This window comes from Falco cherrug, chromosome 3 (genome assembly GCF_023634085.1).
Source record: "Falco cherrug isolate bFalChe1 chromosome 3, bFalChe1.pri, whole genome shotgun sequence".
Classification (NCBI taxonomy): domain Eukaryota; kingdom Metazoa; phylum Chordata; class Aves; order Falconiformes; family Falconidae; genus Falco; species Falco cherrug.
The window spans coordinates 55,424,572-55,712,929 of NC_073699.1; the positions used below are offsets into that span (position 1 = coordinate 55,424,572).

Sequence of the window (288,358 nt, forward strand, 5' to 3'; positions counted from 1 at the left end):
GATCCTGAAAAGAGATGCACATAGGTGGTTCCCTCCCTCCATGAATCCAGTGAAGATTTGTGCAGGAAAAGAAAGGACTCAGCCAAGCCGTTTGTTTGGGATTGCATAAGTCCTACATTAATGTGGGCTGTGGATATTGTGATATGGGATGTTTGACTTACAGCAGTACCTCTTTAACACACTTGGCACTGATGGCTTTCTTCAAACCTGCTGAAATCTGGGTGCACCTCCCCATTGATTTGGGTGGCCTTCAGTTTCTGTCCACCTCTTTTTTTTTTTCTTTACTCTCTTCTTAATTTTTTTTTTTAAATAAGATTGTTTATTCCTGTAATAAACCAGATTTTAAACGGAAATTCATGGATACCCAAAGCACTTGCCTGCTGCATTCTATCCATATATCTCAACCATACGAAGAGTTAAATATGTGTGGGTTTTATATCCACTTTTGACCACTAGGGTAATAGAATCACACAATGTCCAGATGACTCACCCAAGGTCAGAGCATGGCTTCAAAAGAAATTTAAGTCTCCTTAATCTCCCAGGTTTTACCCACAAAACAATGTTGCTTTTTACACAAAAGGAGCAAAAAAAAGGTTTTATTATTTACAAGAAGGAAAAATATGAATATCCCTGAGGATGACAACAAATTATTAGTCCAAACTTCAGAGAAGGTTTTTATGCTGTATGATTTGCAGCATCCAACAAAATTCAACAGTTACAGCATTAAATAATAGAGAAAAATTAAAAACTACAAGCAAAGGGGGAAAACAAAGCATTTTTTGAATACAGTGTGGGAAGGAAGCAGGAATCAGTGGGGCAGGACGCTGCAGCAAAAGTATTGCAAGGGACTGGAAGCACGAAGTCTCTTGCACCAGGATGCTGAGTTTATATTAATCTATTTATAGCAACAGCAGTTACCCAAGTTGACAGGTATACAGTGCATGCACATACATAAAGAGGGAGCAATATGTTAAAATACAGCTTTAGGTTGAGCTTGAGATAGCTCCCTATTGCCTTAATTCATGCAAATAATTCCAGCACAGTTGTTGGTACTATCTGTGTGACTAAAAAGAGAAAGGTCTCTGGGGCCCAGGCCAGCTTTTAACTTTGCCAAATGCTAGACAGCTGGAATGTATTTTTAAATGTAATTTTTTTCAGACTACTACTTCCAAGGGCATTCTCAATGAAAGTCTATTTTGTTTCTTTTCTTATTTTACAAAGTTCAAGCCTCAACAAAAGCAACAAAATGATAGAGAAGAATAGGAACTGCTGGAAGAAGGAAACCTGCGGTGGCTGATGCACAACCTGAGACCCAAAGTGATTTACCCTTCCTGAGGCCAGGAGCCCTGTTTGTCCTACTCTTTCTTTTCTTCATACACTGCACACCAATGAGAGACCAGGTCCATGCCCTTGTTCTCTGTATGTTCCTATAGCATAAAATGCAGCATAATTGCAAGTGCTAATTACCCATACAGCCACTGATGATGTATGCACAGATGGGCGCAGCTGTTTAGAGTACATCTCAGTATACATCAGCTGTAAATGCGTGTGAATGGAGGACTAAGTTATATGAGCCATAGGACCGTAGCAAAAAACCTGTATGGAAAGAAATTGTTATGTGGAGTCAAACCCAGAGGACACAAAGTTCTCACTGAAGCAATGAAAACCAACCTCTTAGGTAGGGCATTGAACTCAAGGGAGTTAAGTTCAATTTTCCAGCAGTTCAGCCCCAGATTTGTTTGATTCTGAGCCGGTTAGATAGATACATGACAACACAGGTGCAGACAAGTAAAAGCCCATGAAAATTATCTCCCTTCTTCCTATACAAGATCTCTTCAGCACCAGCGTTTCTCAGAAACCAGTAGCTGCTTCAGGCAGCTACGGAAACTCCAGATGAGCTCCTCTCTCCAGTCAGTTGCCTGGTGATGAGAGGGCTATCAGCCAGTGTAAGGGCACTGGGAATTTTCCCCAAGAGCCACATGTTTCTTTATTACTAATACCAGGTAGTATTTAATTCACTTTGATATTAGGAATTACTCTGACGCCTGAGCTGCTTGCCCCCACGTTAGTAGAAGGTTTCCCATTGCTTTCACTGGATGTACAGCTGGTCCCTGTGTGCAAATAGCCAAGGCATGTTTTTTGCTACTGAGACTATTATTCATCCTCCATGCTTATGTTGCTTTCATGACAAAAATCAGAAGGTGGTTGTGTAGAATATCATTTGGGCATATGTCTCTGGAGGCGCATGGGATAAAAAAACCACTAATGGAGTCATATCCTGGCATCACTGACTTTCCCCCTTAAAAAAAGAAACTAATAGCATTTTCAGTACGTTTCCAACCACTTTTGACCCCGCTGATCCCAGAGGGAAAAGAGCTATGGAACAATATGCCATTTCAAGGAAGGGCTGTTTCTGAGCAGTGCCGATACATTTGGAGGAAAGGTTACAGGCCAGAACATGCAGTTGCATTTTATCTAGAGGGGAGGTTTCCTTGCTAATGCATGCAGGCAATTATAATCAAAATGATTTGGGAATTCCAGCCTAATCTAAGATCACTGTTGAACATTTTTGTGAAGACATGTGGCATGTTGTTGCACTCAGATTGTGCTGTAGATGTTTACTTGTTCCAGCCCTTCATCTAAGACCTCACTTAAAACATTACACATGTTAGAAAAGCACAGTGAGAATAGTTCCACCATATAAAGATGTTTTATATATAAAAAGGTTGGCAGCTTAAAAGGTCAAGTTAAGTGAAAAATAACCATTGTTTTTTTCTATCCAGAAGTCCCATATTTGGGTTTATACACCCTAGAAGGCTGGCCAAATGTCCTTTATTGTCCTGTCTCACTTAAACATTTAAACATGTTTATACTTATTAATCCTTACATGGATGACAAGCTGAGGCAGGGTGAGAGACTGTGTCTCGGGTGGCATTTTTAATGTGTTAGATTTTGGATTAAATACTTCATTGCTTCAAAAAAGGGACAATAACAAATCAGTCGAACTGATAGGGAATATCTAATAGGTATTAAAACAAGAGATTAATCCTACCCAGATTTTAAACTTGCTGTTTCTGCAGAATGATGCAGATTGGCAAAGAGGTCCAAAGCAGCTAGAATGTGTAATTCACATTGCCTTGCAATTGCTTTCCACACATGCAATGATTTATCTTCCTTCTAAACTTTGTTGACTTTTGTACATTTGAGTCTCATATGGATGGTACAAAGAACTCGGAAAAGACTGAGCTGGGCTGTTAAATCCTCATAGAAGAAAAAAAATGTGGCATTTCCACAAGGGAAATATGTTGATAACATAGCTGCAGCAGTTTTCATATTCTCTAAAATAAAGAGTCAAAGTCACATGTTTACTTGTAACTGAATAAAGCATAAAGCATAAAGAATTATTTTTTGCCCCTCAATCTTACAGACATTTCTACTGGGTTCTTGTATACTGGACAAAAGGTTTCAGGAGCTCAGTGAATACTCGTTAGCCATGAATTAAGACTTTGAATTACTTATACTTGTTTTAAGAGCAGCACTCTCCAATATACCAGCCATATCCAAACCAAAATTAAAATCTTTGCTGGTGCCTTACTCCAAAAGCCGTATAAGTTCTTCACAGCATGGATGACTGCTTGTGGTTGGAAAGATAACAGGATCTAATCCCTGTGGGCCTCTTGATCTCTTTACAGCATTGCATGGTGGCACTGTGACCCTGCAACATCACCACAATGCTGAGACTCCAGAGAGTCCCTTGACAGCTCATGATCTTCAATGGTTACGTATCTCTAGAGGTCAAGGAGTCCCAGGCACTTGGCTTACATGTCACAGCATACAGGATGACTAGATTTAGCTCAAGGACAGCTGGAAAGATATAATGGAGGTGTCTTTGGGGAAAGTCCCTCACCAAGCATTCAAATAAACTGAGCTAACGAAAAAAGTTCAGTTGTCCTAGCATGGATAAATAGCTGGCTGAAAAATAGAAAAAAAAAAAAGAACAAGGATAAAATATGATGTTTCGTGATGGATGGAGGTTACCAGAGTGGTCCCATAGGATAATTACTGGGATCTGTGCATTTCAAAATTGTCAAAGGTGATCTGGACAAGAAAGTTAAAAGTGAAGCAAGGAAGTCTGCAGAAGACGCTGAATTATTTGGGATAGTGAAATATGCTATTGAATGTGAACAACTAAGGACGGATCTTACAATACTGAGTGATGAGACAATAAAATCACAGATGAAATTCAATGAAGATCACAAATGAAATGTCAATAAATGCAAGTATGCCATATGAAGGAGAAAAAACAACTATCTACATGGCTATATACACAGTGATTAAATCTAAATTAGCTATTAGCTAGGGGAATTAGCTATTACCAATCTAGTAATAGATCTGGGAGTGATTATGGATAGTGCTTTGAAAAGTCAGCTCCATGGCAGTGAAGTGGCAAATACTCCATTGGGAATTATTAGGGAAGGAACTGAAAACAAAACAAATAGCATCCTTTTTGTATAACTGCATGGTACATCTGCATCTTGAGTACTACTAGTAATTTTAGTTACCTCTTTGGAAAAGGATACGCTAACATTAAGAAAGATACTAAGAAGAATCACAGGGAAATGAGGGAGACTAAGTAAGTCAGGACATTTCTACATGGAAAAAGAGATGATGGAGCAGGTATATGACAAAGCAAACAGTAGGGATGGACCTCTCTAATGGGAGCAGGAAAGAGAAGTAATAAATATTTCCTGGGGCTGACAGAAACTCTACCAAAACTCCATACAACTTTTGTCTCTCTCCACCTCCCTTGTTCACAGTAATATTTTTTTTCTTTGTAGTAGCTGTTTGAGACATAACATTTGCCTTGTAGCACTGTGGATATGAGAAGCAAGCAGAACCAAAGGATCCAGCTCAAGCTGGGTTCAACTGGATGAGCACAGAGCTGAACACCTACCTCTCACCAGAGCCCCAGGCTAGGAAAGGCAGCTGCAACACTGGGCTGCCAGGAGCCAGGATGCTAAGAGTGGTATAGGATTGAAGTTATCCTCCCTGCAGTGCAATGAGCAAGTTGGAAGGGGAAATCCTGGTCTCAAGAGGAGTTCAGATGTTTTTGCAGAGATTCCTTAGAAGTCCCCAGGGCAAGCTGGGCAATGAGGAGTTATTTCTGGAGCTGGTGAAAGCCTGGGACCAGCTTTGTTGGGCACTGGCATGAAAGGACTTGGTGAGGGGACAGAAAGTTACACTTGAAAAAAGGGCAAGAGGAGATGATGGATGGGCTTTATTTGGGAAAGGTCAAAGAACTAAGCTACATAGACATATATGGTGGGAAAAGATAAGGGCAAAGAAGAAAAGGGGAATAAGTGGTCAAATCTGAATAGTCAGACAATCAGTTTAATTATGATGTAGAAAATCATAGATGGTACAGAGAAGACAAACTGGGAATGATTATTCAGGATTTTCTATAAAACACCCTGAGTAATGATGAGATGGCAGACTTAAAGCAAACCTATAGAAATACTTTTTAACCCACAAGACATAATGATATTGTGGAAATCACTATGAGATGTTGTGGAGGCCAGTGGGGTTTAAAAAGAGGCAAACAAGCAGTCAACCACTGACCTGGAAAAGATTATATTGTTAATTCATCATTTTAATTAGTACCACCTGTACTTTCCTCTGCTTTCAAAACAGAAGTCATCAAGGACCACCTTGGAGACTAGTATGTCCATCACTGTGCATTAACTTCCCCATGTGGAAAACCACTGAGTGTGAGTGGGTATGATTTGTATATCACAAAGCAGAAAAAAAGCAGGCTCTACACTACAAGTTAGCCCTTTCTGGTTTCTTCTACACAAAGCTGTAGGAACACCTAATGTAGCTCTTAAAGTATGTTTAATGGAAAAAGTCCTGCTTTAAGTGGAACCTCTCCATTTCAGCCTTTGAACTGGATTTCCTAAAGTGCATGCTAATTTTGATGCTGACACCAAGGACAGAAAAATTAGGCTGCTACATGGCAGCCCAGGAAGTATTTAATTTGAATGGAAGCACAGTTTGATTGAAAGTCAAAGGCAAAACTCTTTTTAGGCTGAATGGGACTCTCACTGAGCTATTTTTTTTAAAGGAGGATTAGGACAGGTTTGGTCACCAAAGTGCTACCACACTTCCCATTGAAAAATAGAACAGGATTTTAAAAAAACCAAAACAACTGAAGCCTCCTACATTCAGATTGTTCTATCTGGCTAAATGTCTATCTGACCATCTACCTACCTACCCACCCACCTACCTATCTATCTCTCTGTCTTCCAGTTAAAGAAAACCACACTGAATTCCTTGTTTTGCTTTTATAATTTGAAAAATTTTGTCCTTATTTTCTCCTCATTATGTCTATGGTGTTTATCCATAGACAGCATGGGATGTATAGATATATAGACAGATTCATAGATAGATTCATAGACAGATGTATGCATAGGTGGATATGTATCAGTTCCTCTGTCTTGCAAGGAACTTCACAAATAAACTAAAAGCTATAAAGTCTGCCTGGGCATCACCATGTAAATTAATTCAGGACACCTATTCTTACAAAAGCCTGACAATTGTGTCAATTTCATGACAAGGTGATGCTAAACTAACAAAGCTAAAGCTAGTTCAGCTTCTCTACCTGGACAAATCCAGGCTTGGTCAGGTGTGTTGTGTACTTGGGTTCATGGAGTCTTCCCTTTCCTCTTGCTTTTTAATCTGTCAAACAATTAGCAAGCACAGGCTAAGAAAATACATTAGGCAAAAGCTCTTTTAAATATATGCCTGTATATGTTTATCTGAGTGACAATGGCAGTCAGAATCACCTCCTTGGAAATATATCCCAAATTCTGGGAAAAAATTGCTTTTGAGTAGAGAATAATGACATATTGTACTTCTTTTCTAGTAACTGAAATTGCCTTTGTGACTCAATTAGCCCATTCAGATAAGGAGAGGGAGAGAATCTTCTTCCTTGGTGGTGCAGAACTCATGTATTTACGAGGGAAGTCTTCCTGAAAGAGCATTTGCCACTGCAATTTCCAGGGGACACAAGCTTAATTTATTTCGGCAGTGTAGCTGTGACTTGTCTCCCCTTAAAATTCTTAAAAATAGACTGGTAAGCTTTTGCTGTGTAACAGAGAAATAGAATATATAGTTAATGTCAAGATATATTCTTGCTGCATCAACATAACTTTCATGTTAATCCACAGTTAATCTGCCTATGTATTCACCATTTCTTGGATGGAATTTGCTTGAATTCCATAAAGCCTTTCCTTTTCTCTCTCTGTCTCTCCTTCCCTTTTCTCATAACAGTGTGGTTATAAAGTAGGAAGTATGTTACAATAAAAGAGCCTCAGACTAAGGTTCTGCTCCAAAGATCCATTGCAGCAACAGTCCAGCAGAGCAAGCTGTCAATAACTAGTAAGAGGACTTGGTCATAAGCCTCATTAGTCAAAATGTGACACAAGAAAGGAAGGACCAAAGTATAGATCCTCTGCTGTTGGAGGGTGCAGCTCAGCAACCAACCAGTGAATGGAAAGCTGCTCTGCTTGCCCTCTGCCAGGCAGCAGTAGGAAAGCTGCTGGAAATACTAACGCTGTGTTGTTTTTTTTCCCTAGCAGGAAGGTTTTCCAAAAAAAGGAAATGTTTGCACCTGCTTTAACATAGGTTGTTAGAAACATGAATGATTCAAATGAATTCTCTTGTGGTAGATAATTTGGAGACCATGGGGGAAAATCCACATTTTTCAGCTGCAATACCTTTTTGTGAAGTGGTAGAAAAGTACATATTCATTGGCTCCACCAATACTTTGAATTTCATTTAAACAAATGTTTCTCCCACCTGCAAAAAAGACACAGATAAATCTAGTGAATACATGCTATTTATGAAGCTCTTTCTTCCCATAAAAAGCAGATGGATCATATAAAGTTACTGCAATTGTGTTCCTAAAAGCAGTGTGACCCATTAAGGTTGTTAGGATAGTTAGGAGAGAGTACCTGGCTCTGGAATGTGCCCAGGAGATGGGGATTTAATTGCTCTCCGTCCTAGATTTCTTGAATGTTTCCTTGCTATCACTACTCCTCTGTTCTTCCCCCATGAAGTAAAGATAACACTCTCCTGCCTTCTGGGATGTTGGCAAGGATAATATATTAAACACTTTTAGGTGCTATGGCACAGCAAGGAAATTTATAAAAGTGTCTAAGATGGATAGCCTATTCTTCATTGCAACATACACAACCCTTGGCTCCCATAAGCGCTTCCACTGAGCAGCAGTGATTCATATTTGGCAGATGAGAGCAGAGTGATCAGGCCAAACACCCTCTGGAACAAGATCTATAATATGTTGCACAGTATTAATCAATGCAATGCTCTTCTTCCCACCTTAGACTTCATGTGTAATCTTAACAGAAGTATAGTGCCGATGGATTTATCTCAAAGATGACAGTGCGATGCATGAGATACTGCACTAGAATAAACCATTATAGCCTTAATGAAAGTATACTGAATTATAACACTTGAAGATCTGCTCTAAAGTTTAATTGAATTAATATATACTTTATGTCTAAACAGTTAAGAGAAAGGTAGTCTCTGGCTGTATAAACTTATAGGAAAGTGAAATATTTCTCCCCATGCAGAATCCAAGAATGAACTCTGGATAGTCTGAAATCCTTGAAATAATGTATATTTCCCTAGTTTTGGTACAGTTAAGTTAATTAACTTTAACATATTTTAGCCAGAACATTAAAAGAGAGAAAGAAGGAAAAACAGAGAACAATTATACAATTTGATTTGCTAAACTGATTTTTTTCTGAGGTTGATATTCTGGTTTAGATCAGCAAGTTTTGCAGTGTAATCCAGTCTCAAGCAGGTGCCAGGCTTATTCGTATACATATATGTCTTTCTAAAGCACATTCTCTGATTGATTCGTATTTTCTCTTTCTTGGCTGAACAGTGACGAAATACCCCAAAAATGTCTATCAATTTCTAACAATTTCTATTTACTAAAATTATTTTGGGGGGACGGTGACCACATGAAGAATCTTCCCCTCAAAACCAACCCATCCCCCAGTGGCTCTGATGTCCAGGTCCCCTTGGGCAGGATTTGCTGCTCTAGTTGGAGAGAAACGCTACTGCGAGCCAGTTCCACTGATTGTGTTTCTCAGTTTCATTAGAAAACTCCTGCTAGAACAAGAAGTCTTCCTGACGTGCGTTGCTATGGTATGACAGTTTTCTCTAGCTGTGTGAGGTATTTATTATAGTACTGTGTGCCCTAGAGTTCAGATGCAAAGGCATAGATCAAACCTGTGGCTGGTTCCACTTCTGTCTTGCAACCTCTGACAAGGTGACAGAGATGGAAGGGCTAAGGATGTCACAATGGTCTATACAACCCAATATCTGCCAAAATAAACCCTCCGTGCAAGTGGACAAGAGGAAAGCAAGTGAAGAACAGTGTCATGGACCACAGCTTTGCCTTGGAGGGATAATACTTGCTCAGCTATTTACACATCATTCTGCAGACCCACACACATCAAATGTATGGGTCCAAAATCTCTAAAGAAAGCACGTGGTTTACTCACTTCTCCATAGAAGCAAAGTTTTTCTCTTCTGTTGGCCCAGAGAAAGGGAACTGCTATTTTTTCTTGTAAAGGAAATGTCCTTCCAGAGCTAACTAGAGCATCATCAAAAACCTGTCCAGTAATTTCATACTCTGAAAGGAGTATATTTCCTCTCAAGAGCAAAACTAGAATCCTTATCCATCCAAACAAGTAGGTCCCATAGAAGTATCTGGTTCTAGTGAGGCTGAGCACGAGCAGAATTTACAGTTGCAGGTCCTTCTGATATACTGTGTCTTCTGAAAAGCTAAAACAGATGAATAGCTCTTGTCCCCTAGATGAAACACTGAGCATTACGGTTGTTCTGTCAAGGCAGGCTGGACTTCTGAAGTGAATGGTTTGTTCAGAGTTATGAGCTGCCCTCCACAAAACAGGTGTGAAAGCATCCCTTTCCACAGCCAACTCGAGCTTCCCACCACTGTACTGCAATGATTTATTTATTAAGTACTTACGGCACCCTAAAAGGCTGTCAGCACATCTTGTGCTGTGCCAGGGACACCCTCATGAGATGCTACCTAGCTGCTAAAACCTTTGTGTAGCCAATTCTTCAAAAAAGTAATCCCAGGATTTTGTTGACCTGGTTAATTTAACAGCTTACAGAAGCCCAGAAATTCCCCATGAACAGCTGAAGTCATGGCCAGAGGCATCACCTGAATCCCAAATAAACCCAAGCTTTTCAAGGAACTATGTCCTATTATATATTTTGTTGACTATTAAAAATCAACTGTAAATAGAAGGAAGAGGGGGGAATCAGACAGCTCAGTCAGTTTATTAAACACAAAAGATCCCTACTAGTTAGAAAAACAAAGTTACCATGTCTTGGTTTCAATATAAGTGCCACACCAACAGAGAAATGGACAAGTTCACTCAACAGAAGGATTATCTACCAAAATCTCTTTCTGGTGTCCAATCATTGTCTACAAATATCCCATTTATTGACTACAAAAATTCTGAACTGCTTCTTGATTTCCATTTCCCTATTTTATAAGCAGAAGGGGAAGAAAAACAAAATAGCACCCATGACAATAAATAGAAGAGGAATCTTCTTTGATTTTCCTTAAAGTAACAAATAAATATATAAACTGTGAAAATATGTACCAAGAATGGTTATTCATGCTATAGAACAAGAAAGCTTTTTCTCGGTGACGCAGGAAATATGAAAAGGAGTTAACTAGGCTACAGGTCATGGAGAGTTCAGCTGACAGAAATAGCAGAAGTTTGCCTCAGAGTTTAGAGCAGCGATAATAAACTTTCATAATAGTAAAGTGTTTAATACAAATACCACCTTAACTAGATCTACAGTTACAGGCATGAACTATTGATCTCATAGTATTATATTGATGCATTATAGCTGTGGGGGACAGGACACCTCATTCCAGGGCACAGACAGCATGCTGCCATGTTCATTTAGCCTTTTCCTAACTGCTATGGTTTCAATATGCGTGGCTCAAAATGCAGGGAGTACATATACTCTCCACCAGTTTCTTCTATAAACATACTATAGCTGAGTGAGTTTGCAGTGTCAGCAACTGCACACAGTTATATACCCTTTGAAAATAACTTTTGGACTGTGTGTCTCCTGTTCTGTTTTTCAACCATTTTTTGCCAACTCCACTTCTAGTGAAAAAAGTGCCATCATCCAGATTAATTAGGAGCTTGAAAGGAAATAAATTATGTTGTAGCAATAGGGACAGAAAAGTGAAAGCACTGAGATAATTTCTGTCTCACAGCTTCACTAGTTCCCTCAGCTTTGAGTTAGTATGAAATGTTATGAGACCTGACTATTCCATTCTTATATTTCCCCTCCTTTTTCCAAACGTGTTCTGAAGGACTTTAAATATATTCACAACTGCACACCCTGCTCCTCTGGGTTACCGCAGCATACTGCACATGTTGTGTGGATGTGGAAATGCTGCAAACAGAGTGTTTAAGGCAAAGATGCTCAAATAACCTGGCTTTCTGCAGCACCCCCCACACCTGGGGCTCTGAGATCAGAGGCGTTATTCTCCCCAGGCACCCTGCCTGGCTGTTCAGCTGCTCTCCCACCCTTGTGTGAGCTGCCTCTGGAATGCACAGGCAAATTCCTCGGACGTGTCATCTCTTGAGTCCCCTTTCATCCAGTCAAGGATGGAGACAGGTGTTCAAATTAGGGTTAGCACCCACCATACCACAGATGCTGGTGGGGAAAAATGAGAAGAAAAAGACAATGTCCTTTTTGTCCAGATTATAATTTCTGTGTTAAGACAGAACCTGTGTTGCTTCTTCACATTCAGTCAAGTTCTTTGTCACAAACCCCTTGAGCTCTTTCCCCTGTTTTGGATGCCTCCAGAGACTAGGATGAATGTTTCACGCCAAAGTGACCAGGAATAGTTTTTTTGCTAGCTGTACAGTGTAGAAAAAAGAAAACATATAAGTTTTTATTGGTATGGTTGAGAGGGATTTTACTCCCGCTACCAGAAGAGACAGGTCCTTCTCCCATTATCCCAAAACCTTAAGAAACAGAGGACATTCCTGAGCACCCTGCACAGACATAGTTTTAACCTTGAAAGTTTTTGCTTATCTGTATTGTGTAGCTTAAAACAAAAATAATTATGTTGAAATCTTTAGTATAATGATAGAATTTTCAATTGTCTAGTTATTTGTTTCTTATACGTTCTACTGCTCACAACATTTAGTATTATTTAGTTAAAATACCTTTGAAAACATCTCTATAATTATGTTTCCACATCCTAAGCAGTTCAATTAAAACACCAGCTTTTAGTGCAGTAAAATCCATGACAAAGTAAAAAAAAGTGATTCCTAACTGAACAGTAATACATGTAGTGTTGAGCTCACATATAAAGAGCATGTATAACAGATTTAGGATTAAAGCCAAAAACAAAGGAATGTGCATCGTTAGTTGTATCATAGCAGCATAAACACTTCCCCACCTGTGCAGTCTGGGCAGTGATGGCACTTCATGGAAGCCTTCTTTCTAGTTGCTCAACACCTCCTCCAGCCTCCCTTCTTGGACACACAGAAAGTCTCATTCCTAGGCTTACCAAAGCTCTGCAGAGCAAATCGAGCCATTGCGATGAGATGCTTCTACTTCTTGCCATCCATCAGCTTTAGTATCAGGATCCTCAATGCATCCTTCAGTCCTTTGGGTATCAGTGGGTATGCCAAAATCTCCCTGCTTCTGTCCAAACACTCTGCGAGAGGTCTTTACGCAGACAGTAAGCTAGTCTTCTCTGAAAGCCTGAAGTAACAGCTATACTATGGGTGGTACGACAAATCTCTAGGCGAGCTTGGCCATGTAATTTAGCACATGGAGTGAAGCCCGTGGTGACTGCTCCATCATTGTGAGCTTTAGGGTCAGCAACAGCATCCTGCTTCATGAAAGCACTATTTTGGCTTGGCTCTGGAGCTGAGACTTCCCAGAAAAAAAAATCCCAGAGGAACATCTGCTTGATTTCAGGCATTGCCAGAGGTGTCCTGAGCCGTGAGGTTACTGCCTGAGGATAGTTATACTAACCCATGCCTGTCTGTATTCATCATCACAAGGGCGCGACACTCAACAGTGTCTCCACCATGCTGCTGCTTGGAAAATGGCGTTGGCTGTCTCATGAGAAGCAGATGTATGGTGGGATAAAAATAAGGGAACGCTGGCAGATATATAGCTCAGCCCCCAGCTCATGTTGCTTCCCTGCAGGCCATGTGAAGTAGCAGAACAATGCACAGTGGGGTGCTTTTTCTGCCCACTAGATTCACTTGGAGCATATGTTGAAACACGGCTGTGTGGTATGGCAGTAGCTTAGTCAGCAGTTGCTAATACTTGGGTGGACACAACTCCTGCGACAGAGGCTGCAGATCAGTTAATGCAGGATATGCAGCAACCACAGTAAGTGCCAAGTGTGAACATGCCTCAGGTTGCATTGGTCAAGCCCTCTGCCTGCCCCAGGCCCTTGGGTTGATGTAGGATGAGGACTCCATACGTTTCCTCCCCCACAGCTTCTCCTGAGCCAAGCTCTGGCACAAAATCTTTTGTACAAAGCCAGAGTCTGAGACCTGAAGTTGCAGGGAATTAGCAACCTGAATGTAAATCTGAATCCAAACTTCCAGAGTGTGGGCTGAACCAAGAAATAGTGGATTGAACTTGAACCTGCTCTAAATGGTCCCAAAAGTTAGGGTTCAAATTCTGAGCTGCTCCAATGTTATTGCTAAGCTAATCCGGCAGGTTGAGTTGACAGGGATCCATCTTGCCTGACTTTCTAAGTGATATTTCTCAGTTACCCTTTTGCCTTTCCCCGTTTTCTGTCTTTTAGAAACTATTTTTCATTCCCTCCCCTTTCTCTCCTCCTTGTCCTTTTAACTTACTACTAGCCTGTTTTATACCTTTTAAATCTTTATACATAAAAATTTTCAAAAAAAAGATTTCTAGGCTGACAGTCTCCCATTGTATCTGTCATCTCCTATTACTCTCTGTGACATGACAGACCCTCATATGAATATGATGCATTATGACACGACACATGACACCAGTTACCAAACATTGTACCTCGTTAAAGGAAACTGTAAAGGCATAAACCAAGGGTGAGCCCTTTCTATTAATCTCTTGTTCCTTTTACTACTGTTATTAAGAGTTCATGTGGTTGTTTCAGGTTTTTTCCCCCATGGTCAGTCTTCTATTTTTTTTTAAGTATAATTAATAAACAAAAAAAGGGGGAAAAACCACACTCCTGAAAGGTTAAAACCCATCACACTTTTTTCTCTGTAGGCACAGAAAGACAATCTTTTGAGATAGGCCTAATTGATCGCTTCTTAATATCTAAAAGGAAAATAAGAATTTGTATATCATTAATAGCACATCCTGGATTTAATTATTTTCTGACCACAGAAGGGGTTGATCAGAATTACTGTTGTCCAGGCTGGAAAAAATCATCATGAAAGATGCTGGGTTCACTTCTAGCCACAGTTTGGCAAAAAAAATCTGACAATTCTCAGATCACAGTAACATGTTTTCTGTCAAAATTTGCTGGAGAGAAAAAATGCAAATGCTGATGTAGGAAAGAAAGATTATTGTTGCTGTTGCTTCAAGTTTCTCCGTTATGCTTGATAAATGGCATCTCTGATTTCTTCTTTCTAATTTTTACCTACCAAATATCAGCCTCTAACACAGCAGAATGAACCTGCATCATTGTCGTGCAAAACTGCATGTGGAAAGAAAATGAGGCCAATTTCTCATCTGTTTCTGTGGAGCTCCTAAGTTCCAAGAACAGGAAGAAGGTGTTAGAAAGGTGGATATTTATTAGCCACAGTAGGTAAGCCTCAGTCTGATTTTCAGTTATCCCAGCTGACACTGTGTCTTTGTGTTCAGCGTGGGCACTCTCTGGGTTGCACGAACATCTCAGACCTGGCTAACAAACTCCTGCTTGGTGTGTGGTGGCTTCAGCTTATGAAACACCAAGGCTGTCTTTCCATGTTTTATAAAATTTTAGCAGAGAGAGTGAATGAGAAATGGATGTTTATAGAACTGTAGGAAGCAGCAAGAGGCAAATCAATCAATACCAATAGCAGATCAGACATCTGGAGACAAGTTGCTAGCTCCAGCAATTACGTCAAAGTCAGGGGATACAGCTCCAAACTATCACATGGCTGCTATTTCCCACTGGATAGAAGAGTGTATGCATATAGCTCAAGTGACTGAAGATATTTCAGGAGGATTCATTTGGATTCCTTGACAACATTTGGTGTCATGAAGAGATCTTGTGTGCTAAGAAGAATAAAGCATTACCGTGGAGTTTGCAGAATTGAACAAGTTATGACTGACAGTCACCACCCACCTGATGAAAACAGATATTTGCATCTCCAAAACACACATTTGGCTCAGTTGGCACCTTTAACGTCCACCTCAGTCGATGAGCTAAAGGTTGAGTAATTGTGGGAAAAGTGATACTAAGCTGGTTCATTCAGGCTGGAGGGATTCTTTACTGGCTACGTAGATGTGGGATGATGCTGTTTTGCTCTTGCACCTGAAGGTGAATAAGTGTTCTTGCTCTTTGACATTGGCGTTCCCTAATCTTTCACAAGATTTAAATTCACTTTAAGAGAAGGGGAGAATTTTTTTAGGATTGGGTTTACAGTTGGGCTTCATGGTCCTGTTACTGAGCTTGCTATTTCTAGATGAATATACTCTACTAAGCAGAAAGTTAATTTGCTGTTTGTTAGTCAGTGCCAGATATTATACTGCAGATCAGTGGAAGAAATATGAGGCACTCACCTTGACTAATTGGTACAATCAGTTTTGGGATATGTTAATGTGGAAAAGATTAGCGATAACCTCAAAATCCTCAATCAACATTATTTCTGAACATTTGGTTGCATGTTTCTGACTTCTGCTGGGGTAGAAAACCAAAGCCCTGTAGAAAAGCTACTCACCTTTTACAATCTGCTGAGCTTTTCCTCTTTATTGGCTGTTTGCCACAGAGCTTCTGACAATGTTGAGAGTCCATTATAAGGAATGAACTCTCTGTAACTGGATTTTTTTCATCTTTAAGTGCCCCAAATAAGTAATGAGTTAGCTATATAAAAAACTTTTTCACTGCAGAATGCATATTCTCCATTTATAATGGCTTTCTTTTGACATTGCAGGTGTTAAGAGCTGTCTAATACAGCAGACACTTCCCTAGTGAGGTGCTAGTAAAATCTAGGTTATAGGAGGCGTCATTCTGCAAAAAAAAATGTGTGCGCAGGGGCAGCCACCAGCTGCCAAATAATGCATCTGTAGGATCCATTTTCAGCGCCACAGCCTTCCTTCATGCCAGCGATCCATTTTGACTGACTGGATAGCTTCTCTATCTAACAGAGCCATAATCTCTTGTGACACACAACTTGATACATTTTCAGATTTGTGGTTTTGAACTCTTTGAAAAAGTAGGTGGTTTTGCCTCTTTAAGTACCTAAAGGCACTGTGTACTTTCTTAAAATCTGCTCTGTCGCTACCTAACCTCACTGAGGACTTAAGTGTCTGGAAGACAAAATTCACCAGGAGGGCTTACACTTTGATTTGTTCTCCATTATTCTCAGGTGCCTCATCAGACCTTTAATCCTTAAACAGGTGTCCAGGCTCCCCACTAAAGGAGCTGTTCCTGGTAAGCAGGACAAACTCAGCTGAGTAGCAAGCACCAAAGAGACAAAAGCAGGGCTTAAAGAATCAGAGATGAACCTGGCTAATTCTAGGTTAGAAACAGCCATTTCTATTCATCAGGATTTATGGCTTCAAACCTCTTCTGAAAACAGGCTAGCTCAGAAGAGGTTCTGGGGAGGGAAATAGTGGCAATGCCAAGGGACACAGTGTTAGACAGTACGTAAACACCTGAGCACCTGGATACCTAGATATCAGCAGACTGCTTTAGTGGAGTCACGAGAAAATTACTAGAATGGTAAATATTTTGCAACAAGTTTCCATTCACTTTGGAGCCAATGAAAAATCTGTAGGGTTTTTAAGTCCAGAAAGGATGAAAACACACAACTAAAGTCCAGTGTTATTTTTCAAAACTGGAAAGACTAGGCATGGGTTTCTTAAGTAACTAATCCCACACCCAGCTCCAAGACCGAGCTCATTTTTTTGATCATTTTTATGATCAAAGCAAAAAAAATGTATATACTGCCCAGAAGAGGAAACAATTTCTAGCAAATCCAGTCCTTGACTACTTTCTCTGCATTTGCTTCCACCTAATATAGGCTGTTTTAGAATGGTAAACATGCTGCTAGGCTGGTTTCTGCTGAATTGTACCCCAAATTACCAGCTATCCCTCCACACGACACTTAGGTTGTCTAGCCCAGCACTAGGATAATAATTCCATTTGCTAGAAGACCATGTAAGGATTAGTTGTTGTAGCGGTGCCTGAAGCACAAGGCGCTTGATCAGACAAGTATTGTAAGAAGACCCTAATCCATGGCTTACTGAAGTCACTGGAAATATTTCCACTAATAAAAGTTGATTGAATTAGAAATTGCAAATCTTTGAATCTTTGAGGCAGATATTGTTCTTCAGGTATAGTTCTTTTGTTAATGGTAATGATATATATCTCTTTAAAAAAAAAATAATTACCTTTGAAAAATAAGTCATAGAATCATAGAATCATTTAGGTTGGAAAAGACTTTTAAGATCATCTGTTCCAACTGTGAACCTAGCACTGCTAAATCCACCACTAAGCCTTGTCCCCAAGTGCCGTTCCTACACATCTTTTAAATACCTCCAGGGATGGTGACTTAGCCATTTGCCTGGGCAGCCTGTTCCAACACTTGACAAGCCTTTTGGTAAAGAAAATTTTCCTAATATACAACCTAAACCTTCCCTGGTGCAACCTGAGGCCATTTCCTCTTGTCTATCACTTCTTAGTGGGAGAAGAGACCAACACCCACCTGGCTACACCCTCCTTTCAGGTCATTATAGAGAGCAATATGTTGTCCCCCTCAGCCTCCTCTTCTCCAGATTAAACAACCCCAGTTCCCTCAGCCGCTCCCCATAAGACTTGTGTTCAGACCCTTCACCAGCCCCGTTGCCCGTCTCTGGACACGCTCCAGCACCTCTATGCCCTCCTTGTAGTGACGGCCCCAAACCGAACCCAGCATTCGAGGTGCGGCCTCACCAGTGCCGAGCACAGGGGGACAATCACCTCCCTTGTCCTGCTGGCCACACTGTCTCTGATACAAGCCAGGACGCTGATGGCCACCTTGGCCCCCTGGGCACACTGCTGGCTCATGTCCAGCTGGCCATCAGCCAGCACCCCCGAGGTTCTTTCCCACGGGGCAGCTTTCCAGCTGCTTTTCACCAGGCCTGTGGCGCCGTGTGGGGCTGCTGTGACCCAAGTGCACTGAGCCCTGTTGCACCTCATGCAATTGGCCTTGGCTGGTGGATCCAACCTGTCCAGATCCCTCTGCAGAGCCTTCCTGCCCTCCAGCAGATCAGCATCCCCCTGCAACTTGATGTTGTCTGCAAACGTACTGAAGATGCTTCAATACCCTCGTGCAAACCATTGATAAAGATATTAAACAGAACTGGCCCCAATATTGAGCCCTGGGGAACACCACTTGTGACTATCCTCATGTTTTAAATTGGTTGACACCATAAGTTCTTCCCCATAGGCTGATGTACAAGTAGAACATGGGATATGAGAGGCCAAATTATTTTTTTGTTTGTTTGTTTAGGTCTATATATTTGTCTCAAATTAATATTAGGTAGTTTTATGCTATTACTTTATGGGTTATTTCTCCATCCTTTCCAAGCCTTCAGAATCCTGATTCCCTGACTGCTAATCCATGGCTTACATGTCACTTTCAGATCTCTTATTTTAAAAATTCATGTGCTGATTTCAGGCACTCTCATACAAAATGAGTAGCTCCCTCTGAAAAACATTATTGTTAATGATACTTTTTCAGAAAGGTGCTGTTTAGAAACACCTGAACCACATAAAAAATGAGGAACACTGAAGCACAACTACCTTTAACAGCAGATTTCAGTATTTTTACTCAAAAATTGTGGTGTGCCTTATGCTGTGAGTAGTCATAGGGGTGGATTTATAAGAAAGAAGGTGAGGGGAGAAGAAGACTACTGTGGGTATTGATCAGGATGGCTGATCATGGTGTACTCTTGACCATGTGAGGACAGGCTGCACAGCCCCAGTCTAGCTCATGGTAAACCTAGCCTTGAGTAATATTCGCGTAAGGGGACTCACTGTGGGGAAGAAGGGATGTTGCAGCAGCATCCAGCCATTTAGTGGGTCTGGAGAACCTAAAGTATAGCTGTGTTTCTGTCCAAAGAGCAATTTAAAATTGTTTCCTCTGTTCCAGTGTTGGCTACCCACCTAGATGCTCCCCAAAGCCTCTTCCTCACTTCTTTCTTGATCACAACCCCTCTGCCTCCATCTGCTTGATGGTGGGAGGGAGGAAAGTGAGAAGCATGAGGCATGAGGTACGAGGGGAGCGGGTCTGCAAGATCTGCCTCCTGCCAGCTGCAACCACTCATTTTGCTTTAAAACCTTTAAAGGAAAGATGATCTTTCTCTCTTTGCTCTCAGTAAAATCTGGGTCACGACGCAGGTGCCATGCAGCTCTGGCACCAGCTAAGCGCAAGAGCCCTAAAAGAAGGTCCAGAGGGAGGGAGCCCTAGGAAGACAGCTGAAATCCTAGAGGCAGGAGTGTGCCCCAAGCCCTAAGTTCCCTTCAATTTCAAAGTGGTCTTTTCCACTGCAAAGTACTAGTGCAAGGTCTTCACCACCAAAGTCCTTACCTGAGCATCTACAACATGTGGATGAGGCTGCACAGGGTCAGCTGGGTTACTAGAGAGATGAAAAATTCATTGCTTATTGAGGTGGTCTCTCTGCCAGCTTTATTTATCTGCAAGGGTATCAAGGATGCTGAGAACAGCCTGAAGGGAGAAAATGAAACTGAGTTTTAAAGGCATGTGACAATGTCTGTATAATCGCAACAGATTACCCACTATTCCTACATACAATAGCAATTTCTGTTCCTGTAATTCCCTGTATGTCAGCCAGGTACCATCCTGTGGGCAAGGGAAGACTGGGGAAGAATTAGGGTGTGGTACAAAAGACAAGAACAAGCACAAGCCAAGACTGATGTATCAGATTGTATGCAAGGATGTGCAGCACAAAGCTGCTTTGAGCGAGGGGCCTGATATCATCTCCCAGGGACACTTGCCTGGAGGTAACCCTCCTTGTGTGCACAGGCATGTTGCTAGAAAACCGCAGTATGTTTGGGCCTGGATCCAGCTGCGCTGTGACCTCAGGGTGGGAGGACGGGAAGCTGCACAGCCGGATGGCTACTGCCACCTCGTTTGTGCCTGCTAGGTGCTGACAGTGGGGAGGACTGTCCCATTAGCCCCATCCTCTGTAAACCTATGCTGGCAGGTGCTGATCAGTACACCAAGACTTCGGTACCTCCATGCAAAGCACAATCGATGTTGCTAGAAGACTCACTGCCATCATTGCTAGAAAATGCTTGCCTTGTTTTTTCCAGGAGCCGTGATGCTCTGCCTGATGCGCACCAGCCAAGTCTCCAGGCCAGGTGACTGGAAGAGCAGCACTGCAGGGGACTGCAGCTAAACAGAAACAGACTGGAACCTGAAACACCCTCCTGCCTCCCTGTTCTGACTTCAGCTCTAGTCTGCAACAGAAAAGCCTTTGCTATAGGATGCTGCCTACCTAAAATGGACCGAAGCCTAGATAAGGGTTATCTTGCTGATCTTGTCTTGAGTGCCACCCATAATGCTTTCCTGAAACTACTTTGAACACACAGTTTAATTGTTTCCTTTTGTGAGCAAAATGGTGAAGACTCAATTAAACAGATTTCTGTTCACATTCTTTTTCACTAACTGGCTCTAGTCCTGTTGCAGCGAGGTCTCAAACACTACCAAAGAATGTACACTGATGTAAAAATATATGTTATTCTTGACTTTTATAGAATATCTTGGAAATGTATTTTTAGAGGCAGATTTTATAAAAGCTTGTGTTCGCTTTAGTTAAACTTTGGACCAAGAAAAACCAACAACATCTTTTTAATACCAGCAGAGAGGCAGCTGGGCACCAGGCAGAAAAAGGAATTAAAAAGGAAGCACTAAATGCATTGTAGTTCTGTAGCACATGCAATGTAATCTGCTCCCTCTGACATCAATAGGGTTTAAGCATGCTTAGCACAGTAGGGTCCTTCCAAAGCTTTTGTATATGTTAAGGCAGAATTTATTTTGGCTTCAATAGCTGAGCATTATTAAGATGAAGTTTAAAGTTTTTAAAAGCATAAGTAGAAACAATAGAGTTGTTACAGTACTGGGAAAAGAGTCTAACTGTAATCATGTCCAGAAGCATTTGAACTGAAGGATAAATTAAAAAAACTGTGGAAAACAATAGCCCATTACAATGGCAAAATCCATCAGCTGAAGAAAACAGGGCAGACATGGTCAAGGCATTGTGCTTAAAGGATATCCATAAGATAAACATATACAGTAACAGAGAGTGACATTCTTCATGTTGTATCAGTTTAAAAATCCAGATAGATCTAGATATAGATGTCAGCTACTAGGACAACCAGGCTTCATCGCCCATGGACATCAGCACAGCCAGCACCTGTCTGCTCAGCAGGTTGTGTGCCTTGTGGTGAAGGGATAAACATGATCCACTCCTCCGAGCCCCCGCCACCCCCATGCACAGGCCATGGCACCGGCAGCCCACAGCCCACGGTGCACCTCCCACCAGGCTGTGCCAGCACATGGAGTGCAGTCAGGGGAGGCAACTTATAATTATTTGATGCAGATTGCAGATGGTCACTTCATTAGCATCGATGCGGAGCTACCCCTCACAAGGCACGGGGTTGCCTTTGTCCGTTTGCAGAGGGGGATGCCTTGCTTGTTCTGATCTTTTAATGCCTCTCCCAGGGCTTGATCCAGCGAGGTGCTGAGCAAGGTCTCTTTCATTAAAGAAGTAGAAAAGATCAAATTAACAGCCCTTTGGGATAGAGGCTTGAAAATGAAATTAGAGAATAGGATTTCTGCATCGTAAAATATTAGGGACAGAGTGTATTAAATTGCTCCTAAATGGTGACAAAGGAGATCTGTTTCACTGTCTGTTTTATTAATTGTTTTAACTAAAGGATGTGTCTCTCTTGTGGGGTATTGAATGCTAATTCCAAAAGTACAAGTATTGCTGATGTGTTAAAATTAGACTACTACACTAATTTTTTACAAAATAATAATCGAGTTATGTATGTTGTGCTTCCAACATTTATTTACTTGTTAAAACCAGGCCTTTTATTGAAAGTGGTTTCATGCATTCTTTCACCAGTCAAGTCAACATTACTGTCTTTTTAAAACAGCTGTAAATCTCTTTGATTGGGACTTGAGGCTGGAATCATTCGTGCTGTGTTAAACTAAACTGTCTTATCTCCTTGAGTGCTATGCAGCCTCTAGCATGTCCAGAGCTGCATCTGCCCATGGCCTAAGGAGACCAATATTTGAAAGCTATTAATAAAGACATTTGGGGAGGAGACGGAGACACGCCTTTAACCCTCAGTGCAATGTGTTAGAAGAGATGACAGAGTAGGAGAGGCATACTTTTTCATTTTCAAGGATAGGGGTTTGGTTTTTTTTTTAATGGGGACAATCAGTGCCCTGCAAATAACCCATTATTTTCAAAAGAATGCAGGTTGCTGAACATCTGCACCACAGAACCAAAGGCTAAACAGATAAAGGTTTCAAACCAAATATGGAGGAAAAAATAAAATTGCCATGAAGCTGGCCCCCATCAGCACCAGAGCAGGGAGGCCCACACCTCTGGTGGCTCCTTCTGCCCTTACTGCCCCAAACTGCTGAACTCCAGACAGAAAGGAGACCCTTCCATGGGACTGGAGAGCCCTGGAAGTTTTCACAGGGCTGAGCCAAGTAGGGAAACCATAAAGCACCTTTCCATGGGGCCAGGACTTTCTTTGCATCAGGGACTCCTGACTTCCCACTCAGGCAGAATCTATTCTTTTGATGTCAAGGTGGCCTGAAGAGAGTTTCAAACTGGTCTTATCATATCTTTGTATTAGCCAGGAACTCAAGTATTACTGTAATGTGGAACATTTAGTTCCCCTAGAGACATCAAATTGCAAAAGACAGGTCAAACATCCAGCTTGTTTTTCCATTTGCCCCATCTCAACAAGCATGACAAGGAGAAAGCCCCTGGTGAAAAGCCAGACTTTTGAGCGAGGCAGTATTAAAAATCTGCTGGGGACAGGTGGCAGTAACTTCCTCAGCTATCCAAAAGTCAGGCATCTAAGTCTCTGTATGGCCAACATTGAGAACTGTGGCACATCCAGAGCAGAGTTATCGCATCCATTGTGGACACCTATCTGGAAGGTGGCTTAGTTCCTTCCAGTATGACAAGTGGACAGGGCACCAGAGACATAACAGTCCTCTGACTTCATCTTCCACAGAGGTGACTTTCACCCAGAGCGGTATTTGGGGTCAGCAGCAAAGCTACTGACATCGGTCTCAAATGCACCTCATAAAACCAGGGTGGACATGGGGAAGGGTAGCTGTGATATCACTCTAGAAAGCATCCTTGCTCCTGGTTTTCTGCTGAATCAGCTTTGCTGCGGTTATCGCCTTTCTAGTGCTGAAGACATTGGTGACAGGTACAGAATGAGTTGTATGCCCTTGTCCGCACACTCCCTACCCCTACATCTCTGCTTTCAGGACCTGCCTGTTTCTCACAATTCACCAACTTGATCCACATGTTTCTCTTAGAGGTTATATCCAGAGCTGTCTGCTGCACTTCCTCAATGCTGGACTACCCATGTTTAACATAAGGCTGTCAGGAAGGGCCGTGCTCATGGCTAGGGGAAAGGCAAACAAGTTACCACATTGCAAGGCAGGGTGTGCTGTCATTGCTTATTGCAGTAGAAGAGGGAAATGTCCCTCTTTCTTTGAAACCAAGATTTGGCCTCAGCTTTCCTTCCTGTTGTGGTCTCCTCTGCAGCAGCAATAACTCCATTCCCTCCACTGCCACAACTGCCTTTTTGATTCCCTCAATACCCACCAAAGTAAAAACAAAACCCAAATACTAGTTCTTATAAAAGTCCTCAGGGAGCACAGCACTGGTGACATACAAAAGGCCAGCCTTGTCTCTGAGAAGACCAGCACCTGTCTCAAAAGTAAGGTTCAAGAATGGACTGTAAGTTCTTTCAGAGACAAACCTGACAGTTTTCTCACTGAGACAAACTACTCTACACCTGGCATTTGATGTCTATGTAAATTAGGAATTTCTCTGAGTTCTTGGATCATTTACCTATGTAGTAAGGACAAAACACATGACAAACAAGTCACACAAAAGCCACAGTATCTACTTTAACATGTCTAATTGTTACCATGTGAAAAGCTCAAAGTGATGGGACCTGCTTTTTCAATGCCAAATCTGGAAAGTCCCAGTGAAATCACAGCTCCTTGGCTAGCACATAAATGGGCTCACTCAGCAGGCCTTCAGGCTCTGACCTCACTCAAAATCTCAGAAGGCTTGCACTGTAGTTCATTTTCCTGGCCTCCAAAATTGTCTTTAGCTTCTTCTCCCAGAACAGTCTCCTCTGTTCAAATTTTTTTGCCACCACAGAAATTCCATTAAAAAAAATGAAAATCTTGTGAATCAATACCACAGTTATAATAGGTCTAACAATCCACTCAAAACAAATGTGTGACAATTTTCTTGCAATCAAAATTGTCAGGGTTTTTATACAGAATTTTGACATTTTTGTCCAAACCAAATCACAGAATCACAGAAACACAGAATTGCAGAATGGTCAGGGTTGGAAGGGACCTCTGGAGATCACCTAGTGCAACCCCCTGCTAAAGCAGGTTCTCCTACAGCAGGCTGCACAGAGTTATGCCCAGGTGGGTTTTGAATGTCTCCAGAGAAGGAGACTCCACAGCCTCTCTGGGCAGCCTGTGCCAGTGCTCTGTCACCCTCAAGGTAAAGAAGTTCTTCCTCATATTCAGGTGGAACTACCTGTGATGCAGTTTGTGCCCGTTGCTCCTTGTCCTGTTGCTGAGCACCACTGAAAAGAGCCTGGCCCTGTCCTCTTGAAACGCGTCCTTAAGATATTTGCAGACATTGATAAGATCCCCTCTCAGTCTTCACTTCTCCAGGTGAAACAGGCCCAGCTCTCTCAGCCTTTCCTCATAAGGGAGATGCTCCAGCCCCCCCCCAGCCACCTTCGTAGCCCTCCACTGGACCATCTCCAGTAGTTCCCTGTCTCTCCTGAACTGGGGGCCCCAGAACTGGACACAGCACTGCAGATGCAGCCTCACCAGGGCAGAGCAGAGGGGGAGGACAACCTCCCTCCACCTGCTGGCCACACTCCTCCTGATGCACCCCAGGATCCCATTCTTGCCCACCAGGGCACACTGCTGGCTCATGGCCAGCTTGCTGTCCACCAGGACTCCCAGGTCCTTCTCCCAGAGCTGCCTCCCAGCAGGTCACGACCAGACTGTACTGGTGCATGGGGTTGTTCCTCCCCAGGTGCAGGACCTCACACTTGCCTTTGTTGAACTTCATTAGGTTCCTCTCTGCCCAGCTTTCTAGAAATATTTCTATTTAACCTGAAGGATTATGAAGATAGGAAATTACAGCTGGAGGAGGAAGCTATGGAGAGTCCTCCCACAAAATACATGCTTTTTTCTGACTACCACTTTCTGTTATTTCTAAGATACCCATCACTACAGTAACAGAGCAGCCTGAAGTCCAGATCACATTTAGTTTCATTTCAGAAGTGCTAAAAAGATTAAACACCTTGCAGATTGGATGATATTGCATGATATGCCTTATACATAATCATACAGAAACTGGAGCCCAGTTTCCCATTAATTGTGCATTGATTCACTTTAAACAGGCTCTGGATACAGTCTGAGATGTATTAATAATACTTTATTGTATTTTAACTCACTTCTGCTCTTATTAACTTGTTAATTTGTTTTAATGAATTATTTAGTTTTTCTCATAAGATTTATTAATGTATCAGACCATACTTTCACCTGTAGTTTTATATTATATCTATGGCTGAGAGGAAATACCAAGGAAAAAAAGCAGAAAAAAATTTTCTGGAGTATCTTTGTTCCAGTTATACTATGTTTTGTAATTTATTATTACTATTTTGTTGCCTTACTCTGCAAAAGTAAATTAACCAATGAGTGCCTAAGGACATGTAGCACATGTTCAGGGTTTGTGGCATAGGAGTGGATAAACAAAGATGGTAATATCAGCTAATAGAACATCACATCCCACAAGGGGGTTTCATTTCTTATCTTTGTACAGTTCCAATAAGCAATGCTAACCTTTTAAATGAAGAAAGGCATTTGTCCCCATGAGGTGTAGGCTAGCAGGACACAGGCTGTCTGGTTGCAACTATTTTCTTCCCAATCAGCTTGCAGTTGGGTGTAAAGTCATGCTGTTTTGCAGTTCTCCTACCTTCATCTGACCTTCAAGATCATCTGCAGTGTTATCTCTTCAGCATCAAAAATCACAACAGACTTGGGCAGAATTGGCACAAAAAACCTGTGCTAGAAAGCACAGCAGCTCGAAAGAGGGTAAGGAAACTGGTGAAGTAGTGATTATTTCCCTGCAATTGAAACAGATCCCATCCTCCAACAGAAAGCTTTCAGTGCCCCACATTTGGCAGCACTGAAGAGAAACCCACAAACATTAAAAGTCTGAGCAGCATTACCTTTATAATGAAGAATCTGGTGTTGCTGTTACACTCAGATCAGAATATTCTAATCAGTGCCATTCTTGTGACTCTTGGGCTTTGATCACCTTATATCCTATATCCTTTAATTTCCTTTCTCTCATTGCAAAATCAAAATGTCTGTGTGCATCTACCTGGAGCAACACAGACCCTGAACCCTAGATACATTGTCTTTCCAAGTAATCACAAACCAGCACATTCCCTTATACTCACAGGTTTGATCCTCTAGGATCAAAGATTCATCAGATTTAAGGCAAGAAAAAATTTATTTGTTCAAGTAATTTACTCCCTAGTTTATCTTGATTTAAAGATACCAAGAAACAAAACCTCCACCGGTTCCCTGGCTACCTTACTTCACATTTAATCACTCTCTGTACTGAGAACCTGCACTTAGCTTCCTCTGTGAACTCATGTGGTTTCAACTTCCATCCACCAGCACTAGTTCAGGAGCCCTTTAGTAGCCAGTACTTTTTCCCTCTCAGCGTCCTCGTACCGATACACCACAGCACAACTATTTCTGTGACTCTCCTCACTGCTGTTTTCAGTTGTTCCCACCTCCCCTTCACTGTGTGAACACCAGGTCTGCAGGCAGCACGCTGGTGTTGGTCTCATCAAGGCTTTCACAAAAAGCCTATTCCTTCCCTTCTCCTACCTGTGTAGACCTAGAGAGTCCCACAGAGAGGTCATTTCCAGCTCCTTTTCTGAGTGCTGTCTGCCTCCCCTGACTTACCCTATGGACCACCTCCCATGCCCCTCAGGTACAGCTTGTATTCTTAGCACAGAAATGTTTTTTGTTTAAATGGGCCTGTCCTTCCAAGGAATTTCCATCACTATGTAATTGTCCCCACTGCTGTTTATCACTTAGAGTTGTCTGCAAATTTTGCCGCCAGTGATGTTGTAATTCCAGACCACTGAAGAAAATGCTAAAGAACATCATCTTTAATGTCTCCTAGTTTTCTTTCCCCTGTTGGTCACAAAACACCAATTTGCTGTGTTTATACCCTCCTCTTTTGTAATGTATGTGGTACAGCTTTTTCAGTGTGATATGACATGCAATTTGTATTTTCAGTTGTGCACCTTCTCCCTGAGATTTCAGGCCATGATCCAGCAACCTTTTTTGTCCTTTGGCAAAAATACTACATCTACAGTGGGTCCAGAAGCTGTTCCTTCTGCTACACACCAATTCCTTCCACCTAGATGGAAAGAATCAGCCCTAAAATCTCCCTCAAAACTTCTGTTCACCCACTCAGAGTGTTGGTGATGAGGTTTTCTTACACAGCTGTACCACTGAGAGAGAGGATTGAACTGTTGGAGGTATCTAATCTTGGGTTTGATCAAGGGTTCAAGCCCTGGGTTCTTCACAGAAAGCTGCATAGCTGAAGGTAGCTGAGACACACAACAAGGTGGCTTTTGGTTGATCTCAGAGAACAGGCAAAGAAAGCCCACATCTGCCAGCTGGAGGCTGTGTTGACATACCCTTGGGGCACAGACAGCAGAGCTGTTTCATGTGGCCTCTCCTCCCTCCAGCACACACTGAGACAGTCAAGTACAAATCCAGAATTTATGCACTCTAGCAGACAGGAAAAAATTAAGCAAAGAGATGTGCCTGGCAGATCTTTAACTGTAGCAAAGGTCTATATGGAAGCATTTTTCTGTAGGGAGTGAAGAGGGCAGGGACAGTGAGGAGGAATGTCCTAACTCCATCTCCAGAGTCAGACCTGCAGCATTCCAGGCAGCGTAGGCAGTTCAAGAGATGGGTCAGAGATAGTGCTGCATCCCGGGAACCCTATCACCAGGGCTTTGCCTACTGCATCTATACCTCACAGCCCTGGGTGGTGGCCAACTGCTTGGCTAAGTTAGCTGGAATGCTGCTTCCTCCTCTGCCCTCTTCCCTCTCTTTTTATTAAAGCCAATGAGGAATCCTTCGTGCTGTTTTTTAAGCAGTCTGAAAGAAAATACGCAGTTGGATGGCATTTACCTACCTTCAGCCAAATATCAGACAGAAGTTTATGTATTCAAAGAAATATAGATAGGGATCTTGACTTTTTTGTTTGTTGTTTGGATTGCAAAAGTATCAGGAAGCAAAGGTGCCCTGGAACTAATTTCTATTGTATTCTCCAGACAGCTTGCTCAGTAGCATAAATCCTATTAATAGATGACCTCAGATGTTGCCTCTTGAGCAGTGGTGAGTTTTTTGAGAGCATGAGCAATATTTGTCTGTGGCTCTATAATTTCCCTACTGAACAAACAATCCTCTTTCCTTCCCTTCCTCCAAGTGTGACTCCTTCATCAGCACTTCCCTGGCTGCACATGAAACATGGGCACTCTAAACAATAAACCCTCTGTTTTCGACATCTGTACTTACACCAGTAAAACTCTTTGTGCCACTCTTAGACTAAAAGCTCCCACCTCTCTCCCCATTCTCCTTGTGTGTATGCCACAGATCCTTGGAGAAAAACCTGGCTTGTTCAGCTGCAGAGATCCTTACTTCATGAACCCTTTAGTCACTCGAGTAAGTGCCAGAGCTGCCACCCTGGAGAGCGCTGCCAAGCCCAGCTTCCAAAAGGGAAGCAGGTAGCTGAGGCTAGAAATAGTACCTGATGCTACTAATGTCATCTGCTGAGCACTCAAAAGTGGACTTGTCACCTGCTGAGACAAAGTCCCTTGCAATCTCATTAACCGTGGCCAATGCAGTGGAAACTCCTGTGTGTCTCTCTTGGAAAGACTCTGATCAAGAGATAAAAAAATGATTTCTGAGCTTATTTTCTCTCCCTCTTCCTTTTTCCCTCCCTCTTGCTATCCTTTTCAAGTTCATGGATCTCAGACTTGCTGATAGTAAAGGAGATGCTGTAAAAGCGGACTGCTGGATAATCAACACTTCAGCTCTTACAAGGGATTTTAACATAATCATATGCAAAATTCAATACTAAAGCCATCTTTTTTTTTGTTTACCTCCCTGAAGTGAGCTCTTACCAAAATCCCTTTTGCACAATTTGCCCAAAGTATGGCAAAACCAGGACTCACCTCTGGAAAAAAGGGCCAGAAAAGAAAGGAAAAATTACTGCTGGGATTTCCCAGGCAAACCTCCACTCAGATGAAATGTGGAGTGACTTCCACTTTTAAGACCTATCGTGAAGGACCCACACACTGTCAACTTCCAGCTCTTCAGCCCATTCACCTTGAAAAGCCATGGGGCCAAGCTAGCCCTGCTTGGTTGTGAGCTGCATGCGGGTTTAACACCTACATTAGTGCTCTGCATCTGTCACTATGTGTAATTGCACTTACCTACTGCTGTTTGCACAGTGTGGGACCACCATGCACAGCTATAGCTCTCTCCTTATTAAAGTACTTGGATTTAATCAAGGTTACAGCAGCTTGAGGATGACACAGGCTGCCCACAGAACACACAGCATCCCAAACTAGATTAACTAACTGAGAAAATAGATAAAGCGGAGGGAAAGGAAGCAATGCTTTTGTTCCTCCTTTCACTTTGCACTTCTGCATTCCAGCTGGCAGGGCTGAGGGCCAACACTTGCTTTTGCAGGCAGCCAAAACTGCAGGCTGTGTGTGTGCTTTCTTTCACATTGGAGCTGCTGAGCTCTGCTGCTGGACAGACCACGCTGGATGCCAGCGTGGGGGAGGACATCCCTTGGGTCACCCCTCCAGCTGACCCTGCCTCTGGGGGAGGCTGGAAGGCAGCAGTGGTGAGAGGCTGGAGGAGGTAGATGTGAGCCAGGAGTGCTGTAACCCTGTGGCTGCCAGGGAACCACGTGCCATAGCCCTCTAATGCTTCAAAGCCTGGCTAGAGTTTTCCCATCTGTAAATATTGTGTTTGCCACTGTCTAGCTAATTTTCCAGTGATGCTTGAAGTTTCCGTAATAGGTCATGGATTCTGTAGACAGCTGTGCGTGTCAAAGACTATCATTCCTAACTGGGGGTTACTACCACCCCTACCAGAAAGCATTGTCACCTCAGTTCTGCCAGGAAAAAAGCACGCAAGGCCTTCCTCATCTGCCTCAAGCCAGACAGCAAAACTGCCTTCCTCAGCTGTGCAGCCTCACCCAGCTGCCTTGCCCAGGAGTTTTCTCTGGATCGTGTCTTCTGGCAGGAGTTGTAACTTCCAGCAACTAGGACAGGAACGTCTTCAGTCTGTGTTGTTCAATGCAGAAGGAACATGCACCTATAGCTCCACTCTGCAGCATCGACAGCAGGTACAAGACCATCCTTGCATGTGTATTCTGTTTCCTAATCACATCTACCACCTGTGCATCTGATACATACTTCCGTCCCTGCATCCTGTGGACATCTCAGAAATTCTGTAGCTACAACAAGAATGGAGGTGTCTAGATTTGGCATCCACTTCTTCTGTTTCTACTTTTATGGCTGTGGAAGAGGGACGCCAAGCCCTTAAAGTGGACTATCATAGAAGCTATGCAATCATTTTTTCTCGTAGTCATAATGTTTTGAATTTGGATTTTGTCATTTTTCCCAGCTAGACAAAATCAAGCCTGATCACCTGTGGTAGAATCCCCCCACTGAAACAACAAAGACTAGTCAGTGGGCACATAACGGTTCCTTCCTGCAAGTCGGCTTGTCTGAAAGCTCTGTTGGTGTTACTGCAGCATCATGCCTGAGCTTGCAGTACCAGCATATCAGGTAACACACTTCTCTGGCAGTGCTGAACCAATTTCTTAACATGTGCTTGTGGGCTACTTCAAGCTTCATATCTAGAGGCACAAAAGATATCTTGAATTTCTTTGGGCAGCATGATGCTATTTGCTATTGGCTAAATTTTGAGTCCCTGATGGCTGCAAAAGTTTGTGTCAAAACACACTGCACAGTGCTTGACAAAAGCTAGGCACCCTATAACAAAAGCCAAAATAGTTGATACACTTTGCAATGTAATTGCAGCCTCCTCGGGCTTAAAGCAATGTGACATGAAACTCTGGGCAAACAGGTGTGTCTTCAGTTTTGCCTCTTGCAGGGGCTGAGGTATTTAGTCGGTTCTTAAGATACAGTTCACATACATTTAGGAATCACTGCCTGGAATCCTGTCCCAAGTGGATCATGGCACTCCTTTTTTAACAGGTGGCCACAAAAGGAGCAGGTCATTCCCCAGCTGGAGCTGCCCTTGGATGGAGGTGCCAGCAAGAAGGAGAGCCAATTCAACAACTCCCATCCTCTGGGCTTCCTTTAGCTGGGAATGAGTTGCATCTCCTTGGACAGAGGAGAGCAGAGAACTGGTGACTACACAGCACACATCCCACGGCGCTGCCGCTTGGTCTTCTCTGTCCTGGGCAGGGCAGGGTTTAGGTTTGTGTGGCAGCTTGAGCAAAAACCAGGCCTTGCTTCAGGGCGGGCTGGCTGGCTGTAATCACGTAGCGCTGAAGCAGTCACTGCAGACACTTATAAGTAAAGCTCCCTGAATGATCCTTGCATAACTGTAAGCTGTATAAACACTTTTTTCTTTTTTTTTTTAATGTGAAAGTCCAATCTATTTGTGCCTATCCTCACTTGGCCAGAGCTTGCTTGGACACAAAGCCTGAGGAATTTTAAGCATTGCTGCAAAGTACTGTTCCTCATTAAATTCTGTCCTTCCACACCCACATCCCCTCGCCTCACAGTATTAGGTGCCTCTGATACCTTGCAGCACAAAGCCATCAGCCCCGAGAAGTGATGATAGCCTATTTCAGGACTGCAGCACTGCTGTGAACAAGGTGCTCAAGTATGATACATTATCCCTCCAAGGCTGAAAATATCACCTCTGCGATGCTCCTAAACTCTGAGTTAGGTGAGGTTAACACCATAGCTCAGGTTTCTCATGTGATAGAACATTATGCTTCTAACCAAAGAATCAAGACTGTTTATACATACAGGACACTGGAGCTTATTACCCTGTGCACTACTCTGTGCATGATTTGTGTGATATCCGATGTGGGTAGAATAGCTTGTTGCTCAGAATACCATTCTAATAAGCTTGTACACATGTGGTGAAATTTAGTTAATTGGCACTAGCTAGTGGAAGCCCCATTATGAATTAGTGAATTTTTTAAATTAATAACTATAAGACCAAAGACTATCAAATGAACGAGCAAAGGTTACTTCAGACATCAGATTTATTTCCTTGACAGTTGTCATATAGTTTTAATGTATTTACTGCAGTCATTCTTGGTGTAAACTTAAAACCATTTAATATATTTATGACAAATCAAATTCTCTGATAAAACCCCAAACTGAAATGGAACTCTGCTACCACAGTCTCCTATAAAGCCAAATTACAAAATAAAGGGATGCCTGCCACTGCCTGGGCAATAAAGGATAGATTTATTTTAAACTAGTTTTTTCTGCCCTGTCACATTAATGACCTGTACCATAGCTCATGCCATTCAAATGTTTAAATAAAGGGGCAAGGTGGTACTTCTATGACAGCAACCACTTCTCTCTGAGTCTGTTTATAAAATTGTAGGCATGTGAAATATGATTCTTCTAAGGCTTCATTTGAACTCAAAATTCCCACACACACACAGAGCCAAGATGAATCTTCCTCCAAGCAGAATGCACTTGCTAGTCCTATCATAGAGCAACACTGCACAAAACTGCTGGGAACAAACTGAGGAGTGCTTTATCCAATTGCAACTGCCTGGGGTCAATGAAGAAGATATTAGCTTTATTTTTAGCTTGCTTTTATAGCCTGATTGCGTTTTCCATAAGATAATCCAGTAGAGGTTCTCCTCTCTGTTGCTTTGGGTTTCTTTTTAATCATCAGGTTGGCCACATTATTAATTAACAAGTTCTTAATAAATCATTGACTGTTTAATGTGAATCAGAAGAAGCAAACACTGGCAGCCCTTGACTAAATTTTTTCATAGTTTGTTAACAGAAACTCTAGGATGCTCATCACTGAAGTATTCCAGTGCCTCTCAAACAATAAAAAATTTGGTCTCATGATGCCAATGAGAAGTGGAAGAGTGATGTAAAAAGAGGTTAACAGAGAAAAGACCAATTAAAAAGACTTGCCTGCAGTCTCAAAAGAAACTAGAAGCATCAATGTCAAGGCATAGTAGGCTGTTTATCAGTTGGTCTTACTCAATGACCATTTCACAGTCCCTCAACAGTCCTGGGTTTAGTTTTTAATTTAGATTGGTATAGACTATAGAAAGAAGAACAGGCTGCAGATGAAAACCAAGAGCCAAACTTACTTGCAGTTTGGCTTTTGATATCAGATACAGAACATGTATTTGCTTTTGTGTAAAGCTGGAGTCCCTGCTTGCTTGGAAAAATCTTAGCCATGATATTTTTAGTAATGCTAGCAGTAAGGGTTCAGAAACCATAAATCAGGTTTTGAGGAATCAGGAGGTTTTAGTGTAAAAATTATAAGACTGTTTTAAAAGAACTATTCTTTTTTGTTTTCATTTTTTTTTCCTTGCCCTAAAGAAGTCTTGAAATTTGTATGCAACAACGCCTTCAGGAGCTGGGTTTTTAAGACAAATGCTCAATGTTGTAAAACTCATGGAAAAAATTGCTAGAGATGGTACTGTATTTATTCAATAGCATTGATTATGCAGGGGGATTAATTCTAGCAACTTAAAGGGTTATTCCTTATAGAGCCTGGTGGCAGGCAAACGTGAAGATTTTAGAAGGAATTCCAATAATATTGAGTTGTTGACTTTTGAGCCAAGACAGAGGGTTGGATTCCAAAGACACATTATTGGCCTTGCCAGGCCTTCTCTAGCTATAAACCTAATACCCAGAATAAGAGGAGAAATCAGGATTTACTGATGCTGTGGGCGAGCTCCCAGATGCTAATATCTCTGTGTTTTGCTCACCATAGCTGTCACTGAGGTTGCATGAGAGAGGCGTTGCTGAGGCAATGGCATGATGCAGTTGCCTGCACAGAGTGGGCTGATGTCCCCAAGATACTGGTGGGTTAGACAAGGCTGGGGCAACCAGTGGGTATGGCTGGCAGGATCCTGGAGTGGCAGTAGGGGCCTCATGCGATGCCCTCCACACTTCCATGGCACCAGCCCCTGGTGTTCAGACAAATGCCTTAAGCCCAGCTTTATCTGCCTTTACCATGACACACAACCCTTGTTTGGTCCAACATACTTGGGCAAGCTGAATAAGTACAGAACAGGACAATGACTAACCAAGCAGAAACATATTCAGAGATATTTTTTTCATAACAAAAACATTTAAAATCCTTTGTCACAACACATGATCTTCCCACCTTTCTCTACCAACATCCACCTGCCACTGCCTCCATCTCTAGTGAGGCTCATTTGGCAAGTCACTCACCTAACACATATTTTGTTTCCCCAGCTAATGGCATTGAGTTATTGGCTTTGCTTGACTGACGGTCAAAGCACTCTGCAAATCGCAAGAAAGGAGAAAACTCCCACTGGGATTTTTGTAGAAATATTTCATCTATGCACTTACCTGTCTTTCTAGTGTGTAAAACACAGCTAGTCTCAGCCTTAAAATGGGAGTCTTGTCTCTGTTAGGTTCCTCTTAAATAGGACATTTGTGGTTGGGAACTTTTAATTCCTCTTCAGCCACTTTTTTACTCTTATAATAAGTGTTTTGATCAGAAGCCAGAACACCGGAGCCGGCTGAGAGTGTATGCAAATTCAGCCAAAGCTTTTTGTCCAGTTGATTCAGTCTTACCTTTAATCCCCACAATGATCTGCAGTAATGGATAACAATTCTGAGTAGGAGAAAGAAGGAAAAAAACCCCAAAACCCTCAGGAAGCGATTTTGATTGCTGTGAGGAAGCACTAGAGGCTCTTGGCCCTGGGGAAACTCTCTCCAGTTCATTGGAGGCTTTCAGATACCATGGTGATGGGGCACTTTATGAATAACTAGATAGATAAATGGTAAGTGCTTTTGATCTCTGCTAGCCGGTATTTCATTTTGTCAGCTGGAGGAGAGGCTATTCAAATCTGTTGGCTGTAGGAGGTCAGCCAGGAGAGAGAAAATGTCTTCATTACAGCCTTCTGTTCAGCCAGGCCTCCCAGCTGACCTCGGTGCCCGGGCTTGTCTGTCAGACGAGGCAAATTTTCCAACTGAGGGAAGACATCACTGTGCCAGATTTCTCCATGGTGTAAGCTCAGAGGCAGCAGCGTGAGGCCAAGGAAGACTTAGCTTGCATTAGGACATCTCCCCCAAAACAGCCATGGGGTTTGCAGGTGCCTTCCCCAGCGGAGTGTTTGGGGAGAACCTGAACCCATTTTCCTCAGCACTGTTTTCAGTGCCACTGGGGTGGGACCCTCCAAAGGCAGGCATGAACTGAGCAATTATAGAAGACAGCCTTACTCTGTAGTTAGAAATGCCTACATATTAATTACATTTTCTGCGCTGAGTCTTTTCAATCAGCTAGTCCCCTCTCGCAGACCTGATATAAATTTCAGGTTATGGAGATGGAGTTCACTTAGTTTATATTTCAGGCTGAAAGTTAATTTCTTATATTTAAAGATCACACTCTGGCTCTGTGGGCACAGTCCCGCTGAGTTTTGTGGCAACACCTAGGAAGGAAACCAGGGCAGGTTGTCAGGATGCAAAGCCCCATCTAATGGAGAAGGAACATCTCGGCTATTCAGGAGGGAGGAGGGCACGTTTTTGCAAGAGGATGCATAAAAATTGAAATAGGAATTCCAATCCCATTATTTGGTAATGGGATTTGTAAACCTCATGTTCACAGGCTGAAATAAACAATATATGCTTCCCGAATCCTTCTTGGAAGAAGAGCTCCTTGCAGCATAGCTAAATTACACAGTAAGTTATCATTTACAAAGAACGAAAATAGGAAAAGGAGTCAGTGAAATTAATTTATGTCTAAAGGATTTCTCAGTTTTTGGATTGAAGGGCGGGGAAGCAGTCTCCTCCAAAACCACACTCTTAATGGAGATGGTTTTAGTGTGTTAGATCATTTCCAGAAAGCATTATAAAAATGTTCCCTTTACACAAGCCAGCCAGGTTTTAATAGTATCAAAGCAAAATAGTCTGCTATTAGCATGAAATAACATTAGCATAAATGGAAAAGAGTAAGGACACTTGAAAAAAATTCCACATAAGTGGCCTGCTTATTTCACTAGACACCACTGTAGCTGAGAAACTGTGAAATTTCCATAATAATAGAGTGCAGGTAAAACTAACAACAATTTTATTGATAGGGAAATTACATCCTGTTGCTGAATATAAAACTACAGCTCTGTTCAATAGCCCTTTAACAGCATTGAAAGTATATATTAATTTGTAAGTGTAAATGAAATGTAAATAAAATATTCAGTTTGGTCTGGCCACAGAAACCTCCTGGTAGTATTTCAGTGCAGGAACCCAGGAGACATATATTTGGATTCCATGTCCTAGACCCTGAGCTGCTGGCATCTGACACCTTTGTGGAAAAGACTTACTCAGCTGCTATGTGGTGATATACTCGTGTCAAAAAGCACAGTACCAACTGGTCTGTGAGACGGTACTGTCTGGGAAAGACGAGCTCCTTCAGGTTTTTTGCTTGCTTTCTTTTAAAAAGAGAATCCTTCAGTACTTTGCAGCAATAAACCCAGATATTGCAGTTTGAAGTTTTATTGCTGCAGTGCTTAGGACTGTTACAGCAGTGCTTTTCTTTGCAGTAGGATTGTCTTTCCAAAGGGAAACAAACTGCTTTTTTTACCATCTGGGGAGCACTAAGGAAAGCAACTATGGAAAACTAGTCCAGCTGGGAGCAACCATATCAGTAGCTGCTAGGCAGACCCAGCGCTGGCAACCACGGGATGGACTCTGGTCCAGAACCGCTAGCTGCCTGTGGGCTGCCCCACCAACCCCTGGCTCCTTTGGGGCTGGGACAAGTGTGGTGACAGCAGTGAAGCTGCTTTGTCTCTTAATGAGCATCTTCCCAGCTGAAATTCAGCAGCAGTCACCATGAAGCTTGGAAAACCCATGGGGAGTCTGGGGCTTCAGCACACATGAGCTCTCTGGAGCCCCTAAGTTGCTGTGGTCCCAGCAAGCTAGGCCCTAGCAGAGGAGACCCCTCCACCCATCACACCAGTCCTGGTAGCAGCAGGTTTCTTCTTCCTGCCTGTAAATGTGCCTAGGCACTGAAGGATACCACCTCCTGCACCCATAACCGCTCCTGAAAGGTAGGTCTGAAGTGCTATCCAGTCAGCACAAGGGTGCTTTACATCCCCTGTGCTCTCTGCATGGCAGTAAATGATTTCCCCTGGGGCAGCACAATGCCCTGAAATTGTGCCTTTAGCTGCAGCCCTGCCAGGCAACCCCCACCGAGCCCTCCCTGGATGGCTTGTCCTCAAAATGGTATTTGGGGGAGAAAGGTTTGGGGGGATGGGTGCGATTGTGTGACTGCACAAAGCCCGTTGAACAGTTAATGCTTTAACCTTGCGTATAATTTATACAATAAACAAAGTCACATGTTTCTCTAATAATTTAGATGTAAGCAAATGTTGATTTATTCAGGAAGGCTACTGCCAGCAGCAAAGCCTGCAGCACTGAAATTTGAATTAAACTAGGACAGAAGCAGGCTAGTCTATAATAACATTTGTATAATTTTATTTTTGCCCTTGGCTCAGTTCATTTCCTTCTACAGTAGATGCATGAAATTGGTTCTTCAGCCACCTTTAGCTGATGTTCATTGATATCAGGGGTAGGCAGAGAAGCAAGAGAATGTAACCTTTTTAGACTTTGTGTTTGCAGTCATAAGGCCACAAAATCTTAGGTCATTTATGACAATAATTTTCTTCCTTACCTTTCCTTCCCACAGTACTCCCTGAATGGTTCCATTTAACGTGGAGTGATGGGGCTTTTCCCCCTATTTTTTTCCCTCCATGCTAGAACAGAGCTTGTTAAACAGATGCAAATGTTGTGTTGTTTTTATTCTTTTATTCAGACCTGAGGGCATGAAATTGGAGTTCTCTTACTCTGCTTTCAACATGAAGGAAGCAGGCTGTATGATACTTTAAAAATGATGGTGAACAAAATATGCACTAGTACAGATACCTGGAATGGATACCTTGGTTTCTTTTCCAGCTTTGCCTTTGAAGAGGAGAAAATATGCTGAATAATAGGGACGGCGCAGAGCAGCACAGGGCAGTGGTTCTGTTGTGGGTTTCTGGTGGCAGCAAAAGCCCTGCTTCCCTGCCTCAGAGGATTCACAGTGCCAGAACACAAAGATAAATCACTTTGCTCTTGCCTAGGGAACCCACAAGAGGTTTCCCAGTGAAGTCTGAGGATCCTGCTCTGTTAGTGAGATCTTCTGTTTCCAGGCTGGCAGGCGGCGTGCACGGAGCAGGACCACGGGCCATCCCGCTGTGGATGGGCAGCCCGGTGTCACCTGGCTGTGAGCCCACAGGCCCTCTCCAGCACTGGGCCGATACGCCCTGGAGAGCCTGCTTGAAACATTTCCAAGGGCACGGTGTTCACGGGACACTCTTAGGCCGAGGGGACCTTATGAGCAAAGAAGTCACAGGAAAGCAGAGGCTGGAGCACAGGGACAGTGCGGGGAGGGAGAGGGGAGCTAAGAGCAGCACTGGCAGAAGAGTGATAATGTCTCTGTCTGGCAATGTGACAAGGATCATCTTTTAACTGCAGCCAGGGCGAGCAAGACTGTTGCACGGGAATGACTCAAGTTGTTTTTTCTCAAATGTAAGCCTGGCCAGGTGCAAAAACTCAAATGCTTATTGAAAAATGAAGTAGCGGGGCTCTTATGCATAACACCCATGTATGCAGTGGTTTCATTGCTACGGTATTTGCTCAAGAGCAATTCATCTTTGCAGTCCTCTAGGTTGCAAAGAAAAGCTTCTTAACACGAGTCAAAATTAAACCAAGTCCTGCAGGTCCAGGGCAGCTTCTGGGACTCACAGCCTGTCCCTGCCCATGCACGCGTCCATGTCCCCAATATGCACAGATCCTGAAACCTGTCAGTGACACTTTCAAAGACCAGCCAGATAAAAGTTTGAGCAGAAACAGCCACCTAATGTGTTTCAGTAGAGGGCTGTGGCTGACTGCCAGGATGGGAAATGCCTGCCTCAAACTCCTCCTTTGACAAAGTAATATACTCCCTCTCCTCGCTGCACAGCCACCACAAAAATGGTACCAGTTCATGCCCCTCCAAAGGCCCTATAGCCTCAGGAGTGTAAAAACTGAAAGAGGACAGTTTTCTAGTCTTAAATCCTAACAGTATGTGACCTGTGGGTGCCTTAAATCTTATGACCCCGCACTGACCCACCTTGCACAGTCTCACCTGGAAACTAAGGGCCATGGCATAATATTCCCCTTCAAACAGCTTTCCCTGGCTGCAGACCACAGGGAAGGGAGGAGAGCCACCACTGCGTGACCGCTGTGTCCATTCAGCTCTGCCCATGACAATACTTGCAGACCTTTGTTCCAGACCCCACTCCTCTTCCTTTCCCCATGTGCTAGTTACTTCAAGCGAAGGAAGGGAAAGCCAGGGGTATTTCCTTTGCCAAAGCATGTGGGAAGCAGGAGCAGACTGCAACACCACCAGCCACAGCCTCCCAGGCTGCTCCTTGGATAACACAGCCATGTGCCGCCCGTGACCTGGGGCAAAGTCAAGGCTGAGCCCTTGTTCCCTTATTATTAATTAAAACATCAGAGGCAATCCTCAGCTGGAGTAAATATGCATTGCTCCTAGCCCTCGCCCACTGGTTTCTGAAAGCACACAGAAGTAGCCACATTTATGCTGTTAACACTGAACTTGGATCACACTTTTGCGGTCAAATAAATAAATATCATGGCATCCCATTTAGCTCTGTTAATGCCACATTAAGAATGGCATGTGTTTTGACATAACCCTTTCCCCTTTTTTTAAACACCATAAATGAAGCATTAAAAGTCCCAATCCATCATGGTGACATCAGATCAGTGGACTGTGACTTTTATGACATCAGAGCAATTGATTATATGACTCTTTTATGTGTAGCTTGCTATGCAATGATTGCTTTTCTCTCTATATATTACATCCTAACATCCTGGAATAATCTCAAGAGATAAAAAGGGACCACTGTGAAACAGAGAAGTACAGTAGTTACAGAATTGCCATAAAACTGTCATAAAAATTGTAGAAACAAAAATGTCTTTAAAGATGGCAGTGTTCCATTATGGGTCCCTAGCTAATGGTCTGTAGTTGCCCTGTGCATATCTTACTATATTTACTGCTTCTGGATATTTCTGTACCTTTCTTCCAGAAGCTTATATGGTTACCAAGACGTGCAGGGCTGTTACCCTGCATACTGTAAGTCCCTTTAACACCTCTATCATTATATCACATTATATCACCTTTAACAAGTTAAGTGCTGTTCGTACCAGGCTAAATTGAAGGTTTCTTTTCAAATAGCCCAAAAAAGGAATGGGGAAAAAAAAAGGAAAAAAAAAAAAAAAAAAAAGCTGATGAGGAAAGAGATATAAGCTGTTTGTTGCCATAAAATTGCTGAAAGAAAACAGATACTCTGTAGTGCTTATAAAGAAAGGTGTTGTTCAAATTAGATTCGAGGCACAGAATAAGTAGCTCTTTCCTACTGAGAAGTGACATGGAAAGCTCTGCCCAGAAGACAGAGCTCCAGCTGGATTTTTTGCTATAAAACCATGTGCCTGAGCCAAGTTAACATGCAAGGTGCTGTGCCACATAGCTGTGTTTTCTTGTGCTCTCTGGGTCATCAACACAAAGTTACTACTGCAAGCAGTGAGAAAGCCAGTGTTTCTCTTTCTCAGATACAAATGTGGCCTTTGTCACTCTGTAGGAGGCTAAGCCCCAACAGGCAATGTTAAATGCTCTTTTTTTTTTTTTTTTTAATCTCAAGGCAATTCAACGTAAGCAAAAATGTGCTACAGTCATAAGGAAGGTGTAAGTCATCACAGAAGTGTATGCCTTGGGGTCCTGAAAGATGAGCTCTGGCAAATCTCATCCCTGATGCTACAGATGTCCATATCCCCAGCTCTCCACCTGTGCTCCCTGTCCCTGCCTCTGAGCAGGGGCACAGAAAGTATCACATGCCAGTATGCACCACTGCACCAGGCCTACCAGGAGCCATGGAGGCATGGACAGACAACTGTCTCGGTACCTCTGCTCCTGCAAGGGGTGGCTTCTGGCAGGGGAGAGGGGCCAAAACTAGAGCAAGGGCTGTTATCCCTTGAGCAACCGCAGCTGTTGCTGCTATACATGTGAGTGGGCACCTATAGTTCCTTCCCCAGGTTGCCTGCCTCACTAGAGAAATACAGCAGCTTCATGAAATACCTTAACATCTTTAAAATACTTTGGGATCCTTACACAAAAGGCATTAGAGAAAAAGATATGTTTGTAAGAAAAATTCAACAGGTAGCCAGGTGTGCCAACATCCTGTAGTCACCCTCAGAAATGATGCGGTGGAAGAGAAGCAGCACCTCTCTGACCAGCTTTCTCCAGCTCCTGTAGCATGCACACAGACACCACAGACATGCACGCATGCACACATGCGCACGCACACACACACAGCTGGGAGCTCCAAACCACAGCTGGACAGACGATTTGCTGGCAGAAGAAAACACAGTCTGTTGGCCCTTCAGCCACAATTGCCAGGCAGGGGAAGCTGCAGTGAGTTCAGCAGCCTAAAAACCAACCTCCATGCATGGTGGCACCTCTGGGGAAACCCTGGTGCTGGGGTGGGAGGTAAGGTTCTCCAGATGCTCCCAGCCTGTGGCTTGGTACTCATGTGGAGCAGGGACCTGGAGCTGAAATACACCATGCCCTCTTTTTTTTCCTCTGTCCCTCCCAAACAGGCATATTTTGGCAAGCAGAGAGACAATTTCAGCTATGTAGGATGATGAATGATTAGTATTTATCCCTCTTTCAAGGATCTGTGCTCTGTTTTATTGGCACAAGGAGGGGAGATATGTTGTGGCTGGGACCTTTACAAGTGCCCTTTGCAGACTCCAGGGTGATTTCAAGGGCAGATTATGGCACAGGATATTGACAACAGAGCCTGGCTTGAACACCCACCCTTAACTCACTCTAATTTATATGCAGACCAAGCAGCAACATTATTGTTCAGCTGGGGGCATATTTAATTGCTGAATGTTCTGCAGATGTCTTGCAGGCTGTATAGATAAAGGCATTTAAGTTGCTGACTTATAACAGCACATCTTTCTTCTTTTAACATAAAAATTCCTACCTTCTTTGATGGATGTGGAATTTTTAGGACTGAAATCCTGTGCTAGTCCTTTAGAATATTTTAGCGAATGTTAAACTCCCCAGCACTGCGAGGGAGCAGCTAAACCCTGATGCCTTTTCATCAGGGGAAAAAATGAGCTTCATTACTGTAAAAGCAGTGCTTTCCCATGGTATGAAAATGAGGAAGGTCCATTATTGTTTCTTTAAACCCAGCAGTATGACTTGTCAGGCTCCAGCCAGACACTGAAGCGACTGCAGTTTATTTAAGTGCAAGCAGTCTGCTCAGTGCTGAATAAGATGTACAAGGAGTCAGGAGCCTTGTCCCAAGGAGACTGCAACCCAAGGGCAGTCATGCAAAGCACTGCTGGTGCCAAGGGTCCAGCACAGCTCCCCTTCACAGCAGCACTGTGAGATGGCAAGCAATACAGGATCAGACCCATGAACTTAAAGATCTTGTCTATTCCTCATTCTCATCTTATACTTAAGGACTAAATACTGCATATTGTCTTTCTTTTCAGGTATTGGTTGTTTGGGGCTTTTTTTAAACCCTCCCAACTTTCAAGAATAATCAGATTTACAAATGGATGTCCTGTATATTTTTTTAATGACACCTACAATGTCCTTTCTGGCTTACACTGCATCAGGATACCTCCGTCCTAGTGACATAGGTGTCTGACAATTTGTCAGGGAGATAGCCATAAGTTAGGCAGAAAACTGGACTCCATTAAAAAAACATAAAAGCTGGGAGGAGGCAACTTGATGTGGCATGGCTCCTGGCAATGAGGAAGCATGAGTGCATACTGAAGCTTAGAAATAGAAAGTGATGTCCTCATAAAAATATGGCTTTAGGCTGGTGTGCCACTAGAAATTCTTCTGTCAGTTTAGAATATTTAGCTCTAAGGGATCTACTTTCAAATGGATCTTTTGATGCAAAATAGGCTGCACAGACGGAGATAGTGTTGAAGAAGGGAGAGTCACATTCGCTTTCAGTTATGCTTGGTAAACTTAAGATTTTTAGATAGGCTTTTTGATCTCAAAGTATTGAGTGTGCAGGTGGGTTACCTTACCGGTGCGTTAGGTCTCCAGGCCCTTCTAACTGAAAACCGTTACTGATGCCTGGGCAGCTAAATAATACTGAAAGCTCCAACACTGCTGGTTATCAGGGGAACCTCTTTAGCCTAATTTGAAAGCTCAAAGCCCCAGGCAATTGAATTTTTTCGTTACAGGCTCTTTTGTGTGATGTTCCAATGCAGTATATCCAATCAATGATGTGATACCACGCATGGTACCATCATGTGGATGTTTATTCCCCCCGTGTTTTGTATTTGACTTGTTAAACTGCAAGAAGAGTTCGGGGAACAAACGGGGGGAAAAAAAATAAAAAGCAAACTCCTCAGCTCCCCTGCTGCAAAAATTTAAAACTAGCAAATGCGCAAGCCTCAGTGCTCCAAGAGAAATCAAAAAGAGCGGAAAGTGAAAATATATACATATGTATACACATGAACAAAACATGAGCCACAGTCATGGCAATCTGGGCTCCAATGTGCCAAACAAAAGGGGTTATTCCTCCAAGCAATCTTTGTGCCTTAAAATTTAGGACACAACAAGGCTGGTTTATGATCACACCATAGATTCCACTATAAAACAGTTGCGGTACAATAAATTCCACTGGATGATTAGGGAAGGCTGGTTTGGAGAATTTTTAATACTGCATCTTCTAAAAGAAGCAATGTTAAGGATAGCCTGTATGGGGAAAGGGGGACAGAACTAATTATCAAGATACTCATTCTTCCTTTCTTCTGTAATTCTTCTCACACACACCCTTCATAATTTAAGTTCATTTGGGGCAATTAAAAGCAATGTAAGGATTTTTTCCACATTGATTTTTTTAATACAAATAATAATGGGCCAGACCTTCAGATGAAATGAATCGGCCCAAACCATTTCATTTACAGTGTGCCTGTGTAAATAATTTTAAATTGATTTTATTTATTAGGGTGCCAAAAATAAAAGTAAGCTCTGTGATGATTTTATTTTTGCCTAGCCTGGCACAATTTACAGAGGGTGCCTGCTGCCTCCTGAGGTTTTGGCCCAGAAGAGCAGGAGCAGCTTATGGAAATTCCATTGGTTTATAACACCTTTGATTTAATTTGTTGTGAGCTATTTCATCCAGTCCAGTGCTAAAAGCATAAAAGATGGTTCAGGACTAAGAATTCAAGCAGGACGAGATAAAAAGATTTTAAACCTTTAGGATGAAGATTTCAGCTCAACTTAAAACAATGCTTACATTAACTGCATTTTTCTGTGTTTACAAGATTTTACTTCCAGTCTGGTTTCTCTTGCCATTCTGCTCTGAAGCAAGTCATAAACCTGCATTTCTGATGCTGTAGTCCCTGGTCAGTGAGATAACTGTGACACTGGGGGTTTCTCCTTCTCATTTCACACGGTCACTCTCAAATGAGATTTCATATTTGAACCTGAGTATCTGCAATAATGAGGCAAATGGACAACCAAAAGTGGCAGGCATCTGACAGGGACAAGCTTCCATTATGCACACTGAGCTGTTTTCTTACACCAGGAGAATCCCTTCTTTTTTGGCTTGATTGTGCCAGTGCTTAGTGACAGCTGATGGTGCTGATAACCTTGTGCCATCATTGACATGAGCCAAGCATGAGGCTGTTCCATCCTGCAGGACTGTATCTTGTGCTTGCCATTACCCTGGAGCATTTACCAGGTAGCTGGATCTTACTTTTATTTTTGGCATCCTGAAAAACAAAGTCATCTCATCACTATATGTACATTTCCATGGAAGCAATGTGTCTGTGGACATATACTGGTCTCGAGTTCAACTAATGCTGCTGTCCCTTTCACTGTGTTAGCTCTCTGCCATGTGAAGCTTCACAGTGAGTTCACGATGATTTTGTTGATTCCTGGAAGATATCATCAGTGCAGCTGTGGCAGTGAGGGAATGAGGAATGAAGCAACATTTACACATTCACGTCAGGTGTATTAAACATCCAAAATTAAAGGTTGTTGACTTAGTAAACAAATCTGCTGAAGTCAGCTGGGTGTAATCAGATGAGACCTCTTCTCTCTCTTGAAAGCTTTCGTGTCAAAGGCACTCCAAGAGGTGTAGATCAAATTCATCCAAGACAAGCAAAATTTTCCTGCTTGCACCTTTTTGTCTTACTCTCTGTATCCACAGAGTTCAGATCTGTTTGTCCACCTTTTAGCTATTTTCAGCTCACGCCATTTGTAAGGGGGTGTGGGTGTGTGTAGGTAAACATAAGGAGACAAGGATTGCCACTCAGGATACTCAGTTAAATAATGAAAAAAACAACACTCCCCATATAGGAAGTGTGGCAGAAAAGCAAAGAATTACATGATTACAAAATCAGGTGAGCCAGTTAACCTCCCATCCCAGTGAGGTGGAAAGGATCAAAAGGCCTGCCCAGGTCTGCAAGGGACATGCAGTCCCCAGGAGTCCTGGAAATTGTGCCAACACCTGCCAAAATATGCCTGGGGTGGCACAGTGTTGCCTACCTTTTGGATTCCTCTCAAATATGAAACGAAACCCAGCAGAACCAAAACTAAATAAACCTGGAGGGTTTAGGCATTTGCTGTGTGAATGCACAGAGTATAACCGGGCACTAAGAAACTAAACAAACCCCAAAACAACAAACCAGGTAGGGACTGTATTTATTTAAAAAACATAGCTAAGGGATTTATGAAACTAGGTGTATTACAAACCCCATGCTCAAATGATGTAGCAAGTGGCATCAGGAAGAATGCTTTTCTGTACAGTGAAAGGTAATCTGGTACAGAATTACCTGCAAAATTCAATATAGCAGTGACAGCAACTATTTTATCTACTCCCAGATTATTTCGCCTGTTCATACATGGCTGGCTGGGAGAGACGTTCTTCCAGACCCTCGTGATACAGACATTCTGGAAACACCAGCATCCCCACAAGCAAGGGTTTTCCCTTTTGCTGCTGCTTATTTTCACTTTGTGCTGGGGGAACGTAACATGCGCTTCTGTCAAGTCATATGGTAGCAAGTATGCTCAACTGAATGCTCATCCTAACAATAATGTCAGAAATAACTCATTTTTCCAAACGGCAAAGTTTAATTGCTGGGTTAATCTAGTATAATAACAATATGGAGGGTTTAGGCCTCACTTCATCAAAGCATTTAAACATGTGCTTAAGTATCATTGCACTTAATGAGACTTAAGTCTCTGCCTAAGTGCTTAGCTAGTTCTGTGACTTGATACAGGGACTGAGGAGTAAATGGTCGCTGGTTAAGTCAGACCACTGATAATATGATTTCAGAAAAAAGTCTGTATAAAAACTTCTGAGTGTAAAGTTTAAGAATGCAAGGGAATTAAAAGGCTGAAGGGCAAAATAAAACTCTTTAAAAGTGAATGAACTTGTTGCTATTACAAGCAGTCTCTCAAAGGAGAAGCTGATAGACATATTCCCATACAAAACAGCAACAGTAGAAAATCAAATACCATTACACAGCAGAATCCAGCAAGTCAAATTAAGAAAACAACCTTTGAGAAGATGAGATCATCTCCAAATGGCAATCAGGAAACAGGTCACCTCCCGTCACTGGAGTTCCCATTGCGTACATGGATGGCTGCCGTCTGCAGTCACCCAGAAACACCCGTTGGCTGAGCAGGGAGACGGGCACCTGGACTTCAATAGAGCCTTCAGGCAGTCTGTGATCCCACCCAGCAATTTCAGGGTATGGCATTTACATATCTTCCTGCAAATCTCTCCACGGTCTGCCCAGGGATCTCTCCAATTTTCCCTCTTTTTCTCTAAAAAAGAAATTATTTTAGGAAACTCAGTAGGAGAAAGCCATTCTGAATAGAGCGCTGATTGTATAGCTCATCATTTGAAAATTAGGAAATACAGAAGTGGTTTGTGCATAGCTTTGACTCTTACTCACAGATAGATAATGTATGTGTATACATGCACACGCAGATATAAGCAGAAAAGTATTCAGTACTATTACTACTCCTGTAAAGGAGTTCCTGTAAAATAAGTTAATGTTTAAAACCTGAAAAAAACACAACAGATTTGTTACCAGTAATAAAGGTAATATCAAATTGCAGTATATTTGCTTCCACAAGCTTACACTTTGGATCTGTGATATGATCCCCACAGTAAAATTAATTTAGAGATCAAAATAGAAATGAGAAGTACAAACCTGGAGTATTTAAATCTAGAAGAACTTTGCTATTGACTTCAGCTTGACAAGGGGCACAGTTAGCATGAAAATTATTTGGGGGGGGGACACATATAAATCACAGAAGTGCACCAAGTAACTCTCTGAAATATCCAGAAGAGTGGTGTGTGGGACATATCTATTTGTAAGTTCCCCATTCCCTGAAGTGCTATGATTAAAAAGCCAAGCATTCACTGCAAGGAAGTTCACAACTTAAATCCGCCAGTCGGTAAAGTTTTGCAACTAAATTAGTTACAAATAGAAGATTCAAAAGACATGTATAGCAAAATCCTGCAGCTGCATAGCTAAAGCCATAGAGGGAAGCTGTTGTATTAACTTTACTTGAGAAAGCAATTGTGCCTTTGTGATCTTACAACATCATCTCTCACTGAAAGCTGGCAAGCATGCAGGTTCCTTTCACAAGCATAAGTCATCTGCACCAATATAGGATACTTAAGATGATTTACTTGGTCTTCCTTCAAGCTTTTGACAAGATCCCTCACTAAAAAAATTCTGTAAAAGCTGTACAGCAGAAAAGTAGTGTTGCTCTCTGTTCTAAAAAGTGGACTGGAAGACAGGAATTCCAGAGTTCTCATTGTATTTCCTTTGATCTATATGCCCTGTTCACAATAAGCCTGACATTTATTCCTTCTGTGGCTTTGGGCAAGTCATATAATCTCTCTGCCTCATGTTCCTATCTTGGGGGGTATTGCATGGATTAGTTAGTCAATGTCTGTAAAGCAGCTGAAAGAGTATTGACCCGATTCTCCCAGGGAAGCAGGGACACAGCTTCTTGGGAAGTCATGACCAATATATTCTAAGGTGTGCCACAGAAAATAAATACCAGAAGAAAAATGAACCTAGCCTTGACACAGACTACACCTGGTTTAGTTCAGCTTGTTCCTGAAGAAGGCTGCACACACTAACTTCCCTTCCACAGCTGTCAAAGGAGCCCAGGACCTCCCCAGAAGTGTTTGGTGACCTTCAGGGTTTGAGCTGTAGCTGCTGGTAAGAAGGGAGGGAGAATGGCATTGAAACCTCTCTCAACAAGTGTTTGCAGTAGTGAGCTACCAGAGGAAAATAAATAGTGAGTGAGTGACAGTTGCTGATGGTACTCATTGTTCCATGCAGTTGAAGAGGACTGTGAGAAGCCTGACATGAATTAAAAAGCATTGGTGTATCCTGAATTCAGGGATGATTGATGAGCAAATGAAATTTATCTTGGATGAGTATAAGGTAATAAACATTGGCAAGGTTCTCTCTGTGACCTCATTGATTTTACTTTAAGTTTGGCTTGAATTTGCTCCACAGTCACAACCAGTATGCTTCTGTGTCTATCTGTATGATACCACAGAGAAATAACTGAGAGAGAATTGCTCCTGTGCGAGGCATCAGTGTGGATGGTTTAGCTGACCATTGAGTTAAAAAGGCAAATTGAGAACACCATTCTTTAAAACAAAGAGAGAAATCAAGAGAGACAATATCATGACCAAGCCATTGATAAGTGGCAGCAAATCCCCAGACAAAGGCAAAGGCATATTTTGCCAGTGTTTGTGACCTTTCCTGATCATTTTGGAAACTGTTTTTCTCTGTAGGCTGATGTCAGGAGAGCAAAGATGTCTGCTGCCGCATTAGCAAAACTCTGCATTTACCGCTGGGGAAGAGAAGTACAGGAGACAGAGGGATAAGCCAGTTTTGCCAGTGTGAGTGCATCCACAATAGTCACTTTTCACTTTGGAGTAGCTATTTGTGTGCACAGGTAGCGTAGCTGCAGAGAGAGGAGAAAGCAGACAATTGCCTTGACACAGGGTCCTATTCCTTTCTTTGCACCAGCAGCTATGCCAGCTACATCAAGCCACTGACTCTTTGCCAGCACTGTTTGCTATTATATCTGTCAGGGGAGTATTCCTAGCATATATGTGGCCTTGGCAGCAATGCTCGCTTGCTGGTGTGTACTTCCGAGATGCCTCTTCCATGCCACCTACCCTGAATTGTCTTTGGATTTATATTTGGTGATCGTCATGTCCTTTCTTTTGTAGGGACTCCCCTTTACCATGTACACTCCACAGTTCAGCCACTCACAAGAAGACTGGAGACTGGAAAAAGCACAACAACAAACCCAAAAGCAGTCTAGCAAGAGGTTGGTTGGCAAGGTAGGACTTCTCTCAACATCTGTCTTATGCTGGTTGGGATAGAGAAAGGTTGCCTGGAGGTATATGTAGGAGTACTGCCTTTGCATGAACTAGCACAGCAATTTTCAGTGACTGTGGCATGAGAGGGAGAGTTTTGCCAGATGGGCGTTTTTCCCTGGCAGACATTTTCAGCCTCTGCCTGAGGAGATGACTGTCTGTTTTCACAGGCAGTCAACTAAAATCCTCTTTAAACTTGTAGGTCTCTTCATGTCCCCCTAGCAGCTGTGACAGGACCAGCAGGGCATGGATTAAAATATCGACGAGCTTCTGGCAAACCACTATTTTTGACCAGGAAATGAACAAATAAGGATTGTGATGAGGCTGCAGGATTCATACCCCTGACTGCTATCGCTACCCAAAAAACTACTGTTGTCTATCACTGCTTAGTGTCCACAGGTTCCTTGTATGAAACGAGGTACTGGGACATTACTAAAACTTAAAAATTACCCTTATAACTGCATATATATGCTACACACGGAACCAGGAATGAAGCACATTGTAGCTTAATATTTATGCACCTTTCCTCCTTTGCATAAACTCATCCATCAAGTATGGCCAGAGTAGCCCAGCTCCTATAATTCCTTGCAAACCTGGGAAATGACAGTGATGTAAAATCGGTATGAGGTGAAAACCTGCTGCTTTTTAGGAAGTGGCTAGGAGAAACACATCATTGATTTGAAAGTGGATTTATCCGAATTATTCCAAACAGAAAAGTACAGCTGCTTTCTGTGGACTTGTGTTCCTACAAAGAGAGAGCAAGGAGATGTTAGCAACATCAGTTTTTCAAAGCTCATGCATAGCATTGAAAGCATAGGTTAATTTCTGTCAAACAGAAATATAACAGAAAGTATAATACATTTTTCCTTTGGAAAAGAAACGTTCCAGACTGTTGCTGCTTCTTTAGCAGAAAGGTAGAGAGTATCTCTTTCAAATACCCTTTTTAAACAATATACTTGCTCTACAAGTAGTCTAGAAAATTAGTCTGGTTCCAAAATCTGCAAATCACTCCTTGCAATCAGTATTTGTAGGTCTAAAACCTTGGAATGGCCTGTTTCTGAAGGGTGGACATGTTAACAGCCCTGTTCAAATTCTGCAGTCTGCCCTTCTTTATCCCAATGTATGACCAACTCAGACCAATATATGCACTCCCAGACTTCGGGCTATTCAAACACAGACACAAATCCAGATTTCACAGCCTGAGTTTCTCTTGCAGCTGTATTGTGTACCCCTCTGAAATATTCCCTCAGCTGAATAAGATGGTTTATTGCGTAGATCCATGCTTCAAATAACTGCCTTGTTGTATTACCACATTATGCTGGTATCTCACATTTTCTGGAAGAGTGTGTTTAGAAATACAGCTATACTGAAAGAGAGTACTGTAACATCAATGTCAATTTTCTCTCTGAAAACTCATGGTACAGTTGAGTAACACTTTTGAGAATGATGGTTTTAATGTTAAAAATCCAGGCAGGAAGGTTGTTGGTGTGTTTTGTTATTTAACAACACCAAATACCTCTGCTCGTTTTCTCTGTGTATATAGGTGTGCTCAGGGAATAGTTTTTATAGGTAGGAAAGCAGAGATATTCTGACACCCAAAGGATGTGCAAAGAGATACACTAACATAAATTTTTGTGGTGCCCTGAAGGTACTTCTATTGTATTACAGGGCTTCTCATGAGTACTTTTGGCTCAGGCAATAGGACCATGAAGTAAAACTGAGTGGTTTTGGACTAGATGAACTGAGAAACTAGAAACTGTTGGTTTTGTTATAGGATATTGGAATATAAAATAGCAAAACCAAGTTAATCAAATGCTTATTTTTCTCCTTACCGATTTCTCTTCTTCCACAACATACGCACACATACACACACATGTATACTTTACCCTCTTTTCTTCAGTTTAGTCTTTAATTAGAATGAGTTGAGCAGTAAAACTGGAACAATCTTAGAGCAATTTGTACAATCTCATGAGATACATTACCAGTTATGCCCTGAATTCTGCACACTTTCTCTGAATGCTTCTGACCAACTGAAGTTTCTTCCATGCTCAGCCCTGCTGTTATTTCACATGACCTAGCCCAGAAAAGCTTACAGAGACCGTAAGGGTGCATTAGTCTTTTTTGCAAAGTGTACTGACTAATCCAAATAAAACATCTGGCTTGCCATGGGAGGAGAGGTTTCAAATGGGCATAGGGGAAATCCAGTCAAAGTAAAAGACAGCAGGACCAGAGGCAAACTCTGATCTGTTCTCTGTTCTTACAGGTTGTACAGACTTGGTCCTTTCCCAACTGTTCTGCAGCAAAGACAGATTTTCTGTGCAACAAATGTCTGAAGGCAGGAAACAAAGCCAGCGTGGTACTGTCCCATTGTGCACCTCAGAAAGCCTCTGCAATCACCAAGCAAGCAAAGGAGCACTTCCCAGGGGAAGGAATAACTGGCAAGGGAAAAAGGAAGCAGAGAAGATCATCAGAGAAATGTAGACAACTTCCTAAAGTCCATTATAAGTGCATATAGACATAGGAGGTGATGACATCAGGGTTCAAATATTCAATCCTGCGTGCTCAGAGGCAATCTTGTTACGACCTCTTTTCTCACCTGTCCACAAGTGTCATGATTTCCTAGAGGTCTTAGCATCTTCAGCTCCCATTGTTGGCAAAGGGATTTAAGAGTGCCGAAGGCTTCCGAAAGACACCCATGGAAAAGCCCCCAAACCCTGAAGAGAAGTGTTTTGTCAAACTACTCTGTGATCCCTTGATTACCTCTACAGTCTGCAAGATATCCGTATCTTCACAAGGAACCCAGAAACACCCAGAGGATTTGACTACACTAAAAATTTATATTTCTGGAGAACAACCTAGTTCCATCTGGGAGTTTTCATACAATGATAAAATTACATAAATGAGCTTCATGTCCCACTCCAGTGATGCTGTTTCTCCTTAAAACAGCTACCCACAGACTCTGGTCTTATTCTTTGAAGCTGGCAACTGAGTGAGCTCAGAGTTCGAGAGATTTTGGTGACGTTATGCAGAGAGAAATATCACCTCCTCTGCCTCTCTGGGCAGCTGAGGGCAGACCTAAGGGATTGACATGGAAATCCATTACCACATCTGTTTTCTGTGTGCATTTGCATTGCCTAACACAGAGACAACCTCACAACCAGGAACTGTAGTGGGATATGGAAATACTCTTATTCAGCTTCTGTTTTTTAACTAAGAGGTAAGGGGTGCAGGTGGCATTAAGTGCAGGCAGCACACAAGGACTACTTAGAAACAGAGTAGGAGTAACTTGTTAGAGGCATTAGTTCAGCCATCTTCCTATAGTAGACCTGTGTCTTGGTTCCTCATTATTCTCACAAATGCAGAAGGGATGCTATTGCTTAGGCTACTTCACTTTTTGGTTTGGTTTGCACTGTTCAATCCATTTCACAGCTAAATAACAAAATCTATTTCTTCAAATACTGCATCAAAATGTTACTGGTAATAAAGAAAAATACATTATTTTTAACACTCCTTGGGGAAAACAAATCTGGAGAAACTGTGTTCATAAATCTTTCCCTTCAAACACAATGTAAAACCCTTTCTATTTTTCTATAAAGAAAAAAAAGAGCCACTGACAAAATATCTAATGCAGGCAACTGTTGCTAGCTTTTATTTCCATGCTGAGCTGTTCTTCTTAATATTTTTGAAACAAGATTGCAGCACATACCAAGCCTATGGACTGCAGGAGGGAACTTTCAAAAGAAGGTCAAGCTGACATGAGGGCCTTCCTGAGAAGAGCCCCTGTACTTGTTTCCAGACAGGATTACAGCTAAATCAGAAATAATGCCCTTTAGCAAGTGGACACATATGATCTGCAGCCGTTGGAAAAGCTGCCTCTTCAAAAGCCACAATTTTCCAAACTGTTAACATTGACAATGATACAGAAAAACTACTATAGTTTTCCAGAGGCTAATTATGAACAGGTGATGATTTGAGGAAAAATTCAGAAATCAAATATTGAGCTCAGTTTGAGCTCATTAAGGTTGCTATTCAGCATCAGTAAAATATTCATAATGCACAAACACAATGTAGTTTTATGTAAACCTGTTTAAAAAAGGATAACTCCAAGTAAAAGAGAACAGAATTTTGTTTAATGTGTTCTCCTTTGTATGCAAATCACCTCCAAGCTGTTAATAAAGGTAAACCTTGCTAACTTATTCAGATATATGTGACAGCCCTCATGGGTTATATTGATACCTTGTGAACACTACCAATGTCAAAAATACTTCCCTAGATCAGAGTATGGCCACACCAGCAGTAAATTCAGGCCTGAGTTAAGGCAGTGAAGGCTGCGGATACTTAAAGCTGTGAGGAGGCATAATAAGCAAAGCCAGGGTCTTTCTGTTGTCTCCTGGGGAAGTACTATGGAAATGTTTAATTTGCATGTGAAAGGAGATAGTACTTCAGTGTAGCAGTTAATATCGACTTCTTTGAGAATACCTCCATTTTATTAATTTATATTTTGACCACCGTGTAAAGAGAAGGACTAGGCAGCAGTCCCACCACGATATGGCAGTGGACAAACAGAAGCAACAACATCTGCCCAAAAGGGTCTGCAGCTACCCAGGTGGGCATTTGCCCTTATCTCACGAGTGTGATGTGAGACTTAAGCCCATGATTTTCTGACTCGGAGACGGAAGTGTAAAACTTAGTAAACTTGGTAAACAAATAAGCCTTCTTGAGGTAATAAATACATTTCCTTACTTCTTAAGAAAATACACCTTTTCTTATCTAGTGCTGACATCATTTGATAAACCCTTTGCTGCAGGTAAAATAACAGCACAAAGGTATTTTCCCACATTTTTAAAGGATGCTACATTGCTATTTTTCTGCACCTTTCTCCATAATAGCCACTTGCTAGCTTGAAATTAAAATTTGTTCCTTTACTGATTTTTGTTCTCTGTATTATGCAGGTCACTAATGAGTGCCAGGCTGCTGGCATTGCTTTATTTATTTATTAGAAAGAGAAAAGCAGTGAACCATTTAAAAGTCACATACGAAGAGCCATAATTTTTTTTTTTTTGCAGGGACACACTGTAAGACAGAAATAAAGTTAGGTCAAGACACAGGTCTGCTGAACTTGGGAAACCATTCATTCCATCCGGATGGAAAACTGAAAATTTTCTTGACTGTGTTTTAATTGACAAACCATGAGATTCTTTAAGTTATTAAACCAGATTTAAGTACTTAAAAATTACTCTGTTGCTAAAGCTGCATGACATTAGTAAGGGTTGCAACGACCCTGTTCCACACAAACCCACCCCGGGAAGGCACATATTGTTGAGGGGAGTTTTTCCTCTTGTGTGCTACTAATTTTTGGAAGAATATTGAAGAAGAAATTTGAAGATGAAGCCATATTGAGTGTTTCTTGGGGCATGTAAAGTGTGTGGTTACTTGAACTTTCTCCTTTTAATTTGTCAGCCATTCCTGGTTAATTAACCTAACATACTTGTGTTCATTATATGGCGATGACAAAGCATTTGCAAATGGTGTGATTCCTACGTGAGAAGTCCTACCACCTTATTATGGTTATCGTTTAAAGATAAGAGGAAAGACAAAAAGGATGTCTTGGGTTGGATGTATTTTTAAGAGAGAGAACTAGTCATTCCTTAGGCTGCAGCAACTGCCTTAGGAGAAAAAGGCAATTGTTGTATTTCGCATTACTTTCTTTAAAATACCAAAACCATATAATAAAGAGCTAACCATAGGTATTTGCTGGACACCTCTGGTTCTATTCAGGGGCTTTATTGGGCAGTTTTGGCCTCACAACCTGGTCTTTTTCATCAGAAGTGTCAGCAAAGTCTCTGAATTAATGGACTGTGAAGTACTTAGAAACATACCATTTCACAAAAGTATACTGTGAGGATGTGACACTAATGGGAGATGACCCATGGGTTTATGACAACATAGTCCACTCTAACAACAACAACAAAAAATTAATACAGCTTCTGTAGACAGTGGCTTTGAACAAAGCAGCATACAGTGGAGTGGGAGGTGAAGAATGGTAGAATAAGGGAAAACTGATCAAGAAAAACATTTGTAAAATATTTGGCTATCCCCTCTTTTGTTTTCTTCAGAAGAAGGGAGCTGCAGACTCCCAGCTGAAGAAAAGAAAAAGGGAAGGCTCCATTTCAATTGGAAAATTGGAGAAGGAAAGTTAGTAGCATTTGCGAGCAATGTCACATGCACCTAAGTGGCAAAATCCTGGATTTGCTTAGATGGATTTGTTTTCTTTTAATTTTCCTGCTTTAAAAAAAAATAAAAATAAAAAATGCAGCGCAACTCCTTCAATCTTTTTGCAATTCTGCATGGCTGAACATTTGAAATGAGTTTGTGTATCACCCCCAGGCATTGATTCAGACTTGATTGGGGCAAAGCAGGCTCCATGTGCTTATTTTTATACACGTCATTTGGGAAGTTATATAGCCAAGGGAACAGAAAATGTGTTGCTCCACTGCCAAATTATCCCATATCCCTCGATCAAAACGGGAGGTGATTGTAATCAACAAGTTGTGCGACCTCAGTGCGATGGCAATGTCAGGTCAACTCGGGAAAGTGAAGAGACAGATCTAAATACAAATAAAAAGAAAGAGAGGCACAGAAAGAAAGAAAGAAACAACCAACAATCCTTATAATTATCATCATCTGCTGCTTTTCCCTCTTCTGGCAAAGAAACACTCCATCCATTTGCAGAAATCGCCCGCGGAAACGTTACATCAAAACTAATCACAACGATTAAAATCAGCTTTTCTGTGCAAGAGGAGAGTAAAAAGCAAGTTGGAGGCTGGAATGAGACTGTTTTTTCTACCAAAAAAATCCTAAAAAAAAAATACATGATATATATATATATATATAAGCACGTTTCGAAGGAGATCAATTTTATGCCCGTGTGATCAGTTAATTTAATTTAACTTTTATTTCGGAGATTGATTCAGACTGGAGGTAGAGACATGAGCTAATTGTATCCTGATCCTTGCCTTGAGGGGTTTCAAAGCCCTGGAGCAACTATTCTCTGTATTTTGCTCTGTCTACCTTAGCCAAGCTATTGCATTTCTCTCTGGTGTAGCGAGGAGAGCAGACCGCTGCCGGGAGAGAGAAATATCGGAAGTGTGAGTTGGGGGGGGGGGGGGGGGGTGCGGGGGGGCGGGGGGGAAGGGGAGAAAGGGAGAAGGGGGAAGAAAAAAAAAAAAAAGGAGGGGGTAGGGGAAAAAAAAAAAAAAAAAAAAGAGGGACACTTTGGCGGCTCCGATGTTCCAGGTAAGGGCTGCTCGGGATTGTTGTTGTTTGCAGCGGAGGGTGCGGAGGGACTCGGGCGCCGCTCGCTTCCACGCATGTGCCGGGCGCTCGCACCCCGCGCGGGGACGCGGCGCGGCCGCCTCGCTCCCCCGCGCAACCCGCGCCCCCGCGCAGCGCCGCGGGGAGGCGGGAGGGCGGGAAGGAGGGAGGGGGCGCGCGGCGGGCGGGGGGCTCCTCCTTTCCCCACCGCCTCTCCGGGGGGGCTCAGGGGGTGGTGTGCGCAGGGGGAGGGGGGGATTTATGTATTTTAAATGTGTGTATTTTCGCGCGGGGGGTGTGCGGATGGCATTGTTCTCCGCCGGGCTGCAGGAGGGGGCCGCCATTGTGTGTATGTGAGGGAGGGAGGGCGAGCGGGAGGCACCTTACCGCCACCCCACCCCCGCGCCGCCGTCCCTCCGCGGCGCGCCCCCTCCGGAGCCCCCCGCGGCGCCCTTTGTTGCCGGGGCGGCGAAGGGAAGGGCGGCCCCGCGGCCCTTCCCCCACGCGGGGTGAGGCGGCGGGGCCGCGGGGCAGCGGCCGCCCTTCGTCTGCGCCGCCTGTCTGCCCGCCGGCCCCCGGCAGCCGCGGGGGATGAGCCGGCTGAGGCGCCGCCGCTGTAGGCGGCGGGACTGCGGTGGCTTCCCCCCCTCACCCCGGGGCCCCGCCGCTTTGCCCCGTCCCTCAGTGCCCGCCGCCGTCCCGGAAGAGAGAGAGCCGCGTCCGCCGTCTCAAAAACGAAAAAAAAAGGCGCGGGGTGTGTGTGTGTGTATGTGTGTGTATGTGTGTGTGTGTAGAAAAAAAGCCGTTCGCTGCCTGTTTCCAATCAGCGAGATACAAGTTTATTCGAGCATGCCCCGCGGGCAGCGAGTGCGCTTGGATTGTTCGGGCAAATTAAAAATGGGCGAAACGCTTCTCCCTCCCTCCCTCCCTGCCTCCCCCCTCAGCGGCGCGGGCTGCGATACCCGCCGGCCCTGCCCGCCGGCCGCCGCGGAGGGACGGGGCAGCGCCTCATGCGGTGCGGGAGGGCGCCGGGGCCGGCAGCGGGCTGCGCGGGCGCTTTGGGGCTGGGGACCCGAGTTGCTATTTTTGTGCCTCTGTCAAACAGCGCAGTGGAAAGGCTGCGCCTGAAACGCAACTTTCCATCTTCATCTTCCTCCCTCTCTGCCCAGCGCCGGGGCGGCTCGGCGGAGGCGGCCGGGGTCTGCGCGCTGCGGGGGGGGGGGGGGCTGGGGGGCGGGCGAGCGCGGCGGGAAAACTCCGGGATGATCCGAGCAAGTTGTTGCTTTCCGCAAGCCGAGTCCGGGAAAAAAACGGTGGCAGTTTAATGGGTGCCGGTCGCGTTCAGCAGCGGCCGCGCAGGGATGCTCGCCCCGCAGGTCGGCGGCACTGGGCGAAACTTCCCTTCGCCTATTCAAAATGACTGCGGTGATTTTGGTGTATTAATTACGCCCGCAGCACAACACAAAATGTTCTAGCACACACTAGAGGTCCCTCTCAGAGCTGTCAGACGCCCGGGTGTTTTCAGGTTGCGTTGTTCTAAATTTATTATTTTTTTCCCTCCCGGTTTCACTGTTTGAACGACGTTGACTATTGCTGCCAATACCAGCGCCGTGTACGTTATTCAAATAAGGGTGAGGAAGGATTTGCGACGTTTTTGTTTGTGCCCTTGTTGTTGGGGCGTCAGTGGGTCAGTTAATAACTGCGCTCTAAAAAACGAATGTAAACGGGATTCATTTCCTGCAGTGATTTCTGAGTTTTGTTTGAAATATTCTTGCAGTTTGTTGTTGTTGAGGCCAAGTTCCAAATTTTGGACTTGCTTTTCTCATGTGAATCCTGCCATGGAAGTAAACAGTGTAAAACTTGAATAAGGATTCTAGGCTATGGCTCATGGTTTTTAAAAGAAAATATGCAAGGAAACAAAAACCCGAGTATGAAGATCATAAAGAGTCAATAAAGGTGGTGGAGGCAACCAAAAATGATTGATCCCCAGCAATTTTTGTATCCAAACCACGTCAGGGAATTAAGTAGTCCCCCCAACCTTCATGTATTACAAGCAGTATTATCACCATTTTATGGATGGAGAAACTGAAAAATAAAAAGAAGGTCACTGACTTGCCTGAAGCCATATAGCAAATAAAAGATAGATCTGGAATCAGCTAGGACAGATTTAGATCTCTTGCTGATTTGCAGTGCTGTAACCACTGATTTCAGTGGAATTCTTCTGGATTTAAGTCAGATTCGGACTTCAGGTGTTGCTCTGTCCCTTAGAAACACTGCCTTCATCTAAATTCCATTTTGAACATAACTGAATTAGATGCAAGATCTTGGGAGTAATATTTGGTGTACCTCTAACTTTTAGAAGACAAATTCCTGTGAAATTTTAGTGACTATGTTGCTTTTGATTCTTCTTCCCACCCACACCCCCACACACCACTCAATTCCAATTTCATCTGTCACATCAGTTCCCTAGTTGGTTTTTGCTATTGTTATTTTTAATGAACAATTTCCTCATGCTTAGTGCAGCTTTTGTTACTGATTTCCAAGAAGCACTTCTTACTATATGTCTCTGAATGAAGCCTTCAGTTTTATGTAGGAACAGCCTGAGAACAAATGATTTTGCATGAGGAAGACTTCCATTCATTGTAGATGTCACCCAGGCAGAAATGAAAAATTGCATGACCATCGTGTACAAAAAAGCCAACCTTTCCACTGCATAGAGGAAAGGCTGCATGTAGATGACTTGCTCACATATGCTTTTTATTGGATTATGATAAGTTTATGTATGGAGAAAATGCGATGTGAAGGGAAATACTCGGTGATCATAACAAATGTGAGTACATTATTCAAAGTGGGGTCTCTCACAATTAACAAAATATCAAATCTGCCAGTCACAATCAGACAGCATTTCACATGAGTCCAGCTGGGAAGGAATGATAATTTCTGCTTTCTGTATTCCAACTACTTTAGAAACATTTTCAGGATACCATAAAACAGACACAGATGCACAGATTGTGATTATGGTGCTTTGCTGTTCATTTATTAATGTGTGCTGGTATATACAAACTGCCACCACTAAAGCATAATAAAAAGTTCCTGCTTTTGTGTAAGTAGTCATCAGCTGGATTTAGTAAAATGCTGGTACTTCAGCGAGTTGATAGTCCCTCAGTGTTGCTAACACCTCTGCAATGAGGGTCTGACCCTGCATCTTAATGTGTGGGGAAGCAGACACAGAATGTGGGTGTAATTAAGACCGCCCCCCCCCCCAAAAAAAAAAAAAAAAAAAAAAAGAGTTTATATGTCTGAAATGGGAAGGATTTGGGTGGGAATTGGCCCCACAAAGTGTATGTGATTTGTCTAAGACCATGTACTGATGCCCTGGCTGAGCCAAGTTTTAAATGCCAGAGCTTTGGCCCCCTTTCTCATGCTCTGTGCAGTTAACTACTGTGCCTCACTTGCAGTATGTGTTCAACTCCTCTCTGGTACCAGAGGAAAAATAATGTTGATCAGAAGCAAATTTTAGCGGAGATGCCTGCTGTTACTTATTTTGGATCCTGTTACACTGCTGCAGCAGAGCCAAGTTGGATCTCCTTCCAGGAAACAAATTTAGTTAGTTGGTGGTTTTTTTCTGATAGAAACATAATTCTTACTTTAAATGGAATCTCTTCTGTTGGTCTGTGTTGCACTTATGTTTTCTTTTTACAGCCTGGGTAAAATTCATCTCTGGTATAGTGCCATTGACTTCTGTGTTGTTTCACAAAGAATTCATTTGCCTTTCTGTGTTACAGTACAGATTTCTGTTGTTCTACCTTCCACAGAATACATTTTCATGTTTTTAAGTTTGAAGGAGAAAAATCTAAAAGGCACATCTTCATTTTTACGTTGTCCACCTTTACTACTTAGGCAGGCAAAGGTATCTTCTTTTGCTACTTCCCTGGTAAATTAAGTTGAAAAAAATATGTACACGTCTGGAGAATGTCTATAGGTGGGAGGAGGGAGTGACTCCTATCTTCCTAGCTGATAACACCTTCAAAAAAAATTTTATGTGAAAGCCATTAGCACATTCCATATTGATGATCTATGTTGTGGCTTTAATAATCTTGGATGCTCTAATGTGCATTTTAACCATGCTTTTGATCCAGAAATCAAATAAACAACATCCCATATCCAACTGAACCAAAGTTGATGCTGTTGCGTGTTCAGTTGTTGTAAGCCCATGTTTATGAAATGAATGGCTCACCTGATAACCTTTTCCTGATAGCTTTTCATCTGGCTGCCTACCCCACTGGCAGTGGAAGTTACCGGTTTGATGTGGTTGGCAGGTTAGCACAAATGCGGCTTTGCAGGTGGTTTCTATGTAGCCAGAGTCTATGGGTGAGGGAGGGATGCAAACCTTAGCAGTGCCTGTTGGGGCAAAGGACAACTCATCCTGACAAATTATTTAGTGGCTTTTACTCAACTGGTTTTCCTTGCCCAACACACTCATGAATAAGGAACAGCCATTAAAAAACCAAAAAACTAACACTGCACAGCAGGGTTGCCCCAAGATGATAGGGAAACAAGTTCTGTCTCACCAAGGTTAATGGCTCTGCTGCTCATTCTCAAATGAGACCTTCGCAATTGCGGTCCTTCCACCTTAGCCAGCATTTACGACTCAGTTCTGCCTCAAACCTCAGGTTCAGTATAGGCATCTATGGGTTTTTCTTTGTTTTCTCTAGTGTAATTCAGGGTGATTTGCAGGATAGCTAACATGCAGGACAGCAACTGGTAGTATGTAGGCTCAGGCGTGTGCACCCCACTCCTGACTGTGATTGTGGTTGCCGCTGTCAAACAGGCAGCTGGTGTGGAGACAAAACTGTCTGCTGCTGCTGTAGTAGGTTTTGCCAGACCTCATGTGTCATAGCTTTTAGTTCTTATGGAAGAACTGTGAAGCCACATGATTGGGTCAGGCAGAAATGATGGAAGGTTTTCTTAGGGGAGGTATTTCTAGCAGTCATGAGGAAATGTTAATACTTCTGTGTAAGGCACGGGTGAAACTTCATCTAGAGCAATGACTGTTCCCTATAAATGCACGCAGGCATTGAATCGCAGAGAGAAGAGAAGAAACAGTTCAAGCTAGATGACAATAAACATGGACGTAAACTGGCCCTGTTTAGGCAATAGTTGCCCAGGACACTTCGTGATACATTGTCTAGAAGATTCAGCATTGAAAGTGAGACCTTGAATTTGGTAATACTCTGCTTTGGGCATGTCTTTAAGATCTGGGCTACTTGAAGAGTGTTTACAAAAAAAGCACTACCAACCCTTTACCTCAGTGCCCTTACCTGCACAGTTCCAATAGGCTATGGTTGACGAAATTTTTTCATCAACATTTATGTCAGTGGAAAAAACATTTAGTTTTTTAAAGAAAAAATACATTTTATTATATATTTAATCAAACAAACAAACAAACCTGCCAGAAAACAATTTGAGATTCTTTTACAAAATTGAAACCAGATCTTTTTCACACTAGAAACCCACTTTTTATTTTGAATATTCATTAGATGGAAATTTGAAAAAGACCATCCTGACAGAAAAATAACTAAAAAAAACCCCAACTGATTTTTTCCCATAAAACAATCCTCAGTCAATGTCCAGTTTTATGATCAGTGAAAATTTTGTGTGTTTGTTAGTGAGATGAATTTCCAATTTGCTTGTTGGATAGGATCCTTCATTTCTTCTCATTTCCAGCTGCACAACTGTTACTCTTTCTATAGTTGTTCATTTTCTCCAAGTTAGAATTTTAAAGCTTACGATTTTCATCAGATTTATTTAGTGGCATTCACTTTATTTTCATCATACTCTGTAACAGGGAGAGGAGAGATTTAATGGAGAAACATGAGCAGAGAACTCTTCTCTCTTTTCCTCACCTTCTTACAAACATCAGCTTAAAAACATCCTCTTCATCATCCAATCACCTAGCAAATTTTCTGTGTACTGGCTTACTTGTATACCTAGCTTTTAAATCTTGGTGGGGAAGGACTGTGTTTCCTGCTGCAGCAGAGCACTGCAGGTATTCAACAAGTAATTAATAATAGCTCCTGCTATCAGTGTTGCCAGAGGAGCAGGGGAGCGGCAGACATTGAGAACGTATAAATAACTGTTGGAAACTAAAGTATCTGGGGGCTGCTAAAGTAGCTCAAAGTTAAGGCAAAGTGCTCTTAAGAAATAAAAACAGCTTTATTGCCCTGTGTGAACTGAACTTGGCAGCGGTGTTAGGTGGAAGAGGTACTGTGCGGGAATACAGGCCCATCAGCATGATCACAGAGCCAGAGACTCTGTAGGTGTCAAGGAAGGGAGGGAGGGAGGGAGGGAGGAGTGTTGTTGCCCAGACCCAGGGCAAGGAATGAAATGGGGGTCTCCCCACAGTGTACTGCTTTCTAAGTAAGCCAAGAATCACCTAGAGGTTTAGTTAAGGTGTCCTGAGAGAGGTTGATGGTCCATCCATTCCGCACCAGGGACCAGTGCTGAATAATTCAGAGAATGATTACCATTTCTGTAGCCCATTATGTACCCATTATACCAAACTTTTCTAAACACTGAAGAGAGATAAGCCATGCACTAAGGACCACTCACACAAGGTGAACAGACCTTGCTAGCTTGCCAGTAACAGGCAGATTTGACACCAGCCTGTTTCACTGTAAGTGCTGTGACAGGGAAGGGGTTAGACAGGCTTACCATCTGTATCAGACTGGGACTTACAGGTGATGTCAAGGCAGCTGTACCAGCTGGTGACTGTAGGTGAAGGCATGAAGGCCCTTACAGGAAAAGATGAGAAAAGGGCAGGCTAGATTGACAGAGGACAGTTAACACCCTGATTATCAAAGAGAGCTCACAGACGCAGGGAAGTTAGGGAGAGCCTTGAAGACTGGTGAAAATTGGCAGATGCAGCACCAGTGGAGGGATTCAAACAGAGTCAAAAGGGAAAGCTGGACAGTTAGGGCTCCATTCTGTGTAGACAAAGAAAAGGCTGATGGATTTACCCTAGACATCCAAGAGGTGGTCACTGATGAGATCCAGGTGGGATCTTATATGGATCTGCAGCTTGGCTCTGGAGAAAGAGGGAAAGAAGCAGTGGAGTTTGGAGGTGACTGCGGATGGGAGTTGAGGGGGAAAGAACGGAGACAGTGCAATCTTCCACATCCTCCAGCTTTTCTTTACATTGGCCTCTGTGGTGCAGACAGCTTGGGATTTCTGGAGGCAAAATGAGGACATGATTTTTGGTATTTGCAGAAAACTGAATTTCTAAGGCTGTTGATGCTCTTCTGAGGAGGAGGCTTCCTGAAAAATGTGTAGGCAGGAGTGTTCCTGTTTTGGGGATGTAGGAGAAAGCAGCTGCAGTTTTTACTGGGCTTTCTGCACTCTGGCAGGTGAGACTCAATCAGGAATAAAAAAAGCGTCCTTTCTTAAGTAAGGAGTGGTTCTTTCAGGGGAAAACTGTAGCTTTGAAGAAGTATTTTCTTAAGCTCAGAAATCTGTATTACAATCTGTATACAATCTTTCCTTTTTTCCTTAATCTTCTTGAGCTATTTACATCCATGTCCTGCAACTGAGAGTTCCGCAGATTGCTTAGAGATAAGCTGGAGAGTGATACCCTTATCCATTTATAAGCTAATGCCTTTTGAAAGTCTGTTAGGTGCCCTCTTGTTTTATGAAGGGCATCTGATTTCTCCTTCACACCATTCATTATTTTATATACCTCAATTCTATCATCTTTTACTGTTTTCCTTTCTAAATGAAATAGTTCTGGCCTTAATCTTTTTGTTTAGAAATACCCCCACATGTCTCTAATAATTTTTGTTGCCTCTGGCTATCTAGCGTAGCTATCTAGCACTCCCATCGTTGTGTCTCACTGGATCTTTTCAAGCTAGTTCCAAAGTCATCAGCGTGAAGGAGACTGAAGGATGGTCTTGTGATTAAAGTACATCACTGAGAGCGCAGAGTTCTGCTTCCAGATCTCCTGCCCTATGACCTTGGGCTAATCACTTAGCTGCAGAGATCCACAGTTCCCCTTTTAGACCCAGGAAACGGTATGGGGAAATTTTAAGCAAAATATGTTAAGTGTTTCTCCATGGCTGGATGGAAATTATTATAGAAGCACAGCAATATTAAATGCAGTAGTTTCAATTGGTTTTCCACAAGGCAGCTGCATGTGTGTTGAAATTTGTAGCTTCTCCCTAACTGTTTGATTGTATGGCATTTGACTGCTTTCTATTTGCCACGCCCCTCTCGATACTGGGTTCCAAACAAATTCAATTAAGTCATTTCACTTTGTTATTCTATGGTGAACTTCATATGGAAAGTATGAGTTAGAAACAATTTGGGCCAAACAGACACATGACTTCCATGTGTCCTTGGGGACTTTCAAAGCCAGCGCAGACCTACTTTAAGTGAAAAACAGAATCAAATTCTGACCTTTTACATGTAGGACATGGCCTATTCCTGCGAGGCACTGGGTACCCTTCATTCCCGCTCATACTTCCCACATGTGGGATCAAGACCGAGGTATTGCTGGCTTGTCTAGTCTAAATGAACTAATTAGCCACAACCTGTCAAGACTCTTACAAGGAGTGTAAGACTCACCCATCTGGTTCCCTCCTCTGATGTTTTCAGCTAGGCCTGGCTGCTACATATTTCTAGCACCTCTGTCACTCCCCGAAAGCCGGCTTCAGGTCTGGGGCACCTCACTGCCTTGGCATCTCATTCAGTGCCTCGTCGTTTCTGGCACACAGAAGCCCACAGCACTGCAGCTGGGTGTGCACTGCTGTCACAGCCCCGTGCTCCAAGGGATCTCACAAGCAAACACGTTCCCAGTCATCAGTTGCTGCAAAACGGCCATGTCTCAAGCACTGGAGATCTTTGAGGTGTCTGAACTATAAACCCTACTTTTTTAAAAACATCTTAGGCCACCAAAGGTGCTAAAAGAATATACTACGTTGATAGGACACTACTCCAGCAGAATAGCAAAAGCAAGCTGCACAGATATTTGTAGCATAAAACTAAGGATAACTAAATTCTGGGTTAAACTGCATTTCTTTGTCTGCTTGTTATCCCCCTAGCCCTGCACCTCCTTTTTTGCCTGATGTCCCCCCTTTCCTTTTGTAAGCAGATAGTCAGCTACTGCTCCCATGAATACCCAGATGGCACTGCCTGCTCCTTTTGCTGGCTCGCTCAAGCCTCTGCGCACATTCCCGTGCAAGCCTGGGAAGCCTGGTGCTCTTCTGGTCTCTTTGAAAAGGGGCCAGACCTACAAGACTCTCCCGATAACACCGATCATGTCAATAGGCCTGTTTGTGCCATTAAGGATAACACATAAGGATGCTCAGGAGTGCTGGAGCGTCAAGCATCTTTGCAGCTTTAAAAGAGGAAAAGGGTGGTTTGGCCTTTGGTGGGGCTTGGAGGGCTTTGTTTCCCTGATGCCTTATAGCTGGCATTTTGTCAGAGCCTTCTGCTCACTAGCATTCCCATGACACATGAACATGCTCAAAGAAATATTTCCTGTGAGAAATCAGTGGGCTTCATTAAATTTTCAAAGTTTAGAGCTTTGATCCTCTTTGCCCCTCTCCACGGGCAGCTGGCCCTGCCAGATTCTGATTGCTTATGTGAACATTTGATAAATCTCACTGTGGACTACATTTGCTCTTTCACCCAAGCAGTTATCACATACATTTCCCTAACACTTTAAAATTATGCCTGCCAAACATTTTCTGATGTAGAGTTAAAAGTCATCTATTACTGAAGTGATTTTTAAGCCCTTGTGGGCATGTTTTTCTTTTTTTAATTTTTTTTTTGTGTGTAGTTCAGATAGTTTCAAGCTCTTTTAAACAGGCTGCCAAGGGTCAGTTTCAAAGTATATGTATTTTTTTTTCCTTTTCTTTGCCCTAAAAATATGTTGGTGCTATTCTTCTCTTTTAAACATATCCTTTTAAAGCCGAAGTCAAATGAACATAATGTTGCCTTGCTGCCAAGGCCACAGAGAACTTAATATAAGACTGGAGGGCTGCTTCATCCTTCCCATTGAGGTCTCAGTCCTGCACTTACATCAGGAAGGACACTTTTCCCATTGACTTCAGTTAGCCACAGCCAAATATGCCCCATACCACTATGTTGAAGTCAACGACACTGCTGAAGTGACCTCTGCTCTGTGTGGTGGTACTGATGCTTTCTGTTTTCCCAAGACATCCCAACAAGGAATGTGGCTCGAAGGGTGCGCAGCTGCCACCTGGCTGCTGTGCCAGCTCACAGGGAAGGGAAGCAGGTTTTTGCCCAAAGCAGAGCTGGGGTGGGATTGGGTTAAAACATCTAGATTTGAAACACTCCCAGGTCCTCTGCTCTAAGATGGACCTGCATGGATTTGGTTGCAGCTGTGCAGTCCAGATTTGGTGTTGTTTATGGCCTGCCTTTATATGCAAACCTTTTGTTTGTATTCAGAGCCTTGTCTGACCCTTTCCTCATTTTTCCTCCTTTTCACCTCCTGTACAGATCATACTCTGATTTTCAGTGTGTGAGCAGAAGGCAAGATGTCACTTCTTTCCTCCTAGATCCTCTCGTTTCCCCCCTTCTCAGTGTTCTTGGCATTTTCCTTTAAATGCCTCTTCTGTTCCTCTTGGTTCCAGAGCTGTGCATGGTTTTTGAAACTGATCAAAGCAGTGTGTCCTACTATGCCAGGGAGATGCTAAAACAAAGCATGTGTGTCTCTTGGGTTTAAACCAGGATTTTTCTTACTCTTTTCCCAGTTTCTTGTTTAGCAGATTTGGTTAAACAGGATCATGGTGTAAAAAAAGCAAAGCAACTCCTCCCTTCCTGGAAAGTACCAGCCTGATAACACATCCAGCTTTTTTCCAAAACCCTGCTAGTGCCCTTGAACTTACTGAAGAATGCTTCAGCATCAAATGGTCTGTCCAATCTGAATTTGTCATTTCCCTTCAAAGTGCTTTGGAAGGACCTTTATTTGAAATTGCATTTGCCATTTTGTTTGTGTCACAACTGCATTTTATGCGGTTTCTGGAAGCGTAGACACTTGGGTCTGGGCCAGTCTTAAATAAAGAAGCTAATGCAAATACCCCCACCCTGGTAAAACACAAGAAATGCAAAACATCATGCAAAGCCTCCTAGGGTGGAGACAGAAATCTAATAGCTATCTAACACTTAAACTGCACTGCAATTAATCCTTTAAATTCCTTGGATTTGGAGGGAGGAGAGGGTTGGAAAGAGGTACAGAGCAGGAAACGAGTCAGAAGTGAAGACATTACAATCCTTAGCTTCAACATGGAACTACTTAAGCATACCATAATTGCATCACAGAAGGTATGCATACCCCGAAACCAAAAAGGAAGCAGGAAGGCAAGAAAAAACAAACACAGTAGGATGATCCAAACAGGTAACCTTCGGGAAAAGGAAACCTGGCCCTGGCTAACCCAAAAGAAAGGAACGTAAACTGGCAAAGAAAAATGAAAGATGGAAAACAGGAGGACTGAGAGGAAATTTCAAGTGCAAACAGACATATTTCTGCAAACAAATGAGAAATTTAAATATCTGAAAGAGAATTAGTGGATCAAAGGGGCAGTTAAAAATGACAAGGGTATTACAGGGACTGCATTTTATCCTCCCATCTGTCTTTGCTGATCGGAAATACATTCACTCTCTACATATTTTATTTAATTACTAATGATGGCAGCCTGTCAAACGAGGTATCCGAACAGAAACTGCAAGATTGACATGCTAAACTGCAGGGGTCCTCAAACTACGGCCGCGGGCTGGATACGGCCCCCCAGGGTCCTCAATCCGGCCCCCGGTATTTACAGAACCCCCCGCCGGGGGTTGGGGGGGAAACCAGGCAGCCGCAGATGGCTGCCTGCCACTGCATCCGCGCGCCGGCCCCCTGGTTAAAAAGTTTGAGGACCCCTGTGCTAAAGTAACAAACCTCCCAGAGCAGATGGCATCAATCAAGACTGATAGCTGTTAACAAAATCATGCAAGTTTTCCTTAAAAATAGACTATTCTGCTATACCATATCAATGGAACATGGCATGTATTTTACTTCAAAATCAAGGTCATCTCAGTCAAATGAAAAAGAAAAGTTGAAATATGAGTTAAAATGTGCACATGAGCTTAATGCTAAGCATGACTGATCCAGTAACAGAAAAACATGCCTCTTTTAACTTCCTAAAAAACCTTGAAGTATCTCAATGAAGCCATTTAATGCAGAACCATTTAATATAAATTCTAGAGGAAAGTTCAGAAAGTCTTTGATAACTTTGCTCAGAAGATGCTGTAAGAAAATCTAGCAGTCATGAGGTGACATGCAAAATTCTGCCTTAGCATCTGTTTTACCAAAGAAAGCAAGTGTTGCAGAACAAAGAGTGAAAGGTTAGAAAGGTAGGCAGTAGAATACCCACAGATAGATCCTAGGGGTGATTGTTAAAACATTGATTTATTATCATATAACAAATAGCTGGAACATTTGGAGGTAACAACATTGTCAAAATTGTCTGGCCCCTTGGTCACCCAGGGTGAGACAAGACTGGAAAACTTGGGGACCCAAATGCAGTTATGTGAAGAAGAAAATGGCATTGATTTTGTTGCTTTACCAACACAGAAAATGGCAAATGTGAGAATAAATATTTTAAGTTCTCTGCATACACGCTCAGGTTATGAAAAACCTCTTGAAGCCTTGTTTTATGTGTCATGTGAGAGCAGAGCAGCAGTGGAAAGGGCAAACTGTGGCTGCTGAAGGGCTGCAGAGGCTCCAAGCAGCACTGGGACCTGGAGGGCAGTGAGAGGGGGAGCTCCTGTACCGCAGCTAGGCTCCTCGCCCTGTGCTGGGGGGCTGCCCAGGACCAGGGGGGTACAAAGCCTGGCCTGCAAGGAGAGAAGCTCCGACCTGAGTGAACTGGTCTGGTCACTCTTGTACAAAAGTCAGAGTAAGCACAGAAGGGACCCAAAATGCACAAAAACAGAGAGGCTTGGAGAGTCACCATCGGGCTGTGTGAGAGCTGGTTTGTTAGAGAGGAGGCTGAGAATATGGTAAAAGTAGATGATATAACGAGTACAGAAAAGAAATTATAAGTTTCATTTTACTCTTTCATAATATTAGGAAAAGGTTTGTCTGGCAGTGTTACTTTGTAACAAAGAAATTGGTGTTATTCCTGGAAGACGCAGCTTTTCTAAATTTTTGCCCACAACTGGCTGCAGTGTCACTCCTGCCTATTTCCATGTGTTTCCCTGACTTCACAAACTGAAACAGCCAAGGCAATGTTCTCACAAAGATCCGAAATAGAATAAAACACAAAGCCAGCGAATCTAAAGCTGGTAAGATGAGTTACATTTTGATACCAAATGGAAACTCCCTGATGCAGGATGGACTAGATGACCATTAAAAGTCCCTTCCAACCCAAACTATTCTGTGATTCTGTAACTGACAGCAAGTACCATTCAGCTTAGCATGGGCTGGCATAGCAATGCTCACTTGGGCTGGTCCTTGGGAGAGAGACAGGAGAAAAGGCTGTGCAAAGACTGGACTTCGTGCTTTATAACAAAGCCGTGATTAATTTTTAAGAACTATACTGGACCCTTCATATTTTTTGTCTACAAAATTTACTAATTTTTGTAATACAAAGGTTCCTTTCACTGTTCTTGTGTGTTTTCCTTCCCTTACTCCTGCAGTGGTCGTGTTCTGCTGCAAAATTACTAGCGAAAAATGTTCAGTTCCTTGTGGGTTATTTGAAATGTTGTCAGTCCTGGGGTGGGCAAGAAAGAAATAGAGATGCTTGAATAAGGAGAAATTCTAGTTTATGGAAATGAATAGGACATGATTAAAGCACAGAATAAGCTTCTTTCATCTCACAGCAAATACAATATTTGTGGAATGTCAAGGTTATGAGTTTCTTGTGAATGACTAGAGTTCAAAATACTCCTATTTGTAATTTTGTGGCTAGTGGCACTTCAGGGTTTGACAGTCACCAGAGGAAATTACAGAGAGGGAAATAATTTAGGGAAGAAACTAAAAGTTTATTATGACACAAATCACAGTGGAGAAACGGAAGATTAATTTTGTTCCAACACACAGTATATGGTTTAGTCTGCAAGCTAAGAAATGATAATACAAAACCTCTCTGCCTAACCTGGTCTACAAATAAAATCAGTTTAATTCCTCCACCTTTCCCTGACAATAAAGAGTGACAGTATAGGTAAAATGTAAGTGACTCCAGGGTGATATTGCCAACACTAATTTTTTATGTTATTTAGCTGGGGAAAAAAAAAAAAAAGAAGGTCCCGTTTTGTCCTTTGTAATCAGTGTCCCCAGTGGATGCTTCTGTTCTTGCTCTTACAGGGTATTTTATAAGAAACTGCATTTGAAAGCCCAGTATTTGACTTCTGTTTTTGTCTAACAGGACTGGTAACCTTAGGTGCAAAATTGCAGCCTGTGAGAGTGCAGAGATGCCAGGCCTTACAGAAGCCACCAGAAAATAGGAAGCATTCAATATGTGATGAAACTTCCCACAAACTGATGAACTTCCCACAAACTCTTTTACAGAGACTCCTAGGGTAACACCTATTGCTGTGTGTACGTGAGAAGGGGAAGGGAGGAAAGAGAACAAGCTAGATCACAGTTTTCTGTTCTCAAGGCCAGATTGTGTAACCTCCATAGGTAGGTGCACATCTTTAAATACATTCTGAGTATTAATGAATTTGGCATTCGTATCTGCCAGCCACAAAACAGCAATCTGCAGGCTGCTCTGAGCCTCCCTCTCTGTGCCAGCATTTCCGTGGAGATGGTCAGAACCTCACAGGATTAGACATGCTGGACCAAACCTGCTTTATTTAGCTATGCATAGGGAGTTCCCCTGTTTCCTTGGTTATCTATTACATTTGCAAATAAATGTTCTGCTGAAGGCAAAAATAAGTGCTATCAATAACTTTTCCAATCCGTAAACTGATCACAGAGCAGGGTAAAACTAGACAGAGAGTGCAACTATGTCCCAGGAGACTGGCAAACAGAACAACAGGAGTCACTGTCCTAAGGCAAAGAAATGAATACCAGCATCTGTCCAGAAGTTAGAACTGAGCAGGTGGAGCATTCCCTGGTTACCATGGAGGAGGAAAGGGTTGCTTGGTACACCACGCATTTATGAAAGGTTAGGGTCAGCCGTTATACAGAAAGTGCTTTTTGTGCTCTATTCTGAGTGAAATGAGAGAAAGAACTTCCTAGAGGACACAGATCAACCTGGAGAGGCAGCCATGGAAGTTGTGGACATGTTTCCACTGTGCTCAGGAGAACCTCTCTTTTGCTATGAGCAGATGGACACCAAAGGTTAATGTAAACCACTGAATATTTAAATAGAATAACCACAAAGTGAGATAATGATAGTAATGATAATGGCCACATCTTCCATTGCATTTTTTATCAGAAGATTTCAGAGTTTATATCAAAAGAGGTGTTTAACTTTGGATGCATTTTAAAGAGACAGAAAGTGCAGCACAAAAGATGGAGTGACCTGTCCAAATTGAGCCAGGAGGTATTTGGCTGAGTCAGGAATAGAAACCAGAGTGCCAGCCCAATGGGGAAGGCTTCCTAAAACAACATGGAACCAAGGAGAAATGGGAACAAAGGCTCCACATTTCAGCAGTGAGAAGCACCAGCTGCCTTATTCACCATTTCTTTAGAATATTAGTACACACATTTTTTTTAAAAATGAGTATTTAATTAATTACTGAGCTGGCTCTGCTGTTCCTCCACAGGATGAAAACAAACACTTAAACAAGCCTCTCCTGCCAACCCCACCCAACACCTACTCAGTTACAACAGATGGATGGGTGCCACAGACCAGATGTCAAAATGATACCAAATTTGACACTGCACAAGAAACTGTAGCACACTGCAGAAAAGAACCACTCCCACGGTAACATTATTTAAATGCCAGATTGCACTGATCCCTGTTAGAAGTGATGTGCACAGAACCCAGACAGCAAAGCCTGTAGTCGTTGTCACAACCTCCTGAAATCTTTCCATCTCTTTTAATAGTCTTGCCTAAATTTTGTCGTCTTCCAAGGATGGGAAGCTTTGCTGAAAAAGGATATGGAGTGCTGGCTGGAGTGCAAGAGGAATGGGATGACTGTCTCCTCTCGTTGGAACAGCTTTGATTACACATGTTTTTGCAATGCCTAGTAGGGCCAAGGGCCACTCAAGGTGCTCCTTGCAGCCCTTGGACACTGGCCTTGAAGGACAGGTGATCTCTCTTCTGAGAGATTGTCTATTCCTGGAAGACTAAGAGATTCAGATGTAGTGTGGACAGGGTCATATATATATGAAGGTATAAAGCTTTGACATTTACAGAGGTGGCAGCTTCATTCAAATGGTTTGTATGAGGTTGTACCAATTGACTACTTTAAGTCTGAAGCAGTGTATCCTTCCGAGCAAATCTGAAAGCCTTGAAGGTTGGATAGATGGCTGAGAGTTACAGGGCTTTCTAAGGGGATTGATCACCCTCTGTGTCTGCGTGGCACGAAGGCCTGAGCCAGGTGAGCAACCCTGGAGCAATGGAGCATCTGTAGTTGGTACAGCAGAGTTCAGATGTAAGAGGTGCCTTTGCAAGCCTAATTTGACTTCACCCAGAGCAACAACCTTTGGAAACAGAAGTTTATGCAGTGGGACTGGTATACTCTTCCCAGAGAGTCCTGCCATAGTTTTGGCAGTCCAGACAGGAAACATGTACAAAACAGTTGTCTGACAAGAAATGTTCTGTAAAAATTGAAGCTTTTTGCTGGAATTTTTCAGTTCTTATGAATGTCAGTTCCCCTGACTGGGAAAGGTTTCTCAGTTAAACTGAGTGTACAAATGACCTAGAAATGCTGAAAGTCTGCTGATTTGAGCATCTACATAGAACAACCTGAACACCTGGAAGTTGTATGAGAGATCCTCCCCTCAGAACTATAAGTGGTTTTCTTTTTGTCCTAATGGGGATTTGAAACCTCAAAACCACCATTTCCGAAATACGTACTTGTAATTGTCACACTGTCCATATGCTGCAAGAAGTTTTTTGCATACAGGAAAGGAAGTCCATGGAGATCATGGCTAAAACTGTCTACTGAGTTTGTTTGAGCTGCTGAGTGCCTGTCTTTTTCAGAATATTTAGCATTTTTGCAGCATTCCACCCCAGTTGCATGCAATGAGTGCTTAGCTCTTTCACAAATGACATCTGAAGTGATTAGAGTCAGGTGCCCACAGCATAAAAAAGAGGTTCTTGGCATCCACTTTGGTTTGGTTTAAGTAACTGGTCCAGTATCTTAACATAGGAACTTTGTGGCAGAGCCAGGGATAGAATCAAAGGCTGTATCTTCAGCTCCAGGCAAATCTGCAGACAAACTGTCAGACTACGGATGCCTATTCAATGAGTTGCATCCATCCTGGGCACTGAATGAGGCAGAGGCCCTGTAGAAAAAAGAGGATGTGATTAGATCATTAAGTGCAAAAGAAAATGTGGCAGTAGGAGAAGCATAGCCATGCTGACTTTAATGTAACTAGCAGGGAAATGGTTTTATTGTGGATGTGACTGCATGGAAGACTCGTGCTGGGTGACTTGCATTAATGTCATATCCTTAGTTTGCTGAGCAAACTTACCATGTTGTCTTTGGTGCCCATGAACTCTTAGCAACGTAAGAGAGTCAGGATCCATCCTCAGATCAAAGCTTAATCATGTTCCTGCTGCCTTATCACGTTCTCTTTATTTGCAGCATGCATGTGGGATCACACAAGGCAGACATGAGCTGAAATGCCAAGGCACTACATGTAAAATAATGGCTTGTCTTCAGCAGCAAAGTCAGGAATTATACACATTTTTAATATTCTATAAGGTTTTTGCTTTTTACCACTCTGTAGCCTTATCATCTATTTCAAAATCCCCGCAGTATATCTGTGTATCCCTGCATTTTAGAGAAACCCTGATACTATGTCCGTAAGGCACAGAAGTTAATCCGTGTTAATCATTAACTGACTCCAGAACAATAGCATGTGAATGCAAATTCTTTGTGGATGTTGGACCTCATTACTGTGTTCCCATTGGAGCACTGACCTCACCATTTTGGCTTGTATTGTGTTAGCGCTGTCTAACACTGTCGAAATGGAGGTACCAGGGGTTTTTAAACATGTTTATTGAATTCTGTGTACTTTAACAGAGGTTTTTTATGTCACACAATTTTGTAAGACAGACGTTTGTAGCATGTCGCTCTTAATTCCTAAGATTGAAAGCAGTGTCCATGATATATTCAAGATCAAAGAAGTGATGCCCACTTGTAGCTGCACAGCACTTGGGTGGTGGTGTTCTTATCAGAAATGTGGCTTGTGTAGGTCATCTTTGCAGCAATGCAATTGTGATTACGGTGATGAGACACTATCAGTACAAATGTTGGTCAAAATAAAATGAAAACTCTTCCATTAATCAGTCACACTTGCAAAACTGTCAAGGGTTCAGACAGTCCTGAAATGGTAAAGGAAGCCTAGTAACAGAGAATGGAAGGGACCTGGGAGGTGTTTTTGAATTCTATAGTTGGTCATTTTGTACTAGTTGTTTAGCAGATTGTTGTAATTTCTTGTAGTAAATATTTTCTGTGTGACAATTATGTTTGATGAAGTGTTGGCAAGGACAAGAGAAAGAAGAGCACCAGGCAATGGATAGTGATTCTCCAGGTCTTGGTCATAGAAGTTGAAAGAGGAGGCAGAGAAGAAGGATGGTCTGAAAATAAACAGAAGGAAGAAAACACAGTGGAAGTTTGAGGCAGAAGAGAAAAAATCAGGGAGTTGCTTGACAGCTGAGGTAGGTGAGAAGTGCCAAACACACATCTCTAAGACCGCTCTGAGTTCCCAGTGGAGCCTCCAAGTAAGGGTGCAAATCAAAGTTTCAGGTGTTTTGCATCGATGAACTTTCCATCCCATAGTCCCTGTCCCCAGAGCCAGTTATCTACCCCCAGTAATCCAACAGCCCTTCAGGAGCCCTGGTAGATGAAAAGGGGAAGGAGCATCTGAGGCTATGGTTTCTGTGGCTGAGAAGGCTAATTTATCTTCATTTAAGGATTTATCTTTTTCACAGTTCTAAGGATGACTGCTCAAATGTTCCTAATCGTGTGTGTGCTTGCCTGATGGGAAATGTACAAGAGCATTTGGGGACTGTGGCTTTGGTACATGGCAAATGGCAATTAACAGAACAAAATCTGCCTCTGGCAAATTAGCCTTGCACAGAATTCTAGAGGTTTGGTTTTTTTTTTTTTTCATTGGTTTTGTTTTGAAGTGACTTTATTGTGTGAAATGCAGGAAATCGAGGTTAGAATTTAAAACGTTTGTGGGGATGGGGTCCTTCTTCCCCACCACGTGTGCTTATTTTTCAGTCCTTCTTGCCACTTCTATTTGCCTAGGCATTGGCCTGCGTCCTTTCGTGTGTATTGCCTCTGATGTCTGACTCATTATGGCAACAGAAGTGTTGATGCCAGGCCCAGAAGCAGTATTTAAAAACCTGCTAGTCTGTCTCCTTCAAGCTCAAAGCTAACCCAGTTTGTGGCAAATGAAAGAAATGCAATCATTTGGCACTTTGTTCATGCATTGGTTTGGAAACACAGGACCTTTCTCCTCTGTTTTTCTGAGTCTTTTTCTATATGACTAGGCTGTCGTAAAGTCCACTAACTCTAGGGTGCGGAGTTTAATGCTTTGAAAGGAAATGACTGGTTTATTGCATTCTTTCTTGGACTGTCAAGTCCCTTTCCTCACCTCACCTCCCAGTATACTTCCCCATGCTTCATATACAGGAATGAAAGGATTCTTGGATTTCAAAGGGAGAAACAATCATCCTTAGCCCATATGTTTGGAATGGAGGGTGAATGGATAGGGCAGTGGGAGAAGAGGAAGGCAGAACAAGACTTGAAAACAAATGCGATCTGAAAACTTAAAACCAGAAGTTAAGTGAATATTCCCAAATACACTGTTTAAAAAACAGTCAAGGCTTTTTATCTTTCTTCATGCTTTGTTTGGGAACATCTTGTGGTCATGAATATTTGAGATTACCCAAGGCTGGGCACTGTTGTACCCAAACACTTGGAAGGACACATGGCTGAAAGCACAGAGATTTCCCTACGCATGGCTAAGGAGGTCAGTCCTGGGAGACAGCTGCAGTGATTGGTGCCACCTTGAGTAGAGCATCACAGTTGGTTTGTGCCATGTGCCAAGGTGAGGAGTTGGAACCTCCTGAGGAGACAGGCAGGGTTACATAAAAACGGAGGAACTTGGAGAAAGGGAGGGAAGATCATCCTGTCTTTCCCACAGATACTAGCACTGTTCAGCTGTTTGTATGCCCACACAGGAGCAATGGAGCAGCCAGGGTTTCTCCCAGAGAAGGTGGGAAGTCATCCATCCTGAGATATAATCACAGCTCAGAGGGGAAGGGGTTTTTCTCTTCTCCTGCTTTCAAGCTAACAGGCATGCATTTTTTTCCTGCCACTTTTCAAGAGACTGGAAAGGAGAAGAGATAAAGCAGGAGGAGGAGATAGCAGAAGAGATGTTCAGGGTAGCTTTGCATATCAGCTCAGTGTATTTTCTGCCCCACCTTTCCCTGTCTTTCATCTTCCCAGTCCCCACTAACAGAAATCTAGGAAACAGTTCAGGCATGTACCTTTGCTCATTCCCAAAGGAAGAATAGGTGGTGAAGGAGAGGGGATGGGAGAAAGAACGAGTTGGTTTGGAGAGAATGGAGAATAGATGAGGAAAGGAAGCACTGTCTGAGCTGGGACTGATGTGCAGCGTTTCTGTTACCTGGGTGTGATGCACAACAGAGAGGGGGAAAACTATGGAATTTCTCATGGAAGAGTAACAGCATAAAGAAGAGTGCCAGGCCCAGGACGTTTATCAGCCAGTTTTACCAGCCTGAGACTGGTCTGCCGAGAGTGACATCAAAGGAGGAAAAACAGGAGAAAGGGCCTAAGATAAATTTCTCCACAGTTGCTTTTAATTGGAGTGAACACAGAGGAACTAGTATATTTTGTGCCCCTTTGGGGGTTGCGGAAAATGCTATTGCAAGAAGCCTTGCTATGCCTCAAAACCAGACTTCTTGTTTGCTTTCAGCCACCTTTGGGGTGAAGTGACTCTGCCAATGGCAACAGTTGCATGACCTCTGCAAGGTATGTGCTGCTTGGCACAACTGTCTAGAGTCTTTATCAGTGTCCAAGGAGAAACCCTCTCTTGCCTCTGCAAGCACGGCAAATTTACTGAGGCTTTGCTTGTGATTCCAGCAGTTTGACTTGAGAGAAAGTTGTTGGAGGTTGTGAACAGAGCTGACCTGAGGCTCGAGTAATGCAGAAGCTGCTGAGGGCAGCAGGTTGCGTTGAGGAACAAATCAGCTCTGGCCCTAATTCTACGTCACCAGTGCCAGAGCCCTAGAAAATTACTTTCTCCTCCTGCTGCCTTCACCAAGGGAGAGTCACTGCTGGGAGGGAAAGGAGTCAGATGCCACCTCTTGTCAGCTGTGGGATGAAGGAAGTCTGGTTCTACAGCACCCTTTTTCTGGCTCTGTCACATCTGTACCCTCTCTTTTCTGTGTCAAATGTGCTCTGGCCCTCAACCTTGCCCACCACTGATCCTTCGCTAGAACAGCAGAGTTCAAAGTTAGTTAGGTTACTGAGAAGCGTTCACCTGTTCTGGGTATAGAGCTCATGAATATGCCTTTACGTGCCCAAGGATCACAGATGGGTAAGGGCTATAGGAATATTCCCACAGTAACTCTTTTTGTCCCTTGGGACTGCTGATGGGAAGAAACTGCGGGCAGCCAGACCACATCTTCTGTTAAATGCTCCTGTCAGCAAACTATAGGATGAATTGCACACAGTTTGACAACAGGATGACTTTAGGGCTGTAAAGGTTCGGATAATTGCCAACAGACTCAGGGGGCATGCAGGGATTGGTTGGAAGAATACGCAACCTGAGTGGAGTGATTTCAGAATGATTTCGTATTCTTTTATAGTCCAGCTCCAGCCTCCCACCTTTTCCTGTCATTCACCGTTGTTTCAGCTTATTTTCATTGGTTGACGGAGCCCAGCCCTGACATCCTGGTATCAGATCTTCTCTGATACAGCTGTGGCAGTGGTTCAAAAGGAGCAAGACATGATGCTAGTGAAGGAAACAGCCATCTGTTTGGTCAGGATTTTTGGTGGGGTTTTTTTTGAGGGAGGTCTTTATTCAAGAGGAATGCCTGTGATGAAATTGTACTTCTATCTGTTATGACTTTGCAAGTCATCATGTGTCGGACTGGTTGTCCCTGAGTCCAAGATGAGCTCCCCCTGATACTGTTAGTTTTGCAAACGTGTTGGGAGATCTTCTAGAGTTCCTGCTGTCTCCTAGAAAATCTTCATGACTCTGAGCTCTGTATTAACAGGGGAACATTAAGGTCTCACATATATCATTAGGGCACAGCAGCAGTCTTGTCATCCTTGCTGTTTACTGACAATGTCCTTTAAAAATATAATAGTAAGTTGAATGACAGTTGATTGCACAGAGCAAGGGGGCTTCATATTTCTTCCATGAGGAAACTAAGCCAGATATGTGATGCAGATTATTCTACCGGAAAGTCTTTAGCTTTTGTGCCCAGATTACTAATATTCTCCCCCAAGGTGTATACATTTTGCAGCGAGCACAAACAGAGTTGCATAGATCACCACAAGCTCTCAGATGACTGCAGACAGCTGAGACTGAATTCTCCTTTCCGCCGTCTATTTGCTAAGCCTTACTTTGTTGGCAGATTGAACAGTCAACCCAGCCTGTGTCAGCTCAGAACAGAAGGATACTCCTCGTGGTAGGATGCAAAAGAAGAGGTACAACCAGTGGTCTTAGATTCGGGGGTTTCTCTTTTCTTGCTTTTGGGGTGCTTCTTGAAGTACTTTGCAGTATCAGGTTTTATAGGTGCTTTGTAGTAATGGGTGATTTCCATTAATAACATATGTGTCCTCTTCATTATCCAGACATTTGTCTTCAAATACAATACAGTTACTGCCCGTTTCTGCATACTGTTCTGTTGACTCAGTGACATTTTAGATACACTTGAGGGGAAAGATCCTCTTTTAGCACTGTGTAAAACCCTTGTGTCATGCAAGCCAGAAGTTTTATTAACTGTTTTTGTTTCCTTACTTACATTAGTCTGTTTTCAGCTTAGGTGATCTTTTTTTTGTTTAGGTTAGAGGTTTTTATTCTGGTTTAAAACATATCCAAAGTCGTATAACGTTAGAATCTGTGGAAAGTGTAGAATCTTTTGATTGTTTCATGTCCTTTCTGCAAAGCAGAAGAAAATGAGAGGAATGGTGTTCTCTCTGAGGTTAAAATGAAAGGTAAACCTGTCATACAGGCAAGTGCTAGCTTGTCTATTGCCTATTAAAATAATCGTTTATGCATAGGATTTTAAGAAACTACTCTAGGGCCAGTATTTACCACCTTTGATCAAAAAATGTATTATTACTGATCTACTGTGTATAGGAGACTTGCCTAATATAAATATCATGGTGCTTACGTTCAAATTATGATAAAAAATGTTGTTTGACTTTTCTGAAGCTTTCAGAGGGTGACAACTCTTCTTACTTTTTTATTTCAAAATTTATTCTCCTATTAACCAGCAGATAAAAAAGTACAAATACTGTAAGGTTGCAGGTATTAATCCACCAACATATCAAAAAATACTGAAAAAGTATTTGGATTAGATACATTTGTTGTTTTAACAACCGTCACCCAGCTCTAGATAAAGCCTAAGAGATGGGACAGCCCTTCAGAGAGCATCCGTAAAACCAGAATTCAGCAGCCTGTCCCTCGGGTGGGCTTCTGAGCAGGACAGCAAAGAGGGGTAGTGACATTTGGCCATGGCATTAGGGAGAACCTTCATGAAAGCTCAGTGTTCATTGCCGGAAAACATGAAGAAATGAGGACCTGACAGACGTCCTCAATATGTAGGTGGTTTTGTAGCTTTTGTGTGTTACTAGTACTGCTGCTGAGACCTGAAATTCACAACATGACTTCCCAAAATAGTACCAGGCTTCTTGGACCTCACATTGCTTAAGAACCGGCAGAGAGATACCCCTGCAAGGGGCAATCTTGTTCTTTTGGGTGGCCAAAAAGCCTCTGGGCTTGTACTCTCTGTACAACAATATTTCAGCTATGCCAGTAGGTGAGAATGATTATAAAAATCCTGGGTGGACAGGTTAGCCCATGAGCATCCCATCATGTGTTTCTGCCTGATATAGCACCAGAATCATTTTCCCATGAGGTTTTGGATGTGGCCAAAGCCAGGAAGCACAGCAGGCAGGTTCAAGCAGATTTCCTGTCCATGAGTGCTAATTAGTGCTGCTGACCTCAGTGGGACACCAGGATTTTTCTAGTTTATTCAGCAGCATGTGAGGTTCTCTCTACCTGGCCCTAATTAGTGCAGGCACTAGTGGCCAAACTGGTATTCAGAAGACAAAATCCTGTCCCTCCCTGTTTGGGATCTGACGAGCTCATTTGAAGTGATGGGTTAACAAATTGAATCTAGAACTTCCTTTCAAATACAGTGCCTGTCCCAAAAACATTACAAGTTAATCCAGATACTTCGATCCCTTTAGCTTCACAAAGCTCCTGCAATCCTGCCTCTCCACTTTACATATGACTGAGATTCCTCAGTACTTAAACACCAGTACTTTCTGATGGAACTTTAGAGAACATTGCTAAACATTTTAGTGTAAGCCAAGCCCAATATATCTTGCCGAACAAAAGTAAAGCTTTAAAATTTGGGAACTTCAGTGAAAATAGAGCTAAAATGATTAAATGCTGTATCTAGAGTTGGGCAGAACTGCTGCAAATGCAGTGAAATAGTGGGAGCTTTCAGCAGAAGGATCCTGAAAGTCACATCTAGCTAGTTTTAGAGGGAAAAAAATGTGGTACAGAAGATGTAAAGCACAGAAAGGATGTATTTTCCTTCACTCTTCTACCAGTGTGCCAGAAAGACCAAAGGTCAGGTTTTCAGGAGAACACTGTGTTCACTAACTCTAATTTAATTATCTACCTAAGCAGCCATGTTTGCAAATGGCTAAGCACCAAGCTGCTCCCATGGAAACCACATCAGGTGCAAGCATGTTTAAAGGCACATCTGGCTTAAATACCTATACAACAGTTTTCGAATGCAGAGACCTTCTAATATTTGGAATTATTGGTTCTGAGAACTCGAAGAAATCAGCATATGAATTTCTTGCAGCAGTTCCTAGTGGTTCTTTGACTCTTCTAAACTTATTGCCAAAGAGGTGGAAAAACTGGCTTGCATAAGATTTGGATGGTGATTTTTTTGATAAAGAAATCTTGAGAGGAAAAGAAGTCAGTAATTTAGAGACTCATCCAGAAAGTTACCAGCTCAGCGCTCATAGACAAGTTTTTTCTGGGAAATCCCAGGAGTGCCAACCACCATCTTCAGAATAAGAAGTCTATCTTAAAAATCACAGGGATTTCTTCTTCCTAAAATTACAAAACTGTGGTTCTCCACCTGATTTCCAGGTTTTTACAGAGCAGTAATTCAAGGTTTCAAATTTGTCTTCCAAACACTCATTTCCAACCCCTCCATTTCCAGCATATGGAGGAGGAAACTCCAAACGCACTGAGTATCATGAGGCTGTGAGAATTGGCAACCCTGTTATCAGGGTGTTGCTATCAAGGCCAAATCCATAGGAATGACCTTGAAATAAAGGCCCTATTGTCTCTCACCTGCTCTTCAGTCTGTCCAACCCCCCCAAAACTTGACAATTGGAATAGGATGCTGGGCTGTTTGGAAAGAGATTAAATTGTTCACAGCTGCCTGGGAATTAACAAACTTCCTCCTCTTTCCGGTGGAATGCAGCATATTTCTGAGCCAGGTGAAGGATACCATGTGAGGTTCTTGGAGGACCTGGAGTTGGCACAAAGAACAGCATTTTCAAGTCTGCACATATATCTGAGTTACCAGGGCTCAATAATAATTTTCTGGCAGATTAGTCCTGCCCTACAGCAGGTTTCTATGATCACTAAAGCCAGAAAGAAAGCAATGGGTCTGGATTTCACACTTTATATCCTTCCACACTGAAGCTTTGATTTTATAAACTGCTTTTTTTCCTTTGACACCAGTCAGCAAGAGCGAGTCAGAGAATACACAGGTAAACAGCAGAGTAAACTGTAGGGACGGGTCATTAACAGGCCAAGTGACACACTCATAACTTGGAGGATATCATTCAGAATAACTTGATAAACCTTTGCCAAGATTGCTGATGGAGAGACTGTGCACTGCAAATTGCAAATGTGACCTTGTTTTGTCCAAGGCAAAAGAAGAACTTACAGGGTTTTTCTTGTTTATTTTAACAGGGCTCATTGATCCTAAAACCCAGGGTCTTTATTAGCAAATAACTACCTGCTTGTAATTAAATAATTCAGTCCATGAATGTGCAAAGTGTTGGCTCTGAGGGCTTTAAAATGATTTTTCTTTATTTGATGACACCTTTAGTTCTGTGAAAAGAAACTGAATTTTAGCCTTGATCTTCAAATAAGGAAACATTGAATGAAGCCCAGCTTAATCTTTCATGGATGGGAAAAGGCAAGGCTATTCAAAGCAAAGTACAACTCGGGGATGGACAAAAAATTTTGCACTTAAGCATTCTTAACAGTTGTAGAAGAGGTTTTTTTAAATGCCAAACTCTAACAATATACTGATGCTTACAAACTGTTAGAAGGTATTTTTCATCTGTTTTAGTATTAGCTGCTACTGAAAAAACAAGAGGTACATCCAATGCATCCAGTCTTTCACTAAACTGTGTAAGTTTTCTTTATCTTAACTCTGAACCATTTCAGGTTTTTCTACTTCTCCAGGCTTTACTGTCTATAACTTAAAATACAGGTGCAAACTGCAAAGAGACCTTTCAGGTCTCTTTTACTTCATGGCCTCTGGCTTTAAACCTCAAATGAAAGTCCTGACAATATCCTGAAGATTTCCCCACAATTTTTACCTGAAATCCCATACACTAGCAACATTTAGTTTATGAGAGGCCTTTTGCATAAAGGACCGGTCAAATAAAAATCAGTATGCAAATTTTCTTTATCTATTAATATTCTACCACATGTTCTACCACTTTTTTCTTGCTATGAATCAAATCACTCTCTGATAAAGGATGTGACAGGGGCTGGCAGTAAACGTGCTATACCTTTTTATCCCTGTACTCTTCTTCCATATGACCTATGAATTTATTCCCTTCTACTCAAATGCTGCTTTACAAGTGAGTGTAACCTGTGATGCAGATCTCATTTAGACGGTTTCTGTGTGTTCAGATCTCAAGGGATAACTAAAGATGCTTTAGCATCTCACACATAGAGAAGGGAATGTGGCATTCTATTACTAGGGCCAGAAAACATCATGACCAGATAATGTTTGAAAAGAAAATAGGTGCAAAAATTGCACAGGTCAGATTTGCAAACTTCATATGAAAGAAAATGGAGGGAGAATGAAGGGGAGGCGTACAAAAATTAAGAGAGTTGTGTTTAATTTTAAGTACTGCTTCAGCAACAGAAAGGTGGGTCTGGGTGACAGCCAGAGAAGGGCTCTGACACTGTTTTAACAGTATGGTTACACCCTCTGTGGGCTTCGTTTGAACTCACTCAGTTTTAAAGTTGCTTAAACTGGGTTTGTGTCAACCCAGCTGAGATAACTCAATTGAGAAAAGAAAATCCAAGTAGACAGACCATTGGTACTGGGGGTTTTGCTACATAAATACCTGAAAAGGAATTTCCAAATTCACTATGACACAGACATAATACTGGTGGAAAAGGGGAATAATCAGTTTATTTCAGTCACTAAGTCAAAACAAAAGTATATTGACAGTGAATTCATGGTATAAAGAGGCTTTAAAGCCACTAGCCGATGGTCAGTGGAAGATTCCTTTTGCAGGCTGCACTGAAGGCCAGCTGTTGCCCTATCCCTTAAGGACCCCCAGCTCTGAGAAAAGCCTGGTGTGAGTAAGTTGTGCGTGGTGTAAAGCCCTACCTCTGGCTCTACACAGCAATGGGCGCTCAGCATACCTCATGGCAACACAGAAGCTTCAGGTCACGCAGTGGGGACAGAAAAAGCAAACGATAAAATCATGCAGAACAGAAACAAGGTGGAAAGTGCATTTCTTCAGAATCTCATTACATTACATTTTCATTAAATTGTAAGAACTCCGGTTTTTTTCTTGCTTTTTTCTTAAAGGAATGTTTAAGGAGCCTTCTCAGCCAGACCCTGTTGTCATATAACACTCACACCTCCCTGCATTTCTAAACTTCTTCCAGGCCAGTGTGACTTCCAGCCTGAACTTTTAGTTCAAAATAAAGTTTTATAGGAGGATTATGGACAAAAAGTAGGATTTCAAGAACTACATATCCAATACAGCATTAATTTATGTAGTAATTAAGTATTTCGTAGTACTAAAAACACTGTATAAAGTGAAAACTTGTACTTACACAGACCTACACCACCTATAAACAGGGCTTTGTGGTTTCACAGGGATCTCTCTTTGGAGGTTCCCTTCTTGAGTTACTGGATTGGTCCTTCTAAATTTCCCTCCCCTCCATGTAGAATTTATGGACCCAGCTGAAAAGGACTAAAAACTAACTTAAATTGTCAGCCTGGATGGAAAGAGCTCTTTCTCTCCACACAGGATAAATGTTACGCAATTAACATGCCAGGTTGCTCAGTGTCAGTAGTTCATAGAAATGACGACAACTGCTACAGCAACTATAACCAGCTACTGCTGTGCCACCCGGACCAGCCAATTTGTTTCAAGTGCCCTCATCACCACAGAAGCAAAAACAAACATAAACTGAAACACAGCTAAATAAAACATTAATATATCTCCTGGCAACTTACCTCCAGCACATTTTAAAAGACCCTTGAAATCTTTATGCAGTGCAATGCAATTTATTACCTGTCTCTCTCCAAGCTGTCTGACAACATAGCTCTTCTATATTTTTGGAAGCAAAAATGCTCCAGCTGCTTGACTCTGAAAATAATGATAATTCCTGAAGTCTTGACTTTTAATTTGCCAAGCAGTAAACGCATCCTTTCTTACAAAGATGATGACTCAGTTTTTCTCTGGTTTGTTTTGAAAAAGGAGCAATCAGGAAACAAATCATGGCCTCAGCAACAAAAATATTGCTTTTGTAAAAGAAAAAAAAAAAGCAGTCAAGTGACTAACGGCAAATACCTGTGGGGAAAAAAAGTATGAGCATACTTTGGAAATGCGCTTTCGATTGGCACTGTGGAGCTTCATGAGGGGGCTGGTTTGATGCTACCTTCACGTTTCACAACTTGTCAATAGCAGCTGGTGCTTTGATATGAGCAGTTACCGCTAACATTTCATAATATGACAATCTAAGAGGTGAAATAGCTTTTGTATTTTAAAATTCATTAAGAAGAGCTGCAACTTAGCACTGATGGATTACTTTCCTAAATCAATGTCTCCTCTGTTGAGTTATATAAAACCATTTAATTGCCATGCAGACAGGAGATGCTAACTTGAAAAAGCAAAATTTAAAATAAAAGAGATTTAAAATCTATTATAGCACATTATATGTCAGCATCAGCTGTCCCTAGTATCAAGAAGTGATGGAACAACTAGAAATATCATATACACAAGTAAAGGAATAAAATTAAAATTGAATTAGCATTTTGAAGCCACAGTTCTCAAATGCTAAAAAAGCTTATCTCAAAACTGCATGTTTCTGGGTGGGAGAAGGATTTCTAGGACATGCTTTTTTCCTAAGTGAATTTTCCAAGAGTCCTAGTGTTATTTGCCTTCTAGTTCTGTAGTGTCAATATAGATTTCTCATACCAATTTCGTCATAGCCTGCTTCTACAGCGAGAATATCTTGTGTTTGGAAAACATATTAACACATTTTAAGAACATGTTTATTGCATTTAAACTAACAGTAAAAGTATACATGGAGAAAATGTCATTTTCTTAAAAAGATGCCATGTGGTCAGCCTTAGGGTTAACCAACAAGGTTGTTTTAAGCACTGTTTTTAAAAATATTTTCTAGGTGCCTAGACTGGATCCTGGGGAGCAACTGGGAGAAACCCAGTGGATTCTCTTTGCTTCTTGGCTTTTGGGGGATATTCCAGTTTACTTCCTAATGAAGCTTCATGATGAAACACCTACCAAGAAACACCAAACCAGGAAGGCTTAGGTGTCTGTAAGTGAAATAACCTCTTATAGAGGCTACAGAAGTAGCCTATGTTAGTCTGAAGGAGAATAAGGCTGTGGAGACCTTTAGCACAATAGTCAGGTTGTCAAAGAGCACAGCTCTAGCAGGCTCTCTGCTTGCCAGGAAAGAGATGAAGGGCCAGGGGGAAGAATAGCTTAAAAAAGAGGTGAGGAAAGGCCTGAAATTATTTGGTAACATGGTTACAAGCATTACCTCTATTGTAAAACAACTGATTCATGGAGAAGGTTTTTGGGGTTTGGTTTTTAAGCTGGAATGTTTATTCTGTGGTGTATGAACTGATCTCCAAGTATACAGAAGGAAGGATAATCCAGTCCAGGGTTGCAACCCTAGTGGGGCAGGTGCATCATTAGTGTTCTGTGGGTATTACATCTTCTTTACTGACAGCAGTAATAAAATGTATTCTCCAAGTGTGGACAGGACCTATATGAGAATCAGCCAAAAACCTTGAGTCCTAGAGGAGAAGCTGTCTATGTCTGCACGGAGCTCTCAGCAGGATAAAACTTTGATTAGTGACATGGAGGGTGGAGTGGATGTAAGTTTAATGTTATTATGCCAGCTTGCATTAGACAGCCTTGTGCAACTCTGGCAGTTTCGGAATGCAGTTTGATTACCTTGTCTAGCTTGAGAGCCTGAACAATAGGATTTAAACTTCTGGAATACACCTGACTAGGCTAAATCTTATCTTTAGGAATGTAGGCAGGTAAGTTAACATATATATATATGATTAATTTTCATATACATATATATACACATACACACACATATATACAGGTAGGTTATATAGGTATATATACACCTTAAGCGGGTGGCTTCCCAGTTCTGGGCACCTGCAGCACACTGAACACCTCACTTGCTACTCTCTGAATTCCCCCTGGCTGCTGAGGTGCTTCCAATTGATGTGTGTAATATGGATGCTTCGTATACATTTTTCCCCTCCAACCTCACTGCAAGTTCTTTATGTCCTTTATACTTACTAGTAGTATACTGGGCTCCATATTCATCTCCAAGTCTGTCAACATAGTTCACCTCCTGTAATCAGGAAATGGTGATTAAATGAACATCCAAGTACAGAAGCTGTCAACCTGGTGTTCATCTTTTCTAAAGTTAAAAACCCCAAATGTTCAACTACCTTTTGCACTTATGTGGCTCTGAAAAGCTCTTCTTAAAAAAAAGAAAGTGGCTTCGTCTCTCCTATGATCTGAAGACAGAATCAAGTTCAAAGGTCAATACCAATCACGTCATGTTTAGCATTTATGGGAACAATAAAGAGGAAAAAAAAAAAAAAAAGATCTCCGTTGAGAAGGTGTGTGCTGCAAGCTCTGCGGTTCTCTGTCTTCTGGGGTGGGTTGCTACAACTCCTAAAAGGAGCTTGTCTGGGGCGTTTGGATTTTAACCACAATAAGGCTTTGCTGCTTTTAGCTATGGTTCAGCATCTGGTCCATCTCGTTGGAAGCTCTTTGAGACTTTGTTTCAAAGTTGCAGATAGGGTATGACAGGGGAAAAATGTTATTTATATCCTCTTTATGTGCATAGGAAAAAATTATCTAGAATGAATATATATATGCCATTGACCTGAGCGGGAACATAATCCGCTCTCAAACTACAGAGTGAACACAACTTCTTTAGTGCGTGCAGCGTCTTTGACCTCCGTGTAATTACTTCAGGCTTACATCAATATAACAGTGCCGGGTTTCTTTTCAATTATTTTCTGGGAGTGGCAAGCTCTCTGGCCGGAGTGCTTATTTGTTTCGAATTGGCCTAATTTGCTGAACAATTTGCGCATCCTTTCTCCGGGATCCCACGTTTGCCCGGACGGCAAGGGCTGGGGCTGGGGCTGCCCCAGACCCCCGGTCCGTGGCCGCCGGCGTCCGCCCCGGGGGGCAGCCCGGCACCGAGCCCCCTCCAAGGCAGCCACAACGGCAGGGGCCCGGCGCTGAACTATTGCCTACGGATGAGTAAGCAGCAAATGTGGGTTATAACTACGGCCAGCAGCTCTGCAATTAAGGCGATAATTTCAGGTGTAGCCAGTAGTTGTAATGAATATTTATTTCAACGTACCAAATAAAAGAAATGGCCCGGTTGGGCGGCAAGGGGAGGTCTGTGGGTATTTGGTTTGTGTAGTGCGGGGAGCTGGCAAGGCACGGCACGGCTGCTTCGCCCTGTCCCGGGTGGGACAGGGCTTGTGCCCTCCGTCCGGAGCCCATCCCGGCAAAGGGCCCTTCCCGGGAAGGAGGGGCGAGGCGGTGGGCTGCGGCACCGCTGGGTACGGCTTCCCCGGGGCAGAGCCGGGCGGCGGGCAGGGGCTGTACGGCGGCGCGCACGGGGTGGGGGGCGCGGAGCCGACGGAGGGCAGGGCTGGGGCTCCGCGCCGGCTTCCTCGGGGGCTCCCCCTCTGCGAGACACCCCACAGAGCGGCCTCGCCGGGTCCGGCGGCTCCGGACCCCGTGCTCGCCGGCGTGGTTGCGGGAGACCCCTCGGTTTTCTCCCCGCCGCGGAAGGGGCTATCTGAGGGGGAAGCCGGGCGCCCGGGGAGGCAGCGGCGGCACGGGGGGCCGAGGGCCTTCCAGCTGCCCTCAAGGCTGCAGCCGCAGCGAGCCAGAGGGCCGCCCGCGGCGCCCGGCAGCCCCCCGAGTGCTAATTTCTCCCTCTCTGCAGCCAACCTCGCCGGCGCTCCCGCAAGCGGAGCGAGCGCCGCGGCTACCAACTGGCTCTTCCCGGGCGGGCTCCGAGCCGCACGGATGCAAAGCCCCGCGCAGCCGCCTCCTCCCGAGCCCCTCGACCGAAATCCAGGCGCCTGGCTAAAGGTGCGAGGCCGGCGACGAGCGGTGCCGCGGGAGCCGGGGCCGCCCGCGCTCCGGTAGCATCCTGCCGGGGTAGAGCCGTGCTGCCGGACAAGCACAGCCCGAGTTTTTTGGGTGGGGTTTTTTCTTTCCTATGCTTGTTTGTAAGTTACTGTGAAATGAGGACGTGCGAGGGTCCAGGAGGTGCGAGGCGTGCCGACCTCTGTCCCAGCTGCTTGGTGGCAGTCGGTCGCCACCGAGAGCGCCGCTCCGCACACAGAGTGCCTTGTTATTTTGGGGTTTTTTGGGGGGATGGGGAGGCGGGACGGGCGCCGGAGGCGGGGGGGAACCGCCGGGCCGGGCCGTCCGCCCCGGCCCGGCGGGTCCCCCCACCCCCGCCGCCCATCTCCGTTGCTCGACGGGACGGACCCGAGGTGAACGGCGGGCGCGGTAAGTACCGCTCCCTTCCCCGCGGTTCCCCCTTGGCGCGGCGCAGCCTCCTCCCCATCCATCCCAACCCCTCCCGCCCCTTCCCCGCCGCCGCCACTGGGAGCGCGGCCCCTTTAAGAGCCCGGCTTTGCCTCCCGGTAGCTGAAGGTCATTAAAACACAAAAGCGCTCCAGCGCTGCGGTCCAATATAGCGCATGCGCCCTGCCCGAGGACTGGCAGGGAGACGGCAATATGGCGAGAATGCCTGGCAGCGGCGGCGGAGAGTGGAGCGGCGGCGGGGGAGGCGGAGGCGGCGGTGGGAACAATGCGGGGGACCGGCCGCCCGGCCGCGGCGTCGCCCCCCGCCCGCACCGCTACTGCAGCGCCGGCGAGGAGGAGGAGGGCGAGGAGGAGGATGAGATCCAGGAGGTGCAGATAACGGGGTACGAGGAGGAGGAGGAGGAGGAGGACGGAGCCGATGGGGGGCTGCTGCTGGACGAGGAGGAGGAGGAGGAAGAGGACATGGGTCTGGAGTGGGACGGCGAGGAGGAGACGGAGCCGCTGCCGCCCGCCCCGGGCCGTACGCCGGGCGGCAGCGGCGTCGGCGTCGGGGCGGCCCCGGGGGGCGCTGCGGCGGCTGCCCCGGGGGGCGGCGGCGGCGGCGGCCCCGGGGGGACGGTGGAGGACGCGGAGCTGGAGGCGGCCCTGCTGCTGCAGCGGCCGGAGCGGGCGCGGCTGAGCGAGAACACGCGGCTGGCCACCCGCTACGCCGTGCGCATCTTCCGCGAGTACCTGAGCGAGAAGGCGCAGAGCCCCGACTTCGAGACGATGGACAAGGGGGCGCTCTGCCGGGTCCTGCGCTCCTTCTACGCCGAGGCGCGCTCCAAGAGCGGGCAGCTCTACTCCAAGTCCTCCCTCATCAGCATCCGCAGCTCCCTCAACCGCTACCTCAACGAGCCGCCCTACTGCCGCACCCTCGACCTCACCAAGGACCCCGAGCTCCGCGCCGCCAACCTCACCCTGGCCGCCGTCATCCGCAAGCTGGAGGAGCAGGGTGCCGGGCCGGTGGTGCAGAAGCAGGCCATCACCCGCGCCGACCTCCGCAAGCTCTACACCTGCAGCGTCTTCAGCACCCAGAGCCCCTTCGGGCTCCTCAACAAGGTCTGGTTCGAGACCTGCATGTACTTTTGCACCCGGGGCCGGGAGAACCAGCGGGAGCTGGAGGAGGACTCCTTTGGGCTGGCCGTGGATGAGGATGGGCGCAAGTTTGTCTACTTCAAGGCGCTGGGGCCCTACCACAAGTCGCGCTCGTCCTCCTGGAGCAAGAAGCGGGCGGAAAGCAGCGATGAGGAGAACCTGCCCCGCATGTATGAGACTGGGACTGAGTTCTGCCCCTATGCCAGCTTTGTCAAGTACCTCTCCAAGCGCAACCCCCTCTGCAAGGCCTTCTTCCAGCGCCCACGGGACCACTGCAGTGAGGGCGATATCACCTGGTACGAGAACAAGGCCATCGGCAAGAACCTCCTGGGCACCCGCATGCAGATGCTCTCCAAGGCAGCCAAGCTCTCCAAGACCTACACCAACCACTGCATCGGCGCTGTCTCCATCGCTACCCTCAACAGCATCGCTGGCATCGGCACCAAGCTGGAGGGACCACAGCCACCACACCACCACCCCCCTCACCACCACCACCACCACCACCTCCTCCACCACCCCACCGGCGGGGGCTGCTACACCCCTGCTGCCCTGAATGGTGGACCACGGGCCCGGCCACCCGCCACCAACCCCTATGTGCTGCCCAAAGACGGTGATGCTGCGCCAGTGAAGGCAGAAGTGGCCGCGGTGGCCCCGGCCAAGCGGGCACTCTACGAGGCAGTGTTCCCGGCGGGGGCCGCAGCCGGTGGTGACGCATGCGGACCCTCCGCCTCCCCCAAAAGATTCTGCCGCCGCCCCGCTGAGCCCCTGGACGCTGCCGCGCCTGCCGTGGTGGTGGTCTCAGTGAAACACGACCCCCTGCCTCACCTCCTCCCTGAAGCCAATGGGCACAGAAGCACCACCTCACCCACAGTAGTTTCACCTGCTATTGTTTCCCCCACACAGGTAACTGGAAAAAGAAAAAAGAAAGAAGGAGAAAAAAACCCCAAACAGGTGGCACCCCTGCACCCTGTCCCACATAGCCCCCACTGCACCCCTCCTTTCTTCCCCACCGCTCCCAAGGCTGGCCACCGATACACACTGCCAGCCCCGGGGTGCCTCCTGGGGTGACTCACTGTTCAGGCACCCAACGAGCCCTGTTGCGAGTTATCCAACTTCCTCGCCCCCCAGTTTCCTCACCCCCCCCCACCCCCGCCACCGGTCTGGTGGCCACTGGCTTGCCTGCGTGCCGGTGGGTCAGATGCGAGAGGTGCCTGGGTGCTGCCATGCGCCCCCTCGGCGGCAGCACTGATGGCTGCCCTGCAGGCTCTCTCTTTCCCTCCTTTTTCTTTCTTTCCCCCTTTTTTTCTTTATCTTTTTGCGGGCGATGTGAGTTACGGGCCAAAATCGTAGATAAGGGCATCAGGTATCATTAGTGTGTGTGGTGTTCTTGATGTGCTAATGAACTATTTGAATAACCTCAAATGCAGGAAACAGCCGGGAGAATACTCAATTACACACTAGTAATGAGGGTGTAATTTTAAACTTCAGAAGTTAACAAGAGGGTTAATATGGCAATTGCATTCATCTTGTATTTGTTTATTTAAAATTGCTCTGTTTCCTGGCAGTGATCCTCTTCTTTTTTTTCTTTTTTTCTTTTTTCTTTTTTTCTTTTTTTTTTTTTTTTTTTTTTTTTTTAATAAGGCAAATTGGCTTTAGTTGCGTTAGTTACCATAGTGGCGAAATATACAGTAAGAGCACAATTAAACGGGTTTAGGTGCAGCTGAACTGTGGAACGAGCCCAAGTTCATTAGATGTGTTGCGTTGAGGTAAAGCAGTCTTGTCAAAAACGCGGTTGAGCTGTGCCTTAATGCGTGCCTTGGGGACCCCTTCTGCTGTGCGCCGGCACAGTGCTGGTGCCTGCTCCCCATCCCCTCCGACAGGACCTTCATCTTGGGGTGTCTGAGCGCCGGAGCTTAATCACTTCAATTAAAGACTCGCTGCACCTCTGCAATTGGCTTGAAGTTTGGATGTCATTCTAACTCAGTCTGTGAAGCGTATGCAGTTGCGTTGCGCCCCATAAAATACCACGTTTCAGGCAAGAACTTCACTGCTGGCTGCCCTGCACGGTTACAAAACTCTCCTGACATTCTTGTGTCAAGTAATAACAGGGATCGCGGCTGTCAGCCCCAGAGCGCGGCGCTGGGCGGGCACAGGTATATGACATGCCTGAGCTGTTTCCCAAGTGGAAATACCAGTTCTGGACAGACTGACCCTTTCAAAGAGTTTGCCAGCTAATCAACCCGCCTGAAGGCTGATTGGGGGGAGGGAGAGTGAGGCTTCCAGTGAATGCCTGCATAAACCTCTATGTTCTTTAGAATACCTGTGACCTCTCCTTTCTAGCAGGGGCTTTTTTTTTTGGACCACTTCAGTGCAGTACTGTAGTTTGATCTCTTGCTGTGCGTATCTGGTGTCTCTGAATGGCTTAGAGGCTTGATTATGTGCAGATAATGTTTTTGTTCTAGCTCATTATTTCAGGTATAAGCTGGCGCTCTTCGCTGTATTTAACCCTAGACTCCTCTTTGCCTCACTTTTAATGACCTTGAAAGTAATTTTGAAACTTCAGGCATAGTTTAGCACTTTTAGGGCAGCAGTGCACACGAATATGGGAAGGGGAAGAGCAGTTCTGATCCAGTTAGCGGTAACGGCGTATGCGTGCCTTTAACCTGTTAAATGAGGTGTCTTGGTACCTTCAGTCACCAGGCTGGAGACCTTGATCTCTACCCCAGCCCACAAATCTCTTCACACTTGCATAAAGCTTAGGCGACGAGAAATCCAGCTGCTGTACTGTTTGTTGCAGAGCTGTGCTTCCTATGTGAAGCATTTGGAGCTGTAATTCTCATTAGTGGCGGACTATGGGGAGAAAAGGAGAAATATCTGAAATAGATTACAGAGTACACAGGCATGCGCTGTTTTCTTAAGTGTATCAAGAAAATGAGCAATCAGCAAGGATACTAGACAGTGTGAGGTTTTTGCAGCAATTACATGGAAGTGTTCATTGCCATTCACAGTTTAATGAGCAAAACAAGCTGCCCAGCCACTTTTGTAGTTGAATCTTGCCTTTTCTTCAAAACTCATTAATTTAAGTCTTTAGGAGAAGGAAAATTCTCTACTTTTTTTGTCTTTTTAATTGCCGATTCTTGTCATCAGTTTTAACTTACACACTTTTTCTGGGATGTGACAAAACGAAAAAAATACAGGCTGTGGAACAGATTTCCTTGGGAGAATGTTAATGCTAAACTTTCTCTCCTTAGCTACATTTTATAATAGTTACACTAATCGAGGTTCAGGGCATTTCCTGGGGAAATTAATGACTGGCTGGGGTTAATGGCCCAAGGCATTGCCTGAAGCCATCGACTCTCCCAGCCAGTCATTAATCCCCAGGAAATGCCCTGGCCTTCAATCGTTATTGCTTAATTATAAACAAAGACTTTCCAGGCCATTTTACTGAATGCATCTCATCAAGTAACGTGACACTAAATTCCGCTGTTGACAAATATTACTGATTCCTGGAAGACATGAAAGTCCTAAGTTTGTCGTTTATTGGTTGTCTTTGTAATTATTCTTCCAGGGAAGGATTTTGCTGACCTCATGAACTTGGTGAAAAAATGGTAGTGTGATGAGTGGTTTTCTTAGCATCTCTATACTACGTGCATGCATGCCCCCCCGCCTCCCCCCCCCCCCCCCCCTTCCCGTTTTTATAGCATTGATAGCATTAAGCAAGGTATGGAAAAGGTTAAATGAGGGCACCAAATGGGATATCTTCGATTTGCAGTGGCTACAAACTTTAGGTGTAAAGAGTCTGAGCGAGGATATTAGTTTTATGCTTGTCTGTCGTGGTTGCTGCCGCCTTTTGTTTTAGCAAGATGTCTTTTCAACACTGGGTTTGTAGGAGCCTCCTCCAGAGCTAAGGAAAGGTACATTTAACATACTGTCTTGATCCAGCTATTGTTTTAGGTTGCAACCTTGAGACCAGCATTTATAGCAGGGGTCCTCACACTTTTTAACCAGGGGGCCGGCGCGCGGATGCAGTGGCAGGCAGCCATCTGCGGCTGCTTGGTTTCCCCCCACAACCCCCGGCGGGGGGTGGGGGTGGGGGTTCTGTAAATACCGGGGGCCGGATTGAGGACCCTGGGGGGCCATATCCAGCCCGCGGGCCATAGTTTGAGGACCCCTGATTTATAGCGTGTATTTTAGAGCATACAGCACTGTGCCACCATGGCACAACTTTCTTTTCAGTCCTTATTTGCTCTGAACTGTAGCAATTTTCCTGCTACTGACAGCAGTACTTCAGTTCAAGCTGATGACAGAGGGATGTAATTTGGCTGTTGTTTGTCTCTCACGTTACTGAAAGATGAACAATAGCTAAAGTTTAAGCTTTTGATGCTACAATGTGATGGTGGCTGTTGAGATTTATAGATGTGGTACATGCTGAACATCCTACAGTAGTAATAACCAAAAATAGGTGTAGGAAAATACTGGCAAATGCCATGAGTGAGGAGAGTTGGCATGTCATGTGAAAATGCTTCTGTTACATTGGTTCTCTAACTCAGTCAGGTTTCTCTGGGCTGCTTGTAAAGAGTTTCATCAGCTGTTATCTACCAAACACTCCGTCATTAAAACATGAGCCACGTGCATTTGTCTTAGCTGTTCCAGGGAATCCTTAAACATTTTTTCACTCGTGCTTTAAAGTCAGAGCTGCCCTTTCTGTTTTCTTTTTATCTGGCACATGTCTCTTCATTGCCTTCTGCTCTCTTTGAAGGGCTTGCTTTGACCAGAACCAGAAATCTACTTCTGGCTGCAGGTTTTGCAAAAGGAGGCAAAACAGTAGCACATGACAAATACAAGTAGACAGCAGGCACAACTGAGAACAAATCAAAGTAACTATTAAGTTACTCTAGCTCTTTTTACTCTTTGTTTTTGGAGGTGGATAAGAATCTTTCTACTTGATCCTTGATCTGGGGACATCCTGCACTTCCATAAAATGGCCACAAAAAGGGCTTCCGTTCTGTACAAATATTTGTAGTACTCTGATCAGAGTCATCGCTAGACTTTTTCCAAGTATACAGAGTAGGAGAACTCATCAGACAGCTTCAGGGAAGGGTGCTTAGGATGGCAGCTTTAGGATGCTAGGCTTTATTTCGATACAGATAATAGATGGGGCAATATCCTTATCTTAAAGGCTTAAAGTACAGTAGCTATTAAGACTGATGACTGCTAAGTGCCTTGTTAGTTCTTGTGACAGTACTTCTGTTGATCTAGTTTCAGAGGTTAGTACTGGCTGCCCTACTGCCTAGTTAGTGCCATCCTCTTTGATTAATGGATTATCCCAGGCTGCGAGAAAATCCAGGATTTACTTAGTGTCTTATTTAAAAGAATCACTGAGGCTGAAATCTTAAAATGTGAAGGTTAAAAGAACTTTTAACCTACAGTTAAAGAAACTACCTACCTTAGAGGCTACTGTTTGTTTCTTTGTGGTTGTTTGTGTTTTTTTTTAGTGGGAAAGGTTTTAGTCTTCTGCTAAGTTAGAGATGTGTAAAGTGATTAACTGTAGAAGGGACCTATTGTACCTGACAGTCATCAGAATTGCTTTGAAATCATCGGGAGGCAGGGGATAGGTTAGCAGGGGTGTCAAATATGGTCCCCAAAGACAGCTTTCTTATCAATCTCCATAGCGAAACACATGAATCCTGGCTATTGCTCTCTTCTGTAAAAGTCAGTGTTGTTTGTAACTAAGTGCTTCTAAAGATCATTGAACAGAGATGGGTGTTTTTTTGAAGACAGTAGGATATCCCGGGCTATGTTCCTTATAACTAACATGAGGTTTGGTAGGCATGTGAATGTTTCCCAAGATGAGTACAAGAAAAGCAGAACAGAGATTAAGCTTAGTGATCTCGTATACAGCTTTGGGAGCAGTGTATGCACTGGAAGGAATGAAGGGAACTGCTTGTTCTGTCCTAGACTGAAGTTTGTCCATTTTGGATCAGCTGTTGGGGAGGAAATTGATTTAATGTGACTCAGGAGAGTGTTTTACAGATGTGAGAATGGTGTTTCGATACACACGTTTAGAATTGTGGTTATGAAGTTTAAAGTCCAATACTGTCTTTGCAGGTCCTCTTAGTTGCATTGGCATGATATATTGGAGGTACCAAATTTTGTAACTATTTCAGATGGTGATTTCTTCCACTATTACTTTCATTTTCAATATATTTTTACTTTCTAGAAATCAAACTCCTTTCATTTGGTTGCATCATGTGAGCTAGTCTGAAAATTTCCTTGGTCCAGCCTTCGGTGACGGTAAGAATGCAAGAGGCGATCCATTTTGTATAACTCAAATGAAGATGACCTTTTTAGTACAATTGGGAGGAAAAAACAGCATCATTGAAGCACTGCTGTATTTTGACACTTTAGAAAATTCTATTGAATCTGAAATGACTATGTTGGTACTATTCCTCTGTGCACATCAAAGATAAAATGCACAAATGTAAAGGCAGCAGAGAGCTGCTTTTTTTTTTTTTAACAGAAAGTCTTCTGTGATTATCCTGTAAAAGATTTCCCATTGCCCACTGCTCTCCTTCTAGAGAGCAAGAGATCAGAAACTGTTCAGTCTAATTGGTGAGTCTGTATGACAGTGAGCTGCCTTATTTCATGTATGGTGTAGAAATAAATGAGTGCTTAAACCCTTTGAAACACACCACTACTGCAGAAGCCATAGGCTGTAATTAAATTGAATGTGGGGTTGTATTGTCTTGTGCCCTTGGCTATAAACTTGATAACATACCATGGTACACCCACTATTGTGTTAGAAGCTGGAACCTAATTAGCGATGTTGTAGATTTTCAGTCACTTTCGAAGCCCTTCTGTTCATCTTTTTCCCCGTGTCCTCTCTTTCTTATTTTGTTTTTCTGTTTCTGAAGCAATAAATGCACCCTTCTTTTCAGAAGGAAATCATTAAGGGCATGTAGCCAAATATGTATGTGCAAGATAATTTTTTATCCAAGGGACAAGTGTTGGTAACTGCATTTTATCTGATGTAAAAGAGATTTATTAGTGTTGTGATAGTAAAAATATATAATCATGTTTCCAGGGAATGCTTTCTAAGTTTCTTCCAGGCATTTTTAGGGGGGAGTGAGGAAGGGGTTGAAACGTCTCATAATACCTTGATCTAAAAGTAACATTGGAAGACATGGGATTGAATTCTGTTGTGGTTGTTTTTTTGGGATTATCCACAAGGAAAAATGGCTCTTCTGGGCTTTTAGAAATTCACATGCTTTTGCACTCAGCCAGTTTTATTTAGTTGATCTGAAAACCTTCAAACTTGCTAAAGACTTAATCCCTAATGAGAACGAGTGCCTTTGATGTGTTCTTAATGCCATTTTTAGTTTGGGAAATAATCAAAGTTGTGGTGCACAGATGCAGGATATACATTTTAATTGCTATGCTTACCTATGCATCTCTACACTTTAGGACAGATCATTTTAATTGAATTGAAATTTAGTGAAAATTTTAAGCCCTATTCGCTTTACCAATGTATGAAAACATTTTTTTCACTGTGTACTTAGGGTACATCTGCTCCGTATAACAGTCCTGTGCATGGATACCTGAGCTAGCACCTCCTCGGGACTTCTGACTTGCTTCATGTGGTAGCTGGAGTGGTGCACTGTGCTGATGTCATTTGCGGTGTTTGTGGTACTTAAACTGCGTGATGTGTTATCATGTAGCTTTTGGCAAGGGGTATTTGCTTCTCTTCAGTGACACTAGCAGTGTGAAACTGATTTTTCTCCTGTAATACTCTCCTGGTTTTCCATTGGGGAACAACAGGAGTCCAGGAAGACAAGGCTGATGGGATCTACAGGGAGGAATGGACTATAAATCCTGTGGTGAAGCTTCCCCAGGGTGAGGGTAGGAGAGGAGGTTTGAGAGTAGTTTTTTTGGTAGTGGGGGTAGCTCATGGGGGTAGGTAGAATGTTTGGTAGGTGCTGTTCAGGTAACACAGGCTGGAGGACTTGTCCTTGCAAAAGGAGGGCAGAAATCTCATAGGAGGTGAGGGGTGAGGATGAATTTTGGCTTTCCTTCTATTTTCTTGTCCCAAAGATCTTGTGGAGGTGCCAGGGTGATTTCTGAGCTGGCTTCTCTCTAACACAGTGCTTCATTTCACCCTCTTCTTAAAGTGCCCAGGAACTGGGTCTGATGATGCTGTCATTTGTTTTAGTTTGGTTTCGGTATGGAGACTGAAAGGAAGAGGATGCTGTGTAGCTGGGACTCATACTTTGTAGCTCCAGTGAAGGTGCCACAGTTCTTGGCTTCCCTGCAAATCAGCACCTGTGTACGCTGTTAGTACTTTCGCGTGTCTGTCAGAAATGTGATGCATAAATGAATGACTTCCCTAAAACATTGTATTTTAAGCTCTTTTTTTTTTTTTTTTCCATATGTGTGTTTATGTTTAAAATTAAGGCTTGCTGGGGAAATTTCAAGAGCAATTTCTCAACACCCTTCAGCTGAATCCTGAGCTTTTACTCACCGTAGTAGTATATGTAGCTGATTTTTTCACCATTATTGGTTTTTCTCTCTGTGTTTCTAGAGGCTTCAGAAGTGGCAGGGAGAGGTTGATCTGAAGTGAGGACAGCATACTGTGTCTGATGCTTTGACTATGAGTTATTAAGGTCCAGTGTAGTCATCCTGAGCTCTCACTCTGATCCAGGGTTCCTGGTTGCGAAGCCTGTGCTCGCTTTGCCAGTCTGAGCTGGTTGCGTGGGTGAGGTATCCGCAGTGCACCCGAAGGAGCAGCGCCGAAGCTCTCAGGTGCAGTAGGAAATCATCAGCGGTTAATTACCGAGCATCCTCTGGCTTAAGTCTCCTCTGGAGAAGCAGCAGCGGAAGCCTGTGGTGTGTCTGGCCAACGTGGGGATGGGAACATGGGGTATGTGGGTTTAGCACGAAAGAGGGGAAATCCGGTCGTGTTGCCCTTCTCATCTCAGCTCTGCTTGGGGTGGGTTGAGACTGTTTCCTCCTTGTGCCTGAAATGTGAGGAAGAGGAGGAACGAGGAAGGTGAAGTAGGCTAACATAGCTTGCTTCCTTCCTTCCTTCTTGCAAGGGCTGGCTGTTACCTGTGACGTGCCTGATAAATTCCTTCTGTTGAAGTCACCCTCCTCAGAAGTATGTGAGTCATCCGAAGTGCTGTAATTAAACCCGTATAGTTTTGATGCCAGATTAGGAGGACCTAACTGTGAGAGTTGGATTGACAAATTGGAAAGTGTAAATGGGAACACAGATGTAACAGGCAAACCTACAGGTGTAGTATGAACAGTGTGAATGTCAGATAAAGAGGGGAAACTGCTTGATTTGGTTGCCTTTCTGACTGTTTCCCAGTGTTTCGAACAATTTTGTGATGAGCGGTGCTCATGTAAAGGATGCTTGTGTGCTCTTCCTCCTTTTCTCAGATACGACAGTGATAGCAGCTGCAGTTGTTTATTACAGGAGTTAGCTAGAAAATTATAGCAGACCACATTTGTGGTGATCGGGAGATGATGCCTTGTGTACGCTTTCATCAAGTTTATCAGTACTAGTTTCCATCTTGGGTTTAGAAAACATGTTGTCTTTTTCTTGTCCTCATAGCACTAGTTTCTGGAAGCTCTCCCTGGACTGTTGCAAGAGCAGGTTCACAATTCTGTTCAATTCTTCAAAATGCTTTTTAAAGAGGGGGAAAATATAAGATGCTCTAAGCATGTGGATTTTGGCAAATAACCTGTTCAGAAAGAACTGTTTAGCCTTTTAGTATATTTTACACTTTTTCTGGTCTCTTAATTTGGTAGTGCTGAATCTTGCTGAGTTTCTCTCTTTGAAAATACAGTTTATCTGAAAGAAAATTGAAGCCCCTCTCCCTCTGAAAATGCACACTAATCAGTGACTGGCAAACTTGGGAGTGGAAAAATAACTTCTTGGAGGCAAAAGGGATAATGTGAAGCTCTGTGGTCCATGAAACCACGTGAGGAGAACTAAGTTCTCTAGAACTGGCTGATGTTTGTAGGAATATGATTTCTTTCCAGCACAAACACTTTAGAAAGTTACATTCTTTAGCAGGGATGGCAATGCAAATCCGCCAGCCTTTCACTCTGACTCTTTTGCCCGAGTACTGTTTGAAAATAAAATGGGCAGAGTGGGACAAATGTGGTTTCAGTGTCAGACGCAAAAAAAAAAAAACTGCTGCAAAATCGGCTTTCTGAAGCTGCTGCCAATCCAAAGCAGTATGTGTAACACAGTTACAGTTTGATTTTTAAAAAGCAGAAACAACTTTAATTCCTTTCAGAACTTTGTAGTTTTGCCTTCCTTTTAGGGTTTTTGACATACTTGCAAAGCAGCCTTATTTCTGGTTTTATCTTTGCAAGTTACCTTTTTGGGGAGAATGTTAATGTGTTAATTTTGAAATGCACCTGCATTTGTCAGCTGGTTTGAAAAAAAAAAACAAAAACCCAAACATTATGAGTCTTTCTGATAGGGCATTCAGAAGACCTGAATGCAAATGTTTCCACTGAAAGTACTTTTAGATACAAGCTTTTCCCTTCAGTTTTATGTATTGAAAAGCATCAAAAGTGAGGAAGTAAACAAAAATAAAAGCTAAGGAAAACCAGGTTCATTGTAACTAGCAAGTACAAATGTGTCAAAATGGATTTTGAGTTTAAAATGTACAATGAATGACTCAATACTAAATACAATAATTGATATGCTGATGCATTGTACTGGTGTATGGACATAGCACTACACTACTATGTAAATGTGTGTATGTACACTACTACGTATCCCCATGGTACAGAGGAGAATTCAACACGTCTTTGTTTTTTAAAGTTTACTATGATAATTCAGTAGGAAAAGAAGCCTCCTGTCTGTGCTAAAGTGGAATTTTAACCAGTCTGTTTTCCTCACACGGTATATTCATTTCTGAACGGCTAATAGATATCTTCAAGATCATGAATATAATAGTAGGCTACATTTGTAGAACAGGATAATGATGTGGTAGCAACTGTTGCTCATGTAAAGTGTATGGCAGACACTTTCAGAAGTTTGTGTAGTGTTTTAATTGTTGAGAGGTATCAAAGCATCAAGTCAAATCCATATCTTTCTAGGAAAAGATATAATAGCTGATAATTTATATTTTTTTTTTAGATTTTGCAAGCCCATGTCTGAATTTTTGCTAAAACAGCAAAACACACTTACCCCCTTCTGTGCTTAGTAACTTAGCTGAATATTCTTATTAAGGCATTTCTGTTTCTGTAAAATGCTGGATGGATTCCACTGGACACTTGTTCTGCCGCAGGGTTATGATCTTACCGGTTTTACTTGCTGTAAAATGCTCTGGTGTGGTGTTTTTCTGGCATTCTTCTGTGAAGATTTCCAGTGACAGCTGCAACAACTACGCAGCTACCCTTACCTTCACAGCAGCGTCCCCTCGCACTGCGCGTGGGGTGGCAGAGTCCTGCGTGGCCCTGTCCTTCTTGCGAGAGGTCGGTTCGGGCTTCAGCACAAAGGAACGGTGCCGCTGGAACCGTGACCGTGCAGCGCTGCCGCAGGAACGCTGGGCACTGCTGCTGGCAGCCCGCGCCTCTGGGCTTCTTGGGTCTTCTCGGGCTTTTCTCCAAACAAGAAGACTGAATACTGCAAGGCAAAACTGAAATTCCTCATCCGTTCCCCCCCAGTTCTTTTGAAACCTAAAAGCTTCAACACAAGCCCCAGTCTGAAAACCCTTTGTTCTCTTTAACATTAATGACAGTGGTCTGAAATAGCTGTTGCCTCCTTTATCTGAAGGGAGTAGATTTTTAGGAGGGGAGGAGAGGAGAGCAGAGATGGGCTTATGAACCTATCCAGAGGTCAGAAAGCAGGGGTTAAATAACTGTAGTAGCAGGGTTTTGAAGGCAGAACATATGAATTTTGTGAGAAGGAAAAGATGTGGAAATAAGTTGAAATGGAAAAGAAGGGGAGGGAAAGCAGGGTGAGCAAACTTTACCAGCTATCTTGCTACAGCACATCAGTTTGGAAACTAGATGAATTTCTGTATACAAATGTGCTTCTGCCAGATTAGTTCAATGGATTCAAGGGGTGGGAAATAATGCTTCTGTTTGGAGAGGGGCTAAAATTGGAAGAAGAAATTAGGATTAAAAAAATTCCTTCTCTTCTAATGCTAAATAACAAATGTAGTAGGTACACTGAAGAAAGATTTGATCAAGGAACAGACAGACCCAGAGGGATGGCAAAGAATAATTGTGGTTTTTTTTTTTTTTCTTTAGAGTAGAAATGCTAGAGGAAAATGTAAAAGAACACTGAAGGGGTGGGGGGGGGCAGGGAGTCTTGGTTTTCTTCAACTTTAAAGTTAGTTAAAAGAAAATTATTATGACTTAATTTAAGTACGTTGTATTATTGCCTCATATGGAAACGAAAATCTAAAGATTTTTTTCCTTAACCTTAAAAAATGTGACATTTAAACCAGTGGTTTCCTGTAGAGTTTTGTATCAGAGTAAGCATTGGTTCTTGGATATGTATCCCAAAAGAAAACCATTTCAGCGCTGTGGTAAAACAGCCTCTAAGCATTGTGTTTATTTTTATGCCTAATGGACAATAAACTGGTTTCCTCAAGCTACTTGAAATACTCCTTGTAAACTAAAGTGTCCGAATCAGTTTCTCATTCACATCTTATTAAAACTCGGTGAGGAAGTTGGGAAAACATGTTTTTGATCAAAGCGCTGTATAAACTAGTCATCTACTCCATTAATTTTCAAGCTACTTCATAAAATTTCTGAGCAGAACCCCGGTGGATTCCTGCTTTCAAAGACAGCTTCATCCCACCTGGATGCTAAACAGAGAGAGCAGCTCCGCTGCGTGATGGGGAGGCACGTGGGAAGTTTTCAGGGTTTAGAGGAGAGGAGACAGTTGGAGAGTCTTTTTTTTTTTCCCCATGTCTATCTGACTCGCAGTTTCCTAGTGGAATCCTGAGTTTGTTGAAGTATTTCCATGAATAGCTGTCTGCATCCGAAATGACTTGTGTATGCTAGTCTATTCTGTGTGCACTAGTGCCTGTATTTCTATTGTGTGGTCAGTTCATGTTACATATGACGACCTTAAATGCCATAGTGGCGTGTTTGATCAAAACACATCTTTTTCTCTAAGGAAACAAATATAGGGTCATATCTCTGAGAAGTCAGGAATTTCTCATTGGTTCTGGTGGTAGGTGGCTGGATGCTAACTTTCAGTAACCCATTCTTGAGAAGAAGTCGTGCTGCTATCATATTGTACCCCACTTTTTCATAAATATATTCTAAACTTCTATACAGGCTCTTTTCAGGTCTGTTTCTATGAAGTTTCTGCCTCTGCATCTTAATGATAGGAGACCTCAGATCAGTATTTACAGCGTCTGCTTCCAAGCTTTATATATGCAGCTACATCAAGATACATGGTTACGCACTTTATAAGAAACTTATTCAAGAAGTGTTCACCTGATGAACAATATCTGCTTGTTGGCAGTGGTAGGGGGATACTTTGAGCACTGTTGTAAAAGCAGTAGTATTGTGTTTTGGAGAAACGGTCAAATTTGCTGGCTTTGTTTTGACTTGAAAATTAAACCTCTGTTTTATTAGGGGGTGGAGGGGTGGGGATGTATGTGAGAAGTGGCCACCACAAGATAAAGCCTCCCTGGAGCAAGCACTGTGCAGCCTGCATGCCAGCGGGACAATGCCAGTAGCGTAAGAAGTTGTGCTGCAAGAGATAGGCGATGGCAGTGTTGGAGATGAGGTACCAGCTGATTAAAGGCTATAAGGAGGAGACAGGCTACATGGCTGAAAAAGCTAGTAAAAGGTGTTAGTCTGGTTGCACCAGCATTCTAACCTGAGACTGGGGCAGAAAGTCCTCATCTTAGTAATGGAGAGTGGTTAGCTGTTCTTAAAGCGTTTGCTGTTTGGTTGGGTTTTTTCGGTGACTTGTGCAAGAATTAGTCTCAGTCTGGATCCTAGTGGACAAGTATCCTGGCAGTGCAGGCCACCAGAGCTGACACTGATTGTCACTCCTGTTGGCAGTCTGAGTGATGAGGCGGGGGAAGAGCTGCCCTCACCCCAGAGGTGAGCTCCTGACTGTCAGGACAGGCTGATGGCCACGTGAGAAAGCTGGCTCTGCCAGTGGTACACTTGCTGTCTGGATGGTCTGCTGGGCTGTGGATGTGATGTTATCTAAAAGTAGCAGACTCCTGTATCAATTTAAGTGGAAAAACAAGACTAATGGCCAGTTTTGCACTCTCCGTGGCTCTCAGTGATTGTGAAAAATAGCAGTTTGCTTCTCCATCCTCCTGGCTTTACCGTCTTCTTCATATAACTGAACTGACTTTTACTGATGGCATGTTGTGTCTAATCATTTCTTAATGAAGCAGATGAGTATATCTTATTTTATCCTGCATGAGCTTCTTTTTGTCACTCGTTCTTGTTTCCCTCCACTCTGTTTCTGCTCCAGGCAAAAATTATTTCCAGCTGAGAAGGGCTGGATGCATGTCATTCCAGAGCAATTGTAAATGACCCTACAGATTCGCTACAGATTTCCCCTCAGTGCACACCCCCGTTTCTCACCTAGAATTCATGCAAGAAAGGTCATATGGGGCCAGACCTGAGGGGTGTCTGTCTCCGTACCCCATCCCTACATCAGTGGCCAAGAGCAGATGTCTGTTGAAGAGAATAGGATTGGACAAGTAGGTGATGCTTCTCGTGTGGGTGTTTTAAAGATGTGTGCCAAGTCCCCCTCTGAAGTGTAAGTGATGTGGCAGAAGGACATTAATCATTAAAAAGCAGCTATTAACACAATCACGTTGGGTCTGTGGGATGAATGGACCTTTTTGCATTTTCCTCTCAAACTGTTTTGATGGGAATGTTGATTACAGACAAGGTAAACTTGTTTGTACTTCATTCATTAATAACAAACTATAAGCTGCCCTGCCTCCCCTCCCCACAGGCAAGGCACTTGAGGAGATGCCAGGCAATTAAAGTACTTAAGACAGTAATTACAGTCAAATATACAACAAAAATAAAATCACTGCACATGATTTTTTTTATGCTTGGTTTTGTTCTCTGCATTTATTAAACCACAATTCTTGCCTCACAACTGAACAGGAATCTCTCAACTGGTAATACCAAAGTGTGTGACAGGCTTGCTTTGGTTCAACAGGGTATTTAATAACCTCTTTGACGGTCTTATTGCTGAATTCTTCACAGCTCTGAAACTCCTGCTTTTTAGATGGATGTTGGTATATAAAGCTCCTCAGTCTTGGCACTGATCATTAGGGAGGTTGTACCAACGCTCTCTTGAAACTGTTCCTTTCTTGCTAGTTTTCTTATTGTACAAGGAGTAGCATCCCTCCAGTTACCGTGATGCTTAGGAGGGGAAAACTGAAGTAGGCTGAGGTGTTCAGTTAATAATCCATAGTTGGCTTCAGATATTTAAATATTTAAATTTATCTGATGCATTTTAAACTTCAGAAATAAGTGTACACAAACTGGACTGGTTGTGAACCTATTTAATGAGTTAGCATCCTGCAGTATAAACTTGCCTGTATGCCAGCTCGACACATTTTTAAGTGAAATTCACAGTAACTTCAATATTCCAGATAAAGTACACTTTAAAAAGACAGAAACTTAGCTGTAATGAGATCCAGCTGGTGCGCATAAACCTTTCACATTACATTACATAATTAAGTTGGTAAGTAATGTATGGGGAAAAGTTCTTGTTGCTTATTCTTTTGTGTTGGGAGTTTTACAAGGCTGTATAAATACTCTAAGTATGTAATGGTGGAAATGCAGGATTAAAAAGCAGGAGACGTATGGTAGATGTATGGTAGAAAATGTCATAAATGAAATGTGTAATATTACCCTTTCATTATTTAATATTAAACAACTGAAACTTGACAGTGTTCTGCATGTCACCTGCATTACAATAGCTCTCCTAAGAACAATTTCCAATTGATTGATTTGATAAGTGGGACTAGTTTAAAGGTAGATAGTTTCATGCTGTAGGATATCAGAGCATGGATTCCTTCTGAGTAGTGTTTTGACTGGTCTTTTTATTTGGTAAAATCTACATCGCTGTGGTATTCAAAGCAGGGTACGGGCTCACGGACTTCTTACCATAACTTAACAACCTGTTCTCCTTTTAACAAGCTGTAATTACAGAAACATAAACTACATCTTCATTTATTTTGATGGTAGAGTATGGGAGAGGAATGTGGGAAGGCATTCTTCGTGCCACCATCAATTTAGTTGCCTACCTTGCAGTTGTTTCATAAACATCCTAGAAAGCTCCTGAAAATACCAAATGTGGAATGTGCCAAAATGGTTAAAATGCAAGACATTGTCCTCTGACAGACAAGCCCTGGCAAATCTCTGCTTGATGTTACTGCCCTCAGCTGTCCGCCTCCTTTGCAGAAGGCTTTTGCTCCCTTGCAGAGTCAGCAAAAGGTACCATGTGCCTATGCTTCAGCAGCTGCAGCAAACCTTGGTCAAGGGATAATTAATTTTTGGGTGCTGTCCTCATCACCAGCAGTTTGAGTTGCCATGTTTAGTCTGCGCATTGGAACACAGAAGGCATGGGCATATGGCCTGTTCTGCCAGCTCTGCAATGAGGGTGGTAGCCTTGGGGAGAGGAGTGGTTAAAAAAGAGCAGTCCTAAATGGCACAGCTATTTGCTGCATGATGGTGAGTCTGAGCCCTCAGCTGTCCTCATTTAAAGGGAACGGTCAGGCAGGTATCATAATGTATTTAAAGCTTAGGCTGTTGTTCTTGTCTCTGCCCACTAAATGTTAAAATGACAGTCTAATTTCAAGATGTTGTTACCAATGTAAGTCTATTGACCTTGGGCTGTTCGGGGAGGGCAGGTATTGTGGGGTGATTTCCATAGCAAAGGTATATTACGCTTAGGCTCCCTTCTACAGAAGGGAAACAGAATCTTTAATAGAAATAAACTTTCACTTGCCTGAGATTTATTCAATGAGAGGTGAAAGGAACATTCAGAATGTAAGTGAATAACAAATATCTTTTGGTTTTGTGGGTTTGTAAGTTCCCATAAATCAGTCAGCAAGTTCCTAGTTGTGACAACCACATGTCCTGTGTTCAACGCTCCAGCCACCGCAAAACTCAAGTGAAGAGTGGAATCAACCCATAATAAGAGTGGCAAGCCAAATGAGTGGCGTTAAAAAAACAGGGTGCTGTCTTGCAGATTTCTGACAATTTTTGCAGGCTGTCAGTACTCCGACAGACTCTTTAAAATCACCTCCCTTTCCCCTATGGGTCCCCACCTTGTCCCTTGCTACTTGGTAAAGCAGCAAGCAAAAATCCATTGTGGGACTTTGCAGGAGGAAGAATGGGCTGAAGGCCTTTGAGGGCTTGTTCATCAGGATTTGACTTGGCTCAGTATTTTGTGATCCTTGTTTTTAGGGAAACACGTTAATGAGCATTTCTTGTAAAATGTGGAAAAGGAATGGGTTAAAGGTTGAAGCAGTGTTGATGAGTGATTTTCTGTTTTTCTCTCTCTGCTCGGGGGGGCTGAGGTCCCCGGTGCTCCTGGCCAAGCCAGCACAAGGAGTGGGGCTGCACTGCTGGGTGACTGGTCTGTCCCAGGGTTTCCAGCAAGGGTGAGCCCTGGACACGCAGCCCGGTGCCACCCAAACATCCCAGATTAAAAAAATTAGGATAGGAAGCATTGCTGCCCAGCAGCCTCAGATTGCTTGACAAGGCTGCGCTTCAAGACTGCTTCTTGCTGACTATAGGACTTGTGAAGAGCCGACGGACCTGCCAAAGCGGTGGGAGCAGTGGTTGAAGGTGCTGGCAGTCTGTGAGCACTCAACACCTTGTGTGCTCCTACTGGGTGAAGTGGCCTCACTGGGGGCGAGGTGCGAGCCCCCCTCGGCCTCGGAGCAGCCCATTCCAGTGCTCTGCCGGCCTCTCTCCAAATGCTGGCCTGAACCAGCCCTGCTTGGCCTGAGATCCAGTGGGCTCACAGTGCAGCAGGAATAAGAGGCACTTTGTTCTCCATTGTAGATACACTGCAATTAAACTCGGTAGTCATGAGGCTAGACTTACTGCTGTGCTCTCGCTGTTTTGCATTGCACAACAGTACAAACATCCAGAGAGCAAGTGAATTTGATCTGTTTCCTAAGGATTGTGAAATTCTCCTTCTGTATAAATTTGCTGGCTGAATTTTAAGCATGATTTATAAAAGGAGCCTTTCCTCTTACAGTAAACATGATTTCCTCTCCTGTAGGATTGTAAGACAAATGTCCTTAGTCTGCAAGGTAACTTTTTCAGCGTTCTATCCTTAACGTGGTTTTGGCTCATCTTCCGTGCTGTACGCTTACTAACTGAAGCTATTTAACTGAGATGCAAAAGAAAAATACTGTTTCTTCAGCATTTGGACCAAATTCTGGCTTATGAGAAATGAGGCAGGCATTTGGTTTGCACTGTTCAGAAGCTTTCTAAAATCCTCTGAAGTGTGCTGTGGTTCTTATTTCTGATTCTTTTCCTCCGTCTGCTGTTAAGTAGACTTTCTTTTGCTAATCTGCTGCCTGAAATACTCTTTGTTCAGGAAAGCAAGTCTCTTTCTGTTGTAATCAGGGCTAGGAATTCAATTCAGCTGCAGGGTCACTCTTGGTGCTGTAGAGTTCACTGACCATGTTTTGCTTCTGGCAGTCCTAGCTTTGGCCCCTTTACACAGATCAATGCCAGGCTAACCCCATTTATTGCTACTACTGAATCAAAACTCTGCTTCTCCTATTTAATTTAGCTCAAAATAGACATAATGCAAACAAGCGTCAGCAGGGCAAAAGAGCCAGAAGAAAGGGAAGAAGAAAAAAATGCACTCAGGTTGTTGGTTTTTTTTTTTTTAATTAAATATACCAAATGCTGCCAGGCTTCAGATGGGATGAATTAGTTTGCACTGTATTGTTAGACCCTTTATAAAAATCAATCATCATCATTGATTCTCATTTGCACATGAGTATTAGAGTTTATCTGGTTGTCTTCAGTTCCTTTTTTGTGTTTAAAACCATTTCTGATGTAACTGTTACTACTTAAGGTGAGCCATGCATTCAGATTTCTTCTGGGTTTCTTAGTCCCAGATGAATCTCCTGGTTTGCTTCACTGTGTCCCTACTAGGTGAACCTCCATCCTTATTACTAGACGCTTTCCACCAGTTACCACAGCGTCAGCCTCCGAGAAACTTCCGGATTTGCTTCTGGTCAAGTAAAGTTGCTGTCAGCAAGAGTGTATTGTTCTCGGTGAAGCGACTTGGTGCTGACCATTTCATAAGGCTCATTCACCGTGAGATGGGTTAAGAGGTTTTGTTACAGCAAGTGTGTGGCAGGTGAGATTCCTGTGGCTATCAAACCCTGTGGCTGCAATGTAATTTCTTTCTTCTGTATCTGTGGCACACCTCAATATGAGAAAGTGTCAGGATCCTCACGACTTTACTTGCAGTTTAGATGACAAGACCTTCATGGCGTGGTTGGCGTCCAGCCACCTTTCCTGACCAGGGCTGGAGTTACAAATTCCTCTCGCCACACCTCATTCCACACTGCTTGTCAAATATGTGGAATAAGGCGCACACATACCCTCACCTGTTGTTGTCCTCTGGACTGAAGCTCTGTCATTGTGCAGGGCAGCACAGGTGGAAATCACGAGGTTTAGTGTTTCTATTGAAAAACAAAATGATCTTGCCATGCATCCCTCCACTCCACCCCTTCTGTTGCCAAACTATTCCCCTTTGGTTCTTCAACTCCAGAGTGGTATCCAGCAGAAATCACTCAGTCGAGTGTGTCTGTAATGGCATGGAAGATGGCTGCCATGAGACAAATCTGTAATTCAGGAATTGTTGCTGAAGCAAATATCTGCTACCTTCTACTAGATGATCACCATAAGATCCTCAAAACCTTTCCTGTTTGTTTCAAATGCTTTTTTATTTCTGACATTACAAGTCATCTGTTCCTGAAGGCAAGCTTTTTGAGTATTTGTTCCAGAGGGGAGACCAAAGCCTGTCATCTTAAATGTTTGTTGTTTTGTGTTGGGTTTTTTTTTTAATTTCACAACCCTTCTCCCCACTCTTTTAGATTAAATGCTGCCTTCTTCTTCTGTCTGCCCTTTTTCTTGCAGAGCTTTGTGGTTTCAACAGGGGATGCTTCAGTTTCCCATTCCCAATATGTGCTTTGCATCTCTGTTGCTGCCTTCCCTTGCCTCTTTCAGGAATGGTCGTGCTTCAGCCTCTCTGCTTTCCTCCCCTTCCATGCCAGAGAGGGAGCTGATGGTCTCCTGCACTGCTTCTCTGGGCAGGAGACAAGCACCAAGTTAAGACAAGAAGCTCTAAGACCTTCCTGATGTTCTCCTCAAATTTACCTTGTTCCAGATAAAATCCTTTGCAGATGTTATCTTCCCAGACTTTATCTGGAATTGGTTTTAAAGACTTGGGATGTGTCCCTGTGTATCATTGTCCCTTTATCTGCTCCTTTACTTGTCAGTTCCGCCTTTTGTGATGTTTTCTTCCACTTTTCAGGTCTCTACTGGCACGTGGTGGGGTTTTTGCATGTGATTTTTAAAATTACTGTGTCATCATAGTGGATATTTTCTCTACCTGACATCTTCACCTTCTTATACTTTTGATACTCAAATTCCTCTTTAAAGAGTTGTTTGGTTTTTTTAGATACTTCCCGATCTTGTACTCTTGATCCTTCTTGAAAGTTGTTTTTTCTCCATTGCAGAAGTCAGGTGTAGTTCAGAGTAGTTAGTTTGGACCTATAGAGGATGTTTCCCCTTATCGGCATGGTCTTACTGGTTATTACTACTCAAGATACTCAGTGGGTTTATTTTTTCTAGCTTTAGTTAGGTGAAGTCTTCTGCCCCTTCCACACCAACTCAACAAAATATTTCAAGTATTATTTTCAATGAGGATAATTTCATATAAAGCTTGCTGCCTCATCAACAGTTAAATTAGCCAAGCCTCTTGGCAAGAGCCCTGTTAAAGAACAGCCTACCGAAAGAGAAATTTCATACCTAAATGCTTATTCCATGTTGGTTGGTCCAGCTGTGGCAAGTGACAGTGTGTGACTTGGGTTGTCTCATTTCTCTATGTTTTAAAAATGAAATAACTGTATTTTGTTTAGCTTTCATTTTCTTTGTGAACCTGCCGTTTGTCTTTTTAATTTTGAGCTGTCCCTCGGAATCATCTAATGATGTGACTCTTCTCTGTCGGTTTAGGTGTCATAACACAACTATATATGCTATCAGTTTATCTTAATGCATCTTTATTTTTTGCTTTTCAATTTTACTGAAATGTGTTGTACATTAGAGGTAATAAAAGCCCATAGCTAGAAAAAGTGAGATAGAAGTTTCTTGTTGATTGACAGACGTAGTCTTTTCTGCTTCTTTAAACATTTTTTTAGGTCCTTTTGTTGTCCAAGCACTGGTGCTTTGCATGGTAGTAATGAAAGAGAAGCACAAACGCAGACTTAGAAGCAGGTCATGCCATCCAGAGAAATGTATATTGTATAAGATTTCATCCACTAATTTAAGATTATGTGTGTAGTCTGTTGTGGTGTTGGGTCAAGTAAAAGCCTTCTAGTAAAAAATTAAGAGTTTGCTGAGCTAATTAGCAGAGGTCATTCTGTCTACAACTAGATAGTGGATTGCTGCTTCATGGGGTTGGTGGTGGCAATGATAGCTTCTGTTAGCATATAAGCACGTGGTTACATATGTTCAGGGTTAATCCATCCTTGTGGGCAGAAAACACTAAAATTAGCTGCCAAATGGATGTTTTTATCATCTGAGGCACAGTGACTATTTGGAGATACCCCTACAGGTCTGAAAATAATAATACTAATACTAATAATCACAATTGTATTTCTTAGCCTTGGTTCCTAAAGTGTCTTTTACACATAATGGAATCTAATGAACCATATCTAAAATATGCTTTGTTCATGTGCCATACGGTCATCGTCTTGCCAAGCACTCTTCTTGCCTTCCAGAGCAGACTCCTGTGTTCTCCTTTCCTCAAATTCTGCTCTTCACACTAACAGAAAAAAATTGCCATCGACCCCCACAGTTCCTTTTCTCCCTTAATCCCTAAAAGATTTCCCAGCATTTAAGAAAACGTCAGACACCAGAAAAAAGGTAAAACGAACTAAAAAACCTTAATGTGGTACTGCATTGAAGGAGCCTTTTGAATTTAACCACAGCTGTATTTAGCTTAATTCAGGACTTCAGCCCCTTCGTACCAGCCACCAAAAAGCATACCTACTCCCCTGAGGGATTTAAAATCCAAAGATGGACACTTTTTATACAGGGCGGGGGTAAGGAAGTATCTGGGTCACTGATAGTTTTCAGTTCAGGTCCTGTGCGCCATGTGGATAGCCCATTTCCAGAGCTCTGGGGAGGCCCCTGTCATCGCGTACTGTCTCGTGTGTGTATTTTTAGCAGGAGGCAGTATCCTGTCCCCGCATAGGGAGCACCTCTGTGGTGTTATGCTGCCCGTCCTGAGGTGTTAAGTAACCCATGTGTGTTTTGAAATAGCTAATGATAATGTGATTTTTCTCATGATAGTGTTCAGGCTTTTTTTGTTCTCCTGCTTGTTATGAAATCTGTAGGCTGATAATTTTAATGGGACTTACAAGAGGAGAAGACAAAGTCCCAGCTGGCCCTGGAAATGCATGGGAGCATGGTAGAGCCGAGTAAACGCTCCCTATTGCAGTCCGTCTTAACAAGGTCTTCAAAAGAGCCTGTCATTTCAGTAAGTTCAGCTTTTACCCTTTCCTCACGCTGTCCTCCCACTTGGCAGTCTCTGTCCCTCTGGTGGGGTTTCAGTAGATGATAATTTTTGAGAGAGAGGGTCGTTGCTTTGCTAAGTTCAGCTTGGGAGTCCTGCTGAGAGGGAAGGTGGATGGGAGGGAGGAGGAGAACCCAGCAATGATGCAGGTCTCCTGAAAGTCAGTCCTTTTTGCCCACAGTTGCATTTATACTGGATCAAGGGATGTATAATTTAAGATTACGATTTCACACCTTTCACACCATATTTCTGATTCTGGACCAGCCTGAACTGTAGCTGTCAGTTGCAGTTCTGTTTGCATCTTCATCATAAATTAGGTAATTACAAATGTATGGCTTTAAAGCCCCTTTGTGCCTTTTTTCTGCAGTTAGGTTATAGATGAAGCTGTCTATCGGTTTTATTGTCTAGTCTCATAATTACTAAGTGGACACAGTGTCTTCGAAATGATGATTCTGTCTGAGAATATTTTATTATTGGTTGCTGCAAGAAACATCCGGAGAGTGCTTAGAGCTCTTGTGTTTACAGCATTTCAAAGACAGGGTTTTATTGGACCCTTATAATTTGTCCCTTTTTCCTCTTTATGTGGCAGGAAGAGCTAATAGAGGCTTTCTTGTGTCTGTCTTAAGCCTGGTAAGGTAATTCCAGATATAAAATTCTTCAGATAGTCCAAAGGTGGGTTTTTGGTTGTTTGCATGTTCAGTCTGAAGTAGATAACGTTCTGTTGATATGTCCAAAAACACATCTTCTCTAGATGGGCCAGTATTATCTTCTTCTGCTCCCAGGCAAATTAATAAACCAAATTTTAAAAGTGCAGAGGAAAGCAGGCGGCTGGCTGATTCAAAGGGAGAGGCTATGTTTTTCATCACCACTCTTTCAAAGCCTCTCTGAATCAAAAGAACCATTGGATTGCGAAGGCAAGACCTATGCCACACCAGAAGCTCCCAGTTCAGCAATTTTCCCAGGGTAAAATTATAACTCATGTTTCCTCAGCACAGGCTGTAACTGGCAGCGTTCCTTCTACTTCTAAGGGTGAAATTGCTGGGGGGGGAACAGACATCTAATGTGCCTCTGGAAGTTTTACAATGGGTGTTAGCCTCCCTTTGTGGAAAGGTAGATGTTCTTCTGGAACATACCCAAGGGCAGGTGCTATTCAAACTGGAGTGTAAATTAACTTCAAATAAGGCAGTACAGGCTTATTTTTGTTCAGTTTGTGAGTCAAATCTAAAGAAGAAAAAACCATTTCTCAAATTCTGACAGTTCATGATGATCTTCCAGTTATCCCACTGAAGTCTGCATTCTTATGGGTCTTTAAAATCTTCAGATAGGACTGCAATTCAAGATGTTAATCTTTATTCATGTATTACTGATAGGATCTTAACTCGCAAACAAAACAGACAGATTTTAGCAATGCTTTTCTTTTTGGTGTTGCTTCTCACCAGAAGATTGTTGGACAAATTGCAAACTCGGTCCAAGAAGAATGTAACTAGTTGGTTTCTTTCCCACTCAAATTTTGACACCGTCTTTAAGGATTTGTTTAACTTTGCATTCAAATTGTACCAGCATGGTTCTGGCAAACAGAAGTCCTTTCCTTCTAAGCTCAGGAGGGAGTGGTGTTTTTTTCTTGTCCTTTTCTTATGTAAAAACTCTTACAAAATATGTGCGGAGGGCCTCCTAGAAGTGGATAAAAGGCAACAACACTTGAGAGAGAAATCCGACTAAAAATCACCTTGTTAATATATCTCAACCTACAAGATGTCCACCTGGGAACAGCTGGAAGATTGATTCCATTGTTCAGAGCTCCCCGATCCCTTCCCGTGTCTGTTCCTGGTCTGAACCCCAGGTACGTGCATGGGGTGGAGGTGGCTGTTGCACACCTGCCTGCACTGGTGCAGGAGATGAGCTGGGAGATCCCCCATCCCTCACGGAGGCAGCAGGAGCTCTTAGCTGCTCTGTGCTGGGCGATTCCCAAGGACTGGGGAAGCTCCCCGAGCAGCTGCTTCTTTTAGGGAGAAGGTATAGACTCTGGATGCAGCCCTGGAGTACGTAGGTACATTTATCTGCAACGGTGCTGGCAGGCCACACCTCTAGCGGCAGGGATGAAGTGGTCCAAGGTATTTGGATCAGTCGCTGGAATGAATGAAGCTTTGTACAGAGGAGAACTGGTCTGTCACCTCTGTCCCTTGCCAAAAGGTGAAACTCCCTTTGTGTGCTTGCTTTCCTGTGAAGTACAGGTAAATTCATGTTGTCTCTGCTACCTGAGGTTTGATAGAGGTAAGAGACAACGAGTGACCTATTTTCCAGGTTTAAAAGAAAGTAAATGAAACTGTCCTCGGGGCAGCAGAAGCAAAGACTTCTGTATCAGCTGTAGTGTTGTAGGCAGGGCTGCCAGACTGCTGAAGGTTCTTCAGATCTGGCAGCCGCTTTCCCAAGGACTGCTCATCTTTTTAATAGGGTTTTGGTTTTTTGGTTTTTTTGTTTGTTTTTTTTTTAAAGTGTCCACAATGACTGCAGCAGAAGGAGTTATGCTTCCTTCTGGTCACTCCTAAATCAATTTTATTGCTAGTTTGAGTAGAAGCTGGTGCAGAACAGACCAGCTTCTGGTGGAGAAAGTAGCCTGAAATGCCAGGTATCCAGTCCGCTCCTCTCGTAGGATGCCATTAAAGCAGCACAGCAGGTCTGTTGACCTTTGATCTGATGTCCTGCGTTTAAACACTGCGTCCTCCAGCATGGTTAGGGGATGTTTTTGCCTGCTGCATCCTGGGGTAAACACCCTGTGATTATACAGTGTCAGGTGGGCAGTGGTGTGCTGTGCGGTAATTGAGAGCAGCTTTCAAATCCAGTTTTGCTTGTAAACTAAATGGCTGCTTTTACCAAGCGAGGATCGAATCAGCACATCTGAAGACCATAGAAGTCATCTGTTTCCATTGTGAAACCCAAAGTGGCTAGTGGAAGTGTATGTGTTTGGGACTAGTGAATCTGGGCTGGACCCCCAAGTTATGTGTAGAATTTTTATTTTTTTTTAATAGTGCAATGGGTTGGAAATACACCAAAGATCCTGCTTGTATTAAGGGCTTAAGTCCGATCCTGTGTTAGCCACATTTACCACTTGCTTTACCAAAGCAGATGGGATGTGTACAGCAAGAAACGGGTAAGCAGTGCAGAACAGAGCTTCACTTGCAGGACTTGATTGTAGTAAATGAAAACATTTGGGCTGGCCTCAGCACTGCTTTCCCAAAGAAGCAAGAGGCTGAGTTAATCTCCCATAAAGAGTACAAATTTATAGGATATCTTGGGGGAGGTATTAAACTTTTGTCTGCAGTTTCAAGGCTTAGGGGAATCTCCAGAGGAAGTTTATAAGGATTTGAGAAGATACGTCCTGTCTCTGTCAACTTGACCTATTCCAGGTTTTGGACTCACCTTTACTGCTGTAATGGTATAAGCACAGGTCCTCGTTTGACTCCTCCCTTACCCCTAAATCCTTTTTCTCCAGGTAATTAGACATTTTTCTTATGGCCTCAGTGGCCAGTTTCTGAGGAAGGTATGGTTAATGCTGTTCTGCTGAAGTCAGTTGTGCTCTGCAGACTCAGCTACTGGGCACTGGGATTCTCAAAGTGTCTTCAAGCTCTTGTCCCAGGGCATTCTTAACTGTCCTGCATCTCCAGGTAGGCAGCTCTCTCCATCCAGCACAAATACCTTGCTTCCTTCAACCCCTTGCCTTGCATTTGGTTCTCTGCACCTGTGGCATTTGTTCTAGGTCCTGATCAGCTCTGATGAAATCCCAGCAAGGCTCATTTTACCGAGGAAATGCAGCGACGATCTCTCCAGCACTTGCAGTGCTGAGCGGGTGTACAAGCTCAGCAGCGCCAGCATCAAGAAGAGGAGGAGGCTGTGAGTAGCCAACATGCAGGATGTGGAGCAAGGGACCCCCGTCTCTAGGGGCTGGATCGGTGCTCCACCCCGGGGCCAGTGCCTCTGTGGGCCAAGGAGGATGTAGCAGTTAAAATTGTCCTGCAGGTAAGTGCTCCCATCACCACTGCTGTAGCCACTCTAGTGTGACAGGAGGTCCATTACCACCTTTGTAGTCTTGATCTGTGTGTGGACTATTGCAGGATACAGAAGACAGCCTAGCACTGTTCCTGGCACTTCCAGGAAAGGGTGTCAGCCAGGTTTTAGCCAAGGTTCTTTTTCATGATGGCCTATACCTTACAAACTGACTACAATGGACCCCTCTGCGTACCTCTGCCTCTCTCAGGCAGCCTTGTGGCACCTGCCTTTCTAAAATACGTTGCTGCATGTGGTTCTGCAAATAGCAGAGTGCTGCAAGCATGGCACTTGTGGTGGGTGTAGTTAGCAGCTGCTTGGGATTACTAGTAGGTCTTCTGCTGTGCTTGACTGCCTCAGCATCTCAAGAACACCTTCCTACTTCTCAAGCTCTCAGTTGTATTTGACTGTCTTGCATAGGATTATTTGTCCTTCTGTCACATATTGACAGGCATTCAGGATTTAAAATGAAGCTTTTCCTCCAGAGGTCTAACATAATAATTGTAGTACTACTGCTGAGTCTCAGAGGACCTGGTGTCTTGGCTTACTGTGGCACTGCATTGCAGCTGATAGTGTTTTGGGCCTGTTTCTCATATGGCACTCAAACACAATTGTTTTGGAGTTTTCCTTTATAAACATAATTCGTAATGTTTGGAGTCAGTAATCCTAAAGCTTGCAGCTGCAAGGGAAAGAGCAGTCGGATTATATTGATGAAAGGCAAAACATGACAGTGCATCAGCATGTTTTCACTGGGGAAAATGATGTGCTATTTCTTTGTTTTGCAGACCCAGTGGCACCAGCACCGCCATGTCCTCAGAGAGATATTGGCCATCGGTGTATGGGTGAAGAAGCAGAAGAAAGGGCACGGATGTGCTCACATGTAAAGACCTTTTGCCAAAGATCTCAGCAACTTCTTTGTGCTTCTGGGCCCTTCAGAGCAAAGGAGAAGAGAAGGCATCACAAAGGCACGCATGTCTCAAGAGACCAAAATGCAGCTTGCATGCTCCATGTTGTGCACATGGTCATCTTCAACCACCTTGAAGGGCTCTGAGGGGCCAGCACAATGTGGTGTCATCTGTGGATGGAGCATACCACAGCCATAGCCAGAGAATTTGGTGTGAGGATATCACCAGCCCATAGAGCTGCCAGGATTTTCCCCTTCCAGCAGGACGAGCACCTGGGCTTCCTGGACATGTAGCTCTGTACCTCTGCCTGCTTGCTGCACCTTCCAGAAGTGCTGTTTGTACTGTACTGGTGTTGTTTATGTGGAATAAACACTTTCTCCAGCCTCTTTGTTGTGGCGACTGTTTTTGCTGAATTGAAAAAAAGCAGGGGGTACTTGTTTAAGCATTGTGGTGAGACATGATCGTGATTATTTTTTTAATCTTTAATGAAACGTTTGTTTTGAAAAAGTGCATCCTCAAAATGGGGACACTTCTATGGGAGCCAAACCTTAGAGTAGTCCTAATGTTCCTGGTTTGGATGCGGGACTTGAACTGGGCTTGCCTGTATCCCGCAAGCACCCCTAAGCATCAGTCTGCTGTTTATTTCAGTCGGGTGCGTAGCTCTCCGTGACACTTGAGTGATTCTGCTTTGTACTGAAGGGAAAGGGATTTGTCTCCAACTTCTGAAGTTTTTTCACTGTTTGGATTCATGCCCCATCTAGTGGGATGTATGTGGTCAGAGGAGACTTCTCTGCTGGAGGTGGCTGATGAGGGTGTGCTAACTGCTGTTGCTAGCTGTTCCTGGGCACCAAGGTTTTGTGAGAAGAAACATCTCCCTCATGGCTTTCTGTTGTGAAAAAAAGATAAGGAATACAGAGAGATTTTATGCTTTAGAATGAACAACTGCATGATTATTGTTTCTAATGTCTCAACTAGGTAAGACAAGCTTGTCCTCCCCTCCCCTCCAAAAGTCCAGGAGAGTGTGAAATATGTAACTTGGAGTTTCTCAGCAGTAATAATTGCTTGGACAGTGACAGGGAGCACCTGGTTTGTTTGGAATTTGATACAAAGGGTAGAGCTACAGCATACTGAGTAGCGCATATATATCTATATATACATATATACATACATCTATATCTATATCTATATCTATATATATACTCCTGCTTGAGCTGGACTGGCTGACAGGGAAGATGTTGGCTATAATAACCCTAGCCAGCAATGTCTTGACCTGCAACCTAAAATGATCCCCACAGTCCAGTGAATCAAATAGATGTTTTGTACTTGAACATTGGTCCTCCTGTGAGCGAGATGGGGTTGTCTTGTAGTGACGTGGTTTTGTCAGGGTTTCTGGCTTAAGAAGGGAACTGAAATGACTTTACTCAAGACCGCAGGGCTTGCCTAGAGCAGAAAACGAGAAGCAGGTTCAGATATACTGGGAAGGCCTAGGCCTATAAGCTGCCTGTTGTTGAAAGGCTCCTTCAAATAGCAGCAGCAAAGTGGAGGAGCCCCGAACTTCTCCAACAGAGCTGTGTTTCTGTGTGCTGAACGAAAACTGAAGTTTTATGTGACCTAAATGCCTTGAACTTGCCTAGAGCACAGATGTTAGCACTTTAGAGTATGTAATCTCCGTAATGCATTCATTCTGATTGGAACTCAGAACTCACGGAGTTTTTTAGAAGTTATTGGGGGAAAAAAAAGTATCATTGAATACTAATAATGATATTTTTTACGGAGTATTTGAATTATTTTGGTGCACAGGAACTGTTGTAAAACCTGGGATTTCCTGTTCCTATTTAATTTTTTGTAGGGTAAACATTAAAAAGTTTGAGAAGAAAAGGTACCGAGTGAAAAATGGGCTGTTGACAGATTAGGAAGGTCACTGCCAATCCAGCCTGTGCTTTGTATCCCACTTGTGAATGAAGTTGGTGCAGTTCCTGAGGCAGACAGCCACCTCTGTGATCTCCTGCGTGGGAACAGCCATGGCTGAGCTATAAACTCTGGGTGCAAGTCTCACCTGCCTGACACCAAGCACACCATGCTTTTGGAGAGCTTTTTGATTCTTCTTGTTGTCAGCTGTTCTAGATAGCTTGCTGGATCCCATTGAGTTCGGTTTCTATGACTCCTTTCTTTCCTCCAATTGTTTTGAAGGATTTATATTTGTAATCACTTCAGGTAGTAGAAGCTTAATATACCAGCAGTGCCTTGTTCTGACCACGTTTTACCTACTTGTTCACCTCCATGTTTGCAATAATCCAACACAAGCCGTGTATTTCTGCAGAGAGGCTATTTGCCCCCGTGTTGTTCTTTCCATAGCTGAACCAACAGAGTGATTTAACTAATGCAGTGATTTAACTCTGATCTGTTAAATGTCTGAGTGGTCTTAATGCCATACACACTGGATGGTGATCTGTGCTGTGGCTGCGCTAGTGGGTTGTGACACATAAAAGAAACTGGGTTTTTTAAGCACCTGGTTCTCTGAATCCTATTTCTGCTTTAATTTCTCTGGGGCAGCTGCAGTAGAAATACCATTGCCTAATTTTAAAGTGGTCTCTAAAACAGTAGTGAATTGGTTTAATCCGGGGAAATGTGCTTTGTGAGCTAAGGCTGGAGCAAGGTTAGCATTACTGTATTTAATATCTAAACATGGAGCAGATGGGCATCGTTCCTTAAGGCACAATAAATACAGGTAACTTGAAGGGGAAATGTTGAAAAAGAGGAAGGTGAAATAAGATAGCAAAAGGTTCTGTTAGAAAGTGTTTATTTCCTGGGAGTTTTAGTAGGTAAACTGTGTAAATGGCAGCTTGGTTACACCTCGTTTTTGGAAACTGGTTTCCTTTTCTTATGTTTGTTGGGGGGTTTTGTGGTTTTTTTTTTTTTTCCCTTGTAAAATGCCCATGGTCCTTTGACCTGTCTCCCATCCTGGCAGTGATGTTTATACTACACATTCTTCTACCGTTTCATGCAGCCGGCACTATCACAGCTATGCTGAATGAGGTCCCAGCCTAACTACAATATTAACCCTGCAAATCTGTTCATTTTCTCCTGAGCAGCCCCAGGCAGAGTATACAGGAGAATGTGTCCAATTGAAAAACTATTACAGACTCGGTGGTGCTGCAGTGTGCTAAATTGCAACAGGGCTGTGTTTTTCTGCCAGAGAGGATTCGGCTAGGGGAGGAGGTGGTGTCTGTCTCATACTAGTTGCAGATTTTTTTGTTTCAGTCTCAGCCTTCTTTGATGATTTTTTCCCCCTCCCGAAGTGTTTGTCTGCTTTTAAGCACTGAAATGTGTTGCCTTCCTCACACCTGCTGCTGTCCTCCCGCTGATCGTCCAATGCATTTTTTCCCACCCCTTTGGTTTGCGTCACTCCTTGCATTCTTACTTCCACCTTTCCAGATACAGTTTTTAATTTTTTCTTCATTATTTTACTAAATTTCATACTGCAGATCAGTAGCATCTTGGGTGGTGGTTGTACCACATAGCATTTATAGCAGACATTAGTTTTGCATAGCGTGTGTACCTTATTTTGTCTGGACTTGTCTTCATTGTGCTGCAGGCACCTCCTCAAGCAATTGTAGTGATTAAGCGTGGTATTTCTGCAGATTTATATTAACTTCTGCTTAAAAAGAAAACGAAGTAACCCAACCCTCCCCACCCCCAACGTCTAAACTAGATGTTTTTCTTCATCCTCTTCATTTTTATCAGGATTTGACCTAAACTTGCTTTTGTGTATGAAGGAAAATTAGTTAAGTACCTTGTGGTTTATAGATGCCTTTTGTTACACGTTACTTGGATTTATTGTGCAACATTGGCCCGTAAATCATTTCAGTTAGACGTTTACCTGGCTTGTGTTGCCTTTAAGGTTTGAGTCTTTTAACAGCCGTGAAAAATGGAGAAATTATGTTTTTGGCAGCGGAGGACTTTGCTGGTCCGAATACTGGGTAACATTGTTTCACGGCCACGCTGTGCTTCTGTAAGGTTTTCTGCCTGGCTCTGTGGAGATGTTTACAAGGAATCCATTACCTTTTGCAGCTGAAAGACGTGTCGAAAGAACAAAGAGAGTTTTGTGATGAAGTGTATCTGACTTCTAGCTGCTTTGCTTACCTTTTAAATGTAAAAACTGGTAATTTGCAAGGGCTTTTAGTTCTCAGGGCATCCCTGTAAGATTCCACCCCGTGTGGAGCTTTCCTTCAGTCGAAAGCGGGGTTGTCTCAAAACCGCTCTGAAATGCATTTCTATTTTAATCCCCCACTTTGAATGCAGCCTGCCTTACTGGCTCCAGCGGATCGCCCTGCCCTGCCCCACCCACCGCGCGCGCAGGCTGCGTCTGCTGCTCGCTGGCGTTACATCTCTCCCTTTGTGACTAAAAGTTGGTTTCATCAGCAAAGCATCGGCTCCCGCTCTGCTCTCCGAGCTCGCCTGCCTGGGGAAGTCGCTCAGACCTGCAGCCTATGCGGGGCACGCGGGGGCATCTGTCGCCATACGTATAACTTTTAAATGGAAAATGTCTTTCTCAAAGGCTGTCGATGTCCAGTGGTCTGCAGTCCATGAGCAGTTGACTAGTCCAGGTGTTTCTGCTTCTGTTTCCGTGCTATGTGAATTGGGAATTCGAGAGAAGAGTGTGCAGGATGGAGGAGTTGAGGGTTTGTATTTCTGTTCTGGCTGTACGGCAGTGATGGAGGGCTTGGGAAGGAACAGAAAGTCTACCTGGGGCCGTCTTAACTAAGGAAAACAGGAACTGTTCTTGAGCTTTCTGTCTGCAGCTCTTTCTGTCAGAGCCTTTATCAGCTCTTAAATTCAAGAATGACCTTTTTGTTTGGTATGGATTGTCTGTCACAAGCAGTGTTCAGGAGGAACTTGCTTTATTGCACATGATTTCTACTTTGTGGTTTTTATCACTGCATTTTGCCCCACTTATTTAAATAGTAGCCAGTTAAGACTCTCAGAGCTGGATTGATTTGAAAAACTTGCCAAATATTTGTCTGTGCTTTACTAAGATAAAAGTCATAATCTGAGGCTTGTGAGATGGTGCTGTTGACTCAAGACTTTGGGTTTCTGTGAGGTTTTTAAGGAGATCATTAACCCAGGTCTATCTCTTCACAGGACAGTCGGCCCAATATGTCAAGACCTCTCATCACTAGATCCCCTGCATCTCCATTGAACAATCAAGGCATCCCCACTCCAGCACAGCTCACAAAATCCAACGCACCAGTTCACATTGATGTGGGTGGGCACATGTATACCAGCAGCTTGGCCACGCTTACAAAATACCCCGATTCCAGGTAACTTTACAAAGCTTCTTCTGCATGTCTTCGGCAACTCCTTCCATTTCATGCTTGGACGTCCTGGGGCTGTCTTAGAATGATAAATTTAGTTCCTTTTGTTTCAAAATCAAATTAGGCTTCTTTGTTTGTAGGAGGTTAGACTGAGTTTCCTTTCCCTGCTTCGCTATATTTCAGACAGATGGAACTTCTGTAAATCCCTGTGTGTATGGGCTAAACCAAAGTTGATAGTAAAGAGCACTTACTTTCTGCCACCTAGAATTGTGGGTTTATGCCAGGGCACGCATCCTGTGGTTTATTACATTCAAAAACTGTAGCCATACTGCATTTAAGTCCCAAGGTGGGGGTGTTGGGGTATTTGTTTTGTTTCTTTTGGAGCAGTAAGGGCTCTCCTGTACTGTCAACAGGTAATCTCGGATATGTCACTTGAGGTGAAGGCAAGGTTGAATGTAACAAAATATAGGACAGCATAAACTGAACACTTTTTATAGAATCTTAGGATATTTCAAATAATTAGGCTTTTAACTCTGACCTTCTGAATGAAGCATTCATCACTGTGATAGCTTACTGATATTAAGCAGTTAGAAAACTTCTGCATGCATGGGCAAATAGTGTATGTAGAGCGGGTGCAATAAGAGTGCAGCTTTGAAAAAACAACAGTGCATTGAACACAGTGTGTGCAGGAATTACATGGTGGTGATGACAGATAAGTACTGTAGTGATGCTGTAATTCTAAGAGCTGGTTATCAGTTAGCAGGTGTTGATTGTGTCCGCAGTGTTAGTCTGTACCTTGTCCTTCGCCACCCAGTCCTGCTCTAGAGGTAAGGTAGTGTTATCTTTGTGGTCTTTACACCATTTGAGGGGGCAGTTTTGCATTTCTGGATCCCGCAGCTCTGACTTGCCCTTCCAAAGAGTACCAGGCACACTTCATGGGATGTGATTTTGTCCTAAGCATGGTTTCACTAGCACTACTGCCTCTGCAGCATTGCCTGTGTAGGTTTAGGTGGGACTGGAGTAGTGCTTCTGACACTAGGAGCTGAGAGGGCTAGAGGAAGGGAACAGTAGATAAAAGTGTATGAAAGAGAAAGAGCTGGGCACATGGCCTTTCTTATGACAACCTTCTCAAGGAAGGCCAGGCAGAGGGAACTAATAGAGGAGTGCCAAAGCACAGGCCTGCCAGGAGAGATTGAAGAAGTTTCTGGAAAAGCTTGAACTGTTCTTTGAAAACCAAATCTATCGTTTTGGGGAATTTTTTTTAGCACCTGTTTGTGTTCAGCTACTAGGAGTTGTGATTACTTAGCTTTTTTTTTCAGTAGTTGGAGTAGTGATGGTGTCTGAAACTGTTGTGTATGCAGTATGAGAGGCTGCTGCTGTTAATACATGCAGCTTCTGTTTTCATGTTAAATTCACTGGACAGAATATTACTTTAAGTGAAGAAATGCTAAAATGTCTTTCATAAGTGTGTATGGCGGCAGTGGAATTTAAGTTTAATGTATTCTATGTTCAATTGAGCCATTGTAGCACTTGAAAGTGGAAGCTATGCCTGTAGTATCAAAGCCTGTTTAATAAATTAAACATTTTAAAGCTCTTCAAACATAATTTAAAGAAAATCCAAACTCTGAATTATAGTCATTCTGTTTCAAGTTGTTCTGACATGCGTTTGTGTTTCAGTTCTGACAGTAAGTGTCTTTTGAACCCCTTGATGAGTGAATATTTCCAGCATAGCTGTTAGAACCTGGAATTCCCAGCCACTTCCAGAACTTGATAGTTTTAGGTGGTTTTTTTTTAACATTAGCAGCTTCAAAAGAGCAATTATTAAACTCCTTTGGATGTCAAGACAATGGCATGAAGCTATAATGCAATCACGATGCAGTCATTTGGATTTTGTCTGTGAAATTTTTACCTTAACATTTTTTTTCCAAGCGGAGAGTGTGTGTGCACGTGTGTACATCTATATCTATATCTATATCTATATCTATATCTATATCTATATCTATATCTATATATATATGGTGAGCACTGGGTACAAATTATCCAGTAATATTTGGACCTTAACACAAATTGTTCTTTGGGACCTGACGCAGTCAGTCCATGTCTACGGTCTAACTTTGTTAATTAAGCCAAGGTTTTGGTCGACATTGCTTGAATGTTTCTTTTTCTGCCAATATCATGTGTGTGAATGACATGAAATCTAAGGCAGGGTCTCATTGATATCTTTGGGCCAGCTGAAGACTCCTGAGGCTTACTGCCATACAAAGTACTGTCTATGAAAAATAAGGTCTTGATTATCTTGCCTGAAAGAGCACTGCTCCAGGGATGAGTCAAGGCATAGGTTGCAGGCTCCAGCATCTAACAGGTTGAGACATGAAAGTCATTAGGTTTCTGACTCGTATTACATGTAGTCTAAGGGCTAGAAGCCTAAAATGAACCTTTCATCTGTGGGCCAGGTACCAGAGTCATCTTTCTTTGTGAGATTGAAAGGGTGATATCCAAACCAGCAGCTCTGGAGTCACTGTGACTTGCTGCTGTGAAGGAGACCTATCCTGATAGAGCAGTCTCAGCTTTGAAGCAAGTGTACTCTTTCTTCTCTTTTTGGGTTTAATAGCACCTCATCTTGCACCTCTCTATTTTCTCCTTCCTGAACAGTAGAGTAGGAATTGGAAAGAGTACTTTAAAAAAGGGTTCCTTAAATTATATCAGGTAAAGACTTGTAGCTTGCAGGGCTCATTTCCCATAATTCTTTTGTTAGATCCCTCCGCCTGGTCTGTGCCTTGATATGTAACGTGCCTACTGACACATATCTATTTATTCCTCCAAAGAAACCTAGGTGCAGCTATAAAAGTGCCTGGCTACTGATGCTGGGTCCCTGCCTTTTGCTATGGAAACACCACTGAGAGCTTCTCTCAAATGCTCTTGTGACTGAAGGAATCAGAGCCTGTCTGTGTTTTGGCCAAAGGCTGACACAGTGAAGCAATCCCAACAGACAAGCAGTTTATCTAACAGATGCTTTGAATTGACTATTCCTAGAATTTTAAATTCTGAAGCTGAAATAATGCTGAACCCCTCCCTCCCCCAATTAATTTAAAAATCTACTAGCATAGAAATCAAAGGAGCCCAGTTATATTCCAGACCAGGGAGAAGCTACTGTTTTCACAAGGAAGATCCCGTGTTATTTTATGTCATCAACAGGCTTCAGGTTCTTCCAAGACACCAATGAGACCATGCCTCAGACATGATCTCATGCAGCTGAATAATACAATTTGCCAGACTTAGGCTTCAAGAAGAGGCAATTTCAATCAGTATATCTACCAAGAAGAACTAATGTAAGGTCAGTCTGCTGAAAGAAATAGTAATTTTCTTTAAATGCCTGAAGAGAGGGCAGGTGTCCTTCTGTGCAGCTGTCGAAGACCGTAGACCTTGATGCATACACCCATATACAGATAATTCCTCCTGATTTTGAGTTGCTGACTGACGGTTATTCATATGTCCATGTGAATGGACCAAACAAATAATTTCTATTCTGTGAAGTCTTATGGTTTTGGAATTTGTTCTGTTTTGAACTAGGTCATGACCTCCTCTTCTCAACAGCCTTTAGTTTAAGTTACCAGATTTGCAGGATGATGCTTGCCAACAGTTACCTGTTAAAGATTTGGGTGCACTATTTTTTTTTTATTTATTTTGGTTTTGCAAGTGAAGATTTTAAAAAGTAGGTTTGCTTTCCACTGCCCAGAAAAAAACTCAATTTTTTTATTCCAGGGAAGACAGATACAAGATGAGGGTCTGCTAAAGGAGCCTTTCTCCCCAAGAGCTGAGGCACATGCATGCTGTCCCATTGTTCCCTATGGTCACCAGAGAGTCTGAGGAAAATGGGTTGAGGTTTTAGCATTTATGATTATGAGTAGAGGAGGCGCAGGCCTGTTAGTTCTGATATTTGAACCTCAGCAGCCTACTCTTCTTCTTGCAGTGCATTATCATCTTGCAGTAGGATGGAACCCTTTGCTTGGGGTCGGCATTCCTACATCTCTCAGCCTTAATGCTGTCTGTATGGCATCTACCGAAAATTATTGTGCACCAGGCTAAGGCAACCTCAACTGACTATCAGAACTAAATGGGAAGATGTTTAACTTTGATCATATGAGCATCAGCTGTCTGATATCTCTGATATCAGCAATATCAGCAGTGTCGTCTATCTCATACGCTCAAAGCATCTGGATCATTAATAAGTTCTGTCCAAGTCATCTGGTACAAATATTTGCATAACCCCATGGTATTTGATTGCCACATCCTGTATTCCCACCACAGAATGGGAAAATTTCATTAAAACCCTTGTACTTCTTTGTGGACCCTTTTGGAGATATCTGTGTTGCTATCTTACATCTTGAGTTACTCCCTGCATATGAAGATGGATTCTTTTTACATGGTATTTCACAATACTTCCAGATTTCTGCCCAGGGCTGTTTCAGGTTTTCATATGAACCAATCCATTCATGTCCCAGTTTTCTTACCCAATCTTCGCCCTCAGCCCTCAGGGAAATTAAATTTCACACACTTGGATCCAGTTAGGACACTGGTATTTTTTGGTTGGTAAGGGTTTCCTTTGTATCAAGAGCACAGAATTACTTAGGAGAGTGCCCAGAGTGTCCTTGGCTTTTTTTGACAGTTTGTGAGCGAGACTTACCCTTCATGGGTTACGTAGGTAGATCTCCAAGGACATGCTATGAATTAGGCAGGTTAGGACTGTTCACCTGTTTCAGAGTTTTGGCATTTTGTGGTCTGCAGACTGTCCTCAGTTCCAAAATAAGACACCAACGTGGCCCTTAGTTCAAACTTGTGCATGTTGCCACACCATGCTGGAGACTTCTGGTTCGGTAGGAGATGGGTTGTGATTAGGGTGTTCTGTGCTTTGCATAGGGCTCCCTTTGTAACATCTCCACTAGAGCAGCTCCATTGCAAGTTTCGTACTCACCTTGGATAGTATCTCTCAAACTGCTGTAAGTGATGCCAATTGTTTAAAGAAATAAATCCACAGTTTTCTAACTAATGACCATTTGGGGATTTATTAATTTTTTTTTTTTTTTAAGGAAAGACTGACAGAGTGGGTGTCAACTGTATCTTTATGTCCCCTCTCCTTGTTTGGATTCATTTTTCTGAAATGTACATCTCTACCCGTAGAGGTATTTGGTGAGCTTTCTAGAGTAGCAACATCAAAGCCTGATGAGGTGGTAGGTCTTAAATCACTGCGACACTACAGTAGTTAGACTACAGTAGGCTTGCACCTTCTGAGAAGAAACATTGGTTGCAAGTTGTAAAGAGCAGTCTTCCTTGGGAGTTTTCAGTATTGCTGTATACTAGCTTCGTCTTCTGCGTTAGCATGAATGATCCAGATTGCAGATTTTTAATACTTTTTAACGTTCTGGCAGAGGAGGAAAAGGCAAAAGAGGTTGGCAGAGGCTCAGTTTAGTCTTCATTACCTATTGGCTTGCTTATCTAGTTATTCACCTTTTATATTTTGTCATTTGATTGCTGCATGGTCGTGTGGCAAGGGTGAGGGAGGGCTTGGGACAGGGAAATACACCGACTGTCTTACTGCTGTGCTGTGACCCAAGATAACTGATTTAACTTTGAACTTTGGTTGCTTCCTACCAAGGTTAACAAAAAAACAATTTGTACAATGCTTTGGGATGATGATTGAAATTTTAAAAGATTACTATCTTTAAGCATAAATATTTGTAGATGCCAGTAACTGAGACAGAAACAGTTGATTGTGTTGGTAATCATCAGTAACTCGTATGTAAAAGTAAAAAATGAAATGTTGATTCATAAGGACCAGACTCAACGCAGTTAGGCATTACAGTTGTTTTGGCTGATGTAACCACATATACAAACTTGGGAGAAAAATAGAAACAACTGTGAGTGACAGTGTCCTTTACGTCTATTTCAAGAAATGCAGAGAATTTACACAACTGGTATTGAAAAGAGAAATACTTTGTAACACACATCTGTCAATAAAGAGCAATAAAGGTATTTTCTGGTCCTGGCTGAACCAAGATTAATTGTATCTCTTAAGTGTGTATATTGAACTTAGGGTATATATTGACCTCATTTTGCCTCAATTAATGATCACCACACGTCAGTCATCACTGTTGCCTCAGTAGAAGTGAGTATTTTCTGAATCTTAGTCCTGTAATGTGTCTGACTTGCAAGGTCAGCAAGTCATTGCTGTTGCTTGTGGCTGGTGACTAGGTGAAAGAAATAGCACGATCAGATTAGCAGGTTCTCACATCATGTGGTCAGTAACTGGTGGTGAGTCATCACTGAAAGGGGCCACAGAGTTGATGTCTTCCTGTTCCGAATGTCAGTGAAAGTGCTTTTGTGTATTATTTATTTGGAGGATCAAAACCAGTGTTTTGTACTTGTTCAATGCTTTTATACTCGAATGTGTAAAATGACAGCACAATCAAGATAGTGGGTTGTTAGGGTACCCTGCACATACGCAGACCCAGAGAAAGTAGATGTGCAGACTTGATATCACAGGGGTTCATGCCATGCGTAATTATGTCTGCATGGCTGTGACTGTATAGATGGAAACACTCAAGGGATTAAATGTCTACATTCAGGAGTGTTACAAAGCTAAAGGCTTCAGCTCCTTATTTCTGAGTCTAGTAGTCCTCTGAAGTAACAAATGTTTTTCTTGAGGGGAAAGAAAATCCTTGTCATCAGTATGTCTCACAGATCCCTTTCCCAGTAGGTTTATGTGAGGTTATGTGGGCTGGATCAACCTGTAAGTTAGGAAGAGGGAAGTTGTCAAGAACTAGTTGAAGGGTCTGTGCTCTAAGAAATTCTTATATTGCAAAGGCTGCATGATGCCAGCTCCGTGGATGGAAATTTGTCAATGAGAAAGTTTGGTGGTGTAGTGTTTGCACTTTTCTACCCAGTAGCACGGCTGCTTAAACCAGGCTGAAGGCATCCAAGCAGTATTTCTCATTCTAACTGACCAATACTTGGGAAGGAAAAAAGGAGTGCTGAGTCTGTGGATCTTGCTGATCTGATAAGGAAAAGCCCATTAGAAACTGCGGTGGTGCTGAAGTATTCTGCTTTGAACCATAGTCCTGAGGTTCAGTGGTTTGTTTTGCCTTTTGCTGTACTCGGTCATTGCACTCAGGAACCTGTCTATGTTAGCACTGGGTTCTTGTCCTGCTCCCACATAAATTCTTTGTACTTCATTGGTCTTTCATAAATTGCAATGTAGCTGCTAAGCAAATTGGCATCTAGTACGGACATAATTGCAGAAGTAAACATTTGGCTTCCAGTTTTACCGTCAACACCCGGCCATCTCTTGGGTGTGTTTGGAGCTTTAGGATATAGATTCCAATTTCTGGCTTACTTCTTTCTGGTAATGATCAGCCTTCTGGCTGGGTTTCACATATACAAGCCTGCTTGCCATTTGGGGATATATTTGCAAAGGTTGCATAGGAAAGGGTGAAAACTGCTTAGGACCCAATGATTATCTGCACTCATTTTAATGCAAATACTGCATAAATGCTGTGTTGGCCCAGGAACATCACCAGTTCCTGTTACATGGGCATTTCCTCTAACTTAACTGGTCTGCATTTTATTCAAATGTCATCACCATACAACTGTCATCTGGCAAGCCTTATTTCTCCTTTGTCTTTTGTTCTCAATCATTCTTTCCTCTTAGTCTACAACTCTCAGGATGTTGCTGTCTCATTGACTCCCACCCTTCAGTGTCTTTCTTCTGGCCCCTTTCCACTCTGAGCATTGACCCTACTTCCATCATCTGAATTCCCTCATTGTTTTGTCTTCATTTCTTTTTCATCTACACTTTTCTGTCTCTCTTGGAAGGAGTCAGAGCTCACAAAGGTCACAAGTGATCAAAGATCCAGGCACATTGCTTGCTTGCTTGTTCTCTTCTCCCCACACATCCTTGGTTTCTGGCTGCTGTTAATGGTGAGCTTTCTTTAAATAGTTAAGCAGCCAGCGTATTTTATAGATATCTCAGATGATGCTTTCACCCTTAGAGACATGGGTTGAAAGGATGCTCTAAGACTCATTGATATTGATCTCTTTCATTGAGTCGAGTCTTTGAATCAGTAATGAAGTAAACTATTTCCAGCTGTGATGTGTATATTAGCTTGGGTCTGTAGGACTCTTACAGCACAGTTGTCTCTGTATCTCATTTGGACAGTTTTCTAGGCATTTTAAGGGAACTTTCTGCCTGCTTCAGGGAACTGAGGCTCCTGCAACAGTTTGAAAGCATTTAATCTGAGCTCATAGCTACTTCTCATGGCACACTTTGTAGAGACACACTTTTAGGAAAGCAGTGGGCTCACAGTCACCTTCCCACCCAGTATTTCCACTGTGTAGTGCTATGTGCATAGACACTTGGGCTAGCTCGGGTGCTCAGAGCAATATAGCGCAGCACTCCACCTGGACTCGTTTGTCCTGCTTCTAGCTAACTCAGCTGTGCTGCTTCTGGTACCCAAGCTAATTACTGAAGACTGATCTTTTATATTTCTACACACCACTGCATTTTGCAGAACAGGCACTCTGTAAAGGAGAGCAACACTGGCAATTCAGTTTCTGTGAATCAAAAACTTTCTGTTTGTGAAGGATAAAAAAAGGTGGAAGGGGAGAGTAATAGAAAGATTCAGGGGTTTTGTTCATGAGATGAGATGCTTGAGCATAGCGGTGTGAAATGCAATGGGCTATACTTCAGTACTTCATCAATTTATAAAGATTAATTCTACCTCTTAGACCCCAGTGGGGGTTTCATGTTAAAATGTGACATGCCTATCAGTCAAATGGTAGACGTAATTGTTCTTTAAGTGACCTATTAACATCCTATTCCTTTTTAATTAAAAGTTGTGTTTGTGTTCTCATGCAGGCCATATTTGAACAGTAAAAACTCCTTTCATACAAGGCGTGTTGCAGGCAGAGAGCTGTCACAAACTGTGTGACACACATGTGAAACAGGAGGAGTGATTGAAGTCCCAGTGCAGCAACATGTGGCTTGCCTTCGGCTGCCGCTGACATGGAGGGAGATGGAGGGATAAGCAGCATCTCCCAGGACCACACCCAAACCCTTTGCATTCCTTGCCTAAGAAATGTCTTGTAGTTGCTTATTGTGGCATAGAAAGTTATAATATACAGCATTTGCCATAAGTGTGTCACTTCAGAGCAAATGATGGATTACGTTCTTCCACACCCCAAAAGTTGTCTTTGTGCTGTAATTAAAAAATAAATGTTGCAATGTTGAATTGGAAATATTTTCTTCCATACAATGAATTTGTTTTGTTAGGTTGCCTGGATGTAATTGCAACAATGTCAGTGTATTAAACCCTTGTCACAGGGTAATGGTTTCCTGCCGCTACGCCAGTGCCAAGGACTGCTTTGCTTAACAGCTCTATTGCTGTTTATCAGCAGTAGCGATTATTTTGCTTCTGCAAAACTTTTTTTTTGCTTACTTCGTTCCCTGTGTGCATACTATAAATTACAGTTCTGTGCGAATGCTAACCACAAATCCTAGACAGTAGGAAGCACTGCCATGCCAGAGAGCAGCTCTGCTGGGAGCTGGTTTTAGGTTCACCCAAACTTGTCAGCGATCTGAGGGGGGAAAAAGGTGTTCCAAACCATGAAGGACTGCTGGGCCCTTTCTACCATTGAAAATTGATCCCTCTTAAACAGTTTAGAGGGCCCTCGGGGTCTTACAGCTTACATAAAAAATGAAAGCCCTTCCTGTCTTAGAGCAGCGCAAGTAGTCAATACAAAAGAGAAAAATTATCTTTTAAGTGTATCCCATTGAATCCATTATCTTGAGGGCCCATGTGTGATGCTTCATCAAAGCATCATCGTCTTGGTGATACATAGGAGAGAGGGTGAGGTGGCTTTCAGGGGATTTCAGAGAAAATGCTGCAGTACTGTCAGTGCCACAGGACAGGCTAAATGTGATACAAGCCAGAAAATGAGAGTTGCAGAAAAACTGATCTGTTCCTCCTTATAACAAATTGAATTCATATTTTACATGTTTGAAACAAGCAAATTGTTCAGGAAAAGTTTTCAATGTTTCTTTTGTAAGTATGAAAGTCCCGTTGGACATCTCGCACAGTAATTGCTTTGCTTTTGATCAGAATACGAACTTTCAGATTTTTTCTGCATTACAATGAGAAAGAGAATAAAGGAGGAAAGAAAAATCAGTGCTTGTACCATCAATGCGTTCTAGCCTTGTTTTGGGAGGTAGTGAAAGGACTGGATTGATATATCATGAGTGATTTGGTGTTGAATTTCTGGTTCTTGGGAGCGAGTGTCAGAACTGTTAGTTTTTAAACACTGAATTCTTCAGTCTTTTGCATGCCAGTGCTAATGTTTTGTATGTTTTTCTTAGACTAGCATGAAAGGAAGATCTTTGATTTCTGTTGTTCTGAGTTGGCAGTATTTACTTAACAGCATAGTGGTGTTTGCCAGATCATGTGGTTAGGAGCTGATCTTTTGCTGTCGGTGTTTCCTTACTCCAAATAAGTAAGGATGTTGCTCTTTGACAGATTATATGCAATAAAATGGAGAATAAATCAGATTTGTTGCCAATAACCAGTAATATCGATAATTCAGAAGTGCTATTGAAAAAATGCATTTTTGGGGGGCAAAAGGAAGAATGAAGAAGCACTATTTTTGAATGGAGTGGTGTTGTCAAACACACATCCTTTGGGGTATCTTTCATTTCCTTTGGTGAAAGGTTTGCTTAAATAAACTGAGCAGTAGGCAGTGGGTGTGTGCCTTTGCACAACAACATACACCCAGCTGCTTTGCTGGCCAGGGTGATCCTAAAGGCAGAGCACTGTCAACATTCCTAATGGGTTATTACCCAATAACGCACACCCTCCAGTGTCTTGGGACTACGAAACACTTTTTACCTAGCCTTCCTACATGAATAATGAAGCATTTCAAATATTCATCCAATCACAGTCAGCCTCTCTCTTGACTAAGGGTTGCCAAATGCAATTGGACATACTTCTGACATAGAATTTCAGGCTATAGCTCCGTTGGAAGAGTTTAGTCATATTTCTCAACTTCTGGGAAGAGATGAGATTAACGCCGTGATGGTAATTTCTCCAAGCTCAAAAGCTATTGTTTGTTTTTGCTATTAAATTCTAGTTTACCAGCAATATAATTCTATAGTTTTAGAAAACTGTGTTTTATTTTAAATTTATACTTGTAGTTTGTCACATGAAACGGCTCACATTGTTTGAAACAGTAAGATGATTGGCTTGCTCTCAAAGTGCTGTGGATAAACCTGCACATCACTGAAGTCACCACCAAGCATATGAAATGCAGTTAGCATGTATACTTTTGAAATATGTAGACTGTATTTGTTTTCCTCTTCTAGTTTTTCAAAACATTTTGCTGCCCATCATGATTGTCTCCTGACATGCCAGTGTCTGACTTTTATATAGGTTTTTCTCATGTCTTGCTAGTGTACTCAAAACCAACATCCTCATCCTTTGCAAAATATTAAGGTTTAATTTTACTTTACTAGCTTCTCCTGTGAATAAGTTCCCTTGAATGCTAATCTCCCCTCTGGCCTCCCAAAACCTGATGAAGGTGTGCCATGCTCCTGCTGGTGGAAGTTGCCAGCCCCTCTGCAGTAACGCCGCAGGGAGTCACGCTGGCTCCAGCGTGCTGCCTCAGAGGAAAGCCCCGTGCCAGTGTCCGTCTTTTTGGTGCAAAGGAGATACACAAGTGATGAAGTGGTGGGAAATGTTGTTTTAGGAAGATGTAAGCTGGAGGAATGGTGGCAGGAAAGATGCCTCACTGCTTGTATTTCGCCCACGGAAGACCTAATTTGCGGGAAAGGGAGAGGAGAAAAACTGCTGCTTTTATGTTGCTGAAGCGTATTTGGAGGCTCCACTTTTAGCGGGCATTCTCATTTTCCCAGTTTCTAATATTGCTGTCTTATAAAGCTGGGCCTTGGGCCATGCCTTTCCTACCAGCCTTTTCTTGCTTAGTGGCTGATCGCAGTAAATTCATCAGCAGAGCTACAATTGCACTTTTCCCGCTTCTGCTTCGGATTAATGGTGTAGCTCTCCAAAACTGAATGAATGGATGCTGCTTTCCAGACTGCAGAGGTCTGGTTCCAGGTGTGCATTTAATTCCCTGCTTGGGAAGAAGGAATAAAAGCCTTCATCAGGTTTGTTTCATGCTTCTCTCTTTGGTAGGCTTAACGAAAGGAGGGCTGAAAGGATGCTATTCGAAGTCACTGCTTGTCTGGTATCACTGCAAGACAAAAAGCATTGGTTTAAAAATAGAAACAGCTAGTATGGCTGTAACTTCCAGTTGTGTTTAGCTTCCATGTGGGTCCCTTTATTTCCTATTAAAATGCTAAGTAGTTAAATCAGAGGTGTGAGTCCTTCTTCCTTCCCTTTATTAATGAAGTCCTGGAAACATGACAAACATGAAGGGCCCTAGGAGTGCTGGCGAACGTGTAATAGGCTTCTGTAACATGCAAAAAGCATAAAGCTGGTAGCACAGTTCTCATTCAAAGAAGAAAAATCAGTCATGTTGTTCTTCCAACCTGTCCCCAAGCCTGCAGAAGCTCTGCCTGGGCATGCCAGGCTGTTCCCCATTGGGACAGGTTGGCTGCATCTCTTCTGGGAGCATTTCTTCCAAGAGTCCTTTCTGTTGCTAGGAAGGACTGTGGGAAGGATTCTGTCCTTTGACTTTGCATGCCTGAATATTTTTCTTTGCAACATGGTTCCGCTGAGAAATGTGAGCAGTGATGAGAGCTTTATCAGCTGGAAATTGCAGAGGCTGTGGACAGAACAAAATAAATGGGGTGAGGTCCCCAGAAAACCCAAAAACCATTGTCAGTGAAATCTAGTCCTGATAAAGTTCAAGTTTGTTGTAGTGCATGACTCATTAAATGTACGTCTGAAATGAGGGCACTTCCATCATAACAGAGAGAGTTTATTTTCCTCATTGCCATCCTAATATTATTCTGCTGTAGTAACAACTGTAGTGGTGGAGTGGGTTGGAAGGGTGGATAGTGCAGGGGAGAGCCGGTCCCCCGTGTAAGAAGTGACTCCATACAGTTCAGCCAGCAGGAACGTATTCCTGTCAGCTTTCCCCGCTTCAGAGGTTGAGTGGAAACCCCTTCTTTGTCTTGTCTAAACGTCCGGTGATAATAAATAATAAGCCAGTGATGTGCTCCCAAAATTAGATTTGGAATTTAGTTTTGCCCATTTTCACAGACTCTAAGGAGCAAACGTGTCTTGTCTGACTTTGATCCTGCAAAGAAGCCTGAGCTGCCATCCACAGTCATACACTGGCTGTTTCTGTACCCCTCAGTATTGTTTAGCAGAGGATTTTCCACAAAGATCAACCAGCCCTTGAAGCACAGTGGAGGAATACCCCTTCCTATTGACAGTCTGCAGTGAGGCTTAAGTCTTGGTCAACACTTCTCACTGATCACTGCACATCCGTCACTAACTGCCTTTGCACTACCGATGTAGATGTGGCAGACTACTTCCTTCCTTACAGCAGTGTAAATCATAGAATCATGTAATGATTTGGGTTGGAAGGGACCTTAAATATCATCTAGTTCCAGCCCCCCTGCCATGGGCAGGGACACCTTCCCCTACACCAGGTGGCTCAAAGCCCCGTCCAACCTGGCCCTGAACACTTCCAGGGATGGGGCATCCACAGCTTCTCTGGACAACCAGTTCCTGTGTCTCGCCACCCTCATGGTAAAGATTTTTTTCCTAATAGCTAATCTAAATCTACCCTCTTTTAGTTTAAAGCCATTACCCATATCCTATCACTACATGCCCCTGTAAAGAGTCCCTCTCCAGCTTTCTTGCAGGCCCCCTTTAGGCACTGAAAGGCTGCTGCAAGGTCTTCCCAGAGCCTTCTCTTCTCCAGCCTGAACAACCCCAACTCTCTCAGCCTGTCTGTCCTGGGGACTTATCCCTGCCAGAGATCTTTTAACATCCAAGCAGGTAGGTAGTGGCCAGTGGCAATTAGAGGCAGCAAAGATCCACTTGTGTGGTTGTGCCACTGCTGCCCACTGAGGCTGGAGCTCTGGGTGTGCTGCTGGATGCAGGGATGGAGTAGGGCTTATGGGCAAGCATCTGACAGGGGCAGCTGCAAGCAAATCTCAGTCATCTTGCTGCTTTTCTATTGACTGTATCACTGCAATATCCACGGTCATATCACAAAGACCAATTGTACCTCAGGTGCCTTCTCCCTCCTGTTAAAACCTATCACGAAGTTGGGGTTCAGCAGCAGGTTCTGCCTTCTGCTTCACAACTGGGTCCATTTCACCTCCTGTGATTTTTTTGGTAGGCATCTCATGCTGTACACTGGGGGAAGAAAAGCTGTGTAAAAGTGAGTGGTCAAGGACTGCGCCGTAGGTGTCCGTTACAGGACTGCTTGGTTGATGCAAATAAATACAGACTTCCACTTACATCTATGCCTTGTGGTGGTGCAAGCAAAAGAAAATCAAAAATCTACCAAAACACCTGGATTTTTGCTAAATTAAAATTTTATTGCATTCAGATACAGAGCAAGAAGTATTAAGTAGCTACACAAGTGGAAGGGGTAACGAGAGGTTTTTGTAACATGTTTTATCTTCAGCAAGCACAGAGCAGAGGATAACTTTTTGAAACAGTTTTCTGCCCCTGAAAATGCGTGCATTGGAACTTGCATTATTCTAAAAAACTGCAGTTTTGAAATTTTCAGGCTTTTTCTCACTGAATGGTTAACTTGTTTTCTTCTTGTTGGTAAGGGAGTTGTGGCCTTTTGGCATACATAGCTGTGTTCATCGTTTCTTTGCAGTATGAGTGCAAGCTGTAACTTAATCTCTTGCTATGAGAGTTGTGCAGTAGTACCAGTGTCTGGGGACCAGGGCAGACGCAGTATGGAAAGACCCTTAGGGTATGGCTTTTTTCCCCCTCCTTTTTCATCCAAATGTAGTTAAATTTGTCTCTGTCTTTTTAGAGAAAGTTAAGTGAACTTCAAAGCGAAGTGAACAAAATAATGAAAATGTACAAACTCAAGTAGAATGGGATGCTTCATTATCAACATCTCTCTGCTAGTTTAAAAGCAGTGCTCAGCTTGGTAGGCGACTTCTTGTTTATTAGCAGCCTGGAATTGCCACAGGGGAATTTTGGCTGTTGGGTTGTGCTGGTTTCTACCAAGAAGATCCCAACAGATGTGAGATATATATCCTCACTATTGTAAATCCTCCAGACTGGTGGAGTTATGCTTATTTGACTGTTTCTCCACAGATCATTTCCCACTTGTTTGTCTGCATTCAGAATTTATTAGTTGCCACATGACAGAGCTGTCGTAATTTTTCAGCTGCATGATCACCAGTGCAGTGGTGCACAAGACGTATGTGGAATGAGATCCAGCCCTGTGTAGGTGGGCTGGGCTGCCCTCCATAAGTGTCTGTGGCTGTCCATTGCCTGTAGCTCAGTCCTAGAGTCAGCTCACTTCAACACTCTGCTAAAATACTTGGAAGTTGACTGCCTGCATTTAGGAAATGGGGATCCTGACACACGTGCAGTGTAATACTTCAGACGGCACAAAGAACAGTCAGCTCCTCCATGTGAGGATAACCTGGACTGCAGGATAAAATAGCTCTTAAATTAAAAACATTACAAATTCCTGCACATTTTAGGAGGACTACAAACTGTCGCTCACAATATCAGATCGTATAAATTTGTTATTTTTTATTTAATAAAGCCTGATTTTCTACAGAAATGAATATGTAGGAAGAATAGTGACTTTGTTTAATACATGGATTTTGCTACAGTTAGTGTCTGGTCATTTTGTGACTGGGATATACTTGCCTTAACATGGGCAGCTAGTGCCTATGCACCCTTCCTGCTTGGACCCCTGTGGCTGCTCCAGGAGAGCACAAGTCTTCAGTCACGTCCCTGTGCCATCCCCCAGCCCTTTGGGAGTCCCAGAGATGCCCTAGAGCATCTTGAGTGGCACCAGACACCTGTATTTAGGGAGCTGAATCACATCCTGGCTGTTGTGTATTAAAGGCACCATGATGTAACATCTAGTTTTGTCATGTGGCATTTTTGATTATTTCACTGGCTGCAATTATAGTGTCTGTTTTCACATACATGGATTAATTATTCTTTATGCCACTATTTATGGGGGCTATATTGCTTCTGTATGGTATCTCAGTTCTCCTGCTTTCTTCTCTCTCTCTGCCTCCTCCACAGAAATACATCTGACATACTGTTGGGTTTGGTATGGCTGCAGGGATGATTACACCATGACAACGTCTAATTTAATAAACAATAAAGCCACTGTTTTGTATATGTAAAGTTTTTCAATGGAAATAATGTTATCTGTGTGTTTTTTATCACCCCCACCACCAGCAGAATGTGCAGGTGTGGCTTTGGCATTTCTAACCTGTGCGTTAAGCATTATTTATTGCTCAGAGCCACTGTCTAAGCTGTTTTAGGTGGACTTTCCTGTCCTCTTAACTGATTAGCACACAGGTTTTATATGGACTGATTTGGTTAATGGTGTGATTTTTCTAGTTACTGAAGTGCTTAAATAATTTCAACCTCTAGCATGGAAGCAGTTAAACATGTAAATGTATGGGAATGAGTTATACGGGTATAAACTCATCCCTCTGTGTAGGCACATGTGTGTGTCCACACTAGGGAATCACAGCAAAGTAATCGTAATGTATAGAAGTTAATCAGTGCAAGGGCAGTGTACAGTCCTGTGTTTCTCATGCTAAATTCAGTGCTCATAACAGCTGCATCTTTGTTGCCTCTTTGGTGCCTGGATTGCTGTCTGGATTGCCTTTCTCAAAGAATTTGTAATTTATGATATTAGCCTGGAAGTACCATTTTTGGTCTAGGTGGAGGAATCTGTAGGCAGGTGAGCTAAGTAGTAAAGCTGTCCTGGTTTCAGCTGGGATAGAGTTATTTTTCTTACTGGTAGCTGGTACAGTGCTGTGTTTTGGATTTAATATGAGAATAAGGTTGATAATGCACTGATGATTTCCCTTGTTGCTAAGTAGTGTTTATACGAAGTCCAGGACCTCTCAGTTTCTCAGGCCCTGCCAGCGAGAGGGCTGGAGGGGCACAAGAAGTTGGGAGGGGACACAGCTGGGACAGCTGACCCCAACTGGCCAAAGGGATGTCCCATACCATATGTCATATGCTCAGTATGTAAACTGGGGGGAATTGGCTGAGGGGACAGATCGGTGCTTGAGGACTGGCTGGGCATCAGTCAGCAGGTGATGAGCAATTGTATTGAGCATCACTTGGGGTTTTGTTATTGAGTTTTATTTCTCTTTCTCTTTTTCTTATCTCCCTTTTCATTACAATTATTAGTATTAGTATTGTGCTTTACTTTATTTCAGTTATTAAACTGTTCTTATCTCAGCCCATGGGTTTTACCTTTTTCTGATTGTTCTCATCCCACTGGGTGATGGTGGGGAGTGAGCAAGCAGCTGCGTGGTACATAGTTGCTGGTTGGGGTTAAACCATGACAAAAGCAAACCAAAAGCATTTGAGAGAAGTAGAATAAATGTGTTATTGTGTAGCTGGCGTTCACCTTCTCTTGCTGCAATTGACATCAGCTTTGTAGGAAAAGAACATTATTAGGGCAATGAGAGCGACCTTAGCTTGTCGTCTTCATGGTGTATGAGTGGTAGTGCCATGTCCAATACATGATTGCCTGCTGCTGTGCCCAGAGAAATGTGGTGCTTAATTACTAAACAGGTCATCAGCATCTCCTGTTCCTCCTCAGTTCAGCCTGTGTCCTTGGGCTGTATTTTCTGCATATTATTTGAGTACTGCTCTGAAGAGTCATTCTTGCATGCTTTCTTTGCAGCATTCCTTAGAGTAGTACCTTCTTGCTTCACTCAAAGTAGCTCAAACAAATAAGGCAAGCATTCCTGGTGGTAGCATCGTACAGATCTGGCACACACTTAGACAGAGCTCATTTCTCCAGGGCAGCCCCCATGTGCCTTACCTGTGTTCCCTTTCTGCAGCCCCTTCCTCATCCATTACACCTTTTCCTGCTTCTCCAGCAGATGAAGCAGGGGTCCTGTGGGCAATAGTCTGCTGCGCTGTATGACCCTGGCTTATCCCCAGCTTGCATGCTGGCTTGAGTGTGCTGTGGGAAAACAGCAGGTCGTTGAAGACCAAGTCTAAAGTGTTCCATGCAGAGGAAGGTTTGCAGATGAAAGTTGCAGGGGCACCTCTAGTATCTGACATATCTTGTGACGCTTGTTTTGACTACCTCAATAATGTTCTTTATGTGTGGGGTTTTTTTTTATCTATTCTTGTAGGGCTTTAGAAAAGCAGTCTGAACACCCTTTCCACCTTTCCTGACAAATTTATCTTGTGACAGTCCAAGCCTGACTTAAGCAGCAGGGTTTGAAACCTGTTAATCTTTTTTACAGGCTTCTGCTGCACAAGCTAGCAGTAGCAAATTGTTGTCCTCTGCATGAACTGCATTTGAGAAGGACGTTACAAATTTTGCAAATTACTTTCATGGGTATTTATTGAAAGCCGAGGAGCAAGGATGTTAGGGAATGCTTTAGTCCATTCTAGGCTTTGGAGGATGATCTTTTCTGGGGACAGAGGCTCGCTCTAGTTAACAGCTAAAGGTTTTAGAAGCACTTTCTTTCCCATTAATGGGAAGCTTCTACTGGGGCTTTAATGTAGAAATGTCCTCTTTCTCTCTTGAGAAGCAGTCCCCGTAGGATCCCTGTACAGCACGCAGAGGTTAGGTGTACAGTCTCTTGCCTTTATGGGCTGCAATGCAGGAGGAGTTTGTGCAACTCTTGCAAAGGGAAGGGCAAGTGTGTTCTTGTCCTGTCTATGGAAACATGTTGTCCTTTCTCATAGAGGAGGCAGCATTTGACAAAACAACATAGACAGGATTTCTGGCTAGCTAGTCAGAGCTGTGAAGATCTTGGAAAGCTTGATTTGTTACAGTCTCATGGCAATTCACAGGCGCACAGGCTCCAGGCACATGAAGAGCGATGCCTGGTTCCCCAAGTAGCATCCTGGAAAGGGGCAGAGTTAGTGATACCACAGCACTTCTTACATAGCGTGTACGTGCTTAACTAGCATATCTATTGGTTATGGGTCCAGAACTCATTTTGCTGCTACTTTTCTAAGGGATTTCATGGAGAATCGCAGAGTGTTTCCTAATTTCCAGTGATACATACTTGGAATATTGATGCTGAGTCTTCTCAAGGCCACAGAGGAAATACTGAGAGCTAAGAATGGTTTGAATGAAATTCATAAAAGCTGAGAGGCAAACTTGATGTACGAAGGAATACATCAAAGAAATTCCCTCATTCTGAGAAGGTTTTTTTTGTTGGTGGTTTGGCTTTTTTTCAACATCCAGATTTTCAAAAGGGAAATGGTGCTGGTGGCTTTTGCTAAGTTGCTTTAACAGTGTTCTCTCTTTGTGGAATCTGCATTTACAGGTTTATTGATAAGGATTTGAAGGGTATTGCTAACATGTCCTTTTAAGAAAAATTGACAAGCACAAAGAAGAGTGGTTTTGAGCCAATATGTTTTTGACTTTAACTTAAACATGATCTTAAGACACAGGTTCTGCTTTTTCACATTGCTGCCTGTAAAGGGGCTCAGTGTTCTCAACATACAGATTATCATGGCCTTTGGGATGTTGTGCATGCACTGGTTTAGCTACTTTCTGGCTTTTGGTATTGAATGATAAAGACTCGGGTTCTGCTCCTGTCCTTTATTAACTGTACTCACAGCAAACCTGACCATCTTAAACATGATTAAAATATAATTCAAAAGTTATTAGCTAATTATGACGCAAAGTACTTAATTTGCCATTGCACCCTAATAACTTAAAGGTACTCCTGATAACTTGGTAATAACCGTATCATAAGCAAGAGGACACGGTTGCTACTAACTTAATAGGCAGCTTCCCTCAAGATAAAACATAAATAATGTACCTCAATGAAATCGGATTCAAGCTTAGTAAAATTATCTTGGCAAGCAAAGAGAATATTTGTTAATTTTTCTGTGAAATGTTATCATTGCCAAGAAAACTTGGTTACAAAAAACAGAGATGGAAAAAGTATTTGCATGAATAATTGATTTAACATTTCATTGGTTTAAATGATTTTAGGAAAAGTGGTTTTGATATGCTCTGGAAAACTAAAAAGTTTTTAAGGACTTATTTGCAAGATACCAAACACTGTAGGAGATGTGGGGCTTAAAGGCTTGCAGTCTGCTCTTCAGTATATCCAGTGCATGAATGAGCGTGAAAGAAAACAGCAAGGAGAGATGGCATTGTAAAGCATAAAACGCCTCTCGTGATTAGAGGGACGACGGCAGGGACCTGCAGCCTCCTCCCCTGCTCCAGATCTCCCTGACTTGGCATGTGGGGTGGGTCGATCAGAGAGCTGGCCAGTTGGAGAGGTGTCTCAGGATCCTAGAGGAAGGGAAGGGCTGTGGTACTGCTGTGTAGATAGTGGTTTGGCTGAAGAAACAGCCTGTTTTGGGTTTACAAGACTTAAGTTTTCTGGAGATGGGCCTGTATGGTAGCAAAAGGGCTTGAGGGAGTGCTTGGCATCTGGAGACAAGCAAAACCATGAGGCTCAGGGGTTGGCATGCTGTCTTGTGAAGTGTCAGCAACTTCAGGATCTGTCAGGTGGAATAACCTCACTTTGTCAAAAGTGATGGGGATTGTGGGGATGAGGATCCTGGTTTTGTGTGGGGGAACAGCTGGAGAGCAGAGGACAGACCCCTCTCAGCCACATCTGAAGCCAGTAATGCAACCTAGAGGTTCAGGAGGTTTGGCTGCCATGGTATTGAAATTGCTTTTTAAACACTTACTTGCCCAGCCTTGTGTGAAAAGATGCAGATTTGGGTTGCAGCCTGTTCCTCTTATCTGTCTGTATCTCTTTGGTGTACCAGAGGAGAGAGAGAAGTACATGGTAAACAGAAACTCCCTGGCCCATCATCCGCAGTCTGGGGATAGTGCTGTCCTGGCCTCACCCTTGCTGCCGTCGTGCAATGTGGGAGATGGTTTCCATCTGCCCACATATATAGTTTTCTGGCCGTGAGTCACCAGCTCTTGAAATCCCATCCCAACTATTTATTCCTTTCTTTTCTAAAATGTCAGCATTTCTCCAAGTGTCATTTGGTCTGGTTGGATGATGGTCCTGAGTTTGGGAGCGGGAGGTTGACCATCCCGGGAGAAGGCTGTGACAGAGTGTATTTTTTTGGTCTGCTTCTGTTAGACATTTGGGCACCCTGCACCCACCGGTGAGGCTATCAGCCAGCATGTTATGTACATCAGGGGAGTTACTGTATTAGCTCTGCTTCGTAGTGTAGTTATTACTTCTGGTGTGAATCTCCTGGGTAGCTAGATCCCCTGTTTAGTGGGGAAAGTACAGGTTTTCATTTTGCTTGGAAAAGCTTCCTTTTCAGGCAAACAGGTTAAGGTGTTGCTAGTGACTTCTGGAGCCTTTGCCATCCATTTTTTAACTCACCCCAATGTTTCCTGTGACCCACATATCCTCTTGTTCAACTGTCATTTAGTTACACATCTCATCATCTCCGTGCTCATCTGTGGCGTAGAAAGCTGTAGTTCACTCTCGTGTAAGTAGCATTCCTGCAACATGACTACACAGTGTTGTGCAATTTATTCTTTTCTAGTTAACGTGTCAGTTTGTCCATGAGGGTTAGATCCAATGACTATTAGTTCATTTTGTAATATGTCTCATTTGCTTTCATCTCTGCTGCTGGTGCTGCCTCTGATCAGGCAGGTTGTAGCAAATCCCATGTTTCTTTTTTTTTTTTTTTTTTTTTTTTTTTTTTGTCTCTGATGTGCTCTCTGACAATACCACCTCACTCATCGTTTCAGATCCTTCCTGTCTCCTGCTCAGCACTTCTTGTCTATCTCAATTTCTTCTAAATGTTTTATCAGCCCTCTGAGCTTGCCCTTACCTTTTCTTCCATGCTCAAATAACAATCTTAAGCTGTTTGAAATGATCTCCATGTAAATGATTCAGTTCTTTAATCTTTAGCAAATATTTCCATAAAAGTTTGACATCCTTCTTGTCAGTATCTGGGATTTATCTGTTCTTTAAAATGCTGTGTAACATTTTATTTTAAATCTCGTAAGAATCAGTGTTTTAATACCTCCTTCCGTACATACTTCTGGCTCTGTCATTTTGGCTCCTATATAAATATCTTTTCTATAGAAGGCTTAATGAAATTGTAGGTTTTAATACATTTTTCCCCTGTTACCTTTGCTTTATAATCATTGTATTCATGCTTTTTCTCATAATGTAGGAACTGTCTGTGCCAAGGAATTCCTGAGACTCATGGACACAAAACCTTAAATTAAATGTAAGGAGGAAGAGATAAGAACAAATTATAATAGCACTGAGAGCAAGAGATTACAACAGGGTATTTGGTTAAAATGCGGTTTTCATAATATATGTTCCTGAAAATTGCAAATGTATTCTGTTATATCATGCTTATGAGCCGACTTTTGTTATGCAGAGGTATAAAGGTTGCTATGTATTCAGTCACTGTGGATCCAAATGATGTGAGGTATTCAAAAAAGAAGAGCAGGTTGTTACTGTCAAAGCGGTCCTCTGAAAAAAAGATAGAAACCTTGTCATTCTCCACTTAGGATAGCATTTCTCCTTGGTGTGGATGCCTCTTCAAATGTACTAGCTTCTAGGGGACAGTGCAAAATTATGTAATTTAGATGTACGAGGAAGTAAAATTAAATAGCCATGAGATGAGCATACCATTAAACAGATCTAATTTATAATGGGCTCTTATGCAAATTGCCTTTGAGCACTCAGTAAAAGAAAATGAAAAGAAATTAATAAGGACAATGTGGACTAAGAAGTTACAGAGGAAAAAAAAAAGTAAAAGCCTATTCCAGCTCACTCTCCACACACCCAGAGTGTTAAATAAGCGTTCCTATTAGCCACTTAAATATAATGATGTGATAATAAAACTTGCATTCACTCATACTTTTAAGAACCAACTCCCTACTCACTTTTGACATAGTGGCTCCAACCAGGTGAGTAAGATTTTGACTGAAATACTTTTCCTTTGCCATGTGATTCATTAGTGGAGGGAGAGAGACGTGTTTTCATGAGCACTTTGCCCCTTGCCAGCCACTGAATATCCGACCTCAGCATAGTCCCAGGCAGTTACTTGCCTTGCTGTTAGCATGGGATTGCGGGTGCCAGGGTATTGCTGATGCTCCTCCTGCTGCACAGTTCCCTCTGCCAGGTTATTAAAAGGGATTCACACCAGGAATTTTCCTCCCTTTTTGTTGTTCTGCGAAAGACACAGACAGCGGGGAAAGCTTACAGCTTAGAACTGGTAGGAATGGTTTATTGCAGAAGGTTTTCAGTTAGTTTTGAGTTCATAGCGTCTGCTGATAAAGATGATAATATGAGCAATAATATACCGAATATATTCAATAATAAGAAATCTATATTTTCTCAGAGAAAAAAAAAAGTTTATTTCTACCTTAGTCTGAAACTAATGCACTGTTCTGCATGCTTGCACACATAAAGGCTTACAGTTTTTCCATGTTCCTTGATCAGTTTGATTACAAAAGGGAAGAGGTTTAGCTGTGTCCACTGAAGCCGCTAAAACAATCTGCAGACCCGTGTCATTTTTCTTAAGAAAGTTGTGCAGTAGTTTACTTGTTTAATTAATATTGGCCATCTTGTTCCTAATTATTGCTGTTTTCCCAAACTCCCAACAGAGGCAGGATATACTAAAGGGCAGTCTTTCTCTCTATGTGTATAGTAATATATATAAATATTTATACACTGAGAGAGCAAGGCTATAAACACACAATGTATACAGTTTTGCTGCAGACTGAGTATATTTTTATGCTGGACAAACAGGACTTGTTTCTGAAGAATCTGAGAAATCCTGTGAGCAGTGTCACCTTCCTGTGCCAGCTCTTTGGTCTAGCAATGCTGTTACAGGTCAGTGGGGAGAAGGATCCATCCCTGTAGTATTTTATGGAATTAAAACACTGTTCCATGTCCACATCCCATTGTTTTCTTTCCCCACTAAAACCAGGCTTGAAGCTGTACCTGTTTTGTGTCCTTAAAGTAAAATTAAATTCTCTGAGAGAAGCAGAGTTTTCCACTGGTTGTATTTTCAGCCCTTGAAGCATTCGATTTCTGACAGTGGAATATGATACTTAAAGCCACAGACATTAATTATTACCCATTGGAGGTCGCACTTTCAACCCATGGGACATTAATTTTCCTGATACACCGAAAATTCCAGCCTGTTAGTTTTAATTAAATATTTCAGAAATACATTTTCTTGTAAATGGACTATGGTTTCTTATCCTTTACCCTTGATATTTGACTAATTCTGCATATAATTATCAGCTTATTTTCAAGCCTCCTTCAAAGCACTTTCATGTTTGGAAATCCATTCAGCTGTTATGCATTTGTCATTTAAAAAAAGCAAAAAGTTATCTTTGCCTATCATAGACCAGTGTTGTCAAGACGGAAAGGGGGAATAATAATAGTTCAGGTTTTCTTGGGAAGTGAAATTATTATAAACGTGCCTTAAAAGTCCCTTCTGGTGCCAGCAGGCTGATGGGTCTTCAGCATTTATAATTGCAGTGTGAGACGAAGCCAAAGTAACAGCAGAGCTATGGGTGTCAGGGGGGATGGTTACTCAAATCGGATTGTATAGAGAAGTTGCCAGGGCACAGAGAGCTTGCCACGGTGCTTCCGGGAACCCAGGAGTACAGGGAAGGGCTGGAAGGTGAAGGTGTGGGTCATTCCCCAGGTGCTGGCATAGCCAGGTCTCCTCTCCTGGTGGGTGTAGCAAATGCAGCTTAGGAGAAGGACCAAGCCACCAGATTTGGTCCTGTATTATCTCAAGTCTTTCCATGGAGGCCATGTGAAAGAAGCTGGAACCTAAGTTTTTCCATCTGAAAAGGAAAAAGGCTTTAATTTTGTTTACAGAAGTCTCTCTGCTGGGGGTCTGCCCTTCCAGAGCTGTTTTAACACGTGAAAGTGCAGTTGTGTATTGCAAAGTGATCCTGGGAGGGGAATGGGAAGGGAATTGGGACTTTGCAATTCCTTGGGTTTTCCTGCTGCTGCAAAGCAGCAGTGCCTTCTGCGAACTGATCCAGCCCAGACCCACAGCCCTTCAGGTCCCAGGCAGACCCCTGATGGCTGCGCGCTCTTGTCAGCATTATGGTTTTGTCAGAAGGCTCCATCCTCTGATACTATCTTGTTCGTCTCCTAAACAATTAATAAAATGAAGACAAAAAGCCTAGAGGTTTAAAATATGTAATTATAGTAGTAATTTAGAACTAGGAAAATGCTGCAGAAACCAATTACAATTATACATTTCAGTAATGACTGACTTAGCCAAATATATGTTTTGTGTGTGAATTCTACAATGGATTCCAAGATGACATGCTTGAGTATAGGGGAAAATTAATTCTAAGTGCCGAGTGCATCCATATTAGACATAAATGTTGCTCATCCGCCTAGTGAACAGGAGTCTTGTCGCAGCTCAAATTTTGAGCAGCAGGGCAGGCATTAACCAAGTATCCAAGGAAGAAAGCTTGAACAGTTCTAAGGGATGGCTTTGAAAAAAAATTGATACCTGATCATTCTGCAAAACACATTTGATTCCTTACATGTTACAGATTTCGTGCAACTTGAATTGATTTAGACATTTCCTGCAGAATTGTAGATGGCCAGCTGAGGTTAATGAGGTTTTATTTCTTTCCTGGTCTTCATCTCTCCCAGCTGGTGAGAAAGAATAGATGAGACTTGTAGTCTGCTCACAGCTTCTTAGTGGGTGTACTGCTGCTGTGGGTGCAGACGTCGCTCCAGACTCCATTGGGGTTGCCGTTGTCGAAGGGAGGTGGTATGGCTGTGGGTGCGACATGGTGTGTGGTCACCTTGACCCCTGTCCCTCTGCAGTTCCCCAAGACCCTGCTGCAAATCCTGCTGGCTCCCCTTTTTTGAGAACCACATCTGGTTTTTGCCTCTTGAACCTTTCCCTGGAGATCCCCTTCTGCTGGCTGATGAATGGGGCGTCTCTGAGCCTGGGATGCTTCATGCTGGAGGAGGGCTGGTTGCCTTTCATCTCGGGTTTTTTTCCCTTGGTGGTGGTGGGGAATGGTTGTTTCTTCATGTCTTTTAAAACAAAAATAGTGTGCCATGACTGTTTGTTGTGCTCACTCTATCCTTTTCGTGAGAAGACAAACTTGTACCTTAAGTATGCCACCAACTGAGTGTGGTCTGGGAATAAAAGTGCCCGTCGGTCCCCTAGCTCCATGCTGATGTCTGGGGATACTGTTGTGTAACCTGCAGAGGTTTCACTGTGCTGGGTCCCAAGCCAGATTGGTTCTATTAAGATAAAAACTACATATAAATGAGCCTGTTAATTAAAATACTGAAAACACAGTATTGGCAGAATATGGCAGAATGTAACAGGTTGTGACAAGGCTCTGAAATCTCATCCCACATTGTCGGTAATATTTCACATGGAGTGTCTGTATGACATATTGCAAGTGAGCTATTTCAAGACCATTTTGTTTACAGTTCAGATGTTGGAAAGGATCAAAAAGTACTTCCACGTTGCACGTACAGATGTATGAACAGGAACAGAGAATCAAACCTACCAGTCGCTCCTGCTGATTTCATTGGGAAACGACCAGTGACTCAGGAGTGTTTCGCAAATGCCCCAGCGCAGAAACAACATATATTTCATGTTGCTCTGGTGAGGGTTTTGTTCAGAGTTATCAGCCCTTCCTACTGCTCTAACTAAAGCTGGTTTGTGAGGCGCACATCTAGAAAATGTGTGTGTGCACACCAGTTGATGTTGCAAGAACTGTTGGCAAGCGGAGGCTCTCTAGGTGACTGCATGGTTCTGGTGGTCAGTGGGTGGTCTCTAAAAACCAAGGCATTTTTCCTGATTATTTTAGAGTGTGGTAATTGATAACCTGCTACAAACAGTTAATTATTACTGTGAAATCATTATCTTGCATTGAAATGTTACAACCTTTGTATCCCCAGCTTCTTTTTCCCCCAATGTGCTGCCCCCTCAGCTGTACTTGTCCAAGTATTGGTTGCAGTAAATGGCATCCAAAATATGAACTGGCTTTAAAAACACACAAAACCCAAGCAAGCAACAAAAAAGCCCCCTGTTTCCCAAGTGCAATTTCCAAACTAAATTAAGTCCATCGCGCAATCCTGCGGAAAGCAGAATGGAGTCAATCAAGGGGTGCATCCGGGGGGTTGGGGTCTGCTGATGGGGGCTATCAAGAGAGGTGTCCAAAATGATTGAGGGGGTGTCATCTCACACGACACGCGTTTGGACAGCCAGGCTGGTGCAAGAGGCTCCTGCCCCAGCTGCTTCCCCTCCACCTCCCCAGCTGTGCTACTTAGAAGTTTCTGAGGCCACGCTAGAAAACATGCAGCTTAAACTGTGGTTTGAAACCAGCCCTTTTCTCATGGAGCGGAGCCACAGAGCTGCTTTGGTGAAGTTGGCGCGAGGGGGTTTTGCAGTGTCAGGCCGTTTGAGCAGCTGCTGAGCCAAGCTTGGTCTGACCCTTGCTGCTTGTCTCTTCTTTCCTCTCCAGAATCGGACGGCTTTTCGATGGCACGGAGCCCATTGTCCTCGACAGTCTCAAGCAGCATTATTTCATTGACAGGGATGGGCAGATGTTCAGATATATCTTGAATTTTTTAAGGACATCAAAACTCCTCATTCCTGATGATTTCAAGGTGAGATTTCAAGGGACTTGGGTGTTTTGCACCTACCTTGGTAAAGCCAAGTATCTGGTGTGTAGTCAAAGCAGAGCCCTAGATGGTGGAGGTGGGGGAGGGGGGGGACTCGTGGGGTATGTCTTTAGTTTCAGGTACATGGCAGAAATAAGCATGGGGGTGCAAAAGTGGCACCTGTCAGCCTTTTCTAGAGTGGCATCAATATTAAATTTTCCCCTCCTGGCTATAGCGTAATGGAGCAACCTTGCCATGTTTGACCTAAGGAAATTAAATATCGTAGGATGCTGATGGAAACGGAAAGGATGTTACAATCTGCAACCGACTGCTCGTGAGCTTTGCTGATTACTTGTCCTCCTATCCACTTTTATGCTTCCCCTCTGATCGCAGCAGCGCTGGCTTCCACTCCCACGCTGAAATTCAGAGAATAGTGTGGGAATCGAAGTACTGACAAAGTAAACTGCACACATGGTAATATTTGACCATTAAGTCATAAAATATTTTCTCCCTCAGACTCTTGAATGTATACTGCAAGCTTAATTTTGGAGTTTTAGAGAAGTCAGGGATGAACAGTTCTACATTTATTATTTAAACTTTATTAAAGAGCCTGCCTTTTTTTCTTTTTAATAACAAATTAAATTTGTGGTAGTTCACCACATTAGACATTAGCTTACAGAAGCAGAGTTTCAGACTCCATGTGATGTTCTGTGTTTATCTGCTTGTAGGTGTGTGGGTGTATGTGTGGTGTCAGTGAAGAAAGCACTGGAGACCGCGGCTGCAATCAGAACAGATCTTTATCATTACTTAATGAATGCGTATCAGTGTAGCTGGCTGTGCCATTAGTTCACATAGGAAATGCAGCAATTCAGATTAAGCAGGAGAGGGGATGGGGAAGGGTTAGAGCAGCTCACACTCGTGTACAGTCTTTTATCCCTCGTACCTAAGAGATTTTCTGAGATCTGAGAGAGGGGCGTATTAGCTGTGAGGTTGAGTTTGAGACCCATATTGCAGCAATCTTTGAATCATCACCTGTAGAGGCATACTTAGTTCTCCTGTGCATGATTATTCAGATCTACCTGAATAATGTGGGAGTTTGGAACTAACCAATATGCATCATGTCCCTCTTTTGAAGCCTTAGCGTGACTTTGCGCTGCTCTCGGCACTTGTCCTGAAGGTAATCAGAAATACAGGAAAAGGAAACGCCACTTTCCGTGCAATATTAAGAAATTATATATGCAGAGCCTTTTAAACACATAAATATACTGTAGCTATGCTGAAATTAAAAATGTAACTCCTGGCAAGTTCACCCGACCAACATGACGTTCAAAGGGGTGTCTTTCCCCAGTTATGCTGTAAGGTGTCCAAAGATCAGTGCTTAAAACGAACAGCAGTCCTTGTTTCATATGGAAGAGGTGACTTCTTTGTTACATGTTAAATGTAAGCAGTATTTTGAACATGACTTAGATGTCCCATTCTCACAAAGTATTTGGTTTCTAGCGCAAATTCAGGGCCGTATTGACTGTTAGCAGTCTTCTCATGTCATTCTGTTCCTGTCTTCCCTAATTCTCATGTATCGCTTTTCTCTGTATAAATATTTTCCAAATGGTCTTATGCTCTTAAACCTAGAAAAAAAAGATATTTTTTTTAATTTAAAAAATGGCAGTAGCAGACTCCAGATCATCAGTTCTAAATTACTTTTGTACTGGGTATGCTTAGAAATGCGTTTGCTCTGCTCTGGCATTTGAGATGATGTAGTAAACAATACTGTTGGCAAAATGGGGAGGTATTAAAAAATACTTAATTTTTAAAATGCAGTAATATGTGCAATCCATTATGCAAATATCTGAATCATTTTACACTAAGAACCATTGCAGGCTCCCTCATTTACATTCTTATACCTGTTACAATGCCTGCTAGTAATGCTGTAAGACGTGATGGATCCTAGTGATGAATTTTCTGAGTCCTGATTGAATTCTGTTCCATCTGTTCAATGAGGTCATTATTCTATGACATCACTATGGGGATAAAGTATGGGGAAAACTAAGATTTATTTTTTTTTTTTCTCCCTGGATTATTCCATAGCAGGAGGGAGTTAAGCAAGCATAGCCTCCCCCTCCCCTCACTAGTGCTGCTATACCCAGTCTGTTTCAAGTGGCTGATGGTTACTTTTTGCTTGCACTGTTGTTTTATTACACCTTCCTACACAGTAATTACAAACTATGTCTGAAGGGTTCCAGATCTAGAGCAGCGTTAGCCTGCATAACCGTATACATTAAGCGGTACATTAGCAATGCCTCTTTCTTAATTGTGCACAGTAATATATGTGTCTTTCAGGACTACAGTTTGTTATATGAAGAAGCAAAGTATTTCCAGCTTCAGCCCATGCTAGGAGAGATGGAAAGGTGGAAACAGGACCGGGAGAGTGGCCGCTTCTCAAAGTCTTGTGAGTGCCTGGTGGTGCGAGTTGCCCCAGATCTTGGAGAGAGGATTACGCTGAGTGGTGATAAGTCATTGATAGAAGAAGTGTTTCCAGAAATCGGTGATGTGATGTGTAATTCTGTCAATGCCGGCTGGAATCATGACTCGACGCATGTCATCCGATTTCCACTGAACGGATACTGTCACCTCAACTCAGTTCAGGTAGGAAGTCACGTATGCACTTCTTGGAAGGGAGCCTGCTGGCCAGCTACCAATGGGTTGACATTCTTCCCTGTCACTGGGAATGTTTTGGTGAACAAAGCCAGCTGGAGGCTTTGAGCTAGTTATTTATTTCTGTGGGTCGGGGTTGCTTTCTGAACTTAATTTACGCATATCATCACCAAATCTCTTTGCAAGCAAACTACAGTAGCGTTAAAAACTTGCTTTAGGAGATACATGTGTGCCTCAATGTAAAGACATTGCATATTTGGAGAAACATTTTTTTTTGACATTTGAATATAGGGCGAACATTCAGGCCTGCTTCCAGTCCCTTGCCCTGCTTGTTACAAATTGTCTTCTGGCTTGATGAGAGGGCACAGGGACATCTCAAACCAGGGAAGGAAGAGGCCACATCCCCACAGAACCTGTTGTGAGGACATCAGGAGCTATTCCTTCACCTGAGAAAGGCAACAGAGATGCTCTGATTTGCCGGAGTCTATAGAAGCTCTGAAACTAAATAGGAAGAACGGAGGAGCAAAAAAGTGAAGCCCCAGTCCCTTATTCTGGCTGTGAGACCTGAGGGGGAAGAGGAATTAATGTGAGAAAGAGATGATGGGACAGTAGCGTTGGCCAGCTACTGAAAGGAGGGCCACACTTCCACAAAGGGAGAACACAGCCAGCATCCTCCTTCTTCCTCCTCCCTCCTCCTAAAAGAGGACCCAGTATTACTGGAGAAGGGAGCAGTTTGCAGCCACAGGAGAAGGCATCTGTTGAGTTTTTACCTTCGTAGAGGGGACTTTGTCTCAGCCTCCTCTGCTGTCTTTCAGACTGGGGCATCCTAGGAGGACTTTGACCCTTCCAACAAGACTGTCAGGCAAGGCATGTGAAAAGGGGGGAGTTACCATAGATGTGGTTAAAAGCTAGTTGTGTCCTTTTTCCAGCGTTACCCATGTCTTCCATATGCTTTTTACTTTGGATGAAGAAAACATGTTCAGTCTTCCTCCTTGCTGTGGTAACAAAACCAAAGGCATGCCTGCTTATTGCAAATAGGGCCCATCCATTTCTGTGGTCTCAGGGAAATGCCTCCTTTTTCACTTTCAGCAGTTTTTCCTGATTTTTTATGGCATACTAGAGGCCTTTTGCAGTAGGACAAGGGGTAATGGTTTTAAACTAAAAGAGGGTAGAATTAGAATAGATAGAAGGAAGAATTTTTTTACAGTGATAGTGGTGGAACACTGGAAGAGGTTTCCCAGAGGGGTGGCAGGTGCCCCATCCCTGGAAGCCTTCAGGGTCAGGCTGGATGGGGCTCTGAGCAACCTGATGGAGTTGAAGATGTCCCTGCTCATTGCAGGGGGGTTGGCTTAGGTGACTGTCAAAGGTCCCTTCCAACCCAACCCAATCTATGATCAATAGCTCTTATGAAATGGATAAGAAAAAATCTGGGAGACAAATGCAGGTAATTTCTGGAATAAATATAATAAACTTAATAAGTCATACTGTTAATGGTTTTATCCTTCGGTAGTTAAAAACAAACATCACACACCTATCTTTGCCTAGTTAGCGCATCCTGCACAGACAGCACTTTGGAGTTAGAACACTTCTTCACATCTGGAATGGTCATTAGCACTGTTGATGCTGTTTGGTTTAGGTACACCTCCTAAATGCTGCAGGCTCAGGAGCGAGTTCTTACGCAGAAGAGACTTGCAAGCTGAGCTTGGTGTCTTTCCATCTGCCGGGCCCTGCTGTCCAGGTAGAGCAGCTCTGCTGTGCTCCCTCCCCAGAGGAAGGGAGCTGAGTGCCACAGTATGCACTGAAGGCTCGCTGGGCACTCCATACGTGCCAGCACTTAACCCAGGAGTCTGGACAGACCTATCTAGACCTACCCAAGTCTCTTACTGGCCTTTACTGTCAGGCTGAAACATTAAAGTTGTTTTGTTGTAGTGACTAACGCAAATTTAGACCAGCCTTAGATGTAAGATTGCAACTGAAAAGGGATGGGACTTTCAAGGAGGATGGTTATTTAGCCACATGTCATGTGATATGATGTCCCTGTTGTATCAAAGCAGTTGTAGCCTCTAACCGTTTATCACTTACTCTGATGCTTACGTTTGTGTCACATGAATAAGAATTGTCAGACATATTTATTGATGTGAAATACCCAAGTCACAGCGACAAAACATGCACAGGCTTCAAGAGAGGTTATGTTGCCACGTTGGTAATGCTGCATCTTCCATTTCTGAGGTCATAAGCATCTCCCAGTACTAACAACAATGTGGGGCAGGACAGGGTCTGCCAATAGACCCAGAGAGTGAGGTACAAATGGTTTGTTCAGAACTGGGCTGGTTTCCTGACCAGTTGCTTCCCCTGGGTTTTTTCTCAGGACCTAAGTTCTCCTGCTCGACTTTTCAGTAGCTTGCACCAAGACATTCTGGGGGCATTTTGGTTTATATTGTTAAAAGCTGAAGATCAGGATAAATAAAAATTGCACAGATGTTTTCATGGTTCCTTCCAAGTCTCTTTTCCTACCCCCTCCTTTTTGAGATTTGTCTGCTGTGCAATTAGCCATGCTCAGGTATTTTGGAAAGACATTTGCCGACCTGAAGCAATACGTGTAAAGACGTGGCATGTCTTGTTTTAAGTGTTTTTAACCCACAGTTCGCTTCTCCCCACACCCCAATCCGCTGCAGCCTTCTGCCACCCTGCTTGCCCTTGCTGTCCCAGCACACACGCAAGCCAGTTTGCTAATTGGTGAGATAGCTGGGAAAGACTTGGTCAGCGCCTGCTCCCAGCACAACTCCAGTGAGATCTGGTCACGCTGGACAGAAGATCCCATGTCCTGTGGGGTGCAGGAGCATCAGCCTGTGCCTTGGGGCTGGTGGCCATCACAGGTGACCCTGGTGAAGCCGTGGAAGAGTCACCTTCACAAGGGAGGTGAAGGAAGCCCAGGCAGCGGAACAGATAAAGACGATGAAAGAAGCAACAAAGAGTATAAACAAGGGAAAGAATACCTTAGCCCTGCAGTTACAGTAGACCTGCATGAACATGGGCAATTAAAAAAAAATAAAAATAGTGGAATAGTGGTGTGGAAGGAGACCATGTTCTTAGCAGCCTGGAGCTGGTGTTGGGAGCTGAGGTCTTTGCAACATCAATTGTTGGGTGAGCTGTTGGGCACATACCCCTCCTGCTCCGAGAGTCCTGCCTAACTCTTCTTTTATCCTTGTGGGGTTTTTTTTTCCTTTTTTTTTTTCATTTTGCCATCGTATTTCCCACCGGAAGCAACAGTCAGGTTGTGAAAAGGGAGGGAAGAAGGTGAATAGCCAGAACTCGTTAGTCCCATAATTAAAGTTAAAAGGTCCCAGGTTTAACCACAGGTAACTGTAGCCACAAACCTTCATAGTCATGCTTGTTTTTTTCTAGAAAATTTGATGGTAACTTTTCTGAAATTATGACCGCAGTATCTGCATTGTCACCATTTAATTGAGGTGTCTGCTCAGTGTCTTGCAGTATTTGCTGTGCAATCCTGTATTTGCCCTTTTGCATTGTAAATTTTGTGAAGCAGAGAATGTGTTTCTCCACGCATGTTTCTGTGGCTAGACTAATAGTGGATTTGCTGACAGTACTAAAAAATAAATAAATATCTTTCTTCTTAGTGCTCAATGGCCAAAGTCAGCAGAAATCAGTCCAGTACAGTGAAGATGAAGGAACGAGTTACAGGATCTTTGTAACCACTGCTGTTTCCTAGCTGGATCCATTTGAAAGCAGCAGTTATCATCCTTGGACAAAACCCAGTCTATTTACTTATACATCGGTGTTTGTCTCCTCTTTTTTGCAGGTACTTGAGAGGTTACAGCAAAGAGGGTTTGAGATTGTTGGCTCATGTGGAGGTGGCGTGGACTCTTCCCAATTCAGTGAATACGTACTGAGACGAGAACTCAGAAGGACATCTCGTGCACCCTCTGTCATTCGAATAAAGCAAGAGCCTCTGGACTAAAATGGACATGTTTCTTTATGACGAAAAAAAAAGGAAAAGAGAAAAAAAGGGGGACGTTTCATGTGCAGTTTGGACTCCAAACAAATCCTGGAACTAAAATCGAATAAAAGACACATTTATATCAAATATAGAGACCACACCTGAATTCATATGGGAACATTTGGAATAGTAGTAATAATAATAATAACCTCAAGGTATAAAAGAAAAGACACACACACACACACACACATATATATTAAAAATATGTATGTATATGTATGTATGTACATATATATATGTATATATATGTCAAAGGGTAGGAAATGCAACAACAAAACAGTGGTAGATGAGGTTGGTGCTCTGATGGCCATTAAGTGTCCTAGGCCTTACTGGGGCCCACTTAACGGTGTACAAGCCATTACCATTGGGGGATACATCGACTACTCTTCACCCATTTTCCATTGCCAAACAGCCATCCACTTTTTAATGTGTACACACCTTGACTCAACTTTATTTGCATATGGAGGTTTATGGTCTTTTTTAGAGGTGGATGGGCAGGTGTTCAGGAGACGACCATCCATTGCATTGGAAAGCTAGTTGACTGAAATTTTTAATGTAGTTTGTACAGAAGTCGCACACTTTTTGTCTGCCCTCACAGATGTGAAAGGTTAACTTTTCTTTTGAATGAGGATTTTTGTCGTTTTTGTTTTGTTTTGTGTTTTTTCAAAGGGGGCCAGAATAATTAATATTTGGTAGAGATGCTCTGGTTTGAATCTGCTGCTTTCCTACAATTTTTTCAAATTTTATAATGTATTAAATAACAATAAACTCTGTTTAAAATACTGAGGGTCTGATTTAAGCCAACAGGAGCAGAGAGGTGGGATTTAGCTCACTGCACTCCAGTGCACGGAGTGGCGGCCACTCCGGCAGGCAGTGGGCAGGCAGCGCTGCCCACACACGGTGGAGTGAGTTAAAGGCAGCAGACGCCGTTGTGCGATCTGTCTGGTGTGCTGCACGTTGCTGGTCTTCCTTCAGCGCTATCCTTTTTAAGCTTTGTCCCTGTTTGAAGAGGGGCTGTTGGTCAGGCTTAAAAATGACACCAGCTCAGCCCAGGGAAACCTGTCAAAAAATGGCACCTGGTTCTGTAACCTTCAATGTCACAGTGAATAGTTGCATCCTTCCCTCTTGACTAAGGAGTTGGCAGCTCCAACTCTCCAAGCCCTTGCCCTACTGTGTGTTAGTCAGCCTGTTTGTTTTTAATGTCGTTTATTTCCCTTCTAAAGCTAGTGTTGTTCTGCCTAGAGAGTGAGATGGTCAACCCCTTGTGCTACACCATTGGCTGCATTGCTCTTGGTAGCAGGCAGTAAGCTGATGTCCTGCATTAGATGTCCTGCGAGTTGTTCTCTTGCAGAGTCTTACCGAGGCCACCTCTGCAGCTTGGTTCGGGCCGGTGAGATTTTGCAAAGGCGCCACATCATGATAACACTGCACAGATTTGTTCACGGGTTGATGCTTTCACCACCTAAGATGCACCAGCAACTGCCACCTTTCCTCCAAAGTATCTTTTTATGCAATATTCCAGAATATGACTGTGTATTCATCCTAGTATGGAAGTTTCTATCAACGCAATGGTGCCAGTGTTCCATTCATTTTGGTGACACTTTGCTATTTATTTAAGAGAAGAAAAAAGAGAAATTGTTAAATACATGTAACAAGGTTTTTAATATAGTCTGATAATGAAAAAAAAAAAAAAGCTTTCTGTTTTTTATTAAAAGATGCCCTCTGACATCTTTTAATAACTTTCTGCCAGCACATATCAATGGTTTTGAAATTACTGAAATGTGGAAATGGGTGAGGGAGGGGGCTCTGAAAATTAAGGTTCATTAGCAGGTTATTAGATCTTCAATGTGATGCTGATCTGTCTATTCACAGTACTGAAACAGCTGCCTCATTGAAAATGCTTGTTTTCAATTAGCAGCAAGTAGTCCTCTTAGAAAATAAACAAATGCTTGCTCTTACTGCCCACAATTTGGTTGTTAGTTTGCAAAGAATTTGGAAAGCTAAAACCCTGGGAAATAAATATTTTTAACAGATCTTCAAACTCTTGGAAGTGGTATGAAATTTGTGATGTCAAAAAAGATGCCAGTCCCCATGGGTTGAGGGTATGTGGGTACCAGTGTAAGGCGACGTGATGTTTCAGAGACTGTTTGCTGCAGAAACCCTCCCTGTGCTTCCAGGTGGAGCCTCACTTTCTGGGACCTCCACAGTGTACCTGGGGATATGTTTACACTGTCTGTTAAGCCCAAAGGTACTCTCACGTCCAGACCTGTCCTGCAAGCCACAGTGTTTACGTACAGGCATATGCTCCGGTGCAGGCTGGAGCCAGGGGTGCTGCAGCTCCGCTCCCTGCTGCTTGGCCAGCAGGTACCCCAAGCCTGCCTGGCCAGGAGCATCAGCAGCCTCAAGATTTGTCCCCCGGCACTGGCAGTGCCCACACCACCCACAGCCTTTGCGTAGGCTGGGTGTGGAGGCCAAGGAACTTTGCCGCTAATGCTTTTTGTTGTGTTGCTCCCAAAGCCAGCAGGTTGTGCTCAGCTGGTGGTTTTGCTTGCCCAGCGCATACCCCTCTGACTCAACGACACCGAGGATACCTCTGTGCTCCTCCCAAGTCCCCAGCTGGCTGACCACCCTCCCACCGAGCCTGCGTTCGTTGTTGATGGAGTCAAAAAATCACTTCGAGACCCCGAATGTAAATGTCTCTGCCATTATGATGTAGTCATGGAGTAAGAGGTCATGAATAAACAAAGCAATGGCTGATGAAAAATATATGCAGGAATAAGCTAGAGAGCAAATGAGATTAGTCCTGTTTGCAACTGAGGCTTGTAACCGTGTGTTTTTAAAATGTTCTTTAGAAAAGCTGATCAGCAGACAAATGAGCAATATATCCAGGAAGGGGAGAGTGGGGAGAACCAAGAAGGACCAGATTATGGTCAGCTCGTTTCTGGAGGTTAGTAATTTTGACATGTACAATAGCTTAAATTTATCTAATTTTGTATTAAAAAGTATGACTGCATTTCATGCTATCAGTGGTACTGTATTTAATAACAAGAGGAAGAGCTGCAGTGAACAGTAGCTGCCAATATTGTACTTCAGCAACTTGGTTAAGCCGATGCCAGGAGAGCTGCTGTGGACATGCAGAGATTGCAGATGCCACCTAACACCCCTTCCCACAACGAGACGCAGGCAGAGGACCTGGGTCTTCACCTTTTCTTTTGGTAATGTGAACACTGGATTGCTGTAATAACCGCGATCCCAGGGTTTAGTTCTTCCTCTGTCGCCTCCCTAGTGTACCAAACAGCTACATAATGTAAGTATGGATCCTGGCACGCTTGGATGAACCTTTGAACAGCGGGTGTCCCATTGAAGACTGAGTTAATTTACCCTGTGCTGGAGAAGGTGAAGTCCTGCTTAGTCACTAGGTTAATCTGTCTTTCCAGAAGCACTACTTGTAAGTATATGCTGATGATTTATTCTTTCTCCAGGTAGTCTGGCCCGGTGAATGTTTTTCCTCTTCATTGCCACGTGTCCAGAAGAAAACTGATCATTTCATTGCTTAACTGGCACAAGCAGGTGCTTGTGATGTTTTGATGCTTTTTGATACCCAGTAGAATCCATGACGAAATCCAGTGGGGACAACGTACTACCCTCTGAAAACATGAAAGTTGAGCCACCCATTCAGTTATTTTTCTTTATGCTAAACAGGCACTCATTTCAATTTGAAGAGAAACATTTTGTTCGTGAGTGTAATTTTTTGCAGCAACCTTTAAAAATTGATTGCTGTACTAATTACAGGGTTTTTACTGTCACCCAAATGACTTGTCAAGTGTTATTTTTCTTTAATGTTCAATTTTTTGGGGACTTGGGGAAGGAAGGGTTTGATTTTGGGGGGTGAGAAAAGAATTTTTATTGACCAATGGTCGGTTTTTCAGAGAAATAAAAACATTTATTTCCATCTGTCATTTCTTGACTGCGGAATTCTATATTATGAATTATTTCTAGGGACAACTGGTATTTGTATGTCGGCATTCATGCTGCCTGAGGTTTATTTACAGTGGAAATGAAACCAAGACATCCTTAGGGCTGTAGACCAGTTGCTTTTTCTCAGACTTCAGTTTGAGTAGTTTATTATTTCTTGAGGGTCTGGAGGGATCGCCACCACCAAAAATCAATACGTTGTATCAGGTCTCTGTGTTGGCTTTGGCTACTACCGTGTTGATGTGGTTATTGAAGACCCCAAAACTGACTTAGCATTTGGGATCCTCTATTTGACATGGAAACCTCTAAAATTGTATTCGTAGTCTTGCAAAAAAAGATGCAGGCACATAGTACAAAGGTTCATCCCCTTGTAAGCTGAGCTAGCTCTGCTAGTAGTAACCAGCATGCTAACATCGATGCTGGGGGGAAACACTAGTGCCTACCTGCTGAAGCATCTTCTGTTTGTGCAGATGAGCTCCAGAAATGGAAGTGTCCTCTGACAGATGGGGGAAAAGTCCACTTTTTTCTTGAATCCGCGATTTTTTTTTACATTTGTTGACTAAGGGCTTATATACGTTACTGAGCTCTGTGACCCTAAAATAATGAAAAGCATATTATTTTTTAGCTAATGTCAGATATTATGGGCCACATCCCATCTTCTGCCCTCTGTATTCATGGTGAACTTGCCTCACACCCAAGTTATGAGCAGAATTACAGATTAGTGTAATTCAGGGATTATGAGAAGAGGCATGGCCTGGTGATCGGCTCTCAGTATCATTGCATCAACAGCAACAGTATGTCATCTCTGTTGCTTGTTGTTGCTTCTACCAAATACACCATTTTCCACTGCAGGTCAGAGGAAGTGTGGTTTGATCAGACCCGTCTCTTGGCCCCATTGAAACTGTATGTCCGTGAGCTCTTCTCTCTGGAGAGGCTGTCGCTGGTGTGAGCAGGCTGGGTTTGTGCCCCTTGGGGAGTGTGGGGTGTTGGTGGCCTTGCCCAGCCCAGTAAGCCCTGTCTCCTGGTCCTCAGAGCACAGCTGTGGCTTGCTGGTCTGAGGAGAGATGGAGGGAGGGAGATTTGTTTCTGTACTCTGGAGTTTGGACTGAAACGATCTCATCTACAACCCCAATGGTCATCTAGTTTCTGTTCTATTATGTGGCTTGTCAGTGTTATTAATTTTCCTCAGGAAAGTGCATAACGTGGGATGGCTGGCCTTGCCTGCTTGCTGTTAGGATGCAGTCTAAAGGGCAGGGCAGCGACCTGTTGGGTGGGCATTGATTTAAAACAGAAACTGCATGGGCTGAAGTCCCTTAAATGCATGTACTGCACTTGTTCTGTCTCCAGTTCAAACCAGAGGGCTTAGCGAGTATCACCAGTGGATGTTTGATATTTCAAGAAATACCAAGAATGCCAAGAAATTGCAAAAACAAAAGACAAAACAGGCAGTGTGGACACTCCTTCTGAAGATGTGGAGCCATTATTTCACTAATCCCTGCTGCTTCTGAATAAATACTTCAGCTCTGAGTGGCTCACAATAAAAACACTTATTACCAGAAAATAACAAAAGTAGCTGTGCATTTTTGCCTTGCTTTCTCCAGTTCAGGAAGCTTGGGTTTTTTCTGCTTAGGGCTGTGTCTGGGCAGCTCAGGAGTGAGAATGTTGGCCATAACAGTGCTTGGTCTCTTCAAAGCATTGTACAAACCTTCAATTAAGCATCTTTCTACCTGTAAGGGAAGAAGGTAGCAATAAGCTCATCTTGCAGCTGGGGAAGCTGAAGAGGCTCGACTTCCACCCAGCTGGGTGGCAAGCTGTGCTTCAGGAATCACGCTTAGCTGCCACCCTCTTTCACAACCCCTCTCGTAGTATGGAAAGAGGTTGGAATCAGTGAGGTACTATGACACATGGGTTTTTATAAGCCGAGGCTTGCAAGCTATTTGAGCAAATACAAGGCGTCCCTGAGATGTCTGAATAAGCTTAGAAAGCAACACTACAACTGTGTTAGGCTTGATGTACCTTTGGGAATTTTTTTCTAATTCCTTCCCAAGTGAGAGGAAAAATAAATTAATTAATATTCCCTTCACCTTTCATGTTTTAAGTAGCGTCTACTGATGTCTTCATCTCCTTCCTCTGGCTCAGCTCTTCAGTAGTGACTAATTTTCTGTTTATGATGTTTCGATTCCTTAACACAGAGTTCAGATATTACAGGGGAGGAGGGGAAATAGCAACAGAAAGCTCCAGTGCATTTTATGAAAAAGGTTTGGTCATTCATGTAGTGGTCACAATAAAATTCTGATGCATGCCAGGATGGTCAGTGACAGGATTCTTCAGGTGTGGTTGCTGAGACAGGGCAAGGCACGTTGGCTCCCAGCTTCAAATGCTCCAAAATAAAAATGACAACAGCAGAAAACTAGGGCTCCAACCCTCACAGCTTATCTTCTGCCTTAAGCATCTGCTCCTCTTTCTTGCAGTTGTAGCCTTTAGATGAGTAGTTTAAAAGCTGTGCTATCATCTCCAGTGTAACCAGTGCAGCTATTCCAGGAGAAAGCTGCTTGGCTCAGACGGCTGTTCCACAGAAAAATTCTCTTCTGATGCATTATTGATAGATGTAAGTTAAAGCCATAAAGCTCGCAGCTTTATCGGGCAATATCTACTAAATCCTGGAAGCATGTAAGATAACCTAAATGTAATCTACTGCATACCAGCTCATTCAGTGATGGATAGCACAACAAAAGCAGAGCTAATGAAAAATTAATGAAAACAGTTACTTCCATAAGAAAAATGATCTGTTTTCTCCCACCTTTGTATTGATTTTAACTGGCCCTGTAATTGGAAGTGTGTAATTTTTTCCTAAGGTAAAGAGGATTGAGGGCCAGGGAGAGTGAGCATATAATTCTATTCATGTTTGTGACATACTTTCAGGCTACAAAAACAAAGCATTTTCCTTAGGATGTTGAGGCCGCCTGTGAATGCAGACTTCAAGCATATTTTCTCAGCTCAGGCAAACTGCCACGCTGGTTTGCCTGAAACCAGATACTGCATGAGCAGAGTACTTGCAGTACTTTGAAGGCTAGTGAGGAAGTAGAAAGAAACTATGTTTGAGAAAAACCAAATATAGTGCATGTAACTTGGTAGTTTTAACATGTTTCATGCATTCAAGTTCATTCCCTATTGATCTGCCACTTTCTGAAAAGGAAAAATCCTTCAGTCCCTCTTTAGAGAGTGAATGAATGTTAGGCTCAGAGGAAGGATCTTCTGTGTTGGACAAAACCCATTGCACCACCTTTTGTGCACTGGTTTGGCAGTGAATTGGCTGTCACATGTAGTCTCACCGCCTTCTCACTAACACGTTTAAACACAACTGTCTGTTCCTCTAAATTTAAAAAAGCATTTCTGTCTTCTTCACCATACAGCAGCAGAAATCAGTCAGACCTGTGACCGCTGTAAGCTCTATTTAAAATTATCCTTGGGTCTTTACCTGCTTAATGGTAATACATCCACTGAGCCCAAAGGGCACTGCTGAGATAATAAATTAATCAGAGTAGCGTATAGTTTGTTTTGGAAGGGAAAAATTGCATTTCTCAAAGTGTTTAGGAAATGCTTCTTTCCTGTTCCCTGTTGTGCATGGGTCTTTTTCTAATCTCTTCCATCAAAGACATGATATGGGGCCACATTGTGATGACAAGCTAAGAAGCAAGATGTTTCTGCATACATTGGTAGTAAATGTTACTCTTTGTCTTTTCCTAGCATCTTTTAGCTACCATGCCTTCATTTAAAATCTATTTTTTAACTTGAGAGATTTAGCCACATCCTTGTTGTTGCTTTTTTTGTTGTCTTTCTCATTGGCATGATAACAGCTGCAACACAAGATGAAATTCCTCTTTCGATGCATGTCATTAAAAATTAGAGCATTTCCTTGTCCTCAGTGTTTGGCTTGGCTTTATTTTTGTTAGCAGTCTCAGCTGGCCCAGTCTCAGCTGGTGCTCCACACAGCAGATGTGGTGACTGATTGGCACGAGCGAGCAAGGGCCCCTTTGTAACGGTGCCCTCCCCGGCTCACTGGGCCTTGCTGCATGAGTGAGTGCTGCAAAGGCAGCACCAGGGAGGAGAAACCACGGCTGTAACCATCCAGCAGCGAGGGAGGGCTGCAGGCTGGGTCAGCCCCTGTACCTGCTGCTGGGGTCTGCCCAGGCTGCAGGGGTGGGAGGGGTGCTGCTGGCAAGGAGGTGTCCCAAGTGCCCAGCTCCCTTCTCCCTGCTCCACACTCAGGCAAATCCTCCAGGTGCCCTGGAGATACTCAAAAGCTGTCTGGACACAGTCCTGGGCAACTGGCTCGAGGTGGCCCTGCTTGAGCAGGGGGGATGGACAAGATGATCTCCAGAGGTCCCTTCCAATCTAAACCATTCTGTGTTCCTGTCATTTCCAGGAAGATTGGACTGACTGGGATGTGGAAGGTTTGTCAGGGAGAGTGCAATGCAGCCCTACCCTCCTACTTGGTGCCATCAAGGTCCTCTTCTTTTTGCAGAGTGATGCACCAGTAGTGCAAAAAATTTCCAGAGAGGCAATGCTGCTGGCTACAGAAGTGTGTGGCCAGGCTAGGAAAAGCACTATCTGCATGAAACAGCATTACTGTAAACTTGGTGCTTACAGCACCTTGAATAAACCAGCAAGACTTGTCTCAAAAAATTACACTGGGGAAAGCAGGCTGGAGAAGGGTATCAAAGCTTGTTGTGGAAAGGTGCGGGGGCTCCAAGGGTGCTGGGGAAGCACTTAAGGGTGTGAACGGGGCATTACTGGGACAGGCCAGCTGTGTCCCCGAGTGACAATTAGTGCATGCTTGAGTAGTTGGCTGGATGGAGGGCTCAGCCCTGGGTCCCACTCCTGCCACTCTGCAGGGCAAGCTCAGCTCTGCAGTGGTGGAAGTAGCGTGTGGAAGGAAGAACGCTGTGAAAACAGGGAAGGGTCTTAGTGTGGGAAAACAGAGCTGTAAGCCAGGGGTCCTCAAACTACGGCCCGCGGGCTGGATACGGCCCCCCAGGGTCCTCAATCCGGCCCCCGGTATTTACAGACACCACCACCACCACCCCCCGCCAGGGGTTGGGGGGGAAACCAAGCAGCCGCAGATGGCTGCCTGCCACTGCATCCGCGCGCCGGCCCCCTGGTTAAAAAGTGTGAGGACCCCTGCTGTAACCCATCAAAAATGGTTAACAGCAGTGTCACAAGTGAAGCATTTAGGATCACTGGCAACTCTGGTATTAGGTCTGTATTTGGTGTGCTCCTTGTTAATTCAGGTTAGCGATGGCGAAATGTGGGAAAGATAAAATGATGGCAAGAAAAACGCACATGCAAGGTAGTGATTAGCACATACTTTTCTCGTAGCATGCCAGACAGAGAAGGACAGTAATTTGAGTGAAAGTGCATGGAGAAGATTATCTTGCTTGCTTTCATTCTTTGAAGAAGAAGAACTTAACTGTTACATCTGTTACTGCAGTAAAAAATAGAGGCCAGCCACCCTATGCTGGGCAAAACGGAAGAGACATCCTGAAAAAGACTGTTCTGCTACAGATGATGTTCTTAGTATTTTCTGCCATCATCTGTATATTAATTACAAAGTCAGTCTTCTGCCTGGCTGTCATTTTGTTCTGCCTTGCTCAACATGTGCTATGGACTGTAAGAAAGTTCATCAAAAGAAATAGAAACAATATATATATATACATATTCAGAAACATTCATTATTTACACTAACACCTGGCTGGTTTTCTTAAAAATGTATATGCAGTCCATGTCTGTCCATTCCCCGACTTTGGCGTTCACCTGAGTTTTGAGAGAACCTGGGCAGGGCAGAGCCTGAGTAAAGGTTTGCTTTGGGAAGCGTGGGAAAGGAGAACTTCTCTGCTCCACGCAGAGGCATAAAGTGGATCCTCACTTGCAGGAAGAGCTCTTCTCCCAAGTGACAACTAGGAGCTCTCATGAAACAAGCATAAATAAAACCATAGCCTTTTCAGCAGCATCAGAAACAGAATAGTCTGCATGTATTCCCTCAAAAATAAAACACCAGCAGGGCAAAGGGCTTTCATGCTTCCTTGCAATTCTCAGAGACCCATAGAGGCCACAAAGGCATCTCTTCCCCCAAGTGTCACTCTTAAGTTATACTGTTTATTCTTTCTGGAGCATCACAATTGTCTTGCATCTTCTTAAAAGTAAGATATCACTTCATTCTGCTTTCCTCCTCTTGTCATATGATCAGGGGTTTTAATTCTGTCCCCTTGTTTATTTCAATCACGATAAATCTTTTACAAATTTTTGTCAGTGGGGAACAGAATGGGAATTCAGTCCTAATGGGGGTTAAAAGCCATTGGGTGCCAGTGATGAGCTGGATGTAACAAACTATATTTAACATATAACTCATAGAAATTCTGTGAGCAGTGAAGCTGCAGTTCATAATTACATGACGTTGTTGCTGAAGAATGAACAAATGAACAGCAGAGCTCTGAGAAAGGTAGACCCAGTGCTCCTCACAGTTCCCTTGTGGGGCCCTCATTTGGGAAGGCATTTCAGGGTGTCCTTAGCCATTGGTGTGGTAGAATTTTAGTCTTCAGTTCAATGGGACACTTGCAATAATGAAACAGAACACGTAATTCCATAACTCACCAAGATGAGACACAGATGCCTAAAGGAAAGAGGGGTGAGAAGACCCCAAAGTTCATTCCTCCTGATTTTTTGTTGTTGTTTGTTTTAATGATTGTAAGGCTCAATATTGATTTTTCAGCTCTGAAAAACTGAAGACATAGCATCTTCTTCTGCCATGTTCTCAATATGCTTAAAAAGAAAAATCACTCCATGACCACGTTTTTTCCCTATAAAAATGTGAGCAATTAACACAGCAGGTTCTCAGTTCAATATGTATAAGTTCTTGTAAAATATATATAATTGGTTTGGCAGACAGCAAATGCACCAACACAGGCATAAACCTTTTTATGAATCCATATGTAATACTGGATGTTGATGGATTATTACTACAGCAAGATGTCATATGAAATAACTGATGCAGATGTACAGTAGCAAATTACTGGGTTTGCCATTTTCATTAAAAAGGGAAACAAACAAACAAAACCCCCTATTCACATTTCCATTATTTATTGAAGAACTTTTTAAATGCACTCGCTGCTGGAGCATCTGGGTGTATTAAACAACTGAATTCAGTATCACATTAAGCTAAATTGCCCACAATGGGCAGCTGCCTCTTTTCACTGTTCTTAAAAGTCCAAAATGTGTTTTCTGAACCCGAGGCATTTGTCTCCTTGCCGAAGTGGTGTGCTGATGAGTATTCCACTGAAGGGAGGGGGAAGCAGAGGTGAAGCATGTCGCTCTGCTGCTAAGACCCTGCCCAACCTGTGGCCAAAAATTTCTGAGTGCAGGAGAGAGGACAGGAAGAGGAGGAGAGGTCAAAACTACACTCCCAGCTTCATATGCATGGACCTCGTTTAAAACCTGGCAGCCAAGGAGCATCGCATGTTGTCACTGAGCTGCCCTGCAGTTATGGGGCTGGGGCTGCGTGGAAAGCTGCCCTCCCGGGTTAGCTCAGCAGCATCTCGAGCCGAGAGGCTCCCAAATACCTATGTGCTGTAGGGGTGTAGAGGCAGCACAGCGCTGCAGCCCCTCAGCTGCCCCTGCAGGCCATGGGTACCCCCCCGCCACCGGCGCACAGGCTGGGAGCAGCAGGGTGCTGCAAAGAGGAGTGTGCATGTGTGGGTCAGGGCAGGGGAGAACATGGTGGAGGAGCTACTTGGGTCTGCCCGGCTCACCGTGCTGCACACACCTACCCTGTGCTTCTCAGTCCTGCAGGAAGCCCTGAAGTCCCTTTGGAAAAAAGCAGGGCCTCCCACAGGACCTTCCCAGGCTTGGTCCCTGGGGCATGTCCAGCAAGGTGGACAAGAAAAGGGGACCCTCATCTGTTCCTTCCCTGCCCCGTTACCCTTGTGTCTTTTTCCATAGAGACCACAAACAGCTCAGGCATTTTCCAGCCTCGCTGAAGGCATCAGTACTCCTCAGGGGTGTCTCTTTCTGTCATCGATGGGTCTCAGACCCTGATGTCAAAGCCCCTGGGTCTGTGTCCACACAGAGGATTTCCTGTGTTTCACAATGATGTTCCTCCACTTGTGTCCTCCTTTCATGTCTTCTTTGGCCTTTCCCTCATCCCAGAGTGGATTATCCCATTCATTTTCCCACCTTTTATATCTTCCTCCTTCCTTAGCCCATTTTTCATCATCTCTTTCCAGTCGTCTGTTTTCTTTCTTCTCCTATAATCTTGTACATTTGGATAATTTTCATTTGGAGTGTTTAGCATAACCACTAGATTTGTGTTTTAGCCTTGTTCAGCAGGTTAAAGGCTCCATTTTCTGTCTTAAGTTCTGCATTTTCCTCTCCCTCTTAATATGTCAGGGGTTACAGACTTGGGATCCAGCTCAACTTCAGTGGAAAGCATCACCAGTGATTTCCATAGGAGCAGGGTGAAAACATTCAAAATGTTCCAATCTGAGAGGTTAAAACTAAGTGTCTGGGTTTGTCTATGGACAGATTTCCCAAACTATGCCATGCTTCTACCTTTCTAGCTCCAAAGGGACCTGTAAGTAGAAAGACCAACGCTTCTGAAAAGCAGGCCACGTTTCCTTAGGTTACAGATGACAGAGGCAGCATCCCACCTGGTTTGATCCAACACATCAGAGCAGGGACCTTATCTCCAGCAAGCCTCTGCTAGGCATCATGCCCAGTCCTTCTGACACATTTCTATTTCCCAGTGGTATATCTGAAAGGAAGGAGAAAATCCTTTTTGCTCTCCAATTTCTTTCTGGAGCAGCTCATAGAGGTTCATGTGTTTCAGGCAACCCAGAAATGTCTGTCCCACCACCCAGCTTACCCACTCACACATGCCCTGGTTGTGGTGCTGCTCCACGGTAGTTTTTCTAAGCACGTGTACCCGGTAGACATGCTGTGGCCATCCCAAACCAGTGGGCTATGATGGGTGAAGCCACGCATTCACATAGCTAATCTAGCAAAAAACCCTGTAATGTACATTCAGTGATTTGAATTTATGCTAGAAAATATGCTTTTGCTGGTGGATTTATTCCATGATCCTGCTCTCCTCAGTCAGCGAACCAGGGGTCGATGCGAGGGTTGCCCACAGGAAACCCTCTCAGTCTCTGCATAACCTGGGATGGCTGCACTGGCAAAGCACTGCTAATGCAGCCCTGGAAATAGGCAGCCCTGGCTGTTTCCAGCCTTGGTGTGTAGAAAGAAAGACTCCCACATTGTGCTCACATTCATATGTTCATATGTCAATGAAAAACATTCAGATGTTTTTTATTCTTCAGTTGCAAAACACTGCAGAAAAATAATCCAGACTGAATCTCAGGAGTGAAAGAAAAATGGAGCGGCAGCCGTTTTTGAGCGAGGCTTCTTTATCAAATGCTATCTGTTCAAACCCCTTCTGTTCAGTAGGAAACATCCCACTAGAAAAGGTCCCCCATTTCCAGCTTATCTCTTCTGCAGTTGTCATTGTACTGCTCATCGTTTGTGAAGTTACCGGCACCTGTGTCTCCCCACGATTCGATCTTGAGGCTCCCACTGTTTATTTCAATGTAAATATTTTTTTGTTGAGAAACAAAAGGGCTGGAAAAAAGGAGGTTATGGGAATATTCAGGATGAGATAAGGAATCTGAGGCAGAAAAGAACACACCAATTACCTCAGCTCACACGCTCATCTGCCAGATGAAACCAGTTTTACCGGCTGTTGCCCAAAGGCAAAACACCATGGGGCTTCTGATGTCATGTTGGCCTTTGGTTATGAGCCCGGGTAAATGGGTACCTGGCAGAGAGAGAAAAAGGGTTGTGCTGCTTAATGCCAGCTTCATCTATTTATGTTCGTCTAGCATCAATTAAAAACATCTCTGTCTCATTCTGCCTGCCTTCCTGCCCGCCTGCCTGCTAGTGTGGTATTGGTTTTCTTTCCATAACACTGTAGATTGCCTTGCCTCACAGTTTACAACAGCGAGAGTTGGCGTTCGCCTCTGGCAGGGCAAAGGACGAGAAACCATTTCACTCCCATACTACGTTTCCTCTGCTCTGTCTCCGCACAGCACAGTGAAGGTGTTTGATGTGCTGGTTATCGTGGAGGGGTGATATACAAGGCCAGGGCTGCTGTTAATTTGCAGTGCTTCAATAGCATTAGATTTTCCTTAGGATTTAAATTGAATTGGTGGCATTACTGGGACAGTATAGTGCTGTAGATCTGAACTGTGTTCCGTGCATTCATCTGTCTTTTTTCTTTATTATATTAACCTTCTTTTTCTTCCCTTTTTTTTTTCCTTTTTATATCAGCAAGACCCAGTGAAGCAGACTTTATGTTGCAATAATTCTGCATGTTTTGGTTATAAATATCCTGAAGCAAAGTTAAGTTTTTTTTTCATATAACTATCAAAGCAAGTGTCTGCTTCAGCACAGAGTGAAAGGGACGTTTTGCACATAAAAGCTCATCAGTGGGTGGTAAACAGCTTTCGTCCTAATACATATTGCAAATATTCTGCTGCAGCACAGACTGATGGCTTTGGTGAAATTGGTAGCATCTGACTGAGATGCAACAGTTCCCTGTGCTAGTTGCTATCGTGGGAGCCTAACCAGGGTCTGAGCACTCAAGGAATCTCAGGAAAATCAAGTCTTTTGTCTGTAGCACTACAAAAGGCACCTCTCGCGTTTTAAATTTCCAGTTGTCTCCTTGAGAGCAAATAATGCCACAAAGCAATTTAAAAACAGAGGAGGTAAAAATCAGTAACTTCAGCAATAGCAGCACAGACAGTTTCTTCCATCGCAATCTCCCATCTAGATTTTCTGAGCAGACTTGTGATTTCAGCGGCTGCCTTGGCAGGTGCCCAGTGTGATGCACCTGAAAGCAGCCAGGCTGTCTGAGCTGATGCACAATGGTTTCAGAAAGTCAGAGCTCTTCAGGAGTTCTCAAGTCGATCATCAAAAACTACTAAACATTTCACATTTTTCTTCTTCCTCAGTATTGCACACCCTCAGAACAGCAAACGCTTTGAGATCTGAAGTCAACACAACGTCACTGGTGTATCACTGGATTGCGACAACATATATTTGAAGGGATGTTTTAAAGCAGTCTGCAGTGCTGGAAGGCGGCTTTTTCTGTACTGCTTCTAGCAAGGATGTGCTGATCTGAGCACTCAGTAGCATGATTTATTTATTAGAATTTCATACCTTTTTTTTTTCTCACCATTGACACAGGATTAAAATTAAACATCCTTAACTGCATGAGATGAAAGTGTAGCTTAGCTCATTCAGGTACGTCTGTATTAGATACATGTGCAAGCAATTGCTCTCCACTGGCTTGGTCTCGCCTTCGTGTACAGGCAAAACTCCTCCAAGACGCCTCGCCCAAGTCGGAGGTTCAGATGAACCACGACTGTGCCTGGAGGTGGCAGCGACTGGACTAGGCCAGGGCAAACCTTTGCAGCCTTCGATTCCCCGAAAACCGCAGCAATAGCTGTCACTGATACTAAGGGGGGATGCCTTTAAGGCTGAGGTGCGGTGCTTGGGAATGCATCGTGTTCATGGTTCCGGCACTTCACCTGCTGAACAGAGTGCTGTGCCAACAAGCATTAAAGCTTGATAACTCACCTCATTGCACACTGGTGAAGAGGAGATGTGTTTTTGGATCATGCGTGGCTGCTGAGCGCTGCTCTCCAGTGCTGCCCAGAGGCCCCGGGAATGCCAGTGCTGGAGAAGCCTGGCCAGGCAAGAGGCACCTCCACGAGTGACTGTGGTGCAGTGGGGGTTTTAAAATCGTAGGAGCACTGAAGCAAAACTCAATGCATTGGCAGAGAATGGAGTTTGAGTTCAAAGACCTGTTAGAGGTGTGCTGAGCCGAGGACGACGCTTCAGCACGCGCAGATTTTGCACAATCTCCCCGGGTTAGCATGGGAGTGCCAAGGAAGGCTGTGCTGGAGGCACAAGACAGCCACTCGCAGCACAGCCTGTGATCATTTGGGCTGACTCTACTTCACATTAAGACGTTGCTCATAGCAGTTACTAAGTCTTAGGCTGAGGGAAATGGTGGTACCTTACAGTGGTGTCATTCCTTGGTGCTGTCTCCCCTGCAGACAGTCCAGGCAGGTGGAAAGCATCTAACTGGGTGTCCTACTGCTGGTGCACAGCGACACCTCACAGGATGACATTGTGGGAAGCCAAAATGCTGATAGCAGCCCTGGAGACACACAGGACCTGGGAGAGGGAAGGGAAAGCATCCCCCACCAAAGGTTCACTGTCAGGGAGACACCGCTGACTGCTTTGGGTGCTGGGAAAGGAGCAGGCACATGCAGAAACCTGGCTGGCAGGGAATGCATCAGATGTAGAGTGAAGGGTCTCCTTGCCTCATGCCACTGCCATGGGGACCCAGTGAAAAACACTGCTGGGCCAGACTGTGCTGCTGCAAGCAGGTTACATTCTACCGCTCTGTCATTGAAGTATCTCTTGCTACATCGAGAGCACCTACTTGAACGTCTGGGCTTACAGGCGTGAGTTTGAGTTTAGGGTTTGAATAGGACAGATCGGGAAAAAGGTCTCCAGGAGATACCACCTGCTTTCCAGGGAGGTGGTTTGCCTGAGGCTCTGCTTCCCTTGGGGCTTCTGCTGCCCTTGCAGTGGGGGAGAGGGGTGGGAGGTGGTCACCCATCCTGGCCATGGGTCAAGTGTTCTGCTAGTCTTTTGCTGATGGATGTGGTATGGAGAAGTTGGAGTCAGGCAAGCTGGTGTAGTGGTTTGTGATGTACTACAAGCACGCATGGTGCAGAGTTACTTGGACTAAGTAGAGTCTGAAAGGGCCTTGTCAGGGATGTAAAGTGGTTTTTTTGGGGAAAAGTGTTGCCTACAAGGGCCCCTAAGCTTTGCAAAGCATGGAGGTGAGCACAGTGCTCTGAAAGGAGCAGGAGGGACTCTGGTGGAAAGTGGGCTCTGCTCGCTCTGCCAGGGGACTACACAGCATCCAGCAGACCAGTGCATATGTGGGCATCAGGGGAAAGCCCCTGTAGCATTATCTAAAAGCTGAATGCTTCCCCAGCAAGGATGATGAAGGAGAGATGAGGTATACTTGCTGGAAATATCATTGAATGCACCTTGTTGCCTTTTACACCAGCTGCTTTGAAACACAGCCTCCTCTTGCGTGCAACCAGCTATAAAAGCAAGGTCTGCTTTATCCTTCAGACTGCCCAGTTTCCCTTCTTTTGAGACAACTAACTTTGTCGATTGCTCTCTATGCATATGTTATGTGGTGACATGTGATGTAGTGACAGCACTGAAACCAGCTGCCCTGTTCTCAAGGTTTTCCAAGGTTTGGAAAAGTGGCCTGGAATGAAAGCTATTGTAGCAAAGACCTTCACACATGGGTTGGTTGGTTGGTGGTTACAGAGTACGAAGGGACGAGCTCAGGCAGTTTTATTGCAAACGCTGTGGTCAAGGTTATGGTGTAGATGTTGAGGTGTCCTCGTACATGAAGCACAAATCACACAATAGGAGAAGCAGCCATGTTACCAATGCTTGCAGAAGCGTAATGTATATGAAAGTACTTCTAGTGCTTCCATCTCCGAGAAGTAAACAGAAAGTAAAATGTGCTCTAAGTTTACACACAGAGAATCATTAACTTTGTATAGTTAGGGACTAGGGGGAGGGAGGGAAGGGGGATTTTTGGTAGGGTTTTTTTTCTTTTTTCTTTTTTTTTTTTTTTTTTTTTTTGCCCTGGGCAAAATTTTCAACATTAACTAATTAATGTTTATAAAGCACTTTGCATATATAGTGCCTTTCATCAGGGGATCTCCAAGTATTAGATTATATTATCTTGAAGGCCCCAGGCCTGTGCATACTAGCCCTATAAAGTATTAGCCTTATAAACTTCAGTAATTCACTTTGGGTTTTTTCTGAGATATTTTTTTCATTGGGTTTTTAATCTTCCCTCTATGGAAAATGTGCCGAGCATTTTGGCTGTGTAGGTAAAAAGGCGGTAGAAAGGGTGGTGTCAGCCAGAATGACCATATGAAAAACCAGAGCCCCATAATGCACTTCTCAAATCCTCTAATTGCTGGAGTTGGGGAGTAGCAACCGTGCCAAGCTTAAACTGAACTGTAAATCCCACACGTCAAGTAGGGATCAGCAGAAGGCATCATCACTGGTGGGGGAAGCAGCTCTGATATTTGCTCTGTATTACCTGGTAATGACAGCTGGGACAGGGAAAGAAAGGGAGTCCTCTGATCTCTAGCAGCATCAGGAGGCAAACAAGCTCTGGCATGGGGGCAAGCTGGTGGTTCTTCTGTATCGCATTAAGATTCTGTTAACTGATGGCTGGGAGCTGGGAACCCAAGGATGGGCATGAAATTGTCCATCTTTATAGCCCATCTGGAGTGTCTCTGTTGCTGTCACCCTCCCGGGTGGAGGCAAAACGCAGAGTACCCCAAAGCCACGCCAACAGGAGTGAATCTCCCATGTGTTAAATCTCAAGAGCCTGCTTGGGCGTGGGCTCAGTGGATGACTCAGACAATTACTTAACAATAGCTGGTTGCGTGAGTTGGCAGGGATGTAGCCAGGTTCACAATGGAAAAAATGTGTGGGCATCTCGGCTTCAGTGAAACACATGGGGAGCAGACTTGCTGCTGCATGCAGGAACTACCAACAGAGAAAGCAGGGCCTTGGGGAGCAGAAACTTGACTGGGACAGCCTTGTCTTTGCCCTTACTTGCACAACTTACAGGTGGAATTCCCCCAGCTGAATTTAGCTGGGTAAGGGCTGCTGCTCTGAGGGCAAAGACTGAGCAACAAATCCAGTCTTTCGAAGACTCAGCGGTATTCAGAAATCAAGAATGGAGCCTTCCTCTCCAAGGCCATCTTGCCCAGACCAAAGTACCCTTGTGAGCAGCAGAAGTTCACAGCGAAGGGTGGAAAATCCCTCCCCTTCAAAGGAGAAGGAGAGTTCAGCAAGCCGATGGCACATGTAGCTAAAACCAGATAGGTATTTATTCATAAAAACAACCTGAGAGCTCTTCCAGAGCCTGCACACATTGAAGAGCTTGATGGGAAGCTTGGGCTGAGTAAAAGCACTCCCTGCTCATAGGCTGATATTTGGAGTTCCAAAATAACCACTGCCTGTGACTCCCAGGGAAAAGGCAGCTGGGAGAAGTGTGCAAGGGGGCTGCAGGGAATGGCTCACCAGCCGGGCCGCGGGCAGCGTCTAGACATGGAAAGTCATACCAGGAAACTGAGCAAGTAGGGTTCACTTGCCAGGCTTGCAATGCGGACAAGAGGCTTAGGAGGATAAGCCTTGCAGCCCGCACTGTGCACTCCCAGTCCTGAGGAAGAGTGGGAACCCCCGGACAGGTGCTCACTGTGCTGATCTAGAGCAGCATTTGGATGGAGATGCAGCTGTAGCACAGGTCTTGCTGGTAGGGAACAGCCAGAGATGGCTTTGCCGTGGAGCTCCACATTCCCTATCCCTGGAGAGCGAGTGCTGTGAGAGACTGGGAGGCCCACATGTTGTGTTGGCAGAGCTCCTAGGAAGCACGGTCCACGTGGACTGCTCTGTTGTGGCAAGCAGGAGAGCGTTGCGAGGGCCAGCTGTGGGCTGAGAGTGAAGAGAGAGCTAACTTTCCCCCTATGGAGACACCACAGCGCAGAGTTGGCCTGGGAGCAACCAAAGATCTTGTCACCTTGCTCCAACCAACAGTATAGGTTGATGTACCATATGTGACCCCAGTGAGCATTAAGAAGGACTTCTGGTCTTCTACCTCCCTCTCAGTCAGCTGTGGTTGAAGAGAAAATGGGAGAAGCAAGAACTACGTTGTGGTATGGCTAGGTCTGTCCTCTTAGGCTTTGATGGTGCTCTTTTCCTGGGCTCTTCGTATGTGCTGGGCTCATTTTTTTCCTTTAGCTTCTCCTGCACTACACACACTGTGTTCGTCTCCCACTAGCAAGTGCATATTTATATTGGCAAATGAGGCCATCTACCAGATAAAGGGCCTCTAACAAGGCAAGCAGGCACATTTACAAAGCGCTGCTGCTGCTGGCTGTGCATGTACGTGTTATTCTCACCTCTTCTTTGATGTAGACAATTCAGTTATGGGTCAGGCTAATATGCCTGGTCCTTTGGGCCAGGATACTCCCACGCTTGCTTGCTGTGCAGCAGGAGGGAGTGCTTGGTGCCATTGGCATTACCTCCAGCCTAGGGCAAGAGTGGATTAATTCATGCTCATCAATAGGGAGCGGGACATCTTTTCCCTTTCACTAAACTCAGGAAGCAGACTTTGCTGCACCAGGCCCCGGAGAGCCTGGAGCTGGGCATGACAGCTTAGTAGCTATAAAGAAAGCAGCCGTGAGTCATTCCTGCCTTGGAAGCCGACCTGCTCCTGCTCATGAGCTACCGTTGCAGGAGCTCCTGTTAGACATGAGTGGTTTCACTGCCCTCCGATTGCTGCGTCTGCCCATCGGGTTGGAAGTCACCTGCATTCCTCTTCCATGGGTGTGTGGGATAAGTGCTTTGGAGCAAAATACAATGCTTGGCTTTGAAAGAGGAAGGCTGTGAGGTCTTATCCGCTGCACAGCCGCAGCTCCACCCCTCACCAAAGCAGGTGCACTGCCAACTGCAGACTTCAGCTTCAGCAGGTTTGGGAGAACTGGGGCTCTTTTGTTGCTCTTCCCATTTGCATACAATTCCCTCCAACTCCTGAATCCTCTCCCTGCGACATGTAATTTGCCTGCCTGACAGGAGCTTGGGAAATGCCATGCAGCCTGGGATTTCCCCACGTTTCACACTAATGAGCCCTGATGGGTACACTCCTATAACTGTGAGCTGGGACGTAAAAGCAGCAAGGGGGCAACACACAAAGACGAGAGTGGCTTCTGCTGAAGCAGAAGAGATGTTGGTCCAGTGCAGGGAGGCAACGCTAGTATGCATAGGCTTGGGAAGACCATCTCATGGTGCTGTGTAGGCAATCATCCTTGGGAGTCCTCTCCCACGGAGGCCATCCTGGTGGTCCTGCAGTGCGAACAGCTGTAGCACAACCAAAGAGTTTTCAAGGACCAGCCCTGTGGCCCTGACAGTGTCTGAGGGACTCCAGAGGGATAGACAAGAAAGGACTTGCAGCAAAGCTGACTCTGCAAGGCTGAGTTGGGCAACAGCAGTTTAGATCAGCTACAGATCTAGAGGCCCTCAAGTGAGGCAGGAGACAGGGGAAGCTTCCCTCTCCTGCCAGCACACCCGTATTTGGAGGTGTGGGTGAAGGCTGTTTGCTGCCCCTAGGGGCTCAGGCACCAACAAATGGGGCGACTTAGCACTGGCGAAGTTCGCCACAGCACTCTCTTCTCAGGTTTTGGGTGACTCTGGGGGGAGAAAGTATGAATTTGTACCCCCCAGATAAAACACCTTCAGCTCTGTCTTGTAGTGAGCTCTTGCATCATGTGGAAAGCAATTCATGTCCCTCCAAAACAGACGTTGCGGGCAACTCTCCCTCCCTCTGGCAGCGCTGCTTTGGCTTTATGGCCTCGGCTATGTACATCTTTGAACTATTCAAAGCAGTGGTTCTCTCTTACTAAAGCCTCTGGGACAAAATAGAGATGCCACTTCCTCACCATCTATCCATGGGGAAAAGACTGACCCTGGTGCAAGTGGCTGCTGTTCTCCACTGTGGCAAGATGAGCACAGGGGCTTGGCCATCCTTCCAGGCAGCTCAGCAGGGACGCGAGGGAGCGGCAGCGATGCCCCACAGCATGGGAGAACACTGCAGTGAGGCAGCCTTAGGGGACTGGGAGGGTGGGATGGCTCCAGCACAGGGAGCATGGGTTCCTATAAGCATGTGTAATCCTCGACTCCAGCCGATCAGCGCTCTATCCCCAGCGGAGCGCATGCAGCTTCCCCTAGAGCATTGAAAACACGGAGGGAAATACCCTTCAGAAACTGTCGAGATTCCATATTTGAAATTTAGACCACCAGTCTTGTGATTCCTGGAGATCTGATTCATGCTTTTTGAACATGTGGGTTTGGCAGTCCTGTGCTTGCACTTACAGCCATTTCCCAACTCCTTATTTTCCCCAGAGGTGTTCTTACTTTTCCCTTTTTCACTCTTGTATACATGAAATAAACTGCTTGGGGGTTAGGGGAGTTGTTACCAACAGCAAAACTCATCTATTAAATTCACAGTGAGCTGCTCACTAAACAACAACAAAAAAATTCCATCACAACTTTATAGTCTAAAATAACCACAGCAGATTGGAGCGACTCCTCCCCACTCTTGCTTTGCCTTGGGGCAGGACGGGCTGGGAGAGGGCTCCTCTCCCCAAGGAACAGCAGGAAAATGCTGTCCCCCCACTGCAGCCGTGCTGGGGGTGGCGGACAAGCCTTCGGCTGTTACGGTGAACATGACCTGTCTGTCGCCATGTGTTTCTGGGGGAAAGCTGAGCTTCTGCCCCATCAGCTGCTCTGGGGAGGGAGGTCTGGGGTACATGCAGGCACATATGCCCTAGGAGAGCATCTAAGGGCCTCTCCCGGGGTCACTAAAAGAAGATGGTTTTGGTTTGGGAAATAAAGTGTGATGGTTTTGGACCCATATTCAGTCAGGCAGCAAAAACCCCTGTTTTTACTTCTTAAAGACTTTCTCCATCCAGTTGTGGCAGGGACTGTATCTTTATTGCTGTAGATATCTATCAGGGGCATAAGTGCTACCTCAGCTCAAAGAAAGAGTATTAATTATCCAAAGCCTGTGCTAAGCACCATTTGCATTCCCATAGACAGCCTGCTACGGGCGCGATAGAAGGCAAAATCCCACACCCATGGGAGTGGAGACTGTTTTCCATTCCCTGCAAGGGATTCCTGCCCACTGGAAGGCAGAACAGCAGTCAGGGAGCAAAAGGGAGTCCCACTGCGAGGGAGAGGGTTTGCAGGGTGCCAGCCCTGAACTGGGCAGCAGCATGGTCTGAGCATGTAGGGCCAGGCACAGGAGGTGCTATGAGGTGTGGCCATGTTGGTAGGTTTGGGACTTGCAGCCAATTTCAGGAGAGGGCTTCATTATGGTAACTATTAGGGAGGTATAAATAGCCCCGGCTACTCTGGGACTCCACTGATTCAAGCAACGTGCCAAGGAGATCCCCAGAGGATGGCCTATCAGGAAGGGGAACTACCAAAACTAGATGAAGGGAAATCCCCAGGGCTTTAGCTGCTGAGAAGCGAGGGGTTCCTTCTCACAGCATTTATTGTGATGCTGCAGAAGCCCAACAACAGCAAGTTTTTACTGGCATTGCGGCAAAGGAGGCATCTGAAAGGGAACAGCTTAATAACCTAAAACCACTGCAGCTGCCTGGGACAGCCCGCCTCCTTTCTGCAATAGTCACACACAGGGGTCTAGGAAAGGAAAACCGCTCCACACCAGCTGTCCTCCCCTGTAGAAAAGGGAACCTGCATCTCCAACACCTTAGGAAGCCAGAGATGATGGTGGAGCTAGCAATCCTCAAGGCTTTCCAGAAGTCATGTTCACGATTTGGAAGCTCTTGAAAGGGCAAGGACAACAGGAGCAATGCTGCCTAGTCATAAATAAAGATCAAGGGAAGAGACAACAACTGAGCCCTATTTTAGCCCTGTTGAATTTGATTTAATGTCTCAGCACATCCAGAGGGTCTCCAGGTGCTCACAATTTCTGCCTGTGTAGAGGACAACAGGTTTGCAATCGAGATCTCTGAGCTATTAGCCCACACAAGTGGCAGCTGAGGAGCCGTTTGTGCAGGAGATGTCTCCTATGGAAGGCAGTCAAAGCAGTGAACTTGAAGAAGGCTGGGAAGAGATGGCAGTCATCTAAGGGAAACAGATTATTTGAGCGATGAGGAGGAGAACCGGAGCAGCCATGGAAGCTGAAGAGGAAGGCCAGCTTTTGGGAAGAGCAGAAGTGCCCAACAAGCTGTGCAAGACGAGGGTGGGAGCACTCGGTCTGGACGTTGCTTGGCCATGAGGACTTCACTCGGGTTTCACCTGAGTACAGAAGTTAAAGCCAGACCAGAGGGTGCCTGGATGAAGCAGATAGTTCACTCCATGTTTACAAACTGTTCCCAGGGCTTAAAACACTGAGAAAGGGCAGTGGCCAGGGAGACCAGCAAGGGAAGGCAGGAAGTGCTACAGTGTACATTTGCACAAGCATGGGGGCAAAACGCAAAACTAAGGAGGCTGGGGGGTAAAAGGGAGGTGGGAAGGAGATCCAACACCACAGAAACCACTGGAGGGGATGAAAGGCAAGAGTGGGAAAGAGGAACTGGGCCACTACACCTGCACCTCAGCCAGAGGCATCCAGGGATCTTCCTTCAAAAAGCCAAGGAGCACTTGTGCTACATCTCAGTGTCAGGAGCTTGAGCGCCTTACATGGCCCATGATGGAGACTGGCTCGTGAAGGAGACCTTCTCAACATGGGGCACATCTGAGGAGGCTGACCATACAGTGCCATGACAGATCAAGGAGCACTCAGGGGGCTCGGTCAGCCCAACAATAGCTCGAAGCCCCCACAGCCAGGCCTCCCACCCACCCGCCTCCAAGGCCACCCTCTGGCCAAGGGCCACCGGACCCCAGCCTGGCGCGCCGGGCAGTCCCGCAGCAGCTCGGTGGGCCCCTGGCAGGCTGGGCTGGGCCAGGCATGCCCGGCGGCCCCAGGGCAGCAGGGCGGTGCTGGATCCTCCGGGCCCTCCGCCAAGCAGGAGGCTTCCCAAAGGCACCTCTGCCAGCGCAGCCCCACCGCCCTTCCCGGCACCAGGTCCCTGCGCAGGGGCCACGGGCAAGTTGCCGCCAGCTCCCACCAGCCATTGCCCCCATGCCACCCACCCTGCCCGAACCCTATGCTGCTTCGACTTCTAGGTGCTGAAGTGCTGCCCAAGGCAGGTGGCCCCTATACAGAGTTTTAAATCCCTCCTTGAGCAGAAACCTGTGTTTCTCAGGGGAGGGGGAAATCACCAAAAGAGGCAGCACCCTGTCCCTGGACCCTGCAAGGGCTGGGCTGTGTCCCCCCGGCTTCCTCCCTTGAGGGATGCTGACCCTGAGGTCAGCTCGGCTTCCCCGCTCCCGGCTGCCGCCGTCAGAAGCACAGCTGCAGCTCAGGACTGCAAAAGTGTAGCCTGTTACAGAAAAAAAAGCCTGAAAAGGCAGCTGTCTACCTCAGGAGGTGGAGGAGCCTCACCCAGGTATAGGGAGGTCTGGAACAGTTGGGTCCCTGCAAAGTTTTCTGAAGTTTTGACTTGATCAAGACTATAGAGAGAAAAAAAGAAGAAAAAAAAAGAAAAAGCCTCCTGACTCACTCTCTTCCCAACACTGCCCTAGCCCAGGGCATTTTCCCTGCCTTGGGAAGTGTTGCAAAATTTGAGCTTGCCCTGGAGGTATCTTTCACTAATTACTGGATATCCTGGTTTTGTGTAAGGACACAGGCAGAACCTTCCCACAGGTTCTTCTTTACGGCATGGGAAAAAAAACTCGAAACACTGATTTCTGTTTCAGCATCCCCAGCAGACTGCTGTGAAGGGCTGATGGCACACTCGAGGGGATCTCTTTCTGGAGCCATCCTCCCCAGCTCTGGGGCATCACTCACCAACAGTTTCTAAGAAGCAAGAAATTTCAAAGGCAAAACCAACCTTACTTTTAATATTTGCCCTCTGTGCCTGAAGTTTGGGTCACTTTCAATTTTTTTCCCCTGTAATAAAGAAGGTTAAAGCTTTCAAATTAGAAGCAAAGACGCTGTGTGAGATGAGACCTGTTTGAGTTCGCACCACCTGCCAGCCGTGCTGCAAAGGGCTAATGAATCAGCTGGTGAAAGGCAGGGCACAGAAAATTACAGGCCTGGCCCTGACAAGAGGGAGCACAACCCTGATTACCGTATCGGCTCGACACAAGGCAGGTGCTCACACGGCCCGTAAGCCTCCATCCGTGGTTTATTCACATTGGTAGCGGAAAATTGCTTCAGCTCTGAGATGCTGAATAGCCCATGCTGTATCTACGCAGCTGCTGGTATCTACTGTATCTACACAGCTTCTGCTCATTCCAGCCTCTTCTTTCAGCATCAGTCAGGCCACCGACTCCTGTGGACAGCACATGTGCCCCTGTCCTGCATCCCGCAGTGCTTCAGCGCTACGGCTGGACCTCAGCAGTGGGCTGCAGCTGGCAATAATCCTTCTTGCCACCCCTTCAAAGAGAGAATGAGCTGATTGCGGAGGATTTCTCCAAATTTTAAGAGACATGAAGTTAAGAATGAAAACTGCATTGAAAAGGCACCAATGATTCCAGGATTTCTTCCTTAATAAGTCTGCTTCATTAAATACATAGCATGCATACACATACCCACCTACTTTGATGGATTTCTTTTTTTTTCTAGAAGGGCCCTTTTTTGTAGTTTCTGTAAATGAAAGCCTCTGCCAGAATGCATGTAAAGGTATCACTGAAGCTCCTGGAGAAAGGAGCAAGCTCTGTCTTCGACCCTCCGAGTACCTTCTTCTTTTCCTACCCTCCCTTCTTGAGAAGTCCTGCTGATCAGCTCTTCAAGGGAGTCTTTATTCTCTGCCCAATTTTGCACAAAGGTATCAAAGGATTTTAAGATATTAAAACTTGCAACCTCTTCAGGAATTTGTCTTCTTCCTTCCTCTCTGCTTGTTGCTGCAGTTTCACACCTGGGAGCTGTTATAACTCAGTCTTTACAAGTGCTGTATTACTTTTTAAAAGTTACTTAGCCATTCTTATACACACAGAGTACACATACATTCATTCATAATTACTTGAAAAAAATACTCCCCCCTCCTCCTTTCCAGCTTCTAAGGACAGAAATAAGAAACACCTTCAAATAACTGTAAATACTAAACCCCATCATGCTAAATACTTCAAAGTGAAAGTGCAAATATCTCAAGAAGCTTGGGGAACTACATATAATTATGAATTAACTCTCAGATACAGATGATCTGTCAGATAATTCTTCCTTCCAAATAGATTTAAAAATAATATACCCTGTGATCTGGTGGAGAGAGGAACTGCTTCCCAATGACTGCAGTTCTTCAAGTAAAGCCTGTGGAGCAGGACCACGCATGCCAAGCTGCTGAGATGAAGATGACTTTTTGCCTTAGCAGTACCCACGTAAGAAGACCCCCTTTGCTCCCTCCCACCAAGGCTCAGACCCAGGGGGAGCAGCCTTTCAGTGACAGTACTGAGGGGCAGAGCCCTGGAGAAACAAGTACTGGCACCCCAGTGCAGGTCCTGATACCACCGAGCGTCCACCTGAATCACGCAAGACACGGCTTTACACCCCTTCCTACTTCTGAAGAAGAAACAGACTGAAGAGGAGATACCTGGAAGAGTTGTGGGACTGTGAAATGGGGGCTGGGGAAGAGAACACATGACTGGCTCTGATGAGGTCTCCTGCAGAAACCCTTAGGTGGCTCTGACAGTGAAACATCCCTTGGAAGGTAGGAAGTACCTACTGCTGCAAGGACCTTGCAGAAAACTCTTGACTGAAGTAGGACTTAACAGTAGAAGTCTTGGCCACAACGAAACACAAACTGCCTGTGAGGATCTGCTCCCTGCACAGAAAGTAGCAACCTCAGGGCTGACGTGACCTGCACTACCACCACCTCCTTCCACTCCAGAATAGCCATTCAACTTTGAAGTTCAGGATGGAGATCCTCCTTTTCCTCCCTTCTTCATAGCAAAAACCCTTTCAAAAGCAGGCTGCCTGGAGGCAACCTGTGAAACGTGAAGCAGGGGATCCTGAGGAGAGACTGGGTAGCAAAGTTAGCAGCTGACACACCAGAATAGCTACAGAGCAGGCAAGGAGTGACCAGCTCATGCCTGTAGAAGAGGTGGCAGGAACAAGGGCTATGTATTTGGAAGGAAAAGACAAGGTGTCATGGTTTAATCCTGGCTGCTAATTAAGTACCACGCAGCTGCTCACTCACTCCCCCCTCACCCAGAGGGATGGGGAGGAGAGTTGGAACAGAATGTAAAACTTGAGGGTTGAGATAAGAACAGTTTAATAATTGAAATAGAATAAAAATGAAAGAACAATAATAACACTGACAATAACAGTTGTAATGAAAAGGGAGAGAGAAAGAACAAAATCCAGAGGGAAAGGAAGAAAGGAACGTTGGTGCACAATGCAAGGGCTCACCACTCACCACCCAATGCCCAGCCAGTACCCGAACAACGATCTGCCCCCCAGGTATATACACCAGGCATGCTGTCCTGTGGTATGGAATACCACCTTGGCTAGTCTGGGTCAGCCGTCCTGGCTGTGTCCCCTCCCCATTCCTTGTGCCCCTCCAGCCTTCTCGCTAGCAAGGCCTGAGGAACTGAAAAGTCTCACATCAAAGCCAAAGCACAGAACCATACTAGCTCCTATGAAGATAATTAACTCCATCCCAGCTGAAACCAGGACACAAGGTTTCTTGCTTACTCCTTCAAAGTGTTACAAAGCGAAAAGGGGCACTTGCCTCGCTTACAAAAGGCCTGCACCAAGAGAAACACTGGCATTGTGACCTGCAGAGACGGGCAGCCTTTCTACCAGATGAGTGTGAGACAAGCCACTGATGCGTGGTACAAAAAGTGGCAAAACAGAGGTTCAGTGTGCTATGTTCTTCAGTCTTGGCACTCAATTTTGCACTCATCAAAGGAGTAAAGCCTTCACTGCAGATTGTGCTTATCTCCAGTTGCAGTCTCCAGCCATTGGACTTTGGATAACAACGGCTGGAACCAGCTCACGGAGCATGTGTAGACACCATGTGTGCTACGTGCAGAGGGAAGTGTGTGCAGCACTTGGCCTCCGAAACCCAGCAGCCCTCATTTGAAAAGTTGCTGGGAGCAAGCCCATTTCACCAAGTCCAATCACTTGGACTGTCTGCCCCTTCAGGACATCCTCGTTTGCTTTAGTCTTTCCTTCTTCACCCCAGTGATTACAAATTAAGAGGAAAGCAAAGAACAGAGCAAAGAGATGAACCTGGAGAACAGCTGACAGCATTTTTCCCGAGCCCAGTGCACTCACGTGGCAGGACACAGGTGCCTACAAGAGAGTGGGCCTAGAACAATTTGATGCAAACAGTAGCCTTAAGCTACTCGTGTCAAAGTGTCCAAGAGAATGCAATGGCTTTGAGGAATCATCTAGCAATGTCTCACAGTCCCCCGCTACCTTCCTCATTAAACCTCAAACAAAGCTGCAGGGTGTGTTAGTGCACTCCAGCTAGTCTTCCCTTGGGGGGGAGAAGGGAAAAGCTGGAGTCAAAGACAGTGCAAAGGGCTGGATTCAGTGGTAAGATTTGAAAATGGCAATAAAGGGAAAAAACAGCAGCTGGAGGAGAAAGAGTACAGGGCCCTTTTGTCACCACGTAACATACAAAACTTGGCATACTATGCTACTAAGATAGTAGTAGTCGGAGCCAGCAACAACAGCTTTCTCCCCACAACTATATACACTGTTTTCTCTAAAGGCTGAATATGTGAGTGACAGGGGTAGCTGCCCAGGCAGCTTGGTCCATCAGAAATAGCCACCAGGCTAGTAGGCCATCTGGACAGCAAGAAGTGGCTGGAGCAAGCTTTAGATGCCTTGCAGCATCGGTGGCATAGGTGGCTCTGCTGCTCAGTTCCCAAGCTTGAGCATGAGCACACCGAGAACTCAGAGGCAAGGGAGCATGATGGCAGGGTTTGCCCTCATCATCTTATGGGAATACTAAACCCCCATTCATAAAGTGCAGAAAGACTGGGGAAGAGAACCCTAACTACTGGTATGGCTGAGCAGAGCCCAAGTGTCTCCTAAGTGCCACTTTAGAGGACACTTTTCTCAGAAGCAAAGCTAAACTTGAATGAGAGGCAGGCTGAACCCTTGGGAGGGAGACAAACATTTTTAGCCTTTTCACCAAGGCCTCATCTGTCCCTATCTGAAATTAGGCCTGAAGACCTGCCAAAAAACCTTTCTGAAAAGGTCTGCTACTCTACTCCTTACAGGATAAAATTTTTGGGTTTGGTGTCTGTTTGGGGCAGGGGGGAAGAAGCGGCACACAGGGAGGAACTCCTGGTGAAAGAGACAACTTGCTACGGCAGCAATGAAAGCATGCAATCTGCATCACAGGCAGGCCGTAAAAACACTTGAATTATCTATCATACTTGATACATCTATTTATCAGTTAATTTATTTTCTCCAACATCTTTCATGTTAGTATTGCATTGCTTTAAAGAAGACGAAGAGGCAGGCCAATATGCAGATGCTCATCTTTGCTCTCCAACCTGCACTTAATTAATTGCCAGTTGCTTTAAAAATAATTTGGGACAATGCTTCCACTGCACATTGCTGAAGTCTGAGACTGTTCCTGTGGTTTTACTTCCCAGAACAAGTGCAAAGCTCTCACCTCTGCCCAGCTGTTAAAAAAACTAAAACCAACAAACCAAAACCCCAGCTTGCATGCTGACTGACTGGGGGAAATCAGACAAGTGAAAGGTTGCTTTTTCTCCCTGTCTACTCCCTCCTCCCACTTCAGGTAATCCTTCCCTCTGTCACCCAGTTCTGTTTAAAAACCTTAAAATATAGATGTTTATCATTGGTAAGTCACGTGAGACAACTGTACCAATTACTGTGATGGGCAGATAGCCAGGGCTCGCTCTCAGAGCCACGCCATTAGTCATGGTGATGACAACTTCAGACGCTGAATTTCTCACGTCAGGAAACAAAGTTACCAATTTATTATTTTTAATAAAATAATTGCTTTAATGCAGTATTTAAAATAATTTTAAACATCTGATCGATAAGATACAGTACACAAATATGGAAAATGCTGCACTTTACATAAAAAGTAAAGCTAAGCATTTAATTATACAAAACAATTTTGCCTGATGCCATCAATATCTTGCAAACTATAGCTTAGTCAAAGTACTGCTTTTCTTATATATATATATATATGCTATATATACATATATAAATAATTTACAGCAATCATTTACTAGATTTTTTTACTACTCTTCCAACAAAAAACACATAACCGATTCAAAACTTACTCAATTTGGTAACTATCAGCAGTGGTTCTGACATTGGAGGGTGTTTGAATCATCATTTCAAGTTTTGAAGTAGCATGCTGAATAACCACAGGAAGCTTGTTCCTTAAACCAAAATAGTTTCAGCAGGAAGCCATTCAATGCAGTCAGCGCCTTTCCCACCGGTCCTGGGAAACAGCCATGCTATACAGCAGGGGTCCTCAAACTACGGCCCGCGGGCTGGATACGGCCCCCCAGGGTCCTCAATCCGGCCCCCGGTATTTGCAGACACCCCCCCACCCCCCCCGCCGGGGGTTGGGGGGGAAACCAAGCAGCCGCAGATGGCTGCCTGCCACTGCATCCGCGCGCCGGCCCCCTGGTTAAAAAGTGTGAGGACCCCTGCTATACAGCATTGTGTCGTGAGAGGCAAAACGTTTGGAGGCTACGGAGAAGGGTGACCCAGAGGGTTTTCCTTCCACCACAAGGCAGTCTTTACCAGCAAGTAGAAAATCTTTGAATCTATTCTTGCAGTCTTAATAATCTGGAGTCCTCCTCCTCACTGAATAGAAAGCAGGAAACTTGTCTAAATACTTTCTGCTGGGGAAGTTTCCCCGTCACACTGCATCAATGTATTAAACCAATATCCTAAAAAAGCAGTGAATCCTGTGCTTTGCAAACACTGCTTTTTTTCCTTAAGACAGTCTCCAGCTGCAAAGTTTCAAGGCATCTCAAGTTCTCCCTTGTCAGCACAGGTTGCTTTTGTTCATTTCTTTCTATATCTATGCTAAAGTTCAATGCTATTTTTTCTATCTACAGAAACATAAACTGTTTATTCTGTTTACCACTCCTTTTTAGGGTCTTCCACTCCCTGTATTCAAGTTTAGTAACTCCATATGGTCCCCGAACATCGAAGTATGCCCTAACTACACTGTCTGATGTACTTCAATCACAAGAAAAACAATTTGTTCAGCTTCCCTCAGTCATTTTCTCAGAGGAAAGGGGGAAGGCAGCTGGGGTGAGGTGAGGGGGAGAAAGCACCCCTCATTCCTTTTGCTTGCTACTTTGCTCTCCACAAGCGAGTATCCAATAGCAATTCTAAACCGAGAAAAATTAAGATGCTGAGTCAGACAGGGAATACATTAGCATGTTGACTGACTGCTGGCTCGCGATTAAGTAAGTTGCCATGCTATGAAGTTCTTTTGAAGTGTTGTTTCCCTAAATAAGGTTGGATTAGAAGAAGGCACTACATGTAGAACAGATGTTGCAGACTCTGGCGTACCAATGCAAGCGACATACATAAACCAGGGACATGTATCAAGCCCTCAGAGCCTGCAAGACAGTTAAATGCAAGCAGGTAGTCAGGTGCTTGTGTGTGCAGCTCAGTGTTTTCACTGGTTTACAGACTGGTTTAAGCCAAATATTATTAAAACCCCTACAGGTGCTAGGTTAGGTATTTAATAAAAATGTTTATCTGTAAACAAGAGTTATCCTTACAACGGATCATCTTCCAGAAATTGGAATTTCAAGACAGTGCAACGATGCTTCAGTGTTTTCTTTGGCAGTAGACAGCAAGGTAAAATGTAAAATTCAGATCACTTCAGAAGAGCACGGTACAAGGTCAGAGAATGCTTCATCTCCCTCTCTTGTTCCATGCAGAATATCAAGTCCCTGAGACAGACACGGGTTATTCTTGGACAGAGCAGCTGTTTGGTAAGGCTAAAACCTGATGATCCAGGAGGAATTCCATTGCCATTCAAACCCTAAATGGAGGAGAGAAAAAAAAAAAAAAAAAAAGATTAGAATTGCATATAAATAGAAGTTTTCAACCAAACTGGTTCGATTATACTGCCTACTAGAATAAAACTAGCCTTCTGGTGTTCAGCTTTACATGTTGAAAATCCAGAAGTTCTCACACATTAAATACTTTAAAGATGAAGCAAGCACTTGCAGGCTGATGGTTTATTTCAGTCAAAGCAAACAGAAAATTCTATCCTTCTTTGAAACTATATTATTATGGCACGACAAATAACTGCTGTTTCGCTGAAATCATACGACATAGACGCTTGCACTGAGAAAGGACAAGCCAACTATGAAGAAGGTACTACCATAACTCCTGTGCAGAGCCCCAGGTTGTGCACAGCTATTACTCCCACTTGCAAATGCCCAAGCTCCAGAAGTTGACATCTCTTCTTGAAGAAAACCATCACTGCGAGTGGGCTCTAGCCTTGGAGCATGGCTGGGAGAAACTTTTACCCTGGCCATCACCCGTGAATTGCTCTTTAAGGGAGGAACAAACACACATGGTTGAAGCATCCACGTGTTCAGAACACTGACTGTATCTGAGCGTATCCATCTGAGTCGGCTGCCTTGCTTGGTTATGAAAGCAAAATAGGTAAAAGATGATGATGTTTAGTAGTTATACATTCAGGCTACTAGAATGAGCAACCCCCACACATTCCAAAATGCCCCAAGATTTATTATTGGGGCGTGGAGGAGGAAGATTACCATGCACTGCACAATAGACTGGCTACTTATCTTGGAGCCAATCTACACAGCCAGTCTCTTATCACTACTGGAGGGTTCTTGGTAATGAATGCAATTTGTACAAATACAAGTGCTCAGTCTCTGTAACTTCAGCAAGGCAATGCCTGCCAGCATCAACACCACTTGGAGATGGTGTTGCTTGGATGCTGTGTTAACTATATCAATTCTTACCCTAACACTCTCTGCAAGACTTCAGCAAAATGACTTTGCCCACTTTGCTTAGAAAAATCTGGTTAAACCCCCAATATATTAGAAACAAATACCAGTGCTGGACTATCTATAGCAGTGACTACTACTGTTTTTAGGGGGGAAGCATCGAAATTTATTTTAAAAAAAATAAAATAAAGAGATTCACCAGAGAGCACACACCAACCACTGAAAACCCAGGGCATATTACAGAAATGGATGCTGTATTTCTTACTAGCAGCATGCGGGGTATTCAGCACCATTTCATTTGCTTTACAGTCGATGCTATTAAACACTATGAAATGCCATCATTTGAAACTTTCAGTTTGTTAAATGGCTTGGAACAAACGCATGCACGGGGAAGACTGCTGGCCACATCGCACAGAGAGGGCACCGCTGTCCTAGTAAGACACAAAAGGGTCACAGTTCAAGTTTGTCATATGACAGCACTGAAGGATCCAGGGAAAAAGATAGTTCTGCAATGCCGCTGCCAGCACGGGTTGAAAAGGAGGTCAATCCAACAGGATGCAGCAGAAGGCCTGAGGCAATGTTATAAATGAAACAAACCCCAAGGGTTTTCAGTAACCCAACAGCAATGTCCTTTATAATTCAAAGAACTTTATTGAGGTGAAAGTATTTTCTCTCTAAATAGTCATTAGACTAGAAGTCTTACCTTTAAAAAGACACCAAACAAAGCCACCTCAAATCTGTTCAGTCCCTTAACAAAGAGGAGGCAGGCAGCACAAATCCGCCAGCCTGCTTTGGAAGCTGTTTGAGCTGCAAGATGCTACAATAGGGCAGAAATGCCAAGCTGCCTGCGTTTGAGAGAGAGTTGTGGATTTTTTTATTCGTAAATTCTTACCCATCATGCCCAGTGCAGCGCAGAGACATGAAGTGATGTTATGCTGTAATACCACATCCAAAGCCAAAGCTTATCCTGAACTGTTTGCCAAGGCAGCCAGTTCATACTTTTAAGTTTCGCGTAGCATCACACTGGCTTATCAGAGCTACTGAGTACAGCATTTCAGGGGCCAGGGGCTCTTTGACTAGTTACTGAATATATCTAAACCAACAGCTGCTACCACAGACAAGTTAAAATAAAAGGTCTTTCTCTCAAAGCACGTGATGATTTAAAATTAAAGAAGCCAACAGCCTAGGCCAGGGGTCCTCACACTTTTTAACCAGGGGGCCGGCGCGCGGATGCAGTGGCAGGCAGCCATCTGCGGCTGCTTGGTTTCCCCCCCCAACCCCTGGCGGGGGGTGGTGGTGGTGGTGGTGTCTGCAAATACCGGGGGCCGGATTGAGGACCCTGGGGGGCCGTATCCAGCCCGTGGGCCGTAGTTTGAGGACCCCTGGCCTAGGTCATTCCAGCCCAGATTGGGACTGTGTTGGAGAACTCACACTGAAATAAGTTTGTACAGGAATGAGCACAAACTCCTTTTACCTACTGTCTTCCACAGCTGCATCGAAACACTGGTCTTTATTGTTTTTGTTTTGGACTTTGGACAAAGCAGTGGAGGGTGATACACTGCCTTTTTGTAATACAACATTTGGAGACCCAAAAGTGAAAACACTTGAAGTTAAAAGGCCATCTGCACATCAGAAGGAAGCATCCCAGGCACCTCTGTTAATATCCAAGGCCTTATTTAAGAAGTGCCCAACTCTGAGCTATCCAGGGACACTTTACGGGGAGTGTCCTCTGCTGCTCGGTTTTCAGAGCCTCTTCTTGAGCAAGTTCCTGGTGGGCAGCAGGTCAATCTTGTCTGGCCCTAGGCAACAGTCAGAAGTCCTCTCCTTTACCTCTCATATACCCCTTCCTGCACAGAAGCTCCCCCATGCTGCTTTTGAGACCTTGAATACCCTGGTTAGAACACCACCAGTGCAATCCTTGCGCCCAGACAGCTCTATTACATTCCTGCCAGCTGGGCAGCATCCACTTGCACCTTGCTATTCTGGGGGATTCTTCACTGCAGAAGTCTTCAGTCATACCCCAAGACAGCTTTGTAAGCCTCTTCAGAGAGGAAGCAAAACCCAGCTTTTTCAACCAGGCCACAGACAAGTACAAAGGTAAGTGAATATAAAACGCAACCCTGTAGGACCAACTCTAGCAAAGGGTACTGCAGCCAGACTGCACCCCGCTGCTGCAACATCTAATTATTAGTGTCTTAACTAGCAACTTTGTTTTTTCTTTTTTCAATTTATCTGTTGGTTGCCTTTTTTTTTTTTTTTTTTTTTTTTTTTTAATTGGGAACACTCCTGCTCTCCAAGAGGGGAGGCTGGAAGACATCAGCCATATCCTGAAGTTCTTGCCTTTCACTCAACCCCCAGCACTCCACTTTCCTTCCAATAGGGAAATGACACTGAAACGTGCAGCCCAGGAAGGGTAACTATCAGCATAGATACTGCCACTCAGCCTGGGTATCAACAGCTGACAGACCTTGTTCGTAAGCCAGGTAAGATACTGCACCACTGCAAACCACCCTTTACAGCACTGAGACCACCTGCTGGCTTAAAACCAGCCCCAGGGGGCCACAACCGCAGCAGTCCCGCTTTTGGCCTATTCTCTGGGTCGAGTAAAACCAGCAACTTTGGCAAAGCAATACCCTGTCGCCCGTTCTTGATCCTTAGAACCTTTTATACACACCTGACAGAGATCGGTTACTCCCACTGATGGTGGCAGCAGAACACACCGCAGAGCTCCTGCTACAGTGCCCCCCTGTTGTGCAGCTAGTTTTGTTGAGAGTTTGCTCCCAGCGCCTGCTTTAGGATCTGTAGAGCTCTCTCCAGTGGCTGGATCGAGAATTAAATACCAACTCTGAAAAGGCAAGAGTGAAGCTGATACAGAGCCACAGCTCCGACAAGGCTCTTCCTTTACCCAAGCTATCATCACCACCTTACTCCTAGTCTCCAAGGCATCTGGAGCATGTGACCTACAAGTGTGGATCACAGGTACTGACAAGGGTGTCAAGAGTTGCTCAGAGCTATTTTACAGACCCTGACACAAAGCTCAGGGGGTCAGCAGACACCCTCCCACCAAGTCTAGGTCGGGCTCAGTGAGCTTGCTCCCAGCAGAGTACACACTCCCTTCTCAAATTCAATGGCTTCACACCAACCACATTCAAAATTTTAAACTCGAGAGTGGGGCACTTTAAGGGAGCAGAGTGTTCAGTCAAATGTTAAAATCTAAGCCAAGAGTTCTCATTTGAATTTTTGGTGTGGCATAAACACATCCTAGTCCCAGAGTCAAGATCCCAAGAGAGCAAACTGTCATTGCACCTCTGCTGCACATTATAAAAATACCAGCAGCAGAAGGAAGCAAAGTCATGAGTCAGTTTCCAATGACATCTCCAAACACTGAAAAACTACAGCCGTGTGCAGCAGAGACGTTCTCGAAAGGTGGTAAGAGCACATAGTAAACCGGAGCAAAAGCACCCAGGTTTAACCCCCAGCTCTGTCACCTACTGTCACACTGAGGTCAGTGGTATCTAGTGTACCCTGTACGTTAGTTTCCCAGCTGTAAAACACTGAACACGTTCCTGTTTCACGGGGGGGGGGGGGGGGGGACACGGGACACACGGTTAAAAAGCCATTAACATATTGTGGTATACTCAAACCTTCCCTGGATCTGCCCCAACAGCAAGGGGGAACACAAAGAGACCCTGTCAAAATTGTGACAGTTTTGCTTGTACAAATAAGTGTCTAATTTAGGCCAGCGAGAACAAAGTGAAAGAAGCTGATATTACTTTGGTGACAAGCCAGCCTACTGATGCTGACTATTTTAAAAAGCCTTGGTCTGACAGAAATACTCCCACTTTCACAATACTACGTTAACCAATATTTATATGATTCTTTTTTAAAAATAAAGTTGGTTGCATTAAGTCATTGGGGTTTTGGGGTTATTTTTTTCTTTTAACCTTACAGACTATCAGGGTAGATCAAGCCGATGTCTGAAAGGCTTAGATCTCTGTTTCCAGGCTGCTTCTCGTGCAGCTGAAAACAAACATGTATATTTATGATGTTATCTGCAGCCTACAAAGCCACCTCATGAAGCTGTCAGAACTATATAATAGAGAATGCTATTCAACTACACGTTTTTCCTCAGATTTCATTGCAACATTCCTACAAGTCCTTTCAAACGTAGGCAACAACGTGTTTTACATATTGAAACAAATTACTGTGAATGCAATGTCAGTTTATTCACTATTATGCCCAAGATTCATGTACGCATGTCACTTTGTATGGGTACATCAGATGCTTAATCTGTACCTGGAGGTAATGAATACTATACAAATATGTCATGTTAGTTAATAGACAATTATTAAGCTGAAATTTTCTGGCTCTTTGCCACATCATTTTAAGCAGTGTATTGTCAACTAAATTATAAATCTCTTGACCCTTCACATGTCATCAACATTTGCACGCGTTACCAATATGTTCAGCCTAAAGCTACAATGCAATTAGTCATTTAAATTGCAGATATCTTTCGCACATAAGAAGAATTAAGTTCATCTCTAGCACAGAGAAGGCACGATATGGGCCAATGGACTGTATTTCTGAAGTGTGTGAATGGCAGACGAGAATATTTTTGCCTATTTACATGGGAAAAAATTCACATCAAGTGTATGGCCTAGACTGACAGCAGTCAGGAAACACAGCGTTGAAACTGAAACTCTCCAGCTGACAGGGCTGTGCTTAGCTAGGTCTTGCAGCACATAAGTAAGATGCTGAAGTCGTATTTTATAATTGCAGTAACATTTTTAGATCCCCTTTTCCCCAAAGGTACAACCACACTGTAGACTTCAACTGTCGATAACTTGAATAAGAACCAGCAGCTGAAATTAACAGTCTGCACATATTAAGCATATTCAAAGTAGACAAAAGAAACACCCCTCTTGTATCACTTTAGAACTATGGGCTGGAGGAACGGGTGGTGTGGTAGAGACAGAAAGAGACACAGAGAAAGAGAGGGAAACCCCTCAAGTGTAGAAATAGATTTTGTAGCTTGGCTCTGAACATCTACTTGCATACAAGTAGTCTAGGTCCAATTTAAAGTGATTGCTTTTAAATTCATTTTCTGCAGCTTTTAAGAAAATACTTTAGCAGACTATCACGAACCAATGCCGAACACCAGGCAGCAGTCTCTCTGCACCCCATGGATGTACAAGGTGCAGCAAACCTATCATCGTTCACTGCAGCACCAACTACTGCATTTAATTCACATTTAGACACAGTTACATCCTTAACATCAATACTGAAGCTGATGAATTAAACTAGTGTGTCCTCTCATCACAAGGGTTCATGGCCAAAAAGGTGGCAGTAACTTCTACAGCTGCTGCTTATAAGAGTGTAAAGCCACATACCCCTTAACTATCACACATTCTTCCTGCAAATGCCAAAAAAATGAAAGCAATTTGATTGTCACATGGTGGAAAAACTGAAACATCTTGCTCCCCTAGTCATTTGGAAGAGTTGGGGTTTTCTTTCATTCTGCAGAAAAGGACTTGTTGCTCAAAGGTTTAGTTCTTCCTAGGTCATCCTGAAGAGCGTTTCCGAAGCTTAAACAAGTACCATATACAGAATATGTTTAATCAACATGCATACCGGCATCCTAAGCTGTAAAGCAAGAAGGGCAACTTTAAGTTCTGCTAACAATGATCAGATGTGACAGAGACCTAGCCCTAGAAGAGAAGATGACAAGCTTGTTTTCTCCACCCACAATCAATAGTAAAAATGGAACAATGACCAGTGTGGTAAACAAGACATTTCTCCCACTTCTTGTCAAACTTCTCCTCAGAAGGAGAATACAAGCCTATTTATGGACTGTGGTATTAGATGTGTATCACTCTGGAAGTATCACATTATTTTCAGTATGTTTGGCCAGAGCTAGGAGTTTTGACAGAAAGAAAGTACTTGAATGGCTCTGCACTGACCCCAGGATATCAGCTGCATCATTTACTTCTGTAGCAGCTACCTGCAGTAGCCTGTTTCCACAGTAGAGCTAGACTATGGGTGGCAAGGCAAGACTCACACTTACTAACAGAGCAGCTAGTCTTGGCAGTGGATAGAGCAGCCCCAAGCAGTACCTGGAAGGAGGAAATTTCATTTGCTGTTCGATCAGGCAAAAAGAAAGAGAAGACACAAGATTTACCCTTAAGTCAGTCAATGCAACCAACCTGGAAGGCGGCAAATGAAGGACACGCCACCAACACCATTTCAGGCCAAGACAGACTGCATCACTTCCAAGTAGTTAATGTGTTACTGAGCCAGAAAACAGATGAGAAGCAAGCAGTATCCCCCCCCCGCCCCCAATTACACAGAAGTGCAGGCATACAACTAAATTTTCCCGTATAAAGTAGAATGGTCCAACCACAGTCTTCCCATAAGAGTAACACCCAGTCTCCTAACTCTACTTTCAGAGTTCTACCTTTTTTATCCTCCCTGCTGTGTGATACCACACAAATATACTACTCTTAGTTGAAAATCAAAGATGACCTTGGACCCAGGACACCTTTGGCTAGAAGGAAAGAAAGTTCGAGGACTCAGACCTGCAAGTCTTGTTTCCTCACAGAAAAAAGCTTTAAATATCTGCAAGGGTTTTCAGACTTCTATGACTCTAGTTACAGTGAGAATGAGACAAAGCTGTTTCCAAAATAGCTTTGTCATCAGAAAAGCAGTTAAACTAAATCCAAAAAAATCCATGACTATTTCTCAGTATTGGAAACATTACAGAGTATGTTACCAACCAATAAAAACTATGAAACAGAACACAGAATTGGAAAAATTAGTCTGTGGCTTCAAGTTTACTTTTTTCTGATTTGTTTTAGAAGTATTCTCCCTTCTCAAGATGAATTATTTTTCAATTTTTCCCACCCTTTAATTCATTACTGTTCTCCACATGCCCCAAAACAGGGAGTGGGGAAGAGGTGGGTAAAAAATACACAAACCCAAACCCACATATGAATCAAATCCAAAGGCCTCTCCCCCTCATTGTATCCAAAAGACCGTATCTGGTCCAGAGGGAACAGAATGAGAGAGATGAAGATATTACCACCTCTGGAATACAAGTAGCACCAATTAACACATTTTCACAATAGAAGGATTTTCTTACCAGGGCTTTCTCAAATTACTCTTACTGAACAATACTATTCAAATGTTAAGTTGCAGTGAAGAGAACATGCAAAACTACCCAAAGGAGTGTTTCCAACAAGAAGGGGAAAAGAATTCCCATTATACTGATGTCTTTTTTTTTTTCCATTAGGTCTAGAGCGTTAGTCTTATTTTTCATTCCACGATCATCACAGATTTGCCCCTACTGCTATTTCAAGTTATATAAGCAATAATCACAGCAAGATATAGTTTACAGTTTTTACATCGCCTTTAGGTCCACATTAGTTGACAGACACGACACTCCTCTGGGCCAAGGAAAGAACTTCTTTCTCTATTTGTTACCTGCCACACTATGAGGTGATGTGGCTGCTGTAATGTACATGCTTGTGTCACCACATGTTCTAGTTCCCAGATCAAAATAATCCATAATAGGTCTCCTTAAAAGACCAAGTAAAGACAGCAACATTTCAGAGAACAAGGTAAGACCAACGTGCAGGAATCAGGCATTCAACTATCCCCAGACTTTCCAGAAGAGGTGCAAAGCCAGGTGGTGGCACAGCACGGAGAAACAGATACCTAGGGCTGAAGAACCATCCCGGTTACACACAGATACTTTCATGGAGAAAGGAAACACGGTATGCTAACAAAATGCTGTTCTTAGCCATCACGCTTACTGCAACAGAAGGTAGCAGATCCATACCAACCCAGTTTGCTGAGCGGACTCTTCCACTACCCATTACATTTTGGTACTGAATAAAGAAATGCAAATACGTAAAAAATTTGCTTACAGCGTTTCACTCCTTTAATACATACTGTAACTGATTATTTCCTCCCTGTCTCCTCAAATACTTTCATTTTACACCAATAAAGGCTTGAAACAATTCCTTTCCATTAATTATCACAAGCAGGCAACAATAAAAAGAAGCTGAACCAGAGTCAACTTTGCTCTAACGTGGACATAAGAGATACAAACACTGTACAAAGAATGTCATCCAAGGGAATTTGAAGTCGTTAAAAAATGTAATGCAGTTAGCATCAGTGATTTCATTCAATACTGTCAAAGGATCATTCATATTCAGGAATAACTTTTTTTTTTTAATAAAAAAAAAAAGGTCACAGGAGTATTAGACACAGATTTACTCCTTGCCATTGCATAAATGTCAGGAAGTTCTGACGTTTAAGATTACTTGAGAGTAAAACTGTCTCTATTTGCAATTTGAAATGAGAAAGTACATCCTGCCTGTTTAAATTATTCTCAGACAAGTTGCCCAAAATGATGATTTTAAAGATGCCCAAATGTGTATCAGCCTAAGGCCATGTTGTACTTGCTTTCAGTTTCAAAGACCTTCTTTCATCTCTGAAGAATGGAATGTTGTTTACTGCTCAGGGTGTTTTGCCATGTTATCATGAATGTATTACAAATGTTCTGCTTCTTGAACTACAGAGTGTTTTTCAAAAAACATTCGTTAGTCTACAGAAGAAGTCTTAAGCCTTTTATAAATCCTGCTCAGATATATTGGGACACTTAAACATCTAAGTCTAACATCCTTCTCAAGTTTGCTATCCTGCATAATTTCACAAAAAAAGAAAAGAAAAAGGTCTGCTGTGAATTGCTTTATGGTAGCATGAAGCCTAAGTACTAGGCACTGGAATGCAAGATTGCATGTGAGAAACAAAAGTAGTTTCACTGGTAGAATTACTTTCACCTATTGCCCTTACAACTCAGTCTAGAAAGGGAACCTATATGAGAAGCATCTTAAAATACAGCAGGTGAATTTGTGACAATGAAAGGCTATCAAGTCATCAAGTTTATGGTCAGTTTTAGGCACATTATGTCCATGTTCTTCTAAATTGGCAATGAAAATAATGGATCACCACCTTTCAATAGCTACACTGTTATCTGTCTCACTTTGGCACAAACTTACGAAGCTTTTAATAAAGCAGACACATCACAGATGATGAGAAATAACTGAAAGTACCTAACAGGCAGACTTGTTAAATATTCAGAAACAAATCCGGCAATAATTAACAGAAAACCACTATGAAGAACAGGAATAGTTGCTTGATATAAGCTTAGGGAAAAGGAGAAAAGAATGGGGCTAACTGTTCTTGTGCTAGACTAATTTCTTCAAGTTTTTCCAGTTGTATTATAAAAAACCCCAAAACCCTATACCTTCAACTTCATATGTAAGTGCATTAAAAAAAAAAAAAAAAAAAATCAAAGAAGGGAAGAATAGCTGCTCAAAATCTGGGAATGCTGCTTTATGCAGCTTGTTTAGATACAGATTCCTTCACTTTACTTGAAGTAAACGGGGAGTGTTCAAGGAACTAATTGTGTCTCCACGTCAGAAAAAAAATAAATCAGAGAAATACGTCTATCCCATCTCATTAGAGAGGGTTCTTGTCACAGTCCAGGCTGAAGGAAAACCTACGGGACAAGTGCCACCACCGTCTCAGTTACGCTGCAAATAACTGAGCTTTATACAAGGTCCTTCCAGACTCCAGTATGCAAAAACACCAGAGCAATTTCAATCCTAACATCCATCTATTTAAGCTTCCTAGGCCACAAGAACGAAAAAACCTTAAGTTTTATCAGAAAGGACAACTTTACCACCACTTCCTTCGCACAAGTTACCTTCCAGGCCCCTGCTCACTGTGCTTGGGTCAGTAGCCAACCAGCCATTTACTTGAGCAATATCAAGACTTCATGAGAAAGAGGGGCAAAACAGCAACAACACTTGAATGACAGCCCACAGCACATTTCTCCTGTCTCCAGCCAAGATGCTGATGGTTGCCAGTCTCCCTGGAAAGAACTGCAGCTCTGCAAGCTTCACAGGTCCCAGAAACAGTTAATATCCAGCACAACATTAAGAGATTTGTTCAGACCAAGATTTGTTAAAAATACCTTCAACGTACTTTTAAAATGCAGCGTGAGCCAGAAACGGTGAGCTGGCTCACTGCAGGAACTGAATGGTCTAGCTTTATTTATTTATTTATTGCTTGGGGGGGGGGGGGGGGGGGGGGGAGGATCTCACCAAGGTGAACTCATAGTATATTTAAGAGTTCCTATGCATTGTGCATGGGAAAAAAGTCATCATAAGTTCAACTGAAGGGCCACGACAACTAGCTGTTGCAAAAAACCACCAAAGCTTCGCTACCCTCCACTGCAGATGGAAGTTTCTCTAAGCCATCATTTCATTCAGTCCTTTACACGCAGTGCTCTTATCCACAGTTCTGCCTATAACACACAATTAGACATCCCCATCAGATTTACCAGAAACAGTCCTTTCAAGTATCTAACACAGAGACTGGTTTTCTTACAGTACGTAACCAGCCATTTAGTGTAAAAGAATACCCACTTCCTCATACAGGGAAAGATAAAAATAATTCAGGCTAAAATACAACATCATCCAAGTAATTGCAAGCCGTCTCCATACCTCCAGTCCAGATCCAACATTTGATGAATCCAACGGTCTTTTCTTTCTTGGTCCAATGGCTGCCAAAGCTGTGAGGTTGGCTTCTCTCTGTTGCATTTGTGCTAACTTCAACTGTTGCATCTAATTTAAAAAGATAACACCTACGTTAGTCACGATATACAACATCCTAACAGTCTTGCTGTCTTTATGGCGGCATCAGACAGCTCTGCAGTCCCTACTGAAAAATGTATTTCACAGCATCTTTTCCTGTCTTTCTGGATACTTTTGACAGATTCCCATACTCAGTCACACTTAGAGCCTTGAAACGCTAACGGCCCTATAGATAGCACTGTTTAAGTAACACTTTCTATGGAGACTGTGCTGTGGTATCAAAAGAGCCTTAACAGGAGCCTTGCTGCTGGTTCCTCAGCTTGTAAGCTTTGCCATTTCTGATTAACAGAAAATATTGATCAGAATTGGTTTATGAGGCCAGATTAGTATTTAGAAATTGAAGTCACAGAGTTCTGCAAACTGGGCACATTCTTAATATAAAATCTCAATTCATGACTGCACAAGCAAGACACTCAAGTGTTTTCATGCTGTATTACCCAAACCCAGCGTTCAATACTGCGTTCTGAAACATTTTACTATCCAACTGAACAGGACGCTGTCAGTTCACCAATATTCTTTCTTTACCCAGTACATAACTTGAATGTTCAGGCATATCTGCAGCAAGTTAAGAGATACACTGCACATATTTCTTTTCACTCACCTGCAAAAACTGTTCAACACACAAATCCTTAGAAAAAACCTCTGCCTGGGTTAGATAAAGTTGGGATAGGAGAGAAACCCACAGTCAAGAGAATTTAAAAAAAGTTTTACGTCTGTGTTTTGAGGTACACATTACTTCATTCTGTTCGATGTAACTGCTGCTCTGCCAGCTGCTCTGGAGCTCAACCCATCAAGCTTGCTCCTAACACTTACTAGCTTGGCTTAGCCGCCTTATTAATACAACCACACTGCTTTCAGATCCACCAGCTGTCCAACTTGGAATATAGAAGGAGTAGAGTGTGCTCACTCTCTCTGGAAGCTTTTCTATTTGCTCAGGTCGAGTTTGTCCCTAAACACAAACCTCTGGGTTTGATGTTAACTCTTAGATGATCTGACACGCCACTAGAACAGCTCATTAGCCCATGTGCTCCCCATTCCCAGGACTTAAAAAATTGTTCAGATGGGAATTTTCTGCACGCGTATCTTTAAAGAAAGTACTGCCATGTCATGGTAGCAAAGCATCTAATTTGCCCCCCTTACACTCCCCTCCTCCCACCTGCAAGCACAAAAACAATTAATTGGAATTCTTCATCAAGTCACTACAGATGTTTTTCTAAGTTTGCAATACAGTATGATTTTGCTTGCTTTTCAGTTCTCCGACAGCCTACTTGGAGAAGAGAAATTCAGCTGTTAAGAACTGAGCTTGTAGCACCTACACAGCATTAGTCCACCATTTGCTACTACTTAAATAGAGACAAATCCACAATAAATATATACTGTGGTGTTTTGGGGAGGAGGGATGTTTGGTTGGGTGGAGTTTGGGTGGGGGTTTTTTGCAAGTCTTATTTTATTTCAGATTGGTAGACTCATTCTTTCTTACATTAGTGATGCTGGCAGGTTCCCATCAAGTACTGCAGCAGCTAGGCTACTTAAAGAAAAATAGTGCTTCAGTACCAGATTCCTCAAAAGACATCCTCTCCTGTAAGATTCAAACTATACACACGCTCAAGATTTTTCAGTAGAAATCACAGAATGCAAAACTTTGACATATATATTTTGAGACTACTTGTTTTGGGGGTTTGGTCAGTGGTTTTCCTTTTTTGGAAGGTGAGAGAAATGCCTTAGTTATAAAAACACTATTACAAATCAGCTTTGATCACACTATGTAGGCTTTTGCTTACAGAAATGTAGTAGTACTTCTTCAGTGCTAGATACAATCATTCACATACCACACAACACTGTTCTTGCTTTTTGTGTGCAGTGTAAACATGTATAACCTTATTTATCAGAACTCATTCAGTTCTGAATGGGGTTTTGTTTGTTTTTTCAAAGTACATGGCATTGCTTTCAAGAACATTTTAGAGACTTTAAGGTTTTATGTCCCTTAAACTTGAAAACTACTACTGTTCTGCAATTGTCCCAGGTTACCTCCAGCCAGCCTACTGGCATAAAATGTTTAAGATAAACTTCCTTTTAATCTCAGTCTTAAATACGTATATTTTATATTCAGGAACAAGTTACAACCAATCAGGGATGGGGGAAAATAAGACTAAATCTAAAAAAGTAACTTAAAAAGTTTCTAAGCCTTAGCGTTTCATGTGATGTCTTCATCACTCCCTTGATTAATGACGAGCAATAAAATGCCGAGATTCTTTTGGCAGAGGCAGGTGCTGACTCCTGCCCCAGCTGCCCGGCCATCCCCACTCCCAGGCAGCTATGGAGCATCCCTGCAGAAGTACACCTTCCTGCCAGCAGTGTAGTTTAGTTATCACGGCAGCTGCATGTACACCAGTCTTGTCATGAGAAGCGGCATTACAACATGCCACCCACATGGCATCCCTCTGGGGGCAGATTATATTCCAAAAGGCTCCAGTGGCAAAGAAAACCAGAAGGGGACAGAGGATTTGCTTTACTTAAAGCGAAAAGGACTTTTAAAACCATTAAACTTAAAACAAAAAAGAAAGCAAAAGCCTTTATTAGCTTAATCTTGTACTTCCATCCCTGAGAGTCATCGGAAAACATATCCCCCCTCTCCATCAACACTACAAAACACACACAAACCAGCTTCACCGCAGTTAAACACGTCAAAAACTGGTGGCTGCTGAACATTTGGTCGGTGGCTTGAAGCAGCATTGAAACAAGACCACCACCACCACTCCTCCTTTTCACAGCTGATATTGACAGGCAGCCATGGTAAAGACCGAGGACAACAGGCAGAGCTATGAATTAAATATCAAAGGGGCTTTGGGTTGGCATCAGCATGGGGTGGAGGGGACCGGCTGGGCTGATTGCCTCTTGGTGGACTACCAGAACACTGCTCTGGCTGAGGACTGGGTAGCGCCTGGGCACATCACCATTCACCCCACGCAATTCAAGCTGACAAACCATGCTGTCAGCTCAGACACCCTGCAGGAGTGAGGACACTGCTGCTGGAGGGCAGTGCTGGCAGAAAACCCACCGATACAAAGGACAGGATGACACTTGGTGGATGGTATGAAAAAGAAGTGCTTTCTAGGACCAGAACTGATGCATCTTCGACCAAGCAGTTCCCAAGACTATGACAGAAAGGTTTGTCATTACAATCATCTAATCTCCCCGATACTTTTTCCACCTCGTAACCAGCAAAAGGATTTTTCAAATCAAGCAGAACCTCACCAGGGTTTTGGAGCAAAAGGGGAAAAAGAAAACATAGTCTTGTTGCATTCTAGACATCTTGGGATTTTTCTGAGAACATAATTAAGACAAATGAATTTAAACACTCAATCTCCATAATGGACTCAACAGATCCCCATTAAGCGATATGGGCAGGCATCCAAATTACCCTGCTGAAGCCAGAAAAATCATCTTTTCATCAAGTTTTGTTCCATTAAGAAGTGGAGATTTAACGTCCAAACATTGTGTGAGCAGTTAAAAGCACAGGATAAGGAGAAGACAGGTAGATAACGTCAAGGGATACCCGAGGACACTGGCTGGCTAACTACTGCCAGATTTTCCCGAACAAGATTAGGAAAGAGCAAGAGGCAACTATATTGAGTCAAATCTTTCACAGACAGTTTCGTAGCACACAAGTTAGGGCAGAAAGATCACTGCAGCAAGTGAAAGACAGTAAAAGTAGTATACACACTTTATTAAAATATAACATAGAGAAGTTGCATCTAGTATTGTTGCCCTTCTAGAGGTCAGTTTTATTAATGTTGGTGTCTCTTGACTAAAATAGGATACAAATAGAAAACATCATATCCAGACATACGTGTCTTGAAAACAGATGATTTTTTTCTCTTGAAGACAGGACCGTGTAATGGCAATTCAAGAGGAGCAGAGGGAACCTGCTCCAAACATTGGACCTAGAAACTTGCCAGTTTCCCCTCACCCCAACCTTCTTCATCTGCTGAAAGATGCTGCTGTTCCACCATGACACAGGAGTCCAACACATGTTCTGTTCAAAATCCATTCCTCAAGAAGGGCACTGAGAGGGGACAGTCTCCAGGCAAGAGGCAAATGAACATTCATGCTCCTTCTCCCCCTTTCCAATTTTTACATATACTAAGAATCACAGTACAAAGAGTTCTAAAAACCTGTGCATAAAGATCAAATTGCTATGAAAACGTCTCAGAACTTGTAAAATAGTCTTTGTTGCTGCTGGCCTTTTTAATAATAAAAATAGGGTTTAAAGTCTGGTCTTGCAGCAAGCAGGAATCTCTAGGGTGACACAATAACCATTTTAGTTAATCTGACCTGCAGCACAAATCAAGAAGTAAGGTATGTTTTAAAGTCCTCCCTTATAGAGAAATGGCATTTGCAGCATGGCTGTAATCACACAAAATGAAAGGTTTTAAAATTGACCTCTCTGTTCTTCACTCAATCCTCTACTGAGAAAAGTATTTCTTTTCCTGCTCACAGAAATTCTCTCTCACTTACGTCTCACACTCCCCATTTCAGAAAATACGAAAAATCTATTTTACTGCTACACCAACGACATTTTTGTGGCAATTCAATATTAAAAATTAAATTTCAAATTGCATAAGACGACAAGAAGTACTTCAGCTACGAGACGATGAGACTTTTTTTTTTAAAGCAATACTGCAAGCTGGTTTTAAACTCTTTCGGTTATGCAGTACGTGGTAGGTGGTTGTCTGCATTATCAGACCTCTGATAAGTTATGCAAATCTCACAAGATTTTCACTAAACAGGAAAAATCCCTTGAATGCAACCCAAGAAAATGTATACAGCAGCAGGTGGCTGCATTATTGAAGGGGGGAAAGGAGAGCTACCTAGCAGAATACATGCTCACATTGGAAAAGGAGTTAATGAAAGCCCTCGTGTCTGGTCACAAAGTACCCAGAGCAGAACAGGATTCATGTATTTGTTATAAGCCTTCATAGAAGACAAAGCACATGAAACCTTTACTCTCTAGATCCTCAAGAATACTTTTACCAGGGAAGGTTTTTCTGAAGGTAGAGATGAGAAATTAAACATCTATATTAGCCAGGGCTCACAGAGCTGTAACAGGGCTGAGGTTAAAGAAAAGCCAAACAGGTGGCACTTATCCAGCACGATGCTGGCAGATGACACACACCCCAATAAATTCATACCGCTGTATATTGAAGCTCCTGCAGAAGTGGGAAAAGTATATACACAAATACACATAACAAAGCATATGCACAAATAAAGAGAGACTTCTTTTCTCTGCTTCTCAGTTTTAAGTGCTAGGAACTTATGTTTAGAACCCACCCCCCCACCCCACCCCCCCAAAAAAAAGTGTCTTGACAATGCAGTAACAAATAAATACAAGATGTAAATGAGCTCAGAAGAAATGCTGGTAAGATAGACGGGGAAGCTAAACACCACAGTTCTGGACTTGGTTATAATTAATATAAAGGAAAGACTAAAAAGTGTATGTCCAAGATATTGGGCTTAATATCAAGCAAAAGGTGGGGATGTCTCCACATATGACATTGTAGGCTGATAAGAGTATGGGGCAGATTAAATAAATATTTAAAGTAACAGGAGAATGGGCAGGATAGGAAACCAGGGAAGGCTGAAGACAAGTTAATGTATGCCTAAGGGTTACGTGTGCTATCCAGCAATAAGTACATCAGGAGTAATAAAAGCACTAAAAGTAGATGAACAAGAATTTGTATAAGACTTGTGGGGGAAAAAGCAAAGCATACAGGCATTCAAAAGAAGTCCCTGATTCTTTCAGCTTCCACAATACAGAAATTAAACAATAAATTAATAAATATTAAAATTCAAAGTAAGTCAAAGCAACTCTGGCAAGTTAACAACGTTTATTTTTTTTTTCTAGCTTGCATCAGTGAAAAAGGAACCTGAACATCTACATGGGCCTTTACTATTACTCTTTACTGTCTATTTTTAAAGAACAAAATATTGAGGTACCTTTTAAGTAGGGTCACTAACCCCACTGAACTGACTTTTCTCTCCTTTTTCTATCCATTTTTTTTTCTGACCTGCTTTTTCAAAGTTTCACTGGGTTTCATTGTGTCTTCCATTTAGGGCTTTGAAAGTTTTCTACTCTGTCGCTTCTCCCTTCATTGTCTTTGGAAGAAAGCACTCCATTTTTTTTTCACGTTCCCTTTAAGCATTTTAAAGAACTTGTGACGAAAATGAAAAATAAACCTTAAAAATCTGTTTTCAATCCCAAGCTTCTTGCACTGGTTGTCATAAAGCTCAATGAGCATTACTGCCTCCAGCCTCTACCTTTCCTACACAAAATTTTCTGCCCTACAGGTTGAACGCAGCTGAATAGCAGACTTCTCATATGGGGGACGTTCTCTGAGGAAAACTGACATTTGAAGGCTGCATATTTAAACATTTACCATCCTCTCCTCTTGCCTATAATGCAATTTCTCTTCTTGCAATTGCTTCCTTTCAAACTGTTTTAATTAGCCATACAATTAGTTTCCACTGACTTTTCCCTCTGTTGTAATTTAGATTTAACAGCAGAAAAGCAGAACAGTATGTGCTGGTTTGATATGCAGCCCTAACTTAGAGCAGAGATGTATGCAATACTGTAGACTTCTTTCAGGTTAATATTCCACATACGTGCTTCAGTGGCAGAACAGGCATGACTGTGGCTGTGTCCCCCATGACCAGGTGCCTTGTCTGACTCGAACGAAAGGGTGCAATAAGACATTCTGGAGAACAACAGAAAATTCTTCCATGATAGCCATGAAATACTATATCCATAGGAAAATCAGTTGATATCTGACATTCCTAATATATGAATAATTAACTCTCCACAAGAATTCAAGGGAAAAAAAAAAAATCGAAGGTGCAGTGATTTCCTGACTCCTTGTTTTTCCTGTTCTTGTTAAGAATTTCCCAGGCGTGGCATATATTGCTTTTTATCAGTTTTTTTTGTTTCATTTAACAATTACTGATGCATTTCTGTGTATTCTAGAACACCTGGAGCATGCTTTCCCCTGTGCAGTCCCATCAGCTTGCTTTAGTTGGAGGACCAGGGAAGTTCCTGGGTTCTAACAACCAGCATCAAGCTCTTTATGTGTTTTCAGACACTGCCTAGGCTATTTTTGTTGCAAGGCCAAGGAAAAGGCTACAGCACACCATAAAAAAGCAATATATTCTGTAGTTTTTGTTTCAGATGCTGTTACTTGTGAGCAGACCACTCAGTGACCATCAATATACCTGCACTATCACAATGGGACAGCAGTGTCCAGCCCTTGCAAGACATCACTTTAAACTCAATTACAGTTCTTCCAAACTCGTGATATTTCAAGTGATTTTCAGCTGCTGTAACACTGCATATTCATTTACTCACTCTTGGGGGCCTCAAAGCTAGAGAACATTTAAGACTTACCTTCCAGTTGCAGGTCTCTCAATCTCATTGTGTGGTCCACCCAACACTTGTTCTTGGCACAGAACTCTCTGGCTCTCCATTACTATCTTTTTGTTGTGCTTTTAATCCTAAAATTTCCTCTATCAGCAATTTTTTAACCCAAGGTCACACTTTCAGCTGTTTATATGTCCACTATAGTCTCTCAGAGAAACTTAGAAAAGGCTATTTGAAAAGTCATGAACAGGCTTTAAGGAGTTTGAGGTGGGGCTTTTGTTTTTCACTAGATAAAGACAGTTGCTATCATCTTCCAGCCAGCTGGTTTTAGGATATCTGACAGAGTATCTCAGCTGGTCTTTCCTTACGCTCCTTCAAAACACCAACATGAATGCCACATAAACAGGGCTTTGGTTTAGTTTTTAGTCTGCTAGATAATCAAACACTTTACAGGACTTCCATCCCTGACTTTCTGCGAGACTTGTAACAGACCAAATCTCTGATGATAGGTAGGGCCACGCTGCAGGTAACAAAATTTATGTCTGTTCAATAATCATGCCTTTTTTATTTCCGCCCCCCCCCCAAAAAACATGCAGAAGCAGGTAGGAAACACTATGGAACAAGGAAGATAATATAAATCAGATAATTAAGCAGAGGCTCTCAGGATGTCACTGAAGGCTCATAAAAAGCCAACTGACTGTGATGAGATCTTACTTTGCTTGCAGCATCTTGTTTGCTTTTTTTTCAGAGGTTATGGTTAACCAGGGACCTCCCTTTTTCCCTGCCACAACAGTGGTCTTAAAGAATTTGAACCATTAGGTCCAGAAGTATAGATATAGAAACAGCACAAGAGGTATGGGGGGGAAAAGGAAACAGTTTGAAGATTTGAGTTGGAGACAGTAGGGAGAACAGCAAAGAATCAGGTTACAGTTACTTGTTAACTGAGAATGTGAGAGGAAATAAGGTAAAGAGAGTTAGGCTGGACACATGAAACAGAAGGAAAAAAAAAAGATTATCGTTGAAAAAAAGATACTAGAGAACAACTAAATTCCCGTCTCTAACACCTAGGAACTCACTGGAATCACGCAGGCTTTTTGTTCAATATTTTTGATAGGGTTTATCTCTACAAAAAAACCTTGGGTTTGCTATTTTCCTCCTAGTCAGTTGATACTAAAGGAATTGAATTTTCTCAGCATCTCATCTACTGCCATCTCTTAACATCTGTGTCAAAATTGTAACAGTAAAATGCAAAAGTGCATAAAGCAGGCAGGAACTAGGGACCAGGATGACCTGTGCAGTCCTAAGTGAACAAAGCTGCTAGAAAGAGCAAGGAATGAGGCAGGCAAGACTGCTGTCCATCAGGTGCTTGCTCCACACGCTCCCTCCCTGAGTTCAAGATGCAGCTGCTCATCTTTATAAACTGATAGATGCTGCAAGGTGCCACAAAGTAACAGCAGCAATGAAGGTGGTTCCTACGGAATAAGCAAAGATGCTACCAGTATGGTATCTGTTCACCTGCTCAACCCCAAGCTGCAATCTTGCACACATACAATCTGAAAGGTTTGCCCAGCCTCAACCTTAAGTTTCCTGAAGCCACAGTACAAGCATACTCACTTTTGAAGATGAGAAACAGAACTACAAAAGATCAAGGTTTCTATTTAAATTTACAGTACACGCTGTTTAATACTGACATTTTTACAGGTCTTCTGGAACGCACTGTTCATATGGCAGGCTTGCGCATTTGACAGTATGCTACACCTACTCAATTTTAACTAAGCTCATTTCAGAAAAGGGATGAAGCCAGAGATAAACTATAAATACAGCTACAAGAATTGCATCAACTGAACATTTCCTTTGTAACTGTAAGTATAGTTCAAAGTAGAAGAGGAAATAGCAGAAAGCACCTAACAAACAGTTATGGTTTAAAAGTACAAGCATCAGGAACAATGCGAGGACTGCATCCTCACAGCTTGAAGAGGCAGATAAGGCTGAATGAAAAGCAGGGGGTAATTTACCCAGACTTCAGGAATGCCATTGCAGAAACAGCTGGCCCATGAGGTGAGCAAGGACAAAATTCTGAGTGCACAAAGGAGCAGCTTGGGGCAAGCCTTGCAGCTGTCTCAGAAGGAATGTGCACGTTCCATAGGTATGAAAATCTGCTGAAACAGGTGAATGAGGGAAGTAAATAGCCTTAACTCATAGCAAGCTAAATAGACTAAGAATATAGGAAAGTAAATGACTTGGTATAGGGGAAGTTTGAGGCAATAGGTCATGCAAAAAGGGATGAAAAGGTCACAGCAATTATGTATAGTCTTTTGGATAAAAGAATCCACTGCCTGAGTCTCTGGATGTACTTCCAGCAATGTTAAGATGTTGCCTCCAGCTGCTGGATGACAGCACATCCTGGATTTGTAAGTATCCATTGTTAAGATGTACACCCTGCATTTTGGGACACTTTGCTTTAGAACATGCTCCATTGCCATTACCACACCCCCTCTCCTCTCTCCCCAGGGTCACCAAAACATAAAAAACAGCTTTGAGGAAGGCAGGCTCACATTCATTCCTAAAGAACTATAAGCAGACGATCAGATCAGGCTTTCCAGTGGATACTCAACCAGAATGGCCTTGAAAGGATCTGATTTCAGCTGACAGAGGTATCCAAGTTTCTAAGTTTTCTTAGGAGCAGCCTATAATCACATGACAAGACATACAGACAATGGTGAGCCATTTCAGGCTTTCATCCCAGTATACACTGTGCTTCTGCATTACCAGTTTCAGCTTTGGAATATTTGATCATTTTTGTTTTGCTCTTATTCCAGCTCTACTGATGTTTGCAGGTTTTTTTTTTTAATGCAAGTGTGTGCTGACCATTTATCTCCAAACTGTCAATGAAGCACCAAACTGACCAACTGCATTTGGGCTCAATCCCACTCAATCTGGAGATGTGCCAGGGGTGCTTTCTTATCTGTGAGACCAAGAGGTGGGTTTCCCATGCAGCATGGGAAGCCTGGAGAAGTTCTGGCTGCCTCATTCTGAGGAGAATGAGCAGCAGGACAGAGGGCAAGGCAGTACCAATGCAACGATCTGTGTTGTCCCAACAGGCACATTTGCCTCCTCCTCTTTTGGTGAAGCAGTTGGAAACCGTCACTCTGGGAGCAGCACAGCATGGAGAAATATGCAGGACAAGTGCAACGAAGTCTGTGTTAGTGTGGCACAAGGTAAGATGGACTGAACGAAGTGAACTCAACCACTTAGTACAACAACAAGCACTAAACATAGACGCCTTCTCTGCTCTGTTGGCTCCTTTTTTGTACACCTATATGCCACTTTTAAAGAGATCTCATTAACAATACCAACCAATCTAAAAAAAGACCCAAAACACATACCTGATTTCTTTCTGTTCTAAATAGTCAAGTCATGGAATATTTTCCAAGATCCTACACATTATTGTACAGAGGAAAAGAGAAAAGAACCTGCATAAATGAATTGCTTTGCAGTGTTTTATTAAAAGAAAGAACCTCTAGAAACAACCAGATGATGCAGAGGTAAAGCCACCTACAAAACAAGACAAATTAGCCTCACCCACTGGTTGTTGATCCTAGTGGCACTACAGGCAAACTGGGAAGGGCTTCAGGGCAACTTTGTACTCATAGATTGTGAGCATGAAGAAAGAGTTATAAGCAGAAAGAAAGAATTAAAAGATATGATAGTAAAGCAAGTTCCTTCTCGCTCCTCTTATTTTACAAATTTCTTCTACTATGGTGCAAATCCAGAGCATTGATTCTAATACTATTTTACTGGATTTCCATTTGTTTTGCCTGGGCTCCTACATTAATCCAAACAATAAGGGCCTTTAAAGCATTCATAAATAACCTGCTGCTGCTGCTGCTGCTGGCACCTAGGAGCCAAGTGCAGCAATGTTAAGCAACAACAAATTTCATAGTTCAAGAGGCACAGTTAAGGAAAAAGGTTGCTCAGAAAATCACTCTCATTTAGCACAAAGATCCTTAAAAATTGCATGAAATCAGTCAAGTAACTATAGAAACCAATTTCTTCAGCTCTGTATCACACGTCTCACACCTCAATTGTCTTTATTATCGTCTGCTGTCAGATCCTTAATCAGAAATGTGAACAGGCTTGATGATTTATTCAGCAGGGAAAAGAATCTGTAGGTCAAGTGAAAAATTTCACACACACATACACACGCACACACGTCTTCAACCTTAGGTACTTTCATTTCATTCTGTTCCCAGTAGCTCTGGGGGCAACTCCAGTGAGATCCAATATTAAGGCTCAATTAAAATAAGCTCCAATTAGTGGAGCTTTTTTCTCTCAGGCTAGAAAAGTCAGGAAATGGATATTGGGAAATGTAAAAAGTCAGCTACTGAGAGGAGGCTGCAGACATAAATGAACTTATTTGTTGATTTCTACAGTTGCTATGCAGAGGCCTCTGGGAGTAAAAGCTTAACCAGTCTAAGCTATAAACTAAAACCCCTGCAGCTAAACATGAACTGTGTGAAACAAGGGCTCCATTCCAGAACAGAAAACTGCTGGGCCCAGAAAATTAAAAGCCAGAGGCGTTTTCCATTTAAAACTAAATCCCAGTACCGCCTCCCAGCCAAAGAATTATAAGCAGTATCAGATTTACAAAACGAACAATTACCCTGGAAAAATGTAGCCTATTGTACAGTCCCAGATGCTAAATCTCAAAGTTTCTTTTTTTTTTTTCTTCCCTTTTTTCTAATCCCACATTACATTCCTACCAAGTGTACTGCTGCAGTTTACAAAGGACCATTTCTAGACAGGACTGAAACTACAAAAATAAAATGTTAAAAAAGAGCTCATAATTCATTGACCTCATTTGAAGCACTGCCCTTGCCTGTGGCAGTTCCTGTCCTTCCCCAAGGCCTCTGCAAATGGTATGCAGCAGCAAAATAAACCCTGACCTAATTGCCAGGACAGGGCTGCCAACCTTCTCTCAACACACAAAGGCAAGCATGGTAACTGGAAAGTCCTACCTCTTTCGCTTTCTGCTTTAACCGCAGTTGCTCTGGATCTTCTTTATTGGAACGGCTCTACCAAAGGAAGAGGAAAAAGATTGAATAGCAATTACTGGCATCTAAACACCATCTTATCCGTTAAATATTTAATAAATGACAATTTTCTCTGGTGATTGAAAGATTTAGCTGCAGGGGTGAATGCCTCAATCCAGACTGGCTTCCCTCCCCCTCCATGCACATACGCACACCCCCCTCTTCATCTGGGCCGGCTGCCTCTGCTCTAGCCCGAAGCAAGATTAAGCTGAAAATGATGCTAACACTGTCAGTCAGGTCCAGTCTAGGCATGATGTTGTTCATGTCAGCAGCAGACACTTAAAAAGGACAGGAGGTATAGGGAGGAAAGGGAGTCATACTCGCAAGTACAACATGATTCTTTCAACTCTAGATTAGGCTTCCACCCAAGGGGCTCCAGAATTCAGCTTGAAACAAAACCAAAAAGAACGAACAAACAGAAGATTATCAAGTCACATCTGATGGAGCAACAACATCTGCTGATTTCCCCCCTGTTCTTGAGGGGAGGAAAGGGGGAAGAAGGGTACTTATTCTGTACTAGCAGTGGCTTCATCAGGCATTCGTGGACGCTAGAGTACCAGCTCCAAGGCTGGCCCCTCTGACCCTGACTACAGAAAACAAATATGCCTGGCATGCCAGTGGATCTCACCAGGCTCCAGCTTGAACTAGCATAGCGAACCCATATTTTCAAACACTGCCATACACAGATATGGAGAAAAACATACCAATTTCAGAACCAGGAAGGACATTTATGGCTATGTGAATACTTCTTTTATTTCATTTTGACCAGAAGTCAAAAGACTATTTCACCCTACCACACATTTGAAAGAACTCTTATGATTTTTTTTCAAGAATGCAAAAAGCTAAAATCCTTTTTTGTATAGCCTGAGCTGTCCTAAACATTATAGATTTCCAGTTAAGGGTTAATGGTTATTACATTTAAAGCATAAATTGGAGAAACCTGAAGATGCTTCACCAGTCTAAAGGACACCGCTACTTCCTTGCAAAGCAACAAGTGAAGTTCTTACCTTGGCTGCTCGAAGCAACATTTCACGTTCCTCTTCATCTTTTCTCTGCTTTTCTAGGTGATCAAGCTTTTCAAGAAATCTCAGCTGTGCTCTGGTGTCACTAGATACGATGTACCTATCACTCCCCTAGAAAGAGAAGTTTCTTACAGATAACCAGGCTTTTGTATACACTACTAAAGCTAAGAAACCCAATGGGAACAATCTGAAAAAAGCACCACTTTTTTTCAAAGCTGAAAAGTGTAGGCTGTTTTAGAAATACTTCAGGTGGTAGGTAGTCATTTACACATCTCTCCACTGAAGCACGTTTCTTGGTGTCTGTGACTAGTAAGAGGTTATTGAACAAGTGACATTAACAACATCTAATCTATATTGACTATAACAACAATAAAGCCTTTTAAGTCTAAAGGCTAAAATTTTGTTTTAAACAGCAACTTCATATCCAGTAAGCATATGTACAAGACTGTCTTCTGAACATGTTAAGAGGTAAAAAAAAAAAAAAGAAAAGAAAATAAAAAGAATTGTAAAGCAGCAGAACATCATACCCTTTCCTCTTTAAAGAGGGAGAAAAAAAATGGTATCTTAAGTTTCTAGCATTTGGTGTTCCAATTTCAGCCATTTAACCCACAATTTGAAATAAGCATCACCTGGTGTTTCCAAAAAGAGGTCCTACAGAGCATAGGAGTGGTTTAAAACTAGTAATGAATCTTTGAGGTGGGGAAAGTGAGATTAATTATATACGGTTTATTATAGCTCTAGGTATACATATTTTTGCCTCAGTAGATGCTCTCAAGTCATAGAAGAGTTTATGCTGAAAGGTGACCTGTGGAAGCCACCCGGTCCAGCCCCCTGCACAAAGCTCGGCTAGTGAATACTAACGACTAGTTCCAACAATAACCAGACATGCATTGAAACAAGACTACAGTCCTTTTGGTCTAAAAAAAATAAACACAGTCATTTATTTTTCATCCTATTTTTGCCCTCAGTGGAAAGCCTGAGTTTAGTTTTACTTTAGATAGGAAAGAAGAGAGAGAAAGTAAAGGTCTAAAATTGGTCAAATGGCAATGAAAAGCTTGTTTTTACTGTCCTGGCTCTTCCAAGGACAGGCTATTTAAGCCATGCATTGGCCAGAGGGCATTAGACAAAACAAGGCAGGAAGCCCATTCTAGATGATGAATCTGTGCCACCTGTTTGCACCACTCTTAAACTTACCCAGAGTCACTTCTTTCTCTGCTTTGTGAGCTCGTCTTTTCCTCAGAAATTCATCCTTGGGTTTTTACCAGCTAAACACACAATATACTTTCAGCAACCCTTCCTTCTATCCTGCTCCAACCTCCTACTTCAATGAGGCAACCCTGACACACAACTATGCTGGAATAAACAAAGTATATTTTACAGCTATATTATAGATGAGGCTATATTTTCAGTATATGGACTATCAGTGACTTCAGTTACTAAATTTTTAGTTTTCAAACACACTATACTCAGACTTTTCTTTCTACATCCAGTCATATACTTTTAAAAGCTGGAGGGAAAGTAAAAGTCTTCTTGTGGGGCAGCGTTGTCTCCAAATCTGAATTCTCACAACCCAGACAGAGCATGAAATCAATCACTCTCTTCTGGTAATAAGTTTGGTCTTTTTCAATGAGCCACCACATTGTCACGAATCACCAGCTGTGGCTCAGGCCACAACATGTGTTGCAACCAAGAAGACTTTCTTTCCCAAGCAGAGTCTGTGGCTCTGTAAAGAAATCCAACAAACCTTTCCTCCTCTTCTGTTACTGCTCGAGACTTTTTTTTTTTTTTACTGCTCCCCACAAAACATACGCTACTTTGAGTCAGTCTCAGTACATTAGTATGGTTTGTTTTGAAGCAGCAGTTTATAATAATCCACCACCATGCTGCAATCCTTTTAAAGGGACAAAGAAAGCTGTATTACCAGAAGATTATTTTTTCCCCAAGTTTAGAAGTGTTTTGCTTTGGAACGCCCAAAGTCAGAGTCAGATACTCACAATTTCTTAAAGCCAAATCCAAGACCCTACGCCAATTAGAAATGGAAGCCTCTCAGACAGAAGCACCCCAATGCACTACCATGAACTTATACAGGACAAGAAATGGGTGAAGTCGTAACAGCATTTCAGCTCATCAACAACTGTTTACCTTTTTTCAGGAAGTTTTAGAAAAGGAACACCTGCAGTTATATTTTGTCCTATACTCAACAAACTTGTTCTCTGTGACCATTAGCACTGAATTGTTCAGACAGAAAACATATTGTATACCTGTCCATAACTTGTAGCTATTACTGTTATGATGAACCAAACTGGGTTCAGTGTTTGTCCATATAACAGTTTAATGTCCTCACATAAGGCCCAACTGTCCCCAACTACAACAGTACAACCCCAACAAAACTAAAGGTACAAGTGTAATTGAGGCCAGAATTTACTGATAGATAAAGCAAATAACCACAACAGATAGATTTGTATGTGCCAAAGCTGAACTTTATAAAGTTGGGTTTACTTTAACTGAGCTAAATTTAATCTGGAGTTCAACAGAAGCGAAAGGAAGTTCCTCCTGCTATCCTGAAAGAAGCTATCACTTTCACACAACAGCAGCACACTAGTACATCTATACAATCTTGTTATAAAATTCATTCCTCCACACATTTTTTCTTAAAAAAGTGTACACTCAAGACTTCTCCACAGACACACTCTTTAGAGCACTAAATTGACTACTACAATTTAGTAGTAGAACTGACTACAGCCAGTTCCTACCAAAACTTTTGTTAGGTTTACACATATTTGAAACATGCAACGTTGAAACGAAGGATTCCCAGGTACGTCTTTAGTGAGAAGAAAGTTGGCAACAAATTCCAGAACAGGCCTTGCCTGCAATTTGCAACTTCCTAGATTGTCACATACCTCTAAATGAATCTGAAACCTGACTAAGGCACTTGTGGTTTAATGCCATGGTATTGCACGTCCAGGGGCAGAAAGGGAAAAGCCACATACAGGGAAGCTGCACTCCAGTCCACCAGGAAAGAAGTTGGAAGAATCCCACAAAGACCAGTTCTCCCATGAAATCTCAACAGTTTCATAGACTCATAGAATGGTTTGGGTTGGAAGGGAGCTTAAAGATCATCGAGTTCCAACCCCCCTGCCATGGGCAGGGACACCTTCCCCTAGACCAGGTTGCTCAAAGCCCCATCATCCAGCCTGGCTTTGAACACTTCCAGGGATGGGGCATCCACAGCTTCTCTGGGCAACATGTTCCTGTGTCCCACCACCCTCACAGTAAAGGATTTCTTCCTAATTTAAGTCATAGTTTAAGTCATGTTGAACAGCCTTGCTGAGGACAGAGCAGGGATAGGCAGCTGCAGAGGCTTAGCTACTGTATGGGAACCTATTAAGCTTTGGTTTTAATATAGTCAACCCCTAAACCAAGTTAATCAGAAGATTTTCCGTTATAAATTACTTCTGCACGCTGCTGTTTGATGGCAGCACAGGGTGGGTAGAAGGAGGCTGGCTGTCTTCACATATAGGAGTGCTCACTCCTTCACTGCATTTAGAGTTTACCCCTTAAACCAATGCAGCCACCACACCATAGTGCCCCGCATATAGTGCGGTTTAAGGTTGCAGCGTTCACTGCTACTGCACATGGGGAAAATGTCACAGAGCAACGCTGACAGCACAGCACCGTACCGTGCCTCTCGAAGCCATGGGCTCATAGCCTCCAAACACAGTAGCACAGCAGTCATCTCATGCTGTGCTGAATCCATCCACATCAAAAACATTTTTTAATCACTGTACTGTTTAGTTGTCATTATTAATTCTGGTCTTGGGTGTCATTTTTATGTTACATGCATACTTTTACACCTCAGCATTTTCCCAGATTACAGGAGGGAAGCAGCGGAGGAACCAAACCAGCTAGCTAATTGCCCTTATGGTCTTACCATATATACTCTATATAAAGACACTGCATCAGTCACAGCACAGAAAACAGCTTACAACAATCTGAAATGCTATTCCTATTTCAGATAGGAGACAACCATGACAGTATTATCCTAATTATGTTAGTAACTTCCAATTATATATCCTTTCCCCCCCCACCTTAATTTTACCGAGAAAGAGCAAAAGCTGGCAGATCTACATGGTGGCATGATATGAAGCTTTTACCCTGCCAACTCGCTCTCTCTGCAGGGCTACCCATCAGACATAAGCTGAGCAAACTGGGAAGAACTTCTTGAGTACGATCCCATGAATTATTGGCTTTTTACACTAACTTCTACCCTAACAATAATTACCTTGGTTTTGCCACACCTATCCCTATTACTGTCCATCTTTCTATAATGGAGATAGGACAATACAAAGCCTTACAGGGCAGCTAACCAATCCTCTTGGAAAGGTTTTGGATAACTCTCTGAAATACATGGAGCCTAGATTGCACACTGGTACCTATCAATAGCCTAGAGGGAAAAAGAGGACAAGGACAAGCACTGCAGAATACACGGCTGTGTAAATAAATACACAACAGGCCTCCAAAACTCTATAGGGTTCTTTTCGTGAACTTCAGATTTCTAAAGCCTGTCAGCATCTCTCACAATATTACTCAGAAACGCAACCCTGTAGGACACTCCTCTTTAGTATAATACCCTCTTCCTAATGAAAGAGGGTACTTTTCCTTCTAGGATTATGATGCCCATTGCTTTTTTTGTTTGTTTTGGTTTTGTGAAGAAAGGAAAAGAAAGCAAGCTTATTGCAGTCTTACAATCTTATCATTGCTTCCGGCAATTCAATCAGACAAAAACCTATCAGTTTTTTTATTGCTTTAGTTCAATGAGAAAGAAATCAGACCTATCAAGCCCGCTGTCCAAAAATATTCCCTTTTGTCCTTGGTGTCTGCAAGACATGAAGTCCTACTTGCTACTCAGGACTTTCGCTTCCACCTCACTTTTGCTCACAAGCTCTGCTGGATCTTCCACTTTGAAGAGACCACACAGAACACATCCAGATTTCTAAAGACTTCTCAGAAAAACTCTATACTTTTTCTGTATTGATTCTTTGTCTACTGCATCTTCCTCTGGCAAGGAACAGCACAGTCCAATGGTTCCAGACATCAGTACAAATACTGTTTCCAAAGTTTCCAAATAGTTCCTGCTTTTACTATTACTTCTCCAGTGCTTAAAAGCCTATAAAGTCTTCAGTACAAAAGTAAGTCTTATCCCATCATATCCCATCAGTTAGTTGCTCTTGTTAAATTTCATTAAGTATAAAGTTCCTGTTTAAAAAAAATAAAATAAAAATCAAACAAACAATAACTTACGAGTTGACAGACACATCTGCTTCTAACTTCCAATTTTTTTTCTAAAACAGTTTGATATTGAAAGAAAGTAAGGACTAATATCTTATTATTGATGACAAATAAAAGCCTGAGAGCACTATTTTGGCCACTACTTAAGTTACTGCTTCCTATTTGTACCATACAAGCATCTTAAGGGATACTGGCTTGTTGGAACCCAACGTACTTTAATTTGAATGGAGCTATGCAAGAGGGAGTAAAGGGAATCTTAAGTAGCACTGGCAGAAAAAAAGTTCCGGAAACTTTCAGATCAAAGGGGTCTCTGCCTTCACACGGAGCACTTTTTTTTCAGAAAGTGAAATAAAGAAACTTTATTTTCAATTCAGTTTCCCAAGGCTTTTTACTGAGCCAACACTGCAGTTCCACCAAAAGTAAATGCATAAAGCAAACACAAACCCCTAAATCAACCCGACCACCAAGAGCATTCAAAAATAGCTTTATGCTATTTATGCATGCAAGACAGATTTTGTGTAACAGCCGCTACCTCTACAGAAGAGGATAAATGCAGGCATTTACTCTTATGCTGGGTTTTAAGAGCACCTATCCAATAAGTCGAATGGAAAACATAAGGAATAGTTAGAGGCTATAAACAGTTAAAAACAAAACCAGCCTTTGGTAGATACTGAAAATGCACATATTGCATATGATGTGCCTATACTTGGAAGAGGTTTATCTTCAAGGCTGCAAAGCGGGAAAACTTTGGTGCAAAGCTTGCTTAATGATTTCCTTTACCTTGTAGTTTGATACTCTGTGCTGAGCAATTACAGTTAGTTTTTCTAGGAGCCCTCGTAATCTCTCCTGTGTAGCGTGGGAGATCAAGTTCACAACATCAGAGTTAAGTTCCATAACGTCATGCCTTTTACCTGTGGAAGCAGAGAAAATCCATTACGTGTTTTAGTAGTAGCTGATAATTGAAATAATTAGCACAGCAGGTATTCTGTTCCCCCTGGAAGTCATACCCATTATGAATAAAGGTTTGGAGATTATGATTTTCCTGGTAAAGTCACAACTTCAAAGATCTTAGACATTACATTAATAAAACTTAGCCTGGAGCTTCAGAAAATATAGACATTGTTTCACTTAGCCTCCAGAACCACTCTCCTTGCAAGGTCATTTATAGGACAAAGTTAATAAGAACACAAATCAAGCTTCATGTTCGGGGAGGGGGAGAAGCGGTAGCCGTAGAAATTAGTGCCATATTCTGTTAATTCCAGTAATTAAAAAAAATGGAGAATTACATTTTGCCCTGCCTGACACTGTGCTTGTTAACAACTCATGACATTTATTCGATGAACAGGGATGGTTTTTGCAGCGTACTCCAGGCATACGGGACCCTCACACCTGCCTTGACCGACCAGCACAGGGCAGACAGACTCAACCATCCCACAGCAGCAGCTCGGACAACACAGATCAAATCCAGCTGGGGTCATCATGCCATCACCTTCAACCTTTTCTCTCGGGCTGCCACTGCCTCTCTGCGTTTCAGCAGCTGTGACTGAGGCTGCCGACAGCTCCAGGCAAAGCTGTGCCAGCCCTGCACCCAGAGCTGGGCATCACCTCTGCAACCTTCCTGCGGCTGCAGGCTGCTGACAGAGAAGCCTTCCTCTGGTTGACACCATCGATCACTCAACACGACTCTGTCAAGACACCTGGATGGCAGTGACTTTTCCCTGGTAGGCATGGCAGGCAGCAGTTTCACATGCCTCATATGCTGTACCTGTCAGAAGCACTTTTCCTTGCCCCTTGCTGCATTTACAGCAGCTGTAATACTTTATGATGCAATATACAGCACGCCTTCAAAACCCATTTCAGTATTTATTACCAAGTGGAGTGTTAAGAATGGATAAACAGTAGACAGTAAAAAACCTAATAATCTATTTCATTTGCCTTTGTTACTCTAACTGAAAATGAATAACAATCTCGCAAGACAGGGAGAATCTACAGTGTTTTCCCAGATACCATGAAAGTGTTCCCACTATTTGATCTTGGGCAATAAGCATCGGCCTTTTCATGAGCTGAGTTCAAAGCTCATTTCGCTCAAGCACCTTTCAGCACTTCCTCATCAGTTTCTCACTAGACTATCAGAATACTGAAACACCAACTTAAAGACAAAACAAAATCCTTCCAGACCTGAAGACCTCCCTGCACACACACACACACTTCCTAAACCAGAGGGCTCTGTTCAAAAGCAGAAGCGTTCATTTTCTGAATTGCTGTACTCCCCGACAGTTTTCCTTGCAATCAAAATGCATTTCATTTATGACATGAATTATTATCATTACTAATGTGGAACAGCTACCATGCCAGCCATGAAACAGCCAGGCTTGTATCTTCTATCTTTCAATGAATTGTTTTCACACTCCAAACCAGAAAATCATTCTAGAAAAGTACTTTCTCTTCATGTTTTTGTAGAGCTCTTTGGTTTTCTTTATATCCACTTCCTATGAATGACTGGTTAACTCTCTTGTGAATTTAAAGTATATCTTCTAGGCACCAGTTTTGCTCTGTATTTTCTCTTTTTCCACTAATAACACAGCACTTACTTCACTCAGCTATGCCCCATACAACTCAGATGGCACATCTGGCACAGGATGTATTGAGCTAGCAAGTAGTATTTGCAGGTTAAATGCTCGTCACAGGCTAGCTGCTTAGTTTGGACTAAGAACCAGTTGTGTGTAGAAACAGAAAAACTTCGTGATCAGGTAGTTAAATCACTGCGACAGAATTATGGCTGCATGTATGAACCGCAGGCTTTCTTGAATGCTCAGCTGTAAAACTCACTGTTCCAGTGTGGCAAGAGAGACACAAGCCAGGAGTTGAGCAACAGTCATCCAGTTTGCAGTGGACTGCAGTGGTACCAATCAGTGTGGTGCTATACAAACGCATGCTCCCTGCTCTGACATAATACAACATTGCTAAGCAACAGTTATTACTTTGCTCAGAAACTAACAGCTGAAATGATACATACACTAAAACTTCCTATTACAGTTCAGTCACAGGCATTCAATGTACATTCCACAGTATTATTCACAGATACAGACAAAGAGCTTTAACAACACTTTTGTATAAAGCTAATGAAAGTTTTTTCCATAGAGGGAGTCATAAACAAAGGTCTGCCCTGTGTGTATTGGCAGTTGAAACTTTGTCCTAATGTTGATCAATAAAGTAGATATACCTGAACAGGCAGAGAAACGCAGAAACTGTTAACAAAGTCAGGGTAATTCATCAGGGAAAAGCCCACTGAAGTGTTTTGACACTAGCATCTATACAGTTGTTAAGTGTTTCATTAAATTTAAGAATAATAAAGTTGCTCACTTCTCCCATGTTAAAGTGGCACCACCCATTTCTTTTTTCTACTTGTGCTTAAGGCTATTCCCATTAAAAAAAAAAAACAAAACCAAAAACCGAAACACCTCACAGACAGTTGTTTCCTGCAAGGGGAAGTAAAAACTCAGTATGGTTTGGTAGAAACACATAAATTGAGATGGCAGATCTTAATAGTTCTAGCTCATCCTTCAAAGATTGGAGGGTGGCTGATGAAACAGGCAAGGAAATACTACATCCATATATATGTTACGTATGCTTTGCTCTCACCTATGTTCAAGATCTTCTTCTGAAGCGCTTCCGAGGACAGAAAAGGTTCATCTGCACAAGAGCGGATCACTGTACCAATGAGTTCAGAGTTTGTTGCCAAAATGCATGCATTCTCCTCGTTAAGATTGACCCCAGCCATAGAAGTCACATCATTTATGTCATCTTCATCTCTACTAAAGAAAAAAACCCAACATTTTATGCTTCGTTCAAAATAAAGAAAAAGCCTCTTGACTATCAACAAACAGCTATATTCATGTATCTTGGAGGCTACCCCTATCCAACAGATGTTTAGTGTGGCCGTGGACAGGGACAGACAGCTCCTAAAAGCATTCACACTTCAGTCAAGTGCCTCAAACATTAGCTTGACTAATGCCTTAGTTGCTAGGCACACAGATCCTTTATATGAAACTGAAATTTTGAGCAAGCTCAGAAACCAAGGACTGAGGTAAACCTGAATTGAAAGTCTCCACAAGTCCCCCACCCTGCACCACTGCTCTTACAGCCTGAAATTTGTTCTGAAACTCCTAATTCACCAGGTAGAAGCAAGCGTTGAATCAAGTTGAATATCGACTCATTGAACTAAAAGCCCATTTTCAGAGATGCCTATCTTACCAACTTAAGCTTACAACACAAGCTTATTAGCACAGACCTGATCTTCACTTTTCTTTCACTGAGTTCCCTTAAAATATAACACATAGACACTCTTTTGTCTATATACTAGAACCAACCCACATCCTCCCCTTTGAATCAGTCCTACCATACAGTATTTTTGTACAGAAGCACAGCATCCTCTCCACTATGAAGAACAGCGGCAGAACTCTACTTAACATCCCTTAATTGGCTGGATTCTGCTGTAGCAGCTTTGGACTATGCATTCAAAATAAAAACTCAAATCTGGCGTACCTAGGGCTAACAACTCAGACTAGTTATAATCATGGTAAAGCTCATGTTAAGCTATTTTTTAAAAAGATCATTTAAATTAAAAATATTGAATGAATCTTATATGGGAAACATACTTGCAAGACTTTGGCAGTGAAAAGATCAAAGTTATTTTCAAATACCTTCAGATCATCAGGAGAAAGCCTTCTTGCTTCATAAAGTCACAAACGCCCTAATGGTGACTTCAAGGGTTTAGGACTAATCCAGAAAGTCTTAGTATTAATACAGACAAGTGGAAACACTCAATCTGAAAGCCTTTTGAATTGGAAAACAAAGAAAACAAAACCAAAATGCAAACACACCCCTCTTGAAAAGTATTCTCTGGCAAGGTTTGATAAAGTTCATCTTCAGAAAACACCTCACTCTCGAACAAGCGGTTAGCCAGAAACTTGCCATTCTTACGTGAAATGGGATCTCTCAGAGGCTGTCTTCTGACTGACAACAGGAAGAAGTTCAGATACCTTCAGCATGGGTTGGGTTTGAGCAATACTCAAAAGACACAAGAAAATGGAATGTTTTTCTTAAACTATAGATGGATTTTCTTCTTTGGGTTTCAATACGTTTCTATGGTGCAAGTCTTCTCCCACAAACTTCAGGAAAGAAGCCTGGCTAGGAAAGGAATCCAGCCTTCCCCTACCCCTCCTGCCATTCATTTGTGTGTCCTCATGGCTAGGACTTTCTGTGTGATTCATTCAGGGAAAAGGAGACCTAACAAATTCTCAAACCAGCTTAATTCACGAAGCCTACCTAGATACTATAGCTTCCTGACTAGGCTTGTGCCCCAAATCCATCATGGTAAGAAAAGCACTAAATCCCAGGACTGTCGGAACAGTTAGATAACCACAGTTATGATTCAAAGCTGAAGTCAGCAATGCCACAAGTGCTTCCTTCCTCCTATCCCTTTCACAACCAGCACCTGAGCAGTTTCAGGCATATACTCCTGCTCTCAGCCCAGCACAGACCCCTATCTTTCAACAAGCCTGTAAATGAATGGTCACTGCGTGATAATTGAGTGCGAACTCATCTTCACAAGTATACTCCAAGTATATTCCTTTTCTTATTGGCCACTGCAGAAAAGTCTTTGCTGGTGGCAGAGACAAGAATCCCACCAAAGTGCAGTGACTGCCATGGATCTGCTGATAAAGATTACAAAATCAACACAACTAGCATCTAGAACACACATCATAAGCTATCAGAGCTGCAGATGCCAGAAGCTGGCATTATCCCAGTGGAGCTGTTTAAGCCATCCAAGGAAGGATGCTTGCACCTCAGGTACACCTGTATTAAAAACTTTGTGTGTATATATATATGTGTGTATATATATATAAACACACATGTACGTATTTTTAATATATATATATTTATATAATATAAAGCTGTAGTTTTAGTAAATAATTTTAGCTTTTCATCTGGCCACATACTCCAAATACGGAAGCAAGGAGGAGGTAAACTTCTACACTATATATCTATCTACCTTTCTACATACACAAGTTTCAGTTCCTTACAACCAGCCTTACAAGAGCTTATACGCAAGCAGACATCTCTGTCTCTGCTGTTTTTAAGGACCAATTCTAACTTCTTCACTGTGGGACATAAAATTGCATTAAGCCACTGAGTCACTAGCCTTGAAGAAACATTAATTTGCACCTATGAAAACACTGCTGTGCTTATTTTACTTAACCCAAAGAAACTACCATTACATTTCCTTAGAAGAAGTGTTCCCTAAAGAATAACGTAAATTTCAGAAGCCACGCTAAATTTGTACTTGTTACTATACTTTTTTCCTTGCTGTTCAAAGAAACCTCAATCATTTGAAGTAAGTATGTATCACATACTTTGAGTAAGCTACAAAAATCATTCTCAGGTGATAAATTTACATGCAAATGTTTCTGTTGGCTACTGACTTGCTTTCATTTTCAGCACTTCCTCCATAAAGCCCCTCTTTCACACCACTTCTTTTAATGGTTTTTGCATTTGATCATGTCACACCCAGAAATCAACAAGAAAAACTCTCCCGGCTGTTTTAAGTCTCCAGTGACGTAAGATTATCAGGACAAGGGGAAAACCTGAACACAGAGTTCTGAGTGTTACCCTGTATGAAGCCAGCTTTGATGCTTATACTGAATATTCCACTGGAAAAGCAGCTCTCAACAACCTCACATCTACGAATGTGCCTCCATCAGCTGAAAAATGAGTCTGTAGCACCCTCTGGTGTGTGACCAACACACATCTTCTGAATCTATATTTACTCCATTTTACACAACAGTCAAAGGGAAAACTAGAAAGACATGCTTAACCCAAGCCTCCGTGCACCATCACAGACAGCTAACATGGGACAGAACAATTCCAGCAGAGCGAGAACCACCAGTGCTCCACAACCACCACAGCGCAGGAGAAGCAACTGCCCAGATGTTCTCCACTCTGCTGTCTCGCTCCTGTTTTTCTGCCAGTCGAGACTGCTAGTACCTTCCGGACAAAACGCACAAGTCAGAGTTGTATGTCCTTTGGCAAACCACACTATTAAATAGAATAGATGCAAAACAAATATTTGAAGATGCAAATATAGCACATACTTTACAGAAGTATGTAGAGCAGTTTATAAAGATCTTGATGTTTTAAAAACAGACTGCCCATTACAATACATGCCATGGGGCAATCAAGTGCCAGCAATGCCCATGCTTAGCTGAAGTAATTTCTAGAAGTTTTTCTTTAATAGGAAAGGCAGGGTGGGGAATCACCATTTTTCTTACTGCTCATCTCAAGCAAGCTAAAACAGTCCATTAACGAGCAGACAAGGTCAAATTGATGCTAAATACAGCTCGGTGAGTATTACATTCTTGAATCCTAACCTAACCTAGTCACACAATGGCAGAGGGAGTCAGGCTTGATGACATACTGCAATGACAGTACACAGTTTGAAGTGTCACACGTACAATCACATCAGTTACAAGATATGCTCTCTGCCCACAACAAATGTCATCACAAAACCAGAAAGAGGACCACGATGCTTCTCTCTGCATCACACATGACCAGCAGTTGCTGGATCACAGTCACAACGAATAGCTGTGCTGGGAATACTGGAAGTCAGAACAGAAGAGAGCAAACCACTTCACAGTTTACCAGGAATCATCTATTGCCCAGGCCAGATTAACACTATGTGGTGCTAGACCTGCTTGGAGAACAGAGATACTTGACCACAGGAAGCCAAAGGTTCATATACCTGAACCTGGGCAGTGTGTGCCTGAAGATTCTCATACATAGTTTTTAGTCAGAAACTTTAGTAGCAGTGAATAGAATAAGCACCAGGGTGTATCCAAAGACATAAATTCTTCAGAGACAAGAGAATTACCAGAAAAATTTAAGGCGAATTAGAGATTTCAAATCTGAATTCTCATGGCCTTATGAGTATCGTAATTCAAAAGCAAGAACAGAAATCCATCATGGATCACACTGTAAAAGCAGTGTTTTTCCTACACTAAGAATTAAACAATCCAGGGAAGGAACTCCAAGAACTCAAAACTTTTTCACATAAGCTAGTTGATATATTCCAATTGCAAGATCACAGAAAAAATAAAATGTTTGTCTTTTTTTGGTGGATTTTTTTCCCCAAACATCATTACCTGAAATTAGATCCCAAATTATATTCTGAAGTATACTTCATCAGAGCTTGAGGCAACTGAACAGAGCTATTACTTCAACACCAGCTTTTCATTTCAACTTCTGGCTACCAGTGTTTTCAGTGTTCACTGTATACATATGTTACTGTGAACAACAACAGCTCTCTGTCTATACCAGTTCACACAAAGCTGTAGCTTTCAAGAGATGAGAAGTCAGCTGAAAACAAGACAAAGGTGTCATGTCTGGTTTTACCCCTGGAAGAACAACTCCAAGCTTGCCTTGAAGTCTTAAGACCAATAACGCTTATGGCAGTCTGCACCTCTGTTCCAACATTACATTTCAGAGCTACAAAAATAATTTCTGCTTTTGAAAAGTTAATCAGTTACCAGAACTAAAAGCTTTAAGCACTCTTGTAATCTGAAGGCCTGAAGAATATGCCAGAAGTCATAATTAGAGGTGTAGTCAAAGACTTTCACCTCTACATACAGGAACAAGCTTGTAAGAGAAGCTAATAAAAGATTTTTAAATACAGCAGAGCTTTACACAGATTACCAAGCCAGTCCAAGTAACAGTTCAATGCTGTTCGGCTGCCTGTGAAAAACAGAGATTATATCTGCTTTAATCCTATAGAGAGCTTTTAATACAAGGTAACTTTGCTTTAGATTAGTTACCAGTACTTGCGGAATGGAGATCAATGTGTCTCCTCTACAACTGAAAAACCGATGTGTCGATGCACACTGTTCATATAATTACACTCCCGTGATAGCATGATGAAAATCCAACCTCATCAGGACAGTTTTCTTACATTAAGAATAATTAACATCTGCTATGAGGTCAAAAGTTTTAGTTTCCCCTTGCCGATTAGTATTATAACATGAAAAACACCTATCGAACAGGTTTCTTTAGAAAGTGCTTTTATTTGGGTTCCATTCCCACCTCCACACTTGCTGTCTGTTCCTTTTGTTCCTTCCTATAGTAAACTTCTGATATTGTTTATTTTTTACCTGAAGGATGTTACTCCGTTCTCTGTTATTTTAGCCTTCTGAACAGGAGATGCTTGAAGCGACAGAATTTTATTTCCTGGCAGGGTAATTTGTTTCAGAATGGAGCCTAAAAAAACCAACAAACCAAAAACAAAGAACATGCCATAATAGAAAGCAAAATGCTAAAGACAACTGTTTAATCGGTTTGTACTTCTAGCAAAGGCTACTGCAGACTCAGTAACAACTAATTAGGTCCGTTTCTTACATTCTATATGTTCTGTATAACCAAAACCCCTACGTGCTGTCAACAAACACCCTCCTCTGTGTCGACCAGTGTAAGGTTTTAGCAAAAACTGTCTGGCTGAGACAAACTCACATTATACATCAACCTTGACCTGTTAAATTTAAAAAGCAAAGTCATGAAACGACTCTCACAGCCATCACAGTTTAATGGAAGTTCACTGCAAGGAGCTTACTCACAGTATTTTAACAAGTACAAATGTTTGATTGACATGCTTTTACCAGGTGCCAGAAGGAGACACAGCACCAAATTTCTCATCAGAACTCCAAGCAGACAGTAAAGATGTTCAACTTATCGCACAGAGCTGGTTGCTCCTGACAGACAGCCACCTTCTTACATTCCTACAACCTACCAACAGCCTGCACTTATTTCTATACCTCAGCAGTCCTCTCCTTTTCCATGAAAGGGGTTTCACTTTACCTGCAGGAAAGTGGCTGGTTTGAACAAGTGTATTCTGTGGCATCCTCTTCTCAGCAGATGCCTGTAGGGTCAGCGTTGAGGGTTGCGGGAGCGTGGACACTTGCTTTACAATGGTTCCTGATGGTTGTTGGACTACCTGGAAGTGGAATATCCAATATCAAGAGTGATAAGAGCTAAACATACAGAGAAGTAAGTAGTATCAACACATTTAGCCAGAAGTGCTGCTGGGCATGTATACATGAAGTGCTGCTGGGCATGCATACATGCATTAAAGCAAAAGCAAACATCGTGCTCACAAAAACATCACTTTTTAAAAAAAATTCATGACAAGAAATCTTGTCAAGACAACCGGTGGTGAGCTTTAAGCTCCAGCTCATTCAGTGAGTTCTAACAGACATTTCGCCCCTATTCTCTGTTGTTAACCATAATAGATAAGTTTCACCAAGTATTTCACAATCCATTACACTAAGAGGCTTTCCTGTCTTGGTTAACAGACTTAACAATTGAATATGGAGTCTGCCTGCCAATAAGTTCAAAAGGGTAGGTATCACATATACCTAGTTAAAAGGAGAGAACACCAGAACAAACAGAAGTCTTACATGAAATCCTTTTCCTGACAAGAATTATGAGTACACACTATAAAGTTGCTAATGCATTTTTAGAGCCACAATATCAATTGTAAATTGAGATGCTGAGTTTGAAAGCATCAAGCAAAAGTACACTGAACACCAGTTAGGGGGAACACGAAGTACCAACTAGCAACACCTACAGCAAGTAGAGCTTCTACACAAAAACATTGGTACACTGCTGAAGGGTAAAAAGGAACAAGGGTCGATAGTTTTGTTTAAGGACGCTCTTGAAAGAAACAAAACCCAACAGCAGGATGTCATCATAACACAGACCTACAGGAACAGCGCATAAATACTAATTCTTCCTCTTCAGGGGCAACTATTAAAATACAAGAAAGTAATAAAATTGCAGCATCCTTAAAAGCCTCATTTCTATGCCTCCTGGCTAGTAGAACATGGGCTGCAACTTTTGATACATCCTTTGGAAAAGTTCTTGATTATAAGTAGTAAAAAGATGTGCTTTTACCAAAGCACAAAATAATCAGCATCTTCAGACTGAATCTTATTTTTAGCAGCAAGAAGCTAATACAAAGGAATTTCCAGGGTCAAGAGGCCACTTTTTCTCCTCTGCATCTTTTATTCTAACTTTAGAAAGTGTGAAGAGTGCTTGTACAGGAACACTGCGTAAGTTAGTTTAATGAAAGAATTGACATCTGTAATACTTCTGACATTAGGCTGTCTCCTGTCATCTAACTTCATATTTATCAGTAAACATCACCAGCATAAGCATCACACATTCACAAAAAGAGGTACTTTGTGTATCAAACAGTCAAGATACACCCACCCATCCCCATATTAATAGCATCGTGGTTTGGCATAGCAGCAGTAATATAGAATAATTGAGCTAAAGGTGGTGTCTGAAAACCAGGTAACAAAGAGACAGCTCTTGAGAAGAAACACAAGATCCCTGAAAGGAAAGAACCACACAAGAACAGGAACAGACTGTGACAGAGTCAAGGCTCACACATGCCGCGCTTCCTCGTGAAATAGTACGGACACTAACATTTGCTTCTGTATGTTTTTATCAAAGCACAGTTTGATCTTTCTGAAAAATCCCGTTTTCATACACTGTAAGTTACAAATAACATTAACAGCATCATTTATGTGTTCAGGTAATTACAGAGCCACTGACCAGCTCGGACAAACTACTCTCAGGCTCCACCAGCACCCACACTGACATCCACCTAGAGATCCTCCCTACCACCAGCTAGAACGATGCTTCATCTTCAGCATGCAACAGCACAGGAGGAAACATAAGCATTCAAGATTAGGCATGGCAGACAAAAGAACAGAGATAGGCAATGTTAAATCAATAGTCTAGGTGGAGACTGGGAAATAAGTCAAGTAACCAAGCAGACTAGACCAACGAGAAACAGAAAGGTTGCGCTGGTAATAAAGCAGATTTCCTGTTTGCCATTCTAGCTGCTAGACTAACAAAAACTGGAGGTCCTTGGGACTTGCAACAGGAGGGGGCAACAATCCTAGAATTTTTGACAAGGATCTAAAGAATAGATAACATCTTTGAGAAATAGTTATTGTCTCTTTTTTTCAGGTTAGCAGCAAGAAGTAAAGGGACTGTTCCTTTATGCCCCGTTAAATAGGTTGACAGAGACATCAGAAGAAAAAGCATCAACACAAGTAAAAAAAAAATTGCAATGCAACATCCAGCTGACAGCACAGAGACAGCTGCTTGAGAGAGGCTTTGATTAGCCTTACTTGAACCTGTTTCACATTCATAAAGCGAAGTTCAGAGATTAGCAGAAAGATGTTGAGGTACCATCACACGCTACAAGCAGTATTTACCTCGTGAAGAAAGCCTCACCAGCTGAATGGAAAAGCATACATCCAGGACAAAAAACCCTTGAAAAATAACGGAGGCGACTCGTCTGTTCAAGAAAGCCCAGCTCTAAGGGGACTCAAAACTAATAACTCACTAAGAACAAGCAGTTGGAACAGCACGAACACTTCATTCCTTTCTTCAACCGTCAGCAATGTCCAGGGAGAGCACCTCACTGGTAATTGCAGGGACAACACCATAAAATTCTTGCTCTTTATGCTTAATATGAAGCTGCAGTCTCACAGCACCCTTCCCGCCATTGGAGGCCAGTGTCTGGTAATGTAAATTTTCATTTATTGTGCTTTATCAAAAGACAAAGCAATACTATACCAAGACAAGCTTTATTTCCAAGATGAAACTTCTTTGTAAGCCAACGATCTCAAATGAGGCTGCATTACGAAAGTCACCAGGAAGGAACCCTTCCAAACATGGAACTCTCACAGCACAGGCATGAGATCAATCCCAACAGCATCCCTGAAGAACAGGTCCCTCAGCATCCGCTATATGAACCCAGAGGTTTTGATAAGCATGCTACAGAAATGAAAGTTACATTTTGCATCGGTTTGGTCACAATTTTAAAATTAAAATACTACCATACTGCATTCCCACACACCACCATTAAAACAGAGCTGGAACATGAAAGTTTGCTTTACATTCCTCAAGCACAAGAGACCTAAATTAGAAATGGGAATGCAGAGGGAGCGTATGGCATCAGAAAACCCTGCAGGCTGGAAAAGGAAATAAATTGCTGGCAGCATTGTATAGACAGATTTGCACAGCTGGCATGTGCTTCCTTTCAGCTGGCAGCAGGACCCTTCTGTTTAGGGAGGGGAGGTCCAGGTTTGTTTTCTTGTGGAAGGAAACAGACCCTCTGTCCTTTCAAGCAAAGGCATTAGGGAAGACCTAGAAGATGCAGCCACTTCTACTAACTTGTTCTTTGTGCTAATAGGTTGTCTGAACAAACACCAAACTCCTGATATGGCTAAGCTGCAAAGTGGTCAACTCAGCTCTTCGACTATGTCCAAGATCAAAATTAGATAGGTATTTTGAAGAGCAAATATTTTAACACTAAGCTTGTGATCTACAGAAATGAGGATAAAAACATGTTTTGTATGTAATTTAATGTTTGTAAGGCACAGTGAAGAAAAGCAATTGCAACAGGCTGCAATACTGCAGTAGTGGAGAAGGCAGAAGTAATTTTTTGAGTTCACCAATATCATATTCAAGAACTGTTTTGACTCCCCAGTTTAGTGTCAAGCTTCCTCATCTATTTGTACAGATGGTCAACCTTTCCCCTGGATTACATGACTTGCTGTGTAGCCAACAACCTGCTCTCCAAGCCTTGTACAACCTAAGAAGCCCTCATTTTCTTCTGGCTGAAATTTCAAATTTAGTCCTCAAAGACAGCAAGGTTACCAACTCCCTTTCCAATTTGGCTTTAGCTACTACTATCAAAGACTGTCACTGCATATGCTTGATAACTGTTGTTTTGTTTTTTAAACAAACCCACTCATAAAAAGTAGCCCCTATCCCCTTCACATAGCTGAAAGCTTTGCTCTTTTTAAGCAAATTTGGAAAGGTGAAAAGCTGGTAGTATAAGCTCTTTGTTTAGAATGCGGGATTCTTGTATTACATCCACCTTATACACTTTGAAAGGAAGAAAACTAAAAGAGGAAAACATTTTAGGGGTCTGAATACTGTTAAGTCAAGTATACACAATAAATAAACTACGAAGGGAATTCACACACGATGCCCTACTATACCTGTAGTAAGTAAATCTAGCTTCACAGGAAGTCTAAAGTTTTCCCCTCTTTTTAAGGAAAGAGATCTTTACAAGGAAGTCCTATTCAAGAATTGAGTTCTTTAGCTGGCAAAGGGAGACTATTCTCTCAAAATATGTGAGAACATTACTTAGTGAGTAGTGTGGTGTTTGACTGGTCCACCTCTATCTCAAACACCCATAAATCAAACCTAATGTACTTCACAATGTTCCTCTTTTGGGTATAGCTGTGATCCACAGTTTGTTGGTATTTAACATGAACATTAGCAAGAAGTTAACCTGTGCCAAGAAAAAAAAATGTTAACACATTGCTTTTGAGGGTATTGTTTTAATAAGACATTTATTCCTCCCAGAATTTGTTAGCTAATGAGGCCTGATAGAAAAACCTTACTTTTCGATGATTTCATAATTAACATGTCTTAGTAAATGCAGAGGTCAGAACTCTGCTCTGAAAAGCTCCTTGAGCTAGTCTGTACATTTCGGTTAACATATCACTAAACATCATCAAGTCACTTGTGCCTGCAAAGTATCCAAGGTAGGAACCACTAAGGTACAGACACTGGAATCCCTGGTGTCTAGCTGAGGCACAGCCCTAACAGGGCATCTAACAGTAATTAATGTAAGCATCCCATCAGCATTTTCTGTTTCTGACACTAGCATTTCCTGCATTTTCTTTCAGATAATGATCTGGCTTTCCTGCACGCGTAGCCAGGGTCAGAACTCTTATTCCCCCGTGTCTCAAGCTGGATGTTCAGTCTGGTGGAATGGTGATCAGCATGTCTTGCAAGAGACCGACCTTCCACCTTGGCTTTAGATTCACCTTTTCAGCAAGGGCTTAATAACCAATTAACTCATGACAGACTAGATTCATATGTTAATTAAAAAAAAAGCTAAGAATCAAATTGGTATCCTCTTTACAAAATGAAGAAGCCTGGTTACAGAGAAGTGAAGAAATTAATCTTACCAACTGTTTCACTTTAACCACTTGCTGAGCACCTACTGACTGCGCAACAACAGAGTTTGTCTGTGAGACTTTAATATTGATTGGGGTTCCAACGACCGGTTTCAAAGACTGCAGAGGGGTTGTGGCTGAAGATGCTGCTGTAGTGACCAGCAGTGGTTTTGCAGACTGGAGAGAGGACGTTGCTACTGCAGAGGTGAAGACTGGCTTGACAGTTTGGATAGCAGTCAGCCCTGACGTTGCTATTGTTGTGGTGAGGACTGAAGCTGCAGGCCGAAGAGATGCTGCCACCACTGCAGAAGAAACAGGCTTCACCGTCTGCATAGAAGCTGTTGCCGATGTGCTGGCAAGGGCTGGTTTTATAACTGGAGAGGCTGTGACTGTTACAGAAGACGGTGCTGCAGAGGTACAAGTCAAAAGAGCTTCTTGGGTTGGAGCTGGCTGCTGCATACACTGCTGGATAAAGCTCTGAGCATTGGGCATTAGCTGCCGTAAGGCAAGCATGCTTTTCTAGAAGAAAACCAAAAATCACTAGATGTAACATCAGCAGAGTCTTCCACAATACCGATACATTAACAACTGAATCCTCTCCTCATCTTCCAATTTAACTTTTCATGAGACAATAAATTACTTATTCCAAACAAGTTTCACTAGAATTCAGGCACTCTTAAATTGATGACAATACTGCTCAGTAAAGACCGCAAGAATCACCAAAACAGGCGGAACAAAGGTCAACAGTCACCACGGCTTCACTGCACATAGCAAATCCCACCTATAGGGAAACTCACCCATAACTTTGTTCTTTTGTTCAGATTTTTCAATGTGGAATTTATGTGTCAGAGTAAGACCACTTTAACTGCTCTACTACCTCAGAAAAATTTGTTTTGCCAAAAACCCTGCTATATTGTAACAGCTGTGTTTATTCCATAGAGCCTTTCTGACAGAGAACTACAAATTATCCAATAAAGTCAGAAACAAGCTCTGAAGATACCAGCACTTCTACACCAATACAGCTGTATCTACACTAGGGGGGGATACCACTTTAATAATGTCTGCGTAGCTGCAGCAGCACAACTTCAGCCAGACAGTTCCCTGCAACAGAACATTAGTAAGGGTATCTGGCAACACCTCATTTTTACTACAGCTGTGTTTGAGAAGGTTAATGGACAGAATAATTGTCAAGCCCTCTACAGATTTTCCCCTAGACTATGTACAATCTGTTATGGCTCAGAACCAGGGGAAATCAGTTCTGCAGCTACCTGTATATTCTCACAAATGCTTTTTTTCCCCCCCTCCAGCATAGTGATGTTGCTCTGGGCTTCACACAAAAGGAACGTCTCACATGCTAATTTACTAAGTGAACAAATTATTTGCACATCTGGACCTTCTGTGGCACACCTATTTCTAGTGTTCACTCCCTGTTCTTTTAAAAGGCTGCTCAGCTTTCCTCATGCTCCTGGATGCAATTTATTTATCAAACACATCCAGCACAGATTTGAAAATCAAGCAGGCTTCACAGCCAAGTCACTGTTCTTTTCCACTTATTGGAACAGACAAAACAAAACACATGCAACTTCATCAAAAACCTGCAGCTTAAAGATAAGAGACAACTCCAAAGAGTCCTCCCTAAAATTCCACTTCACTAAAAGTGAATTGGCAACAAGCTGTACCAAATTTCTTTCCAGACTTGAGCTGCAAGCATTTCCCCCCCAAATAAGGCCAGCACCAATCCTCACAGCACCTTAGAGAAGTGCTCCTGAAGTCAGCTTCCATTTGGCACTTAGCCCTGCCACTGCTGCTCACAGTTACAGACCAGACCTTACTGGCGTGTACCAACTACACCTCCTGATGACACTTCAGAAAAAAAGCTACCAGGGTGCAAGGCACAGGTAATGCTACAAAGTCAGCTATTTTTGACCATGATGTCTAAACATTTCAGAAGTCACAGTATCTCTTTGTTAATATAGCGTGCAACAGGGAGACAGCGCCTTGTCAAGGTTTATGGGGTATGGATACTGCCCAAAACAGAAAAGCCTAGGTGCTACCAGTATCTGGCAGCATGCTGCAAGAGAAACGTGCAATGGCTCTGCTGTGATAGGGCAGGGTCTGACACTTGCTGATGAACCCAACTCGGCTTCTGTGTAACTGCCTCAAGGTCTATGCACCAACTCCAGCAGCTCTCCACACTGCGGGATGGCTTATTAACTCAGGCTGAGCCCCTTCTGTGAGTGCATGAGGACAAGAGTACTGTGCTAAACCTTGGGGGCCCCAAAGGAGTGGAAGCATTAGCAAGTGCAGTGCGGCCGCCCCTCAAGTTCTCTGCATAAGCTAGTTTGGGGCTATCAGGGCTCACCAGCCCCAAACAAGGTCTAGCTGTGCCAGATCTAGCCTGGGTCTGCGCAGAGCTACTGAGTTCACCTGCACTGTTCTGGGAACACAGCACAGCAGGTCCCGTGCAGGCACAGCCAGCCCATGTCCAGTGGGGTTCATTAGCCGAGCCCCCGGATAAAGCAGCTACACTACTTCTGAAGCCAAACTTGCCCTGGCAGTTAGTAGAGCTCTGCTGAGATGCTGTGCAGCTCACAGGAAACCTCTGCCAGTCACACTGTCCCTGTACTCACAGTGAGCCCCATCCTTCTGCAGCCAGAGCTGCACTGGATGCAAGAAAGCCCATACCCTGAGCTGTCTGCTTTTCTAGCTTTTTCAGGGGCATTTAAGAAGCCTCCAGGAATTAAATAGAGAATAAACGACCAACATGAAAATTTTACATCAAGCCCTGCAGAGATGGCTGTAGTCTTCTAGACTCATGGCAAGCTTGCTAGCAAGCATTTAAAGGTTGCCACTGTAACAAAAATATTCATCCCACACTTGAACAGATTAACACCAGCCATCTAAAGCAGTATCAACATTATTACATACATTATTATATGTGCTGTCAAATAATAAGGAAGAGGACAAACTCCAGAAAACCTGTCCCAGCTAACTATTCTTCCTTGATTCTCCATCATGTCTATAGTGAACACTGAGCAAAAGTGCAGAACCATCAAGCCTATGAATACTGTGTACATGGTGTTTAAGTAAATGTAACCAAGTTTTCCATGTTTTCACTGGGATTTAATGTTTGCTGTATAAAGATGTTTATTTTTATTTTGTTAATTCCACCATATGATTGAAAGTGTTAAGAGAGTGATTTTTAATTTGCATGTTTATTTGCTTGAATGGAGGTAGAATTGTCCTGAGTTACCTTTCCGAAACTGCAGTAGTTCTGTCAGACTCTTTCTGGAGAAAAGGGTGGGGTTTTTTTCTGCCTCTAGTTACACACAAACCATAAAACATGTGAACAGCTTTATGTAGATTTTTAATCTTGAATACTGCATAAGCTGTGCACAGCCACTGTTCTCAGTCTTCTGCTTTAAACTCAGTTTTCATGAGAAAGTAAGAGGTCATCTTAGTATAGCTGCCCTACTGCAGATGCACCAGCTTCTTAAACATTAGTCTCCACTAACAGCTAGAGGCTAATTACTCTCCAATTTAAGAACACAGCATAAATTACTCCCCAGAAATCCTAAGGCCCCAAAAAATTCTTTCCAAGAGCAAACCGTCACACAGGGCTGGCTTAAGCACCATTTCCCCAACTAATCCAAGCAAATACCTATCTGAATGCTCTGACTCTTTCTTTTCTGGTCCTCCTCCCTCGCCTCGTTAAATACTGCATATCCAAATCAGATGATGCTTACCTTGAGAAAAGGAACTAAATATGGTTGTGGAGATGACTTGAGCTCTTTGTAGAGCTTTTTTGTAAACTCTTCTGGTTCAATTCTTGCTTCCTAAGAGGAAAGTATAATTACAATGAGAAATTATAACTATGAATTTACCATATATATTCCCCCAGATATTGTAAAAAATTCATGGAAATTTACATTATCACAGAACTGTTCGATTTCAGTACTCAATTTTTTTTTTCCTTCTGTATTTTTAAACAAAATGTTTTAGGATAGAAGGATGTTGTAATTTAGACATAGTAGTATCAAATTAAACTACTTTTTTCAACTACAGGCAGTTAACTTACGTAAGGATACGTGTTCAAGCACCCATTCACTGAACTGATTGAAACAAGTTTAAGTAGCACTGATCCTTTTGAGTACCTCATTGTTATACAGAGATATTTAAAATCCACTATTTTTCTGTAAGGGTAGTTTACCTGCATAGAGATCAATTTAAAGAGATGGAGACAGAAGACAACTCGGTAGTTTTTGTAAGACAATTCTAGTCTAATGCACACATAGCATAATAAAGCAATACTGACTTTCAAAAGCAGGAGAAACTGAACTTCAGAACATCACTTCTGCACACCACTACAGTAACAGCCTTCTGGCTTGCAGAGTACAGTTTTTCTTTCTTAATGCTTTCCATGCTGCCCCAACAGGAACACCTGACTCCAGGCTTGGGCGGGTTAGGAAGCTGCAACAGACTTCACAGACCCCTCAGCAGGACCATGACAGGGTGTGGGTAGCCCCAGACACTATTGCCCTTTCTCACCCTCCCAGGTGAGACCCTGACACAGAGTCACCAAGAATATTACCTCCTCTAAAAAGCTGCAGACACACAAGGAAGAGGGACCCCAGCACCAATCTCAGTCTCTGCAGATAAATTACTTCTCTAAACTGTAGTCTCCTTTGGAACAACTGTTCCAAGGAGCTACATGACCAGAGCAAGGGTGTTAAGGACTGTATATTCACAGACAAACCAAACTCAGGGCAGCTCTCCTATTTAGTCATTTGATCTGCTGCCTGTTAGGTCTCACCGAGTTGTGGATACAGGTCACCGAGGGTCTCACAGATACAAATGCAGTGATTTGGTACACTACATCTCTGTGCACACAAGGTGCTTGACACTCACTTCATAAGATGCTGCCTTAAGGACCACTTTACTTCACAGCTGCTGTTTACTTGTTTCTTTCACACATACAAAACATTAATTTATTTCACATTTAAATCATATACACAAACTGAATGGCAAAAGAACAGCATTTTAAAATACTACAAAAAGCAAACAAGTGCACAGTTAATGAGGTATTAATGTCTGGTAACAAGAGTTCTTAAAAATAAAAAAGTACTATAAGCACAAGAAGGAACAACTCCAGTATTTTCCTACAGAAGCAAGGTGTATAGCCTGGGCAGGGACACAGAGGCAGAGGAATCAGATTTTTGCAAAATTTGCTCTCTGAACAATCTGCTCTCTGTAATTACACCTCCATTTACACCATGTGTTTCTAGACTGAAAATCCTTTGGTACCACTAGCAAAGCCATCTCCCTCCACCAGCCTTCTGCTATGGTGGAACATAGCCTTCTGCAATGGTGGAACAACAAAACAGCAGCAGTGGTCAAATGCAAAGACAAGAAGTGGCAGGAGAAATTGTTACCAAGAAAACCCAGCTGTGCTGGGTTACAGCATGAAGCAGCATACAGAAGCTACCTGCAAGGAGAGAGAGAGGTTGGCAGCCATCATGTTATTTTCTCCATCCCATTGTCTGAAGACATAGATAATGTCATCCTTGTTCCACTGGAGCTTCACTATCAACCTGAAAACCAGTTCTGTCTTGGAATCAAGCAGCAGTATAGACATAGCACTGCACTATAACCTCCATGGCAATACTCTTGCTGTTGAGGACTCAGAACTACACCACCACAAAAAAACCCAGCTCAGATCCAGAAGCTGTATTAACACTGTCAGCTCCTCCTGCTGTCAGTTACCTGTGTGCATAAAATGAACAGGGTGGGGGTGGGGTGGGTAAATATATAATGGGATCCAGTTAAAAGAAGAGCTATAATTTAAGACTTGAAAAGGGTCAGATATACTCAGCTACAAATCCAACTCTTCAGCTGTTCAAAGAAAAAAAGGAAAAAAAAAGACAAGCAACAGAACTACAACAAAGAATGTAAAAAAATGATACACAAATGATACAGACTGTTTAAAAAAAAAATAATCTCACCAATAAATTTTGTACGAGATTCTTCACATTCTGCCCCATCTCAGGGGCTTGAGGTCCACTAGATGCCAGCTTTATTAGCGTAGCAAGAAAATTCTTGCATTTCTTCACATTCTCTAGCATCTCCTAATGTGGAAATAAAGAGAAGACTTAGATATTGCATTGGCTGTCCAATCTCTGATGAATATAGAGAATGTTAATTTTTAATTAAACTTCTTTTTTTCCTTACTGTAGAAGCGCTGGTCTGTGCTACTGTTGTGCCCTCTGCTTTCACAGAGACTGCCTTTTGGGAGATAGCTTGTGCAGGTGGTCCTGTAACTGGAAGTTTTACAGGTGTTCCAGTACTCGAAGGCTTTACAGCAGTAACTGTAGTAACACTAGCTGTTGCAGCTGCTGGCTGAAAGGAAAAATTAACACTTTTTAACCAAAGACTAATGTGACAAACACTGTATTCTACTAGCATATAAGGTGGCGCCCTCCCTCCACACTACTATTTAGAACTTACATAAGCCATTTTTTAACTTTTTAAAGTTTTTAAAGTTTGGATTCATATGCTTTGAGAGGCTCTATTTAATACACTAAGTGATAGAACCCCCACAGCTATAATGCTGTTTTTAAATCAAGGGTGGGGTGAAGAAATGGTAGAGGCTCACCCACACTTAAGCACTGCCTGCAACTTCAAGTGAAGACAGAAAGGTAAAGTTGTCTTGAACAAGCCAATATATTAACTTTGCCAGGCTCCTACAGTCTAAGCCTAATGAATTTTGGACAATACTAAGCCAGCTGATACTACTGTGAAGATAAAGACAACCTTAAGTGATTATTTATCTTCCTTTCTTCCCCCTACAGCTGCTCTACTGATTGCCCTTACTCTATCACGAGCAGGGTAGGCAGAGGATGGTGTCCACTCGAAGGATGCGTGTGCCAGCAAAAGCAGCCAGCTGAGCAAATGCAACCTTAACAAGCTCTTCCTGCCTTTTCCTCAAGGGGAGCAGTTTGGATCTCTCCTCTACCCAAACACAAACACTCACCAAAATAGTTATTTTGAGGCCTCTCTTAAAAAAATCTCATTACAATTTACCAACAGATTCAGAAGCTCCAGCCACAAAGAGTAATGAAGGTTTAGGAAAAAATAAGAACACAACTGCCCCTCTCCTTTGCAAACCAGGCTAAACAGTAGTTTCCAGAGGAAAGTGACTAAATGAAGTATTCCTACTTCAGATTTTAAAGAGAAAAAGAAATAAAACCACACCCCCCAAAATCCCAACAAGGTTATTCTAATACAACAGAATACGGGTAAAAGACTTAACCTCTACAAAACCAACTACTTTCCATTTCTCAACCTGAGAACTAAAAAACCAGATTGAACCTGCAGATTACAGAAAAGCAAGAGTTTCAGGTTAGTGTTTGAAACCTGAAGCTGAGTGCCATTTTTCCTCCAAACCTCTCAAGGGAAAGGGAAAGTCTGGTTTTGTAGGCTAAATTCTAGGTTCATATCTGCACAACACACACAATTGCTTTCACCTACTCTTAATACATTTAAGCACCCCAGTTTAGTCCAACAATCACAAATTAATACTTGCTAATTGCATTACTAAGACATAACACAAGAACCTAACTTATCCTACCATGGATAAAAACTAATCAGAGCAGGACAGACACCATGTAGAATACCAAAGGGCTTTTAAGTCTTTCAGGATAGGGAAAATTCATAATCTAACACTTGAAGCTAAAGCAAAACACTGGCACTTTAGTAATTTATTTATACTTTTTTTTTTTCCTGGGTGGGTCGTCCCGCCCCCCCCCCCCCCCCCCCCCCCCCCCCGCTGCTGCCAGCTTGACATGAAAGAAGCAGGCAGCTACCAGAAAGCTTTCCAGCTTAGGCTCCCACTGTTGGTAACACTTTAATCGCTCTCTGCAGGATCTTTGCCACCACCACTGCCTCTTCCAAGGATGAGGCTCAACAGCTCTAAGACCACAGGGAGGCAAACTGGGCATGAGAATCCCACAAACAGATGGACCGGAGGAAGACGAAGGGGACAGAGTACAGATCTGCCAAGCTGCAATGCCCTGGGCTTTTAAAAGTCGAAAACATGAGGTTCACAGGAGCTGATCTCTTGCAAATTCCAGCATGTTTACACATCATGACCAGAATGGCATTTTATCAGCTGAGGGAGGGAACAACAGGAAGTCTGCTGGACCCTTTTCCCAGGAAGATGGATATATGGGAATTAACTTCTGTCATCTGCCCTCAACCTTTTTCACTACTGACAATTCTCATTCTCACTTTGAGCAACAGAGAAACCATCGCCACAAAGAAAATGGCATTAACCCTGCATATTTTGAAGTTATTTCAAGAGAAGTGCTCTGCATCCAAATGAAAGTGCCCCAGCATGATGCTAATTAGATACTTTGCAGCTCTGTTATCCCATCTGGGAAGAAGGTAGAAAATAAAAATGCAGGTATTTTGTCTAACCTCAGAGCTTAAACATTCAAGAACATCAAAAAATAGAAACATATTTGTAGAGGAGGAGAATAATCGTGAAGTCAGTAACTAGAGAGAGTTTTGCAGATAGTACTGTACTTCACACAGGATAAGAGATACACAACCAAGCCAAGCATTATGTCCTCTCTGCTGTCTCCTGTTTTTTGTGATGACATACTTCCACACTAACATTCCTCTCCCGTGACCTCATAAACTGTCAAGACTAGCATCAGCAAGTTCTTCTAGGACTAGTGAGTGAACCACTGCCAATGAAACAGACCCAAGGGCTCTTCCTTCCTTTCTCCAGACAGTTCCTGCAACCTTATGCACAGAATCCCTTGTCATCACTATACTCTTGTCCACCCTAGGCAGTGTAAAGAGTGAAGCAACCCTGCAATGGGAGGATGTATCCATATTGCACCTATTTACTCTTTATTGTACAAGTAGCTTGTACAGAGGACTATGCAATCCTCTGCAAAACAGAGGGGCTTCAAGGAAGCCACTCAAAACAGAACAGTGCTATTAATTTTTCCTGGAGTCATCATTCCTGCTGTTTGAATCCAGCCCTATGGCTCATCCAAGTGCTCAAGCTTCTACAACAGAAAAAAATGGCTTACAAAAAAATATGCCATGTCTCCCTCTTTAAATATCCCAGAAGAACAAAAAATTACATCAAAACTGGACCCAAAAAGTACAGAAGAACCAAGTCAAAGGCAAATATAAGTTAAAAAAGGAAAAGTTAATAGCACAACAAATCTCAATATTTATCCACATGAAGAATATGAGGATGCAGGCAGCCTCATCCATCAGATGGAAGAAAGCTTTACCTTCATCTCTTCTCCCCAGTGCAAGGGTAGCGTAGTAGACGACTATTACTTTTATATCCTAAAGATCTCTATGCAGAGATCACAAGCACATGGTTTGCAATCTAGTATCCTAAAATAAAAGTGAGTAAGGAATACCTGTTAGTGTTCTTAGACACAAAGCATATGTTGTTGCCATTCTAAGCAAAATAGAAAATGTATTAAGAGAGGCCTCTGGGTTTTCCCTTTTAGCCCCAACATAATCCATTTGTAGTGAGAAGGAAGGGGAAAAAAAATAATCACAGATAAAGCCGAGTAGTTTTCAGTTCCTGATACAGAAGAACAGCAGGAGGATGAATTTCTAAGTCAGATTGTTAGTTACCACTGTCAGCGAACACATTCCCCAATTCTTCAAACACCCTCAAGGTCAAGAACATACATCCAGCATGTTTTTTTGAATGACTCATCCCGCTCATTTACTGAGTGCTTGGTCTACCGCTACAGCCCAGTCTCCAAGCCCTTATTCACAGAAGATAAGTACAAGCTTCTTCCCGATTTCTTCTCCAGATTTTAGCTGCAGAAAGTAGTTTTCTTTTCATCGTACATGCTTATCCAAACTCTGGTCCCCAAGAGCAAAGGATGAACTGTATCTAAAAGTCTCATATTCTACAGGTGGCAGGAGCCTCTGCAGAAGAGTCCTACAACATTTTTCTCCAGAAAAAGAGAAGGCAGGCCTAGGAAGTAAGACAAAAACACTACCTAAAAATAATGAAGCATGTCCAACCACTGTATTTACAGTTATATCTGTCGGAACCTGTCTGCCAGACTCAGAGAACAGAGGTTTTCATCTACAACCTTTCTCCAGTTTTTAATGGGGGGTGGGGGGTGGGGTGGAGAACATTACCACATGAAAAACAGCTTGACTGGTGCAGACAGCTCATTTTCTCCTCCACATCATCTCAGGTATACTCCCCCCCTGCCCCGCCAAGGAATCAAGGAACCCCAACAGGACAGAGCATTAGAAGTCTCAGTCTCCCAGAAAGCTTCAGCTAGAGCTTGAAAGAGTTCTGTCATAGGGTACAGAAGCACTGGAAATGGCTTTCTAAAGTATTTATTTTATCTATTGTTCATGTGCTTTCTACTGTAACCAGACAAGATGATCTGACACACACTGGCAAAAACGTAATATAATTATGTATTTTTTAAAAAGACATTCAGGAAAGAATTTGTGAGGACAAAAGTTACCAAGCTTACTGAAAAACAGATTAAGAATTAATAATAACAAGAATGCATCCACATCTTCTTCAGCTCTCTCCAGCACTTATTTTTATTCCACCGCACTATAAAGCCTGACACCTACCTGTATTACAGCAGGTGGCTGAACAGTAGAAGCCACAGAATTTGTTGTTTCAGATAATGGTTTCACAGGAGTAGCTACTACTTTCTTTAGCAACTGGGTGCCAGAGTTCTTTAAAAAAAAAAAAAATTAAACATGTGCAGAGAACAGTTATCAGACAAGTCAATGACAGACACTGAAGTTAGTACCTGCTCTTGTCCAATATAAACCAAGACACCCACTCCTACAGTAACAATACAGGCATCATTCACATAGTTCATATAGTTTAAACATTGTTCAACAAAGCTATTTATCTACCAGTTTAATATTCCAGAACAGATTCAGAGACATTTAGATGCAATGCCTAATTAGAATAAAACAGTTAAAGGATGAGAATGCTGGCAAGAAATATGCAGCCTCATACTTTTTTGTATCTGCTTTTACTCTTGCATGCTGACCACATTACAAGAAATCGAAGCAAAAACCCAGCAGAGCTCAGGGAAGAAGGAACATCGTGGAGGCATGGGAAAGGTCCTCGGCTTCAAAGAAGTATCCCACCAGAGGATTGCAAGGTTGCAGCTACTAGCAGTAACCATTTAGGTAGGGGTTTTGGTTTGGGGTTGTTTGGTTGTTGTTGGTTTTGTTTGTTGTTTTTTCTTTTTAAAACCCTTTACATCATTATCATCACCACAGAGGAATTCCTTAATTTGAACTACACCACATGTAACGGCTAGCAGTTTTCTTCAAATTGAGAAAGTAAAGCACATAACAACGTTTATGTGCAAAACCAAACACCATCAAGCTGTTCAGAAAGCGTTCAGATGCTTATTTAACCCTCCCCAAGTTATCTACAAACCCTGTTATAACTAAGTAACATACAGCCACATCTTACTAAAACTACAAAGAGAAGTTACCTGTACAGTACATATTCTGATTGCAGGTGTGCTGGTCGGTACAGATGGCCTCACGCTCGTGTTATTTTGTGGTTGGTTCTGTGCTTGTGCTATTGCTTGTTGAGTTACTAGCATTAGTTGGCCATTACTGCTTCTGATAAGAACAGTTCCTGTTGGAGAAAAACATCCAAACTGTTAGAAATTAAATGATATTATGGCTTTCCTATGCTTCTGTGGAAGAAATAAATAGACCACACTGATAAGATATTGCAATATTTAGTTTCTTACTCCAAGGAGCAGCTGCCAAGAAGTGTCAGATCTAAGCGTACATCAGCTGTACTGCATTTATGACAGAAAACAATTCCTAAAATCAAGAAAAAGACTTAAATCGACAGCCACATCACAGCACTATGTGCATACAAGATGCAAAATGCAAAGCAGTTCATCACTTGAGTCAGAAAGGAATTGTGGGTATTAAAAAGTCAGACACCGCCACACACACACACACTCTGGGATTACTTTAACAGGAACTTCTTTAACCAGTTCTTCAACCTGAAGCAGTCATTACCACTATCACACTGGGCTGCCTCTATACATTTTCACTTTCTTAACATTTAGGCACATGCTTACAGATGAAGACAAGGTTTAGCAAAAAGCTGCAGTGGGAACTAAAGCCTGATTAATAGCAGTTCCCCTGCCTGTATCAAGGCCACCCCCCTCGCTCAGAGGGCAGTGGTCTCCAAGGAAAGGCAAGGCCACCCGGACATTTCAAACCGTCCCATTGCCAAGGGTCTGTTAAAACCATGCATTTTAATGCTTTTCAATCAAAGCAGCTTACAGTCAAATAGGAAGATTCCAAAGGGAAAGGAAGGAGAAAGAAGAAAAAAACCTCCAAAAAAACAAAAGAAACTCTTCTGCCTTGCTTCCTTGCTTTTTTAGGCTTTCCTTTCAAACCTACAGCAATTTCAGCCCATCAAGATTCAACTCCTACCACCCTTCTCCTACCCCATCAGCTATAACGACAAACAATTGAACAGTTAACAAACAATCAGTATTTTTACTACAGCTTTCAAATGAAAATCACCCTGAGGACTATCAGTCAGATGCCAAGCACAGTCCCATCTTCCCTGCATTTGGAAACCATTCAGCTGCCAATGCCACCTCCTCCTCCCCCCAGCTGCCTCAGGGCTCTGGAAAATCCACACCTTGCAGGGGAGTCACAAATACAGAATGCCAGCTGGATCCCTGGGCTGAACCACTTCAGATACTTCAAGAGAGCTACAGAGCACCCCACCTTCGCAGGTGCATCACCTCCTTTACCTTCAACAGCAGCTGCTGCAGAGTTCATCGCACCAGGACCACCATCCCCAAACACCTCGCTCAAAGGCCTTTTGCATAAAAGAGAGGTGGATGGGAGGATGCCAGATACTTAAGTAGGACCACCTCAACATTTTTGGAGGTCTGCATTAAATTTCTTGCAAGTTATCCAATACTTGAAGAACGCCAAATCTTTCCTAATGTAAAACAAGACTGCATCGATTAAATAGTCTTTTTACTACCTGGTTAGGCTGGAAGCTGTCGAAATACCGCTGTACAATACAGCCTAAAACACTGCTTCTGTCCGAGTTTAAATGAACACAACAGGAAAAGCCACAAGCGCTCTGTGCTGGGTTTTCTTAAATAAATACATAAATAAATCAAGCTATAACCACATGCTCAGAAACAGCTTTTCATCCTCCATATCTAAAAGCATAAGAGGATATTGTAAGACAACACAAAACTAGGCATAAAATTCTGTAATGTCAACATATTTTCATTTACATAGCAAACACAAACTGAGACTACAAGAGTAGCATCTGGAAGACCCTCCTTTCTCAAGCAGGCTTTAGTAGATGAGGCAGATGCACAAGATGGTTGCATATCCAGAAAAATACTGTTACTCCATCTGACAACTCAGCTTTCTCCTTCTCCAAAGTCTTGACTAATTTAGGTACAGATGGATCTTTTAATTTAATCAATGAATAGCCAGAATCACAGAAACCATCAGATTTCTGATTTGCTTTTCATGCCATCTTATTTTGACAGTGGTTCATGACTGTCATGTTTTTCATCATTCCAAATACATTTCATCATCAGTCAGAAAAAGGGCATTTTTCTCCTTGTTCACACTTCATGCTTATGCAGATTCTAGGGGCAGAAAAAAAAAGCTGACAGTACCACACATTTTGATAGCAATAGCATTTCTCTCTGTTCTAGGTCTACATTCGGGATGGTGGGAAGGTGCTACTGGAAGTTTGCAACTTTTCTAAGCTTGCTTTAAAATGCTATTGCTAGCTCCACTCTTTGAGAAGGCCCATACAAATTTATCACTTAATTCCTTCAGAGATTTGGAATGCGTTAAGTGCTTCGTTTTCATGTATTTCGATATTTTGTCATACTAATTACATTTATTTTTTAAGCCAAACTGTCAGAAGCATGATTTCTACTTCTCTGAATCATACTGCATACCAGAAACAGCATCATTACCAGCCAACTTGATTACAGCACTGGAATGCTTGTTTTATTTTTTACACTACTGTTCTGAAGTTTCAGTTAGCATTTGCCAGAGACGGAAACCCTCTGCCTGAAGAGTATCCCATCCTCCAGTCACTTGAATGGAGAATTTCCAGCGGATTCCACTTGACAGAAAATTAACTCAAGAGTAAAACAGCTAGCAAGCTCATGCAAATACAATACAGTTCATATACAAATTCATGAACATCTCAAAATAAAAAGTTAACAAAACCCAACCACAACCAATATTAACAAGTCCCAGTAGCCTCTTTACATTTGACCATGACAGCAATGATCCCCACCAGCACTGTACCCTGAAAGATAAATCAGCTTTCTTCCTAGTAACAGGATTAGTCAATAAAAGCACATCCATACTTCATCAGAACACTGTAAAATAACTTCAGGCTTATTCTTGGCGAGACCATCCACAGAAGTTACCTAAGGCCACCCCAGTGGTCATAGCCTTGATTGGAACAAACTGCTGAGATGATGCCTGTTTACTTCCACCTAAGTTTCAGTAATAACTTGTTCCACTTGTAACAAACATTGATTTCCTAATATTTGTTCCATTTGGCAGAATTTTTAATATCGTGGTAGCCTTTCCACGGCAGTAGCTCTTCGCAACAGCTAGCTAGCAAAATTAGAACTCCAAAGCCAACAAAACCAGTATCATGGTAATGTACTAACTACTGTTCTTGTAGGCTTCATACTCTAAGTATCTGATGCCAGGACAAATGAATCTGAAATAAATTTGAAACAGCTGTCACAGCTACAGATCCATACACAGCAAAGACCCACAGGACATCACTTCAAGGATGAAACACAGTTTTGGGCAGTTACAACTTCATGTCACGAGGTGACAGTAAAGTGACATGTACATTGTCTGAAACAGCTTGAAAGATGTTGAGAACAGCACTTACTTTTTTACTTCTGGATGCCACAAATCATTTACGTTTTTTCACAACTTAAAAATACCCCCAAACCTTTGATCCTCCCTTTCTGCCTTGAAACACAAGCAACAACCCAACACTGAAGTGCAGACTCAGAGGGGAGACACAGGAGATGCCTTCTGCCAGAAGTTTCCACAGCACTCAAAACCAATGCCTGAAGCCCTCTACAGGACGTACAGCTGCACAAGTGTGAAATGAGGGAACAGCAGGTGATGGTAACCTTGAGGTTCTCAATAGAAAGGTCATGTAAACAGACTTGCGCAGCTACCAAGACGCTACTATTGGAAATTAAGAGCAGGTAAGTGCAAGAATCCACATTCTTCAGTTGGAAAAAAAGATAGCATTTCTTATATCTAGAGCTGTTTTCACATTCACTAGAAGGTGATTCTTGCCAAGCTGAACATGAAAACAGATCAGGTCTTGCAGTCATTGCAACTCCATGGGAAAATGAGGAGACAGACACCCCTGAACAGCTGAAACAGTGATGTTTCAGCTAACACCACTCAGCATGGCATTTAAAACCAGAAAAGATACCTGCAATAAACCAAAATATCAGCACCAACTGTAGTTACTGAACAGCAATCAGGCACCTTTGCAAGGCCAAAGGCACCCCCTTTTACACAGCGCTTCCAGGATACACAGTTTGACAGTTTTACTATAGTTGTTTCAGAGAACAGGAAAGACTCTCACCACTCGTGCACTTTGGTAGTAAGAATAAAGCCCAACCCCTTTGGTGCTCCAAGACTGCTCCTATCTTCAGATCACCAACAGAAAACTTAAGTGACCAGTTACCAGCAGGGATTAGTTCTTACATGCTTCACTGGAGGACTCGGGTGTCTCTCACAGATTAACAGCCCATTTTACAATTAATTGAGACTTCTATCTCTAGATAATTCTGCCTGTCCTGCCAAAAACATCCTTTGGAAAGTTACTTATTTTTCTTGACTGCCAGAGAAGGCAGTTAAAATAAAATCAGCTATTTCAGCCCTTTGTTCCCTGCATACCTTCCTTCTGCTGCAATCCTATGGGAAGGCTGGAGGGGAAGGAACTGACAACTGAAACCCAGCTCAGCGTCCTCATGGCAGAGATCTGTTCATGCCACTGTATACATAAGGCCACCTGCATGGGCTTCACACAGTGTTAAGGAAACCACACTGTTGTTAACGTAAAGCTGTGCTGCCAACAGAAAGAAACTCAAGAGTTTCATCCAGCAGCCTGAACACTGATGTGTGCTAAAACTATTCCACCACAACGGCAACCTCCACCCTTAAATTTCTAAGACATATGATAAGCCTGAGGCCATTTCTGAAGGGCAACATCTAGAATTAATTCCCTGAGATGAACCAGCCAGCTCGTGTGCTCCAGTGGAGATACACCATATGCTGTTACAAGCGAAGCTGAAGTTGTCAAGCTAAGCCACCGCTTTGATTACATGGTTTCCAACACAACTGCTCAACACACCAGCTCTTCAGAACTGCTGGCTGGGGAGCAACATGAAGAAATGAAGTCTCTTGCTCCTAAAATAAAATACAACCAAGAACCAACTGCGTTAGACCAAACTCATTTAAGAGAACAGTTTACAAAACCCACTCTCAAAGAAAGGTAAATTTAGCTTATTTCAAAACGAGGGGCACCTGCATCAGGTATGTTCCCAACCTTAGTAAAGCATGCTACTACCAACTACAAATACAGGGCTAAACAAGACTTCGAAGTCCCAAATCAGTAAGTGAACAATCAAAAGGTTTTAAAAAAACAGCAACATTTCTTTTCCTAAACACATCTCATTCTTTCTCTGAACTACTCAAAACAAAGGGATAGCTTTTAAAACAAGTTACAAGGTAAAACCAAGTTTTAAAGGGGATGTTTTAATAGGAAATGAAATGGCAACTAGGAAGGAATATTGGTTTTAAACTTCTTAAAACTGAGACTGTTTAGGACGACTTGAAATTCAGAAAATAAAGGGACAAATACTACTAATCCACGCAACAGCTTTGAAAGTAGTTTTCCTTTTAAAAAAAATTATTTTTTTCTTCTTCAACCCCATTTATTGAGCCCCACAGAACAGGTCACTTAAAAGTTACAAAAACACATTACAGGACTGAATAAGAGACTCAGAACAGACACTACTAGAGACACAGACTGTTTAGGCAGTGATCATATCAAGGTGCTGTTCTGTTGATTGGATACCAAGCAAAAATGAATTCCAAATCAAATATAAGAATAAATGCAGTTTATTATATTACAATATAATAAAGGAAAATAGCATGCAATATGATGAAAGGAAACAGTACTAGTTATTATGCACAATATGATAAAAGAGCAATAGGAACAAAGCATCAAATCATTACTGCAAAGCATTACAGAAACTAAGAAAAGGATACATCACCAATTACCACCTTAACATCATCCAGGCCCATGCTTTGGGGGGGGAAGCCCATTTACAGCCAGTGCTCCGAGTCCCTGTGTAACTGGGGAAATTCCTACATGGTGTACCCACCCGTAGGGGAGTCTGGCTCAGTCCCAGAGCTTGCCCACCTTTATACTCAGTGAAAGACAAAAATACTTTACATACCTAGTGTATGCAAACTTTTAAATTTAGGCTAAGTGCAGGAGTGCACTATCTCCTGATTTGTAAGGTTCACATACACCAGTGACAGTTGGCCAGATGCCCAAGTGTGGTGGAGTTACCATCATGACATAGCTGCACACAATATTGCCGGCTGGATGGTCTTGTTCATATCTTGCTTGTTCAGGGGGCTCAGGACAAACACCACCTGCTCATTAAAGTTGTCCATGAGCTCCCTGAGCTCACTGCCCAAGTTAAATGACTGCTAATTAAACACAAAGACCTCTTCCATAAGCAGTAATCAATTTATTAAATTTTCACCCCAAGTTCATTATGTTGTAGACTGGATGTAAAAGACTGCTAAAGAGCAGAAAGAGTTAATGAAATACTGTAAAAGACATGACAGGCAAGTCTGATACCAAAGTGATTTAACTTCTACATGATTTACATAACTCTTCCAGTATGTTGGGGCTGTATGTTTTCAGATGAAGTATGGACTGTACTGCATGCAGGAGAACTACTTATTCCTCAAGACCCTCACTTAGTACTTGAGTTTTCCTAAATGTCTACCGCAGATTTCCATAGTGAAGGTGAAGAAACAAAGATGACAGCCCAATGTGGAGGCAACATCTAGCTGTGCTTCTCACCATCATGAATGAAGCTACAATGAAGATCTGGCAGCCATCCAAGGTTACCTCACCACAGGCTCCCAATGATGAGCTGTAACTTGTACTCCTAAATCAAATACAACTGACTTCAGACAACTGATCTTCTGGGAAGTCACAAAGATTGCTTATTTGGGGCTTTTCTTGGGAAAACCTATCTATCTGAGTGCACTTACAATTTCCCAGACAAGCAGGGTAGAAGGCTCTTCTACACCCCATGGGTCAAGCTGAGCTGTTCAGCTAGTAACCTGCACCCACAAAGCATTTTACTCCATACCACAAATCACTCGTGTTTGGAAGTCAGTTTTAGTTGATGGAAGAGGAATTCAGCAATGAGCAACCCATAATCAACACTTACAGCAGCAACCAGGATCCCTCACCACATACCCAGGCCCTCAACAAATTCATTCTGTTCACATGTTGTTTCACTCACCAAATAATTATGTACCTCAGATACTGCCCTCTGCGTCCTTCCCCTCTGTTCCAGGGAAGTTTCTATAATAATGGGTCTTTGTAGCAACAGCTCAGGACCAGTGACTAGTGTGTAGATATTGTAAGTGTCACAATGAGATGCCCCGTTTTGAGTTCCCGTAAAAGACACCTTGGTTTTGCCCACAGATATGGTATTCATTAATGTCCAGGTCAGAAGAAAAGTTCAAAGGACGTAATTTCAATGTGCTTTCATGCTACAACAGAACACAGACAACCTAAATAAATAGTGTTGTACTCACAACTTCTTTAAAGAAGCTGATTGCGTCTTTGCCAAGTGCACAAACACTGCATTGCAGATTCTTGTAGACTCTAGCCTACAACTTCTAAGGTTGCATCAACCTCAGATGTTTGACATCTCACCTTCTCAAAGAAACAGACTAGCCTTACCTGCAGACATCACCATCCACTCCACAGCACTGCTTCACTAGCATTCATGTTTCCCAGATCACCTGGGTTGCTGTGAGCAGCTGTTTAAACAACCACCTCGCACCCACAACTTTGTCACACTAACAGCTCGAGGGGCTGTCCCAGTGAAGGCTGCTGCCTCCAGTAATTCCAAACTTTCTCTAGCTAGGTTCTGTGCTAACAGTGGGCACCAGCTCCCGAGATGCCAAGTACAGGCACAGCCTTTTCAACCACAGGACGATGGTATCTCTTCTAGGCAGGATGGAGCAGAGTCTGAAAACCTTTTGTTTCAAACAGCCTGGAATAATGGGCACCACGCATCTTTCTGAAGAGTATAAGCAACATCCCTCTCCCTCCCTTCCAACTAGACACAAAGTGCTAAAAATGTAAAAATCTGAAGCCAAGTTTCACACACTGCTTAATTAGTAAGTGTTTAGGCAAGCTGTTAGAGGCTAGCTGCTCATCAATGCATCTTGGTGCCCAAACAGATCTCTCTAACAGACTAGCAGTTGGGCCACCACAGCGCTGATGTCTTTTCACAGAATACAGGCCTATGTTTCAGAGCTAAGAGTTGTCCTCGACTGCACACACAGCTGAGCATCACTTGAGAATACATTTATATCCACACAATTTTAGAGTTATAGTAGAATTCTTGCGCAAAAACATAACTGTCCCAGTTGCGAGGTAGTATACCTTTTATTTATAGCCAACAACAGATGTCCATACCAACCATCTACAGAAAATCTGGACGTTGCATTGATTCTTGGAGGGGCTATAAATAACTGACAGGTCATAGACATTTTCTGGGCACAGATCCAACATGGCACTACTGTTTCTATTTGAACTCAGAGTGTATTTATTACACTTGAATCTCCAGAGTTTTTGGGTTTATTGTGGGCAGGCATACAGGATTCACAGCCAGCACTGCATACCACACGGCAAAGTCTTATCTGATATCGTGAGAACATCTACTATCTAGATCTTGTCCTTGGGCCATGTCTTTCAGCAACCGGGATCATGTCCCATCAGCACTTCCCCATCTCATCTTTGTAGTTTGCAATTTTGCTATTGAGGCTTGGTTGCTTTCCTATCCAAGTAATCAGACAGTTCCAGGACTGTCTACAGATAAGATCATCTGACTTAAGAGTTCTCTGGGACCCAAGTTACCTCATGAAGGAGCTTCAAGTATTTGCAGAGGACTTGACTGATGATAGTGAAATAGTGCCTCAAAGGAGCTAAAGTGACACTTCCTTACTTTCAAGACAATTCCTACTGCACTAAAAAAAGGTACTGAACCTATACACCACATCCTCTTCTAGTTTGCTGTGTACTCCTGGTATCCACTGGAGTCAAAATTCTTTACATAGCAAGTTAGATGCTTGGCACATTGCAGCCATGTATATTCAGCGCACAGCTTTGTAAGGAACAGAAAGTATACCAATACCCTGCACTTTTTTGAAATGCGACACTTATTTCCTTGGTGTTCACATGGGGACCAGAAGAAGGTTAAATTCCACTTAATTTCCTCTAAAAGTACATATTTACCCCTCTATTGGATGGATTTTTAATTATTTCAGAAGGGCAAACAAGGGCTTAACACTGAATTTTAAGACTGAATACTACCTTGCTCTAAGTGGGATGGAACAAACAAAAATTCTTGTAGAAGACAGCAAAACTTTCATGGAAGCATTAACTTCTGTCTACATGGATACTGTGGAAACTGTCACCAAAACTGTGTGGTATTTGTCAAGTGGCTAGTATGCAACCATACATAAACGTGTTCTGAATACAGTTACCCCCCTTCAACACACACCATCAGCTGTCCCAAGCAGACTGCCTAGTAATACACCACCAAGCAGTCAGCTGGACCTGGCTTCGAGGGCTTCACTTGAACTAGATGGCAATTGCCACAGGGAAAGCTGCAAGTCAAAGTCTTCAGGTGTTGTGCCAACCAGGGCATGTCATTTCACACAGCTGTTAATCTAGCTTGGACATCCATACAGGGACCGTCTGATTTGCCAGTCAGCTCCTAGAAGCAGCCAGTATTAACCCAAAGCCATCTCTTTTGCCTCCACCAAATTGGAAGTGTGCATCAGAAGGGGTCTGCAAATATAAGCTACGAAAACCAAGCGCCATCGTAACATCTGACTCTTCTTAGTTCACTAGATCACCCCAGTAAGATCACTGAGCTTCATGAGTTCTCCACCCTTAACAGACCCTAAATTTGCTCATTAGTAACAAGGATCTTCCATGTGCTGCCATTTTTACCCTGTTTCAGTTGTGATCAGAGATCATTTCCTCAAGACACTGCTGGAAAAGATTCAGTAGTGGTCTGTGCTCTAAAGGTGACCCAGATGGCAGAACTGACCTTAATCCTGATAGCTGGAATAGGAAGCCACTTAGTAACATCTATTGTGATCTTTTCCACTTTGCAAGTTACACGTATTTTTCTTTTGAAATCACCGTCATTTTCAGAGAAGTAGCTTCATGCAAAAAGAATTCCAAAAAAAGTATTTGCCTTTGGGTTTTTATCTAAGTGGTTAGTGCACTACTAATTATTCAGCTTTGATAGTTACCAAAAGCTTTGCAACTTGCAGCAAGACACGCATCTACAACTTGAACATACAATCCTACCCACTAAGCAGATTTCTACCACATGGCAAATACTTGGTTCTTTAAGACAAGTTTTTTTTTAAAAAAAAAAAAAACAACAAACAACTCTGCTATTGCAAACTACTCAAAATAACAACCCATGAGCTTACCTATTTTATCAGCATCTTTGGGAAAAGAATACTGAAATATAATTAGTGTTTCTCCCAGCTGTCATTTGTGTGTGGATGATGCTATTTTTACTGCTACAAGCTGAAGGGTCCTTTAAATACTGCAAAAGCAACAGAAGTCAGGCTCACATTCTCACTCTCTTTTAAGGATTAAAAAACCTTTACTATTCACCAATATGTAGCTGTAATTCTTTGCAATACACTCCAATTGATTGTAAAGTCTGAACACCATTTAACATTAATTTTACTGAGCATCATATTTCAACGCTTCAGCATCCAGAATGCGTCAGGGTTTTTTTTGTGAAAACCATAAATCTAGAAGTTAGCTTTGTATCTTCTGCCAAGTTTTAAATCTTAATTCCCACAGGGCTGTGCATTTAACGATACGAAGGAATTGTTTTGGTAGGCACATTCAGTCTGGAAAGCAAAATCAAGTCCTACAGAGAAGCCAAAATTTCTACTGGTTACAGCAAAAGACATTTACTCACTTTTTTTTTTTTTTTTTTTTTTTAAAGTTTGACTTAGTGCCTCAAGCCTGCCAAAGCTTTGCTGACCCCTCCTCAGAAAAAAAAAACTTGACTGGTGTCACCTAATGGGAAGAGAGAAGTTTGCAAAGAATCCATCCCGATAAACCTGCTAAACAGCAGACACTATTGGGATCTAAAAGGCTGCAACCATAGATTATTTAGCTCCTACTGGTCATTCTACAGCACAAGTATTATGCTCAGACTTCACGAGATTATCAACATCCAGAAATTACAGACTTAAAGGAGTTTGTAGGGGTCTTTTGTCCTGTTGAAACAAGAAATCTATAGATCGCTTCCTCCTACCCAAACATAATATAAACTAAGTAGTATTTTAAAATCAGTGCTTCCTCCCATTCCAGAGTGAAGGACCAGATGCAAATACAAAGATATCGAATCCCTCATGCAGTTTTACAACCAAGATATAACTAGAACATGAAAAGATAGATCCAGAGTACTGTACTTGAGAGGTATCAGGGCAACGCCAAAAGCCAAAGGCAGCAGCATCAACATGTTTACCAGCCCTTACCTCTTCAGGTTACCTTAGCTTCTATATCCAGTTAAGAGAAACCTAACGAGATCAGACTCTGTACCATCCCACCACAGTTTTGGGATACCCACATCTGCTCTGTCCCTCCCTCCCTCCCTCCCACCCACAGGTGTCCGCATGCCAACTGTCTGCCTCTTGCCACCCAGCCCTGGCCACCTGCCATGAAGAGTAGTTGTGCTTTCTTAACAGTTACCCGCCATCAGCTTAGATAAGCTGTAGGCAGTGGAAAACCTGCCAGGGACAAGCCAAAACATCCAAACCAAGACAACTGAGCTGCAAACAAACCAGTAACCTGTATCTGCTGCCATTCCCCTATAAGTCACGTGCAAAGGAAAAACTTTATATGGCAGCTATGCCTTGCACCAGCTTACTAGTGCAAATTAAGGCAGACTCAGGGCAACTTCCCTTTGCTGACACCATACTTGTTCAGGCCCATTGGCATTAGCAATAATGGAAAGCATAAAACAGAAATACACACACCAGAGGCAGCTGATGCTACACTGAAGAACACTGGCAGCTGCTGTCACAGCCCTGTAACCAGCTGCAGTGGCATCAGGTGAGCTTTTTGAAATGCTTCCTGCTGTAAGCAGATCCTAAGGTAACAACAGAGGATCCCTAGCATCCACTCAAGCTCTGTATTTTTTTCTTCCCTCCACAAGAGGAGCAGATATATTGCCTAGTTATCCTTTCAACACCTGCCTGTAATGAGCATTCCAGGGCCAGGGATAGAATGAAAGCCACAAGAACAGTCAAAGAAGTGACAAAACACTAAGTTCAAGAAAAATAAAGAAGAAAGGAAACCAAGGAACAACATTCTTCTGTTAGTTTTATGTTTTTTTCTACCCTCCATTTCTCAACGGTGCAGGGCCCAAGGACGTTAAGGTGAGCTATATACACTCGGAAACCTTGTCACTCCTTCCCCTTCCCAAGCCTTTAACTATTTCCTCCTGTTAGTAAGTAGCACAGCACAGCCATTCCCTCCCCCCACCATGAAGTTCAAGTTAACCAAGGACACAATTTCTTGTTAAGCTGATGGTCCATGACACGAGATGTTTGCAGTTTTGTGAGCATCAGCACAGATCACGTGCCCAGCAGAGCTCAGGAATGGGGCACCACGCTGGTCCGCTCTCTGCCAGTCCCACAGACTGCTGCATGTACAGCCTTTTGAAATGCTGCCAACATGTTCTGGTCAACAAAGAGGCAATTGTGGATGGACCCCTTTGGTGGATCGTACAAATTCCCTCCATTTAGGAAGACATAGCCGAACCATTCAGTCTAATCGTTGATGGTATGTAAGGTCAAAATGCCACAACCAAACCTTGAGGCAGAATCTGCCAGCTGAAGGTGTACAAAGGACACAGTCCCCAGCTAGAGTCCTACTGCATGCTAAACGCCTCAGTGGCAGCCAGCTGTAAGCCAGGGGTGGACTTGCACCTCCTGACTGCTCATACAGGAGACACCCTGAGGGTGAAGGAGGAAGGCCTTTTGTACCAGCACTGGTCTAACAGCTGGCTACTCCATTGAAAACAGGCACTTTGTAGAGGAAAACGCAGGAAGGTGAATGAAAACTCAGTTACTCATGAGCAAGTCTGTGTTCTGCAACACCTGGAGAGCTTGAGAAGCTCGGTGATCTTTCCTGGGTAACCAGGTAAAACGGCACTTGGCAGATGGGACAATCCTGCTCAGACAGGTGAGGAGCCGTATCTGGTCATCTGTCTTTCCCTCCTCCTGGATTTTTTCCAGGCAAGGAGGGGTGGAGGTAGAGATGGAAGCGAAAGAATGGCCTAAACCCGTAACTTCCCTGAACCTCCACTGCCCTCCAAGCCACTGGGGCAAATGCGGCTCCCTAGTGCCCTTCCTCCCCAAGACTGCAGCCCTGTAGACGCACAGGAGCAATGACTGCTCCAGGCCACAAGGCAGTTCACCAGTACTTCAGGATGACCCATAAGGGCAGTGCTGTCCCTCCTCAGAACAAGTCAGTTCAAACATCTCCCTTTCAAACTCAGGGGGAGGATGCTCTCTGTATGCATTTTTCTTAGCAGGTGCCACAGGTTGAATGCCATGATCTTAAAGCCAAGTGCATTCTCCCTTTTGTACTATATCCTGTATGGCTATATTTTGCAATGTATTTGAAATACAAACTTTTCAAGCCTAAGAATTTGGTGGTTTATTCCACCTTTTTTTTTTTTTTATGGACACCAACACTTGTAGCTTTCATGTTATCCATCTTGCATTTAAATTTCTGAATCATTTATTGTTTATTAAAAACTGAAACCATGTAGAAGACTGAGGTAGAATGCTAACACTTACTCAAGACAGAATGCTTTTTAAAGTCATCCTTAGGATGATTAGACAACTTCCCCTGAAACATCAATCCATTTGAAATCTGACAACTTACATGCTCCTTGTGGAGCATTAAACTTTATACAGTTACTTTCAGTTTACAATGACGCACAGTACCAGCACCTCTGAACCTCCAACACGAAGTCTGCTTGCTTTGTTTCTTGTCCCAGGAGCAAGGAAAACAAACTGATGCAACCAAAGGGTAACACTACTTTTGCTACAGCTGCCTACTGCCACGAAACAACTCAGACGACATTCAGCAGCGTATCTCGATGTAATCAAACACAAGCTACTAGAAAAAACAAAACTTTTTCTAAATTGAAATTCCCAAACTACAGACAACTTGCATGAGCATTTACCTTCACAGAAAGATGTTTAACTGAATGCCTGTATATTCCAGAAAGCCAAAACGTTAGATAGAAAACCTGAAGATCTGGGGGGGTCAACTACACCAAAATGTATATTTCTATGGTGGTTCATTTCTGAGGGAAGTTGGCAAGAAAGAAAAAATGAAAAAAAAAAACCAAACGCAAACTTCCACCAGCAGCACAGGAATTAATGTAAATCCAGTCATCCTTTTAGGCAACATCCTACCTGAAAGTAATTGTAACAGAAGCTCCAACAAAGAAACTGTCCTGGCAGGAAATAACTATAGCAACAATAGCAATAAAATGATTACATATCTTGGGGTCTCAATACAGTGAGACTAATGCTACTGGAATCAAAATCACTTTAAAAAAAAAGCATTTAACTACAATCTGACAGGGACGAGGGGGAAGTTTAGAACCAACAGCACCTTCCTCCTCTTGTAGGAAAGAGCAGGTTGGAGCCCTGGCTAGCCCTCTGCTACTATCCAAAGTATTAAGCTATCTTTATCAGCACTACAGAATTCCTACGCTAATGTTTTCTTTGCTGCTATAGGAAGTACATCCACAAGTGTGGTACCTCTTCGTTTCCCACATACGGTTTATCGAAAAAAACCCCACGTTTCATAGCGCAACACGTAATGAAATTGCAACGTTACGCTTCTTAAGCGGGACAGTATTTTGTTTCAGTACCATCGGCCTGGTGGCAAGGGTGCAAGCAGCTCCCCCGGGGCAGCCCGCCCGCAGGGGGACGCGCGCTGGAAGCGGGAGCTGCCGTAACCCCCGTTCCCGCTCCCCCGCGTTACTCCTTCATGCAAGTTCCACGAAAGCCCCAGTCGGTCTTTTTCCAAGTCACAAGGCCACCCGGCGGGTTTGGCTAGCCCCCTTACTCCTCGCGCTATCCAGCAAAGTAAGAAGTTCCTTTAATCCAGAGACTTCCAGATCCATCCTCCAGATACGCTGTAAGCATCCCCCCTGCTAACCGGCTTCACCCGTTCGCACGCCCTGCGCCCCGCAAGCCAGGCAGACACCCCGATTCCCAGAAGCTCGGGGCAGAAAAGCCTCTCGCCCCCAACTTTCGGCACCGCCCGCGGCGCGCCCCACCGCCGCTGCCCCCGCCACGGCCCGTCCCCAGCGGCAAGGCAGGGCGACGGGCTCCCGGGGCACCCCGCTGCCGCCCCGTCCTCCCGACCCGCTCCCGGGCACGGCCGAGCGCGACGCGGGACGCAGCCAGGGCGGCCGCCTACTCACTCACCTGGGGGCAGCTGGAAGTTGGCCGGCAGCTGGAGAGTAGCCGCGGGCGGCCCCTTGGGTGCCACCAGCCGCGGGCCCCCGGGGGCGGCCACCCGCACCACCACGGTTCCCGCGGGGGCGGCCGCCAGGCGCGGCGGCTGCGGGGCGGCGGAGGGCGCCGGGCCGCCCGGCACCTTGGCGGCGGGGCTGTCCCGGCCGGGCGCCGGGCCCGCGGCGGCGCAGAGGAGCTTCGCGGGCGGCGCGGCGGCCGCCTGCTCCGGGTGCCCGCTGGGCATCAGCCTGACGGGGGCCGCCGCCGAGGTGCTCATGGAGGAGGAGGCGGCGAGGGGACGGGGGGAGGCCGCGTCGCGTAGAGCCCCGCGTCGCCCCGCAGCATCGCGGGCGGGAGGCGCTCAGGCGCTGCCCCGGCCGCCGGCTCGCTCACGGCAACACATGGTGGCCCCGCTCTGCCGGCTCCCGGGCGCCGCGCACGTGGGCCTGGGCGGCCCGGCCTCCCCTGCCGCCGGCGGGAGGGAGGGCCGAGGGCGGGAGGGCCGAGGGCGGGACCGCACCGCCGGCGCGCCCTACTGCGGCGGCGCCCGGCCCGGCCGGCCGCGGGCGGCGTGTTTATAGAGCCACGCGGAGCGGCGCAGGCGCTGAGGCTGGGGACCCTCACCCGCCACCCGGCGGGGCCGGCGCGGACGGGAAAGTCGCCGGCGCTGTGAGGACCCCGGCGGCTGCTGGGGTTCGGCGGGCCGCGCTAGGGAGGAGCGGGACGTGCCCACGGGCAGGGGTCTCTCCCCACGGCGGCGCTGCGCGGCCCCGCCGGGACTCGCTGGGGAGGCGACGCCGCTCCCGCCTCGCTGCGGGACCCAGCGCTCGCCCCAGCCGCCGCGGGCAGCGCCGGTGCTGGCGGAGCAGGGAGGGGAGCGGCGCTGAACGCGGGCGGGCCGGGCACCGGCCTCCCCGCCCGGGCAGCCTCCGGCCCCACGCCTCGCCAGGCCTGCGGGTGGCCCTGGGGCTTCTGTTAACAGCAGAAGGAGCTCCAGCGGGGAAAAGGCTTCCCCCTATCACGGTCAGCTCGGGCCCGGAGCTGAGCTTGCTGACCGGCCGAAACCGCAAAAGCCATACCTGTAGGGATGAAGGGGACAAAGCTGTACCATTTGACCTTCACGCCCAGGGCTTGATGTGAAGAAAGGCTGAGGAGGGACGTTGCAACTCGCTCCCCTGTAAAGCAAGCACAATCGTTACACTCTGCAAACTGTTTCTGAAGGCTACACTGCACGCAGCCTGTAACTGAAAGCTTTTTGCTCATCTGACAGGGATGTCAGCGTGACCTTCAGTAATGCTGTTTTGAGCGGTTTGTGCGTTGTGGCTAAGTTTGGACTAAGTTTCCGTAGGTTTTGAAGCATGCTTGCACACATGCTTCTCTTCACCCACAAAATTTAAGGGGCATTGCTCACCTGCCCAAGTTGAGCACAGCAGAAGTGATTACAAAAGCCAAGGCCTGGTGTACAGTTCATTGCAGCATTACAAAAAGCACAAGATCCAGCAGAACAGTTTCCAGTTTAATTACTCTTGTAAACACCTTTCCAACTATGTTTTTCAGGTAGAAATGTAGACAAGAAATTCTAATACTTGAGGCTACGCTCAAAAATCATGTAAAATGTGAACAGAATGCAAAGAATTATACAACTCTTTTTCCCGTCTCCTGATAGAGAGTTCCCATGCACTGCTGCTTACAGGTTTGTCAGACTGGGAGGAAAGGAAGCGCTCCTTTTCTTGACCATTTCCAGTCACAACCTTACTTAATTTCAGTGTTACTGCTTTAAAATGCTGTCAGCAGCAACCAAAACAGCTACAGAACAGAAATCGCTTGAGATGGGAACTGAAAGCATGTGGCTACAGCTTACTTTCCAGTGTGGTCACAACGTAGACAACCGTACCCTCCCAGACTCCGCTGGTACAGGTGACAACAGGCATGAAGATAAGTTGCACGGGCTACCTGGATAAGTGCCTTAATCTTTTACATGCACATCAAGTTTGTTTTACCATGCTTTCACCACTGTCGTTACGCTGATAACTTTAACAGGTTGCAGAAAGCGCAGCTATCACACCCGCATTTGCAGCATACCAGGTAAGAAACACAGTGCCACAGAAGCCCATATTCAAGAGCACACCACCACACCCTACCCCCACCCCCATTTAGGATCCAGACAGTATTTGTTCTCTCACACAGCATCCCTTCTACCTCATTGCAGGTGCTCTCACCGTGCCTACCATTCCAGAACAAAGCCCCAAAGAGGCAGCAGCAGCAGCAGCAGCAATGGTTTAAGTTTCCAAGTGTAAGAGCAGGCTAGGAAGATGATGAGGCAATGGAATAACAGGAGGGAGGCAGTCTCTGTACCCTTTAGAGTTCTGCCAACTCTGAGCAATTTACATCACTTCTTATGCATATGAAGCTGTGTTGCTCTGTCTGTGTGTGTGTAACAACCAGAGTTACCTCCCACATGCCAAAGGATGCTCAGAGACCAGGAGACAAGGAAACTTCAGTCCCAGCAAAAAAACAAGTTGCTGATGGCAGAAGGAGGAGGATGCAAGGGAAAGGCACAGTATCCACTGTTCTGGGACTTCAGGAATAACACAGTTGCTTTATTACTTAAGGCCAAGTTTTTCTTTGTCGAGGCCATTAATCTTCTGAAGGAATTTCTGAGACCCCCATGTAAATGCTCAGGAGTGAAAGCGTATCTGGAAGAGGCAAAAAGAAACAGCTGAAGATGACAGAAGTGTATGCACTAAAGCTGCAAGGCATAGTAAAGCATGAAAAGAGGAAGCAGAAAACAGCATAGTAAGAGAAAAAACATACTGAGGCTGCAAAAGGAGCAAAGGAAGCAATATGAAAGGCAACACAGGAAGAGGTATAGCACAATGATAAGAAAAAAGGGGAAAAACCAAAACAACTGAATAAAACCCAGAAGATTGAGAAATATGCATATCTTAAAATATTAAAAAAATCACAACCAAAATGAATACATAATCTAAAGTGCCGTAAGTGTCCTTTCTAAAGTAGATGCACCCATCTTTCTACGAAACTGCACGGGAAGAGTCCTTTTTCCACATGGGAAAAAGGTGTTACAGAGGACTGAATATTACCAGTATGCAATCTTCGTTACCCAAGTTAAGAGAAATGCAAAAAGTCAGTCAGAATAACAAGGAACACAGAATCTTGAATTTTAAAGCTGTTTTCCTAACTTAACAAGTTACAGCACAGGTAGGGAAAGTTACAACATGGAATTTTGTTTGGTTTTGGTTGTTTCTTTTTTTTTTTTCCTCAAATCTTTATTTTCTTGGGTGACTGCTACCACTAACAAAAAAATTTAAAAAATCAAATCCATGCATTGAAAAACTCTGAACCCAGTCATTATTCTTGTCTACAACTTTTTTCCCCCCACCAAGACCTTGTCCAGGAGATAATGATAAACATGGTAACTGCTTTTCAAAGTCAGCTGAAGATCTAGCTGTTCATTCCATGAATGTCTCCAGCCTTGGCAAATTGACTTGCTTTACTACTTCAAATAACCCACAAATGGACTCATCCAACATTCATGTAGAAGTATCTTTTTTACCTTCCGGGCATAGGAAAGCATTACTGCAAGCAACAGTTCAGATTTCCTTCCCAGGAGCTGTTAGGTTATATACTGCCCGTAGTCTGGTCTGCATAACCCCTTTCCAACAGCTGAGACTTACACAGTGCACAATTGAATCAGTCTCTGCTGTTCTAAGCTTTCTTGAGGCTTTCAAATAGCATATTTAAAATACAAACCAACTACCTGCCCTCCAAAATTTATGTCCAGACAGCAAGACTTAACTCTTCCACAGACAGACCTTTATAGTCCTTAGATCTTAAGTCAGTTTCACATCGAACACTTCGGTTTTAGTTTCCTACAACCCTGTAAAATCTATGTAATATGCTTCAGGGCTTTTAATCTGTCAGTGATCCTTTTTACAAAAGTTTTATTTTCTCTCCGATTGATAGATCATCAATTAAATACAACCAGCAAATTAGCTGGAATGAGAAACTTGTAATATTTGCCTTAAGCTTTTCTTAAACGACGGACTTGGCAGCGCTATGGAATTAACTTAAGCATGTAATGGGAACATGAAGGGAAGAAATATGTGTGCAGATTTAATCTCATTAGTTAAACAGTTAATTTTAAGTTAATTTTAAGTTTACCATGAAACAAGTTCAATCGTAACAAAGAACACTAGCTCTTCGGGAAAAGATGCTGAAAGAAATGAGATACTGTGGATAAAAGAAGTAAAAATCAGGGAATAGAAATATTCACTTAAAAAAAAAAAAAAAGAATTAGTTAGTTGGAAATGCAGGAATAGAAGACATAACAAAAAAGATGAAGTAATGGGAATACAGTTGCAAATGTGAATTTATTTACTAATGAAAATAACCAAGTGAAATCACAACTGGCTCTTTAATATTCTCCGTAACCACATCCCTACGTTAAATCTGCAATTTGAGTAATTTTTTTAATTATTTTTTTTAAATTTATGGTCAGCACCACAGTCAGCCCTGTTTTTTCTGTCTTGACTGATGATCTTTTTGTGGAGGTGCCTCTTTCTTTTGGACATTACGGTCACAAATGCCAAACCAAACATTACACTTACATAAATAAGTCAAACTTTTTGTTCCATGAGGTACAATACTTTGCAGCTTTGAAACCTTATAAAACATTTAAAAATAGAACAGGAAGGTACAACTAAAGAAATAGGCACATACTTCTATATTCTTCTAAGCTAAAAAGCTTGGCTGACTACACTGAGCTTCTAACAACAGGGGTGTCAAGTGAACAGGGAGCTGAGCCACACAGCAGGGCATGCCAAATCCCAGCAGAGGAAAGCCTGCCTGGCTGTGCACCTGCAGTTCCCGCTGGTTTGGGGAACCCAAAGCCACGTCATGAAGCCACAGAAGCGGCCTGGCTGTGCACCTGCAGTTCCCGCTGGTTTGGGGAACCCAAAGCCACGTCATGAAGCCACAGAAGCGATCTGATGAGGTGGGAAGGTCACAGAAGCACATGCACCTCACAAGCTGGGCTTTAAGTGAGGAAGAAAGATCAGAAGACTAAGTGAACAGAGGGAAAAAGCACAGAGGAACGGGCACAAGCAATAGAAATCAGTAGGGGAAAATACACAGTGATGGGAAATAGGTACAGTTACAATGCCTCTGCAAAAAAGGTTTGCATTAGTAAAGGCTAGGCCACTGGGCATAAATATATTCTTAATGAAACACAGAGAAAAAAAAAAAATACCTAAGACAACTTTTTAAGAATTACATCACTGTATTAAGAAGTCATACTGGATACCACTTGCTATCTGGTAAAATTCACTAAAAGAAAGCAGTTTTATTGCTGAAGCTGCAGTGGCTGATAATAATACAGCGTTATGGAAAGTGACATTGCTAATCTATTTTTCATTAATAATGTACAGTGTTGCAACACTTAATAAATGAAACAGAATACAAATCAGAACTTTACTGGACTTGTAATACCACGGAGCAGTAATTATCCCATCTGCAAAAAGTCACAGAGAAAAGGGAAAAAAAAAGGGGGGGAGGGGCATTCTAACAGATTTTGCATATCTTGTACCAATGCTAATGTGGACAATCATCAGCTTCTGAAAAACGTTATGAACTTTTTGTGGCAAACACATGTGCAAGAAAAAACTAAGTGAACATATGCCTCTTTGCTCAGTGCAAGCATGTTGGGTTTAGCACAGCTGTAGCTCCATCAAGTTTCAGGAAAACTATAGAACTGGACTTAGAAAGAAACAAATTCATTCAGCAGCTCTGGGCACCATAGACAATTACTGCCTTTTAGAACTGCAAAAAACATTATAACAGCTATCAAAATTGTTCTGTGACTTAGGTATTCTTCTCTTTTCAGATTCTTCTTCCCTTCTCTATTTCTGCAATTTACATTGCAATATCTTTTGCACTAAAAATCTGAGCAAGACAAAATGATTAGCATAACTGATTTACAATTATGATGCTCTGATCTATTTAGTTACATTCCATGGCAACAACTGTGCTGCTAAATATTTGTAAAGCATTTCAAAGCGATACAAGGAGATAGAATCAGACTTATAAATCAGATGATGGTGAATTAAAAGACCGCCAGCAACTAACAGTGGAGCTACCGGAGGGGCTAAATGGGGCTGCATCCCCTCCCACCGCTTGACACCAGCTATGGCAAGGCTGAGCAAAAGCTGTAACACAAACTTACACCAATAAAAACTGACATCCAACTGCAAACAAATTAAAACTGGTGTTGGTGTTCACCTACCTCCTTAAACTGAGGCTGGAATCCTGTTGTAGCATATGGGATGTCTTTCTGTTCTTTCATGCTGTGCCCTAGTATTAAACAAGCTCAGATGTCAGTCAGAACTATACTCCACTAGGTACTTCCCAATATTTAAAAATATGTACTATATTTAATTGTGTTTATTGGCATTTTATAAACACATAGGTAGTTATGCCAGCTATTAGAATTTTTTATTTATTTATTAAAACAGAACATTCAAGAGTTACCACTCTGGTGAGTAACCCAACTTTGTTGGGAAAATAAGCCTACAGCAGGGTTATTTTTTTCTCTGGGGAAAAAACCCAAACCAAACCCCAAAAAACCACTACTGACTGAAAAAAAGGACATAGCAAATCAGTTTCATCAGGGCAAATCATGAATCCCCCTTCTTTCCTTTAACCTCGTAAATATTACCTTGTAGAAAACTATTGCTGGAGTGGTGCATTCAATTTCCACCTCTCTGTGCCGTACATCATCTTAGATTAAGCAGGTGCATGGTTTTTAGCTGAACTGCTGGCTTTCCACTGGGAATTCATAGTTTGATTCACCCTTAAGACACACAAAGCATAAAAGCATGTAAATACATGATTTCTGAACCTGGAACTGCAATCTTGCTTCCTTCCTTTAGTTCCATAGATCTTTCAAACCAGCTAGTTTACTCGGTCGATCAAAAATAAAGAGTGACTGCAAAGAATACCTGGATTTATCTTTTTACTTCTTTTGGCAAATAATAAAAAGATCAAGATTATTTTTCTTCCTCTTCCCTCCTCGCCTTGTTCTTATATTTGAGGGAGCAGAGGAGTATTTTAGACTCTGATCAAACGTTAAAACTAAAAAATTAGTCTAATTAATGTCAAAAGCATTAATGCAAAGCAAATTAATTGCTTAACTTCTGGAAAATGTGTTTACATATTGTTCTCTCACCCGTTTTCTCTGTGCTGTTTTTCTAAACATCCAAGTCAGTCACTTACTGTACTACTGTATTGGGAGAGATGAAATGCTCGCTGAATTTTAAAGCACATACTCACCGTTAAAATTTGTTATTCAAGCTGAAGGCCTAGAGACAGTCAATAGGAAAAACTAGGTACCTGTAGTTAGGCCAGGTAAATAGGAGTCTGCCCCTTCTCTCCATTGACACCTGAGAGTTACTGAAGAGAAAAGAAAAAAGCAAAAACCACCACCAAAAAAGCCCCCACAAAACATGATGAGCTGGAAAAATGAACAGAGTTTTGAAGATGTCTGTTTTTTCCACCACCACAGAATGTGTCCTGGTTTTGGCTGGCGTAGAGTTAATTTTGGATTTAGTATGAGAACAATGCTGATAACACGCTGATGTTTTTAGTTTTTGCTGGGTGATGTTTATACCAAGTCAAGGACTTTTCATTTTCTCAGGCCCTGCCAGCGAGAGGGCTGGAGGGGCACAAGAAATGGGGAGGGGACGCAGCCGGGACAGCTGACCGCAACTGGCCAAAGGGATGTCCCATACCATAGGATGCCATGCTCAGACTATAAACTGGGGAGGGTTGGCTGGGGCCTGCCGATCGCTGCTGGGGGACTGGCTGGGCATCGTGGTGGGCAATGGGTGGTGAGCATCACTCGGGGTTTTTTTTCCTTTTGGATTTCATTCCTTCCTCCCTCTCCATTTTCATTACAATTGTTGTTATTATTATTATATTTAAATGTATTTCAATTATTAATTTTTTCTTATCTCAACCCACGAGTTTTCTGCTTTTCCCAGTTCCCCTCCCCATCCCACCAGGGGAGAGGGGGAGTGAGCAGCTGAGCGGTGCTTAGTTGCTGGCTGGGGTTAAACCGCAACAGAGGTTGGAAGGGATGTCTGGAGGTCCTCTGGTCAAACCCCTTCCTGCTCAAGCAGGGCCACCTAGAACCAGTTGTGAAGGACCATGTCCAGGTGGCTTATGAATATCTCTAAAGAAGGAGACTCCACAACCTCTCTGGGTAACCTGTGCCAGTGCTCAGTCATCCTTACAGTAAAAAAGGGTTGTGTTTTTTTCTTCCTGATTTTCAGAGAGAACCTCCTGTATTTCAGTTTGTGCCCGTTTACCTCAGGTCCTGCCACTGGGCACGCCTGACAAGAGCCTGGCTCCATCCTTTTTGCACCCCCTCGTGTATTTAAATACATCTATAAGATCCCCCTGAGCTTTCTCTTCTCCAGGCTGAACAGTCCCAGCTCTCTCAGACTTTCCTCGTAGATGAGATGCTCCAGTTCCTTCATCATCTTTGTGGCCCTTTGCTGGACTCTTTCCAGTATGTCCACATCTCCCCTGTACTGGGCAGCCCAAACTGGACATGACATTCCAGGTGTGGCCTCAGACATGCTGAATAGAGAGGAAGGATCACCTCCCTCAACCTGCTGGCAATACTTTGTAGTGCATAATAAGTATTAAAGTAACTGTTCCAAAAACTAAAATACTGTGTTTTAATAACATTTCTGATGCAAGTTTTTGTATATACTCTAAAGCCTGTATTTTCCATTAGTGATAAAAATAGAAGCTATTAAGCTACAAAGGGACCACAGCATGTCAGAATTACTGTGATAAGAATCACTACAGGATAAAACATTGCTATTATTTTCATCATTTTCAAAGACAATGATAACTTCTTATACAACCCACACAAGTAGCATGTTGCCATACACCTTCCTACACTGCTTCCCGCATGAAATGTTCCCAACAGCGTCTACACTATTATAAATGAGCAGCAATCACTATAGCTCCCAGCACTATCAATCTACAGAGACACTACAAAAGTCACCTAACACTGTACCACCAGATGTTAGGGGACACTTCATACATCAAGTTGAATGCACAGGTGTCACCTGGAATAATTTTTGCAAGATTTTGTATACCAGTTATAGAATTGTTTCCTATAAAGTCATTAACACAAACCTGTGGTGGCTGTTTTCTCCTTCTTATAGGAAGTTCAATGTTTTTGCCACCAGATTTCAGAGTGTCACATACAATGAAATAACTAAAACAAGTATATTTACCAAGCATTTTGCATTTTCATGAAGGAAAGAAGCCCAAGCTTTTCTTGAAGCATTTATCGCTTGCTTTGTATTGGATTACTTCTTAGCAAAGCTGATTGCTAATTTGATGGTGGCCTTTTGAACTCCTGTAGCTTCTTTTGCATAATGCTTTTCAGTTTTAGCATTGCCACCAATTGCATTGGCCTGTAGAGGACAGAAAGGAAGTTATAAATCTCACCGTAACATACATTAACTTACCTACTGTAATCAGTCTTACAAAGGCTTGCATACATTTCATACTGGGACTCCCTTACCATCGCTATGCCATATGCGTGCAGAACTTGCCTGTCTGCCAGTGCCAGGTCAACGATTTCCCCTTGCAGCTTCTACTTAGGCTCTGCTAATATTTCAATACTTGATCTTAGGGTATCTGGAAACATAAATATACAAGAAGTTCTCAACTTTTTCATGCCACATGTCTTTTTCTTTATGTAAACTATTCTAGCAACCCCATGTTTGCTAAAACCTCTTCTAGAACTAGGGGAAGGAAAGAAGCTTCAAAACCCTTCAACACAGTCCTGTGAGCAATAGTTGAAACTCAAATTCTGTCCATAGGAGAAGTATTCTGAGTAAGCCAGGATGTAGAATATTTCACTAACCAATGTAGATCTATATTCAGCGTTTTACAAATGCCATGACTTGGGGTTTTTTTGTTTGTTGGTTTTTGGTTTTTTATTCTTCTTCTTTTTGCAAAAAGCCAAGAAATTATCTTAGGAGGAACTCCCAAAGTTTGGTACCTATTTCTTTACATCAGAGAAGGAGGGGGAAAAAAAAAAAAAAGAAGAAAGAAGGCATGCACAGGGTTTCTCTCAAATGGAATTGAAAGCTTTTTCCAGTTTCACTGGCATCTAAATAGCTATCAGAGCTTCCTGGTGTATTGAAGAGTATACATGGGGTCTGGTGGGCAAGACTGGATCCTAGCGCTGCACCTATCGTCTCTTCTTGCAATATCTAGTGAATACATATTTGTAGTGATTCGAGGATTATCTTCCCTTCTCTGAAGCGTAATAATAAAAAAATATTCTAGTGTAATAGTAATTTAAAAATCACTTACATTTGTTAATTTAAAAGGGAAGTGGAAGGTAGATGGAAGTTTCAGCTGGTTTACTGAGAAATGATTAAGACCATCTCCACCCATGCCATGGCTTTGTCAACTAACCACATCCTTGGCAGCCCAACTGCCTACACACCTCTGCCAATCCTGCAGACAAGGTTCCATCAGCATTTTCTCAAATTAAAATGAAAATGGTAAGGATGATGTCTTGCACCATTTACAGTGAAAAAAGTACATTCAGGAAGTTGTTCTTCTTTTCATGTTTACAATACTGTCATTAATAAACCAGTTGTCAGATTCTGTAAATCCTCAGCTTTTCATGGGCTCATTGCTTGATCTATCGAACATCTATCCACGTCGCAGAACTCTTTCCCAGCTAGCTCAAAAATGTCTTTGAAGTATTTATGATAGCTCTTGAGCACAGTGGTCTGTGTTTTGGTCTGAGCTCATTAAAGATGAAAGAAATCCACAGGATGGGGGAAAAGCAGATGGTGGCTAGGACTTCCCTGCTTTCCGGCTTTTGGGAGTCAAGCAGAGAACATGAACCATAATCCACTTAACTACACCCTTGAGACAAAAACTAGGGATAAGAGGCAACTACAGGAAGGTCCCAGAGGGACTGGAACCAAGAAGACTTGATGGGCACATCACAGCATAGAACAACAGAAGACTGCAAAGCAAAAACACTGCCACTTACATCAGTAACTCACTCTGCTACTCTACACTCACCTTGGGAAAAATAACAAACAAACATGCAATAATTAAGAAAGGAGGAAAGAAGGAATTTGAACTTCTCCTTACCTTTCTTAACTTCCAAGTTAAGAACCCAAATCTCAGAGCAAAAGGGAATTGGGAGACAATGCTAACAGCAAGAATGGCTATTACCTGACATAATACATTTTCTAAAAGCTAAATTTCCCCACAAAGTTTCTTACATAGAGACAATGCAAAGTGTTTACCTTCTTGCCAGTTTTAGCAGCTATATTAAAGCCGTCAATAGCATTAAGAGTTGCAGGAAAAATAGCAAAAATATCAAAGTGATAAAACTAGCATTTACAGTACCAACACAGTAATGGAAATACTTATATAATAAAACTATCTACTTCAAAACAAAGATAGGTCAATATGGAAGTGATATTCAACTTTCTTTTTGGATTTTTTTATTACTTTGGTGGACAGAGAGAAATTCATAAAATACACAGAACATACATAAAACTAGTGTAAGACTAAAGGATACTTATGCTCTTCGGTCCTTTGCTTTAAAGCGAATGTGATCTTTGATTTTGCTTTCACTGAGGCACATACGCTTAAAGGTCTGGGGGAGTTTTAATCCATTCTACGGAAAAAAAATGTTCCAATTTACACAAAACCAAAGTATGGAAGCTGTTACAACATGCTGGCATACAATCTTCCTCTCTCCCCTTCTCCTACTAAGTTTGGAAGATGCTTATCAAAGAGAATCGATACAAAGCCTTCTGAGCAGTAAAGGCGGGCACTGCTCCTGCCTGAGCTGGAGAGACCAATCCATTGCAGCAGCTTTCAGCTGCCTTAACTACACCTATGCCAGAAGAGAAAACACATCAGCACGTGCGTCCAGACACCAGAGCTTGGTAACCTCTATCACTACAATAGTCTCTGGCATACCATCAGGAGCAAACAGCCAGGACACAGCCAGTCCATTTTGAAGTCAAGGAGAGTCTAATACGAACAGGGTCTCAGGGGCAAAAAGTGGGCTTTCTCAGTTTTGTTCACTAATTAAGAGGTACCCTATCAGCTCACGTGCTTTAAGAGCTTTCAGCAACCACAAGACACAAACTCAGCAGTGATGTTACTCCAGTAAACTAAAGTGATAAATAGCTAATTGACCAAGTACAAAGTATGGGCAACACCAGCTGTGTGACCATTCCTTTAGCTAGAGGACCTCTTCAACCCTGCCTCTACCTGTCTTCATTTAATAACTCTATTACACTTGGTCATTGCTTTGATGACCAACCAACATATGCAACAGCCTCCTTGCAGTTGGAATGGAAGACTAAATCTAAACATCCAGGTTGTTCTCTTGCTACTGCTTCCAGTGGCACAGCTGTAATGACAACAGGGAGAGCTTCTAGTGTGAACAGACTGTATGCAGAAGGGATCACCCTATTTGCTCCAGTCCTGCTTGAGACAATTACAAAAACCTGTGATCAAGAGCAAGATATGACTCAAAATCTCCAATAACCTCCTAGTTGCTGTTTGTGATCTTTTCCAATAGAGCTGATAGGCAAGTTTTATCTATACAGAAGTTTCTGTAAAAAGCAGCAAGTGAACAGAAGAATTACGAAGAAAAGCAAGACACATATCAGATGGATATTTTTTCACTGTATGAACAGGCTAGCATTCCTTGCAGCAAGTATTAAGCCTTTGTAAAGCTTTTACATCTATTTATGTATTTTTACAATAGCTTATTATAACTTTATTCCAAAAAACCCAAGTATGCTTCAGTGACTTAGCTTGAACCTTCCTTCTGATTCTCTTGGTGTTTGGTTCAGAATTCAACATCCAATGTCAGAGACATGAACTGACTATGCAAAAACTTTTAATGGATAAATCAGTTCTTCATACGGTCCACACGTGCGGCACTTAAATGTAAGCACTTAGATACTTACAATACATAAAGTTGACACTTCCCTTCCAAGTCTGGTAGGTACCAGATGGGTCTTGTCTGGGGCAGTTCGGGACTCCTGCTGCTATCAAAGACCACAGTCCAGGCAGACATACCAAAAGGTCTACAGCCACTGCTTTGTGCGCAGCGCTGTGGGAAAGCCGACCAGTTTTGGCATTTCAGAAAATTAAGAAATTTATTGGCCCAATACAGAAGCAAAACTCAAGACTGGAAAGGCTGGATACAGGTTTTTACCATAAAGCTTTTAATTTCCAATACATCAACAGCTTCCTTCCAATCTTCAGAAGTTAGTTTGGGGTCAGTATTCCAGTGGTACAACTTCATTCAAGTCACACACAAGTAACCAAGGCAAACCAAACTTCCCTACAAAGAAACTACTCCCTGTTAAAACCACACAGGCTACAGGAATTAAAGCTTAATCAGATTATCCTTTAACATGATTTCAGGCACAGCTGTGAACAGATTTGAAGGAACATCTCAGATGGTTGCAATCTATCCTATCAGCCTGCTCACGGGTGTTCTGCTAGTCCTGAATATTTGAAAAGAAGAATCTGTATCTGTGAGGTTTACATTAAATTCAGCCTTTCACATTGCCTTCTTCTGTAAGGGGCTTTGTTGGTTTCTTTGTAAGTTTATATTTTGATCTCAGCTCTTTTATAGAGTAATATTGTTTGGTCTCTCTGCATTATTATTGCCAAATCATACAATAAAATTCTTCATAGATCTGTACATATGAGGAACAGTTTGCTGGTGCTCCTTTAAAATAAAAGAGCTTACCATGGTGATTATTTTCCTGTGAAACCCAGTAATTTTTCTCAAGTGACATTCACTTTTTTTTTAAGAAGTTGTGCAAAGGAAACTTAACCTGACTTCCTTTTTTTTACAGATAATAATTGAAACAACTGGCTTGTTTTCAATACTTGGGATAATCTGATGCTTTTAAGCAGAAACCTACAAATGTCAAACTCGCTGAAGTTGCAGGTATATTGTCTGGTGTATTTTACTGTGACTAGACCCTCGAGAGTCAGTTTATGGTGCTATTAATCACTACTCTTACACCAGCAGCCAGGTCTGCACAATCACAATGATAAAATCATCACAATGACTCTTTCATTAAGTAGCAACAAATTATTATTCAAGAAGGAGCCACTGCAACTTTTCTTTAAGTCAGAAACTCTTGAAATAGCAATGGAGGTGAAGACAGAAACAAACTCAAAACATTACACAGAAGTAACTTTATTCTACTGAGAAACAGCAATTTTAAGTACATTTCAGGCCATAACAATTTTTAAGTTTACAGAAAGTTAACTTACAGAATGAAATATGGATTTAGCCCCTCCAACAACATATATGAAAAGTACCCTGCTCCCTGCTGTACCACACATTATGGTTTTGGTATTGTACCGCTCCCTCCACCACACAGTACCAGGAAATTGGGGTTACAGCACCCTAATAGTGTGTAAGAAGAGGGTTGCTGAGGTACATCCTTATTCTTCACCATTACAAGCTACTGTAGAAAATCCAAACCACAGTTTCACACTATAACTTTCCTGATGGAAAAGCCAGTTGAGTAGGTTCATGATTTCCCAACTTCCTAGTCAGTTATTTACTCACTGGCATAGTTCTTTATTCTCCCATTCTCCCACAAATTCACCGGCTTGTGAGGCCAGTGAAAACACTCACCTTCCAAAAGCAAAAGATATTTTTTATTTTTTTTTTTCAAAGTTGGATCATTTTGGTGAGCTGTTTACTACAAAAAGCTGAGAAATTCTTCTATCACTTGGAATTCCCTTCCTGAGGAGCAGCTCCATGTTCAGGATCAGCCAATCTAAAAGCACACTGCTATCGAAAGAGATTCCCCCATCTCCTGTCCCTCACTGCATCTTATTTTCTCCCTGTGTTAGGATGAGTTGTTCTGCAGCTGTTAAGTTAGATCAGTGTCTTGACCCAACTCAGAATGAATTTTTTTTTTACAAGCTGAGTTTTGTTTCCATCCCTTCCAAAGCATACAAAGAGGACAGTTTCACATCCAATCATCACGACCCAAATGGAGATTGCCACAAAAAACAGCATTTTTGTTCTTCCCAACCATTTCCACATAGACATTACTGCAGCCCCCCCTGAACTGGGTTTATCAATCATACATTTTTGTGGCAACTCACCAAAAAAAATTCACTTTGCATCAGATTAGTGAGTTTAGGACTATTTTCTTCAGTATCAGCTTGCATGCACGTTCGGTTAGGCATAACATCCAATTACACCCTCAGTGGGTGGTAATAATGGTTTGACATGACCATGAAAAAAGGACAGTTCTGTCTCCTCCCCCAGCTTATTCCTTCACTCCCCCTTTCCCTCACAGAGTTATGGGATTTATACAATTGCACATCAAAACAATTCAACAAGCAAATTAAGATATTTTTTTTTTCCTGTGAGATTAGTGAGTTAACTCACAAGGGGTCAAAGCATCATCAGAAAGGCACCAGGGAGGAGATGACAGTGCTTGAGGTAGAGCAGAGACAGGAGGAAGAAGTGCCACCACCCAGGAGCACACATGGGAGTTCAGACTGACCTAAGTCAGCACTACTGTGGCTTTCCTCTGTGAATTGCTCCCCCTTCCCCTAAGCCTCTGCTGGCTTTCACCTGGCCTGGGTGAGACACTGCAGGAAACCTTCTTGGCTTCCTTCTGCTGGGCAGGCTTCCAGCCTGGCTGACCATGCCCCAGCCAGGCAGCAAAGCCAGCACAAAAGTGACAAGGGAAAAGCACAGTCTGAGTAAGACCTTTGTCTTAGGTATGTCAAGAGGTAGCTTCTAGGGCAGAGGAAGAGGACAGCAGCACAGATTCAAGCCCAAAGTTGCCTTCCAACTCTCCAGGAATATTTCCAATTTCATCCTGGTTTGTTTTGCTGAATTTGATCTCTAAGTTTACCTTTCTTGTTCCTTCAGTCTGCCTACTGCCATTGAAACCAGTACAGAGAAGCTTCTGCTTGTCCCTGATGATGACATGCAGACAGACCCATGTAAGATGATTAAAAAAACAAAGGGGACCAGTAAGTTCAAAAAATCAAAATAATTCCCACTGGCCCCATAAGAATCCTTCAGCTATATTCAAATCAGTGCTGCAGGAACCCAAGCTTTCATATCCTCGTAGCAATCTCCCAAACCACAGTGTCCACCTTCACAATGTTTTTTTATAAATCCAGTCTTTAAAGGTCTTTTATGTACCACATATCTCCTACAGAATGTATTGTGGAGCAGTAATGCCAGGAACAATACCTGCAAAAGCCAAAGAGATGTGGTCACCCAGTGCATAAATTTTCCTCACAGTTCTTTCCTATTGAAGCTTGGTGACAGACTTTTTTGTGTACCCAACACAGCTGTATCCAGCACTCAAACTCCAGCCTGTTAGAAGACAATAAAGAAATTGTTCTTGTCTCCAACACTAACGTTATTTACATTATGCAGAGGAGATGTCATACTAAGTCTTTTCACAAGAACATTGTCAGAGAGTTATGTGGAGGTTGTGCCATCCTTCCTGAACAATGAATAATAATGTCTGACATCTGTTAGGGAGGAAAAATGGTAAGTTGCAGTAAGTGTCACAGCAAAAAGTTTCCAAGTTGCAAAAATTGTGGTTTACAAATGCAGTACAGGGAGGCAGCCCATGAAAAAAGGGCTTACAACCAAAGTAGAAAGCAAGGTGGTTACAGATGGAAGAACCCAGGGAGATAGCAGGACAACACAGATCAATATGATAAGCAGTATTCTCAGTACACCTGCTGTTTGTAAGTGCAATCATGGCTAAGCTGATCTAAAAGCTAACTGCTGACAAAGAAGGGTAATGCTGCTTTACTCTTCTGGCCCAGGAATCGACTTCCCTTGCTTTGACATTGAAACTCATCTGCTCTCGATCTGTGAAATGCAACAGGCAGAAAAGTGCTTTTAAAGAAAAGCAATTGGTTTCCTGCTAATTTACCTTCTTATAAACATCTCACTACAAGATCAAATGCGTAAAAGTGATGGCACAGGAGACAGAGTGGGAGCACGTGGCCACAAATGAGTACAGAGGGAGCTGAAGGAAAAACGTGGCTTTTGGTAATAGCCAGTTGTAAGATTTACTTAGCTAGAAGACAAAGCTAGACTGTAACTTAAATGCTGTCACCAGTTTCATAGGTATTTTGGTGGGGAAGAGTTTTGAAGGTAGACAATGACGTACCACAGACATTTATGAGAAGCTCCTCATAGAAAGATGAAGAGCGCTGCTTTGAAAACTTCTAAGAAAGACTAATGGGAAGGATGTTAGGATCCACATCTCAAGAGCAAGTAAGAACTTTATTTCTTTCTCAGTTGGTTTAAACCTCAGCATTTCCTGTCATAAAACCTTTTTCTTAGAAGATGCAAATCAATGAATGCTGAAAAGGAAAGAAAAACTGACCAGCACCGTGTCAGGTCTGACAATGGGCTGAAGAAAATAAATGAGAGATATGATTAGTGATAAATAAACTAGGATTCTAAGCTGAAAGTCTCAAGCATGACTGAAATTGCACATAAGCATCCTCTGTTTTCTCAGTCTTCCTCAAAGGTGCTCTCCTATGAACTCTAATGAATTGATGCAAAAGACAGCTTACAGGAAAACATTAGTTCTTTCTTCACAGAAATTTATCTTCTTATCCAGAACTCAAGAAAGAAAAGCTCTTTTGCTACACTACATACAAAACTTATCCCTTTTTTACAGTACTTCCTTGTGATAAATATTCCCATCACCTACCTAAATCCAAAGTTTTGCTACATCACGGCCACCACCAAACTTTTCAGTTTCTGTGATTGTTTTATGTAAAATACACACAGGGTAAAATATTACATGCATGAATCTAGAAAAATGTATATTATTTTAAAAGACATAAGCTGATATCTTCAGGTGTTTAGGAAGAATAACAGCTACAGTTTCATACTTCTGCTATAAAATGTTTGCTCTTTTCCAAACCAACAGGTACATACAATCTAGCCATCAATTCTACTTGTTGTAGAGGTCATACAACTTCTATTTTAGATAGGCCAGCAAAAGTTTTCATAGGCAACTTCTTGTTATATTTTCAATCCATTACAAGTTTTGTCCTCTGTTCTATTCTACTCCAATCTATTGCTTTGCTTACCAAAAAATGGATATGAACCAATAAATATGAATAAACACAGGAGGTTTAATCTGCTTCTCTTCACCGGACCTGACCACTACCTCTTCCACTTGGCTCTCCTTGTCGTAATTTCTGATGAATTTAATTTTTTTGTTTCCTATCCTCAGAGAGCAAAATTACCTCTGTTCTTCATTCATGGGTTATAACTCCTTGTCCATGCCAGTGTCTAATCAACTTTTAAAGCTGATGCTGACTGAGCACTATGAGGAAGTCTGGGAAAGTCAAACATCAATGAAAAATAAAATCTATACTTAGTATTTTCAATAAATACATAAACCCTGAGTACTACAAAACAGAATCATTCCAAACTGATTTATTCCCAATAACTAAATCAGCAGCATAAAATGATGCATCATGTATGGCCGAATCAAAGGCCCACTTGGAATAACTAAGAATGTAGCATTTAGAAAATGGCATAATGAATTTATGTGAGCAACAGTACCTTATTCCTGCAAAAATACATACACACTAATAGCTGAACTGTGACTGTATCTAGAAAGTTATGCAAAATCACATATTATCATTATCAGAAGACTAGTAGTATTTAATAATAAAGTGTAGATTATGTTATTGAACAAAAGACTCCTCTTTTATTCCTATACAATCAATACAAGAGAGGCATAGGCATTATCATGGCCCACATTCCCATCAGCAAGGCTTCTAATTAGTCTTTTGACTTATAATTTTTCTGACTGGCATCCAGAGCAAACTCAACTTGATTTTCAGACTGACTTAATAGTTAAGATACATCGCTATTTTACTTGCAAAAGAATATATAGCACTTATGGGGTAACACTGCAATACTATTCTAGAGTATCTTTTTAGATGAGAGTCATGCTTTAAACTTTCATGCTGAATAAAGGGAAAAGATGGGAAGTGGTTAAAAGCATTGCTACATTCTTAAAGCAAAATAAATACTAGAAATCAACAGTTACTGGGTTTTTTTCCTGTTTTCCTATGTTGCTTAGAGAAAATTACAGTCAATTCCTCTTTGTAGGGTAATTCAAAGGCAGTTCTACCTATTTCTAGAATGCATTGCTTGTTGCCCTCATTTTACGACAGGGGAAGATCCAGGCTTATAGTTCCTACCTTGCAAATACCAACTATGCACATTGTAATTAAAGTGAATTTGTGTGTGCTCCCTGCTTCTCCTGGAGCTCAACCTTCCCACCACGTCCTCATGACTGAAGGTCATGAGTCTTCAGAAGGCAGAAGTTGAAGATGATGCAAATGATGCAGAAGTGAAAGTCTTCAGAAGCATCTCCAGAAGAATAGTATATAGCCTTCCATTGCAAAAGTGTTGTCTTTTAACAGACCTGAATGTTCAGTGATCATCAAGATTATTACTACCTTTTCTTCAGCACTGCTTGGCAGTGCCTTATCGTGTTTATCTTTTCTGCTTTGTTTTCAAAATTCAAAAAATGAGGAAGTTAGTGAACTTTGCTTGCTTTGCTTCTGTGTCCTAAAATAAAACATCAACCTCTAAGAATTCTTCAAGAATTTTCAGCTCCAAGGAAGATTAGATTAGACGTTCTGCTATTCTTTATTTATAGCATACGTTCCTAGTAGCTGGAGATTCCCTTTTGAAAAATAAAATCAGGACACAGAAAGATTTTCTTACTGTAGCTGTTGCACTTACTCCCATTAGTGCAAAGTGCTGAACCTACTATGAATTTCTTTATTCTAAATATTTATATTTGCAGACTATGATTTTTATCTGGGTTTGTTATTACCCCTCTGGAATATGGCAGAGCCACCAATATCCTTGTAGTGTGCAGTGCTGTTTGGGTACTTCACTTTATACCAGAACATACAGGCTTGTATTTTAGGTGCTACTTCTTAATAATTTCCCATACAATAGCCAGTACAGAATATAAATGACAAAATTGGAAAAAAAAGCAGACAAGAAGCTGACAGCATAAATTCAAGAAAAAAATTTATCATGCTAGTGTGATCCCTTTTAGGAAGCAAAAAGCACCGTTTACCCTAAAAACACTTCGATATTGTTGTGTATTTTGATAACAGGTTACTGTTTTTTAAATAAACAGACTTGGAACCATTTTTAAGACTCAACCATTTATATAGGCAGATCTTAGGTGCAAGCTCCATTTTGCACAAAGATGAATTAACATGGAGACTGGGCACACAGTAAATCCCACAAAAGTTATGAGATCACGCCAAGTTCAGTTGGTGAAGAAATACTGAACGAAACGCATCATTTCTGGCTTTTGTCATCTTCCTTTTTCATCTACTGAAAGACACTCCTTCTTTGGGATCTGCTCTGTTACCCCCGATTGTATTGCTGATGTTACAGAACACATGCATAAACACCCCCCCCCCTTTTTTTCATAAATAGCAAGATGAAAACAGTCTTCCCTGAAAAAGAGGCTCAGATTCACTCTGTCATCCTGTTAGCAGTAGATCCTGAGCTATCATACTTATTATAGTAAAGAAAGTGGGGTTGTGGGGTTTTTTTTGTCAATTTGAAGTGAATGCACAAAATGAGGTGTTCACCAGCATGTTGAAGGCTTTGTCTGAGAAATGTCTAACTCTCAGGAATCATTCTTAACTTTCATACTGAAACCTCTAGTCAAGTAGGTTTAAGCCAATGGTGCTACCATAAAATCTGTTGCTATCCTCTTTCCTGTATATATAGCTTCATAGATGCGAAGTTTGAAATTTTACTTTTAAATGTAAATTTGAAAGTTTTAATGAATCAGCATTCTGTATTTTCCTGCTTGTGGTTGGGAATGTCTGTGGGTTCCTTCTCTTACTTTTCTCTCCTACTCCAGAGAATTTGTGGAAACTCCGGTAATAAAAATGAAGATTGCTTACCATTTTTTCTCAGAATTGTCGGAAGACATGATCATTGCAAATATTACAGGTTTCTCCAAAACTAAAGGAGTTCCTCTGCAATGAGGAATTTTGACACAATCCTGAGAAGACTAAAATCACTGTACTGTTAGCAGTTCATTTCAAACTCATTCTCTAGGAGCTACATGCTAATGCTTTCCAGACCCTAGTCTCAGGAACTATATCTCTATCCACTACTTGCTACTGACAAGTATAAGTTGGAAACATGGGAAAAAAACTTTCAGAAAAGGACCCATCCTCCTCTGTCTGTGTTCTTTTCTCTTCAAAAAATATGACACACTGAAACGCACATCAACAAAAAAGACACTACACTGACAAAAGTTGGAACACAGAACAAAGATCTGGTTGAAACATATTTGCATTTGAAACCCTTGATGATGGTCTAGATTTATGCATCTAAATTACAATTAAATAATGTTAAGGTTGTGAGTAACTCACAAGAGCAAAGAAATGTGCAATTAAAGGGAAATATACCATATGTCCTTTGATATCTAGGCATATTGCAGTGCATTAAGAAAGTCATAAAAGAGACACCCTGTTGTGGTTATGTGTTCTGAGACATGTGGCACATTTCCATTGTAGCTATCTATTTCCCTGCTTGTATGCATCTGTGCCATTATTTAAACGTTGATTTTGAGTGTGATTTTCTCTTTGCACGGTAAAAAAAATGGAGCTGAGGACTCTTTTTTCAATGTTTCTTTACATCTGTTGTTGTTTCTGAAAGTGGAAGTCCAAAATTTTAAACATATGAATGAAAAATCATCACAAAAGGGAATAAATGGATTTAATTTAATCGTCAGACAAAATTAGGCAGAGATGGTTTTAGTTACTATGGATGAATGATTTCATATCTTCCTCTAAAAACTGATACAGCTGAATTTCAAACACTGTTCTCCTGCATTTCACGTGGAAATAGGAATGTACTAAAAAATTTGACATATTTAATTTGGACCATTTGGGGAAATACAATGGGAACTTATTCCTTTCATTTCAAGGTTACTCACATGTGGCATCCCGCAAGCCTATGTTTTTTTTCTTCTACTCGAAACAAACCTGAAAATGTGGGAGAATATGATAGAACTTTCAGATCTTAAAAGCAGTATTTATGCGGCTGACATCTAACCTGTATTGTCTCAAACTCTGTGATTACCAAGATTCCCCAGCGTGAAATGTTTTATAAATAGTGGTTGGGTAACCAGAGGATGAGAACAAGATAAGTTATACTTGTGGAAAGAGAAAAACATTTTGCGGAATTCCCAGAGTATTTCATGAGAACGTTTGCTCTCCAGCTGCTTAAGATGCCTGCAGCCTTAGACATTTTCAGACACCTCACCAGTTCTCTAGGGCCAAGTATATACTATACTTCTGCTAAAGAAAAAAGTCCTCATAATTCTATTTGCAACTGGCTAGATGGTTTCTCCTGATTACATGCTGATTTGGCCACATCTGTCTTGCATACTTCATTCCCAGGATTCTTTGCTGTCATTTGTAGTAACTAGAAAAAGCATCAAACTGGGCACAGAACTATTATACAGTTATTCTACGAGTTCACTCCAAGACCATACAGTAAGAACAATGCATCACCATGAAATGTATCAACTTGAGAAAAAACAGGTTTCTTCAACCCTTTTTTTGCTTTTGGTTTCCTCTAAGTATGATGGCAATGATGATAAAGTGTGTGGGAGACAGAAAAAAAACAACCTACTAGTAAAAAAATGGACCCAGATACCATGGTGATGAATGGTTAGAAACACAAATGGC

The 288,358-nt window shown here is 42.9% G+C and overlaps 2 protein-coding genes and 1 long non-coding RNA gene across 10 annotated transcripts; 1 reads left to right on the top strand and 2 right to left on the bottom strand.

Annotated features, from left to right (window-relative positions):
- Nucleotides 1–57,530: 57,530 nt before the first annotated feature.
- KCTD1 (potassium channel tetramerization domain containing 1) lies at nt 57,531–164,037 on the top strand. Of its 7 annotated transcripts, none has more exons than XM_027797748.2 (5): nt 57,531–57,644; nt 125,422–125,600; nt 153,270–153,414; nt 155,746–156,051; nt 159,881–164,037. In XM_027797748.2, the coding sequence occupies exons 2-5, from the start codon at nt 125,437–125,439 to the stop codon at nt 160,037–160,039; spliced, it is 774 nt and encodes a 257-aa protein (XP_027653549.1). In that variant the 5' UTR covers nt 57,531–57,644; nt 125,422–125,436; the 3' UTR covers nt 160,040–164,037. The 7 variants fall into 7 exon arrangements, with proteins under 7 accessions (XP_027653549.1, XP_055561275.1, XP_055561277.1 ...); XM_055705300.1 differs by lacking the exon at nt 57,531–57,644 and adding an exon at nt 57,723–57,792; XM_055705302.1 differs by lacking the exon at nt 57,531–57,644 and adding an exon at nt 90,349–90,371.
- Nucleotides 164,038–190,828: 26,791 nt separating this feature from the next.
- On the bottom strand, nt 190,829–265,907 carry TAF4B (TATA-box binding protein associated factor 4b). Of its 2 annotated transcripts, none has more exons than XM_055705770.1 (15): nt 265,418–265,907; nt 249,991–250,139; nt 249,101–249,208; nt 244,682–244,849; nt 244,456–244,578; nt 242,200–242,289; nt 238,466–238,972; nt 233,256–233,391; nt 232,556–232,661; nt 226,995–227,164; nt 224,133–224,263; nt 218,049–218,174; nt 216,967–217,023; nt 204,388–204,507; nt 190,829–192,873 (listed from the first exon to the last, which is right to left on the bottom strand). In XM_055705770.1, exons 1-15 carry the CDS (start codon nt 265,722–265,724, stop codon nt 192,706–192,708), a joined length of 2,466 nt encoding a protein of 821 aa, XP_055561745.1. In that variant the 5' UTR covers nt 265,725–265,907; the 3' UTR covers nt 190,829–192,705. The 2 variants fall into 2 exon arrangements, with proteins under 2 accessions (XP_055561745.1, XP_055561744.1); XM_055705769.1 differs by having other exon boundaries at nt 226,995–227,167.
- Nucleotides 265,908–266,551: 644 nt separating this feature from the next.
- LOC114014356 (uncharacterized) lies at nt 266,552–274,956 on the bottom strand. Its single transcript, XR_003557815.2, has 5 exons — nt 272,855–274,956; nt 272,181–272,315; nt 271,749–271,816; nt 267,899–268,143; nt 266,552–266,622 (listed from the first exon to the last, which is right to left on the bottom strand). It is a non-coding gene; the product is annotated as an uncharacterized LOC114014356 (long non-coding RNA).
- Between the last annotated feature and the right edge of the window lie 13,402 nt (nt 274,957–288,358).

Bases quoted from the DNA above. Each gene is read 5' to 3' on its own strand.
- KCTD1 (XM_055705299.1), top strand. From the start codon at position 91,570: ATGGCGAGAATGCCTGGCAGCGGCGGCGGAGAGTGGAGCGGCGGCGGG. The intron at 153,415-155,745 runs GTGAGATTTCAA...TGTGTCTTTCAG, and splicing joins TCATTCCTGATGATTTCAAG to GACTACAGTTTGTTATATGA. The intron at 156,052-159,880 runs GTAGGAAGTCAC...TCTTTTTTGCAG, and splicing joins GTCACCTCAACTCAGTTCAG to GTACTTGAGAGGTTACAGCA.
- TAF4B (XM_055705769.1), bottom strand. From the start codon at position 265,724: ATGAGCACCTCGGCGGCGGCCCCCGTCAGGCTGATGCCCAGCGGGCAC. The intron at 250,140-265,417 runs GTGAGTGAGTAG...TTTCTCCAACAG, and splicing joins CAACTTCCAGCTGCCCCCAG to GAACTGTTCTTATCAGAAGC. The intron at 218,175-224,132 runs GTAAAGGAAATC...TTCTCTTTCTAG, and splicing joins ACAGAGTATCAAACTACAAG to GGGAGTGATAGGTACATCGT.